The 288,358-nt window shown below is 40.5% G+C and overlaps 6 protein-coding genes across 30 annotated transcripts in view; 3 read left to right on the top strand and 3 right to left on the bottom strand.

Annotated features, from left to right (window-relative positions):
- Window positions 1-93,712, top strand: part of SSBP2 (single stranded DNA binding protein 2) — a 116,244-nt gene extending 22,532 nt beyond the window's left edge. The window contains exons 1-18 of one of the 10 annotated variants that reach the window (XM_053409224.1): window positions 10,381-10,409; window positions 12,183-12,255; window positions 14,266-14,327; window positions 15,692-15,776; window positions 49,339-49,428; window positions 66,665-66,748; window positions 69,122-69,181; window positions 70,695-70,761; window positions 71,755-71,825; window positions 74,626-74,717; window positions 77,922-77,970; window positions 78,818-78,853; window positions 80,823-80,877; window positions 83,152-83,222; window positions 83,661-83,739; window positions 85,481-85,509; window positions 86,253-86,351; window positions 91,452-93,712. In XM_053409224.1, coding sequence (XP_053265199.1) covers window positions 10,396-10,409; window positions 12,183-12,255; window positions 14,266-14,327; window positions 15,692-15,776; window positions 49,339-49,428; window positions 66,665-66,748; window positions 69,122-69,181; window positions 70,695-70,761; window positions 71,755-71,825; window positions 74,626-74,717; window positions 77,922-77,970; window positions 78,818-78,853; window positions 80,823-80,877; window positions 83,152-83,222; window positions 83,661-83,739; window positions 85,481-85,509; window positions 86,253-86,351; window positions 91,452-91,481 — 1,146 coding nt within the window. In that variant the 5' untranslated portion in view covers window positions 10,381-10,395 and the 3' untranslated portion in view covers window positions 91,482-93,712. Of the gene's footprint in view, window positions 1-10,380; window positions 10,410-12,182; window positions 12,256-14,265; window positions 14,328-15,691; window positions 15,777-49,338; window positions 49,429-66,664; window positions 66,749-69,121; window positions 69,182-70,694; window positions 70,762-71,754; window positions 71,826-74,625; window positions 74,718-77,921; window positions 77,971-78,817; window positions 78,854-80,822; window positions 80,878-83,151; window positions 83,223-83,660; window positions 83,740-85,480; window positions 85,510-86,252; window positions 86,352-91,451 lie in introns of those variants that run through there. The other 9 variants (XM_053409222.1, XM_053409223.1, XM_053409226.1 and 6 more) reach the window with 9 other exon arrangements.
- A 17,076-nt stretch (window positions 93,713-110,788) lies between these two features.
- On the top strand, window positions 110,789-140,913 carry ACOT12 (acyl-CoA thioesterase 12). 3 transcript variants are annotated; one of them, XM_053409215.1, is made up of 16 exons: window positions 110,789-111,165; window positions 116,882-116,951; window positions 121,996-122,056; window positions 123,979-124,080; window positions 125,001-125,136; window positions 126,968-127,124; window positions 129,393-129,512; window positions 130,268-130,418; window positions 130,913-130,968; window positions 133,161-133,224; window positions 133,940-134,026; window positions 134,986-135,117; window positions 136,159-136,292; window positions 137,879-138,007; window positions 139,520-139,643; window positions 140,684-140,913. In XM_053409215.1, exons 2-16 carry the CDS (start codon window positions 116,899-116,901, stop codon window positions 140,825-140,827), a joined length of 1,650 nt encoding a protein of 549 aa, XP_053265190.1. In that variant the 5' UTR covers window positions 110,789-111,165; window positions 116,882-116,898; the 3' UTR covers window positions 140,828-140,913. The 3 variants fall into 3 exon arrangements, with proteins under 3 accessions (XP_053265190.1, XP_053265188.1, XP_053265189.1); XM_053409213.1 differs by lacking the exon at window positions 110,789-111,165 and adding an exon at window positions 111,233-111,567; XM_053409214.1 differs by lacking the exons at window positions 110,789-111,165; window positions 134,986-135,117 and adding an exon at window positions 111,233-111,567.
- Window positions 140,914-142,260: 1,347 nt separating this feature from the next.
- On the bottom strand, window positions 142,261-148,690 carry ZCCHC9 (zinc finger CCHC-type containing 9). Of its 8 annotated transcripts, none has more exons than XM_053409236.1 (6): window positions 148,603-148,690; window positions 146,947-147,308; window positions 145,145-145,295; window positions 144,859-144,951; window positions 143,503-143,571; window positions 142,261-143,005 (listed from the first exon to the last, which is right to left on the bottom strand). In XM_053409236.1, exons 2-6 carry the CDS (start codon window positions 147,304-147,306, stop codon window positions 142,887-142,889), a joined length of 792 nt encoding a protein of 263 aa, XP_053265211.1. In that variant the 5' UTR covers window positions 147,307-147,308; window positions 148,603-148,690; the 3' UTR covers window positions 142,261-142,886. The 8 variants fall into 8 exon arrangements, with proteins under 8 accessions (XP_053265211.1, XP_053265208.1, XP_053265212.1 ...); XM_053409233.1 differs by having other exon boundaries at window positions 146,947-147,312; window positions 148,603-148,689; XM_053409237.1 differs by lacking the exon at window positions 148,603-148,690 and adding an exon at window positions 148,464-148,549 and having other exon boundaries at window positions 146,947-147,312.
- On the top strand, window positions 148,031-195,856 carry LOC128423744 (uncharacterized). Of its 4 annotated transcripts, none has more exons than XM_053409241.1 (4): window positions 148,031-148,720; window positions 150,534-150,560; window positions 154,593-154,757; window positions 194,648-195,856. In XM_053409241.1, the coding sequence occupies exons 1-3, from the start codon at window positions 148,264-148,266 to the stop codon at window positions 154,733-154,735; spliced, it is 627 nt and encodes a 208-aa protein (XP_053265216.1). In that variant the 5' UTR covers window positions 148,031-148,263; the 3' UTR covers window positions 154,736-154,757; window positions 194,648-195,856. The 4 variants fall into 4 exon arrangements, 2 of the variants coding, with proteins under 2 accessions (XP_053265216.1, XP_053265217.1); XR_008332826.1 differs by lacking the exon at window positions 148,031-148,720 and adding an exon at window positions 148,831-148,973; XM_053409242.1 differs by lacking the exon at window positions 154,593-154,757.
- Window positions 159,382-185,166, bottom strand: CKMT2 (creatine kinase, mitochondrial 2). Of its 2 annotated transcripts, none has more exons than XM_053409221.1 (10): window positions 184,725-185,166; window positions 174,514-174,675; window positions 171,691-171,889; window positions 169,063-169,158; window positions 168,414-168,635; window positions 165,566-165,651; window positions 163,104-163,227; window positions 161,353-161,487; window positions 161,034-161,159; window positions 159,382-159,629 (listed from the first exon to the last, which is right to left on the bottom strand). In XM_053409221.1, exons 2-10 carry the CDS (start codon window positions 174,663-174,665, stop codon window positions 159,510-159,512), a joined length of 1,260 nt encoding a protein of 419 aa, XP_053265196.1. In that variant the 5' UTR covers window positions 174,666-174,675; window positions 184,725-185,166; the 3' UTR covers window positions 159,382-159,509. The 2 variants fall into 2 exon arrangements, with proteins under 2 accessions (XP_053265196.1, XP_053265195.1); XM_053409220.1 differs by having other exon boundaries at window positions 174,514-174,715; window positions 184,725-184,966.
- RASGRF2 (Ras protein specific guanine nucleotide releasing factor 2) lies at window positions 188,358-277,591 on the bottom strand. 3 transcript variants are annotated; one of them, XM_053409212.1, is made up of 27 exons: window positions 273,429-277,591; window positions 244,621-244,727; window positions 241,055-241,202; window positions 240,293-240,382; window positions 239,012-239,265; window positions 238,281-238,360; window positions 237,719-237,912; window positions 234,909-235,018; window positions 233,315-233,433; window positions 226,400-226,560; window positions 225,452-225,518; window positions 223,783-223,919; window positions 221,835-221,917; window positions 219,898-220,146; window positions 218,701-219,089; window positions 214,337-214,465; window positions 212,486-212,575; window positions 206,742-206,848; window positions 197,992-198,104; window positions 197,433-197,493; window positions 195,850-195,953; window positions 194,591-194,675; window positions 193,920-194,117; window positions 193,534-193,613; window positions 191,376-191,493; window positions 190,195-190,263; window positions 188,358-189,094 (listed from the first exon to the last, which is right to left on the bottom strand). In XM_053409212.1, exons 3-27 carry the CDS (start codon window positions 241,166-241,168, stop codon window positions 189,002-189,004), a joined length of 3,294 nt encoding a protein of 1,097 aa, XP_053265187.1. In that variant the 5' UTR covers window positions 241,169-241,202; window positions 244,621-244,727; window positions 273,429-277,591; the 3' UTR covers window positions 188,358-189,001. The 3 variants fall into 3 exon arrangements, with proteins under 3 accessions (XP_053265187.1, XP_053265185.1, XP_053265186.1); XM_053409210.1 differs by lacking the exon at window positions 273,429-277,591 and adding an exon at window positions 268,403-268,704; XM_053409211.1 differs by lacking the exon at window positions 273,429-277,591 and adding an exon at window positions 268,403-268,704 and having other exon boundaries at window positions 214,337-214,462.
- Window positions 277,592-288,358: the final 10,767 nt, after the last annotated feature.

The following is a 288,358-nucleotide window of genomic DNA, read 5'->3' as shown; positions in this document are numbered from 1 at the left end:
ATGTAAAGTCAAAAGACAAGAGGTAGATTGATGCCAAAATTTATTGGACAGTCTTTCAGATGCCACAAGACTTAATTGTTGGTGTTGCTTTGAAAAAACTAATGTATCTCGTTACCTTCTGGAATGTAACAACTAAATATTACATGCAGTGGAGTTTAAAGACATGGTCTGGTGATAAAGCAGCTGGCAAACTGAACATAAGAGCTGGTGGTTTGCATGCATTTTGAAGCATGCTTTCATAGGTTAAGCTTTCATTGGTTAAGCTTGCAATTTAATAATTGAGAGGATTGATTTGTGGACCCAGTCACAGTGAGTCTGAGGTTTCTGGGGTGGGGGCACAGGAAGCAATAAGCGGCGTGGCAGTTTTGAGATTGGTGTGGCCATAGTTTTATTGAGTACAGATGTCAGTAGGCCTAGGGATTGGGTATGTATCCCAACCATCCCGATTGCTGGCTGATGACTTCATCATGGTGAAACCTGGGTTAAGGATCAACATATGATGCACATCAAATATGGGTGATTCCTCCAGGATGCCATTGGGGAGTTCTATGGCTCATTGTCTGCCCCCCATCTGGGCATACAGACAGAATCCTTCCCCTTGGAGATGGGATTTAAATATGGGTTTCTGTGGTTCTATTATGGCAACATTTAATTTCTAGAGTGCTGTGGCTTTCCTATATTTGCTTCTAGAAGTCAAGTAATAGAAATTGAAGTGTTTCGAGCTGAAAACTTTTTAAAAACTTTTTTTTAAAATAGTCTAGACTTGTTTGGCCAGAGGTATTTGATATTGCCCATATAAAATCTTAGTAATACTCAGAGTGGACCCATTGAAAATCAGTGGCCTTAAGTAACTTAAATTCCTCCAATTTCTGACTTCAGCATCTCATAACTAAAACGTTCATGCTTTGGATTCTTCCCACATTTATATGCACTTTGGTGCAGCATTTCCTTCTGCCAAAGAAACAAACAGGTATTGTTTTAGTTGCAGATAAACAACCGCAAAGTAGGTGTAATGGCATTCACTCATCCTTTCTCCCCCCCCTGCCCCCCCTCTTCTCCTCAACTGTTGAAAGTGATTATAATCTCCTTGAGGGAACCTTTTTTCTATGTTATTGTGTGCCACTACCAATCAGTTTATATAATATAAAGTGTATAGTACCTTACTAATGTTATGTAGGTGAGGAATAATAATACTAATCAGCTTGTCTGCTTGGCCAACAAAGCTCTCTTGGGTATTTGTACTTCTACTGCATGTACATAAATAGATCTTTGTGTCCCCAGTATTGTATAAATCAGGCTTCCTCAACCTCGGCCCTCCAGATGTTTTTGGCCTGCAACTCCCATGATCCCTAGCTAGCAGGGCCAGTGCTCAGGGATGCTGGGAATTGTAGTCTCAAAATATCTGGAGGGCCAAGGTTGAGGAAGCCTTGTATAGAATGATACAGACCTTGATGCAGTGGCTAATTTATTCAGTTATTTGTTGCTGTTGAGTTCATTTTTCTGCTTAAAGTCCTTTACCTCATGCTCAATTATCAAATGATTTCTTTAAAAATAGTTTGGTGCATATGGCATCATAATAAAAGGGTATGGTTTTTAAGAGAGCTAATCTTTAGCCAAGTAGGTGGTATGGTTAGAGCTGGGAGCATACCATCAGAACTTGTAAGGAGTGGTTGTATAGTTTCTGAGGCATGCTGACAGATAGTTGAAAAGTACCAAAACTGAAATTTCTCATAAAAAACTTCTGTAGAAATTTGAAGCCCAAATATTTTCTGGATACTGTATTCTCAAAATATATTTTTGTATGCGTTAAATTGCCAAATGATTTTTGGTTTCTGAGAGCAACAATATCTGATTGCCATGTCATAGTGCTTTGTAGTATTTGTCAGTACAGTGGTACCTCAGGTTACAGACACTTCAGGTTACAGACTCCGCTAACCCAGAAATAGTACCTCAGGTTAAGAACTTTGCTTCAAGATGAGAACAGTAATCGCGTGGCGGCAGCGGCAGCATGGTGGCAGCGGGAGGCCCCATTAGCTAAGAACGGACCTCCAGAACAAATTAAGTTCTTAACCTGAGGTACCACTGTATTGGTAGCAGATACACAGTGGCAGTGTGTAATCATTGTGCTTGTCATTGCAAGAAAGGAGTCAGACTCTGGCGGGGTGTGTGTGTGTGAAATGAATCCAGGCCTGGAACTACAGGCAGAGACAGGCTAATACTCCTCCTTCAGAGGCATGTGGGCTCTGACCAGAAAGTGCACTGAGCTTCTGCGCCCTCCACCTCTGAGTAAGGGCTTGTTTTCTGAACCTCCTCCCCAGCTCTAGACTTGAAGCTGGAAATTAGAGAAGATTCCGCCTGACCCTCTGCATTTAAGTTTTAAGACAAAGTTAGGGAAAACACCCTGTCCCCTGGAAAAGGGATTTCACAACCAATTTCTAATTGAATTCTCCTTCAAACTTTGGCAGATTTCTGAATATTAATTCAAGATACAAAATCAATTCCTTTAAACCTTTCCTTTTGATATATTGTGATTTCTAAGGTGGTTGTGTTAAGATTTCTCATCATGGAATGACTTTCAAATCTGATAATGCTTATGGATCATGTCTAACTACCGTTGGACATTTACCAAATTAATGGGCTTTGTTTTGTTTATTTTGCTATTTTTATAATATCAGAACTAATAGATCATGTCCTTGTTTTGCTTGTGTGGTTGTTTTTTTGTTGTTGTTTTGTTACCTGGACTTGTTTTCAGCTGTTTATCTGCACACAAAGAACTTCCCCTGTATCCTTGATTCTTGGTTTGCTTTTATTTGGTTAATTCACTGGAACATCATGCTGTTCTGGTCACTAAAATACAGCAGTATTTTAGCCATCTGGTACTCCATGTTTCTAAATTTGTTTTTACTTTTCAAGCAAGCTTATTGGTGTGTGAAGTAGTTGTTGACTTTGGTGCATGAATTGTAAGTGTATTTTCTCCCTACTTCCCTACCCCAGCTATATGATCTCTTACCTGGTGTTGGAAGTGGATACAAATAGTTGAAACCATATCCAGATAAGACTGAGGCAATCATACTAGGCAAGCTTTGTGAATTAGAGGTTGATATCTACTGAACATTTCGCCTAGCTTCCCAGATCACTTAGTCTTACATTCTTTGAGTGCTCCTGGATCTGTTACCACCATTGTACCTCTAAATCTAGAATGCAATAGGGCCAGGAATACCCCCATCATTTTCAGCATGTGAGAAGGTTGCGTTTTTTCTGACAGATGCATATCTAGTAGTGGTTTGCTTTTTGGCTTGAATCTAGACTACTGCATTTATGTAGTGTTCTTTACTTCTTTTCAAAAACTTTACTTAATGCAGAATGTGATGAAGCACCTTCTGATAGCAGTGGATTGTAGAGAACAAACCATGCTATTCCACAAGGATCAATAGACTAGGAGTTGCTGCCTTCTTTCCATTTGATGTTCTCAGAACTGCACAAACCATTATTTGGACCCAAGTCCTAATCATAAGAACCCATAGACTTGGTGGCTGTCCCACAACTGTGGAACTATTCTGCACCAAAACTCCTCAAGGTCAGACCCTGATCATTTCACTGAAAGTGCTGTGATCTGTTTTGTTTAGGCTATCCTAAATAGGCTGACCTAATATGTGGTGGTCGCATAGTATTAGCATGAGTATGTTAGAAAGAATAAATCAGTTTTGTATGAGTGTATTCTTTGCTTCATACTCTGTGCAATGCATGATTTCTCCTACACAGGAATTAATCCCAGTGTAAGAAATTGTGCTGTCTTAAAATAGAAAGAGGAAGCTAAAACATTCCTCAAGCCTCTACCATCTCATAATGTGAATAGCTGTGGCTTTAGAGATCTGCCTTCAGAGGAGAAAATGTTTTGTGTTCCCTAATAATCAGTTTAGACAGTACAAGGACCAGACATCCATGTGAAGCTTACCACAATTCTCAGAACAATGGGTGACTTTCCTTATGACAACCCGGAGAGTTTTCTAGAGTGGCCCCGGCATGAATTTTGTCCCCGATCCCACCTTAGTCTGCCATTTTTAGAGTACTGCAAAAAAGGTGGAATAAAAATTATAAGAAATTAAAAGTTATCATGTTTTTTCTGTCTCTGTTCTGTTTGAATTTGAAACATCTTCAAGAAAAGAACTGACATTGTACTGACATCATAACGTATTTGTTCAGTCAGTTTCTGAGCCACTCAGCAATATCAACTTTGGCTCAAGTCAGTGTATGCCACTGACAGGTGGTGTTGTGAACTACAGCATGACCGCAAAGTGGGTTGAGCTGCTGGCAATGTCAGAGGCCAAGGAGGAGGGGGAGAGAGGCTGGTGCGTGAGAGGGATGTGCAGGCAGGCAGCCCAGGCTTACTGTAGAGGCTTGATAAGGCCTCAGGGGAGAAGGGAGGAGTGGCTTTGGCAAGGACGGGGTGGCCATGGGGAGTAAGAGGAGGGGTGGCTTAGGGTTGTTGCCTAGGTGCAGTTGGCAAGCGAAGCAAGCAGAGGCTCAGGCCCTAGTACAGTGTTTCTCAAACTTGGGTCTTCAGCTGTTTGTTGGACTACAACTCCCATCATCCCTGACCACTGGTTCCATTTCTCACTTGCGCACCTGCAAAGCATGGAGGAGGGAATAGGCAACTAACATGCCTGATTTATCAGCCTGTTAATTGGGCAAGTTAAGAGTTGTAGTCCAACAACAGCTGGAGACCCAGGTTTGAGAAACACTACCCTAGTACAATAATAAAAACACAGCAGTAAAATAGTAAATTATCACTTAAATATCTGGATAGGAAGCCTTTTTCTGTACAAGGAAACCATCAATTCTTCATTTCTTTACCATTCTTTACTAGAATGGAAATGTTCAAATAAGAGAACAAAATCTCCGTTTTTCTCTAAACTATTCAGCTTGCTCCTCTTTCTTGTTATGTGGGAACCTAAGGATTAGTTTGCAAAGCCAAAATTTCTCACCAGAAATTATGGAACTCTTCAAACCTGATTGTGTCACCATTGCCACCTATGGCAAAGCATGTGGCTAATTCTTTACTTTTATGTTTTCTTCCCTCCCCCATTGTTACTCTCCAGCGCAGATTCTCTTAAGAGTTCTTGGATTTTATTTTTATTTCTAGGTGCTGGCATATCTCTAGCTGCCTAATTTATTGGTTTTTCCTGTGCCACTGTTTGCACATCAGTGCTTTCTCATGCGTTTCTGTAACTGAGCTCAGGTGTGAATTCAGTCAGCTATGTTCATGGTTGTGTAATGTTGATGTCTGTTTATGGAACAGGGAACTTAATGCCAGGTTCTAGAAGCTTAAACTGTGATGTTGCCAGAGACCAATTGCAGTTTAGTTTTTTCTCTTGACGATGCCTTCCTCTAAAGCCCAATGGACTTCTGAAGTGTCAAGGGCTACTTGTTATCATACTGGATAGGACCTTCAATTTCTGACTGTTTTTGACTTCAGTGTCTCATAACTAAAACGTTCACTCTATGGATTCTTCCCACATTTATATGCACAGATCAAGGTTCTATTGGGACCCTGTTTTTGTTGTTATGTGTGTTGATATGGTGGTTTGGTGCCAAATGACATTTGGTGACCTTCCACGTTTTTCACTAGACATAGTTTGGAGAAGGCAGACCAGCCATATATGATAGTTCATATATCTACCAGAATCGGTCATAAAAAGGCAGGATGAGGTCAGGGCGTGGAGCTTCACAGAATAGGGCATAATCTCTAGAAAACGCTTTTAAAGTGGTGTACAGCTATTGCTTAAATGTGCCTTGCCATAGTCAACACATATATGACCATTAGAGATCAATCTAACACAATCCCTCTACATCTGTGTCACTAGAGTTAAGTGAAAATTAAAAGTGCATGCAGAGCAGATAAGAGGATAGCAATCTTTGGGTCATCGAGAGTGTTGGGGGAGGTAGTTTAATCTTTCCCACCAATGCTTCCAATCCAGCCAAGATTGCTGTAGACAGCAATCTTGGCTGCAGGTGGGAGGAAATGTTAAAATGTGTAGTGAGATGGTGCAGAGATCATGTGTGCCTGACTGTAGCTATTGACCCACTGTCCACCACTGCCTGTGTCCCTCGGGGCCGAAAGGGTTCCCCGTTCCTGCTTTAAACCATGATGGGATTGAGGAAGTTCAGGTTGGGGTTAGTAGAATATGTAAAGGAGATTGTGGATATTACTATCATTCCTTATTTCATTTTCTCTGATCATTTTCAGGGGAGTAGTTGGGAGTTGGAAGACTGCCAGTTCCTGAACCCCTAGTGAACATATGTCACAGTTATTGAGACAGAAGTTTATTCCTTAATGAGAAAGACATGTTCGTTAAAAAGCAAAACGTGCCCCAAAGTGGGAAGCCGCTTTGTAGCAGTTGCCCAGAAAAGACTGTATACTCTGCTGTTTTTAAGTAAATAGATACGCTGGGTGGTTTCAACTAACTTTCACTCAGAGTAAACCCACTAAAATTCATGGATCAAACCCGTTTAGGAACTCCATTCACACCACCTTGGATATAAATGTACTAAACAAATGCCGTACTTAAAAACTTGATGGTGAAGGGTGTATGTTTGCAGGGAAGATAGTAAGAAAGGTCAAAATGATTGGTACATCAAAAGAAATTAATCCAAGATGTAGCTGGTTTCACCCTGAAAATAATTCCTTCCTTCATAGTCAGTTTTAGACACATCCCACTTTAATAAAAACATAAATAAATATTAGAAAAATATTGTTTCCTCACTATTTCTGATGAGCAGCAAAACCAGGGCTCCCACAATAAGAATTTCAGCATGATTGATTATGCTTATTAATTTCAATTGGTCTACTCTGAGTGAAATTAGCTATATTCCACCCAATCTGCAGTCCCACTGACGTTGTTTGATCAAGCTGCACATTGTGTTTGCTTGATAACTCAGAAAAGGGGGGAAAGCCTTTTGTGTTGTAGCCAGTGGTGATTGTTGGCTCTGGATAAATGTAGGTCATTCTCCTGCTCGCCTCTAGAGACCTGCCCAAGGAAGTAGTAGGCTCTTTATTCCTTTATGTTGTGTCTATTCTTGCTCGCTCCTCCCAATCATGTCATGTAAGCATGCCAGACTATTATTTATTCTGTCCCCCCCCCCATAAAATTTATATACTGCTTGATTGTGAAGGGGGGGAGGCTGAATACTACATTCCCCCAGTCTCAAATCCCCTGGCAGGGTGAGGGGAACGATAGAAGAGGAAGGAAGATGAAGCATATGAGCCAAAGGGGAATGGGTTACTCGCTTCTCACTTGCACACCTGCAAAGCATGGAGGAGGGAATAGGCAACTGACATGCCTGATTTATCAGCCTGTTAATTGGGCAAGTTAAGAGATAATAGTTGTGAAAGTGACTTCCTCTAAAGCACATACCAATATAGTTCAGCTGAATTGGTACTGAACCAAGAGATGTGGTACATCTATGTGTGTTATAAGTTGGGTGGTGATATCTAGTCAGAGGGGAAGGAGAAATGAGACAAGGGAGCAGAATTGGATCCTGGAGAGGAGCCCAGCAGTCTTGAAGCTGCTGATCTAGATGTGTCCTAATGGATTGTCCTGCCTTGTCCTGCCCCAACCACCATATTAGAGCCCCCTGACTTGACAGTGGCACCGCATCCTGTCATTGAAGTGCTCCCTGCTCCTGGGAAGGCACCTAAGGCTAGACTGGAAAGTGAGCTGGCCAGGTCAACTCTGCCTCCATCATAAACAACTGCAGTTTTCAGATCCTCATGGATTCTATTTCAGAAATACAGAGCATCCTCAGTATTTCTTATCCCCTTATTTGATGATGCTGTATCCTATTTAATTTTAATTTATGACACTATTAACTAAAGTGGTTTATTCTTTGTTAGTGTTTGAAGCTCCTTGGTGTCCTTCCCAGTGTTGGCTTGAGTGCACTAGCAATATCCTTTATCAGAGTCAGTTTTCAGGCTGGATTCATCAGCATCCCATGTCCTTATTTGTATTCACAGCCTTAGGTATGTATGTTGCTCTTCCTGGCTTTCAGTTAATGGCTCTTACTTAATGTTGCCTGATGAGCATCTCTTATTCAGTAAATCAGTCCTTGAAAATATATTTGTATTGTAGTATTTTTAGGTATTGAATAATAGATAGACCTGAATCACCAAAGTTTTATCCCTCTTTAAAAACTGCATGAAACTGTGTCTTTGTTTTGTGGGAACAAAATTTAAAACTGAAGGAGGCAAGAAGAAATGCACAAACTTAGCAAGATTCTAGTAGCTGTATAGCTGGAAAAACTAGTGTTTTTGTTTGAATAATTGCATCAACCATCTGCTCTCATACTGCTAGGTAGTCTGTAGTTTCATAAATTGATTGGAAAGCCGGGGTGGCTCTTGCCCACTGGGATTGGTAAGCCACTATGGGCCACTGTTGTGATGAAATAAACTACTAAATAGGTGGAGCCAGAGTCAATGACAGGTGAGGTCAGAGTCAACTAATTTTAGTTTTGTCGGATCTACGCCTTGAATTAGACGGGGGGGGGGGCAATTTGAGATCGGACTGAGGTTGAAGGGGCAGTGCCCCTTTTACCCAAATACACCATCCAGCCTCCACTACTGGAAGTAATAAAAAGTAGATAGCTGAAAGACCATGTTTTTCACACTTGACTTAAGAAAATGATAGTTTGTATAAAGAACTCCTTCAGCAAATGCTTAAAATGGAAATGCCTTGATAGCTGCCTTGAAATGCTTTGCTATCAGTTGGTGAACTTGTTAAAACATTTGCTAGCATAAGCGGATGTAATTAATTCATATTTGTTGGTCTGCAAGTCTTATGTGTAGATCTGCATTTAAAAACAAACAAACAAGAACCTATTTGTGGACACTAAGTTACTTTTGTATATATTCAATAACTTCATATGCCAGTATTCAGCATTGTGCTATTACAAATTTTCCATCTGTGCAAGCCATCAGCTTGACAGGTGGATTGATTTCCCTCCTTTTTTGTGCTGTTCTGTGGGTTCTCCTGATACCCCCAGAACCAATTTTGGGGGCTTAGGAGGAGTAAAGGCCATTTTGTTCCTTGCAGAGGGCTTCCGCTGATGGGGTTCATTAGGTTGAGCCTGCCCTTTAAAATGGATAAAACCAGAAGTTTAAAACATTTTGTAGCTTAACATTTTGGAACTTTTTGCCAGGGAAGAAGGCACTTTTTAACCTTTCCTTGCCCAGAAATCTCTCACCTGTCCTGCAACACCTTTTCACCCTGGTTCTTCTGATTGCTGTAAAAATCAGCAGAAATACTTTTTACTTTTAGTGTTTTTCCTCCCAGATCATTCTTAATAGGGTAACGATTGTGTGTGTCTTTTATTTGGCTACCTTAACTTTAACTGCTCATCATTTCACTTTTGTCTTGCTTTCCCCTGTGACACTTTAAATTCAAAAAATGCTAAAACTGTGTTGGTATTTTCTTTTATCAGCCTAGGAAGCAACAATGCTTGGCATGCACCACCATTGTGTGGTCTTTTAAATTCCATTTTAGCCCTATAATGTATGTTACCTGTCTGCAGTTTACCCTCTGACTATAATTCAGTTACTTCATTCCATGACAAGTTAAGACGTGCACCGCCATGTTAAAGGAAAAACAGATTCCTTGATATCTGCCAAGAAGTTGTGAATAGGGATAAATGACATTCTGCCAAGGAAAGATGTCGATGTTTTCATCAGGCCTAATTTCCTTTTGTAGATTGTTCCTTACTCATTCAAAGTGGCTATGTAGAATGAAGTAAGCTAAGGTACGGTACATCTATTAGGATCAGAAATCTTGTTTCATAGCAATTCCTCCCCCCCCCCGCCCCAATGGAAAAGAGTATGCAGCTTGTAATAATCTGGTCGACATACAGTCGACCCCCAACTTATGCACATTTAACTTGCACGATCTCAGCTTTACGTGCTTGGTGGCTGAAATTGCACAAATTAAGCGTTCACAAAGTGGAGAGCTTTAAAGCTCTTTCCATGTCAAGTTCTCCCAGTGCAGAAAGAGCTTTTAAGCTCCCCGCCTTGCTTTCTAGGCTCTGGTACACTCTCATGAGATCTTGAATGGCCCCATGAGAACTTGCCTCCCAGAGCCCAGTAAGCAAGGCAGAAAGCTCGAAAACTATCTGATTTGCATGGGGGGGCAAGGCTTGCTCAGGGGGCTGACTTAAGAAAGGTAGGGATGCTCATGGGGTGGGGATGGTTCTGGGGTTGTTTTGACTATGTGTGATTTAGGTTTTATGCGCAATCCCTGGAACACAGCCCACACTCAAGTTGCAAGTTGACTGTATTATAACTTAAACTAGAATACTGCATACTTAGTGTAAATACTTGGACATGCATTCTTCTGAAATCTCTACCAGATGATGTACAGATGGTAAGTAACCCATATAGTTGTTAATTACAGATGGAAGAAGATTAATCCACCCTCTTATCAGTGAGTGGTGTATAAGAATATGGCTAATATGGGCAAACTCACAATTGTGATAAAAGCTAGAGAGGGAAAACAATAAAATGGAGCATGTTCATTTCTTAATGGAATGCTAGGATACAGGATCAACAGTATTCTTTATTGATTAGCCACAATTTCTTTTATTCATTCTATTTTATATAACTCGGTTTACTGATACGAATGGCTATGGTTATGATTATTTATTCTGCTATCACATTATATACCTTACTTCATGCTATTTATTTTTCCTGTTTGTTGACTGCAAAATTGTAAAAATTATTATAGTGCACTGTGGGGTTGTAAACTTTTATCACTTTTGGGGAAAACAAAAAACAAAATCAGTGGAGCCTACTTCAGAATGAACACGCTTAGGATTAATGAACAGCATACTAAATTGCCTTTATACCCGACAACCTGGTTCAGATGTAATGATAGACTATGGTTTCTTATAACAAACAGGAGACTTGGACTCATGCATGAGGAAAGATTTTAAAGATTTAATTCTTGTTGGTTCTAAACTGCTGTTTTCTGTTTTGTCTGATTTTGGGAAACTCTGGCTTAAACATAAGGGCCACTTATTTTTGGATTTAGATTCAGTTAGGTAGCTGTGTTGGTCTGACACAGTCGAAATATATAATTATTTTTTTTTAAATGTCCAGTAGCACCTTGGAAACCAACATTCGTGTGCATGCACACTTTTTCAGGGTGTATCTGAAGAAGTGTTCTTGCACATGAAAGCTTATACCAAGAACAAACTTAGTTGGTCTTTAAGGTGCTACTGGACAATTTTTTAATTTCTGGATGATAGTGAGTGCTGATTGTCACCTGGCATGACTGCAGTCCGAGCCCAGGGCAAACTTCTGGTCCTGCACAATAGGTTGGGAGATGACATTCCATCCTCCTTTGGCCACGGCAGGTTGCTGGGAGGCTTGTAATCAAATGCACCTATCAGCTTAGAGCAAAAACCAGGAGTGAAACCTTTTATTCTTGTGTTGCAAGTGAGTCTGAGGCTCATACCAGCTTGTATTTCTAACACTTCGTTTTATATGAACTCGGCCACTGAGCCAAATCAGCTGACCCACTACTGTGTACTTTGGTAAAGCTTTTAAGTAGGAAACCAAGGAGGTGCAACATAGAGAGTTTTCTTTTTGAGGCTGATTCTACTATGTGAGAGAACTCTGCTCACACTATATTTTGCCCCCCACCCACATTTTTCTGGTACTTCATTACTGAACAAGAGTGCAGGTTGGTTAGTTCTGAATAACTCTGGGTTGTTCATGTTGCAAGCTGAAACACGGAGTGAAAAGTGTTAAAAATTCAGAAGATTTAATGTTTAGGCATTTTGTTTAGCAATGTTCAGTACTGGTATAATTATAGATGCATTGTATTGTTTACTGTAAGCATAGCGTGTGTGGATAAATATAGATTAATAGTAGCTGAACTGTTATGAGCTGACTGGGCATATGTCCAAGATAATAAAATATTGACAGACTCAGTTTTTTGTATAGTAACATTTTTAACTTTGCTGTGATGGTGCTCACATATATAGTTGGGGAAAGTTGGAAATGCAGATTAAGCAAACTACTTTTTAGTTCATTTCTTTTTCTGATTTATGCATCATTCAGTCTAGAAAGTTGTGCATGATCTTGCAGTTTAGAGTTTTGTTTCAATTAGTGAATGTTGTTTTTTCCCTTTCAGGTTAGCACTGTATGTATATGAATATCTGCTCCATGTAGGAGCACAAAAATCAGCGCAGACGTTTTTATCAGAGGTATGTTTCCTATCATTTTTATGTCTTCCAGAATTCTAGATAGCCAGTTTCACTTGATGGATAGGATTCAGGCTAGTCTTGTGAATTCAGTGTACAGTATTATGAGCTGTTGTTTTGTCTACTTATATGAGTTCACTCCACTCTAACTCATGTCTGGTGTGTACTCCTTCACTGTTTAAGGACAACTGCCATGAAGGTGAGGGTGAAAGAGTACATACATGCAGCAGCCACAGTCATTTTTCTCCAGCTGGAAAACAGCAGCTGTGTGTGGTTGTTGCTTGCTTCTGTTCCCTCTTACTTGATACTAGGACCATTTCCTGGAGGCAAGCTTTACTTGCCACAGGTCATCGCTTATTTAAATGAGTTGGTTTGAAGCAAAAAAAATTTTTTTTAAAGGATTCAAGTATTGTATAGCCACATTAACTAGATAGGATTTTCCTGTGCTTTTCTTGCTATGCCCTCAGTAGCATAAACTTCACAGTATTGTAAATTGCTTCAAGACTTTTTGAAGAGGGAAGCAATGTATACCTTTATTCAGCCTTTGAAGGAAATGGCTATCTGCTTCTGTTCATAAAATTCATGAATAACACAAGTAACACAACAGAATAACACAGGTTTTCAACATGAATATATGTGCATATCAGTTAACTAATTATGCAGTTCTATATTGGAGTGGTCCATTTATTTCTATGAATATTCCCCCCCCCGGAGTCCCCTCTGGGTGTAAACAAATGTGTCTGTTTCAGTTTCTCATTTTTCCAGCCTTCAGTTTGTTCTATTTCAGTATCAGTTGGCAATTAAAAAAAATTGACATGAAAATATTAAAACATTTTGTGTATGCTTCTCTTAATAGACACATTTATGAATGGAATTTTCTCTAATATAGTGCATTTCCTTAGGTATATTATTGAAAATAATGTACAAGTCTTGGATTGGAAAGCTGCACCACAAAATTAAGAGAAGTGTAAATTTTGAAGGATAGCAGCACTTTGGCTCATGTATTGGATTTCAAATTTCCTTTACCTGATACTTGATATCATTGGCCATTGGGAACAATAGACCTTTTGTAGGTGTCTGTTTTGGCACCTTTCAGTAAACTTTTAGAAAATTATCCATAGTACTTTCAGCTATCAGCTGATTCATCTTTCTATTGATTAATTAAACTTGAATTTTATTAAAACATTGAATATAGATGTTATTTTAAGGATAATGGAGAATGATTTTTTTTTTGTAAGGTGCATATTTAGGCCACATCTTTCAATATTTTCTTTTCAATAATGTGGCTATCCAGCATAGCAGACAGAAAAATATATTATAGAGCAGCAATGGTTTCAATAAATTATCCCAAAACACCAGTACCATGAAAGAGACAAATTGGCATTGAGTTTAAGCTAGGGACCGTGAACTTCAGCGGTCTTTTTGCTAGAAGAAAAATGTATCTGCTTCTAGTCAGAAGGGAAAGAGGCCTTTTTAACTAATATGTACTACAGTAAGAAGAAAGGTGGCTAATCTGTGTGATCAGCAGGATGTTGTTATTTCCAGCTTTGGTTTTCCTCATTCATTTTGTGGTTCGGGTGAGATTTGGTCTTTAATTCAAACTTCAGGTGACTGATAATGACTAGCACGGAGAAGGTGGGTAGATAGGTTATTGAGAATCTCTTGTACTTGCAATGTCATTGATCACTAGTAGGTACAAAACAAACAAAAGGAAATCATATTTTGTACAATGCATAATAGTGCCTTAAGATTGCCAGTAGAGGCCATGCTCCAAAGAGCCTCTTTAGTAGAGGTGCATTGGGCTTTCACAAAGAAGAGGGCCTTTTCTTCAGTGATGCCCGGATACCCTAAGGAGGCACAACTGGTGCCAACATTATAAGCTTTTTGGAACCAGGTGAAGACCAGCCTATTTGTCTCAGAATTTTTGATTAATTGGGGGAATTTTGCTGTATTCTGTTGTTTATATTTTGTCTAGATAAAAAAAATTCTAATCACTATTTATGCTGGTTTTAGATAAGATGGGAAAAAAATATCACATTGGGCGAGCCCCCAGGATTCTTACACTCTTGGTGGTGGTAAGTATTTCAAGTTTTTAAAAAGACTACTTTGTTTGTTTCGTGTTTATTAAAGTGTTAATGTACAAAATCTTATTTTTATTAAAAATAACTATAATCTACTGTTAATTTCTTTTTCGGAAAGAGTAATGTTCAGGTTTTCCAATATGTTGTCTCTTTCTCTGGGTTTCCCCACCCACACCCCCAAGCTAGAAAAAAACACACCTTTACTTATTTGCTAGTTGTTTGTACACTTCTGAAGTCCAAGGGTAACTTGCAGAGTGTCTTTTTATGACTGGGAGGTGGAGGAAGGCCCCTGCAGCTGCTAGCTCTCTGTCTGCTGGCTGGGCTCAGGTAGGCCTCCCCCTTGCCATGATGTTCTCCTTGGAAGGCAAGGGGGCAACTTCCAAGACAGGTCCATTCAGAGGCCTAGGGTGGGGGGACAGGCAGCCGGATACACTTGCCCCGAGCCTTGGAGGGCTTGGCTGACTCCGGGCCCCACCTGGGACCGGCTGCTTTTCTGTTTTAGTTTATAACTTTATTTTAGCAAGACTCCCGCCCCAGGCCTGATGAGCCCTGCATGGACCTGCTCCCAGAAGCCTTGGTCGCTTTTCTGATGGAAGCGATCAGACTGTGGTTCCTTTAACTCTGCAGAATTTAAAATAATTGCATGCATTTGTATACTGTATGTTAGCTTGGTTTACATAGTCCTCCTTTTATTTTATTTTTTAAATAAAAACATAATTTTAAATGTTTACAATCTGTAATATTTACAATGTAAATAAACACTGGAGTAAAGTAATAGATTTTTATCCGTCCTGCTCCTCCAGCTCACTCTTCTCCCTTTCTGTCCCTTATATGAAAGTTTTGCAAGAGAATACATGCTGCACCCTGGAGGCTCAGGCTGGAAAATTGTTCATGCGCTTTTAAATGTATTTAAAGCTTTTTCTGATGTTGTTTTAAGCTCTGGATTGATTGTTTGCTTTTAGAATAGGTCTCCTAAAAAAAGCAGCAAAAACAACTTCACTTGTTAGATTTTCTTGTTCTCCACGAGAGTTTTGAAATCTTTTCTTCATGCTTAAATCACAAAATATATACTGGTAATTTGGATATTCTTCATACAGCACACCAAAATAATAAGTAAAATGTATAGATGTTGTTTAGTCTGTGTAATAGTCAGTTTAGTCTTCAGTGCTCTTAAGTTTGCAGAACTTCAGCAGTTTGTAATGCCAGAATGCTGATGCTGCACAAAACATCAGAAAGCATGAAGAGAGATGGTAATCAGTACTGTAATTACCATAATAATTTGTGCATATGTTTGGGATCATACACCTGAGATACATGTAAAGTGTTATAATGCTTTTTTGTCCCCCCCCCCTTTTTAGTGTGTTTTGGGATCTCTATTGTGCAGCTCCAGAAAGACGTGAAACATGTGAACACTCAAGTGAAGCTAAAGCCTTTCATGACTACGTAAGTTTTATGCTTATTGACTCTGTTTTGCCTGTTGGTTTGTTCACAGGTAGAATCTGCAATGTATGTGGCACTTTCCCAGGATTTAGGAGAGATTTCTTTTGCCAAGTTCTTCAGTTCCTGTGATACATAGAGGAAGGGAAACTTACCGTTGCTGTGAAAGAGTTTATTTTATGTAGGTTAGCAAGGGTTCATCCTTACAAAAACCTTCCAGATATGAGCCCTATGGTTAAAGTCAAAGTGGTCATACCTTCCTAAACTGAATATGTTTGGCATCGGTAGAGAAGAGTGGGAAGCATAAGCAAGAGCAGATCTAGAGGCAGGAGCAAAATTATCTAAGGCTATAATTATTAACCAACATCACTATTGTCTGAAGGTAACTAACGAGGAAAAAATAGTTCATGGGGAAAAGCCAAATGCAATAGATAGAAGCATATGCAAATCTGTTAGTGGTCTACTTATGCAAGCTTTAAGAAATGGTTTGGGTGCTACTAGCTATCAACTTGAGCATAGTTTTTAAATGGATGTTTTAAAATGGATGGAAGCTAGGAAACAGGACTTCAGCACAAGACATCCCCAAGATATTGCCCCCTAGCTTTAAGATGAGGTTGTTGGGTGATTGCTTTATCTTAGACTTGGTGGTAGTCTAGAATACATGATTAAAGTAAAATATCATCGTTTTGATAGGTGTGGTTGTAAGCAAGTATGCTTAGGCTTTTATTTATCTCTGAAAATGTCACTGTCATGTTGTAAATTGGTTTCAGCTGTGATAACGCGTAGAAAATATAAATACTGATTTGATATAGTTTATATGTTCAAAGTTGGAGGATTTGATCGGTAAAAGGATTAGTTAATTGTATAAACTAAATACTAATTCATAAAACTAATTTTTTCATACCTTGTACTCTCTCTTCTCTTCTCTGCTTCCTGTACTAGCCATGGTAATAGCCACTTTCAGATGGCATGCTAAACTATAGTGCAGTGGCAGACTTTGGGCTTTCAAATTCAGCGGTGCCCCATATGACTCCAAAATTTGGTGCCCTCCCTGCACTCCGTTCCACATCACTGTTGCGGTGCTGAACCATTCTTGGTTCGGCTCCCCGTGCAGGTAAACGGCTCGCACTCCCCTAGATCCACCCCTGCCATAGTGACATGTCAGCCAGGCCATGAGTGGGTGAAGTCCAGCACATGCACTGCCACACCTGCAGATGTAAGGGAGAAGTGGAGCTGTGTGTCATCCACAGATTGCTGACAACATACTGCGAAACTCTGGATAACTGCTCTCAGCAGATTCTTGCACTTAGTTCTCATCATGCTAAAATATGGTTTAGCAAAATGTCCAAGCTGGGCCATTATCTTCTGAAAGAGTCTACTGTGCTGCTGACTCAATGGGGGGGGGGGAGAGCTGTATCAATATGTGTTTACTGAAGAATCTGCGCTTTATAGGACCAGGCTTTACCCACGAATGGTCTGGGTCACATGTCACATTAAACATATTTGAAAACAAACTATAGTTTCATGTGAATAAGCAGCATGATGGCACACACTTCTCAGCAGTTCCCACAGTGCCTCTTCCCTGTTTTTGGTTTGTTGCTTGTGGGCTGTTTTGGAGTGAAACAAGCCATGAGCCTGGGTTTGGCTGACACAAGCCACACTCTGGCTTCACCAGTTCACTTTTTCATTTGTCAGCATTTCCCTAATTCTTGTAGGTTAGCAATAAATCAGAAATATAAAGGACGTGATCTAGCCGTGATCTAAGTCCTTTTGGATTTTTTGTACAGACCTGAGATCATTTTACAGTGCTTAACTTTGGTTAGGTTGCTCTCCACATTTGCATACTCCTGGGTGACTGCAAAGGAGTATCTCTGCTTTATTAACAGGTTGCATGTTTGGATAAGTGGATGCTGACTTCAATACAAATTTTAAAAATGTGCTGGAAGTGGGTTATGTCTGAAAAGAAAACTGCCAAAGGGTAGTCTTGGCAGCAGCATGAAATCACAGAATCCCCTCCCCCCTATTTGTTTCTTAGATAATCAAGTGCCCTAATGTGTATGTAACCTGAACTGGTATGGGACAGTAATCTGTGGGGAAAGGTTTAAATTAATACTATAAAAATGTATGAGAAAAGCTTAGGGAAGGTCCATATCTTAGTGGTGTAGAACATCTGCTTTGCATACAGAATGTCCCTGCTTCAATTCCTGATATCTCCAGGTTGAGCTGGGACAGACCCCAAACGCTGCCTGAGACCCCAAATGTAGACAGTGCTGAGTTAGATGAAGCAATGGCCTTGTTCAGTATAAGACAGCTGCCTATGTTCCTAATTCACATATAAGATTCCTTATTCAAGTTACCTTATGCGTATTAATGAGAAATCTCCAACTTGTGTTCTGTGTTTTCCAGGCAGTGTAAAACCACTGTAAAGGTAGCCTTTACAGAGTGAGTTTTGTTAGAAGACAGGATTGGAGACTTAGTGTTATAGTTTACAACTCTGGTTACAAAGTCGAGACCTCCGGGTATAGAGTTGTGTACAAATTCAATAAATAATAAGTACAAATAGTTCGGTGGCAGGGTCGAAGCAAGCGTACAGGCATTGTTGGTTTCACAGCAATATCAAATCAGTCTTACAAAATTCATCCAGCTAACCCCCCCCAAAAAAAATCTAGCATGTTTCGCTTAAAGCACTCAACCCCCCCCCTCCCAATTTCCAGACCAGGCCACCCATTTTCAGTAAGAAATAGAGGGGCGTGACTCCCTGGTATGCTCTGCAGTTTCTTAAAGCTCTCAATTACCTAGTACCCTACTCTCCATAGTCCTGGCTAACTGATTGTTTATACATCAAAAGCGGGGTCCATGTATCCATCTTGTAATTCATTGGGTACATATTACTTTATACCTTGCATGTATTTGTGCACCTGGTGCTTCCTTGCATTTTCCAGTTTATTTCCTTACATGATGTCAATGTCAATATCCCAATAATAGTGTTAATCATGAGAAATTAAAAATCTGCATCTACTCAAAAATTAACATAAATATATTATAGCAAATATAAGCATGTTAAGTAAAATTAAGCCAGTACTTTCTTGAAAATAAGATGCATGCTTCTGCAAGTTGTCAGATTTTTATAGTCTGAAATAAATCTGAAGCAATTCTGTGTGGTATACATTTTCTGTAGGGGGGCGGGTGTTCCGTATAATCTTTATTCACATACAGTGGTACCTTGGGTTAATTTGTTCCGGAGGTCCGTTCTTAACCTGAAACCATTCTTAACCTTAATTTGTTCCGGAGGTCCGTTCTTAACCTGAAACCATTCTTAACCTGAGGCGTGCTTTTGCTAATGGGGCCTCCTGCTGCTGCCGTGCCGCTGGCGCATGATTTCTGTTCTTATCCTGGGGCAAAGTTCTTAACCTGGAGCAACTACATCCTGGTTAGCGGAGTTTGTAACCCGAAGCGTTGGTAACCCGAAGCATCGGTAACCCAAGGTACCACTGTATTTTAAAGTGTTAATATTAATGTGTTAAAATATTTTAAGGGGTGTAAACTCCATGAACTGATGTGCTGCAAAATGTGGTTTCTGCTGTTTGGAAGCAAAACATTTTCTGGAGATGCTGCATGAAACCAAGAGGAATTGCATATTCATAGCTGTCTGACCCCATAGGACAAGCTTGTAATTTAATGTGAATTTAGATCCCACCTCCACCCGCCGACCTCTGTTGGAGCAGAAATGTGCTTTTCACATTAGTATAAAATTATATGTTTGCAGTTTATCAGTCAGACACCCATGTGGTATTTTGCCTTGATTTACTTGGATATTGAGCATGTAAACAAAACTGGATACTTTTTTCTTTTTAAATGCCTAGTGTTTTGTTTTTAAATCCTTGTACACTACAGTGGGTGCTTCTTTGTCTTATAGTTTGTTTCCTTTGTGTGGTTTAGAGTTGAGAGAAATGGCTACTTGTTCCTTACATTTTATCTACCTGGGAAATTCTTTTGCTCCTAACCCTGTAACTTAAGGTGGCTGTTAGTCTTTGCTTGATAACTGCTGTCACTTGACAACACTCTTTTCACTCTCAACTAAATCCAGTGGTGTTGCTGGAGCAGTACGTCTCTGGCTTTTTGGATCAAATAACAGAAGCAAGTGAAAATTGCTTAGTTGTTCCCTGCAATCTCTCCTCCTTTGCTTCTCCTGGTGGGGGTGTTATCATGTTCTTCCCCATATTCAGCAGTCTTGAAGCATCTGGAAGAGACTAAAAGAGATCCCTAACATTCCTGCAGTAAGGCTGCAAACTGACACCCCCATCTGGGCTGGGACGGTGGTTGGGAGGGCTTGGACTGCACTGGAGGTAAAAGGGAGAGCCTGAGCTCATAGACAATCCGGACTCAAGCTCACACTGTGATGAGGGGAAGCCTAAGTTGGTGGAAGCACGCTGCAGTAGATTTAATCCTGTGCAGTGGCTTGTAGAAAAAACAGGAACTTTTATTATATGGCCATAGGCCCAGTAAATGCAGTAGTTAGTACATCCTCCTTTCTTTGACAAATGGGCACACAACTGGCAGTTGCACATATGCCACAAAAACAATTTCCTTACAATTTCAGAACTGTGAACAATTACAGAATGCGATTCAGAAAATAATGGCTGTTGCAAATGGGCATATGCATTGCTTCTTATTGGCTTTAAAACTCAATATCCATTGTCTGTTTTGAGTATTTTAAAATATTAAGGCCTCTTTTTAAAAAAGCACTTTCAAATAATGACTGTGTGTTGTGGTCTGTTCATATCAGATCCTCAGATCTGTCTAGCATTAAGCAGAACAGAGAGGTGAAAAAATTAACAATTTGGATTCAAGTCTCAGAGACACCAGAACTTGTATGATTGGGGGTGGGAGAAGAGGCAGAGATATACAGCTCAATAGCTGATTGTTTGTGACTCTGAGCTACTGCAGAGTATTGGATATTGGTAACTAATTTTCAGTTGTCCAGAATGATCCTTTAAAAATCTAGATACAAATATGAATAGATAAAAATATTTCTTTCTAGTTGTCTCTGGATTTGGTAGCCATGAGGGAATTGTCTAAAATAATTAAATATGTAATGCATTCAAGTCACCTTAAGGAAAAATAGCCTTTAATTTTTGTTACTTGTAATTAAGCTGTGGTACCATACGTAGGAGGGACATTGATGGCTGTTCCTGCTTCAGAGAACAGCTTCCATTTCTGACTCTGCAAGACCTCTGCTTTAATTTTTAATCCTGACTTGCCGGGCATTCAGATGCAATGCCTGTAACTATACTAGAATCAACATATTACTGCAAATGTTTGATGAACCATGGAATTAGTTCAGCATTCATCTCCAGTTACTTGGTTTCTAAATGTACTCTTTTGGGACCTAAACAGTGTTGTCAATATTATTTGTTGTAGTTGCTCAGCAGTTTTCTGTTTAATATTGTTCAGAGGTTTTTTGTTTGTTTTTAATTGCACCAACTGCCTTCCTGAAGGAACAGAAAGAGTCCCATATTAGCACAAATGAAGAAATACATTTTCCCTTCATGTAGCCATTCATCAATATGGTATTTGAGCTCAATAATTTAAAATGGTTATGGTTTTCCTAGAAGTTTTGGCTCAGTACAATAACAGTAGTCAAAATAAGCCTACCTTCTGTGTCAGGGGTGCCGACTTGCCCCCTGCATTGAGGGGGCCTGGCATCACGTTACACGCCCCACCCTCATCCAGTGGGCCAGTGGTACCTGCAAAGCTCAGATGCCAGAAGCAATGGGAAAGCCAGCTGTGTCCTCTCATCTTCCTCCTCCTGGCCTAGGGAAAATGGAAGAGAGGGCGAGGATCCAGGAATTACTCAACCTCCTTGGTGAAGAACCATGATACAGCAGCACTTGGGCAGTGGCAGCTTCTTCACTCTTCTTCCCACCTGATGCAAAGCCCCGGAGCTCAGAACCAGGACCAGCTCCCCACCGGATTTCTCCCTCCTCACACCGCCCCCAGTCTAGGCAAGAGCAGAGCAGCCCAAGCAAGGGCGATCACCTCCAGAAAGGCGATGAAGAAAGGCAGCTCCGCTGGGGGAACGAGGGATGGGGAATCTGCGCTGGACCCACAGTGCCAAACAACTCCTAGGGGCCGTGGGGACTTCAGCCCCCACAATAAAATATTTGAGGGGTCCGCCCCCCCAAGTTAATGGCCATTGCCATTCAAATGGTGTGTGTGCACTGTGTCATGTGATCAATTATGTGGGGTGGGGCTTACCTGGCCCCCCTCCCAACTTCAAGCTCCAAGCCACAAGTTGAGACATCGCTCCGCTTGGGGCAGCTCAGCCCAGCCCGCCCTTCCCTGTTGCTCTCAGCAGCAAAAGCTGCCTGCTCCCTCTCTGCAGAACAGGTGCCATTTTCCAATTAGAAATTACAGGCTGGTGTGAGGGCAGACGGTGGAGAGCTGCCCCACTCGGAGTCCCAGAGAGTTCTTTTCCTTCCCTCCATATAACACACAAGTACTTCTGAAGCCTTATTTGGAGTTTAAATTTGCAGATCAACCATTGCAAACACCCCCCCAAACATTCCAATGTAGAAGCATCCCCTGTCCGAATTGCAAAAATGCCTTCAGTTAATAAATTCTCTCTCTCTTTTTTAAAGGCTATTGACTACTAGAGTCAGGATTGTGCCGTGTTCCCTGCCTTTCCCAGGGAGACTATAGGCAGCTTGGAAACAGGAGGTGGTTGGGGTGTTGTTGTTGTTTATAGTGGGATGGGCTTTAACTCAGAAGCACAACTTGGGCTGCAAAAGGCAGCTGTAGGGAATGCGTCTGCACAATTGCTGGACATGGAACCGTCGAAACTGTGGCTGGCTATCCAAAGGAGAGCTTCAGTTTGAAGAAACGAGCCAAGATAAATGCATGAAAAATAAAACCATCGCACATAGGGGCAACACAAAGTGTAGTAGTGATACATACCAAATTTATTGCAGTGCATTGCAACATGCATTTTTTCTCAATTGTAGCTACACTTTGGCTCTTTTAGGTCCTGTCCTAAATTTGTCCATTATGACTCATTATTTGAAACTGGGTAGACTGCCTTTTTTTATATACTGTAGGTGCAATACAGTTTCTGTTTGTCCAGTAACTTGAAAATAATGGTAATAAAAGTCTGTACTAAATGTTAATTACTTAAATATCTTACTATTAATGTGCTACAAACAGATTAATTAATTTTTGTATTTTAAAGTAACTTGGACTTCATCAAGTTCTGTTAGCCAGCAAACAAAGGAATGATTGAAAGATCCTAAGGATGGGAATTCTACATGCCTCTGGTCAATTGAGTTACACTTCCCACTCCCACCCTGTTGCCTCCTACTTTAATTATACCCAGTGATCTGTAGCACAATGTGTAAAGTATTTACGCCTACAGTTCTGAAACCTCCTCATGTCACAGCAAGAGCCTCCTCCAGACACGAAGTAGTAAATAATTTGAGCCCTCATAAGTATAATTAAAAATGAAGCAAACGTGTCTCTCATTCTAGGCACAGAGCCAGGTAGACAATGGAAAATAGGATGAGCATGTTGTAAGCACATTCTCTTATGAGAAGGATCCCAGGACAGCTAAAGTGTTCCTAAAAGAAAAATGGAACTGTTCCTAAGAACTAATGAGGGCTCATGGATCCACTTGACAGGTGGATCGTGGGATCCACTTGGCAAGACCTAAGACCATTCCTTGTATGCAAATTCTGTCCTCTTGCAATTTGACTTTGACATTTGTTTGATATTTTTCCAAGTTTAAGTGCTTCGAATTATACAGCTTGCTTCATCCAAATTCTTGATGATGTGGCACTTTTTTATTCTTTCTCATGAGTTCTTGCTATTAGCGCTACTGTTCTCTTCATTTGAAAAAGTAGCTACTTGCTCTGATCTCTAGTAGAGACTTTGTGTATGTTATCATAGGAAATATGGTAAAAAATATAATAGATTGAACATATAACACATAGCTTGAAGATAAACTTGTTTCCATGACGACGTTCTCTAAAATAGTTAAGTCTGGCAATAAGTAGAAATGGTGTTATGCAGTGATCATTAGGTCAGTCATCTGTTTATTGAATTAAAGATTATGGATTTACAAGATCTTCCCCCTTTTCTCTACATTGCTACGATCTAGCCATGTGATTACATGTTAAATTTGCATGTTACTGGATTGCGTTTGTAGACACAAGTGTGTAAAATGTAGCTAAGCATTTGTACAATCTAAAAGGATATTATGCTAATTTTATTTGGCAAAATGTATTTAAGCCTTTGAAATACTTGAATCTGTGCAATTCCAAACAGTACTTTTTAGAAGGTAATACAGTGGTGATTAGATTCACCATAAATCACGTTTGAATGTCTTAAAATTTTATACTCAAAACCTGGTTTCAGTTACTTTGAATCCATTCAGAACCAATATCTAAGGACAATAGTCTAGGTACCTACAGTGGGCCACTCTCATTTCTGTGAACTTAAGCTAATCTACTAAAGTTGGTATCTTTGGTAAAGAAAAGGATGGTAACTTCATGGAAATATGGAAATAATCAAAAACTTCCAAAGTTAGACCTGATTAATATCCATGGCAGTGAGTTGAGTTACACCAGTCATTAAGCTGACAGCTATGATAGCATTTCCATCTGATTTTTTTTTTTAACGAAAGCTTTGGACTTTGATGAGGTAGTATATCTTATATTTAGATTTTTATAATTTGTATATGTAAGTTTTGCTATATATGGTTGAAGGAAGCTCCCAACACTCTGTATTCGGTAGAAGGGAGAAGTTCTAAAGCTCAGGCACCAAGACTGGATTTAGGGAGCTCCCTGCCTCCATATTTAACAAAACGTACATACCCAAAGTATTGAAGAGTAATCACTTTGCCAAGATTGCATAGCTTCTGCTCTCTAGGTGTTGGAAGTTTGGTTTACAGGGTTTCTTTTGGAGAACCACAGGCATCAGTGTGGTCAGCCAGTGGAACATTATAGAGTTGCAATGCAATCTATGTGGTTGCCCTAGACCAACGGTTCTTTGCCTTTTTTGGGTGATGAAAGCTGATGAAAGCTATTGACCTGCTCCCCAGAAAAATACATATAAACACAAGCACACAATTTATTGCATTGGAGAAGTCATTTTGTTTGTATCCAGTTCATGGATCCCCCTGAAGCCAATCCATGAATCCCCTAGGGCAGTGTTTCCCAACCTTGGGCCTCCAGCTGTTTTCAGACTACAATTCCCATCATCCCTGACCACTGGTCTTGCTAGCTAAGGTTGATGGGAGTTGTAGTCCAAAAACAGCTGGAGGCCCAAGGTTGGGAAACACTGCCCTAGGGGTCCATAGGCTGCAGGTCAACAAACCTTGCACTAGACAGGAATGTATAGCAAAATGGTTATGGGGGGGATAAAGGGATTGGAGAGGAGAGGATGTGTTGGTCTTACTTCCCTGACAAAGACCCATAGGATCATATTTGATCTAGGTAGCTTTCTGCTTGTAGTTTTCTTTATTAAAAAGGAATGGACTGGATCCCATATGATTGACTGCCAGCACAATTTAGAACAATGAAGGTAGATGAAGAAGGTCAGATAGCAGGGGACTGTCAACTTTGAAACGTGTTGAGTTAAATTATAAATGAGTAGGATCTTGCATTTTTATTTTTATTTTTGTAATGAACATTGCAGTTGGTTGTTGTTACAAAAGATATCGGAAGTTGCTGCGAGGATGCTATTAATAATTTTAATCATTTTTAGTGGTGTGGCACTGTTGTTTGACTGGTGGTGGACTACAGTGGTACCTCGGGTTACATACGCTTCAGGTTACAGACTCTGCTAACCCAGAAATAGTACTTCGGGTTAAGAACTTTGCTTCAGGATGAGAACAGAAATCACGCAGCAGCGGGAGGCCCCATTAGCTAAAGTGGTGCTTCAGGATAAGAACAGTTTCAGGTTAAGAACGGACCTCCAGAACGAATTAAGTACGTAACCAGAGGTACCACTGTATAGCAAAGTAATAATGATTTGTCATTTGTATTCACATGGGCAAAGCCATGTTTTGTTAGAATTATAATTAGGGGAAAATGCACAACTTGAATTAGTAGTTGCATTTATAGTGTAATTGATAGCTGATGACCACTATTTTATGCCTTCATAAGCTGAATCAATAGAACAGTGTAATGCTCTCAGTCCTACAGTGCTGATGATAACTGTTAAGTGTTTTAAGACATAACACTTAATGATACTGGCAGCACACCATCCTACAGTCTTCTGACTTTTTTAGAGCCAGTGTGGTGTAGTAGAATAGGGTATTGGTGGCCCAATGACAGTGAAGTTGCTGCTCAACCATACCTATCACTAGGTGGTTGGCTCAGGGATGTACTCTCTGTCTAATCTACCACTTTACAGGGTTTTATGAGTATAATATATTGGGGGTCATGAATGTCGTTCTGACTGTCTTGGAGGAAACAATATTGCCAGTTTTTTGTGCATTTGTATAATCAGACGTTTTGTTCATTGTCCAAATAAATTAATACAGATTAAGCAGCACTTATTCATGGTACTGTTAATCCTTTTCATACTTTGCTAGCTGATGTTTGAGACAAGGCACTTGACTAGATAGACTAGGTCAGTTGCAGTCCTGGATATATAAATAATAATCCAACAAGGCAGTTCTTAGGTTCTTAAGTGTTTCTGAAACCGCTCTTCAATTATTGCCCCAATTTGGCCAGTGCATGCTCTCTAGCACTTGTGAAATAAATGCATTCTGAAATAACTTTTGAATTCAATTTTCAGTAAAGTTTATCTTAGGCCATGTCAGGCACCGACTAATATGCTTGAGACACATCACTGTAATTCATGATCAGGTGGCTCTTGATTCAGAGTAATAGAAAAATGAAAAGATAAATAATGTTAATAAGAAATTTTTGAACAAACTTATGGGAAAGAAAGATTTCCTGAGATCATGTGTAGAAATTACTTTGTTGCTCTTGTTTATTTGTTGTAGACACAGACTGAAGTTCATCGGAAAATTCCAGTGATTTACAATTAGAAATAATGCAAAGAACTTCAAAATAATAAAATGGTAAAGTCAATATAGAAAATTGAAAAACCAGTAAAACAGGAGTCATATTATAAATAAGTATAATAGTGGGGGGGGGAGCAGTATGGTAAAGGATAGTAGTAAGCAAGTCAACAGAGCTTGTAAAAAAGAACAAAAGTTTTTTAAAAGCCCTTTTTTTGCAGAAAGATAGGGAAGCGGTTGAATGACTGTCTCTTGCAGGAGAGTTTCGAATTGTTGGGGTGGCTATTGAAACCAAAACATCAGTGCTCATAGTAGAAGCCAATTTCCCTACACCTAAGAGAGAACTCTGAGCAGGACCTTATCAGAAGATTCTAAGTGTCAGAGGAGATCATACAGGAGGAGATGTTCTCCAAGATACTCATAGGTAGTCTAAACCACTGAGCCTCTTGGGCTTGCCGATCATAAGGTTGGCAGTTCAAACCACGTGATAGGGTGAGCTCCTGTTGCTTTGTCCCAACTCCTGCCAACCTAGCAGTTTGGAAGCATACCAGTGTGGGTAGATAAATAGGTACCGCTGCAGTGGGAAGATAAGTGGCATTTCCGTGTGCTCTGGCTTCCATCATGGTATTCCATGCACCAGAAATGGTTTAGTCATGCTGGCCATGTGACCCGGAAAAGTTGTCTGCAGAGAAACGCTGGCTCCCTTGGCCTGAAAGCGGAGATGAGTGCTGCCCTCCATAGTTGAATTCAACTGGACTTTATCATCCAGGGGTCCTTTACTTTTTACCTTTACTGCCAGTAAGCTGTTGTACTCACCACCCTTTATTTACTTTTTTCTGATGCTTCTTTTGTCCAAATGTTTAAAATTGGAATTGGAAGAAATCCATTGACCAATTGAAAATACATTGTTCTTTAAAGTATTTATTCCCTGGACAATTTCCTCATAATTATTTTTTGGTTTTCTAATTTTTGTGCCCTGGTTTACATGACATACAGTGGAACCTCTACTTAACGGACATAATCCGTTCTGAAGGTCCATCCGCTGGTTGAAATGGGACATTAGAAGAGGTGTCTTGTGCGTATGCGCATTTGGCGGTAGCGCGCTTCTGCGCATGTGCAGACAGCGGCAGCTGCTTCTGCACACGCGCAAATCACAGCAAACCCAGTGTTTACTTCTGGGTTTGCCGCGGATGCAACTTGGAACATCTGTGAAACGAGGCGTATGTAAGTGGAGGTTCCACTGTACTAAGTTAAACTTTACTTGTTATTTGATAAAGCTTGAGGTTAGCAAGGAGAGAACTTAATCATGAGTCTTAATTTGGACAACATTCTAAGCCAAACCTTAACCTAGTGCATTGTAGCAGCGAAAACTACCAGAAAGGAGCAAAATAGCTATGAGCTATGTTCATGTGGTTTATCTAAGTGTGTTATGTGAACCAGTCCTTTGAGACCCTTCTGAATAATTTGGCTTCCTCCTCCTCTTCTTCCTCATCCATCTTCTTCTTCCTCCTCTTCCTCTTCTTGCTATATATTTTTCAATTTGGAAGGAACTAGTATACCATTCCAGAAGTTTTAATATAATGTAGTAGGTGAATTGAGCTCTCATTATAAAAACTTACACTTCTGTAAAAAATGATGTTTCACAGTTGCAGCAATACTTGTGTGTGTCTAACAGGTTAACAAGGCCACATATAGAGGGAAATTTATTAATTCTGGGCAGTTCCTATAACAGAAAAATCTAATCCTGATAGAAAATGCATTATGTAAAATTAATTTCTACATGGAACAAAATTCTGGAAATCATTACTCATACAGGTGTATATTCCTTTTTCCCAAATAAAAGTATGTGGTATCTGGAAATACATTATACCTCCTCAGCTTTTATTTCTTTGCAGCAATAGCTTTTCATTCCATGTCGACAAAGTAACGTGCCACTGCTTGTTAAAGTTGAATATGAGCTCATCTTCACCGACTCTCCCTTTTGAAATTCTGCTCTTTTTTGTTTGACTAATATACGTGGCTCTTAAAATCATCATTTTATCTCCTAATTAGTATCAAGCTTCAGAGATGGAAGTAATTATGTCAATTTCTTGCCTGACATGAACATAAATATGCTGAGGCTGTATTTTTACCTCAGGTCAATTTACAACGCCATACAAAAGTCAGCTGCTTATTATTATTATTATTCTCTCTCTCTCTCTCTCTCTCTCTCTCTCTCTCTCTCTCTCTCTCTCTGCATCCCAAAAGCAACCAACAATGTTTAGGGATAGAAGAGCCCATAAGCATCAGACGCCTTGCCTTTTAATCCCTAAAAGCCCTTCTTACTGTTTAAGATTGTAACACCTAAAAATATTTTCTGCCTGATCCTTTAGAGGTGCTGGCAGCCGAACCTCGAACCTTTTTACTTGCAAAGCATGAGCCCTGCCACAGAACATAGAATCATAGAATCATAGAATCATAGAGTTGGAAGAGACCACAAGGGCCATCGAGTCCAACCCCCTGCCAAGCAGGAAACATCATCAGAGCACTGCTGACATATGGTTGTCAAGCCTCTGCTTAAAGACCTCCAAAGAAGGAGACTCCACCACACTCCTTGGCAGCAAATTCCACTGTCGAACAGCTCTTACTGTCAGGAAGTTCTTCCTAATGTTTAGGTGGAATCTTCTTTCTTGTAGTTTGGATCCATTGCTCCGTGTCCACTTCTCTGGAGCAGCAGAAAACAACCTTTCTCCCTCCTCTATGTGACATCCTTTTATATATTTGAACATGGCTATCATATCACCCCTTAACCTCCTCTTCTCCAGGCTAAACATGCCCAGCTCCCTTAGCCGTTCCTCATAAGGCATCGTTTCCAGGCCTTTGACCATTTTGGTTGCCCTCCTCTGGACACGTTCCAGTTTGTCAGTGTCCTTCTTGAACTGTGGTGCCCAGAACTGGACACAGTACTCCAGGTGAGCAGAATACCAGAGCAGAATACAGTGGCACTATTACTTCCCTTGATCTAGATGCTATACTCTAGATGCTATACTCCTATTGATGCAGCCCAGAATTGCATTGGCTTTTTTAGCTGCCGCATCACACAATAATGGTGTGTGTGTGTGTGTGTGTGTGTGTAACAGTGTAAAACAAGATATACCAACAGATATAAAGCTACAGTGTAAAGCAAGATTTGTGTAGGCATAAATCCAACATTTTTGTTCATATATTCATAGAGGTGTTGAGTTTCTTAGCTACATGATAGTTTGCTGGTGTCTGTGGAATATGGTTACCAGTAGTTAGCTCCTGCACTGATAGGGTGCTGCCAACTGCCAAAGGGATATGTACTGTACACATTGCAGAGTGACTATATGCGTGATACAATTATCTCCCCCACCCTGTGTACAAGCTATGATGAAATGGGCAACCTTTTAGTCCCTAGATATCTCTCATGTCTTGCAAGATCCTGAGGATATATGTCATTTGAGAATCAAAATAATACAGTGGAAAAATACTTCAAGAATCTTAAAGGAAACAAATAGGTTAGAACAGGGATCCACTAACTATTGGTTTTGAAGGAAACTATTGCTTTGTAATTGGAAAAGCTTTTCTGTGCACTTAATAGCAAGATTTGTTCTGTAAGATATTGTTGCACAAAATCTCTTAGCTGAAATGCTATAATGAATATACTATGTTTTAAAAAGCTTCTAACATGTTGTTTTTTATTAAGCTGGATTTTTTAGTTGATGTCATCAGTTTTATTTTTATTTATAAAATCTGTGGCTTTAACAATAAAGGAATCGCTTTAACCTTGCTTATATACATTCAGCTTTGAAATCTTGCAGAAATCCTTAGTGTCTTAGATGGGAAAGTACGGAATTGTAGGACTTTTTGTTTGTTGGTTGGTTTTTTGCTGATTCATTAGAACATGGAGCTGTGATTTAGTGCTGCATAAATATCCTGTTTATGCTTTATGAAGCAGTTGATACGCAGTAAAGGAAATGCCCTTCAAAAATGATAATCCTTCTCTTCTAAACCTGCACTGACTCTGAAAATCCGGTTTAAATTGTTGGGGTTTTTTATGTATTTGGAGCAAAGGAAATTAACCAAGTTACATTGAGGTGGCTTGAATCAGAGCAAAGGTAGATATGTTCATGGTTCGATCTATTTGTCTTCCTTGGATAGAAAGATTCCTTCTGAATGAAAAAGGCTTTTGATTCATTGGAGGGATCCTGCTGGCAAAGAGTGAATTTTGCCAATTCTTTCCCTTGCCATTTGGGGAACTCATTGAAATAATAAGTGAGGGGGTACTAGGGGGTGCAGGAGGGAGAAAATATTTAGCATTGGTGCCCCAGCCCACTGAAAGCAAAGTTTGGATCCAGCTCTATTTGAAGAAGTAACAGTTCTATGGAAGTTGAGTATGTGTCATGTTTTTCACTTGAAATGTGTACTTAATGTTAGCAATAATTAAGCTAATAAGTAAAATATTTCTAGTATTACATTTTAGACATTTCTATGACTTGTGCAAACAATTTCCCTATATCAGGAGCAAATTGTTAAATTATGTTTTCTGTTAATAAATGTTCTTGTGATCTTAATAAAAGTTATGACAAATTGCTATAAATATTTATAGGCTATGTGTCATTCATTACTGCAACAATAGAAAGACAATGTATATGTTCTACATTGGGATCCACATAAATTTTACTGTGCTGATTTTAGTGTCATTTAAAGACTCCACCGTAGGAGTAAGTAACTCTTCTGAAATGCCTGCCAGAAGCAGCAGACACACATTGCACTAAACCACATTTTAATATAGGGGTAACTAACCCTTCTTAGCCTGATGGCCACACTGACCCTTGGACACCCCTACAGGAGCCACATGCCAGTGGTGGATTTGGTGATCTCCTCCCTGTCCCCCATCCATGAACACATGCACACTACAGCATCTCTTCCCAGCTAAACTTCTCTGTTCACATTAGCACTGTGTCTACATTTTATTTTACTTGCTGTTGTTGCCACAAAAGTTAGTGGGCTCACAGGGCATGGCATTTTGCTTGGAGGACTGGATGAGGTCTCTGGGCAGGGTGGTTGGCCACCCCTGGCTTAATGTGGTGTACACAAGCCACCCTTATTCTCAAGTTTGTACTGTCCTTCTTTTCCTGGCTGGCTTGAAGGAGTTCAGAAGCAAGTGATTTCCTATACTGTGGTTTCTGCAATTGAGTCTCTTTAGCATTAACTTAATTTCAAACGAACGAAGTTCAAACAATGGTTTCTGAAACTGTATTTTTTTTAAAAAAAAGGAACTGTAGCTATTGTTAATCACAGTCTCAGGATGTTAGTGAAACCATGGTTAACTAAAATGGCAATTGTGAACAGAAGAGATTGGGCAGAAGGGAAATGTGCATCCATTTGTAACATCTTTTTCAGCTTTTTCAGCTATCTGCTTAAATAGGGTTGCTATATTTCAAGGAGTGAAAATCCGGACAGAAAAGTTGTTGAGCTTTAAGAATCAGATAAATGCTGAAGATGTAAAGAGGCAGGAGGGAACATTCTTTCATATGTGGTGGGCTTGTGAAAGGGTAAAAGTGTATAGGGAAATGATCCATAATGAATTGAAAAAAATGTTTAAAAGTACTTTCCCAAAAATATCAGAGCCTATTCTGTTTGGGATAATTCAGACTGAAATTCCCAGGTGTCAAAAAAGGTTATTTTTGTATGCTACAATTGCAGCCCATGTTTGATTAGCCCAAAAATGGAAAACGATCAAGGTCCCAACCAAAGAAGAATGGCAGCTTAAGTTGACAGAATATACACAACTTGCAGACTTAACATATAGAATAAGAGAACAAGAATAACATACATTTAAAGAAGATTGGAAAATGTTTATTGAATATATGGTAAATAATTGTGTACAGCTGAAAACGCTGGCAGCATTAAGATAAATTCAACAGTGTAAATAAGTTTTTATGGAAGCAATAATGGAATACTGATTGGTATAGTTTTTGTAAAATATGCAGGGAATTATCTGTAAAGTGAACCTTGGAAAGAGAAGAAGGGAAGTCATTGATATCTTAAGGATGTAAAATGAGTATTTTAAATTGTAAAACAGAAATATATATGAGAAAGTTTTAGATAACTTTAGTCAACCATCCTCTCTCCATTTGCTAAATCATCTTGTTTGTCTTTAATCACATCCACATCATAACAATTAAAGTGTTCTTATACCACTTTAACAGTCATGGAAAATCCTGGGAACTGTAGCTTGTTAAGGGTTTTGGAACTGCATCTCTCTGAGTCCAGCACCCTTAACAAACTATACAGTTCACAGGATTCTCTTACAGTGGTATAAGAGTGCTTTAAATGTATGGTTTGTATGTGGCCCTAGTCTGTAAAAAATGTGCAGTTTTACTGCTGACTATAATAAATAATAATAGTGTACATTACCCTCATGCATAATATTACAAGTGTGCATTTTTCAGAAGCATGTCACTATATTGAAAGTATTAAATATACTGCTTGGAATTAGGGATGCACTGAACAGCCTAATTCCATCCCACTTAAATCTCATTGGTGCTCAAACATAGGTTCATTTTGTGGTAATTCTTTTTTTAAAGAATGCATGGAAAGTCTGCCTTTTAATTGTGCACATTTTGTATGTAGTTTTCACTTAAAAATGTCCCTTTAAAAAACAACAACACCCGCACCCCTTTCAATGCATTCATCCATAAAATATTTATTTTAAATGCATTTCTTACATAAATAATACCTATTTTTGTGTGCACTTTCTGCACACAAACTGCAACACAAAAATGAGAGAAACGTGTAATCTAACTGGGAGTTGCATTCCAATCTGCAAAGTTCAGGAGTGCCTGATGGTTCATTGAAAAAAGTAAACCAGAATAATTCTACCCCTATCTCTTCTTGGAATTGACAAGCTGAGGTCAGTCCCAAAGTGTTTTATATGAGCTTCCTTGTTTTAAGAGATCTCTGATGTAAAAACCTACTCAACTTTGATCATAGTATGATTCCAGCGTAGAAGCAATTAGATCTGAAAATCGTATGTGGTAAACAGATTGGGGCTAGGAGCAGAGATGCTGTGGGTACGTACAATGACAGGAAATAACTTGCTATATAGATTATGCAATTAGCTAATCAAGTTTTTATGTTTACAGTAGAAACTGTTAATGGCAATGCAAGGAAATGTTTCACTTCTACAATCTTTTAAAACCCAGATTCAATTAAGAAAATTGTGGTTCTTATAAATACTTTTAGTTTAAACTATATCACCATATACTTTTAGTTTAAACGATAGTAGTATAAAAATGCAGAAAATTAACAAGATACTCAGTTTTGCAAAGCTGCCCTATAGGATACGTTACTTGAAACATAAAGCCTTAATAGCTGAAACATCTGAGAGCGGTGTAACAAATCATTATATTATGGGTTAGCTGCCATTACTAACACTATTTTTCATAATTTTAATCTAACGGCAGCATCTTCTTCTGATTCTTATGTCCCACAGTCGTTACACTAATGTGCTTCCCCTTTATTTAGGAAGTGTCTAATGGTATTTGAGGGAGGGAAAACTCATTAGCTTCCTTCCTGGCTAATGTAATTTTTATTTCCTGTTGTAACTGTGGCCTCAGCCAAAATCAACAATGAGAACAGAAAGCACCAACGTGTGCAAAACATTTGCTCATTTGATCAGAAATACATTATATAAAAACATTGTGGATAGTCATCTATTCTTTTTAACCACATCTTTTAGTGGGGTTTTGTTTTCTTTTTTCTTTTGCTCATTTTTCTTGGGTATCTTTTTGTTTCAGCTTTGTCATGATATTAGATAATTCAATATTATGTGTTATTTTTATCACTCATTTCCATCAATAAGGAGGATACAAATTCAAGACGGGCATCTTACTCTTTCCTTGGCTGACCTCAGAACCTTTCTTGCTATGTTAGGCTGTCAGCCAAGATTAAAATAAAGGGTGGGGGAGGGAATTTTCCAGTGATCAGGCCAGGGTGCTTTAGGTTCCATGGCAGACAAAATAATGGTTTCACTCAATATCTCTGTGCTGTCAAAGATAACTGTGACAGGTAAGCAAAAACTAGAGCAAACTGGAAAAAAGAAAAAAAAACAGCTACATGCTTAGAGAACTGGTCCTCTATTTAGAATTTTTCGCAGATCGAATTCAGTGGTAACTTGACAGTATACTTTGCTAAAGTTGCGTTAATATCACAGAGCAGAAAAAACTGAATTAAACCAATTACAGTGGTACCTCGGATTAAGAACTTAATTCATTCTGGAGGTCTGTTCTTAACCTGAAGCACCACTGTAGCTAATGGGGCCTCTTGCTGCTGCTGCGCCGCTGCTGCACGATTTCTGTTCTCATCCTGAAGCAAAGTTCTTAACCTGAGGTAATACTTCTGGGTTAGTGGAGTCTGTAATCTGAAGCGTATGTAACCCGAGGTACCACTGTAAACGAGACCTGAATCTCATATCTTCTGTGCATATCATATGCAGAACATGTCAAGAAAAGATAAAATATTTGGTATCCCTTTTTGTTGTGTGCTAACAATATTGCTTTAAAACTGACTGAAAATTCATGTCATTTGCTCAATTTTTACTTAGGTCATGAAGTAAAGTATTAGATACAAATACTATGATTAGGCAAATTGTAAGCTCAAAGAGAAACTTCTGTTCTGAGCCTTCTCTTTTCAGACAATAATACCATTTGTTAAGTGCCTTCAATTCAAAATGCTGTATGGTAACATAAAACAGTAGTACTCATCTGAAATTGTGGGGTATATGTTTTTTATTTGATAGTGTTCAATGCAGAGAAAACAATGATTTGCACATACCTTGCAAAATCCCTTTATTATAACGTAAGGTAAGAATGGAGAACCTGTAGCTTTACCAGTGTGGTTGGACTTTGGCTCTCGTCAGCCCCAGACAACATGGGGAGTAGTCATGGATGGTGGGAGCGGAGCCCAGCAACAACTGGAGGGTCACTTGTTTCCTATCCCTGATCTGCCATCTTGATTGAGGGATGCATCAGTAGCCATCATATGGGGGGGAAGGGTGTGGAGAAGGGGAGACCTAACTTAGTCATGCTCATTAATTTCAGTGCATCTACTCTGAGTAAAACGTAGCTAAACACCACCCAAAAAAATCTAAAAATTGAAAATGCATCCACTACTCCAGAAGAATATATACATGGATCTTGATGGCCTGCTTACATGGATTGTATTCATGCTTCTTTAAAATCAGATCCGTTGCTTCTTTTTAAAGGTCCTTTAATGGTGAACCATATAGGTCAGCAGCGTAAATAAATCCTTGCTGCTGCTAAGGTTCAGGGAGGTTACAAAAGTAAAGTAATTGGGTCATTTGTGCATCTTTAATTTGAATACTGCATATCCAAAAAGTAACACTTAGAAGTGTTCAAGCTTCCAGTTGATCCAAAAGTTATTGACGTCAACTGTAACATTTCTTTCTTACATAACTTGTAATCAACAAATGTTACCTGATGCTCACTATGTTGCCATCTCCTTTCTGCTTCAAAACAGAATATTCCTCATCTGGGAATGTAGTGTTATCCCTTTGGTACCTTCTGAATTTTTTCAGAGAAAACAACTTGACTCCCTAATGACTAGAGATTCTAGACATTAGGTTGTATATTTAATAGCATGGAAACAAAAGGAAAGTAGTTGACTGACACGAAGCGTAATAGAATCATATCACTGTAGAGTTGGAAGGGACCGTGGGGGTCATTTAGTCCAACCCTCTGCAATGTAGGACTCTTCTGCCCAACGTAGGGCTCAAATCTGTGGCCCTGAGATTAAGAGTCTCATGTTGAATGCTGTCTGATAAAGTTGCTTCTGTCAATGGAGACTTAATTTATACTAGACAGAATTCCTGTATAAAAATATGTGGTGCAAATTAATGAAGAGCACAGTCCTAAACTTTTGTGCAGTGATAACTTTCTGGCAATGCCCATCACATGGGATGCAAGGCCTGCAGCAGCAGAGCTGAGGCTTTATGTATGCTCCGTACTAGGCCTTGTTCCTGGGGCCTTGCATCTCACCCATGGTTTTCTATTGCCATGTCACTTTCAGTGTAATAGGAATTGTTTCTTCTGTAAGCACTCCATTCAGCACTTTGCATTTACAGTCTAACACACACAAACACAGAGACATGGGTGGCGCTGTGGTCTAAACCACTGAGCATAGGGCTTGCCGATCGGAAGGTCGGCGGTTCGAATCCCGACAACGGGGTGAGCTCCCATTGCTCGGTCCCAGCTCCTGCCAACCTAGCAGTTCGAAAGCATATCAAAGTGCAAGTAGATAAATAGGCGGGAAGGTAAATGGCGTTTCCATGTGCTGCTCTGGTTCACCAGAAGCAGCTTAGTCATGACACGGAAAAACTGTCTGAGGACAAACGGCGGCTCCCTTAGCCAGTAAAGCAAGATGAGCACCGCAGCCCCAGGGTCCTTTACCTTTACCTTTTTACACACACAAACACACACACACACCCAATTTCTACAATCATGTTTGGTTGGAGAGGCAGTGTAGGAAAATCTCAGTATGTGGCAAAGCATTGTCATGTGTATATTCATCACTGACTGCTCTGGGTTAGCAGCAGTCACATTATTGTAAAGGAATATCGCTGGCCTTTAATATAGATGAAATAATGCTGTTTAGAGTTACCTCCTGTTTAGTTTGTTCCCACACTAATTAATTAACAAGTTTTATATACTGCTTGATTTTAATAAACCTCAAAGCAATTTGCAAACAAACCCCACAATATTATCAACAAAATAGATACTTAACAAAACATACAGAACTCATTAAAATGAACAATAAGTTAAAAACAGATTAAAATACACGTCTTGATAAGGCTTGCCAAAACAAAAATCTTTTAGGCAGGTGCCAGACAGAGTACAGTGAAGGTGTTTGTCTGATGTGAAAAGGCAGGAAGTTCTAGTGTATAGGTGCTGCCACACTAAAAGATTGACTTCTTACAGCTGTGGAATGAGAATTATGTGACACCTGTAGCAGCACCACTTCTGCAGTTTGAAGTGGTCAAGTAATCTCCCTGCCCATGTCTAACTTGAACCAGGGCTTGCATGGTTCAGCTATAGCAGCACAATTCTTGCATTAGTGTACTCATGCAGTCTTGATTCAGCGCATTATGTTATTGCAACAGACCACTGTTAGATCCACTTTCAGCCTTGCAGAGTCGACCATATATGTTTGGCTAGCTGAGACAAGGCAGTTGTGGTAACTACAAACTATTTCTGTAGCATATAGCGCCAATCTGCTTTGTCTAATATGAGCATAATTCTTGGTGCTGACATCTGTCAGAGTTAACAAAGTAGAATGGTGACCTATATTTTCTGCTCACTTGTAGATGAAGCAGCTCCCTTGTACTTGAGTCCTACAGTTAGAATCATATATAAGAATATCTTATCCCTTATAAACCTAATTGATCACTGCTCTCTGTAGGTGAGGGCCTCCTGTAGACACCTTATCTGCAGGAGTTCCATTTTGCTCAATATACCTGTAGGACTAAGATCTTTAATGTTGTGGCAGCTACCATTTGGAATTTCCTTCCCTTGAATATTAGGTAGGCACTGTTTCTGTTGTCTTTTCAGCCCTACTAAAGACTTCCTTCGTTCAGCAAGCCTTTTAAGATGAGAGCTTTCCCAATCTGCATCTGTACTGGAATTGTTTTTAGGATAGGTATGTTTGTTTGTCACCTGTCTGCAGCCCTGCGCTAGTTTGAGAAGAAGGGGGAGATATATAATTAATTAATTAATTAATTAATTATAAATCCTACTTGGTTCAGTTAATCTTTTTGTCTTAATGGTGCATGCATATCAAGTATGCCATTGGCCTTAAAGGAAATGGAGCAATGATTTTTATCTGTAATTATTATTTTATTTTGATTCTGCCCTTATTCTAAGGAGTTCAGGATGGCATGGAACCTGGTCTCCCCACATCCAAGTCATTTTTATTGTTGCAATAGCCCTGTGTGGTAAATTAGACTGAGAGATAGTGACTGGCCCTAGATTACCCAGTGAGTTTTATGGCTATTAACTTCAGCCCAGGTCTCTTGATTTAGTCTCAACAACACACTGCAACACTTTGCCACATTGGGTCTTACTCTTTCTTTTCCCATATAAGATCTTAGTTATGCTGCTGTGCTTTTGGTCCTTAATATATGGTGATAAAAGTGTTTTTTCATCTAATGAAACCTGGGAATCAATTAAACTTTAAATGATACAATACGATTCCAAAGCTAAATAGGTTCTTGAGCACTTCATCTTCTCTTAAGAAATTGTTGCTTGAAATAAATAATGAAACTACCTCATAAGATGTAAGCAGTGAATATTCAAGTCTTCAGTGGCAGTTAAAAATGTAAAAATGTTGATGCATAAAATTTGGAAGTTCTAATTATAGCTGGAATGTGCTTAGTGTTACAAAACCTGTGATAATAATTAATTCTCTAAGGAAAATGAACCCCTACAGATAACCACTCTTGGGATATAGTATTAAGCGAATGACATGATTGTTTGGAAGTTAAATTAGTAAACTTCTCTAACAAACGTATATGAGTGTAGAATTTTGAGTAATCTTTCTGGGCTACCAAGTTCCTTTCTGCTGGTCATCCTGAGTCTGACATGATGGGCGGTGAATACCTAAATTATTATTTTAAGTAAGAGTAATTATCTTAGTTATTATCTTTCTGTAGAACAGAATATTAGTATATTGCATAACTTGGAGAAGACTTCCTGGTGGCCATCAATTTCCAGGGACTTAATCTTCTATATTTGTTTTTAAACATTTTTGAAAGTATCCCATTACAAGTGAACATGGGGAAAGTCTGTTTCTTCATCACCCACAGAATTATGAAAAATGTCTATGACAGGTTCAAATATGGGCATTCTGTTATATTGCTCTGTGGTATTTATTGGTGCACCCTGTTTTTATCATATACATGCTGCTACTGAATCATGTTTTATGCTGTTAAACGTAGCTCTAGTCGTTGATGGGCAAAACCTATGTAGACATCCTCAGGTGATTAGAGTATAAATAAGGAAAACCATTAGAGCATATTAGTAAGAAATTTGTCAGTTAGGCTTGCCTTTCATAATGACAGCTTGGCTTGCTGCCCATGATGATGATGATGATGATAAACAATAACAACAACAATTTATTATTATACCCTACCCATCTGGCTGGGTTTCCCCAGCCACTCTGGACGACTCCCAACCGAATGTTAAAAACACAATATAGCATTAAACATTAAAAACTTCTCTAAATAGGGCTGCCTTCAGATGTCTTTTAAAAGTAAGATAGTTGCTTACAGTGGTACCTCGGGTTACAGACGCTTCAGGTTACAGACTCCGCTAACCAAGAAATAGTACCTCAGGTTAAGAACTTTGCTTCAGGATGAGAACAGAAATCACATGGCGGCGGTGCGATGGCAGCAGGAGGCCCCATTAGCTAAAGTGGTACCTCAGGTTAAGAACAGTTTCAGGTTAAGAACAGACCTCCAGAATGAATTAAGTTCTTAACCCAAGGTACCACTGTATTTCCTTGACATCTGATGGGAGGGCGTTCCACAGGGCAGGCACCACTACCGAGAGGGCCCTCTGCCTGGTTCCCTGTAACTTCACAGACAAGCAGCTTTTCTGAAAACTAAAATGCAATTTTGGTGCTTAAATCTGGTATGTTCCTTGATATTCATGGATATTGCTAAAGTTCCTGAATTTTGTTTCATTAGGATTGTGAGTCTTTTTGTTTAACTTTCAGATGTAAAACTAGCCTATTATTTCTGATCATCTTACCTTTTGATCTTAGGAGCAAGGTGAATATAACATGGAGAAGCTTTTCCTTGATCTCATAATTTTATAATTTTAGAAGTTAATATGATAGCTTCTATAACATAGAATAAAAAGATGAAATGCCACTAGAACATGAAAAGTCAAACATTTACATTTAACTGTGATAATTTTAAGAGATTTCATTGTAATCAGCATTTTATATCAATGCAGCTTAATAAAGTAGGGCATGATCCAGTATCTTGCAGTCTGTCACTGCTCCATGTGGGTGACATTACATTTTGTGACCCCATATATTATTGCTGCTGGTTCCTGGTGCCTTGTGTGTGTGGGGGGGTGTTCTTCTGTAAATCCCCATTCTGTAAAGTAGCAATGAAAGCCCTCCATGCCTTCTGAACCAGACAGCGCAATTCTGAGATCTAGGTTACTAGTAAATATGAACTCCTGATATGTCCTCTTACTTCCCCCCAAGTGTTTATTTCAAAATGTAACCATAAATTCAATCTAATTTATGGACCCTAGCTTGCTGGGCTTAGCCTGGGAAGTAGGGTAGCATCTTTTCAGAGCCTAGAAATCTGACTCTGTAGCTTTGAGTAGATACTACTCTGATATGATGACCGCCTCATCAGAAAATAGGAAATTACAGGTAAGCAAAAAATAAATAATTTTTTTATTCTCCCACCCCCACCCCCCATGTACATCAGTGTGCTCGTAATGATGACTTTAAAATATATAAATGAAACTGCCACAAGCAAGTAAGAGTTACTACAACAAGCTTGGCTCCATCTCCCTGCCAGAGGCTTCTATAACTCGTGTAAGCCTGATTACCCTCTCTTGCAGCAAAAGGAACTTAATTCTGTTTCCCCACCTGCTTTTTTTCTAGAATGTTACTAAATGTTAAATTCTTCCCACGAACAGTGCAAGGCTATGTATCTGAATGCATTTTTGTTTCTTAACAGGTAAGGTGTTTATGTTTAGCCACAAATATATTTTTTTAGCATTTTTCATAAAATATATCAAAAAGAATATTATAATGTTCGAAATGAAAGCCATTCATTGCAATAAAACTCCATTAAAATATTGAGGGGAGTCCTTCCAGTGACTTCAATAGAAGGTCATTGTAAGTTAAATGGAAGCTATTCAGTAGTTATGTTGTAGAGGTTCAGCATGGAGGAAAATATTGCCGTGAGTATTGTAGTTTCCAGCAGATAGAAGCAATTTTGATCTCAAAAGAACTAGAGGGCAGGAAGTTAAGTGTTAATTCTGGGAAGGATGTATTTATTTGTAGTGTAACTGTACCTCATTTTTAAACTGTAGCACTAAAGGTCTTTAAATACTTTAACATATCAGTGCCATAAACTTGACAAGTGTAATACTCCCAGGCTGCAATCCTATGCTCACTTACTCCTGTTATACACAGTTTATAATAGCGTGGTGAATTTAGCTGTGTGAATTGGACCTATGTGATATTTCAATGCAAATGAAATACTTTACCTCTGCTCACTACATTGCTCTAAGTAATGGCATCTTAATATTAAAGAGTACCACACTGATTCTGTAAATCTGCTGTAGCTGCCACAACAGAAACTGTAGCAGCACTGAAAAAGCTGAAGCCACATCTCGTACTGAGAAATGCAGGAAAGATGCTCTGGCCTGTTCCTAATTTTTTACATAAGAAATCCATTGCTAAGAGGGAGAGAAGGAGAGAGAGCGACGGGGGGGGGGGACCACACAAATGCTGAGGAACCTCTACTCTCTTACAGTATTTGTTGGGGATATCCCTGATGGCCACTGATTTAAGTTCTTATGCCAATGTCTGAAGATAGGATGCATTAGCATAATATTTCAAGTTGTGCCGAAACATTTTATGCTACTTTAGACACTGCAGTCAATGGTTTGGATCCAGAGTTTACCACATCTAGTGATGTTTGTGGAAGCCGACCTACCTGCTCCCTCCTCGCTATGGCAGTCCCTCCCAACCCCCATAAGATACTATAGTAAACATTGGTATACCCTGCAGAATCTGGAGGAATGTGGGAGAATGGAATATCTTAAAATTGGGTTGAGACAACATCAGCAAACAGATCCAGATATATATGTGAACTTACTTTACTATGGTGAGATCTTCATTATGAGGAGTACTCCATTCCTGTTGGACAATACAATTGCCATATATATTAGTTACTGCTGATTGTTTCCACAGGGTTTTTTCTCTTCCCCAGTGATGCTTCATGTGTCGAGGTTAAGAAAGGTATCTACATAAATAATAGGGGAGTATTTTCCATAAGTCATTTCCAAATAAAATAATGACTATTCTACAATCTTAAATGCCAGTTCTTTTTATACTGCACTCCTGGAACCCGAGGAATGAATTATATTTCAGTCAGCTTACTATTTTATATGGAATGGCAAGGTACACTACATTTAAATCCTGCAGTTTCTCATATTTATGATATTTCGTATTATGATGTTGTTAAGGCCATATATCAGGATTTTTTCTACACAGTCTTGCATCTTTCACATTTGTCTACAAGTTCTAAAACAACAAGTAACTGTCAGTTTAGGAATCATTAGTTATCTGTTGTTAACAGCTATTAGCAATTAAATGGGATCATGTGGGGTACACAGGGTTCTGTCTTGTCCCCAGTGCTATTTAATATCTCTGTGAAGTAATTGAAAGCAATCATTAGGAGATTAGGGATGAGGTGTCCCTAGTATGTTGATGGCACTTGATTCTATTCCTCTGTAATATCTGAGTTAGGAGAGTCTACGCAGGTCCTAGAATAGTGCCAGGATGCTATGCTAGGCTGGATGAGGGTCAGTAAACCGACATTGCAACCTGACAGGACAAAGCCACTATGGTTGGGCAGTTCCATTGTCTGGGAACTAGACAAGTTGCCTGTTTGTGGTATCCCTCTTGATAAAGGGACAGGTAGTTTGGGAAGCTCTTAGATCCAGCATTGTTGAGGGAGGCAAAAGTGTCCTTCCTATCGAGCAGCACCTTTTACTAATACTGGCAGGTATGCAACAGCTGTTCCTGGACAGGCATAGTCTGGCCACAATGATCCATGCAATGGTAACCTCGGGGTTGGATTACTGCAATGCACTGTGTGGGCTAAAATTGGTATGGAAGCTGCAGCAGGTACAGAATGCTGTGGCTAAGATGTGATGTGGAACAGCCTGCTCAGAACACATTACACCAACATTGAAAGAACTGACTGCATGCAGTTACCAAGCCAGTTCAAGGAACTAGTAGCGTGGCTATTTTGTCCTCCCCCTTCTAGCCTCCAGCATCACCCACACACTGCTCTGCAGGGGCCTCCAACTGATAAGAACAGCTTGTCAAAAGGCTGCAGGGAGAAGGAGAGATATTTTTTTTGGAGGGGGAAAGGCTCCTCCCTCTAACTCCAGCACAGCTGAAACTCCACTGAGTGTAAGTGTGGTTTCAACTATATATATTTGCATATTTCACACTAATGTTGACTGGCTTAAAATAGATAATATCTAAAGTCTATCAAAACTAACAATCAAGTTTCTTCACTTCTGCCACCACCTGTCTAGAGTTGTCTGGTCCGAAAATGCTAGAAACTTTCTCAGAAATGCAAAGAAACACTTAGGTGGACCTTAGCTGTTCAGCTCTTTCATCAACTGAATAATACATTGGCAAATGTCTCCCCAACTTAAACTGATGTGGTCACTGTGGCAGAAAACGGAATCCCTTTAAGATGCAGGGTTCCAAAGCTTTGTAGGGCTTCTAGATTAAAATCAACACTTCTTGGTCCATAATCAAATCATGGATTATAGCAACTTTAATACATTAATTAACTTAATTACATTTGTTAATTAAAGTAATTAAGCTTGCATTAAACAGCACAAAGCAAATAATTGATTCTCAGCTAGCCGATAGGCCGAGTTCCTGAAGCCACTAGATCTGATTCTGTATACGATAGGGCTCGTTTTTGTTCCATGTTTCTGCATAGGTTTATACTTACTTAGTTATTGTCTTCATCTCTTATTTGGCTTTCTTTCCTGTTATAATGTACTGTATAAAGAAGGTGGTAGCTTATGGCTTAGGAATGGAAAGCTATTTCACTCTGCTCTGTTGATAGCCTACTGTGGTGCTGCTGTTCTGTTTTGCTCACCTTAAGGAAGTAGCCAGGAGAAAAGAAATGTGCTCCTCCCGCGCAGGAACACATTCCAAAGATTATACTTTTCCCACTTGTTTTTCATTGGCATGGATACCTGGGCCATACCTAGAATCTATTGCATACAAACAGCACAGCCATGCTTCCTCTCATGTAGGGTGACTTTGAGACTCTGTCCTGACATAGCGCATATGGAAGGCATTGAGGCATCGCTCCTGACAGCTGTGAGTTACCCGCAACTCACTTCCATAAAGTCTGGAAGAACTTCTCCTTGGTATGGGACATTGGATCATATTCTCCCATACTCCCTTGGAGAGGCGAGCCATTGCCATAGCTGCCTTGCCAATATGCTTGTCTAGCTCAGTGTCAATGGAGAGGTTGCTGGTTGTGGTGGAACCCAAGTAGACAAAATTGTCTACCACCTCAAGCATGTGATTGCCAATGCTGATGCATGGAGTGCTAGTGATGTACAGTGGTGCCTCGGGTTAAGAACTTAATTCGTTCCAGAGGTCCGTTCTTAACCTGAAACTGTTCATAACCTGAAGCACCACTTTAGCTAATGGGGCCTCCCCCTGCCGCTGTACCCCCAGAGTACAATTTCTCTTCTCATCCTGAAGCAAAGTTCTTAACCCAAGGTACTATTTTTGGGTTAGCGGAGTCTGTAACCTGAAGCGTCTGTAACCTGAAGCTTATGTAACCCGAGTTACCACTGTACTGACCCAGGATGTTGGTCTTCGTCAGAGCTGCAGACACTGAGGAAGCTCTGCAGAAGCTCATGAACTGTTTTGCCCAAGCCTGCAAGGAGTTTCAGCCTTAACACCAGCCTGACAAAGAAGGTAAAAAGGTAAAGGACTCCTGGACGGTTAAGTCCAGTCGAATTTGACTATGGGGTGCAGCACTCATCTCCACTTTCAGGCCGAGGGAGCTGGCATTTGTCCGCTGACAGCTTTTCCGGGTCAGTTGGCCAGCGTGACTAAACCACTTCTGGTGCAACGGAACACCGTGACGGAAGCCAGAGCGCACAAAAATGCTGTTTACCTTCCTGTCGCAGCGGCATCAATTTATCTCCTCTCGCTGCTATGCTTTTGAACTGCTAGGTTGGCAGGAACTGGGACAAATCAACCGGAGCTTACCCCATTGTGCGGATTTGAGCAAAGACTTAACATCCTGGGTCAGGACATCGCCAACACTCCACTCATCAGTTTTCATATTCAATCAGCAATTTCACTTTAGGTTTCTTCATGTAGGCTAAGACACAGTTACTATTCCTTCTCCCTGACTAGGACAAGCTTTAAACCCTCACCTGTGTAAGATACCTGCACCACTCCCAATTTTTCTCTAGCTAGAAATAATACCCACTTGTGAGGGTAGGTAAACACAGTTTTGCAGAGAAAGCAGGCACTGGAGTGCAGTGGCTGACTTTGGGCTCTCAAATTTCAGTGGTGCCCTGTGTGACACTAAAATTCAGTTCTTCCTTGCATCTTGCACTCCGTTCTCCAGCGCTGCTGTGGCACCCCCTGCAATGTGGTGCCCAGTGCGGCCATATGGGTCACACTACCCTAAAACCACCTCTGTGGAGTGGGAAGGGTTCAAGCTCCCCATATCCATTTTTCCTAAGCCCTAAATTATTATTTCCTCCTAAATGTTCTTGGATCTCAGCATTATCTGCTACTGAGAGCCATGTGATGGTACATGTGTCAGGTTTATGTTGCCACTAAGAGTGCGGTAAGATTAAAGCAAAGCATGGTATTTATTGGTGTGAAAGGAGATACTAATCCCACCCCTCCAGCTGGGTCTGTTCTCCCTGAAAATGGGAATAATGCAATCTTGCAATGCAGTCAAAGCCAAGACCTCAGATGCAGACCTTTAAATATTTCTAGAACCAACAAGACCTAACCCTCGCTTCCATAGTAAACCATTTGCTAATTGCCCCCCTTAGTCATTTAAGTTTATTTTCATCCTGCAACCTATGGATTGCGTTTGCTTTAATTCATGTTACCTTCTTCCATAATGCAGTTCAGGAAGCTTATTCTCTAAGGACCTTTGTATTACAGCTGTGGCTTTCTTGGGAATCGTGATGAGCTCAGCAACGTCTGCCTTTAATGTTCAAAACAATCATTGAGCAATAAAAATTAGGGCTCTTTTTGCAATTATTGATTTTGTACTAAGATGACTATCTCCCCTTCCCCTTGAAACTCATAAAATTTCAAATAGAAGCTTAAGTTGTTTCGTACTGCTACTCGTGGTAGAAGGCTTTGAGGCATATGATGTTTGTTTTGTATGTGTTTAGCACAAAAAGAAGAGCATTGACCAGACAATCTTTCAATCTAAGATTATGATAGATTAAGAAATGTTGACACTTCCATTCAGATTTTCCTTTGTGAAATTTAAGAGCGTTTTAATAGCTTACTGATTACAAATAGGTGGTGCTGTATTAAGATTGATATGAAATGTTTCAGAAGAGTCTCTTACTTTCAGTTTCTTGTAGGCTGGTTTAACTTCTTAAATTAGTCATGTAAAATGTCTGCCCATGGAAATCAGTATCACACAGATTTTCCAAAGCTTTAACCATAAACCGGACCTAACATATCTAAGCTCTGGGTTACAGAAAGCGTTGTAGTTGCCACATAATGCATCTGTATGGAGCTTCACCTCTGATCTATTTAAAAAGGTCTTTCCATGGGCTCTGAACATGATACTTGAAATGGCCTAAAGAGGACCACTTTGGGAGGTATTGTCGAGGCACGTTCAAAACAGTTTTTAGTTCGTATTTCTTGATCTGGGTATGTATGATTGTATTGCAGCCTTTTTTGCAAGCTTTGGTATCGAAATTTCTTTAAGGAACCCACTATAATGCATTCAATGAGTGTTTAAAATACGTTGTACGCCAAAAGATAGCATTCAGTTTTGCCTGTGCTTTTTCTTGTCATACCACTTTAGTTGGCAAGATTTGCAGAATTTAATGATTGAATTGCTAATCAGCAGACAAATTTTCAACTTGAAAAATAAACAAGCATTGTACAACCTGAGCTTATTGTCCTGCCCCACCCCATTTTTGTTTAACCTGGGGGCGGGGGAAAGAAATGCTTTATGCCAGCCTAATCACATTTAGTTTCTTATGTTCTTGGAATTTCACAGCACACTTTCTTAAGCTGGACATTATGTCAAAAACTTGGAAATGTAATTCGCAATGTTCTTCTACATACAGGGTGCAAAAGTGACATCCAGTGGCCAATTACATTAATTAGAATAAGTTGTATTCCATAGGGCAGATTTCAGCAATTCATTAATAAAATGAAAGTAAATCTCCTTAAGTTTTATGCTCATAGGATCGTGCTGTCAGATGTCTTTGCATTGCTTCAGTCTCACACAATTACAAAATGTTCTGTTCAGATGAAGACTTTAGAAATTAAATCCAACGGGAGGCATAATAATTTTTGTAGTGGATCCCTGCTTGTTCTTCATCAGGAGCTTTATTTCCTATTTGCTCAGTTTGAAGGATGTCTAAAGGTAGCTAATTTCACCCTCTGTTTCACTTAGGAAACCTAATTTCTTTTGTTTGTTTCAAAAATTAACATCTTTTTTCGCCAAGAAGCATGGGAAAAATATTGATCTGTTTGTAAGCTAATCTTATTTTAAAGCTTTTGGTAAGCTTTCAACACCATGAGGTTCTATTATTACCAATAGAACAGAATACCCCACAAATACAGCACTGAGGTGTAGAAATGTTCATTCTGACAGAATTTCAATTTTTACACATAGTGAAACTGCTTTACAATGGCTGTGGAAAACAGTGGAGACAAAGGGAGGGTAGGGTTCATTTTCTCCCTTCCACCTGCCTATCCATGCAGCATGTTAATTTTCCCCACCTTAGTTCTTGCTTTACCAAAATTCATCATGATCCAAGTTCAGTTGGGTCACTGGCTCTTTTAAATTAGCCTAAAAGTAGCCACAATGGCTCCTGAGGTAGACCAGGGCCATAATACTTGGGGGACACAAAAGGCCACCCCCTAAGCTATTTTATGCCACAGAAGGGAGTAGGGAAAAGACTGGTACCACATGGGTACCAAGCTCAAAATGCAGCTGCTTTTAAACAAAAAGCAGAATATAAAGAGATTGTGTCTGGTTCAATCTGCAATGTTCTTAACTGTGTTTGGGTCTTGCCCATAATGCCATGCCCTACTTTGAATATTTACTGCTTTGGCTGACCCATGCTTGTTCCTTGTTTTGTACAGAAGCTTAATTTTGGGCAGAGTTGTTGTAAAAGCATATACAAACAGATGGTTGAGCTGGGCTTCAGTTAAGCTAAATTAGTATTAAGATTTAAAAATCCGAAGCTTATTCCGTGTGCAAGTGTAAGGCAGCCATTTAGTCAAGGAATTTAAGTTTGAGCTTAACAGTTTCACTTGTATATTTTGAAAATGAGGAGTAATGATTAAAAATGGAGGCGACTATGAAAAATGTCATGCAGAGAATTCCTTTCTGCCTTGCCACACTGTGGTCAAAGTAGTATTTTGGTTTTATGCCTATTGTGCAATGACAAAGGTTTATTTTCCCTTTGTTCTTTTCAGAGCGCTGCAGCAGCTCCCAGTCCAGTGCTAGGAAACATTCCCCCAGGAGATGGCATGCCAGTAGGTCCTGTACCACCCGGTTTTTTTCAGGTATTCAGACAAATTATGAATTTTAGGACTTAGAAATGGGTCGGTAGCATTATTTGGCACTGCCAGAAAAGAGTATCACTTCAAATTCTGTATAAAATGCATAGTATTTAAGAACACTAGCGGGTGGGATGAGGAATTAGGACAGGTTCAGTGATCAATAAAAGGCAAGCTTTAAGCTGTTTTATGTCAGGAGTTGGAAATTGTGAAACAGTGCAGTAATATTCACTGTTATAGAATAGTAGATGTGCAATAGTTCCTTAGTCTAATTATGTAACAGGGGAGGTATTTTCTACACTAACATAAGGAACTGGTTACTTAATATTGTCTTCTAATTAGAATCCATCTAACTGAAATAGCATTATTCTTATACATTACAGGTTAGCAGTGTTTTGGAAGAGTAGTAGAATAATGCAAATTCAAACTAGAAACTCTAGGAAGCTGTTTCTACTCTTTAACAGGTAGCTATGTAAATCTGTGTATAGGTGTGTTTTTGGTCTGCTCTCGTATCAGCAGTCCTGCTACTAGTTATGTTAAGATAAGTGAGAAAAACATTAGGTTAGGAAGCAAGTTACAGAAAGCTTCTTCTCTGAAAGAGAGACTAGAAAACCAAGTTAATGGGAGTGTACTGCCTTCATTGACTATTTCTGACTTCAGGCATAGAGCACAATAATAATTCAGGGTACACCATAATATATATTATGTTCTATTGTATAAGTCGGAGAGAGGTGTTGGTTTACTTATTGTAACAGTCTGATGAGCACAGAGAGAAGTACCACTAACATATATTGAGAAAGAGTCTGCTGATTGTGGCCTGTAGCCTTTTCAAGCAGAGATGGAGATGTGAAACTGCCCACAACTGTGGTGTACTGTTCCCAGCATAGAGAAAAATGATTGAACAAATTTTAAAAAATTTAAAAATAGTATTTTCTATTAAAGCATCAATTCTGGTAAATGCCATCTCTTTTCTAAAAGTGAAAACAACGAAAATGCCGCCACTGGAGTGGGCTGAATCTGTGTGCTTTATTAGATGTTTCAAGTGGACAGATTATCGGGGAACTATAAAAACTAGATCTTATATATCCATTTGAAAATGTTCAGTGATAGACCATTTTTTAAATATCAAAAATTAATATAAAGACAAGTTTGAATGACTATGCAGGTTTTCTAAAAATTGTCTAATTATCATAAGTAAAACTGCAGTACTCTGGAAAGAACTTGTGTTATGTGGACCCATGTCTTTTAAAGGTTTGTCCTCTGTTCTTTTTCCACCTGTGTCTACCCCTTGGGATTTCCTTTCTGTGTGATGCTTCAGATCCTTGATAATACCATCCAGTTCATTTAACCACAACCTATGACCCTTGAGGTTTTTTACTGAAGCAAAAGGATTAATTCTATCCTTGTATGAAAACTGTAGTGATTTGAGGATTATATTGTCCATTTGAGAGCAATTCTTTTGTCTCTCCACTTTTCCACATTTGGTAACACAGACCAGTCAAATTGTTGGTCACTTACCCAGGAGTAAAGAGACCTACTCTGGGCTTATTCTTGGGAATTACATTGCAACAAGGAACAAAGTTAACATAGAAGGGAGCTTTTCTCTATTAGATACAGATTGTTGAAATTTAACACCAGGAGGTTATGTTTCTACCAGTGCAATTTGTATGAGATAGATGGCAAGGATTATAGTTTTCAGCTGCCTTTTTGGTGACTTTTTCAGTGTCTCAGTGGTGTTGTTTGAAGTATGTTTATAAAATTGTGTTGTTGATTGTGGTTGGTGGCCTTTTTGGATAATAGAGTTAATCTTTATATTGGTTATGCTATTTTTACTTAAAGTTGCACTGTTGGGTGGATTTTAGCATTGTTTAATTATATTTATATATTTTGATGATTTCAATTCTTTAAAAAGTGTTTCATGGGAGTTGTTCAACTAGATATATAGCATTTTAATTTTTTAGTAATGCCCATGCCACTCAAAATGCACGAGGCCTAATAAAACCACTTTTTTCAGTGCACCTTGTAGGCATCTGTCTTTGTTGCTTTGGTTTAATACTTCTCTCCTCCTTTCCTTATTATTTTTAAATGATCTGATTTTAAAAGAGAATTGGAATTTAATTCAAACATATTGAAGACTACACTTAAATGCTTTTCAAATTGAATCATCACTACTTTTTTCCATTGGAAAAAGTATCTTACCTTAGGTAAAGCGCCATAACTAAATGCAATGCAGAACATGGGTCTGGTTCACACATCACACTCAACCATGATTTGGCATAATGTACAAGAGCAGGAATGACTGGTGGTGAGCCTTGGGTTCACCAGCCCTCTCATCTTCTCTTCCTCGTTTGTTTTAAACTTAACATAGTTAATAATAACCATAATTTATTGGTCCAGATGACATGACAAGCCACAGATGAGCAAAAACAGAGCTTCCGAAATTCTTCTGGCCATGTGGGTAGACAGTGGGATGGAGACCATACAAACTGGATGTTTACTATTGCTTGTTCCTGCTTGTGTTGTGTCACATTAAAACATTCAGTGTGGTGTGGGTACATGAATGCAGCCATGGTAGTAGTACTAGACATGGCACAAGGGTTTCAGACAGGAGTCTTTCCTGGAAGATGCTGGGGACTGAAGCAATGACCTTCTGCATGCAAACCATTTGCTCTACCTCAGCCTGTGATATTTTGCTAGAACATTGTCATTCCCTAATGTAGTTTAACCCCTTTTAATTGAACACAGAATTGTTCTAGCACTGCTTAGTCCTTAGCTGCAGTTAATGAGCTAGCATGACAGACACACCACTCTCCCTTTCCCACACATATAAAATAATGAGCGGCATAGGTCCCTTATCCAGAGCAATATACACAACAACAATAATAAAGCTGTAGTCATACTTGAAGGACTTATTGGAACTGTTCCAAATTGTCTTAGGGAAATCTTCTCTCCTGCCACCCAGAACAAAATTGGAACTGTTTTCACATTAGGTTTGACTCACTGTCTAAACACAGTTCTACAAAGTTCTGTCACTGCTAGTGGTGCAACAATAAAACAGCTAGCACACTTGCAAAACTAAGCAGGGTCCGATATGGTTTCAAATTGAATGGAGGACAAATTGGGATTCCTGCATTGCAGGGGGTTGATGATCCTTGGGTTCCCTTCCAACTTTACGATTCTGTGATTTGAGCTGCATATTTCAAGGCTTCCGGTTCCACTCTGCCTTCATGGCGGCAGACCCCACGACAGCGGGGCATCATTGGCGAAGGAAAAACAAGGATGATTGAGGGTAATTATACTTGAAAATTTTCCCCAGGGACAGAGGAGAGTGGGGTTCTCTTGCAGTTCATCTCAGTACCTGGCTCTCACTCTGGCATGAAATGGAGGGGGCAGGGAGTCGCTGTGTGCAGAAGTACTTTGCCTGCTGAAAACCCTCCAACACTGCCATTAAGAAGCAGAGGTTCTCCTGTTAATTAGAGCTTAATTGGACTAAAGTACAGGTGTGTGCTAGAAGAGATGAGATCACAAACTACAGAACAAAACCAACTGCGAGAACTTTAAGTTCTGAACTTGATAAGACTTCATTCGTTGCAAAAGACATGGAGGGGGGAGCCTACGGTTTCTTTATTTAAAGTTTTTTTCTCTACATTTATGATTTGGCAACCCTCCTCTGAGTGTTAGTTCAAATTATATTTGTACACACGAGGATGGAAGAAATTGGATTATAGATATGGAATATAACATTAAACGGAACTGTGTGTGTAGGAAAAAGGGAAGGAAACACTATTTTGCAAAAGGTTTACAATGGAAACTTAGAGCTGACTCTTCCCCATCCTTTATTATTTATGGAGTGAACTGAATAATACTAAGAAGACTTGGAATTTAATTTAATTGGTAGTATAATTGCTTATATATCTTCAGTTGGAAGGAAAGATGAAAGGAGTCTGTGAACTTGCCAAGGAACTGATAAGGTTCATTACTGAGTGATCTGCAGACTGCTCTTCTTCCCAGGCTGAGAGGGAAAAAACAGATTATTTATTGGGACAGAGTGATTTTTGCAGCTGTTGTTAAAGTTGCAAAACAACAAAGCATGGGACAGAGCAATGGAGAAATTTCTGGAACAACAATGGGATATCAGCTCCGCCCAAGGCATGATGGATAACAGCAACAACTGGGGGAAAGAAAGACATAACATCTTACAAGGACAGGAAGAAACACCACGGACAGAATAATTGCCACACACAGGAAGAACAAGGATTGAGTTTGAGTTCCTCACTTGTAGTTTTATAAATCATTTAATATGTTAACACGAATAGAAGTTATTAATATTGTTGTATAAGGGATTATTATTATTACTTGGGATGTAATGAAAATTATTAAGATTTTGGAACGCAGAAATCAAGCAAATAATTAAGCCATCAGTTCTAGCATGAGGGGGGCCACTTTATCTAAATTACATAATTTGATATTTGAACGATTGGTATTAATAATTGTATTATAAATGGGTATTGTTATAATGAGACTATTATTGGATTGTAAATGAAAACTAATAAAAATTATTATTAAAAAAATCTGCGTATTTCAAGACACTCATCATTTCTGAAAACAAATGAATCTAAAGGGGCATTGCCATATTACAGGGATCTATTGTCTAAATAAGTTTACCTTTTCTTTCCTTTTTTTTTAAATGATATTTATTAAGATTTTTCCATTTTAATACATCAAAAAATCATTAAAAAAAAACGAAACAAAAAAATTTAAAAACACATAAAATTCAAAGTCCTTATTTTCAATGACATATTTCCCTGACTTCCCCATACCTCCCCCTCTTGTATTCCAGTTCAGATTGTTGGTTCAACAACTTCTTGTCCCCAATTTTTAACCTTTTTATATTTCATTCATTTTAGAAAAACCCATTTTAACTTATAAACATCAATATTTGAACAACAGTTCAACAAGTTCTTGTCCCTAATTTTTAACCTTTTTATGTTTTATATTTTATATTTAGTTCATTTTAAAAAACCAATTTTGCCTTATAAACAGCAATAATTATACATCCGTGCTTATTCTTAAAGCCTTTTTCTAAAGTCGACCTAAATTCCCTTCCACGATTTCCTCAATTCTCATACAAATAACAAAACAAAATAAAAGCAAAACAAATTATAATTATGCACCCTTTGGATTCCCAAACTCCACCCCCCCTTTCCCGGTTCCGATCCCCAATAATCTTCCATCAGTCAATCTACTCTCAGCCTGGGGATCTCACGTCCGAGGCTCTTAATTCTCTCTCAATTCCTCTCTGCCGGCTTTTTGGATAGTCCTTAGTATTAAACACCAAATCTCGGAGAAGCTCTAGTCCAATAAAGTCCATATTTCTTCCAACCAGACCTCCATACTTAAAAGTGGAGCCTTGTTTCCTGCTTGGCAGGGGGTTGGACTCGATGGCCCTTGTGGTCTCTTCCAACTCTATGATTCTATGATTCTATGAAATCTTGTTTCTTACTCCTTTTAAGTCCAAATGTCCCAAAAGCTCCAACTTTCACCTTAATCAGATTTGTAATCCTTAGGTCTTCAGATCTCCACACAAGAAGATCTCTCCATTCTTCAGTCTCCAATTCAAACCAAATTTTCACCATCGAATTCTTATTTTCCTTTGCAGCCATCATGCCAGGCCTCTGGCTCTCCTTTATCATCTGTAAAATTACAGCTCCTCCTTCCTTTTTCTCAGGAACAACATATATCTCTTTCTTCACACTCTCTAAGCTCTCAAGTTTCTCTTCTTGTTCAGCTGCATGAGCTTCCTGAGTCAATTCCTTGTCAGATTCAATGAATTTGTTTACTGTTAAGTCCAGAGTTGTAACATTTGTAGCCAAAACATCAATTTGGCCTTGTAACTTTCCCAAGAGAACAAAGACTCTGTCCAGTTCAGCTTGGATTTCCCCTCTTTCAGCCATTCTTGTAATGTCCCAAAACCCCCTCTAGAGGGATTTTGGTTACTTAGTGTTCTTTCCAGTTCAAATCCAAAAATCAAATTAGTTTGTATCAGTTCTTCCTTGTTTTCAACAAAATATAGTCAAATTGTAACAAATATAGCCAGCAGAAGCAACAGAAACAAAGTTCTCTTTTTCCGTCTTGACAGCTAATTTGACAGCTGTCAAACTCTTCCAATACCTTCAACAGGCTCTCTCGCGGATCACTCCCGGGTCCGGGGGGGTGGCACTTCAGCTACCAAATTTAGCTCTTATCCTCCAGTAAGGTTTCTTCTAGTGCCAAATCGTGAAATTAATGTCTTTTGCCAAATGATAAAAAAAAAAATTTCTCTCGACCTTAGTTAACAGGTCCTTGCTTTAGATTATTTACAGGAGGAGGAGGCTGACTTCCTGTTTACACCTCCCCCGATCGTATCTAATTCACCGAAAAATTTTCTTTAAAAGTCCAATTTCCGTACTACTCACGGGTTGTTATTTTGAAGTCCAAATCACAAGAAGAAGTCAGCGCTCTCCAGCCATGGCAGCGCGGCTTCACTCCACAAGAGAAGCAGTCGACTCTCAGCACCGTGCCGCTCACCCCGCCCCCCGTTCCGGAGCCTTTAAAAAGGCTCCTTCGCAGGTCGGGGGGGCGCAAATGGTGCCCGCCGAGTCACCAGGTTCACAGGCTTCTCCGCCTGTGATTTTTAAGGGTCTCCGCATCGCCGCAGCGGTACGACCCTGTTCCTGTGGAGCCGATTCCCTCCGGAGCTCGGAGGGAATCCGCCATTAGCCGTTGGCGCTAACCTTTTCTTTCCTAATATATTGATCAATATAAAATTAAGACCATAAAATTATGCACTCATTCTGTTTGGGGAAACTGTAATACACAACAAAAGAAAAAAAGTTTTCACCAGAAAATGCCAACTTTGAAGAAACTGGTAGATGCCAGTGGCACTGAAAGGTACATAAAAGAACAGATGGGCTATATAAAGCTGAGTAAAGTATTGGTCATCAGGAAGGTGCAATGGGTCTCTTATGATAGTCAATTTTAATAATAGGCTAGTTCAGAAACAATGTTTCCAGCATAGTTAAAGGGGAGATGTCACCATGTATTTTATTTTAATGTATTTTTAATCTCCTGTTGGAAGCCGCCCAGAGTGGCCAGGGAAACCCAGCCAGATGGGCAGGGTATAAGTAAATAATAATAATAATAATAATAATAATAATAATAATAATAATAATAAATTAATGGAAATTATTGTGAGCTCCCTGACTGACAAAAGGCAATACCTCATGATTTTTTTTGGAATAGAAAGTAGTTTTCAGAAATGTATTCCAGGGAACACTAGGATTCCTTAGAAGTTCAATAAGAAGGTGGACAAACTTTTTGCAGTGGCAGCTAGCTCACAGTTATCAACCTTCCCTGGTGATGTGTTGCTGCAGAAGTGTTGGATATTCTTTAAACTTCCCTCTCAATTTGCACAGGTCTCACCGGTGCTGTCTGTACTGTGCCCTAAATTGTAGGTGTGTAGCAGAAATCTTGGCAGCATCTTAGGTTTCTGTGGCACACATTCTCATCAGGTTTCTGCATACAGAGCTAATTTTGAGTGCAGTTTGAAATTTCCACAAACATATGCAAAGAAAATAGCTATTCCGCATGTGGATTCCTATTTCACATAACTAGCTGTGCTCATTGCTTTGTGTATTGCTTGCATATTTGCATACAGAGCTGTACAAGTGACCTTTGAATCATGACACCCAACTGTTGGACAGAATTGGCCAAATACTTTTAGACTGCATATCCTTAATTGCTATTATTTTTTATTACTAACTTGAAGTGTTAGGCACTTAACAGACTCTCCTAACCACTTATTGCAACTTCCATGTTCTTTACTTTCTTGAATAGTAAGACATACTAGGTTTATTTCTGAAAGAAGTTATTGAAAACTCACTATGTGACTATACCGGGATGCGGGTGGCGCTGTGGGTAAAACCTCAGTGCCTAGGACTTGCCGATCATATGGTCGACGGTTCGAATCCCCACGGCGGGGTGAGCTCCCATCTTTCGGTCCCAGCTCCTGCCCACCTAGCAGTTCGAAAGCACCCCTAAGTGCAAGTAGATAAATAGGTACCGCTTTATAGCGGGAAGGTAAACGGCGTTTCCGTGTGCTGCGCTGGTGCTGGCTCGCCAGAGCAGCTTCGTCACGCTGGCCACATGACCTGGAAGTGTCTGCAGACAGTGCTGGCTCCCGGCCTCTTAAGTGAGATGAGCGCACAACCCTAGAGTCGGACACGACTGGCCCGTACGGGCAGGGGTACCTTTACCTTTTATGTGACTATAGTGACAAATATATAGGTAGCAAAGAACAAGCAGCCACACACATAGTGCTGGCTTTAAAGTAGTGATAGCATTCATCTCCCTTTTCCCTCCCACATAAAGATCACATAAACAAGAAGGTTGCTTCTTACCAACCAGCAGCAGGAAGATTTTTTCCTGTGCGCAGGATCCCTAGCACCTTAATACACAAGAGCATAAACCCATGGAAAAAGGGAGTGAGACTGTTCCATTGAGAACCTTTGTGTTGAATTGCATTTATAAGAGAGGGGAAAGTAGAGGAAGAAATGAGCTGGAATGAGCCACAGGAGAAGCGAGACATCTGGGGCCATCATTTTTAGAGATGCTGAGCTTGCACAAGTAGTTCATAGTTCTGATGCTCAACACATGAGGGAAAAAGAATAATTGAAGGAAACATTTTCAGGCATTAGGGATTGCAGTCTCCTGCTATATGTGCTGTTGGCTTGGAGTCTAGGACGTTGTGAACTAGTATGTGTGGGGAATTCATGCTGGGGCAAAAATACTGAAACCGATTTCCATGTTTGTTTTCTGTGGCTGCTACAAAAAAGCCATTTCCTGTTCTAGTACCTCTGTCATTTTTGCCATAAGGGGCAGCCTGTGCCAATGTGCAAATGCTACACTTTGGACCATAGGATGCAGTACAGAATCTAAATATCATTCTTCACAGCAGGCACCACCAAAACAGATAGAAGCTTTCAGTTGTGGCTAATATGTAATATGTGAATGAGCATCAAGTGTAATCAGTATGTGATGTTGCCACATGGCTGCCCTAGCCAGTGGTTCTATATTTAGTTCTTTCCTGGTGCTTCCAAGCCTCATGTTGACAGGTATGTGCTGAAGGGCAGGGGCCAGGAATATTGGCAGCTTCCACACCACGTGGTGCAAACTGCTTAAATTTCACCTGTGGAAGGGAATCTTGTAGTTGTACTAACCACATTGTATATGCTTAGCAGTATATGGCCTGTTTCATGGGTTATGCAATAGCTTTGGGTTATAATTCCAAACACCGTCAGGAGTAAGCCCCATTTAACACAATGGATTTTATTTCTGAGTAAGATTGCTCTGTAAGGATTTTTTTTAAAAAGAGAAACAAATAGAAATAAGGCAGAACTGGGCTAAACAAAAACTACTCATCCAGCTATTTATCTCAATTTCAAAACCCATGTCCATTATTTGACTTCGGGGGTGGCAAAAGTTCCTTTTGAAATTGGTGTTTGAAATAACTGCAGTGGAATTGTGCCTCATTGCACGGTGTGTGCATGTCTCCCGATTTGCTCTCTTGGTACATGTAGATTTGCTTATGCTTACGACAGGTAGTGATATAACCTCATCATGTGTCAGGAGGCAATGCCACAATGCTTCCAGTATAGAACTTTATTGGTTACATAATAACACATAATGTTATTAATAGAAGTCATTGCTAGTCACAGCGACATTGGAGGCAGCAGCAGCAGCAGGGGCAACGGCTCCTCACTGCTGAGCAAAATTGTCAACTCCTTGCCATTTGAGGAATTTCCTTTAAACAAAGGACTTTCTCAAAAAGAACTCTTGAAAATACCTGTGATACTGCAATATTGATGAGGAACACACTTGATTCTGAGCAGTACTAGGTAGAATGGAAATAGTTGCAATTAACGAAACCGAAAGATGGCAGATTGGCACCACTAGGTGAAGCACATGGTATGATGACACAACATATCACTTCCGATGTGGTAGCACCCCAATTGTAGAATATCCTTACCCTGCCTTCTGGGGTGAAACTGATACCCACATTATTTACTTTTTAGAGGCAGTGGAACATACCTCTTTCCATTGTCTTTTACAGGGGTTTGATACAATTTATCCAGCTGGAGGTTAATGGATGTCTGTCTGCCCTTTTAAGAAGATAGCACAATGTTTTACTTGTTGTTGTTATTTTATGTTGTCTCTCTTTGGGATCGTGAATAGATGAAGAGTGGAATAGAAATGGAAATGAATGAATAAAAATGAATAGAAAATACTCCCGTGTAATAGCCAGTTGTGCATTCCTTCTAAAGATTTCCGAGAATCAGATTTTAGCCACTTTTAAAATAATAATTCTATCTATCTATCTATCTATCTATCATCTATCTATCTATCTATCATCTATCTATATCTATCTATCTATCTATCTATCATCTATCTATCTATCTATCTATCTATCTATCTATCTATCTATCTAATTAGCCACTTTAAAAGAGAATATTGAAAAGGCCGATAGCTTTCTGTTTTAGAAAATTTACCTGTTAGTGATTAGGACTGGGTTTAAATAGATTTCATTTGCTCCCAGATGTGTCTGCTGCTGGACAGTGTCTGCCTTCCAAGCATTAGTCCAAATCTGGTGTTAGAGCAGTCATATATTTGTATGTGCAATTACTATTGTTCACGTTGTTTGCTGGTAATGCTTATTGCAGTACCTGAGCCTCAAACTCTTGACCTATCTTTATTTGGCCCAACCCTCAGTGATGCATGACTGGAAAATGGATAGGGGAGAAGGCAATATTTATCTGGTGGCAGTTCTTCTGCCTTCTGTGGTGCCTCAACCTGGGGGTGCATTTTGGAGGTACAGGGAGCTGCTACTGGAAGGGAGAACTGAAAAACTCCTGCACATGAGCTAAACACTGCCTGTGGTGCTCTGGAGCCAGCACATAGATTTCCACCCCTCCTTCCCCAAGTCAAGTCATGCAGAGAATAGAACACAGTTCATATTTAACTCACCAGGGAGATGCTGTAAGGATGTTAACTCTTGAAGCTCTGAGAGAAAGATTTTCTCAGATACTCAGAGGCAAATAACCAGTGGCTAAACTTCTGCTAGTGACTGATTAAAATTAATGTTGGTGCAATAGCTAGAACATATAAGAAATGTGAAAACGGTAATAACTGCATGATTGCTTTGTTATGTGGACAGTTTCTTGATGTATTATGGGGTATATTAACAGAATTTAAAATTGCCAAATTATCAGGTGTTGTTACCAGTGCCATTCTTATATGATAGTACAGTGATGAGAAAATTTGTTGATGGCTAGTTTCAAAGTCACATTTTATATGCTGTTCTTATGTAAAAGCTTGTGGAAATGAGTATATGAAGTATATAAGATTATCTTGCCATCTAGTGGCTACTGTATTCCCTGCATTTTCACTTAACGGTTGGTTGGTATTGGGATTGAAGTGTAGTTTATCTAGTTTATAGTCATAGTGTATGTAAGATACAATTACATGTTAAGGAAGGATTTCAAAACACCATAAAGTCAATGTGAGATTTTCTATTTTTTTGTGGCATATTGAGTACAGTAAGTTACAATAGCCCTATTGCCACATTATTGTTGTTGATACAAATTACTAAATGCAAGACTTATTACCAGTTCAATTTTCTTTCTGATTAAAATGGGTTGAATAGAATATATTAATAAAATAATCTTAAATATTAATGAGTGGCTTTAAAATGATTAGCTTTTTTTCAGATTCTAGTCTACAAAGGATCTTGAAGTTGTATGTATTGTAAGTTACCTTGTGCTAATGATATTAATAGCTTTTGCAACTTACATATAGAATGTGGAATTATTTCAGAAAAGATCTATTTGTCTGTCTCGAATGCTGTCCTCTTCAGAGTCAGCGAAGGAAATGTTCCTGGTATTTTCTATGTGGTTCACGCATAGAGACCTCGCATCCGCATTTGTCTCAGTGACCAGAGTTCTTTCCTTCAACTCCATACCTGGGAACTTCTGGAAAGCTTGTGAAAACATATTGTGATTCTCTCCTCATTTTGGTGACAGAATGAAGTAACCTGAACTTATGGAACCCAATTAATGCAGGAGACAAACTAACATTATACAGTTTCCAAATGCTGCTGTTCCCATTTGCTGGGGTTTATTGAATTTTTTTTAATTATTATTTTTTTAACGAGCAGATTACTTGAAGGCAGGATATCATTTTCCTGAAACAATTATTTTTATCATCTGGAAAGGCACTTGTTTCCCCTTTGCATTAATCAGCATGTCTCTGATAATCCAGTTTTGACTCATTCTCTTTGACTATTGAAAAAAATCAGTGGTATGAATCCCAGGTGTTGTGTTCTGCCCTGTGGAGAATGGGAAGGTGGTGTTTGAACCATTATGAGTAAAATTATATGGAGATCTTGAAGAGATGCTGTTATACTTTTTAGACAGGGAGATGACATGAAGAAGTTCACCAAGTATTTGTGTGGTATGGGTTAAAACATGGCATACAAATATATTTTGTCAAGATTATTGTGTCTGAGGCAGAGTTACAAGTGCTTTGTAACTTGATTCACAGGCCAATCTTAGGAGACTTTTGGGTTTTGCATTTGTTTGCTGTATGAGTTAGTGTGAGAAGACCTGAAATTCATAAAAACCATGTTGGGAATATTTTGGGAAGAAGTACTTCTGAATAGTCTTGCTGTAAGAAAGAGTTGTCTTTATTTTCATCTAAATATATATTGTGGCAGAGCTGGATTCCTTTAAAACGAGCCATGTATATGGACAGTAGTGGAATGCCAGACCTTTCATGGCCAGCAAAGGCATACGGGAGAAAAATTGCAAAGTGATTGTAGGATAATTCAATTCATAGTGAATTCATCCATGTTTGGCACTTTTTTGAAGCTACATTCTCTTTTAGGTTTACTACCCCTTAGGAAACACAAACTAATAAATTCCTAGATTGTTTTATTCATTCATCCTGCTGTGTTCCAAAGTTAACAGTACATAAAAATATAGGCCAACACTCAAATGAGCCATTTATTAGTTCCCCGCTGTACATGAACTTGTTACAATGCATAACAGACTATTATGTGCCGCTGGAACCACAGCCACTTTCCCATTTCACACTTTCCTTCACACTTCACCTTCAAAGGTGCGCTCTTCCATTGTCTCCAAGACAGACGGATGCCAACTAATAGTTTACCATGATGTGCAGACAAGCTCACTGTCTATTAGAGGTGCATTTTAATGAAGTACTGTACATGTGTGCAGATATAAAATACAACATAAAGTAAGCCAAATTTCTGAATAACCCCAAAATAGCTCTTGTGTTAGTGGATGTCCCCACTGGTGTCAGTGTTGGGGGCAGACCCACGTGCACAAGTGGTGGTCCTCCTTTGGCTTCTACAGAATTCACACTGATCAGTTCTACTTCATTTATCAGTATAACTGAATAAAGTAAAGACTTGTATTGATGACAGGCTGATTTTCTGAAGCTTATGGAGGATAAGTGGTGCTGGTGGTGTTTAAATTGGCCTTAACATGCTGTTCTATGCTCCATTGTTTTACTTAGAAAGTCCTTTAGCAAATGCAGTTGCATCAAACAATTTTAGCTTGTTTCTATGTGCTTTCAAAACAGGTAATTATTTAAATTGGGCAAATGTATATAATATAATTTTCAGTTTAGAAGCAAAGCATAAATGTTTTTGTGGATTTGCATTGTATTCCTGTTGGATTTTTCCTAGTAAAGGAATCCTCTTATGATACATAAACTATTAATTTAAGCATCAGTATATAAATGCAGCCTCTTATGTACAATTTCCTTTTAAGGTTTTAGTAACAAGAACCACAGGAGTTCAGTTTTCTAGTTTCAGAATTTAGGAACAAAGACATATTCTGAAACCAGCTTTGTCATAGAAGTGGCCCTGCTGGTTAGGGGATTACTCATGGACTTTCTATTTTGCAATCGCTAGTGTGATTCGTGTTGTTATAGTATATTGTACCTTTTCAACATAGACTAGCCAGTTCTCAGACACTCAAGAGACATCTAGTGTAAAAGAACAGAATACATCGATTTCATGGAGATAACTTCAGAAAAACTAAAAACATGTTTATATAATGTACCTAATCCAGAGTCATCTTGCATAAGCAATGGTTCGCTCTTTGATGTGAACATTGTGTGCTCCTTCCAGAATGTTCATGTGACATTCTTATTAGCAGGAAAGTCTGTTGCCACAGGAGTGCTCTATGTTCTTTTGTACATACTTTTTGTTTGGATTTGAGACTACTGTGTAATATACAAATGGTACGCATTTTTGGCACTGCAAACTGGGTAGAGAGAAGAAGAAAAATATTCTTACAAATTATGTTTAGGGCTAGGACCAGATTTCTTGGGGAAGGGGCAGTTGCTGTGGGGTTGACAGTTCCCTCTTACCCAAGCACAGGATAGAGCCCAGCCTCTATATGCTTTCTCTGCCTCCACTGCTTTTGTGGTGGTAGTAACACCACTCTGTTGCCTGCCATGTTTTAGCAGTGGATGGAAGGTGGCACTTTTGACAGGATCTAAGCTATGCTCCTTTCTGTGGTTGCCACCTGCCGTCTTAAGTTACTGATTATGCAATGTCCCAGCCTATAGATTCCTATAGATTTCATTGGTTTGTAGCCCAGGGCATTAAGACTCACCTCTTTACATAGGCGTTCCCTTGATTTCTCAACCTGAGTCCTGCTGTGTTTTAATCACACTGTTTTATTGTGTATTTTAATTAAGAATATTTATATTTTAATGGTAGGTTTATATTAGTTTTTCTACTTTGCAAATTACTTAGCCTACTTTGGCATGTTATTTAACATGGCAGACAGTCACCATGGATGGGAGGCAAGCTAGGCTCTTGTTCAGGAGTGGAACAGCTGCCTATTACTAGAAAAAGCATTGGGGGAAAGAGGTAAATGGCATCATGGTTGGGCCAGTGAGGGGCCATTGGACTGTGCCCAACCTGGCTGGCTGCTAGTGCCAGGCCCAAGTAAGCTGAAAAAATAAAGCAGTGTAAAAGGTAGATATAGGTGTGTCTCAGTACTATTCAGAGCACAATGATAGTGTAATGCAATTGAAGTCCTGTCAGTATGGTTGTGACCTGCACACTCACAGGTATCTCTTGCATTGTTTGATCTCTTGGCTTTGATTTAAACCTTTTCCTCCTCTCTGTTCCTAGCCACTGCAATTTACTACAGCATTTTTGCTTTACCTTCTGTTACTAAGATACCCAAGGCAGCTATCACAATTTACTATTTTACTATCATCATAACATAGTAAAAAAAAAATGCTTTTTTTGGTAATTAGATATAATTTATTTTTACTTATTTCTTATGACCCCTGCTTTAGCAGTAACATTAGCGAAGAAGATGACATCCACACTGTCAGTGTCTGTAATATCTAACATCCTGTTCAATATTATTTTTGGAATCACGTTTTCACAATTTCTTGAACCATCATCAGTCAAAAAATTGAGAAGAGCATATTTTCCCAAAATCCACACCAAAGAAGACATTCTCCTCCCCTGTAGTAGTGTTCACAGAATTGTTAAAGCAAATTTGCATCCTATAATAAAATCTTGGAATTAATTTTTCGTGGCACCCTGCTGCAGCCATGTGTTTTGAAGAAGAGTGTCATAAGTAAAACTAATTTCTTATTGTTAATGAGTGAGCTAAAAGCCCATATATGTTATACTAGAAAACTTTCAATCCCTGCTGTAGAGTTAGTACTATCAGAGTAGTACAAGCCTTACAGATTGAGTGCTCACCCTGCTTTTTCTCACATCTGGCCAGCACTGATGAGATGTAGTCCTTATCCCTCTACTTCCTTTCCTTTAAGCTATTCTATTGTGGAAAATGTACAAGTATTTCCCCCACACAAATAGCTCACTCAGTAGAGCACGAGACTGTTAATCTCAGGGGCATGGTTTGAGCCCCACATTAGGTTAAAGATTACTGCATTGGAGGGGGTTGGACTAGATGACCCTGGTGGTCCCTTCCAACTCTACAATGCTAGGATTCATTTGTATGGAGCTGTGTGTCCTCCTTCTTTGCTCACAGTTTTCAGAGTCCTGTTGTAGGCAGCTTGATTGCTCTTGTGACATTTGTAACTTCCTGCTGCCTGTTATTGTTTTACTAATCTTGGGTTTGTATGTCAGCCTCCTAAAGCTCTGTTGCTTCTGCCAAAACACTACCTAAAAGTCAGTTTTTAAATATTGGAAACTGTTTTCTGTTTTCTATAGGTTCTGGTCCTAAATGTTTTGTGGTGGTGGTGGTGGTGGTGGTGGTGTGTGTGTGACAGAATAACATTGTGTTTTGCAACGAGACTTCATATAGATGTTAGTTCATCCCATGGGATATTTGAGTAAAAAAATGAGGTTGGTACAGTTGCAGTTCTTTTTGTATTGCTTTTTTGCAGGGGTAACACTTGAACTTCAAAATGAAGCTAATAGTTTTTATAAAACTTTTTTATTTATTATGCACAGTATGGCAAATTGGTTTAAATTCTTCGCTGTATTAATTTGGTTAAGGGTAATTTACAGGTACCTAAATTAACAAAACAAGTGTTCAGATTAAAATAATAATAATCTTCCTCCCCATCCCACATCTTACTGACATTTCACATGCTTGGATTAAACTTTTTTCTCTGTTATGAAGCACATACAGCAGATTTGATAAGTAAACAAAAGTTTTTGCCTTCAGCCAGTGAAATTCTATATTTTTGCATCTAGCATCACTGTTCAATTTGTACAGTGGAAGTATTCCAAATTGTTTTGTCTCTTGTAGTTTGTTCTGGCCCAATCACTGGTACAAGTCTTTCCTAGTGCAAGACTGCATGTGCAATTACACTGTTAATGGGCGTCTGATATGCGTGGTCCTGCTAAATGGTTTTTAGTGGGCTAATATATTTCATCACCATTTCTAAAGTACTCAAAATGGTGCTTGTACGCTGCACTGGAGCAAGTAGCGTGTTGAGACCCTGGATGGAACTGCCACCCAGATTCAGGTCATATTCCATCCTGAAAAGTGTTGGAAGTTTGGAATGAAATTGGGGGAAAATAAAAAAAATTAAAATTAAATAAGGCATAAAATGGGATAAATAGCCTAGGAAAAGAATGTTTCTAATCTTTCCCCCCAATTTTATTAATCCATAGGGACCTGCAGGTTCACAGCCTTCACCCCATGCACAGCCCCCCACTCACAACCCCAGCAATCCCACGATGGGACCTCATGGTCAGGTAGGAGGGTATACAAAAGCACCCATATGAAACACTTTACTTGCAACTGCCATTACAACGATAGTTTGCTCATTTCAGATTTATCATTTAACTTTTCTCTTGTCCACCTAAAGTGGTTCGTATTTTGAACCACACTTTTCCTACCCGCTGTCCCCTTTCCCCATAAATCTCACCATCTACTTAATAAATTGTGTGGTATTGTTCGTCTGTCTGTCTGCTTAGTTATTTTCCCAATACCCATGTACTTCGTAACAGCAGTTTTGGCATACAATGTGGGCCAGCAAATTTTCCGCAATAGTATTCACACATGTGAATTCTTACTACTTATCTGGTTTTCTGAAATTCCTGAATGTAGCATTTTTCATATGTTTTGGACCAACAATTGACTATTTTAAACCATTATTTGATTGACACAAATGTAATAATAGTTTGGAAATTGATGGTTTCAACTATTGTTCGTTAAGCTTGCCAAACCCTTTGATGCCAAAATGTTGGAAAATCATTTGGAATGTTTTCATATACTAATTTATTCTTATGGCACCGTTTACTTTCTTTCAAATAGGCTTAGAACCTGGCTTTGTTTTTTCAGTTCTTAAGCACATACCAGTGATCTTTAGTTGTGGTTTCTTATTCTGAGGGAAAAGTGTAGGCTTCTTATGTGGGGCCATTGGGAACTAAGCAAATGAGTATTTCAAAATAGTGCCTACTTTGCGGTGTAAACATTTCCAAAATTTGGGGAGGGGGGATTTGGGAGCTAAGAGATCTGTATCCATCATTTAATAGATCATGGCATTTCACAAGCTACACAATTCAGAGTTCTGTGTTGTCTAACTACAACTTGACTTACAGGCATTGTGGTACACCAGTAATAATTTAAATCAAGTACAAATCAAGTTCAGCAATAAGGCTATTTTCCTTTTTCATCGGTATCTCTTAGTATTTTGATATCAGGTAGTATTTCTGCGTGTTGTGTGTAATGTTACATAATTTTGACCTATGTAATGTTCAGAAAACATTTTAGATTATATGTCTTACTGTTTAAAGTTCTTGCTTAGAGGTTGGCAGCTGTTTAGGAAAACAGCAGTCAACCAAGGGCATTCCATATAAATAGCATATGTTCAAGTGATATATGGGTTATTCTTGATTATTCCTTCAACTAAACACTTCTTTATAATTATTTTGATCCAAAAGGCAGTATACTGGCCTAAAACTCCTATATCTAGCTGCCTACAAAATGAGATTCCATTGCAAGTTAGCAGAGAGGCTGTTTGGGTTTAGCATGCAGTTAATGAGCAGTTTAAATAATTGAATTTAGCACCGTAGTAACCTAGCAGCAAACATCTGCTGTATTAATGTAAGAGTTTGGAAATGAAGATCTATCTGGGTCTTGCAAGTTGTATCAGTGACTCAGTTACAGAGCTCAATTTTTTATATTATATGAATATTTACAAGTTTTTATTTGCATTGTCAATATATTGGGTTTGTAAACTTTGTCTAGATCGTAATCTTTATTTTAATTCTCTTCTCTATGTGTCATGTAAACAAAGTTCCAGAGAATAATGTTCTATGTCTAGTTACAATTATAATGTGAATCCCTGAAACTGGAACATTATCAAAGATGCAGATATAGGTACTAGACTCACAGTTTTTATAGACAAGACAAAAGTCAAGAAATTGTTCTTTGAATTGCAAGTAGAGCTAAACCAAAATATTTTAAGTTTTTATGTCAAAATGTGGGTATTTGATAAGGGAGAACCTTTTGTTAAACAGTAAAGCAAGCTGCATAAAAATTCAAAGTCTTTTCCTGCATCTCATCCAAGTTCTTGACATTAATCATAACTCAAGCAGAACTGTACAGAATCACCCCAAGTTTGGTTTTTAAGGCCATGAGGAACAGTCTAAGCCTCGGAACAAGCTCAGGAAAGCTCCTGGCCTGACTTTGCTAAAGCTTAGACACAGTCCTTTTATATGCTCTTGGTAAGCTGTGTCTTAACCTTATCCCCAGCCCTGCTTACAGTCATGTGGCCCAGAAAAGTGCTAACACAGTACGTATAAAGGGACTGTTCCTACATTCCTAACTTGCATTACAGGATTCCTGTGAGTGTAGGCACTGTTTTCTTTCAGCTCTACAAGAACTGGGTTGTAGGTCTTGCTTTTCTGAGAACAGAAGTGGTGATGCCTAGTGGCCCCAGAATGTTGATAGCCCCAGATTACAGGAATCAATAAATGTCAGTTAAGAAGTACAGTAACATCCGTCACTGCTCAAATAACTTAACGTTCTTGTTAGTTGTGAGAATTAGTATTAAAGTTTTTCTAGGATTTAATTTAAAATGGCTGTATCTGTGTTCTTAATGTAGTTATTTTCTTTTGCAGCCTTTCATGTCCCCCCGATACCCAGGAGGCCCAAGGCCACCTTTAAGGATACCCAATCAGGTAACAATCCTTTTATTAATGAATAATAATTCATTATTGCATCATTCTCTTGCAAGGGGCAAGAGAAAACTGAACCAGAAAAGCCAAAACTCTGCATACTTTCTTTTTGAGAACAATAATTTAAACAAACTCCATACATTATACAGGCATTTGACAATGCAAATCAAATTTTATTGGAATTGCACCATATCAGCCTCTTGATTCCCAGAAGTCTAGGTCAAGAGTCTGAGGGGTTTTGTCTCTTGTACTTTTATCGGTCTGTAGCAGCAAAACAAAACAAGAAAAGAAGAAAGAGCTGCAGAAGTGAAGAAACAGTGTTTTTTAATGTGACACTAACTTTCTTCGCACACACTGCGAAGAACGCGGGTGGGACGCGGGTGGCGCTGTGGGTAAAACCTCAGCGCCTAGGACTTGCCGATCGCATGGTCGGCGGTTTGAATCCCCGCGGCGGGGTGAGCTCCCATCGTTCAGTCCCAGCTCCTGCCCACCTAGCAGTTCGAAAGCACCCTTAAGTGCAAGTAGATAAATAGGTACCGCTTTATAGCGGGAAGGTAAACGGCGTTTCCGTGTGCTGCGCTGGTGCTGGCTCGCCAGAGCAGCTTCGTCACGCTGGCCATGTGACCCGGAAGTGTCTGCGGACAGCGCTGGCTCCCGGCCTCTAGAGTGAGATGAGCGCACAACCCTAGAGTCTGTCAAGACTGGCCCGTACGGGCAGGGGTACCTTTACCTTTACTTTAACTTTCTTCGCAGCCTTTGACCATGGTGGGCAAATGAATGCATCGCACACACTGTGCTTCACCGCCCCGCCCCCTGCCAATTTTTTTTTGGGGGGGATTGCATTTTTTTATTTGAGGCAAGACAAAGACAGCCTCCATTTAAAGAATGACAGCAGTTTACGAATTGGACCCTCTGGAAATTTCACTTTATAGAGCGAGTGCACAGCAAAAAGCCTCATCTGGAAGAGCACTCAGAAGTCTGCTCAGTCAAGACTTCCCCTGTCTGTGGGTGGATTTTTTCATTTTATATCAGGATTCTAAAAAGCACTGCTTAATATAAGGCACAGTTACGGCACTGATTGTGTTATTTCATGTTATAAAACTTGACCAAAATTAGCATGGTTAAATACGTGCTTAATTTTCATGTAGTCGTTCAACCAATATTCCATTGAAATCAATGGAATTTATGCAGTGTTCCTATTGAGGTTTCCAGCAATTTTTGGTTAACAAAAGGCATCTAATAACTGGGTGAACAAAGTTAAATACAATCAAAATGATAGACTTGTTTGGAACTGGAAATCATTGTAGTTTGTGAAAATGTAAGGAAAGTCAGTGGTAGCTTATCTTAAAAACCTAACTCAATAAAGTACTGTTTTAATATTTTAATAATATTAAAATACTGCTTTTATATTTAATATTGCTTGGCATTTGAAACACATTGCATTTTTTTTAAAAAAATAAGCCTCTCTCTGTTCATATATAATTGAACTTTTAAATGTTGGTGTTTTTATTTATAGGCACTTGGAGGTGTCCCAGGAAGTCAGCCATTATTACCTAGTGGAATGGATCCAACACGGCAACAAGGTAATCTGCATCATCAGTAGATAACAGCATGTTGGTTCAGAAATCTTACTCTCACTTCTTAGAATGTTAAGCGATCAGAGTGACAGGCAAAAATGAACACAGTTGTGACACTGCAGGTGGGATGGTTCTGTTGTTCTTCTCATGGATGTCCTGTGGCATAGGATACAAGGGAAAAACCTTTGTAGTTCATCATCTCTTAAAGCAAAGGGAACAGCTTCTATGCTGTTCTTCTGGAGTTTAAATCATTTTACTTTTGCAGCATAAATTGAATAATGACATTCTTCATATTGAGGTCAGAATTGATGGGGATAAATAAGTATTTTTTTACCTAAAGGTCTCTGATGATTCAAATATCTTACCCATCATAGCATTTCCTTTTCCTAAGTCACCGTTGCTTAGGGATTACCCAAGAAGCTATTGCATTCTGCCCAGAATCTTGCACTATATTCAGCAGCTACCCTGAGTTCCTAGCTGTTTTCCTTTTGAATAATTGAAATATGTAATGTAGTTATATATTATTTAGCACTGTCAGTTAAAGAATGCTTAGCAAATTGTATTAGTTGTTTTAAAATTATATAGTTCCATTATTACTTCCAACCTCCTTTTTTGTCTAAACATAAAAGTGGAGGTTCATTCCATAACTTGTCTACAGTGAACTGGTTGTTGGGGCTGAATGCTTTATTAAGTCCGCATATGAGTTCAGCTAAAGTTCTGAAGAAAATGCTTTTTTTTTATTTTTAGCTAATGCAACCACTGTTGTGGCAAGCACCATCTTAGAAGAGACTCTGCCTCTGTGTTAGAGAAAGAACAATAATCAACGATGGTGCCTGCCATATGAGTGTGTGTATGATAAATATTTGCATTAACCATGATTAACAATTTGTTGGTGGGGGGAAATCTGATTTAAGAATGTGCCTCTGAATATAAAGACATTTTAATCAGCTAACCTGATTATTGAACTAAAGGTTGTACCCTAATACATGTCTTTTCCAGGACATCCAAATATGGGTGGGCCAATGCAGAGAATGACTCCTCCGAGAGGAATGGTTCCCTTAGGACCTCAGGTATATTGCTTGTGTTGCAGTTCACATGGCCATGTATATCAAAATTCCCACTTTTCATGTGGAATTTATAATGCAACTATTTGTACAACTATTTGTTGTAAAGGCATGACTTCCCACAGAACACCTATGCTACATCCCTGAAACCATTCCTTGCTTGGTTAGACCAAAATCCACCTAGCTCAGCTTTCTGCTTCCAACAGTGGCGTCTGGAAGCTTAAAAATAGATCATGAAGAAGATCACATAATCTGCTTGTTTGTTTGTTTGTTCTCACCGTTCTGTACTTAGAAATTATTCTACACATGGATGATTCATTTACCTATTAATTCCATGAATCATCAGGTATAGAAGCAGCATATTTCTGAGTATTAAATGCCTGGGGGAAATAGTGGCATAACCATAGTTTGTTTGGCATATCTGTGTTCACTGACTGTAGTTTTTAAAATGTGCAATTTGTTGCAACATTCATTTTTCTTCCACTTAACCAAACTGAAAGCCTTTGGTATTTCTCATTTGTTTAATAGCTACATTAGCTATTTCTTGGAGAAATGCAAAATATCGTTTTTAAAAGACAGAAAACATGAAAGAAAGAAAAATTAATTAAACTTTCTAATTGATGGCCATTCACCGTCTGTTGAACCTATCCATATACAGTGGTACCTTGGTTTTTGGACATCTCCATTGCCAAAAGCTTTGGTTTTTGAAGGCCAAAATCCGGAAGTAAATGCTTCCGTTATCAAACGCGCCTCAGAAGTCGAACAGTTTCCGCTTCATGTATCTGTTGTTTTTTACCATTTTCTCTATTGAATTGGTAGGCCGCTCTTTGTGCCTCCGTTTTCTAATGTTTCGGAAGTTGAACTGTCTTCTGGAACAGATTACATTCGAAAACCGAGGTTCCACTGTAAATCTCTTCATATGTCCCTAATAATACCGAATCATTCAAGCAAGACTTACTCAGTTTTTCCTTTTTAAATATTTTTAAACCATTTGGCAAAATTGTATACTTTCACAGAAATTGTATACTTTCACAGAATCAATAATATCCAAATCCTTTCCTACAACAGTATTAGCATAGAAACTGATTTAGTTATTTTAGCTTCAGTATTCAATAAACATCTTAGTTTCACAAGGTGGAAACTAGTGTGAATCCTCAGATTCTTAATCAGAGAAAATTGAACTGAACAGCATGAAAATCAGTCAAGCTTTTGCTGAAAGTTTTAAAAAGAGACAGTTTTTATATGTCAGTATGTGTGCATTGGGACGCGGGTGGCACTGTGGGTTAAACCACAGAGCCTAGGACTTGCCGATCAGAAGGTTGGCGGTTCAAATCCCCGCGACACGATGAGCTCCCATTGCTTGGTCCCTGCTCCTGCCAACCTAGCAGTTCGAAAGCACGTCAAAGCGCAAGTAGATAAATAGGTACCGTTCCGGCGGGAAGGTAAACGGCATTTCCATGCGCTGCTCTGGTTCGCCAGAAGCGGATTAGTCCTGCTGGCCACATGACCCGGAAGCTGTACGCCAGCTGCCTCGGCCAATAAAGCGAGATGAGCACCTCAACCCCAGAGTCAGTCACGACTGGACCTAATGGTCAGGGGTCCCTTTACCTTTTACTATGTGTGCATTTATTTTGATGACTTCTATTTCTGGAAGACTTCAATAAAATATGACATAGCTCCAGAAGCATGTTGTTATACATCAGCATGTCTGGAGCACATGTCCTACAACATGGGTTTGTTGACTAGACTCATCTAGGGCTCTTTGTTTTAATTTTTGTTATAATTAGAAAGTGTTATATGAGTACACTTACAAAGTAAATAGCATTGGCCACTTTTAAGAACTCAAGCCTGACTTCCCTTCTCACAACAGATTGACATGCTTTCTCTTTGAATAGTACAATTCTTATAGCTGAGAATACACACAGTCTAAGATGGTCATGTTACAGCTACGTACATTGGGTGATACCCAGTTATTCCTGTCCGCTGGTGACTTCTGCTTGTGCAACAGGACTTTCATCTCCTCTCCTTCTCTCTGCAGCCCACGCACATCCCAGCACAACAGCTTCAAAGGGTTGAAGGATCTTACGAAACAAATTTGGGGGGAGGTGCACTGGGGTGAGGGAGACAAAGAGGAAATATTGGATATCACCCATGTACTATTTAACACACACACACACACACACCCCCAGGTAAATAGCGCAGTTTCCAGAATCAATTGCTATATGTGACAGCCTAAGAGCTAGGTGGAGAGCAAATTTTCGTTTTGTCCTGAACACAGCAATGGGCTGTTCATAGGCATTTCAGTACATTTTTCGTGCCTTCTGCTCTTTGCTGTAGATTGCTTATTAAGTAAACTTAGCAGTCATCTTGTTCAGTATAAGTATATACTTCTAATGTTAAATACTAACACTAAATAGGCAGTTTACTTTAAAAAAATATCCATTTGAATCCCTCAAAATGTCTGTGGAATACAAAGTCAACTTTTGTGAAATGGATATTAAATCTGTCCCTCACAGACAATTGTGTTATCTATCATAAATGTTACAATCTCCATGAATCAATTAACATTTGTAAATGTGCCCCATATCCTTCCATTGTTAAGATAATAAGACTCTTAGGAAATGCTAAATAGTTTTATTAAAATTAGGGAGAGTGTAGAAATAATAATTGTTTTTAGTCAAGCAACTCAAATTCTGAAAATGAATGGCCCTGGCCTATCCAATAATCAGATGTGTAGGGAAGTCATTAACCTGCTGTCCTTTCTTTCCCCCCTCCTCTTTGGTTTTGTTTTTTTGTTTTGTGGTAGTCTGACCCTTGGTTATCATTGCAGAACTATGGAGGTGCAATGAGACCCCCACTGAATGCTTTAGGTGGCCCCGGAATGCCTGGAATGAATATGTAAGTAAAAAGAAAAATGCCGCTAAAACATTTCCAAAAAGGGACAATCTTGTTTTACATTAAACCTTATAACATGTAATTAAAAGATCAACCTTTAAAAAATAAACCAGAGTCAAATTGACATCCATCATAAGGCTTATCATGAATGTGTGCTGAACTTCTGGTGGCCCCTCTCACAGCAGATATGTCATGTTCTCTACTATGGATAAAACATAGCAGGAGATCTTGACTATATTGAAAGTCAATTGCAGTTCTGCTTGTAGATTACAACAGAAGAACAATAACTGAAAGCAACCTGTATCTTCATTATGTTTGTGCCAATGGTACTACACCCTAGTATGGATAAGGAAAGGAAGGCATTGGATATGCAGAATGTTAGCGGTGTGGTAAAGATGGGGCAATTGGTGTCTGTCACTGTTACATGTTTCTGGAAGTAAGTGGAATTAAAGATGTAAATAGTTATGCATTTACTTTAGAAGTGTTTGTTATGTTAGTAAGTTAAATATGTCAAATAAAGGGAGCAAGACAGTAACATTGTAATAATATGCTACCTGTCAGACATATAGTTACTTGCTCATTAGTTACCAGAAACAGCTTATTCTTCTTTGGTGATCACTTGTAGCTAAGTAAGATTGTTTTCCATGAATATGGTCTTAACAGTGTGTCTGTAGGTGACTGTGGAGGCCAATTCTGGATCCGCACATCCTCTGCACAGCGGAGACATAAGTTTCCGGGTAGGAGTTGATCACAGTGAGGATTTGCCAAAGGTGCCTTCCTCTTAGCTCGTTTCTCCCTTTTGTCCTGAGTTCGTGCTTCTTCAAAGTCCATTACACCTTGGGTAGAGGCTATTCTCCAATTAGAGCACTTGCAGGCCAGTGTTTCCCAGTTGTCAGTGTTTTTACTACATTTTTTTTAGATTTGTCTTGAGAGTGTCTTTAACCTGTTTTGTTGTCCACCGGCATTACACTTTCTATTAAGTTGGCAATAGAGTAGTTGCTTTGGACGATAATTCACTGGTCAACAACAAATTTGTTGTCTGCGTTTTTTCAGTTGATTTAGGACGAATCTGATGTGCTGAATCCAAAAATCACATTGGTTTTGCTCAGTCAGGTCAAGTTTTTGAGCTATGGCCACATGTCATTTTTTTACGTTTTTGTTCACATGTACGCTTGTGTGGAGCGTTTTAGAAGAAGTTGGTGGGGGTAAAATGCCATGTCGAATAATTGTTTTGATTGGAAATGATTATTTTAATGACAAGAAGTATTCAGGTCCGATAGTTCTGGGTGATTATGTCGAAAAGGGATCAGTTTGAACTCATAAAACCTCTAAATCTTCCATAAATTGGTGTGGCAAAGCATAAAGTTGGGGGATCAAAACTAAGGTAATGGGGCTTGGAGTGCCACAGTATGAACCCAAAGATTGGAGACTGTTCATTGACAGCAGCAAGCGATCACTGAAATGTGTTCTGCTACACAACGGCAACCAGTTTGCCTCTATACCCCTGGCTCACTCGAGTACACTGAAGGAGAACTATGAAGCGGTGAAGTATGTGCTGGAGAAAATTGGTTATGATCAGCATAAGTGGTTTATTTGTGTTGACCTGAAGATGGTGAACTTTTTGTTGGGACAACAGTCTGGCATCACCAAGTACCCATGTTTTCTGTGCATGTGGGATAGTAGGGACCATGCTCAGCATTACACGAAGAAGGACTGGCCTATGCGGGAGGAATTGGTGCCTTGCAAAGAAAGGAGCGTCATCAACGACCCTCTGGTGGACAGAGACAGAATACTCTTCCCACCGCTGCACATCAAGCTTGGCTTAATCAAGCAGTTCACCAAGGCTCTGGACAAGGATGGTGACTGCTTCACTTACTTGTGCCAGGCTTTTCCAGGATTGACCATGGAGAAGTTGAAAGTTGGCATCTTTGACGGTCCTCAGATCCTTCAGTTCATCAGAGATCCAGAGTTCGGAAACTCAATGAACGAAGTGTAACTGGAAGCGTGGAAGGCATTTGTTCTGGTAGTGAAGAACTTTCTTGGCAACAATAAGGCCAGAAACTACGCAGAACTTGTCAACAACATGCTGACTGCTTTCAGAAACCTGGGGTGCAACATGAGCGTCAAGATGCACTACCTATTTTCACATATGGACCGGTTTCCTGAGAACCTGGGTTCTATGAGTGACGAGCAGGGGGAGAGATTCCATCAGGACATGAAAGAGATGGAGACCAGGTATCAGGGTCGCTGGGATGCAGTCATGATGGCTGACTACTGTTGGACTCTGAAGAGAGACCTCCCTGCTGCTGAGCATTCCAGGAGTTCCAAGAAACGGAAGTTCAAGCCCTGAAGTTTGAAAAATGGTGAAGCAACATGCAATTTATGTGAACTTACCTATATCAATGCCCACCATTCAGTTTACAGTAAACCTGACCTGATGGAGAGAAACGGATGCCATTTCCTGATTCAGCAGCAAAAATACCCTAAATCAGTTGTAGAAATCTAGACAACATTCAAAAAGTAAAAAATTGTTGCCCAGTGATCAGGCATCCAAACAACATGACCAGTCCAGTAAGTTGATGCTGACAAATCATTGCTTCGACACTAGTGATCTTTGCTTCTTCCAGTACACTGACATTAGTTTGCCTGTCTTCCCAAGTGATATATAATTTTTTTTGGAGACACCGTTGTTGGAATCTTTTGGGGAGTTGGAGATGGCATTTATAAGTGGTCCATGTTTCACAAACATACAGTAAAGTTGGTGCGTAGTACAATAGCTTTGTAAACAAGCATTTTGGTTTCCCTGTGAATGTCCTGGTCCTCAAACACTCTACACTTCCATTGGGAGAAAGCTGAAGGACTTCCAACAACACAGGAGTGGCAAAGGATGCAAAAGCAAGAGGTGGATGGTATTAGATTAGGTTGTTTTAGAATCGTCTAACTGTCCGGAAACTGTAGCATTAAATTTCCTCCCACCCCCTTTCCCCCCCTAAAATATTCTTTGTCTATCTTTCAATTAGATGGTGTAAGGTTGTGTCTATATTATATTTCTGGGGAAGTCTATATTAGACTAGAGGATGCTACTGGCCTCTATATTAAGAGCAGGATCCAACACTGCACAAAAAGACTTCCACTCTCAGAATTGTATTTCACCTTCCTCTTACCTCTCCTGCAGCTCAAATTATCTTGTGAACTTTTATATTTTAGGGGTCCGGGAGGTGGTAGACCTTGGCCAAACCCTACAAATGCCAATTCTGTAAGTATATATCAAAATGTACTGGAATTTGTAATCCTGTTTTATGCCTTTTGAAAAAAGCAAAAAGCAAAACTTACTGTTAAGTTGTTCATAACTTTATCAACATACCTTCTGGCTCAGGAATACTATCTATATCATTCTGCTCCCATAAGATACACATCCAAGGGCCTTTTCATAAGCTGAATTCAGTACCTGTTGTAGGTCTATTTTCGTCTTCCTTGCATTTAGCTTTTCTATTTCTGTTTCAGGTGGCTTTTGGTGACAAGGCAGTTGGATTACCTTTTTACCCATTCCTTATAATCTTATGACTATCACTACTTTAAAAATAGCCTGTTGTGCTGCTGTGTTAAGTTTATTATGTTTTGATATCTTAATTGTTTGGTGGTGGTTTTTTATTTTGTTAGCTGCCTTTGTTGTTTTTTTATAGAAAGGTGATATAAAATAAGTTGCTACTCCTCATAGTATGAACTCAGCTGTTTTGTTTAACAAAGATTCTTCCATTCTTAATTCTGCTGATTTATACAGAACATTTAAAACCACAAAATGCTTTCTGACAACAATTGCTGCATGGAAAAACCATAATAAAATGTTCATCTTCAGCTTTACTTAATACGATTTAAATAGTGGAAATGGCAGTAGTAAGGTGGCATTTATTTATTTATTTATTTATTTATTTATAGGGCATTTATATATCACTTGATCACTGATATTTTTTTAGCAGTGATTTGCTGACTTGTTCAAAATAAAAATAGAAACTTTTTAAATTTCAAAATGAAGCATTTTTAAAAATAAAAGAATTATATCTCAAAGGGAATAAAGCTCAGTTTTCTTTTCTTTTCTTTTTCAGATACCATACTCTTCTGCGTCACCTGGGAATTATGTAGTGAGTATGCTTGTGTGTGTCCGCTTATATATGTGCAGTCATTAGCATAAATGCTACGTTTCATTTGGGTTAAGAAATGGTTGGCCAGATGTTGAGGAAAACCCATGTGTATTGGTTGAGAAGTGAACAGCTGATCTGTTTTGTATCATTGCGTCTGCTATATATTTGTAGTACATATGTTGATGTTCATTAGTAAAACAGTTAACAGTCTTGCCAAAATTGCCCTGAATGCTGGGTTTTACTTCAGCATATGTTCTCTAACTGGTACAATGCATAGTCTTCAATAATGAAAAAGTAAAAGCAGCTGTTTTGAGGAACACAATTATGAGCTTGAATTTAAGAAATTTCATTTGTATTGAAGGGTCTAAAAAGTATCTAACAGTATAGTCACAAATAAAATTTTGTGAAATATAAGAACATGTTTCACACTTTTTCCGTTCTGTTTTGACTGATTCTATTTTCTTCGCTTAAACTGAGTGGGACTTGAAAACCTGATCTTAAGTGGCAGAATCACCATTGTAATCATCCGAATAATTGGTTTAGGGAATGTAGCTAGATTTTTTATCTAAAACTTCTGTTATTAAATATTTACAACCAGTGATTTTAGAGGATTATTAGAACCATGTCGTAACGATACACAAAGCAGATAGCCATACCGGCACAGATTGAATAGCGTGACTTGGTTATACATCTGACATCCACAATTGCCACCAGCCTCATCCTGCAAAGCAGAATCCAGTAGGGCAGAAAAGGGAGAGAGAAGCCTGGCGTGGCCAGAGAGTTAAAGCTCTGTACCCAGCCCAGTACCAGATGAAGGGGTGTGGGTGTGTGAAAGAGAGGTGTGACCATGCCCACCACTGGGATCACCCCCCCCCAGATGTGGTATTTGCATTAAAAGAAGTTAGCCACCCCTGGTCTAGATAACTGGAGGTAGCAAAAGTGTCAAAATCACAACCTGCTGTGAAACCTTAATATGCTTGTGTGGAAAAAACGTGGTTATCAAGCTTGTCAAATTTACTAGAATATTCAGGTGTGCTCTATATAGAGTGTACAAATTTGAACCTGAATTCACAGTTACAAAGTGGTGACACTTTTGACATGTGAGAGAAATTAGCAATTAAGATGTAAGTACAGTCATACCTCGGGTTACAGACGCTTCAGCTTGCGCGTTTTCGGGTTGCACACCGCGCCGAACCCGGAAGTACTGGAACAGGTTACTTCCGGGTTTCGGTGCTCGCGCATGTGCAGAAACACTAAATCGCGCTTTCCGCAGAAGCACCGAATCATGACATGCACGTGAGCAGACGCAGTGCTGCAGGTTGCGAATGCTGCGGGTTGCGACTGTGCCTCCTGCACAGATCACGTTCGCAACCCGAGCGTCCACTGTAAGTCTGTCTTACTGTCCCGTCCCGTCCCCAGTAGTCAGTAGTGTAATTTGATCCCCAGATGGAATCTGATAAGGAAGGATCCAAATTTCTTGGCTGACCTTTCTAGCTAAGCCAAAACCAAATATTATGGTTGTCTTCTTATCCCCTTTGCTTGCTGATTTAGCTGCCATGTGGCTAATGCACTTGGGATCCTTAACTGATTGGCGTAAGGAAGGCACAGAACTTACATGCCTGACACACACCCTCCCCTCCCAACTTGGTTAAAGTGCCCTTGGTGCTTCTACCAGTCATGGTTCAAGTAAGCTCAGCTGCTAATTTAAAAACAATATAGACATATATTTGCACATAACTGGGGAGTTCCATGTGTATGTAGAAATTGCTCTCTTATTTTTGGATAGCCATGTTTTACTTCCAAATTGATAAGCACTCAACTATCTGAGTGAATGAATGATGAAATAAAATATGTCAATTCTGTCACGTGCAGAAACCCTTCAAAAGCATATTGTTTACTTAAGTCTCTTCAGTGATCCTGACTGCTCTTTTGTTTGTTTATTAATTAAATGGTTTGGTTTGGTTTTTAGGGTCCACCAGGAGGCGGGGGGCCACCGGGAACACCCATCATGCCTAGTCCAGCAGGTATCCCAATTTTAACCAGAAAATGTCAAAGCAATGCAAAATATTTTTTTTAAAATGTACGTCATTTTTTTAAATACTGGAAATGCATGATTTAGGCAACAAATAATTAAAATGCATACACAGGTAAGAGAAATGTATGTAATTTTGCTTAACGTTTCAGCAATCACTTTAGGATTCTGAACCACTTCCATCTTCCTATACATGGATGCAACTTATAATTTTATTAATTATGGAAGACTAACACAGCTTTAGGGACGCGGGTGGCGCTGTGGGTAAAACCTCAGCGCCTAGGACTTGCCGATCGCATGGTCGGCGGTTCGAATCCCCACGGCGGAGTGTGTTCCCGTCGTTCGGTCCCAGCGCCTGCCAACCTAGCACTTCGAAAGCACCTTTGGGTGCAAGTAGATAAATAGGGACCGCTTACCAGTGGGAAGGTAAACGGCGTTCCGTGTGCTGCGCTGGCTCACCAGATGCAGCTTGTCATGCTGGCCACGTGACCCGGAAGTGTCTGCGGACAGCGCTGGCTCCCGGCCTATAGAGTGAGATGAGCGCACAACCCTAGAGTCTGTCAAGACTGGCCTGTATGGGCAGGGGTACCTTTACCTTTACCTTTAACACAGCTTTATGAATCATTCTTTCAAACCTGAATACGTCCCTTTGGTAGAGCATCCACAACAGGCAGAAATTACCAAGAAGGCAAGAACTGTTTGCCTTTGGCCCAGGGCCAAATTGTGTCTGGATGCTTGTTAAATCATAGCTGGTTCTCCTCTGTACCTCTTCAGTTCTTCCATTTTGAAAGGCCAGACTTCTCATTGTCATTGCGTCTTGCACAATAATAATAATAATAATAATAATAATAATAATAATAATAATAATAATTTATTATTTATACCCCGCCCATCTGGCTGGGCCTCCCCAGCCACTCTGGGCGGCTTCCATAAAAACCAAAAATACAGTAAAATATCACACGTTAAAAACTTCCCTGAACAGGGCTGCCTTAAGATGTCTTCTGAATGTCAGGTAGTTGTTTATCTCTTTGACATCTGCTGGAAGGGCGTTCCACAGGGCGGGCGCCACTACCGAGAAGGCCCTCTGCCTGGTTCCCTGTAGCTTTGCTTCTCGCAATGAGGGAACCGCCAGAAGGCCCTCGGCACTGGACCTCAGTGTCCGGGCAGAATGATGGGGGTGGAGACGCTCCTTCAGGTATACTGGACCGAGGCCGTTTAGGGCTTTAAAGGTCAGCACCAACACTTTGAATTGTGCTCGGAAACGTACTGGGAGCCAATGTAGGTCTTTCAAGACCGGTGTTATATGGTCTCGGCGGCCGCCCCCAGTCACCAGTCTAGCTGCTGCATTCTGGATTAGTTGTAGTTTCCGAGTCACCTTCAAAGGTAGCCCCACGTAGAGCGCATTGCAGTAGTCCAAGCGGGAGATAACCAGAGCATGCACCACTCTGGCGAGACAGTCCGCAGGCAGATAGGGTCTCAGCCTACGTACCAGATGGAGCTGGTAAACAGCTGCCCTGGACACAGATTTGACCTGTGCCTCCATGGACAGCTGTGAGTCCAAAATGACTCCCAGGCTGCGCACCTGGTCCTTCAGGGGCACAGTTACCCCATTCAGGACCAGGGAATCCTCCACACCTGCCCGCCTCCTGTCCCCCAAAAACAGTACTTCTGTCTTGTCAGGATTCAACCTCAATCTGTTAGCCGCCATCCATCCTCCAACCGCCTCCAGACACTCACACAGGACCTTCACCGCCCTCACTGGTTCTGATTTAAAAGAGAGGTAGAGCTGGGTATCATCCGCATACTGATGAACACCCAGCCCAAACCTCCTGATGATCTCTCCCAACAAACATTGGGGAAGTGCCTTCTCACGAACCATTAATGGAGCAAGCAAAGCAGATTGGATATTGGTGCCCTTCAGTTTGAATACTAATGGATTCTCATCTGGGTTCAGTTATTTTTCATGTTAAAAGAAGGAAACTGCTGCTGGTCCATGCCTATGCAATATTTGCTCCTGTTTTCCTTTTAACATCTGCAACAAATCCCTTATCAAGCATTTGCTCACAGTCTAGCCAAATGCTGCTTATAAGCAAAATACATTACAGTTGATGTTAACAATAATGTGTACTGTACGTCCAATTTGAGAACAGTTCTGAAATGTGTTCTTCCGTGGCACTGTAAGCATGCCTTGAATTAATAGCTCATTGTGTTCACTGGCTGTTTTCCATTGAAGATGTGTGACCTCCTACATATATTTTTGTTTCAGATTCAACCAACTCTGGAGACAATATGTACACTTTAATGAATGCAGTTCCTCCTGGACCCAACAGACCTAATGTAAATATCAGAAATGAAAACACATATTTAAATTGTGCAGCTTAAACACTAGTGTATGAAACATTATTCTTGTATGTCTTATCTCCCTTTATGTGAAAGAACATGACTTATATACATGCCAACATTGCTCCACTAAATTTTCATTAATATAGAAATGTTTGCAGTGGCTGCTCCAAGGCCATACTCTGATGTAACAATGTTAACATAAATATTGCTTATGTGAGTATCTCTAGTGGTTTAGGTAATTTCCTATATCTCTTTCTAGCTATTTCTAGAGATAATTATTTTTACTGTTTAAATACAATACTGACAGAAATAGAAACAAGATTGTTATTCATATTCCAGTTTTTACCATGCAGTTTATTCTTTACCATAGATTTTTTAAGTGGTGAAAGTTACTTAATAGCATGTAGTATGATGTATTTTAACTTTCTGCAGTTTCCAATGGGACCAGGGTCTGACGGCCCTATGGGTGGATTGGGTGGAATGGATTCACATCATATGAATGGATCATTAGGTAAGAGTGCTACACCTTGACTTCTTAACTCTGTGCTGAGTTCATTTCAGAATGTCTTGTTTTGAATTTCTTCCATTACGTTTTCAAAATTTTCTTTGCAGCCAGGGAAGTTGATTTCTAAATGGCAATTCTCAGGTTTCTAGCAAAAAATACCCTGACATACAAAATATATATTGTCTACTTGGGATTCCTATCGTGCTTTATAAATTAAGTTGCATGTGTTTTAGAAGTTAAAATAAAACTGCACAGGTGGAAAGCCCCAACATGCTATGATTCTGGAGTAAGGTTTCATGATAACATGCCAGGAAATTTAAAAGTCCTGGAAGTTCTCTCCTTAAAGTTAAGGTGAAAATAAAATAAAAACAACAACTGAGGGTTGAGTTACAAAATCAAAATACTGAAAGAACAAGCCAGGGCAGAGTGGGAAAGTCTGTTTATGCGGAGGGGGAGAGCTTTTGCTCATTTGGCAACTGGTGAGGCTGGGTTGTTTTACTTGGGTTGACCACTTCTTCCTCATCCATGATAATGCAACCGGTTTCATACAGAGATGTTGCCACAATACAGCAGACAGACGGTAAACAACTGTGACTTTTGTTGATTTCCCATGAGCAAGGATGTCAAAACAACAACTCCTCTGCTGGTGGTAGCATGCTCTGGGTGTGAATTTGCAAAAAAAAAAAAAAAAAAGTCAAGCAAAATGCAGAAAAATGGCATACATCTTGTTTCAATTTACTCATCTTGGCTGTCCCAACTTGAGCTGTAGCAACTTCACAGAAACACAATAGGTTAAAAAAAGAAAAAGCATATATTATTTTGCAGTATATCATAACCTAAAGGGGAAAAGTTAAATATTCAGTAGAAAAAAATGATTTTTAAAATGTAAAAACATTGGATGATATATTCAGCTAAGCTCTGAGTAGACTGTATGATTTAGATGTTTGTGGAATTATTAACTGTGTACTGGGACTTGACCTGGAGGTATCCTACAACCTCCTTCCTGCCTTACCTTTCTCTGGTCCCTGGGAATCCACCCACTGAGCTCAAGTTGGTACAGCTCAAGCAGGTATGTTTAAAGTTCAACGGACTCTTTCTTGAGAGCACATACACTGTCTCACACAGACTTCACACAACTATATAAAGAAAAAACCAACAAAAGGTTTCTTATATATGCTTCTAATTACATAGTCTACTACTAGAAGTGGTCTCCCAGGGGATAATCCAACACAGAAATAATCCAACAGAGCAAAGCGCCAAAATAATTCCAAAAAGTAATCTACTGGTCAAGGTCAAAAGATTCACCTGCCCTTTATATTCAGTTGTTTGTACTCTAGCACTGGACCTCCTGATAGAATGGTACCTGTAAGATTACTTGATAGGCTCCCTAAGCTCCCCCTTTTGCTTTAACGATGACCTTAGCTGGAACTCCTGGTGTCTGGGTCCTGTACCATTTTTCCAATTCACGCTCTAGCCAACCTGAAATCTTGCCATATTTCCTGATATGATACACCTAGCTTCTTACTATGAAATAGCAAATACCTACACCTCCCATTTCAACCTTTATGTGCCCAAGCCATCGCTGATAACTGATTTTATGCCTAAACTTGCAGCGTCATGCTATTGATAGTGATTTATTGGACCCATTGAAATTGAAAGGCTCGTAATTGTGGCACAATTTAAGGTATTCACGTTTGGAAAAGACTCAGTGATGAAATCCACAACTAAATCTTCATTTTAATTTTAGGCTCAGGAGACATGGACAGTATCTCCAAAGTAAGTATATATTTGATGTTTGGCACTGTTTTTCTCTAAGCAGATTTATTACGGTGGTTAAATACTTAAAAACAAACGAACACCTTGTTTAAAATGAAGTAGTTGTTATTGGATTATCAACACTTTGAGGGCATTATGCAAATGAGATTATCATTTATAGAAGGTTGAAACTAAATCTTGATACGTGTTCCATTAAATGGATTTAGCTTATTGATTTTCCTGAATATAAGGGATTATTTTCCTGATGATCTCTAATCATTTATCCTATTTGTGATCAATGTATTAAACTGCATGTATTCAGTATTGATGATGCAAATAATCCAGACAGCTGCATTAAGTATGTTCAACGCTTTCCCCTTGCCATCCTGAAACTACCAAGTATAACCCCCATCAATATGCCACCTCACAAAGCAGAAGTTAACACCTTTTGGGGGCACATTTTGATTTTTGGTTTGTAGCCAGAGGTGTCTTTAATAGGGGTTCTAAGAGAAACTAGCCATCTATCTATTGGTGGTACACTATGTGAGAGCATACATATATGTGGATGATAGAGGAAGAGGTCTGCTTTGGACCTCATATGGCAAATATAAAATATATGTCAATCACTCGTGAGAATTGAGGCAAGAATACAATGTGGCAGTGCTATGGGTTTTATATTTTCGTCCTTGAATTCTTTCATTTACATAAAACAAGAATGAATTCACACATACAGCATTGGCTCTCCTGTTGTGTTCTTCAAATAGAACTCTCCCAGTAATATGAGCATGAGCAATCAGCCCGGGACCCCTCGAGATGATGGTGAAATGGGTGGAAACTTTCTAAACCCTTTTCAGAGTGAGAGTGTAAGTATTATATTTTATTTTTTGGTTGCTACTGAATAACTTGCACATGTTTATATTACTTTCAGTCCTTTAGAAAGCTTACAATCATGGCAATCAAACAAATTTGAACATAGCGCACATCAGATGTTTTTCAGAAGAGAATCCAGACTTTGGCTGTTAGGACCTTTTTCTTTTAAAAGCTTGTTATTTCCTGGAGACGTTTTAGGCCATTGTTGTTCCACCATCTACTTGAAGTAAATATTTTTATTTTTTTTTGCAAATTTTCCTGCAGTTTATTGTTGTGATGCATTTAAAGAAAAGATTGAAAATGGATTTTTGCAACCCATCCATTTAGATTTTGAGACGATAACTTTCACACAGTTGGCCTAGTTTATTTGGGATATGAAGGCCAAAGATGACTAGAAAAGATCCATAAAATACTGAAATAGTGAAAGCATCATGCAAATGGCATACACAGGAACATGAAAAATGTGTATAATATGTGAAGATTGTAGTATAGATTCTGCTTATGGATAAAATGGTTTTATGAAGCTTAAAATATAGACCTATCTTTTGTATATTATACACCCACACACCAATTTTTAGCCTGTTATCAGGTATTGTGCTAGGATCACCGTGCTTTGGCAATTCTGACAAATTAGCTGTTTTTTTTACTTCCTTCTTTCCATAAGTAGAGATTGTCTTGTTGATGATTTTGCAGGAAATGGTATAATGCTAGCATGGCTGTTCTCAAAAAGTTCCAATCTGTTTCTTCAACATTTTTCTGAACTTGTATACAAAATTTATTGAAAAGGGCTGAATTTGTAGTGAAGAATATATGGACCTGTCTGATACCCTGTTATCAGCAAAGGAATACAGACCAGTGTCACAAAGCAACAGATAATTTTCAAGCTCTTAAGTATTATTTGAAAGGGACCAAAAAAAACCATTGTTTCGGTGCAAACAGATTTGTTGTGATTGTGGTGACAGTTTTGAAAACTGCTTTACACTGCATTTGAAAGTATGAAGATTGGCTATATGAAGATTTGCAACCTATATAGGCAAGGATACCATTAAGTAAAAGTGTCCCTACCATGCTGTGCCTTTGGGTTCAGTAACAGAATGAAGATGTGACCATGGTGAATATGATATACATTTCCTCACATACAGTGTGTTGCCAAAGACTACCAGATATCTATATTGATAAACTGATGTCAGTTTTTATGAGAAGACGATGTCAACCCATAATGCTCTATAGTCAACATGGTGTCCCTTCTAGATGCCTGGCCACACTCCCATCAGTCCCAGCCATCATGGCCTCTGATCACAGATGATGGCAGTTGTAGCTTACCATGGTTGTGGTCCTTGCTCTTCTACCCCACAAATTATTAGGCTACTATGATGAAGCACACTTTGATGGGCAGGATTAGTGTTCTTTCCCGTCGTGGGCATGCTGGATATGAGGAAAATAGACTTGCTACTGCTTGGATTAGTAGACTTTAGTACATGAAGGCAGTGCACTATAGCAGTGAGCAGATTAACTCTTAAACAGTGAGTTGTTCTTCCATTGTCATTCAGCTGTTCCACAGAGTCATGAAAATGTCATTGACAGAGGCAGATAATCCTATAATTCAGAATGAAATATATTGATAGTTGGGTTAGGATGGTTTGAGTTTTAAATAAGTAAACAGGTAAATATGTATTCCTGGGCATATTGTATTCCTGGGAGCACTTCATTCATGCTGGAAAATTGCTGCAGCTGACCAACCCTTTGGATTGGAGAGCAGTGGAAGACACACTATGCAGCAAAGAAACGGGCATGGGCTTGGATAGGATACTGCCTGGCTGTTTTGAGTTGCAAGGGGGAAAGGTGGGATATAAATATATAACTATAATGTAAGAACGGAATTAACTGTAATAAACACTTTGTTCCATTTTTATCCCACTTTCCAGCAAACCTTTATCCCAAAGCAGTTTACAATAATAAAAAAATCTAATTAAAAACACAATAGGGTGTGGGGGGGTATGTCTTTTCCTTTAGACCTAATTATTAAACAGTTGTACACCGATAGGATGCCATAGTGATATCCTTGGATAATTAGCTGTTCATGTTTCTTCCTGTTCCTATTTTGTTGCAAATTAAAATAAACTTCCCTTGAGACACTAAAACATGAACTATAACCTTGTTGTGTGTGCGCTATTTTTGTACATGCTCTGAGTGTGCTGTTCCATTTTTTCTCTCTCTTAACATTACTGCATTGCCAAGTAATGCTCTTTTCCCATGAGAACATAGGCGGTTGTCACTTATTATAAACAATATTTTCAAATATGCATTTGTTTACTTTCTACTATTAGTGGAGAAAAAAGTGGACCACATATCTGCAAAGAACCACAAATACTTCTACATTATTACTGCTGGTTGCTGAATTATTTTTAATTTTTTTGAATTTAATATTTGCTTATGTGATTTTATTGTTTAGATAAAATTATTTTTGAGATGCTACTACTGATAGGCAACAGGGATGCATAATGCTTTGCCAAATAAACATTAACTCAATGCAGATATGACTGATTAGCTAAATGGTGTATAATAAGGAGAATTGTAGATAAAATTCATAAATAATTTTATCCATAGGCTACACCTTTTTCATATGGCTATAAGTGGTTTTTCCTTTGTTTTATTTTGTTTCTTGCATGATGCTTCCACTAGCTTGTCTATTTCATTGTGGATCTCTTCCAATCATTTAAAACCTTCTTGCCCCCTAAATATGGCAAAAATTATGAGTTATATTCCAAACTCTTCAAACAACATGATATAAATTTTTTGTTTAGGTCTGTTCATTGAAATGCATCCCAACACTAGACTCTAACTTTTAGCCAATGGACATCAAGGCTATTGGCTACCTAAATCAACTGAAAAAAAGTCATTCTGAAATGGCTGAATTAAAATACGTTCCTGAGCACATTTGTGTTAGTCTTTTAGGGTAATGATAAACAATAATGCCCTCTAGTGTTCATTCACCTATTGCACTGAAGGTAGATATTTTCATGAGTCTTCAAAATATGCTCATACTCCATTCTTTAAGGTTAGATTTTGAACTCGTAATGAATCCTATATTTTTAAAAATCAGTTATGCTGACCAAGTTGATGGTTTTGCTCCAATTGGAATTAAAGGATCCCGGAAACACCAATTGGAACTATTTATGCTGAAGATGAATTTGATATACTTGCTACTTTGTTTGAATCAAGAGACCTAAATTTGCCCTAATTCAAGCAAAGTTTCATATTTCCAGAACTATTGTATGCTTTTTCATTGGGTGTCTGTCACAAATATGCCATTGTATGAATTAGCAGTGAGAAAAATATCACTACAATTATTATTTTTTACAAGGTGTAGTTATTCAAAAATGAATAAAACCGGCTTAATGTAAAATCTGAGTTGTATCCAGCAGTGCCACTCAAGCTTATGGTAAAATTTCCATCAGCTGAATGGGAAGGGGAACAGTAATTATATTGGATATATTATTTTGCCCACTATTATAAGTTCCCTTGATACTACTACCCACTGACTTTCTACTTGGCTGATTTTAAGGATCTTAGTCCTGCTATACAGTAAATGAAGCTGAGGAAAACTTAGGAGCTTTTTTATGTGGATATTTAAAATCATTCTACAGTGTGACCTTACGTGTCACTGAAAATTTTACCAAGTCTTTGAGATGCAGCTGAATAGAAATCCAATTAAAAGGTTGTTTAAAAGACTTTCTCTGCATAGCTATCAAACATTTGCTAACCTACTGATATCCGAGCACACTGATATCTCTGTTGCTTTCAGTGTAGCCATTAAGTATTGAAACCAGCTTTGTTGAGTTGCAACATCTATAGGAGTTCTGCCTAAAACTAAATACTGGACTTGATGTGGCATTTCAATTCACTTGGCACTTAAAACATTTAACTCTTTAGCAATGTGATTATGGGTGTCAGATTCAAGTGCTATGAATAAATACTGTGTTGCAACGCATGTGCACTAGTCCAGATTCTGTGATGAAGTATGTGCGTATTAAACAAAAGCCAAAGTGTGTTTCTGAAATAATGCCAAATGAATATGGTTAATTATCGTCAACTGGTGCCCTAATGCTGTTAGGAGTATCCTACTCTCATGTAGGACCTTGGCAGAGACACATGCCCAACTGGCATGTTCTCTCCCTCCTGGTCAACTGTTCAGGAGCTTCAAAAGCTTTCTTCTGCCCGAACATCACATTGACTAATGCCAAAAGGCATTAGCACACTCAGGGATCCGCAGAGTATTCACAGTTTGCGTAACAGAACCAATAGCACAGCATATAATACACTCGGAGCATTCTGATTTAGCTTCTGCCTCTTTCTCATCAGACAGCAAAGAGAGAAAACAAAGGACAATAGTCCCACTTCACGGAACACAGTAACACAAACATCCTGTCTCTGTCACTTCCCACACTGTGGAATGAAAACATACACCATCATGTGATAGACAACAATCTCATGACTGCAAACATGGGGAATGAATTTCTAACAAATACATGGACAGCTTGTGCCCTCTCTATATGTTGTGAACTACAACTCTGATCAGCCCCAGCCAGCTTGGGTCAGGGATGATGGAAGTTACAGTCCAAAACATCGGGGGGGGGGGAGGTACCACATCAGCTCTTCTTGTCACAAAGAAAGAAAATAACGCTATGTGCCAAAAAGTGTTTTATGAAGTGCTGAACACAATTTTCCATAAAGTTTATAGAGATCAAAACTCTGATTCTTATCATCAGCCCTCATTCACACAAATGCTATCTTGCTAGTCTGCAAGTTCTTGTGTTTTTCTTTAAGGAATCTACCCAATTACAGATTTGTAAGTTTGATAGTTGCTTCTATGGTAGCAGAGTGTTTTGTCTTACCAGAGACTACTTACTTATATGGCTTCTGATACTATGGTAGGTAAGATATCTATATCTCTGTTAATTAGGAAGCTAGAAGTATGCACATGAGCACCGCATGAAATCATGACTAGAGTCATGAGAAACTTGCATTCAGGTCTCACTATTAGTGGATTGGTGAATTGAGTTGCTGCTAAAATGTGAATTCCTATTTTTCAGTATTCCCCCAGCATGACAATGAGTGTGTGATCCATTATCAAGTCTCTTCATGAAGGCTGCACTGAGTTGGCCCTCTCCAGAGAGCTACTAAAGAAGAAAAATTACTCATCCCTGTGTACAGTTTAACAGAAACAATCTCAGCCACAATTGGACCCACCATTCCCCCCACCCCAACCATCTTTCCAGTTTTGTGAAGAAAGTGGGTCCTGGTCTGGTTTCAGCAACTGTGTGGCACATCAGAGCTGCCCAAGACTGAACTGAACTGCAAACAGTTATCTGTGTATGTATATGTAGGGATAGGTGTATTATGTATGTGTGTGTTACAGAAACATAGATATGCGCACATACATATATAGACCTGCAGGACGTTGTAAAATATTATCACATGACATCTTAAGTAGAAATAAGAAATAGGGACTTTTATTCCATCTTTTTTCATGTTTACATTTTAACTATTAAAAGAACTGCTTCCCTCTCCCCATCTGAACTGTTCCGTGCTGTTTATATCACTGCTTTGTAAGTTATTTTTTTAAAAAGATCTCGGATAAGTTCTGTTTTTTGTCAATGTCTGCCATCATGGATAGGAATAAAACTGCTTTTAAGAGGGCTCTCTCTCATAAGGTTGTGTTTGATACCAATAACATGTGAATTGAAAACTACACTATCTCAAGAAACTGAAGAAACACATTAATCTTGCTTAACAAGTAAAACTTGTCCTTTGCCTAAAAAGTGAGAGAAAAGAAAATAGAAGGGGTTCTTTTCTTGTTTCTTCGAAGAAGCCTAATACTGCGATCCTAAAGATATTTGCATGGTAATAAGCTCCACTGAGATAAGTCAGATTTACTTCTGGTAATGTTGAGGATCAGGGTGCAAATCCTTCAATATTTGTTTTCAAGGGAAGTCTGAGTATATCTCAACTTCTTTATCTATGCAGAGAAATACAACATTACTGTGTTGGGCTCTGGTTTGATTGCTGTAGCATCCAGCAATAAAAGTGGCAGGTTTTGACTTTCTGCCTTTTGAAAAAATAAAAGCTATTTAGTATGATCTTCCATAGATGTAGTAATAGATTTTTTTTTCCAGTTATAGATTCTATTCTAAGGCATGCTTTTTCTAACAGTCCACAATTGTCTGCTGGGATGACTGACACCCTAACTCCCAATTACCTGTTATAAGTTAAAGGCCTATTAACCTTGTGTTGGGAGGGGAGGAAAGTTTCTTGCCCTTCTTCAATGGCCCTTCAATCTCTCTTCTTCCTTACCCACTATCTGCAATTTCCCGTTATCTATAATCTCATCAGACTTCTTCCAATGTTTCTGAGACCATACAAATATTCAGATTACTTCATTTAAATGTAGCATCTTAAAGAGTAGCATCCTAAATGTAGCATCCTAAATACTTATAAATTTATTATGCAATAAGCTTTTGTGGACTAGAAAAAGTTTATGTCATAATAAATTTGTTAAGTCTCTAGTGTTTTTCAGGACAAAAACAAACAGCAAACTTGGTTACCCCTTTGGAATGCAAGTCAGATTCCTTCGACTATCATTAAGGCCCAAATGACAGAGGAATTGCAACATGCAACACACAGGAAGAGAGAGCAAAAGTAAAAGGAAGTTGTGAGAATTGTCTCCATCCCCTTCTATCCTCTGGAAGCCTCCTTTGGATCAAATAACCTTCCATGAATGGAAGGAGAACATAGATCCCAAGTACGTCATGTTTTCATCTACTCTGTGCCTAATTTTTCCTCTTCTGTTTGCACACTTCCCCAGTAAACCACATACATTAAGAGCTAATAATGTTGTATACAACATCTAAAGACACTGCTATCTATAAATTTGTGTTTTTGTCTGAATTGTCTTCTACTCCCTATTAAGTCTTTATAGAGGCTGGTAATATAGAAGAGAAAATTGAAATAGGAAATTGTTTTCCAAATATTGGTTTCTTTCTAACATGCTAAGCATCCAGTTATACTGTGTCTTATAGTCATATGCAAGCCTTAAAGCCAAGCCCCCACCCTGCCTTTGCCCCAGATAAAGAAATGTATGTTTAGGCTAATTAAGACACGAATACTTTCTTCTGTGGGAATGCCAATAGAATTGTTTTAGCACAGGTCTGCATATGGAAATTTTTCACACAGTAACTGATTAATCATATGGATTTTTTTAAAAAGAGGAAGGTGGGTAGTTAAAAGAGCACCTTCCTTTTTTTCATCCTGCTTATACTTGTAAATCGTTCCTGAATAAACTCATATGAATTCATGTCTGTGCCTCTCTAGGTATCCTTTAAAAAAAGCTGTAGAGTTCTAGCTACACTTGTAATCAAATATAGTCTACCTTTTGAAAACAGCGATAAATGTTTAAAACAGAGCTTTTTCTAATCCAGATCTTAATTATTTGCAGGCTTTTAAAATGCCAGATACAGACAGAGTATCAGGTAATGGAGACAGAATAACAGAAGTAGACAAGTGAATCATTTTGGGTGGGCTCTATGTGTATAAACTGTTGAAAATGAGTTTAAAATATTTTATTTGTAATTAGCATGGGGATGGTCTGAAGGTGAACATTCTCTCTCCCCTTCCCCCCCATCTCCTGCTGAACTATCTTTAATGTTCATAAAATGAGTTGTTTCTAATTTACAATGCTTCTTCTGCCAGCACTTGCCAAGTAATATGTCTCAGCCAAATCTGGATAAACAGTTGCATAAGAGTAAACCCCTAGCACAGTTCCTTCAAGCTTTTGTTTCTGTGTCACATTTGCCAAACTTATATCAGGAAGCCTATTCATTTTCATCTGTTTTTTTGTTTTTGTTTTTTCCCTTTTCATGGTTGTCAGCTGAACATTTTCTTGCTACTTTCCTGGCTGATTTGGTATATACCCCAATTTCCTTCTCATCTATACATTGGGTCCTGGTTGAAAGTATTGTTGCCAGCATAACTGGCATCCTATAGGCACCTTTTTTAGATGTCATTTAACATCCATAATGGACACAGCATTTGCCAATTGAGTTTTTTAAAAAAATAAAAGGAAAGGAAAATAATTTAACACCAATTTAAACATATGGATCAAAATCCCCCTACAGTTGGTCATTAAGGACACCATACATCAAATAATGGTTTGACACTTTGGAAATGAGCCTTATGCTCAGCACCCCCTTCCACCCTTCATGTACAATCCTGGTTGGCAAACCATAGTCTGCCAGTTTGAATGTAATGGCCAGCTATGGTTTCCTGCAAACCAGGAAATAACCCATCAAGCAGAACATGCAGAAAGGGAGAAGTAAGCACAGAAACATCAAACCATGTTTGGTGTTGCGTGTGAAATGACCCCACTGAAAGCAACGGGGATTAAATTAGTTACTGACTATAGCAAGATTGAGGCTATTTGTAAGATCAAATTGGGTGTTTTGTATCCTTATGGATAACAACCTAGAATCTTTGCATCAAAAAGAGAAGTTGGTTAAAAGTCTATCATCACTGTGATTATCTGCCAACATGGATGTAAGTGAGGCTATGGAGTTAGATGGATTTGATGAGGGAGTAGTTACTGTTAAGTTGTACCTTTCATTTGTGCCCTCATTTCGCCTTGGTATCCCAAGTTTTAGCCAGTAACTATTGCACTGACTCTTCCTGAGTCCTTTAAATAATTCAAGTATTGTCAATTTGTACCCTGACTGCTATTTTCAAGAAATACAGAAATGTTTATGAGGGGATTTGGCATGCAACATTCAAGAATACCACCAAGCTCATGCTTAATGCTTCAGAAAGCTGTCTTGATTTAATTAATTGAAAGTCACAATACAATTTCAGCAGCAGCTTAAATATAGTCTGAATTGTTAAGGGTTACTTTGATAAATACTGGGTAAAAGGTAAAGGTCCAGTCAAAGGCGACTATGGGGTGCGGTGCTCATCTCGCTTTTCAGGCCGAGGGAGCCAGCGTTTGCCCACAGACAGCTTTCTGAATCATGTGGCCAGCATGACTAAACCGCTTCTGGCACAACAGAACACTGTGACAGAACCCAGAGTGCACGGAAACACTGTTTACCTTCCCGCCATAGCAGTACCTATTTATCTACTTGCACTGGTGTGCGTTCGAACTGCTAGGTTGGCAGAAGCTGGGAAAGAGCAACAGGAGCTCACCCTGTCGTGTGGATTTTTTGCCAACCTTCTGATTGGCAAGCCCAAGAGGATCAGTGGCTTAGACCACAGCGCCACCCGCTCCCCTCAAATGCTAAGTATTATGCAGAGTCTTGTGGTATAATATATCACTTTCCTTTAAATAAGCTGAAATTCGGGGCAAATATAACAGATCAAATTTTATAAAGTGTCTCAATTTGATTTCAAAGAACTAGAGTTCTTAGCATAAATAAACTTGTTCAGTTCAGATGAACAATTTGAGTCAGTTGTGAGGCACACAAATACTCTCAACATTGGTATTTTGAGCCTTTGCACAACAGTGACCCATGCTTTTTTAAAATACTAATAATACAGAAACCTATGTCTGTATAAACCTATGCCTATATAGAAATAGTTTCTTGGAAAGAATTTGGTTCCCTCCCACCACACTTTGAGTAGTCCTATCTGAAACATTTTTTTCTTACTTAGTGCTTAAGGTATGTATTCATATGAATACATAGTCATATTTTATCACCAAAATAATAACTTTTATCCAGATTTATTTTGTTATTTAAATGTAAGATATGCAAGGAGAGAATTTGCCATTGATGTTGTCAGATGTATGTCCTCTTTTGTTATACTACTTTTGCCAACATGGAAGCTTTATTTATAACTTGATATCATCCATTTTCTAGACACATTTGTGGGGTGTTTTTTTTTGTTTTGTTTGTTTTTTTAACTTTTCAAAATCCACAACAGTCAGATACTTTACAATGATTTGATGGTAGGAAGACATCCTCAGCATGTTTGCTTTGCATTATTAAATTGGACATTGCTCTCTTACTTTCAAAAATTATTAGGCCTAAAATCAAACATGTAAGCTGGTAGTCAGAAACAATGGAATTCATTGTCACGTTTTTTTCTACTTTAGTATCATTATGTTTGGTCCATAATCTAAAGGGTTGCATCCAGAGTTGTGTGCCTGCACTAGGGCATTTCCAGTCTTCTCAGCTGCTGCTGCTGAGGTTCTGAAGACTCTTCAGAACAGTGTATTATATGGTGTAGGAGTTGTAGCTATGGAGAAGAGTGCTTTCCTTATGCAACTGGGACTTCTGAAGTCCTTGCTTAGGCTTAGTATATTGAATTTTCAGTGATTAATCCTGTTCGTTCTAGATTATACCACAGACAATAATTAGAATAAGCATGATTCAGCCCATGTTGCACACTTTTAAATACCACAGCTTCCATGAGATAATTGATCACATGTTTGAATTTCTCTCATTAAAATGAATGGGACATAGAAGTCCTTAACTTTGGACCTGAACCAGCGAATATGGACATGATATGCATGTAGTATTCTCCAAGTTGTAGATGTCTATATCTAATGAATTATGAGATAGATGCTTATTGCTGATCAATTCCTCTACACATTTATATATATATATATATATAACACAAATTCCTTCTTGTTGTTTATAGACCAAAAAGTTAATAGAATTTCACTTTCCCCCTGGGGGAAGATTCTAACACCTATTCTATAGTCCAGCAGTTCCTCACTTGAAATGCAGAAACTTTTATTAAAGGTTCTGTATTTTCACAGTCCTTGTATCATTTTGGCTTTTTTATTATTACTGAATAAACAGTGTCGAGACAACCGCAATAAAAAATATTTTTATAAGTAGTTTACACAAAAATCATAGGCAAAATCTTGCATGGAAGCCAATGCATGTCCTGTTTACATGAGTAGTGTAATGGTTCTAATTACTTTTTATGGAGCAAACTACTATCAACAGAAATAATCCAATTCATACAGTCGTCCACAAAAATGGCTTATTTTGAATTCTTGGGCTTTCCTGTCCAAACAACACAAGAGTTATGCCAGTCACAGAAAGTGAAGAATTTCAAATTATGTTGGAAACCGCCACTCTTCATTTCTACACTCATACTGCCCAGATAATATATGAGGGCTGTTCTTAGCAGTCTCCAAAGTTAAGAGAATCAGGACCCTTTTGGATAAGACCAAGATTCCACCCAGCCCATCATTCTTTTTCCAGTAGTGGCTGTCATGTGCTTCCAAAAAGTGCACAAGCATGAAGGCAATCTCTTTCCCCATGATGTTTTCCCAACATCTGGCATTCAGAGGTATGCTGCTTCAGTTAATGTCAATGGTCCATTAATTAATAATGCCTAATAAAAGTAAATGGATACCTTTTATGATGTCATATTTTCAACCATTTAAGCTGGGGGTTATTATAATCTTTTAAATGCATCCAAGTTAGTGGCCATCACCATTTCTTACGGCAGAAATTGCATACATAGAGTGAAAAAGTTATTTATAGCAAAAGCCTTTGCCTGTGATTGGAGTATCTCACAATAAAGCAGTTGTCCAACCATTTCCCCTCTCTTTACTTCTTCAGCTTCCTTTGCCCACCCTAAGTTCCAATTTCCCTGAGCGCGAGTCATCTCAACTCATCATTTTGTCACCCACACCCAGCGTAGTTCATCCATTTCATCCTAGGCAACTTTCCTCTCTTTTTGTGTTACTTCTTGCATCGTTCTCAAGCGCTTCTATGCACGTGTATAACCTTCACTCCTAGTTCCTTTCAACCCTTCCTTGCCAGATCCATCATCCTGTTCTGCAAATCCTTCTCCATTCACTTTTGTTGTAATACTTACCAGTGGCTTACCAAGGCTCACAGATGGGCATAACAGCTACCTTGTCTTTCCACCCGTTTTTCCTTTAGCTAATCCTCCATCCCTCACAGAAAATCAAACTCCTAAACATTTTTCAGCAAATCTGAATTTCTTATATTTTGGTATCTCGTTAATGAGCTTAGTTTATTGTGCAGTTTATTTCTCGTTTGCAAGACATACTCTATTCTACACGTCTTATCTCAGGATTGCAACTCCTAGCATTCAAAGCACAATATTTTGTCCTCAGAATATGCACTTCTTACCCTAGGTAGCGCATTCATTATTGTTGTGGAGGAATGTGGTGGTGTGAGTGCCAGATGGCTACTGAACAGCTTTGTGAGATAATTTAGTAATAAGCAACACAGTTCTGTTCTCACTCCCTAATGCAGGAATGAAGAACCTGTTTTTCTCCAGATGTTGTTGGACTGCAACAACTCTGGTCCTCCCTGACGGTTGACATGCTGGAGCTAATGAAAGGTAGAGTCCATCAACACCTGAAGGACAGAGGTTCCCCATCCCTGCCCAGCACAAGTTTGTGAGCTGCTGGTTTAGGGTTTTTGATGGTGGCTTCTTAAATTCTGTGGTGGCTGTCCATTTCCTTTTCTTCTCCACTGGAATGCACATCTAGCCAGACCTTTTTTTCTTTTTTCTTTTTTTAATGGAGGTGGAATTGGTAATATAGGTATCTCCACATCAAGCCTTTTTTCAGTCCATCACTCCTTAATGCATGGCAAATAGCACCATACATTACTGAAGATGCATACATACATGTATGTTTATGTGCATCAGACAAAGGATAAAGTGCAGTGGGGTACGATACATTTGTGCATTAAACCCCATATTTCTTAGGCCACAGTAAGCAAGACAAACGTGTTTGCTTTATGTACCTCAGTGTTTTGTGCAGCAGGCTTGTGAAGTGTGGACTTAAAGATACACTTTCAAATAGATCTTGTTATCCTGCCCTTTGTTTCAAGCAAGAAACACAGGCGTGGAGCTTCCCAAGGGTCTGAAATACAGAAATGCTAACTCATGTTGTAAATTATGCATATTAGTGCATAAACATATGATTTAGTAAGTAATGACCCCTTTTTCTGTCGCTGTATATGTTTTCCTAGTATCATAATTCACAATAGAAGTTTGCCTCATGCTGTAGGCAGTTAAAATGTGTTTCCAGCTGTAGCCATGAATTCATCATCCTATTGGGGTTTCATCTTGTACAGTGTGAAGTTTACAAGAGAGTAGAGCATTTAACGATGTGCAAAACAGCATCCATTCAAGCAGGCAGCAGTCTGAATGTTGCTGTTTGGCATAAAGAAAATTACACATGTCCAAAAATTAAACTGCCCCTTGAATATACACAGAAAGTCAACATTGTCAATAGGAAAGCTGGTTCACACTGAAACAGACACCAACAAGCTAATAATCCAAGATGATGCCATTGATTTAGAAGTGCAGTTGTTGAGCTGATATGTGCTGCTAGAAGGATCTTTCTGTGGAAAATCCCTGCATTATAAGATTTGTAACCAATAAAGCTTCTGACTGCTCTTGACTTTAGACAGAACTCTGAATCTACAGGGGTGATCCACGTACAGAAATGCAATTCCATGTATAAATAGTCCCTATCATGGGTTCAATAGAGTGCTGCAAGAATACAAAATCCTTCCATCCAGAAGCTATTCAGAGGAACTGTAACCCAGAGATCTGCTTAATACTTGTGCATGCTAGTTTAACAGGGGGGAAGTGGATCTACAGATCTATGGATGGGATGGAAAGATTTAAAAATGCAATGCAGAAACCCATACATTACCATGACTATCATTGTATTTTAAAACATTCAAAATAGATAATGGTCGCTCCCTTCTAACAAAAGATGTTCATAAAAATATAATGACCCATTTTAAATTGTGTTTTAATTTATTTAGTAAAAGATTAGGAATCAAAACCAGAATTTTTGCTTTAAATAATGGTAAAACCCACAAGGAATAAAGTCTTCTCTGCAGACTATGATTCAGTAATATCTTTTATTTCAGAAAAGATGAGATCTTTACCAAAACAGATTTCTTAAAAGGGATAATTAGGTACATTTTAGTTAACTAATTTTTATTTCTTGTGATTATTCCCTTGAAAATAATTTATTGTGGCATCTGTTTTTTTATAGTGCCTACTGTTAAAAGACAAAATCTTTTGTTTTCTGCCTTGAAAGTGTTTCTTTTAAAGGAAAAGAGACATCTGGGGTTAGGTCTGTTTCAGTTGTCTAATGCATCAGTAAACCATTGTCAATTTGCTAACATTTGCATAAGTTATTCTATGTAGACAATTTACTTTTTGTTTAAGACTGGCATTATAAACATCCATAACTATGGATATGCTGTAAATTATTGTAGGTTTTGTGTAAGAAAACCTTTCACCACATTACTACTGTCGATTCTTGGTTTTTGATTGTATAGCCATATGTCTTATATACCTGTTCTGTCATCAAAACCTCCTTTTCCTATATTGTTAAACACTTATTAAGCATGTTTAGTAGTTTCTCATTTTATTTCATATAGCCCATGCAGCAATCACTGACAACATAAAATTATAATGTAATAGTCCAACCAGTCTACTTCATGTAAGTTATAGGAGTAGCTTGCAGACTCTAGTGCAATTCAACTGCATTGCAGCTTATTTCAGTGCAATCTTCTGCCTGCTTACTCAGAAGTAAGTTTCACAGAGTTCAGTGAGACATACTGTACTCCCAAGTAAATGTGTACAGGATTGCAGCCTACAATATGTTTGTTTGGGGCATGTATGAATCTAGTGGAAAACTAGCTATTGAAATTAAGATATAGAGACTGGTAGACTTAGACTTTAGACTGTCAGGTGAAAAAATCGACACAAACAGCTTTCAGGGAGAAAATCCATTTAGAATTTTAATAGCAGTATCAAAAAAAGAAGGCCCATATTTTTCAAAGCCCCTTCCAGACCATCTAGAAAACTTAGCAAGTTTATTCTTGCGGCTTCTGTGTAGCCCTGTATACAGGATCTAAATGTGCTTAAATAAAACATCAAAAAGGACTACTGAAATAGAATGCAGTATAGCAAACCTTGTCAAAATGCTATAAAATAACAATTAAATTCAGGTAGGTAGCCGTGTTGGTCTGACGCAGTCAAAATATATAAAAAAATTGCCCAGTAGCACCTTAGAGACCAACTAAGTTTGTTCTTGGCACATGAAAGCTTATACCGAGAACAAACTTAAGGTGCTGCTGGACAATTTTTTTATTTTTAAAATTAAATTAAAATGTAACATGCTTCAGGCATAATTGACCTAATCCAACAGTATTTAATCCTAAATACTGACACATAGTAAATATGAGCACTCTCTTCCACCTTAGTGTCTCTCATAATGCAAAACTTCCCAAAATTAGTCTCCTAGATATCTGTGTTTGGAAGGCCGTTCTAAAATACAGGTTCAGCATCAACATCATACTTTCTCCCCAACCCAGCTTATTAATGAGAGTATTTAAGAGTAACCTCTTAAGTAATTAAAGAAGCAGGGCAATCTGTTGTGATCAGAAATTCTGCAGCTATGTGTATGCCTATCAATGTGCTGTTCTTTACTTGCTGTGCAAATCAGTTTTTAATTATCAAATAATATTTCAAGGACTTAAAATAGTAGATACGTTAGAAAGCACACACACTCATCAACAGCAGCATCCTTTGGTTTAAAACTGAGAGACCTGGATCACTGTTTGATAGACCTCTAGAATCAATGAGGGTTTAAGCTAAGCACAAATGGATTCCACTGACTTGATAAATAATCAAAGTCAGCCAGAGTCCCTTTGTAGTAAGCTATCATGTATGTTGGTTGAGTGTTGTGTTTGTACAGATACCAAAACATAATTTTATCCAGATTATTTGACGATACACTCCTAAACCCATTTGTATACCAATGGGGTTTCATTAAATTAAGACTATGTTGGGTTGAAATTCTACTGTACTGTACCTTTGAATAATTTATATAGTAAACATTCACTGCATTAGCATAGCAAATATTATACTATTTACTAATCTTTGTGAATCTTAACTGCGTAAAAACATTTTAACGAAAAAGCTTAGACAATGCATTGCTTACAATACGTAGAATTTATATCCTGATTCTAAAGAACCTTTATTTAACCGTCTTACGACTTAAGTAGAATGTGCTTCCAAATACAGATGTTTTTGACAATGCTGACTCTTATATTAGTGCTTACTATGGTTTAGTAAATTGAAAATATTCTGTTTACATATTCATCTCCATTAAGCAATTTATGTCTGTCTGAGATTATTCCCCCCCCCCCTAGATATTATGATATTATGGGGCACAAATTTGAACACCCTAAAGCCACTAAAGTGAGTTTGATGGATAGCCGTTCTAAAATACCATTGATAGCCTCACTTCAGTTTAACCTCATGCTTCACATATAAAGTAGCTATAGGAAGATGATAGATGTGCACTGATCTTGCCACCTTCTACCATAAGAACTGCACCACTGTTGACTATAATTCTTACTGTTAACCTACCTAGCGACTTACTTAGACACGGGGGCCTGGTACTTAGGGATCACTGCTACTACTTCACATGTTCACATGTTAAAGTGAAAAACTTTGAACCATGGAGGAGGAGTTTCACTTACTCTAGGCCATCTGTTTCTCCACAGCATGGAAATCACCATGCCCACTGCAAATGCTAGGCTGATAATGTTAGTTAGACCCTTTAACTCAAGAATAACAACTCTTTCAGAAAACACACACGAGATTTCATTAAGTGCTTTACTATCCAATGAGAGAGTGGAGTAATAGTTTGCTCAGCGGTGCAAATGTTGTGAATAAGTTATCTAGCATCTATTTGTTTTTATGATACTTTTGAGTGCACCTATACATTTTTTATAATTGGTTTAGGGGAGTTTGGGACAGCTAATGTAACTGTACCCAACATTATTTACAATTTACACTGTCTTCCCTTCCTGTGTCTCTTAGTGTATGTTGATAACCAAAACAATGGATTTTTAGTAGTAGTTCCCTGCTTTCTTTTCTTCAAAAAACTTTATTGACTATGGGTACAGCTGACATCTCATTCTATATCCCATAATGGGTAGCCGATTCCCTTTTTAAAGTGCCATAAGATTATAAAGTACACACACAACACACACACACAAACACAGGCCTAATTTTCCTAGTACGTAATCTTTGTCCAAGTGACCTCATGTACAGAATAGGAAACATTATTCAGAATGCAATGTATTCATATACACATTCTGGTTCATGCATTAGTGTCAACTGTTAGAAAGCTTCCTTCCTTATCACGCTTTATCAGCACATTGTATGTATTTTCCACTATGAAAGACAGGTAGTGTTTCACTGACTCTAATTGAAAACACTGTGCATGCTTGGCACTTCGACAGAATTCCAAGATGGAAATATCATACTGTGTAGATGTTTCATCTGATATTTTATGAAACCTGAATCCCAGTGGACTCTACACACTTGGATTTTGGTAAACCAAACAGCAGCTAGCCTGAAAAGTAACAGGTGGAGAAAACTATAACAAATACTTTTTTAAATGAGATTGGTTGGGGTATTTCGGCCATTTAACAATTTTAGCATATTCAATATTTTACTGCAGTTCGTTGAACGTGAACTTTCTACAAAGTGACCTGCACTTTGTGCAAAGCAACCAAACGAGTGAATAGCCTGCTTTGCACCTGCCCACCTAATTGTCTGAAATGTCATTCAAGCCATAAATTCCTTTGAGATATTTTGTGTTTGTGCAATCAAGGCAGTTGGGTTTGACGCCTTAGGTGTAAAGATGGCTCTCCATATACAGTTTGTGTGTATGAGTGCTTGGGTGCACATATACACAGATAACAGTAAGTCTGATGTCTTTTTTGAAGCGAGGTATCTCTTTGAATTCCACCTACTGTGCTCTAGAAACTAGACACTTTTTAAATAAAAAAAATACAAACATTTTCTTTGAAAATAAGTGATACAAATACCTTGCTTAGTAGATTTGATATCAAAACTGAAGACCAAGAACTGAACAGGCAGGACTGTTTTGGCATCAAATCTTTTTAAACTGTTCAAAAATTTTATTTAGTGGAACTATAATTAAGAATTAAGTGGAATGTCAGAACAAACTGGGGAGTTTTAGAAATAAATCACTCAGCAATCATTTTATAAAGTTTAACTTCTAAATGCACTATGATTTATTACAAAAATATATTTTCTTCTGCTTGCAGATATGGTTGTTCCATTTTGTGATAGTTTTAAACTAAAGCAGTTAATTTTGTTGCACTGTGTAACTGCATGAATTCATCAAGTGTACATATGTACCTGTGCAACATTTTTTGGGGTTTTGTATTTGAATTTCAGTATTGGTTATTTTTGTATTTTACTTTACCTGTATTGGAGTTGTAGTAGACATAATTTATACATATGATTTAAAAACTGTTTTGCAACTGAAAAGTCTTCTTTAAATTGTAAAATTTTGTTGATGGAAACTCATTAAAATGGTATAAAATTATATTAACAATTGTTTTGTGTTTTGATGCTCTCTGTACATAAATATGTATTTATCTGTTTTAATGGTGTTGTGTCTTGCAATTTTGGATACATTTTAGAATAAAGTTTCATTTTACAAAAATAAGTTGTACTTTAAAAGCTATGTCGTTATCATGATCCAGGAACTGCCCTTGATAACTCCACTTGTTATTCCTAGAACTATTCCAAGATGGATGAGTAATTTAAACATTCTGGCTGGAATCCATAGAAGCACTCTAGGTGCATCTAAGGCTTCTGACATGTTTAGTGAGCTATGTCTTTCTTTCCTTCCTTTCTTCTTAACCATTCCATACTGTATCCAACTGTTTTGGAAAGTCCTCTCTGTTTTTAAATGAGTTTTGCCATGTGGCACAAATACCTGTCTGCGTCATGCTGACCTCTGACTTCTGAAATGAGATCAGGAAGGGGCCCTGTGGAGCTGCAAAATGTCAGACGGTCAACTGACCAGGGTTTTGTTCATCCTTTTTAGTTAGCTGCCTGATGTACCATGTGCTGTGTCTATGTGTACACCCAGAGAGAAGACAATGTAGAATTAACTCCTTGTCAGGATTCGCTCTCTAGAGTTATTAACAACACGGAGTAAATTACCTTCAGGAAAAGCCAATTCAGGTACAGTATGTGTGTGAATGCGCACCTATATTATTACTTAAAACAACGACAGAGGATCCTTGTTATTAAACAAAACTATTCTAGAATGGATTTATATTGCGTGTGTGAACATCAAATTACTTGAAGAATTTGCTATCTGCTTTGCCTTTTGAGGTTTTCTTAAGTTGCAACTGCATGTTATAAAACTTTATTTGCATTTATTTCAAACATCCTACATATTGTTAATTAGAAAAACCCCAGAGTTCACCAGCTGAAGACTTGCCATGCATTAATCTTAGTCAAAGAATTTAACTAGCTACTGCCTGTTTATCGTGGTTTCTCTCCCCTCCTCTCCATGGTCAAGCTGCTGCTTTATAGAATATTCAAGAACTATGGGGAAGGGCTTGATACAAATGTTTGAAATGGGGAGGTCTGCTACCTAGAAAGAGAGGGTGAGTGTAGGTCTCATGCAAGGCCTAGAAGCAAAAGAAAATGTGCTGCAGGAGGCCAGAGAAGTGGGCAGTGGAGTCACTGCCAGAGGCGTACCTAGGCTTGCACCCAATACAACAACAAGCTGCGCCCTTGGAGAGGCCACTTTTTTACCCCCTGGACCTGTGCCCTTGGCGGGGGCCAACCTCACCAACTCCTAGGTATGCCCTTGGTCACTGCCCCACCAATAACAGTCTGCCTTTGCCCAGCCACCATCTACCTGCTTCCATACATCCAGTCCAGGGGGTGGCACTGTCTTGTCAGGCTCCTCCTCCTCAGTCTCAGCATTGTCCTTAAGAACTCAGTGGTGGGGGTGGGAGAGGACAAAGCTAGAATGGTTTTCTTCGGCTGTGTATTCTGTAATTGTACAGAATCCTAGAATGCACAGTTTGCAAAGAAGAAACTTGCACATATAGTACATACTCACACATGAATGTATTCATTGGTATCCACGTTCAGAGTGGCTCTTTATTGGTGAAAAAACACATACTTAGATGTTTTAACACATTAGCTTGGATTCTAGCAGTTCTCCCTTTCTGTCATCCTCTCCTTACATATCCTTTCAGATTATATATTTTTCCTTTGTATAAATATACGAAATATTTAGCAGCTAAGCATACATGCAGTACAGATCTTGAAGTTGGTCTGTATAACCTTGAAATGGACTCTTGATTCCCCCCCCCTCACAATTTAGCTGCACAATCTCCTCCTTAGAAACTAGTTATTGCAGAGAAGTTTAAAATAGCAGCCTTCCCTCTCTGCAGTAACTAGAAGGGCTGCTCCCCCTTCACCCGCTTTCTTTTTAATTCCAGAATCCCTCTATGCTGCCTAAAAGCGATCTCATTATCCAGGCTGAGCACAGACAGCTCCAGGGAATTCAAGAAGGCTTATACGTGAGCAGATTTAGACTTTGCATTGCTCTGGGATGCCAACAGCTTTGCAGTTCCTAATCTTACAGCAAACAACAGATACACTATGGGCAGAACCTCTGGTCAGCTGGGTCAAACTCAGCTTAGATGAGTCTTGAACATAAGAGTTTATTTAAAAGAGCATTTTTTGTGAAAACCTAAGTAATTCAAATATGACACTGTACATTTGGACCCAAATTTAGTGACTGAAGCCAAATTTGAACATGTTTAGCTTTGAAAATATACCAGTGTTTTGTTGAGGTTAGAGCTTCTTTTTTGAGTGATGAACATTCATAGAGAAGAGAGTCTATAGACTATGGAACAGGCAAGGAGGAGAAAATAATGGTCACTACGCTTAGTTTATACACACATTATTATACAGCAATTTCTAAAGCTGCTGGAGCCAGTTTTCCTGATCAGAGATTTCAAGATTCCTCACTGATGAACACCTGCCAATGATAATTGAGTGTAAACATCACTCTTAAAAACAACAGGCAATGGAAATAAACTCAGTGTTGGGTTCTGCCTAATGATTTGTAAACACACCTATGCATCTGCAATGCTGGATTATATGAGAAATGATATTTTGTATCAGGTGTTCCAAAGGGAAAATTGATTGGCATGGTTACTTCACACTTTGCTTTCAAAACAATAGTTTTAAGCCCTGCCAAAATATAAATATCCTAATTTGGAGGGAAATTCAGCTGGAGATAATTAGGTCAGAAATGTATAGACCATAGTCCAACTACAAAACCACTCAAAACAGCTTTTAAATACGACTAAGAACAAAACTTTGCATAGAATACATACATTGTAACCCAAGGAACATTGATATTTTAAAATACCAAATCTTCTGGCAAGGCTTAGCAGAAGCTCCGATATATAAGAGTGTGCAAACATTCTGCTTGCTGTGGAGCTCAAACTGAACAACAGAATGTTTCATTACTGTCCAGCTTCTCTTCTGGAAGTAGAAGGTCAGGTTGACCAGAATTCAAAGCTCACACATGTCCCTAGAGACAAGAAGATGTGTGCAGGTGAGTAGAAAGACTGAGGACTAAAAATCCTTACTATAACTAGTCAAAAGTAAATCCTATTGACTTAAATAGGGCTGACTCCCAGGTAAATGGGGTTAGGATTGCAACTGGGGTGTTGTTGTTGGTAAGTTTGTTGCTGTTGGATTTTTTTTGCACATTTATATATTTTGTGATTGGTATAGAAATTGTTCAGGCTGGTTGTGTATTTCTAAATGTTTTATTTATTGTTTATAACTACTTTTGTTATGTAGTTGCATAATTTTTCATGTTGTAAGCTACTTTGAGCATGGTTTGAACTTTGGAAAAGCGGCATACAAATGAAATTATGTATGTATGTATGTATGAATGTATGTATACCTCAAGAGGAAGCGAGAGGGCTGGGCAAAGAAGTTGAAATCTCAGGGAAGAGAAGATGGAGATACCCCTCTTGAGACAAAGGAGGTTGTATAAGAAGCTTGCAGGAAGTGTGTTATGTGATCAGTTTTTGTGGGATGGAGTTGGCTGACTGTCTGGCTTCTAATTCCTGGATCCAGCGTGGATTCAAGTGCTGGAATAGCCAGGCCAATGTGGGTAATGGGCCATTAAGGAAAACAAAGCGGTGGCTCTGTGCCAGAGGGTAAACAGCTGGGCCTTCAGAGAGAGAGAGAGAGAGAGAGAGAGAGAGAGAGAGAGCGCCAAGGATGATTTCTGCTGGAATAACAAGGTTGTGTCTATGGGATGAAAAATACTCTTTCAGGGTGTTAATGCTGCAAAACCCTCCAACGCAGGCTCAGGTTGTATATTTGTGTAAATAAACCATGTAACGTCTGGGACACCACTCTGCCTCACTCCCTGGAATCTTGCACCACGCAGAGATTGGGGTGGCATGCAACAGTATGTTTCTGGCAGGAAGGGAGTGAATGGAAAGGCAAAGATGATGTACAGTCAAGAAGGATGGCTGGGAACCAGAAAGAAGCAAGACAGGCAGCTAAGAAGCAAAGAAGCAGCTCCCTTGAGAAAATTATATGGGTGACTGAGTAACAGAGTAGAAAAAAGAAGTGAGTCTGAGAAAAATCCTAGGGACAATAAGGTGTTTATTCTGTTGAACAGGACACAGAGGGGGAGGGGAATTAGAATTTGTATGGCTGTAAACCATGGGGGGAAAGGGTTGTTAGACACCCCCTCAATAAATCTTATTTTTATTTAACAAATAATTCGCCCTTCACCCAAAGGCCCCAGGACAAGAGAATACATACATATTAAAATATAGGAACACTCAGAAAAGATAGCATAAATAATTTATAATACCACAAAACATTAAAAGCATCAAGTAGTAACAGCAACAGACATGTGGTTAGCTTGTTCTTTGGAGAAGGAGGTTTACCTTCCTTTTCCTGCTACTCTGGCTGGGTTGTTGTTTTTTTTATCCCACCTACTCATATAATTTTAAAAGATACACCACCATATTCTTTTATAAGATGCAACCCTGTTGCCATGGCACCGCTTATTTCTCAGCCCCTACCTCACATTCTTCCTGTGGAGATGTTTACACCCTGCTTGTAAGACTGGTTCACATTGGATCGTAATGCAAGAATCACTTAGGCTCTGTAATTCCACTGTAAGCTTATATGCCATGATTTACACTTGTAAGGTCAGCATAGCCATGTCATCCAGATTCAAACACACTAGCTTTGTTCCCTATATCTTTCTGAGTCTGAATCCCTTCAGAAAAGTCTCCAATCTGACCAGAGCCATAGCTAGGTGATCTTGCACCCCTGGCAGAACCATCCAGATTGCGCCCCCTAGCCACGGACAAATTAGCTCTTCTTTCTGTCTCTCCTCCGACCCCCCCCCCCATTCAATTCACCCTCTATTTAAAACCATTTCTTCGGTGGCAATATTTATATTTATGGACATATTTTTAGCCAATTTTGCACACACACCCCTCGCCTGCGCCCCTGATGGGGGCCCACCTCACCACCCCCTAGCTATGGCCCTGAATCTGACACCTCCTTTTTCCACCAGGTATAAAGCACAACTACTGAGCAATTCAATTTATTTACTTTCCACATAGCTTTGACATTGCAGGTTCTTCCTATTAAATCCTCTACATGCTGTTGGAAGACCCAAGGACAAATGAGGCAGTGAATGCTATATAATACACAGCTACCTGTGAGAAAAATCCCAGAGAGGCTGAAATGTGAATTTGCTAGATCTCCATGAGAATTTTGTAACCCCTCACCCACCTGCCCCATCATCTTATTGCCTCCTTACTGTTGAAAAAGTTGTACTTCCCAGATACTACCACAAGATGTCATATGGGGAACCTCTAGGCAAGACACCTGTCAGCTTAACCGTCTCAACTTTTCCCAACTCTGCAGACCAGTGTTCCCTTAGTATAAGCCTGTTCTTCTATTTTACTTTGCACAGAGATCTGGCAAATAAAACTTTTTTAAAAAAAATGATGCCATTTATTCTTCAGTAAGCATGGATGCAGAGGCAATCCGTTTTACATCAGGAACAAGTGGGGTGGGGGGGAAAGATCTACATTGTGATTTTCTGCCCCTGTAGATCCTGCCACCTGAAGCAGTTTCCTCACTGGCCTCATGGGTGGGCTGACCCTGCATGGATCCCCAGCAGGTATAGCATTAAATTTACAATTAGAAAAAATGGGAAGGCAACCAATTGCAGAAAGGGGGGGATGACTGGACAGAACGTGATTTCAGCAGAATTCTTATTTGAGGATGGTGTTGGTGGGGTCAAGCCTGGGCTCCAATAATAATGTGATTGGCTCAAATAATAATTTTAAAATTATTGTGCAAGTGGAGGTTCACTTCCTTCATTCCTTTTGATAAGTAGTTTTTGCAAAGGTAATAGATTAAAAAAAAAACCAGCAACTCAACTGTTGAGAACTTGTGAAATATGCAACCCCCTAATCAAAGGGTCATTTCGATTTCTCAGAGGCCTCCACTGCTGCCATTCTCCCTGACAGAGAAGGTTCAGCGTGAAACTGCTTAGCAAGACGACTGATTATATCCGTTTAAGTCTGAGGAAAGATAATGGTCGCTTACGACAAAGGGCGACCCCTTAACACTTTTATGGAGGTCGGCTCTCGCGCTGCGCAACGCCTGCTCAACATGCCCACTTTCTGGTCCGTCCCACTGCCTTAATCGGTGTCTCCCGCGAGCTGAGTTTTAATAATGCATGATATATCAAAATGTGGCGCCTTTTGTTATTATCGCACGCGTTTAAATTTTATTTTCCGTAGCAGCTAGAAGACAGAAAGGACGGGAAGCACGCAGCAACCCGGCGAGGGCGAGAAGGTGAGGTTCGCTCGTTCCTTAGCTACTAAGCAACTTCGAGGAAGCTGCCCCGCGTGGGCCGAGGACGCGGCCGCCGAAGGAGGGAGCTGGTTCGCCGCCAAAATAAGGGCACCGCCAGTTTCCCTTCTACGCCCAGGAAAGCAAGGCTCGCGCCTAATTACACATTAGCCCGGCAGCGGGAAGCAGGGCGCGCGGGCGGGCATGCGAAGGTCCCAGCTGCATCTGCAGGCGCCGCCACAGACGCGAGCGAGCGAGGCGCAGGAGGCGGCAGCACCGCGGGCTCCATGGCGGCCGCGCAAGTGCACATGTGCCAGACCATCTTTCCCGCGCACACGAACTACCGCGGGGAGTTGAGCGCGGGGCAGCTGCTCAAATGGATCGACACCACGGCCTGCCTGGCGGGTAAGCGCGAGCGCCCCCTTCTCCCACCCGCCTGCTTCAGGCGCTCAGGGTGACCCTCAGGGCCGGGGGTGGGGGGGATGCGCAGCAGCGGGTGCTTCTGGCCCCCTCGTCTCTGGCGAGGTCCAAGATAGCGACGGTGCCTGGCTGTTCACCACCTCTTCCAGGCCTTCTAAGAGTTGCATGGCACAGGCAGAAAGTCTACTGGTGCAACTCTTATCCACTTAACAGGTGGAGATAGGGCACAAACGTTGGATTTTTTTAATTGTCTGGCAGAATTACAAGCCTGGTAGATGAAGGGAACGCAGTGGATGTAGCCTACCTTGATTTCAGCAAGGCATTTGACAAGGTGCCCCATGATATTCTTGTAAAGAAGCTGGTAAAATGCGGTCTTGACTATGTTACCACTCAGTGGATTTGTAACTGGTTGACTGACCGAACCCAAAGGGTGCTCATCAATGGTTCCTCTTCATCCTGGAGAAGAGTGACTAGTGGGGTGCCACAGGGTTCTGTCTTGGGCCCGGTCTTATTCAACATCTTTATCAGCGACTTGGATGATGGACTCAAGGGCATCCTGATCAAATTTGCAGATGACACCAAACTGGGAGGGGTGGCTAACACCCCAGAGGACAGGATCACACTTCAAAACGACCTTGACAGATTAGAGAACTGGGCCAAAACAAACAAGATGAATTTTAACAGGGAGAAATGTAAAATATTGCACTTGGGCAAAAAAAATGAGAGGCACAAATACAAGATGGGTGACACCTGGCTTGAGAGCAGTACATGTGAAAAGGATCTAGGAGTCTTGGTTGACCACAAACTTGACATGAGCCAACAGTGTGACACGGCAGCTAAAAAAGCCAATGCAATTCTGGGCTGCATCAATAGGAGTATAGCATCTAGATCAAGGGAAGTAATAGTGCCACTGTATTCTGCTCTGGTCAGACCTCACCTGGAGTACTGTGTCCAGTTCTGGGCACCACAGTTCAAGAAGGACACTGACAAACTGGAACGTGTCCAGAGGAGGGCAACCAAAATGGTCAAAGGCCTGGAAACGATGCCCTATGAGGAACGGCTAAGGGAGCTGGGCATGTTTAGCCTGGAGAAGAGGAGGTTAAGGGGTGATATGATAGCCATGTTCAAATATATAAAAGGATGTCACATAGAGGAGGGAGAAAGGTTGTTTTCTGCTGCTCCAGAGAAGCGGACACGGAGCAATGGATCCAAACTACAAGAAAAAAGATTCCACCTAAACATTAGGAAGAACTTCCTGACAGTAAGAGCTGTTCGACAGTGGAATTTGCTGCCAAGGAGTGTGGTGGAGTCTCCTTCTTTGGAGGTCTTTAAGCAGAGGCTTGACAACCATATGTCAGGAGTGCTCTGATGGTGTTTCCTGCTTGGCAGGGGGTTGGACTCGATGGCCCTTGTGGTCTCTTCCAACTCTATGATTCTATGATTCTAAGTAATAAGAGACAGCAAGCCCAATCCTCATCTTCATGATGCTGTAACTACCTCCTTTGCACAGTATTCTCAGTTTGGGAAGCGAGGATTTGCAGTGTCAGGTAAGGCCAGGTGCCAACTTCTCCCGGGAGGAAACCCTGTTGAACTCAATGGGACTTATTTCTGAGGAGACATGGGTAGAATGGTGCTGCCAGCTCCTTACACTGCAATCCTAAGTATATCTACTCAGAGGTAAGTCCTATTGAATTCATTGAGGCTTACCTCCAGCTGGGTGGGTTTAGGATTGCATAGTGCCAGCATAATGTGCTCATTAGCAGATATTAAGGAGCACAAAAATATTAGTAAAGTTTTATTTCTCTCTCTCTCATTATGGTATCATTCTAGAAATAAAATTATTATTATGCTGGCACTTGCAATTTCCAGAGGTTTTTTCTTCCTTCGATAAGGCTGTGAGGTATACTGGAGCATTTGTAATGCAAACTAGCTTAATTACAATACTCATTTTGTTGGTAAAGAATTTAGGGATTTCACAGCTTTAAAAATTAAAACAGGTTCATTTTTCTCTTTTATATAACCCCAGTTACTGAATGATTTTATCTTTTTTGTCACAACTCTCCAATGAGGTAGGAAAGAGTTATTAAGCTAGGGGGTCACCATGGACAAATTTGGAATTTTGAGGGAGTGCCATGTGCACCACCCTTCAAGTAGGTTCTCTGCCCTGGGCCATTCCCCACAAAAGACAAAAAGAGAATCTCTGTGTGTGTGTGTGCGCGCGCGTGCCTTTATGGCCTCTGGACAAAAGTTGGAAGCAGTAGAATTAAAATGCAGTCTCTTGAACTTGTATGATTTTACAAAGGACCCCCCCCCCCACCTTACAGTGGTATATTTCACATCCAACAGCACATATCCAGTGCTTGCCAACACACACACATACAGCAGAGATCCTAAAGGATCTTCATAATTTTTACTAAAGATGACAACAACCCACCAACAAATCACAGAACACCCTCTGTAGACAGAGAGGTGACTTTTGAATTGTTGGTTGTTTTGAGGGTATCGCTTGTAAAAATTATGAGGATCCAGAAAGAATACTCAGGGGCTTCTTGGGCACCAGGAAAAGTCCTCAAGACTGCTATTGTGGCTATGGGCACAACAGTGAGCAAGCCATATTTTTCACACATTTGTATACAACGCCAGCAGTAGAATTAAACAGCATTCACCAGAAACCCATGTTCTGCATCCTGCATTTGCCTGTACTGTTTTCTTTGAACTTGCACAAGACAGCTACTGAACACATGCACTCTATCCATCAGGTCAGTTTCTCTCTCCATGAAGATTGGTATATGGTTACAGTTGTTGGATGACATTCCTTAGTTAAGCCAATTGCTTGCTAATAGTCAGGAATAATTGGTTGGTGTTCTCTCGGTGTAACATAGGGCTGGAAATGTTTTCCTGAATGACCAGTTTGCCAGTGAGGTTAGATCCGATACCACTGTTGTGCCAGAGAGTGTGTGTAACAGAAAAGGCTATTTGAATCTAAGATACTCATGGGAGAAAGTGGGGAGTATTGAAAGGGAGCTGGCTAAAAACGAGAGATGGTGCAGGTGCTGTATATTGGGAAACCCAATGCAGGATTAGCATCTGTACTGCCTGTTCCCCACAGAGAGTGCTACAGTTTGGATTAGCAAACTGCAACTTCCAGAATTCTTGGGGGAAGAAGCCATGTGCTTAAAATGTATGGTGTGGATGCGACCTGAGTTCAGTTCTGATACTGAAAACAAAATCCGTAGGCTCAGAGGCATCCTGCATGCCTTTTGCACCTGACTCTACCTGGTAGATCTTAGGGTTCAAATAATTAAAAAACAAACTTCTGAGAAATCTGAAGCCTGGCTACCCTGATGAACCTCACAGGGTTATTATGAGGATGAAATGGAGAATATTCTATAAATATCCTAAAGTCCTTGGAGGAACAGTAGGCTACAAATGTTAAAAGATAAATGGGGGGGGGGGGAGTTTGCCATCTTTTCCTTCGGAAGTTAAGCATTACTCAAGAGGCTGTAAATTATTTCAAGCACTATCTCACCAGTACCCTTATATCTAGTTCACAGATGGCCCAGTTTCGTGTTCTCATTGGGTTTAAATGATGATTAGACAAATTCTGGCTCTCTGGCTGTTAAAGATCATGACAGTGTTCTACTTCAGTTGTCGGAGGCATATACTGCCTCTGAATATCATTTGCAAGGAATCGCAAGTGGGGAGGGTGCTGTTGCATTCAGGAACTGCTTGTGGGCTTCCCACAGGCCTCCAGTTGACCACAGTAATTGGGCTGCTGGACTAATATCCTTACGTATAATTTTTAAGAAAACAGTTCTGTGGATTTCAGTTGTGTTTTATTGATAATCTTGCTATGTAAGCCATTTAGAGAGTGTTGTCACGAAGCAATCTATAAATCTTAACAAATGAATAGAATTTATAGATTTTGGTGGGGGGCGGGGAGAGAACATGTATGCTTGTTGTGAAGCTGCAGTTGGAACTGGTAAATGCGATAAAATAGATGCAGGAAAACAAAACCAGATGGGGTAGCCAGTACCACAGAAGACAAAATCTGGATTCAATATGACCTTAATTGGGCCCAACTAAGAAGATGAATTTCAATAGGGACAAATGTAAGGTTCTGCACTTAGGCAGGAAGAACCAGAAGCACAAATATAAGATGGAGGACACCTAGATTGCCAGTAGTACATGTGAAAAGGATCTAGCAGAGTTAATGGACCACAAGCATAATGTACCGCATTTTTCGCCCTATAGGACGCACTTTTTCCCCTCCAAAAATGAAGGGGAAATGTGTGTGCGTCCTATGGGGCGAATGCAGGCTTCGCGGACCTCTCCGCAAGCAGCGGGAGCACTCCCGCTGCTTGCGGAGGGTTGCCTGCATGCCGAAGCCTGCGCGTGCTGAGATCAGCGCGTCCAGGCTTCGCGGACCTCTCAGCAAGCAGCGGGAGCCAGCGCTCGGCTCCCACAGCTTGCAGAGAGCTGCCTGTTTGGGGGCTGGGGTCGGGGGGAAGCTCGGGCCTCCCCCGCCCCAGCCTGTGCCTGGGGGAAAAATAATTTCCCCTCCTTTATTTCCCCCCCAAAAAACTAGGTGCGCCTTATGTGACGGTGCGTCCTATAGGGCGAAAAATACGGTAAGTCACCAGTGTGATGCAGCAACAAAAAAAGCAAATGCTATTTTAGGCTGCATCAACAGAAGTATAGTGTCCCGATGAAGGGAAGAAATGGTACCACTCTGTTCTGCTTTGGTCAGACCACACCTGGAGCACTGTGTCCAGTTCTGGACACCACAATTTAAGAAGGATGTTGACAAGCTGGAATGTGTGCAGAGGAGGGCAACCAAGATGATCAAGTGTCTGGAAACCAAGCCTTATAAGGAATGCTTGAGGGATTTGGGTACATTTCGCCTGGTAAAGAGGAGGCTGAGGGGAGAAAGGATAGCCATCTTCAAATAGCTAAAGGGCTGTGACATGGAGGATGGACAAGCTTGGTTTCTCCTGCTCCGAAGGGTAGGAACTGAACCAATGGATTCAAGCTACAAGAAAGGAGATTGGAACAGACTCCCTAGGGAGGTGGTGGACTCTTGTTCCTTAGAGGTTTTTAAGCAGAGGTTGAATGACCATCTGGGAGTCCCTTCCAGCTCTACAATTCTATGATTAACAATGTGTATCTTTGGAAGGAAAGCATCCTATGTGTAAAGTGGCCCTTAGAAGACAACCAAATTAACCATGCTTAAGGGCAAAGGCATGTTGAGAGAAAACTTATAATTGCTTACATGTTTATAATTGCCTTTTCTTTCAAGCTGAGAAACACGCTGGCATGCCCTGTGTGACAGCATCGGTGGATGACATTCAGTTTGAAGAAACTGCCAGGTATACCTTCAAATAGTTATTATCAACACTTTTCACAGCCTTCCTTTATTTTCTGTGTAACAGAGATTAACCAGAACATTAAAAATTGGTCCAGTGAACATAGGAGATGATTCTCTTAAGGGTGGGCAGCTTCTCTCAGCCTGAGGACCATGTTCTGTCATGGGGCCTCATCATAGCTGTCAGCTGTTCCTTATTTGGCGGGAAAGTCCCTTATCCCAGCGCTGTGTCCCGCTACTGTCCCTTATTGATGATGTCCCTTAAATTTCCAGGGTTTCAAAGGAAGCAGCTCCTCTCTCTCCCTCCCTGCCGGCCAGGGAGGAGGGAGGCCCCAACTGTGTTGCTTGGCTGCGTTGCTCACCCAATAAGGAGTCTAAGAACGACACATGCCTTGTGCCGATCAAATTGGCCGCGTTGCCTGCGTCGCCTTTGCTCAGCGCTTCCCAGCGGAGAGGTGACGGTGGTTTTCCTTGCTGCATCCCCTTTGCCGGGTTGCTGCGCTGTGGGAACCACCGCTTGAGGCTTCGTTTGGCTGCTGGCTGGGCTTTCTGCCTTTGGCTTGGAGGGGCTCAGAAGCTGAACATACCTGTGCTTGGAAAATCCCTTATTTTGGCTGCTGATCCCTTATTTTCGAGGCTGTTGGTCCCTTATTTTCAAATCTGTAAGTTGACAGCTATGGGCCTCATGACAATAGTGGACAAGGGCCAGATGCAAGAGGAGGTGGAGGAACATATGAGGCTCTTACCTTTGTACAGTAGGTTACATTCCAGCCGTGTTGAAATCCAACACACACACACCCCTCAATTCTGCATTTAGCTAAGCAAGTATTATGATCATAGTTCAAATAAACATGGACACTCAAGGAGGGCATGGGGAGGGGCATAGCCCAAGGATGGGGGGTGTGAGTTGGGGGAGCGGGGAGTTCAGATAGGAGTGCCTGCTAGGGATACAAGTTTGTCTACAAATACAACCATTTACTGAGAAAGGAAACCACTTAAAAAAAAATCTTACAATGTTTTTCTTGATATGACAATGAGTGGCATTCATGCGTAAGAAGTCATAAATTGGCATCCCCCCATTTTCAAAGATTATGCATTTAATGGATTCATAAAAGTGCATGCAACTCAAGAAATATATTTTGCTTTTAACTTCCAGAAATAAGGGGGAGGGTTTCCCCTCTGAAGCTAATAGCGAGCAATTTTTGCCAGTCAACTGTTTGTCTCGATTGTTAATGTGGGAGAAGTCTGGCAGTTTTATGAAGTTAACCTTCCACCTGAGTGTTAATTAACTTTAAAAGCATTTATAATATAATTAATGTTCATTAATTTTGAAAACTAAGATAACATTTCTTTCTGCTGTGTTGTAAAAGTACGGAATGATGGCAAATGCAATTATTAACTTCTGTGGGATTTTAGACTACAAGTCTGTGTTTTCCTGAGGAGCAAGGCCTGATGGGTTCATGCAGTATTTTCTAAATGGCACAACTTTGTGAGCACAAATACATATGTAGGTGCCATATCCATGCACAGCAAGTTCATATTGCAGCAGTTACCTCTGGTATGAAGAAACAATAATATATTTACAGTGATGCTCCGTGAATCACTTTTCACACAGCTCCCCCCCCCCCCATTGAGATTCGTGTGTACTCATTAGTGGCTTAAAATGCAGCTAGGTCATTCTTTTTCTCAATTCAACCTGGTATTGGAGTAAAGGTAAAGAGACCCCTGAACCATTAGGTCCAGTTGTGACCGACTCTGGGGTTGCGGCACTCATCTCGTTTTATTGGCCGAGGGAGCCAGTGTACAGCTTCCGGGTCATGTGGCCAGAATGATTAAGCCGCTTCTGGTGAACCAGAGCAGCGCACGGAAACACCATTTACCTTCTCACTGGAGTGGTACCTATTTATCGACTTGCACTTTGATGTGCTTTCAAACTGCAAGGTTGGCAGGAGCAGGGACTGAGCAACGGGAGCTCACCTCGTCGTGGGGATTCGAACCGCCGACCTTCTGATCAGCAAGTCCTAGGCTCTGTGGTTTAACCCACAGCACCACCCGCGTCCCGTGGTATTGGGGTAGGGAAGCCTCAAAACACAGTATTTCAGAAGAAATGACAAGATGGAGGAGTGCACTGGATGCTGAATAAACAAGCATGCACGCAGCCCAAGTCCTATGGAATGCAGTGGAGATCATTTCTGGGATATGCTTGGACTGTATGTTGTTCCTAAGCCGAAAACAAGATGTCCCCAAGTCTTCTACATTCCCATTTCCCAAGAAATTAGCTGTGTTTCTTTAATCCACAAGGAATATAGAAGTGGTAGCCAACATGGTGCCTCTATGTGTTGTTGGATTCCAACTCCCATAATTCCTGACCGGTGGCTCTGCTGGCTTTGAGTTGGATTCCAACAATATCCAGAGTGTGCCATGTTGGCTGCTCCTGAAGTATAGGAGAAAGTTACTTGTAACAATGTGATTTTTGCACAATGAATTAAGAGCAATGCATCTTATTCCTTCAGCTCTTGCACTCCAAATCAGAACAGTAGTAGTAGTAGTAGTAGTAGTAGTAGTAGTAGTAGTAGTTGGTATAATTATTACTCCTACAACTATGTTTTGGCCTGTCAACTCCTAAAGCACCAAAAGACTAGAAATCAAAAGAGAAATAGGAGGTGCCCAACCCCATGTTTCTGTTGTAAGATGAATGTGATGGAATCACTGGGGAGAATTGGGAGGCAAGGGAAACCTTAACTCTTCCCTCCCTGCCAATTCTCCCTGCAAATGCCCCCCAAGCTGGTTTAGGTATCTGTATTTAGGTAACTGTAACTGTTCCAGGTTTTTATGCTCCTTGCTTTGTCTTTGAGATGTTGGAATTTTTGAATATCCATCCTGTATGAGTAAAATCTGCTACTTATATATGGCCTCCCTCACCTAACCTGCCTACAGGGAAAACAGCTTCCCCCCCCCCCATTAAAGAACAAACATTGTTGTTTGTGTTTGTATACCGTGTGAATTCATCAGCAGTGTCTATTTTACATAAGTTTGTAGTTTAGATTTCCTTCTCTTTTTGCATTTTCTTTGTGTACCCTTACTGAGAGCATTCAGCCTGCTACACTTCAAAAGGTCCCCATCAGTTACAAATGAGAATGCAATGGTCTGTGACACTGCAATGTTCCCTGAATTCCAATTCCCAGAGCCTCTGTTCAGAGCAAGTGGCTTTCGGGGTACTTTTCAACAGTGACAACGGAACTTCCTATATATATATAAACAGAATTATTAACCATAGATGGGATGCCCCTGGCCTTACAATGACTTTTTAAAGAATGTTTAGATAGTGTTCACACGCCAGCCTTCAGGAGCTCTGGGTTCTGGAGAACAAGATTAGATTCTAAGCATTTCAGGGAGATACTCTGAAAATAAAGGGTTTCCCTGACATAAATATAAGAATAAGCCAGAACCACATCGTTGTACGAAATTCAAGGTGAGGTGATAGCATGTTTGGCCCCTGGCATCACCAGTTAAAAGAAATGGGTAGCAAGTGATATGAAAGACCTCTACCTGAGGCCCTATAGAACCACTGCTAGGTAGAATAGACAATACTGGACAAAATAAATACATTTACCTGGCGTAAGATAGCTTCTTATGCTCCTAAGGGACTAACGAAGAGAAAAGCAACCGTGTGGTTTTGGCTCCAAGTAGCACCAGCAACATAATGTGTGGAAATGGCTCCAGCCTTGCAAAATAAGATAAATGAAAGCACCTCTTTATGCAGCGCATAGTTAAAACTGGACACGGTGATGGCCAGCAACAGATAGCTTTAAAAGAGGATTAGGTAAACTAATGGAAGAGGAGGCTACTAACCATCACGGTTCTGCTCTCCCTGCAGAGTTGGAGGCAGTGATGCTTCTGAATGCTGTTTATGGGAAACTGCAAGAGGGGAGGGCTCTCTTGTGTTTGTGTCCTGCTTGCTGGTTCCCCATAGGCATCTTGCTGGCCACTGTCAGAATAGGATACTGGACTAGATAGGCCATGGACTTGACCTGGCAGGCTCTTCTTATGTTTTTATGTCCATAAAAGTTTCTAAGCTGCAAAAAAATTCTACTAGCATGATGAAGTGCTGCTAGAGGAGGAACAGAGAGTCCTGCCCCTCCTACAGCAAACCAGAGCAGGACAGCTCACTCGGTTTCCATGCTAGGTGCAGAGGAAGGACAGAATGTTCAACCTCTCATTGGCCGGACCTCCCACATACCTAATGGAATTTCCTGTTACCATTTGCAGTCAGGCGAGAGTGCCTGATCCAAGGCTGAGATAGCCTTTCTTTGTCGGTACTTCACATGTGTGGATCCTGGCAATGAAAACCAAATTCCAGGTCCAGGGTTATGTACCATGCTGAAATAGGCTCCAATTAAGACCTGCTACTCTTTCTGTCGTGAGGGACATGGGTGGCGCTGTGGGTTAAACCACAGAGCCTAGGGCTTGCCGATCAGAAGGTTGGCAGTTTGAATCCCCGCGACGGGGTGAGCTCCCATTGCTCGGTCCCAGCTCCTGCCAACCTAGCAGTTCGAAAGCACGTCAAAGTGCAAGTAGATAAATAGGTACTGCTCTGGCGGGAAGGTAAACGGTGTTTCCGTGCGCTGCTCTGGCTTGCCAGAAGCGGCTTAGTCATGCTGGCCACATGACCCGGAAGCTGTACGCCGGCTCCCTCGGCCAATAAAGCGAGATGAGCGCCACAACCCCAGAGTCGGCCACGACTGGACCTAATGGTCAGGGGTCCCTTTACCTTTACCTTATGGTTCTATGATAAGTGTTCAGCAGCTTGCCTGTGGACAGTGGGCAGAGGCTGACCAAGCAGTGTCACCTTCCTTGCCATTGCCCTGCAGAGCCAAAATGCTTTATTTCTGCCAATACCCCTCTCTCCCTCTGGTATTGATGGCTGGCCATGCAGTAGCCAGCAGTGTCATGTTGCCATTGCTAGATCAGGGCCAGTAAAGGCCTAGAACAGCTTATAATATTCTGTTTTTGTATAATGAGATTATGGTGCTTTTTTCTGTTAATAGAGTCGGACAGATTATCAGCATTAATGCTAAGGTAAACCGGGCATTCACTACGAGTATGGAGGTAAGAGACTGCATTTGTTTGTCTTGGTGTGTTTTTAAGCTGAGATTATATATGGTGTTATATAGGCAGAATGAAACAAATGAAAGAATGAATTCATGTTAAGTAAATGGCCATCGCCAATAGATGCATTGAGCAGGGGCTCAAATCTCTCTCATTAGTTTTTATCTCCTTCTCTACATTTCATAATCATTTATTGTCACAACATGACTCTTGTCTTCTGCCCCCCGGTTACAGGTCCAAAACATACCCCAGGGCCCCTTAGCTGCCCAGAGCTATTGACTTTCTCAGAGGCTATGTCCATGGTACTGTTTCAGTAGATCCACTCTCGCAAAATAGGCTCTCTGACAACTTTTGTGGTCACCAAACTGTTATGTACTGAGTTGAATAGGATCCAAACTGCAGCAGTCTGATTGGTCCTAGAACAATAGGATTCAGAATGCAGCAGTCTGATTGGTCCTAGAACAATGCAGCAGTATGATTGGTTGGCAGGAACCACCCAATCATGCTCCAGATATAAGTGAATCCACAACCTGATTGGCTTACAGTAGAATTCCAGAATGAGCCAATCATGTGCAGCCCATTGTGTAAATAATGTATATAAAGCAGATACTTTGAGGGGACATTCATTCATTCCTCCTCACCACTATGAGCTGAATAAAGAGCATGAAATCACTTTGCGACTCTGAGTATATTTCACAAACACTTGTACTCTTTATGCAGAACTACCTCTGGCTTCTCTTTCAAGTGAACCGGTATCTGCCACAGTACACTGCTAATTTTTAAATGTTTACATTCTTCTTTCTCAAAACATTTTGTTCCAACAGTTTGTTAAAGAGTTGAGCACTGAAACTGAATGAAAAAGTTCATAAATACAGAACATCTGCAGGCTTATCAGTTCAAAATGTGCCCTCAAGTCTATATTAGTCTTTATGGGGTTTAGTCATGCACGACAAAGACTATAAAAGCTATAAAGAGCTCCAGTGTGATGTAATGTTTAGAGGGTTGGACCAGGACTGAAGAGACCTTGATTCAAATCCTCAGTCAATTCAAAGCTTGCTGGAAGACCTTGCACCAGTCTCAGTCTAACCAACCTCACAGGATGCTGTGAGAATATGGAGAACCATGTACTGTATTCTTCTTCAGCTCCTTAGAGGAAAGGCAGGATATAAATTTAATAAATCAATAAATATTGACTGAAAATGGCCCAAGTGTTTCCTCCCTCCTTTCAGCACCCCACCCCCTTTAAAATTAGCCACCCATCAACGTTTTATAGAATCAGCACTTCTACTTAGGTTTACAGTACTGCACGCACTTAGCAGAGAATAGGTCCCGCTGAACTCAGTAGGTATCTCTGAGCATCCAAACCGAACTCCAGTTTACCTGAAGGAGCGTCTCAACCCCCATCATTCAGTCTGGACACTGAGGTCCAGCTCTGAGGGCCTTCTGGCGGTTCCCTCACTGTGAGAAGTGAGGTTACAGGGAACCAGGCAGAGGGCCGTCTCAGTAGTGGCACCCGCCCTGTGGAATGCCCTCCTGTCAGATGTCAAGGAAGTAAACAACTATCTGACTTTTAGAAGACCTCTGAAGGCAGCCCTGTTTAGGGAAGTTTTTAATGTTTGATGTTTTATTGTGTTTTGAATATTCTGTTGGGAGCCAAGCCACCCAGAGTGGCTGGGGAAACTCAGCCAGATGGGTGGGGTATAAATAATAAATTCATTATTATTATTAGTAGTAGTAGATGTAACATAGGATTGTACTGTTAAGACACTTGGGAAGCAATGGAGATAATAACATAATTATGAAACCAGTTGGTGAGCTCAGCTCTTTATTAAGATGAAGGGAGTGCTAGTATTATTACATAAACCAGTTCTAAATTATATAACTCCTAGTAATCTGGTGGTGTTGTTTCTATTTGCATGTAGGTTGGTGTCAAAGTTACATTGCAAGATCCTCTTACCACCTTCCAAAAACTGATTTGTGTGGCTTTCTCTACATACGTGGCAAAACCAGTACATAATGGCAAGGTGATGTATTTCGTTCAAAAATGCTCCTTTGTTTACGTGGATTCCAGAATGGTCTGTAAAGCAAATTGTGGTGTTCATGGCAGCTTACCCTTACATAATTTGTACTAATATTGTTTGTCTGACAGCAGAGTAGTAGCACCGCTGAAGAATTGTAGTGGGCAAACATGCATCAGAAACTTTTACTGCGGTAATTTGACAGTGGGCTAGCTAGGGGAAGTGCCACAATTTCATTGCATTCAGTGCCTGCTACGCATTGCATTTCTAGTTCTGTTTTCTGAGACAAATTTTAGTTTAGGTTGATTTTAAGATGTGTGTATCTGTGTGTGTAAATACTCTGGCACCGGGGGGCGGAGAGCAGGTGGGGGCGGGGCTGGTGTGCGTCCTGGGGGCGTGGCACGCCACCTGTGGGGGCATGGTGCCCAGCGTGGGCGGGGGACAGCCGCGATGCCACCCCACCGGGATCGCACTGCCGGGGACAGTGCATTCCCCCCGCACTCCTCTTCCTCCGCCAGTGTGTAAATAAATAACCAACATTTGGTAAATCCGGAATGTGAGCAAATGCATGTCAAGATACTGTTGGTATGTTATCTCTTCTTATCAATTATTAATGCAGCTTAATACAAAAGTGGCAGAATGAGGTGCAGACTTTGCTGTTGTTCAGATAATGAAGACGCACCTCTTTACCCAGGGCTTTGACACCTGAAATGTATACTGTATTTTCAGGATATTTTCAGGACCCACACTGTTGTTTGTGGTTGCATTTTTTATTGTAAGTTTAAAACTGCTTTTAATGCTGTATTTTCACTTGTAAATAACTCACCCTGAGAACTTAGGGTAAAGGGTAGGTAATAAAATAAAATAATAAAATAAAAGTAGAATTTACTTTTACAATCCTTTTTAAAAAATCTTAATTTGTTCAGGTTGATTTAAAACCAGTGGAGTTCGTCACTGCACAGGATTCTCTCGAGCACACCCTGGCTGCTGAGAGAAGAAAAATCCGACTGGATCATGAACGCGTCTGTAAGAACCTGGTGGAAGAATGTGGCATGAATAGTGGTCAGTCATTAGAATTTTTTATTATTCTTGTATCCTACCCTTCCACCCGTAGGTATCTAGGGGGCCTCACAATAACCATTAAAATGAGGTCAGCATAAGATATAATTCAAACCATATAATTCAAACCAATATCAGCAATGAAACACAGTGCAGCAGACTGCAACACCTGGACTATTGAACACCAGTCCAGCTATGTGCCAATGGAACAAACAAGTATGTCTTAAATTAGATCCTGGAAGATAATGACATGGGGGACAGCTAAAACATTGCTGTGTTCTTCCCATTTCCAAGTGGTGAGGAGTTTCAGGGAAGCATTATCCAGATTGGGTTCCTATGGAGTTTCCTATCTCTGGAAACTTAAGGCATTTTATAATATTTGGTTTATTGACAAATAGAGTACAAAGTAGAGCATACAGATCTCCTATTCCACATTAGATCCCAATAAAAGTTAGCTACGCATACAAAGTGCCTTGAGCTCATCACTCAGACGCACATTTTTGTTTGTGTGTATTCTCAGTCTGCTTCTGTTGTTCACACCCCTCCCCTACCATCTGCCCCCTCACTTTGGTCAGAAGGTGGGGTAGATCTGCAACACTAGCGTCCCAGTACATGGGTCACTGTTGTTTACTAGTAGCAGGAGGTGTAGGGCAGCAGGGAGGTGGGTGTGGCAGAAATGCATAAATGGTGAGTCCATTTGGTATTATGCTAATTTGCTAATGGCCCAACGTGGTTGCATATACTGTAGTGTTGTTTCCATAAACTTAAACTATCCATGTTGGAAAATGTTTTGCACTCATAACCTTTAAAACTTACAAAGTCCTTTTGGGCAGGATGCATAGTTTTAGCAATTATCTTAGACTAGATCAGGGGTACCCAAACTTGGGTCTCCAGCTGTTTTGGGACTGCAACTCCCATCATACCTAGCTAGCAGAAACAGTGGTCAGGGATGATGGGAACTGTAGTCCAAAAGTAGTTGGAGTCCCAAGATTGGAAAACCCTGGACCAGATGAAATCAATATAGGACATTTCAACCTATGGAACTGCACATGCTCATGTTTTAAAAAAAGAAGAAGCAGCACACTGTGACACTGTAAAGCAGTTTTTCTCCTTAAAACACACTACCATAGCCAGCACTGGCTTAACAGTGACAAAGAGCAAAAAAAGTAAAGTGTTAAATTATCTTGTGCTAAGATTGCTTTCCATGAAACATCCACAAAGTTCACGAAGCAAGGTGGAATTTGTCTTCTAAATACAAATTGTACAACTTGATAAGTAGGTCCAAAGTGCAAAGCGCTCAGATGAATCCAAGCTACAACACAGGGGTTATAAAACAGATGTAAGTGGGGCAGAAGCCAAACACTTAATTCAGGTCAAGTGGGATCATGTGACAGATTAGCATGATTGGCATTTTTTTATTTTTTTTGAAATATAAAGATCCTGCTTTGCTAGAGATCTCTTCATCCTGGAAGACAGATTCCTCCTTCCCCTGTTGAATTATGGGTATTAAATAGACCTGTAGTCCAATTTCTGTCTTTAAAACATATATTTATATGATCCAAATTCTAATAAGCTCACATAGTATGAATTTTAGCCTGACAGTATTAGAGAACAGGGTCAACCAACTAGCCTGACATTACCTGTATTCTATGCTCTCATAACAGCCATAAACTCTTTTGGAATTGTCTTATGGGATACATACCTTACAAAGTCACCCTGCTGATTTCAGTGAAGCTGCTTTATTACTAAGACATAGGGCAGTGGCAGCCACAGTATAATTGGACTGGTCTGTCATTTCACTAACATCCTTGGCTATTCACTTCATACATTTCAGAACAAGTTTGCAATCAAGGAGAAGGTGCAATTTCCACAGATCTCACCCATGTGCAGAGCACTGAACTTGTCTTGCCTCCGCATGCCAATCATCAAGGAAATACATTTGGTGGCCAAATTATGGCTTGGATGGAGACAGTGGCCGTTATTTCAGCAAGGTACCATTTTTTTATTCAGCATCCTTCCGTGTTACACGTTACTGGGCAGGCCTAGTGAGAAATGCAAGGTTTCTTTCTCTTTGTCTACTAGTTTAATGTTCATCTAATCACGCAGAGAATTCCATCATCCCCCTGTTGCTTGGTACATGTAGCTCTCTCTCTCTTTGTGTGTGTGAGACAAGAATTTCTATTAGAATTCCCTTCACACACCAGTGGGCCTGATTCATTGCCAGGGTGCTGGATGTGTCATTCCCATTCATTATTCATGTAGCTCTGATTTGTAACCTGAAGTTATACCAATAATAACTGGCTTTCCTTTGTTACTGGATAAACAGCTCATTTTATTAAAATTGCAAATCTGTCACAGGTTTTACACGGTCATAACACCAACGACCCAAGTGAGCGGCATTTATATGTAAGCACACAACCTCATTTATATATCTGTATCTATAAATGGTTCCCAAATAACTCTGCAATAAATCTGGTCCAGAAGAATGGAAGTTGGGTTTAGCTGCAGCAAAATAACACATCAGACGCTGAAAATATTTCTTTTTTGCACTTAAAAGTGATGAGCCAAAATGTAGGAGAAACAGTGCTAAACAGTGACAGAGAGCTATCTATTTTGCTTGACAAATAGCTGACCTTGCTGCAAAGCTTTTGTAAAACAACTTACAATTAGATTTGACCTTTGAAGGTGCCAGTTAGAGTTGCTATGACCACAGGCTTACAAGGAATGAGAATGAGGTTTATAAAAGCAAGCAGTACTCAAAGAACAAACTGAATATATGCTCAAACAGGGTTTATATATATATATATATCCTCTTTAAATACTGTGATACTAACCAAGCAGTGTCGATGCTGAACTCAACAGCAATCTGCTAGAATGAGATTTGGTCTTTCAGGTACACCATGTCTGTAAAAATATGGGCTTACCTTTCTAGCAAAATAATATCAGGTTTAGGCCTAACAGTGAAAAAAGATTGCAAACTTCATCTACACATTTACACCTCCGTTCTTGACATTAATCTGCTTCTATCTTTATTGTTGTATTGCAAATGAGATATTTAGCAATTTAAATAGGAGGAGCAAATTATTCCTAATGAAAACCAAAGTAATTTGAATGCATTATAAAGATGCACAATTCAATTAATTAGAAACAGATAATTGTGCACGCTTAACAATTCTGGTACATCATAAAGGGTAATTGAGTTAAGGCTAAAGATAAATAATGGTGCAAAACAGTATTATCTCTAAGCTAAGCAAAGGTTAGGAAGAAATTTCAGCCCTACAACACCACCACAACAAAACAATACCTAATTCTCAGCAAATTCTTTTTAAAAGATTCATGCTGTTAAAATAAACTCACACAAGGACTTAATTTTTCCCCCTTTCATATATAGGGACTAGTGAGCCTAGCACTGCCTGGGATTGTTTTAGAAACTAAAAAAAACCTTGTTTTTTGAAAAAAAATTGAGTGTTTTTTTTGAGTTTGGACCCATCACATCAAAAATCAAGTGAAGTCACTACAAAGTCATGTTTCATTTCACCATCTCGATTCAAAATTGCACTTAGTGTCCAAACTTCAATGAATATACTAACCTCAAGAACCTTTGTGCAGAGTTCAGCAACAATACCTTGAGGGGTGGCCAGACCTATGCCCCCAAATGGGTGCAGTCACACCAAAGTCACATTTGGGTCTGCCTCCTTGATTCAGAATGGCACCTGGTGCCCAAACATTGGCACAGACCCTCATCCCTCCACCCGTGATGTGTTTGGCAGCAATATATTGAGAGGCAGACAAAACAGGCAAAGAAATACCAGTGTTTATAATTTTTTTAAGAAATTGTTTCTGTACTCAATTGTTTTTAACTGTTTTTATATATGTAACTGTCTTATATACCTCATTATACTGTAAATCGATTTGAGATGTTTCATGGGAAATGATTCATCAAATAAATGAATGAACGAATGAATGAAGAAAAATAGCACTTAATGTATGGAAGAGCTAAGCCAAACAGTCCCCCCCTCCCCCCTTTAAATAATAGATACAGATACCGGAAACCACAATTCTCAAATGCCTCAAGTTCCAACTGAAGAGAATGTTTCTACTCCCAAACCTTTATTAAAACCAGTATAAGCTATAAACTTGGAATTTCCATTTTATAGATTTAGTTTGTTGCATAGAAATACTGAAATGTTGCATTGATATGAAAAGAAATAGCACGATAATATATGTATTTTAATTTACTTTCCTTTTTCCTCTTTCAGTCGCCTGTGTAGGCTGCATCCGACTTTGAAATCTGTAGATATGTTTAAATTCCGGGGACCTTCAACTGTTGGTGACCGCCTGGTTTTCAATGCTATAGTTAACAATACTTTTCAGAAAAGGTAATAAGCTTGTCTCTATCTTAATGCTACTGTGTGGTCTAAAATGCTTCAGTTTCAATTTGCATAAAGAATATAAAAATTAAAATGTAGTTTGCAGTGCTGTTTTTCTAGAAAAAATAGGTGCCAGAAGTCACCACAAACTCCTCACTTGTTCTCTTATAATGGCAATGGTCCCCACCTGAGAGGTGCCAAGACTGAGTTCCAGCGAGTTCCAAGTGGGGGGGAAAAGCCCTGGTAGTTTGAAATTATACCATTCTGTGTTACACTAACAAGAACATAAGTATTAAAAATTCATATTCAGATATTTCCCCTCTGTTTATTCTACAACAACTGGAGATTGTAGTTTCTTGTATGTATGCTCCATTATTCATACGCATTCCCTTTGACCAGTTATTATGCGTTATCCTAGCCCGGTAGTAACAGACCTTAGCAAATCAGTAAATCTCATCACAGAATAGGAAGTTGTATGTCATGTCATAACATTTGGTGTGAGAGCCTAACTAACATCTGATGTACTTTAGAGATCAAGAAATATAAAAGTATACATAGGGTTGGAGTCCAATCCCATGCATGTCTGCACAGAAATGCCCTATTTAGATCAATGGAGCTTAGGCTCACCTGTATAATATGGCAGGTATAATAATTTATTTCCTCCTTTTAAAAAAAACAGCTTGTAGCTTCTCTGTATACTGTAATTGGGTGCGGCATCTGTCGCACCCCAGCTGCTAAATTAACTGAAAGCTCTTCTTTTTCAGCATTGAAGTTGGAGTTCGTGTTGAGGCCTTCAATTGTGAGGAATGGGCCAAAGGCCAAGCTCGGCATATCAACAGTGCCTTTTTAATTTTTAATGCTGTAAATGAACATGGAGAACTTATTACCTTCCCCAGAGTCAAATCTATTACAAAGGTGAACCTTTAAAAAAATAGTGAGAGAACAACTGTATACATAAACAAGATAATCAGATTATTAATTTAGAAATTATTAAATGGATAGTATACCAGTAGGAGAAGTGAATATTTATTTGAGTTTTGTAAGATGAAAAATATATAAATCATTTTTGTCCCATAAGGGGCACTAATTCTAAAGTGCTTTGGATTAATATTTCATCTAGAAGACGATTATTGACCTCATAGCCAAGGACTGAAATACTCTGCCAGTCTCAGGTAAAAGGACTTGTAGTAGTTTTGTGATCCTAAGAAAAACCAGAATGATACTTTTCAGACAGTATTGTAGTTAACTTAGACATTTTATTTAGATGGTTGGCTTCACAGTAAAGTCTGTGTTATGCTCTTTAAAAAAAGCTTGTTATATTCAATCTGTCCGCTATTCTGAAAATTAGCAAAACTACAATGTAAAATTTATAACTAATTATTATTTTTTCTTGCTTTGTTATTGCAAAGGATGGTTTAAGGCGATATCATGGAGCTATTGCACGGAAGAAAATTAGATTAGCCAGGTACAGTAAGTAAGCCCCAAAGACAGCATAAATGTTTAAAATGCCATTAACAGTACAGCTGATGTTATTTCTCAGCTGTTATTGTAGAGCTGATCATGTTTGGTTTGTGAAATGTCAACAGAAAACATCAGTGCATGAGATGTTCCTCACAGATTGTACACAAAATCATTTTGGTGTACAGTAATGTGATATAAATCCGGCTTTGAACACAACAGATTCTGGAATCTCTTCCTCCATGTGGGATTGTTATGGGAGTGAGGGTATAGTTAGGATTTTTCCTAACTTTTTCCAGACATGCATGTCCATAACATGTTGTGTTTAATAAGCTCTGGTAAAGAAGTCTGTTTTAATGAACAATTTGATGTTTGAGCAGGATTGTTGCACCTTGTCTGGAGATGACAGCTTTAATGTTCCAAGGCAATATAACAGAAAGTAGCAGGTGGAACTCTTGTCTCCTACCATAAGTGTTATGCTGGGTAATCTTTTCCCATGCTGGTGGAGGAAAAATTGGGAAGTAAAGTGCCTGTGTCCTATCTCAGTGCCTTAGAGCATTTAAGAACCCCTTGTAGATAACTAGGGTTGTAACCAACATCAACCATACTCATGACCAATTTAAGTCCATTAATTCCAGTGGATCTATTTGTTGATCACTTCTCCTACCTGGGCAGTTATCTTTCCACAAGAGCCGACACTGATGCCAAAATCCAGCATTGCCTGAGCTCTGTAAGTGCAGCTTTCTCCTGACTGAAGTGCAGAGTGTTTGAGGATCGGGACATTCGCAGGGAAACCAAAATGCATGTTAACAAAGCTATTGCACTACCAACCTTACTGTATGCTTGTGAAACATGGACCACTTAAAACGCCTTCTCCATCTCCTCAAAAGATTCCATCAATGGCATCTCTGGGGAAAAAATTACATATCACTTGGGAAGACAGGTGAACTAATGTCAGTGTACTGGAAGAAGCAAAGATCACGTGTCGAAGCAATGATTCTTCAACATCAACTTCGTTGGACTGGTCATGTTGTTCAGATGCCTGATTATAGTCTTCCAAAGCAACTACTCTATTCTGAACTTAAAAATGGAAAGCGTAATGCTGGTGGTCAACAAAGAGGTTTATAGACTTTCTCAAGGCAAATCTAAAAAAATGTAGTATAAACACCGACAATTGGGAAACATTGGTCTGCGGGCGTTCTAATTGGAGAACAGTCTTTACCAAAGGTGTCATGGTCTGGTGACTTCTGTTTCAGTGTATCTGAAGAAGTGTGCATGCACATGAAAGCTCATACCAATAACAAACTTAGTTGGTCTCTAAGGTGCTACTGGAAGGAATTTTTTAATTTTGTTTCAACTACAGCAGACCAACACGGCTACCTACCTGTAACGTAGACTTTGAAGACGCTTGAACTCAGAATGAAAGTGAAAAACGTCCTATGAGGATGGAACAGTTGGCAAATCCTCACCTTGATCAACTCTTACCCGGAAACCTATGCCCCCACTGTGGAAGGATGTATGGATCCAAAATTGGACTCACTGTTAAGACCGTGTTCATGGAAGACAATCTTACTCAGCTACGAGTGATCGCCAAAGAAGAAGAGTCCGAGTATAATTAAATTTGATACAACCCTAGTTTTGCAGGACGCAGATTGCATATGTGGAGTCTATGCATTTATAGCTTATATGTACAAAAGAGCCAACCATCACAAGGTCAAGGGCGGGGCTAGTTTATGTGAACCCGTTCCCATCCCCTCTGTCATCCGCACAATGGTTATCCTTGAATTTTAGTTAACTACACCTGGCAAATCTCCAGACAAGGACCTGGCAACCCTAGTTCTGATTGTTGCAAATTATAAAAACTAAGCATTTGCTAGCTGCAGCATATTTGGAAGAGTGAATGCTATATCGATTTGACATTTTTATATAACTTGGGGAATTTTAAGAAGTTTTAAACAGTTGCACTAGTAGGAGCCAGTGCAACGAATCCTGTTAGTGCAACGGGGTTTTCCTAATTGACTTGGGGTGCGGGTGTTTGGTTCGGGACAAACCCCAGAACAGCACATGGAGGAGGTGGTTCCATGTAGTAACCAGAAATGCTTGTGCTGACAGCACAGTCAAATTGCTCAACAATGAATTCCCCCCTGAGGATTTCCTAAGCTTACTTTTGGCCTTCTTTCCGCATTGTATCAACTACAGGAAATACATTCTTTTGAAGCAGGAAAACAATTGCACACTTGATTTCTGGGACAGAGGCAATCAGGTAACATCAGTAAAATTTGCATATATAATATACATTAAGGGATTAAGTGTATGACCCTAAATGTCAAAAATTGGGTGTATGATGATTGTATTTTTCTTTGTTTACTGTCTCCTGATATTTAATTATAATCAGAATTATAGGAGAATATCTGGGATATTTCCTATAACAAGTCATAGAAATTTGGCCATATATTGGCATTAAGTGGAACCGGACCACTCCTTTTCCCTCTTTTTTCCTGCCACCACAACCCTTCCTCCTCATCTTTCCTTTTCTTGCCACACATGGGAATTAGGCCAGGGACCATAGGCTGTCTACTCCTGGTTTAATTGATCAGTGAAACATAGCTGTATACACACAATACATTTAAAGCACACACATACAATTCTGGAAGCTGTAGTTTAAATCTCACAGAATTACAATTCCCAGCACTCTTAACCAACTACAGTTCCCAGAATTCTTTGAGAGAAGGCATATGCTTTTTACACATGCCATGTGTACACAGCCACAAATTAGTCTCCTTTTAAACAGAATGACCTTGATCATCATAAGAGTTATACTCCTACTGTTGAAAAGGTTCAGTTCAGACACTGTCTTTTTCAAGAGGAGAGAGAGAGAGAACACAATATTTGTTTTGCAACCAAATTCCAGAAATTATAGGAATTTCTGTGCTTTGTACATTTTCCCTCATTGGTTACTACCTTGCTTTGTGTTTTAGGCAGACAAAATCGAAAGCAATGTTACAGCATTGACTGTTCTGGCAGCAAAGCCTGGATGGGAAATGATTAGCACTAGCCTGGACTACGTAAGTACTCAATTGTGCAGGAGACACACACAATTCCCTACCAATTCAAAGAATTAATATGAATGGAAAGTCCCAATACAATGAGACCTTTTAGTCTACAAAGTAATTATGTGTCATTAATTTTATCTCAGACACTGTCCTCTCCATTTCTGCAATTTAAAAGCTGCAGCTGTTAAGGTATTTTCTAAAACTGTTAAAATTATTTGTCTGCTTCCTCTTCGAAATCAAAAGGTACATTTTTAACTAACTCCCTTCTCCCCCTTTCTATGACTGCTAATTAGTATGCTGCTAGAAGACACGCTTTGAATGTCAAATTGTTCACATGGATCATGTGACTATTCATGTGACATTGTGTTTTTTTCTGCTGAAGATTTTGAGTCTGGTCGGTTAAGAAAGAAACACATATTCTCAGTTGTGACAGTTTCCCAGTAAAACTAACCTGAAATGATTTGTGCTTTTGGATAACCGATGTCTGACCTCTGCTTAGAGTAGATAAACATTATATAGTATTTTTATGAATCAATTGGAAGTAACAGTATGCAGTATTGATATAAAACATGAGACCAAATTTTTTCTTCTTCAAGTAAATGAATAATAACAATACTTTCAGCATTTCCTTGCAACTATACAAAAAAAACAAGGCAGCAAAAAGGCAATTAAAAATATTTTTTTGAAAGGTCCTGTCTGTCATGCCCAATCTATATACTTCAGATGTCTGGGCAACACAGAACAGGCTTCTCAAGGATCAGACTGATTAATATGGGTCAAAGTATTTTTGAGATATTCCGTCAGATGATCATATCTAGAACCACTTATATCAATAGCCTGGCCACTATTATGCTCCTTCTGCCTATGGCAAAACTGATAGATCAAATCTACTGTCACAGCTCCTAAGTCCAGTTTGTCTCTTTTCCTTGCATAATTTAGCTCCTATTTGCTTTTATTCTTTATATCTCTAGCTATATCCACTCTGTTCATCGCTGAAACTTAATGGGCATAGCAATCCTAACCCCAGCCCGCGAAAAGCAAAATGGATTGGAGTGGATCACCACATCCGAAACCCCGCCAGCTCACACTGGCCAGCGAAGAAGGTGGGGGGCCGTTTTTCCTAAAAAATTTGCTGCACCATCTCCAGCTGGGCTTCTTATGTGATCCAAGAGGATTTGGAGTTAACATATCTGATCAAAAATTGCTGACAACATGTGCTAAAACAGTCCATTTTGGGACGCGGGTGGCACTGTGGGTTAAACCACAGAGCCTAGCACTTGCCAATCGGAAGGTTGACGGTTCGAATCCCTGTGACGGGGTGAGCTCCCGTTGCTCGGTCCCTGCTCCTGCCCACCTAGCAGTTCCAAAGCACGTCAAAGGACAAGTAGATAAATAGGTACCGCTCCGGCAGGAAGGTAAACGGCATTTCCGTGCGCTGCTCTGGTTCGTCAGAAGCGGCTTAGTCATGCTGGCCACATGACCCAGAAGCTGTACGCCGGTTCCCTCAGCCTATAGAGCGAGATGCGCGCCGCAACCCCAGAGTTGGCCACCACTGGACCTAATGGTCAGGGGTCCCTTTACCTTTACCTTTTTACTGGCAGCAGCTGGTTTCCTACCCTACAGGGTGCACTGGGCTTCCATTGTGAAGGAGCCCCCCCCCCCCAGCAACATGCTTCTCCACCTATGGAGTATCCTGCCCCCACCCCCTCCAGCCATCAACATTGAGGGAGTAGGATTGCACTGAAAATTATAGCAATATTCTCTTATAGTGTTCTCTTCCAGTGGTTCCCAATTGGTGGTCCGCGTAATCCACCCAGGGGGTCTGTGGCACTATTCACATAACAAAAACTACCATAGAGATACCAATATTTTCTAAAGTAAGGGGTCCATGAATGGGATTTTGAAAAACGGGGGTGGGGCGGGGGTCCTGCAGCACATAGCTAATTGGGAACCACTGTTCTATTCCATTAAAGTAAGCAGGATTCTCCTAGAAACTTTTATAATGTTGTATGGCTGATACTGTTTAAAGTTATGACCCATACTTTCCTGCATATTTGATTTTAAAAGCTAAAGGACCTACCAACATTGTTAATCTTCATCCATAATTCTCTCTCTCCCCATGTAATAAAAAATATTTTTTTTAGATAAAAATGTTTACTCTTGAAGAGACAGATGCTTTGTCAGTCAAGGTTGAAATGCAAGTGCGGATATCTTCAGAACTAGCATTCTCCCTCTTATCTGACTTCAGACATCATGTGCACTGGGTTAAACACTATTCGTAAGCATATATATTTTTTCCTTTTAAAGTCCATATCCACTCTCATGATCTGGTTGAAGTAGATTTTGCCTTCATAGAAAGCGATCTGTCAAAATGATTTCCATCATATTCAGTAGGACAATGAAGAAGTTTCAAGTAAAATACACAATGGCTTTTATAAGCTTTTGTAGCCAAGGTTTGTTACAACTCATAGATAGTCTGGAGAGAGCTAAAGCATGAGCCTGGATTCAGATGACATGCTAAGCCAGTGGTTCCCAACCTTTTTTTGGCTATGCCCCACCTGGGTATCTTTAAAATCCTGATTCCCCCCCCCCCATGACATATAATTCTTCCTATTCAAAAAGCGAACTCCTGTTCACGTGGAGGAAGCCTATAAGGCCATTAACTTTAATACAGTGGTACCTCGGGTTACATACGCTTCAGGTTACATACGCTTCAGGTTACAGACTCCGCTAACCCAGAAATAGTGCTTCAGGTTAAGAACTTTGCTTCAGGATAAGAACAGAAATCGTGCTCCGGCGGCGTGGTGGCAGCAGGAGGCCCCATTAGCTAAAGTGGTGCTTCAGGTTAAGAACAGTTTCAGGTTAAGTACGGACCTCCGGAACGAATTAAGTACTTAACCTGAGGTACCACTGTAACGCATTCTCGAATTGCCCCCCCCCAAAAAAAAATCAAATTGCCCCCCTGTGGGGCGTGTGTCCCACGTTGGAAACCATGGTGCTAAGCCAAGCCAAGGTTTAGCTCAGCATAGCCAGCAGCAAAACAACTAGGGAGAAGTATGGCTTGACATTCTCAGAGTGGTTTAACACTCAGTCCCTCTTCCCAGAGAACTCTGGGTATTGTTGCTCTGTGATGGGAATAGGGATCTCCTAACAACTCTTTTGGAGAAGACATGACTATTAAACTGGTATCATAGATCTATAATGTATAGTATAGATGTGGCCATTGTCTTTAGAAAAAGGTACTTTAACCATGTTAGTTGGACAAGGAAATAGTTCTGTAAAGATATGCTTTTTAATAAAGATATGCCTTGTCAGCAGTGAAAGTGTTGAACTGGCCCAAATATATCCTACCTCTTAGATTTCAAAATGATTAAATGTGCTCCTATTTTGCATAGTGTTGTATGTTGAAAAGTAACGGGCTGCAGCCCTAAACAAGCAGCATTGGGAAACAGGTGAAGAATTATGTAATTAGTAAGGCAGAAATGGTAAACATTGACTTTCTCATTTTACTGCATTAATAAAGCATGTTATTTTTATCTTCAAAAGTTTTGTCAGCACGGCACTTGAAAGTGGAGCAAGGGAGGAAGAAGAGGCAGAGCTGGTTATATACAGTTTAATAGATGCAGGTTTAAGCTGAACTTGAAGTGAGCAATCACTTTTCCCATGTAGCTTCTTTTTGCCATTCTGTTTGGTTTAAATGTTTACTGAAAAAAACGAAGTCATGTGTAACAGTTATTTAATCTGAAACAAAAGCTGCACATTCCTAGTCACAATTTAGATTATAAAGAACATATCCTTTAATTCATGTTTTACATGATACCTCAGCTACCAAACTTCACTAATGTATGGCTCATGTTCTTACAGAACGTGTAAGGTTATCCAGAATGTCACCGAAGAGGACAAAATATATCACATTACATCCATATCAATTAATGGAAATAAGCCAGATGATTTTTTAATTCTCGTGTCTCAAAGAAAGCCTTGCAAGACTGGGTAAGTAGTTGAAAGCATGCCCATTTAGTGTCAGGTAAATTTCAAGCTTTCTACAATAAAGTAACAGGACCCACACACCCAAAAATAATGATATGCTGTGATGAAATAATTATTTCTTGCAAAATGTGGGGTGTCTTGATTACACAGAAACTCTGGACATAGCAAAAACTGCTTTGTAAAGACTGAAGGCAAAGGTGCACGTGTGAAAGGCCATTTGTGCAACACCCCCTACACTGGGGGTGAAGAACTGGCCTCTCCATCTCTGGGTTAAGTGTCACAAGCTTGTCAAATAACCCACTTTTGCCTGTGTGGAGAATCAGCTGATCAGTGGGGCTTGCTAGCATAGTACTGCAGCACCAAAATTCTCTTCCGAGGGTATTAAAGGTAAAGGTAAAGGTACCCCTGCCCGTACGGGCCAGTCTTGACAGACTCTGGGGTTGTGCGCCCATCTCACTCAAGAGGCCGGGGGCCAGCGCTGTCCGGAGACACTTCCGGGTCACGTGGCCAGCGTGACAAAGCTGCTCTGGCAAGCCAGAGCCGCACACGGAAACGCCGTTTACCTTCCCGCTAGTAAGCGGTCCCTATTTATCTACTTGCACCCGGGGGTGCTTTCGAACTGCTAGGTTGGCAGGCGCTGGGACCGAACAACGGGAGCGCACCCCGCCGCGGGGATTCGAACCGCCGACCTTTTGATCGGCAAGCCCTAGGCGCTGAGGCTTTTACCCACAGCGCCACCCGTGTCCCTTCCGAGGGTATTAGATTCCTGTAAATGCTTGTTATCTCTTTGGTCCCACTTTCTATGTGATGGGACACAGATATTCTCCTGAAAGGGGAAATTTCACTATTGGGTGGATCAGTGAACTATTTACATGGTGATGGTTTACACAGGGTGTTGTTGCTGCCTGTCTGCAAGGTTGCTGAGCCCCAAGAGCAAATGTCTTTGCAGCAATAGCAGTAGCAATTAGATACTTTCAGGCAGAGGTGGATTTAAGGGAGCGCGACTGGTTCTCCCACACTGGGCGCCAAGCAGAGAGGCCGCCGCAGGGGGCACTGCAACAATGATGAACCACTGAGGGCAAGAGACAAGGGGGACTGAATTTGGTGTTGCACAGGGGGCCACTGAAATTTTAAAGCCCAAAGTCTGCCACTGCTTCTTGGAACGAGTTTGCAATGGGTCCTACTGTGGAAGGCATGTAGAAGCAGAGAGAAGATGAAGGGGCAGATGGAGAGAGCCATCTTCCTACTTCTCCCCAGCCCCTTCCACTCACCAATAAATCATTGCATATCACTACTTCGTTGCTATATTGTGCGCTACATAAACAAAGAAATGTATTAACCTCCCGTGCAGTGCAGGGTTAAGGCACAAGGTTTTAACAACCCTCCCCCTGCACAGAAAAATACAAAACTGAGCAACTACTGTCTTATGACCAATACAGTTGCTCTACAAGATCATTTTAGACAGCTTAGATTTTTGTTGTGGCTTGTTGATAACACTACTCTTATTAAATTTAGAGACCCTTACATAATAGCTGTGAGGTCAGTTGCCTTGACATCTGTTCCATCTTCTGAGAATTACTGCAGGCGTGAAATCCAGTGTGCGGGATTCCTGATCTACCCTGATGGAAACTCCTCTTTTGTAAGCAGCATTGTAATTAAATACAGTTATTTTATGTGCTTTACTCCCTTTACTGTGCCTTTCTCTGGGATATGTAGGGCTGGATGATAACTGGTTTTCAATATCGTGATATATCACCACCTAAACATCACAATATGTTAATATACCATGGTATCTGAAAAAAGGAAGGAATGATACAGAGGCAAACAGGACAATGTTCTGGCAACTGCTGCTACTTAATGGTTGGGCTTGGCTACCAAATGGTGGTACTCAGGACAATCCAAAGTATGGTGATGAGTCATAGTGAATACAAATAATCTGGGACTGCCAGACTGCCAGCAGGCCTGCTAGGCGGCAGTAGCAGGGCTCAGCAGGCTGCCACCGCCAGGAATTGCAGGCCGCGGCCACTTCTTCCCACCACAGCGAGGTCTCGCAAGCCCCACTGCTTGTGCCACCACGAGGCCTTGCAGGCTGCCACTACTATTGCTGCCACTTTCTGTTGCCGCCGCAAGGTCTTACAGGATGCCGCTACTGCCGTCACTTCCTGTCACTGCCGCATGTCCCCACAGGCCTCTGCCACGAGGACTCACAGGCCACCACGGCTTCTGCTGCCAAATCTTGTTGCCACTGTGAGACCTCGCAGGCCAATGCCGTTACTGCTGCCATCACTCAGTCACGGCCTTGCCAGTCGCTGCTGTTGCTGCCACCAACTCCCATCACTGCTGAGTCCTTGCAGGCCACGACCGCTACTGCCACTTACTTTTGGGTGCAAGGTCACTTCAATAATCTTTCCCTGTTAATCCAGATGACAGTCATGCCTGCCAGTGCTATCTGCACTTGTCTGGTGGCTTGAAGCACCAACATAGGTTTTTCCTATGCTATCTGGGAGGCCGACACAGAAAGCAATTGAAATGTTCTTGCATATTCATACTGCTCTGAACAGCAAGTGATACACTGAAATAGTGTTAAGAATGAAGCCCAAGTTGTTGAGTATGAAGTAGAACAAGATGTTTTTAGTGGTTATTTCACATAACTCATGTTAACCTTCTGTATGTTTAAAGGTTTCCTACTGCATCCAAGGAACACCTGGTGTTATGCCTTATGTTGCTGCAACTCTTGATGGCTCATCAAAATCAATTGAGGATACAGCTTCTGGGTGCATTCATTTCTTGGAGTTACAGAGCAGCACAATGGACTGCATTTAGTTAAGCAATACTGTGTCAAGTACTTTACCATTCTTTATATCTTGTACACAAGCTGTCATTAACACCAATATTTATCAAGCTGGCAAGTCAGTTCCTACCTGCTTTTATGTTCAGGACCTGTATATCTAAATCATCACAATCTTCTACATCATCATACGATGGAGCTATTTAATGATAAATTCAGTAACTAAGTTAAGTCATCTTTCACCAACATTTCATTGTTCTTTTGGAGTCCTCAGAAAACTTGTCAAAGCAATACGTATTACTGCACACAATTTAAAATACTGATGTTTTATTTTAAAAATCTCATTGTAAGTAAATTTAAATTTCTATTGTAAATAATTTTCCTAGGCTATTGTTAATCTCAACTAACAGCTGTATTTGTTATTCATGATTTTGCAGTTACATAATGCACATATGACACTCGGTAATAAGCACTGATTTCAGAATCCCGAGAATGTCAGGTTGTGTTTCCCGTTTCTTGTAGTTGCAAACACAGATACTGTGTGTAGGCCAAGGCGGTATTTGAACTATTAAGTCCTGGCTTAGTAAGGGCATGCATGAGCTCCATGTGCATTCATGCAGCTCCTTTGCTCTTCCCTCTGCACAAGAGTAGGATGCCATAGTTAAAACTTGCCTTATCGATCCTGACTTGTTTGGAAGCCATTAACCATGATTTACTGCTGCTGCCTAGGTTGCTTTCCTGCTTGCACAATGGGGCAGCATGTGAATAAACAGGTGTCCTATGCTATTTTAAACTACTTGATACTGCTTTCAGAATGAGCTACTGTATTTTAGTCATCAACACACACCCTTGAATTAAATAATTAAAACTATGAGTGTTATGCTAATTTAGATTTATGGCTGTATAAGCATCTCGTTATTTTTTATAACTAAAATCAACCTGTTTTGGGTTTTAAATGGTATTTTTGTTATTGAACTTCCCAGAAAAACAATGAATAACTAAAACTGACAGAATTCCAGTAGATTTTAGTTGGAACTGAATTGGGGGCCTGAAGACAACATTTCAAGAAGCGAAGTCTTCCTTCAGTGCTGTTCTATCACTGAATCTTGCACGCAAATATGTGCTCTAACCTAAGCTACAGCTGTTTCTCAAAATGTGATGTGCATCTTGGAAATGGCCACTCTCCACTCGCTAACCATTCCTGCTTCTCCAAAGTAAAAGAAAACTGATATCGCTGAGAAAAGTTCTTCCAGAAGCCACATGGGCAGTGCCATTAACAGATCATCTGGGAAATACACTTTGGAACTGTTGAAGTGTAAGTAATTTGTAAGGAGAGAATGGTAGTTAAAGACTAAATCTGTGATTATCCAGATGTCACAGCAGACAGCAAGTAGTCAACATAAATGAAATTGCAAACCATAACACTGCAAAGAATACAATTATTCAGAAAACTCAAGAACTTGATACATGTGGTTTTATTACACTGGTTTATTTGTGGGGGAGGGAAATGGCTTCATCAAGTATTTAATTCAACTTAAAAAAAACATACAATCATTTCATTGTTGTTCAATCTGCAAGATCAACCCTGCTACCACCAATGTTTTAACTTTGCTTTTGGCTATTCATCTGTGCTCTCATTCCCGTGTTCAGGGTGAGGTCAAGAACCTCAACACTAAAATAAGACTCAGTTTCATTTTGAGATACCTTCTGTCGTCGCACAAGTTTCATTTACGAAAAGCAGATTGACCTATTAGCTTTCCTTCCCATTTGTTTATTGGTATCACTACTCTCCACTGAGTAACATGTTATATTACCCAGTGACACGCTGGTTGGAAAACCAGCAATTGCATAGATTAACTTTCTGTTCAGAGATATACTGTTATGCAGTCACTTGCTGCAATTTATCTTCTGACAAAGCATTTCCTCTCTTCTCTAGGAAGCTTCCATTTAAGTTAGGGTTTTATAAGTGATCATCACTTAGGAGAGTGCAGTTATGGCTTATTCTGGAACTACAGTTCACAGTCCATTTTTAGTACTATAACTTTAAGCCAAACACTGACAAGTGTTGTAAAGAATGATGCCAGACAGCAGTTGTCAGAAGTTAACAACTTTAGCTATTTTTGGTTTTGGTTTTTGCGGTTTAGGGCTGTCTAAAACCTCTTGGTAATCTGCACTCATTCCTTTGAGCCATCGACCAACAGTTGCCACCCGATCTAGGAAAGGAAAAATAAATGAATACTTTAAGAAATCAGCTTTCTGATCCAAATGCTGAGGAATACTTATATGCAATTCAGCATTGCAATTTTACATTTATGCAGTTTATGCTCTTTACTCCAAAATAAGTCTCAATGAAACCAATGGAGGTTTTGTACAAGACTTTCTGACAGCAACAAGTTGCAAATTCCAATGCAGTATAACACTGAAACTGATTATTCAATTCTGTATGTCACTTGCTTCGTATCAGCCATACAGAAATTAAGTGTATCAAAATGAATGCGATCTCTACCTGCAACAATCGATGCACTATGTAGAGTTAGCATTACACCCCCAGTTAATGGCCTGTTTAAAGATGTGGTCAGTAAGGTGAAATTGAGGGTTGTACCACTCGTTTTATAACTCATAATCAGTAGTCAAGTTCACTATTTATATAGAATGGTTCACAGGTATATAGCTACGCTTTAAGATAAACAGAAATTATTTTATCCCTCACCTGCATTTTGATTCTCTGGACAATCTTTTTTAAAGTGCTCAACAGATCCACAGATCCTGCAAGCACCTCCTGTAGAAGATAAAACACACCCACACAAAAGAAGTATTTAACCACAGTATATGAATTATATTAACAAATGCCAGGTGTCAAGTGTACAGAGCAAGTTTACAATTCATAAACACAAGGAAGCAAAACTCACTATTAGTATTTTTGAGCTCCATCACATCAAAACTACAAGGCTGATTAAGATGGGCAGCTGTGTTAGTTTTAAGGGACCACAAGGTTCTTCACGGGTTTTGCTACAACAGGCTAACAAGATTAGTTGTAGCATACACTTTTATGCACAAATGTTATTTCAGTTGGCAGTTATATATATAATATACACAGAGAGTCCAAATGTCCATTGTTTCAATTTAAGCTAAAACAAACAGAATCAAATTTCTTGATTAGCAACGAAATGAGATCCTATCAAGAAGTTTGATTCTATTGAGACAATGAGTTCCTATTGTTCTACGAATCACGACCCAATGATTCATTATTTTGATATTTCCGGTTACTGCTCTTGCAAATGGTAACTTTGGTTATCTTAAGCTTTCCAGATATATATTATATTGATATTTTATACTTTGTTGATTGATCAGCTATATAAACACTTGATTGAACTGACATTCAAGAACTTAGCAAGTTATTTTTTAATGCATTTCATGATGTAGCGTGTGATACTGCAGTTGCTATGATTTGTGTGCATGTGGTCGGGAATTGATAACAATCTATGCTATATGTACATGCACAGATAGGTGTGTTACGGGTTTTCTGGATCAGGATCAATATGGCTGACATTTAAAGAGAATAATGGAATACTACTCTGCTGTATCTCTAAAATTAAGTGTGGTCTTTCCCCCCCCCCTATCAAATGTAAATACTTGGAAAAAACCTATATGGGAATCCATTTGGAATTTTAGAACTGCTTCTCAAGTAACCAGTACAAAAATACTTGTGATAAGGGGCGAACAGTGTCTTTGACAATGAGCCAAAATTCCCAAACAATGGTGAAAAGCATACAAGGTCACCAGTGATAAAGCTCTCTCTGTTAACTTCTAGAACTAAGAAAGGGGGAGTACTCTCATGTCCATCAACTTACCGTATTTTTTGCACCATAACACTCACTTTTTTCCTCCTAAAAAGTAAGGGGAAATGTCTGTGCGTGTTATGGAGGGAATGCCTACGGGTGGCATGCCTACGGATTTTCCTCCTCTAAAAACTACATGCATGTTATGGTCGGGTGCGTGTTATAGAGCGAAAAATACGGTAGTTATCTTTTTTGGGGGGGGGGGGGTTTGCAACAGTTGCACTCACCTTCAGCATAGAGTCCTTTAGGATTATCGGGACATGACCTTGAGAGATGTCCCATCTCACCACAAATGAAGCATTTTGCATATGGAAATTCCCCTGTAAGAATTCAATGACGTTACAATCGAAATATCCACACTAAGATTATATAAGACACTGCAGTGAGCCAGCATTACTGTAATCTAGAATGGTTAGAATCATTAATACTATGTGAATTGTTGAAAAATATTAAGACAGGCATGTAACTTTTACCATGCCTAACATTCAATCGGGTTGTAGATACTACACATACCAAGAGCGGGATCTATTTTTGCTCTGCATTTGTTGATTTCATGCTCTGTAGATCCACAGCGGTAACAAATTCCAGTTCCCATATCTTGGCTTTCGAGTACAGCTGGGCAATCTGCCACACCGTGTCCTGGCTTTCTGCAGTGGAAGCACACCTTTGGCGATACAAGGTGAATTACTAAGTGAGCAGAAAGAGATATGAACTGAAAGCAATCTCTTTTTCTGCTAGCCACATTTCAAATGAATCTTACCCCCCCCCAACCAATGAGATATGATGAAGTAGCAGCCAGTGATGCATAGTTTAGAGTAACACAGCCCCAGTGTTTTAGGGTTAATCTTTGCATTTAACATGCAGGTTAATGGCACCACCCAAACTGATGGAATTTGGATTTTTAAAGAACTGCACTATATCTTTAACACCATGTCTAATTTGGCCATTAATCTGAAGTTAAGATTCCTGAAGAGCAAAGCCATTCTTCTCACCAAGCCTCTCATTTAACAATGGTATTTGAGTAACCTATCCAGAGAAAAGCCAAAGGCACACACCTTCTTGCTGAGGATCCTAAACATTCAATGACATCACCCTTTTTCTAGCACTAAGTATAACCTGAGACACCCATGGAAGCCCATTTGAAAGCAGTTCCACAAACCATACTTAAGCACAACAAATTGCACACATGTATCTATTTAACCTTGAGTAGGAGCTAGCTTATGGATTCATCGCTCCAGAAAATTACACTGAAATGGGTAGCCAGAGTATACGTGGCCGTTAAATAACTCTATAAACTGATGCCAAGAGTACCAAATTCTACATCATAATCATCCCCTAAATGCTTTGTGAATTCTGGAAAGGTGATATTGCTCCAGAATATAATCATGCCCAGTGAAGTAGCATAACTAAACTATTGGATTATGAATGCCATCACTCTTTGTAAACTTAACCTATTTTGTTTCCCCCTGCTGTGCATGACTTCTGAAAGTCCTCATGAGTGATTTTCTCTATAGACAGCTGCTTTTACAGCTCTCTTACTGTGATCTGAACTGCATAAATTGATTCTGCATTTGTATCGGTTGTAATGCAATCTGCAGATGAAAACTGCCATAGAAAACATTACTATAGTGCATGAAACTCATAACTTTCATTTATCAGTATTTTATTTCCCATCCCTAGAATCTGTAGGATGGCTGAATTATCACTCTGCTATAAAAGAGAGAATAAAGACAACAAAAATTGAGAGTGCTGACTACAGCAATAGAAATACAAACTTCCTCAGCTCATGAACATTTAAGTATAACAAAACATTTAATTATAGCAGAACAAACATAAATTTCTAGTTCAGTTTTAATGATTTTGAATATTCAAAGCAAAACAAAGTCTGTTAAAACATTAAAGAATATCTGAACACTAAACATACATGCAAATCCAGAAACCGTCAATCTAATTCAGAAACAAGCTTTTTACAAGTGGATAAAAGTTGTGCTGTGTACACAAAAGACTGCAACATGAGAAAACCTATTTTCACGCTAAAGTGGGGAACCTGTGGCCCTTCAGATGATGGGCTGAGGCCAATGGGAGTTTGAATCCAACTCTATCTGTAGGGCCATAAGTTCCCCATCCCTGTGCTAAAGCATGCTCAATAATATACGGAAGGCAAGACACAAACGTGTTCATTAATGGTCATCTGGACTGAGACAAATTATTGTGATCTCACTTATATGAGTGAGTAGTGTCATTTGCACTATGAAAAGAAAAAGTAACGGGCACCGAAAGAAAGAAATACCGGTAACAATGGAACATCACCTTACCATTGTGTTCTTTTTCATTTCCTGCCTTTTCACTCTTCTCCCCTCTCGCCGCCGGTCCTTTTTCAAAGCTGTTGCTATTTCATCCTTTGCTTCACGGCTGTTGATCACCTCTCCTTTATGCAATGTCTGAGAGTTCTGTTTTAAATATTCCATAAAACCGTTGACATCTTCATTCATATAGTCTTTTTTCTTCTTATTTTTCTTCTTCCCTTGAGTACTTCTCAAGGAAAAGTTGTTTGAAGAGCTTTGCTTTCTATCTGTTGTTGCGCTTCCGGTGGCATCATTCTTCATATGTTCCCATGGTGTTGCATCCAGAGCCTTCTTGTTGTGGGTGACATTTGCTCGTGCCCACCTAGTCATGACTTCCTATGAGATTTAAAAGATGTTAGGTTCACATGACTGGATTACTGCTATTTATAGGTTCAGCCTTGATTAATGAGGTGGACCCAGACTGAATAAGCATTTCTATTTGTTTAGACCAGCACAACTGTGCTAGCCGGGGCTGATAGGAGTTGTAGTCCACAACATTGGGGGGGGGGCATAAGCAGAGAACAGAATCAGGCCTCCTTTTATTCCCCTCTGGGCAGTGCCCCAGATCCAATCTTTACCCTTTCAGTTCCCAGTCTGAGGAGAACTGGAGACCAACTGGAGACAAAGTGACGGGCAGAAATTAAGAGTGAGATCTACTGGCAAGTAGATCTGGATGACTTGAAACAGACAGGCAAGGGTTGCTGGTGCCCACCCATAAGCTAAAAAATCCTAACCCACAGATCCTACCCTAAATTGTTGCCATCCGTCTGTCCAGAGACAGTGGAGGGCACTTCCAAGGCTTAAGTTAAACAGCTGGAGAATCACAGTGCCTACTGTGGCTGTGGAGACGGGTAACTTGTTATGGCTGCCTCCCGCATTGTTTTTGCTGCATTAGTGGCACCGAACTGACCTCTCCGGGGCGCAAGCTTGGGCAATGTGTATGGAGGTCCTTGGCTGCCCAGACAACAAATCCCCCTCTTGGCCTCACTGATGTGGTCCAAAGCAAAGCAGAGCAATACATTTGGCACCAGCTTGGCTGCAGGAGTTGCCATAAGGAGGCGTACAAAGCGCCATCCAAGTGTCTTAGGGACACCATTTGGGCATTTGTGTAGCCTTAGCCTTCTCTTCTCCCAAAGATGTCCTGCAAGACAGCGGGTACAGATTTATCCTCGGGGTTTTCTCTAGGAACGAGTTATAGCTGCAAGGCAGCAGTGGCTTAGCATCCTTCTCCCTACTATAAATAAGACTGCTTTAAAGCGACAGGGTGGGAAACGACCACCATGATTTATGACTTGCGAACCTGGTTCTGGCATTGACCAAAAATTCCGGGGACTCGGCAAAGGCTCAGAAACACCCCAGGGTAATAATAATAATAAACCCGAAATAGATCCGACAACAAGCCTGAAGTCCGCAGGGTCTCCGCCCGGGATCTCACCCAACCCCGACCTGGGCATGTTCACTTCCGCGGACACGTGTGGAGCAGCTACCGTGGGAACGGAGGAGCCCCCGGCACTCAGGCCTTCCGGGACAGCAGCCGAGCTCCGGGTGTCTCCTGAAGCAAGTGTCCAGCGGCTCCAGGCGCCGCTTCGCCTTCCCCGCCTCCCGATCAAGAGGTCCCTCACTCACCGGGGTCAGGAGGCGAGAAGCGCCACGGAAAGCCTCCGGCGCAGTCGAAACGCACAGCCCGGGAGGGAAAGAGCGGCACCGGAAACGTCCGGAGCCCGAACTGCTGCACTTCCTGTAGGTAGGTGGGTGGGTGGAGGCGGAGCGGTTGCCATGGGACCAGGCGCAGGCGGAAGCTGTAGCTGAAGTAACAGGCGGGAAGCGCGAGGTTATGTGCTGGCTCAGGCAGGGTTAGGCGCGCGTAACACATTGAGCCTCAATGGGCTGAAAAGAGCCGGGCTCTGTATAGGATTGCAGGTTTAGGCGGAGTGGGCGGCGGCAAAAGAAAGCCACCATGCATTTCCCTCATTTCTTGGTTTCCTATTAATGTAGCTGTAAGTAAGCGCATACAGTCATGGGAAAAAGAATTTGAATTCTGTGGTCTTGCATGTGAAGTCATAATAACAAACTCATCTGTTTCTTGGCAGGTCTTAGAGTTAGGTAAATACAACCTCAGATGAAGGGCAACACATCATGTATTACACCGTCTCATTGATGTATTTAACAGAAATAAAGCCAAAATGGAAAAGCTGTGTGTGAAAAAGCATGTGTACATCTTATGAGTCAATAGCTTGTAGAACCACCTTGAGCAGCAATAACATGAAGTAATTGTTCTCTGCAGGACTTTATTAGCCTCTCACATCATTGTGGAGGAATTTTGGCCCGTCCTTCACAGTGTTGCTTCCGTTCATTGAAGTTTGCTGGCAATTCTTTATGCACAGCTCTCTGAAGGTCCCACACAGTATTTCAATTGGACTGACGCCTGGATTTTGACTGGGTCATTGCAACACCTTGGTTCTGTTCTTTTTCCGCAATTCTGTTGTAGATTTGCTGGTGTGCTTGGGATCCTTGTCCTGTTGCATGACCCAAGTTTCAGCTGTCGGACAGATGGCCTCTCATTTGACTCTAGAATACTGTGGTATACAGAGGAGTTCATGGTCAGCTCAATGACTGCAAGGTCCCCAGGACCTGTGGCTGCAAAACAAACCCAAATCATCACCCCTCCACCATGGTGCTAGACAGTTGGTATGAGGTGCTTGTGCTGATATGCTGTGTTTGGTTTTTGCTAAACATGGTGCTGTGCATTATGGCCAAACATATCCACTTGGGTCTTGTCTGTCCAAAGGACATTGTTCAGAAGTCTTGTGGTTTGTTCAGCTGCAACTTTGCAAACCAAAGCCGAGCTGCCATGTTCTTTTTAGAGAGACGAGGCTTGTTCCTGGAAACCCTTCCAAACAAACCTTTTCAGTCTTTTTCTAATTGTACAGTTATGAACTTTAACATTTAACATGCTAACTGAGGCCTGTAGAGCCTGAGATTTAACTCTTGGGTTTTTTGCAGTTTTTCTGAGCATTGCATGTTCTGACCTTGGGATGAATTTGCTGAGATGTTCACTCCTGAGAAGTCTGGCAACTGTTTTGCATGTTTTTCACTTTTGCATAATCTTCTCACTGTAGAATGATGGACTTAAAATTAATTGGAAATGGCCTTAGAACCCTTCCCAGTTTCGTGGGTGACAGCACTTGCTACTCTAAGAGCATTGTGTCATCTTTCCTCCTTGGCATTGTGTTAAAACACACCTGAATGCTCCAGACCAGCAAACTGCTAAAACTTCGGCTTTTATAGAGGTGGGCACACTTGCAAGGGCATCTGATTAGCAGCTCCTATCTGCTGTTTAGCCACTAATTCCTATGGAACACGTTGGCGACTATTATACACACAATAATTACCAAAATAATTATACATTCTTTATCAATCTTCTGAGAAAAATACAAAACCTTGTGCAAAGCCACAGAAACTTGTGAACTACCCAGTTTAAGATGAACTTATAATGTCTGATTTCAATAGATTTTTCAAATGCTTAACTCAGTCTTTTGTTTTCTTTATCTTTTTAGGTAAGTTCATGAAGATACCAACAAAAGGTAAGTTCGGTGTTGTTCGCAATACTGAGAGATGCTAGTGAAGTTGTAAATGGATGTTAATGAAGTTGTAGACGACAGGGTGCCGGCGTTTTGCACCTGTTTTGCCCTGGAAGTCCAAGTAATCAAGAGGCCGTTGTTCGCCCCCGATGGGGCCCTTTTACTGGGGCTTGCAGGTAGCACACTCCCAAGGTAGTTTTCCGGGCTTCTTCAGTGGTCTAATTTCAAAGCCTTGATACGTATATTGATATTCAATTTCATAGAGAATACTATTTCTTGGCTTAAGCTTAAGAGACTGATTTGCTTATGTCATGTGTTGTTGTTCATCTGAGGTTGTATTTACCAAATTTTAAGACCTGCTAAGGAACAGATGATGGCTATTATGTCCTGATATGTAAAACCACAGAATTCAAAGAGGGTGCACTTTCTGTTTCCCATGAATGTAGATGCCAGAAGTTCACACACGAAATAGGAGCACTTTTGCAATTATGGGAACATCCTTGTTCTCATCAAGAGTCAATGCCAGGATGTCTGTCACTCACTCCCCACCCATCCCTCACCCTACCCTCCTGCCCTGCTTTGGCTTCTTAAACGGACTTGTTGGGTGACAGACTGTAAACAGCCTTGTTTTTATTTTGACATTGACACCTCACTTTCCAGCCATCTAGGTTTTAAGGCTGCTGAAACTCAAGATTGTTGAATAGCAGGTTTAATCTCACTGTGAGTTGAGTTGTACATACTTGGGACAACTGCAACTCAAAAACAGTCAGTGTCATTTATCAGGTGGGTAGACGGTTATTGTTGGGGGAAATAGGGAAGTTCATGAGCATGTATGCCCTAAAAAACAAACCAACCCCACAGCCTCAAAAACTCTGCCAAGGTAAAATATTTGTTTTTATTTTCTTATGTTTAAGGTTGGTTAATATATGATAGCAGTCCATATTTACAAAAAGTAAATAACTTGTGGTTTCTAAATAGCACCCGACTCTTATATTTATTCTCTGGCTCAGTGGACACATTTAGATGTTGCGACAAACCATTATTTGCTCTGATGAAAAGGCGCCACACCTTTTTTCTTTCTCTTGTCTCCTCCCTTACACAGGATGGAGTGACAATTAAAAGTCCCAGTTGCAGTATGAGTGTAGAAAACTGCAGTTTGTACAAATTATAATTCAAGCAGGATCAAACCATGGTTTGATATCCTGATTTGTTAACTAAATTTAATTGGTAAAAGCCACAAGTTCTTGTATTTCGAAAGGAAAGGAGGTTTGTTCCAGATCAAATTGGAAACTTTTAACTCTCCTCATGTTTGGAGGAAGTGGGAGCACACAAGCCCAAGACTTGACCTGGCACATTCTTTATAACACTAACCTAGGGTATAGTATAGTGCCTGAATATGGCCAGTTCACTCTTATTTATATTTACTTTGGAGTAATTGAACTCAATGAGTTTTAGTTCCAAGTTAACATATTGCCTGTGCCAAAATAGTTGCTTACAATAGGATACACAGCTGTGTTCTAACATGACCACATCACAAAAATTCCCATAAGTTAGGGGTGTAGAATATGATGCTCCAGGAATCTCCTAGGCACTGGTTTAAAAGTTTAGGACAGATGGCCAGCTGATGAATTATTTGAAGCTATTACTAAATTTTCCACTAGATGGAGCATGCTCCTACAGTTGACAGTTATTTACAAATACAGTAATGTGAATGTTTGGGAGTTTCTAACTTCAACAGTTAAGCTTTATAGTCTGCTTCTATGTATAGGGTTAGGTATGCTATTGATTTTCAGCGGATTAAGATTTCTCTAACTCTGTAAAGGACCAGGCTGCTCATACTTCTATATACGTATCTTATAGAGCTGCCATTGGAAATGCAGGAAAGTCACTAGGCGACACTGAGACAGTGTTTGGTGCCTAATTCTCAGCTCCATCAAAACTGGTCAAGAGGCAGGTATTATTGGTAGAACTGTTACCAGTGGAAAGAGTGCATCTGTAGAAACACTAAAATAATTTCATAAAAAAGCTATTCATGAACATTCCTGCCTACATTATTAACACACACATGGAATGTGGAAGTTCCATTCCCTGAGATGGGAGAGGAGGGGACAAGGAACCTGAAGCCCTCCAGGTGTTGTCAGTTCCACCTTCTTTCAGCCCAAGTTAGCATTGCTGGTGCTCCAGGATGATGGGAGTTGTCATCCAGTGACACCTGGAGGGTCACAGTTTCCCTGCTACCCCTGGTTAAGTGGCACATATCTGTTGTAGAAATAAAAGCTCTTAAATACTTATGAAAAGCAAATATTCATTTCCTGGAGTTTACTGAGGTATGATCACAGGCCCATTAAATATTCCATCTTATATTTATTGAGAATTTATTATCACTCCTGATTTATTTCCTTCCCACTTTTTTGAAAGTAGGGGAAGACTTCTGTTTTGATATTTTCATTTCTCTTCCTGAAGAAATCCTACTTTATTTACATATTTTACTTGCTTTGCGTTCTGCTTTGTTTTATTATTTCCAACATGAAATGTTAAAACAAAATCTTTAAAATACAGTAGTACCTCGTGTTACATATGCTTCAGGTTACACACGCTTCAGGTTACAGACTCCGCTAACCCAGAAATAGTACCTTGGGTTAAGAACTTTGCTTCAGGATGAGAACAGAAATCATGCAGTGGCGGCGCAGCGGCAGAAGGAGGCCCCATTAGCTAAGGTGGTGCTTCAGGTTAAGAACAGTTTCAGGTTAAGAACAGACCTCCAGAACGAATTAAGTTCTTAACCCGAGGTACCACTGTAAAAATTGATGTTTATTAACATGAAGTTATTTCCCCCTTAAATTTTGTATAATAAAGATTTCAATAAAATGGTATATATTTATAAGATTCATTGTACCACTTCAAAATAACCCTGGCAGAGCACATGTCCAACCTGCAGTTTCCATCCTCATAAATCTAAGTTTAGCTATTGCTTCTCTTTTTCGGAAGTTGGTATCATTTAATGTGGCCTTAAGGCAAAAGTTAATATAATGGAACAACCTATGGAGTAATATACCCTCACTCAATTTGTTGTGCATACTAATAACCCGCTTTTCTTAGTTATACACCTGTGCAAAAGATATACTCTGTCCTTGTTATTGAGTCAAATACTGTACTTCCTGTTAAAAATTCCTGATAAAATATTATTAACTTATCAAGCTTATCAATAATATTTCTTTCTCTTTGCTGAAATGTTCCTTTCTGCTTTACAGAGTTTTACCAGTAGATGGAGATGTGTACAAAGAAACAGTTTGCTTTACTATTAAATGCTTCCTTCTCTACAGAAAGAACTGGCCTTGGTTTAAAAATCATTAGAGTGCATTTAATAGAGAAAAGAATAATCAATGAATGACATTTTGAAATTGATTTTAATAAACTGCAAAATAAATACTGACTTCTTGCCACAGTACTTGAGAATTTAGTGAAATAATTGGTTTCCACGGCAGCTTATCTATAGCATGAACATTGTGTGGGTACAATACAGGTATTTTTCTTCCAAGCCCCACTGAAATAACTGTAAACTATATAAAATGTATATTTGACTGCAACAGCAGTATTTCCTACAGATGTCCAACAATAACTGTATTGATAAAATTTAACCATTTGACTATGGTTAACACTGATTACAGCTATTTTTCTTTTTTTAAGAACACTTTGAATTTCTAATGCTTTTCAGATCAACCTACAGACTAAGCAAGAAATACATACATACATAATTTTACTTGTATGCCACCTTTCCATCATTTAAACCATGCTCAAAGTGGCTTGTAGCATAAAAACACATTTTGTTACAAGCATAACAAAAACAGCCATAAACAATTAGTAAAACTTCAAAAAGTACAAAACCAAATTAAACCGTTTCCACATAAATCATAATAAGAACTAAAATATACAAAAAATATTGAAAACAACAACAGCTCCACCCCCAACAGCAACAACAAAACCCTGAACAAAACCCCCAGCTCAATAGACTTTCATCAGTTTCATCTTCTGCAGCTGGAGTCAGTCAGGGCCCCGCCCTCCCAGGCCAGGTGGGGAAAGGCCTGCAAGGCAGGGAGCAAGTCTTCCAGAACTCACAGCCAAGATGGGAAAGGGCCAAAACTGAGCAGCAGGACATCTGTTCTTCTGGAAGGTCCTAGGTTCAATTTTCAACATCTCCAGGTAGGACTGGGAATATCCCTTTCTAAAAGATTAGTCAGACTGTGTATGTATTACCAGCTGAAACATAGCAAGGTAATTATTCTTCTCTTCAGATTGAAACTGTTGAGTTTTTTGCAGGGGACAATGCATCATTATGCAGTATGCCATAAGAAATGACAAGATAAATACACGATTGTGGCAAACTGTGTGTACACAGCACCCAAACCAGCAATAGGAGCAGACTGGATACTGTGTGAATGGGAGTGGGAGTGAGTAGATAATTCTGAGCTAGATTGATCAATGATCTGATTCAGTATAAGGCAGTTTCCCATATTTCCTTATCAGTGTGGGATGTTTAAAAAACGTCATGAAAATTCAGCAGCATTTTAGTGAGATTCCCCCCCCCAACATACACATCTTTATAAGTAATTTTGTCTAAGATACACATTTTTGCAAAGCAATTTTCCTTTATATAATGAATTTCTGTATGCTATTTTCATGAATGTATGTGTTTTTTATGAACACTTTTGCTTTAATATATGCATTTTTGTACACATAGCTTAGCTGAAGGACTGTATTGCAAAAGTGCAAATTTTGAAGGATGACTGTATTTTTGTTTGTGCTTTGTTTGTTTTGTTTCTGAAAGCATGGATTGGGTAGGATCACCTATAAATGCAGTCAAGTTCAGAAGCCAATGGTGGCCTTGTGCTCTTGGAAAGGCTTCTGGTCCAGTGGAGGCATCCACTAATGGATACCCACTCCATTCTGTTCCCATCTGAAAATCGGCTCCAGAGAGTTATAGGATCCTCCAGAACAAGGTAGAAAGTGGTATGGAGGGAAAGGGGAATGGGCAAAAAATCGTCTTTTCCATTAGGGAGTGACTTCACTGGATCTAAAAGCCCTTCTAGAGCATGACAGCATTGTACCCAAAGGGTCTAACTTTCAATTAAACATGCTTAGAATTGGTATAAACTATGGAGTGAAGCATCTAAATGAGAATTTGTATGGACTGGCATGAATCTCTGCTCCCTTCACAAATACCTGAACGGTTGCTATACTAGGAAAGCTGCTATTCTGCTGCTTCCAGTCACATCACTAGACAGAGCTTGGCAGAAAATATCCTAGGTATGGGTTTTTGTCTTTTCACTGCTCAGTTGGTTTACAGGATTAAACTCTCATTTCCTCGGTGTTTGGTTTTTGTTTGAAACTTATTTACTTGTGTGCAATTCTGATTTAATGGGGAGGGGAATCAGTCAGTACCTGGTCTCTTCTTGCTGTTTTTTCAAACCTCTCTAGCATTGGAGAAGTTTTTTTTTGGGGGGGGAGTGCAAATTAGCAAGGGGGTTTCCTGCTGCTGGGATACTCTTGGGAAAGTTTGAAAAAACACAAGTAGTTCCCCAGTTGCAAATTAAATGAGAGGTTTCAAGAATTATCAATTCCTTGCATTACCAAGGTGACCTTTCAGTGTTGTTAAAGGCATGGTGCAGAGGACGACGACCAAGATGATCAATAATAGAATGTGATTCTATGGCAGAGGGAAATGAATTGGATCATTTATTTCAAGATATTTTTTTAATGGTACTGTGCGTTTTTTATTATCTTCTTCCACACACATTTGTGAGGGTAGAATGCATATATATTCCTTTTGTTCATCAGTCTAGCACCACAGTTTTTGATAACCTTTTATCTGCACTAGTTTTATCTGAATGAAAGGTCAATAGCGCGCGCTCTCTCTCTCTCTCTCTAAAATGTGATTATAATATGTTACTAGACAATGGAGTTTGCATGTATTAATTCAGCAATCTGATTGTGTCTCTAGCTGAGCATCCTAATCACATTTCAGTTTTCTCACCATGTGGATGGAGTTTTATCAATCTTTCTTCCTTTTGCTACATTTGCTACATTTACATGTAATCTTTCTGAAAATGCATGGCCTTGTCCTCCTTTATCCCAAAGAGGCTGTAGGATAACTTTGGTCATATCCATACCATACATTTAGAGCATTTGTATATCATTTTAACAGCCATGGCTTCCCCCAAAGGATACTTGAAACTATCATTTAAGGGTGCTGGGAACTGTAGCTCTCTTAGAGTGTCCCTTACTAACTCTCAGCACCAGTAACAAACTACAGTTCCCAGTATTCTTTTGGGGAAGCCATGATGGTTAGAGTGCTATAAGAGGGCTTTAAGCCAGTCTTCCACAACCTATGGTCAGAGATGATGGGAATTGTAGTCGAACAACATATGGAGACCCAGGATTGGGAAACGCTTCTTTAAATGTGGATATAACTGGGTGTGAAATGCATTGTGCATATGATTCAATCCAGGAGACTCTTCTCTCTGCCTAGGCGCCTATTTCCCCCTCTTCTCTGGGGCTTGTACAGGAGCAGCAATGGATTAACTGCAGACAGCCTCTGTGTCATTTGCCTTCTGCTCTTGCCTCTCTGCTCTCTCTACTCTCCTAACCTTTATTCTTCACCAACAGCTTTTCTATTATATTGATTTCCTTTAGTGGACTCAATAAGTCATGGAAGGCTTCCACAAACATTCACGTCTGCCAGTTTGTCTCTGATGCATCCTCTCTGTTGTGATTTACTGTTGAAATCACACCTGTTATTGCAGATATATGTTTTAATCCAACCCCTCACAAACTGAGATGAACCCATTACTGATGTGTAGGATGTCCTTGGTGTGTAGGACATTTGAAACTGGAATAAAGAGGCAAATTATACAAAATTGGCATACACTTTGGAGGATTTAAAAATGCTTAAAATCTCTCCCCCACCCCCACCCTCTCAAGTGGGGATGAAATCATAATCAACACACTCCTTTTATCTCTGGCAAGCTCTCTGTGCTGTTTGTCTCCTGCTGCACATTTCCACCAGATTCTTTTCTCTGCAAAACACTTGAGCTGTCACCCTTGTGGCACTCCAAGTAATGATTTACAGCAGGAGCCAAAAACAGGATGTACTTGGCTGGGGTAGAAACACGGCCAGCTTCATTGAAAACTAGCCGAAGGGACTGTGGCACCAATGGCTGATACAAACAACAAAGCATAGCGTTGCTGGGATATGCCAAGTGAAGAGCTACAGGGATTTGAGTTCTCGCATTTCTATCTGATTTGCTTATTATAATGCCTGGAAAGGCCATGTTTACATGCCATGGAAAGCAGAGTAAACTTGGAAAGGGGTACGGGCAAGAAATAAAATGTAAAAGACATCTGAAGGTGATATTGATTATTATGTCTGCATAAACAGTTGGTGGCTTGTTGTGTGCAGTTGTGCGTAATGCAGCACCTCCAGTTACACTTACGTAATTAGTTAGTCACTGAATGTAACTTCAGGTCTGCATTACTCAAAAACAACAGCATTACTAAGACTAGGAGCTCAGCCTTAGGCAAATTCACGGAGGATAAAGCTACCAATTGCTACTGTCATAATGTCTGTATTACCTCCCAGTATCAGAGACAGCATACTTCAGAAGACAGATTGCTGGGGCTCATGCTCACATCTTGCTTGCGAGCATCCAACTGGGTGACACCTGGTTGGCCACTGGAGAACAGAGTGCCAGACTAGAGAAACTTTTGTTCTGATCCTACAGAACTCTTATGTTCCTAAGTGTACTTGGAAATTAATCCCACTGAAATCAGTAGCTATCACGTCCAAGTAAACATATGGCTGAGCTGCTAGTCTACGATTTTATATTATGCTGCTCCTTCCCACTGCACTGCAGAGCAACAGGTGGTATCTGGTTTTCAACATCATGTTATATCAGCAGCTAAACTCTCTGATATGCCGATATATCATGATGTCTGAAACTGCCCAGCCCTACCCCACACTGCTCCTGCTTGCATGAACCAGAGCGGTATGGGGGCTCACTGAGCTGAGCAAGCCCTCCAATCTGGCTCCCACGAGCGGTATGGAGTAGGGCTGGGCAATCAGCTGAAGGCCCGGCAGCCTCCCACCCACCCCTTAGCAGATCAAGGCCCCAGAGGGGGCTTCCTTAAACTGTTCCGCTGAGGTGGGGGTAGCTGTGCACCCACCCGCCCCTCAGCAGAGCAGTTTAAAGAAGCCACCACCACCTTCAGCCCCCATCTCCCCCTCTCTTTTTCTAGGTAGAAGTTGCCAGGACATTACCCCATTTGCCTCTACATAGTTCCATCCTTATTTCAAGCATCAGGATATATCAGTACATCGTGATGTTTAGCTGATGATATATGACGATGCTGAAAACCGGATATTGCCCAGCCCTACTTCTCACAGTCCAAACATTTAATTATCTGTTCTAGAAAATTTCCTGGTATCAGCATCAAGCTTGCCTGGTTCATAGCTAAGGAGAGCTCATCACATCATTCCAGCTGCTGCTGCAGATTGGTTGCTGCCTACCCGCATGGGCATTGTGGGAGTGTCAGGGACATGCAATGTGAACAGTTGGAGGTGGCAAGAGTTCCCAGAGATATAGTATGGAGGCATTGATACCTTGGCTTTCATTTCTGCTTATACTGTTTTGCTTTTGCTGGCATCACAGATACATTATGCTGGCCTTACATTCCCATAGCAGGACCACAGGATTGGTCACATTGTTTCAAAGAGCAGTCGAATAGGGGTGCAATACCTGGGGCGCCAGATAGCATTTTACTGAACATGTTGACAGGGTCTTATTTTTATTTTTTCCCTTTTGACAAGTTACAGTATTTAAGGAACTGAATATACAGAATTAAAAGTCTGTCACAACAGACTCGTGGCAGGTCAGTTGATACTCATTGGAAGCTGCTTCACTTCTTTCCAAACTGTGGCAGGGGTGGCGGTATCTTGATGTCTTGACCTTTCTCCAACTTCTTCTCACAGTCAACCATGTAATTGACGCCATCAATGACTAACTGAACAAGTTCCACCTTAAATAACAAGAAGAAAAGCTTGCTGAGGTTATGCTTTAAAAACCTTGGTTTTTCTGTGGATAATTATTTACCACAGAACATATGCGCATGTTCAGTAAAACTAGGTAGAAGAATTCTCCCTGAACAATATCAATTTGTTATATACTGTAAGATACATGTCTAATAATGAAACTTTGCAGTCCTTTTGGGCGACTGTGTCTTAAGTTACTTGGTTTGAAAGTACTTTGGGGATAATGAATGTATCGACTTTATTGGTTTTCCCCTCTTCAGGTAACTGATCCTTTGTCATCTGAGTACTGAAATGAGAAAATAAAGGTGGCATAGGCCCAATAAGTCATGCTTTAATATAAGGGGATTGATCAGATACCAGTTTAGGATCTATTCCAGTCTGGCATGATTTTTGCAGGTCTCAAAGAAGTCATTGAGAATATACACATAGGCATAGGCTTATACAATTAGGTCATTGTCCTGATTCATATCACCATATCTTGTTGTCTGTTGTGTTCATTTCAATTTGGGAGAGGAGTTGTTGTTGGCATCCATCTGTCTCGAGAGACAATGTATCGTGCCTCCAAGGGTGAAGTCAAACCACTGTGGCTGCAGATACAGTACCTGTAACTCTTAACTGTTACCTCCTGTATTGTTTTTGTTGCGTTAGCACCTCTGGGGTGACCTCTCCAGGGTCCAAGCCTAGGCAGAGTGTAGGGAGGTCCTGGGCTGCCCAGATGACAAGACAACCCCCCCCCCCAGTCTCACTAAAGCAGAGCAATACATTTGGTACCAGCTTGGCTGCAGGAGTTTCCAGAAGGAGGGCGTACAAGACGCCATCCAACCATCTTAATGCATTCATTGAAAACAAATGAGAATGGCCTTCTGTGTCCTAAGACTGCATGCAGGCACTGAAGGGGCACACCTTGGTGGTAGAACACTTGTTTTGCATGCAGATGGTCCCAGGCTTTCTCCCTGGCATCTCCAGGTAGAGCTGGAAATGTCCGCTATCTGAAACTCTGGGGAGCAGCTGCCAGTCAGTGTGGACAATACTGAGCTAGATAGACCAATGGTCTGACTCAGTATAAAACAGATTCCAATATTCCTATGTGGAAGTCTCTTTCCCTTTGCTCATAAGGGATCACTGGGCTGAAGTACATGAGTCTAAATAATCTAATTTATACAAATGTTTTTTAAGAATAATACTTTTGGCATATCAGGCGCATTCCATGTTCTTGTCTTGCTTGTCAAGTAAATGCAAGTTGGTGCCACTGAGTTTCCTGTTAACAATACTTGCGTTTATGTGAAGACACTAAATGTTCAGCTTGAAAATATTCTGTAGTATCTATAGTTTACATAAGAAAGCTGTCCCCAAGTTTTGCTGCAATTTAAAATGGGAGGGGGGAATCTTACCTCTGATCGACCCATGCGGTCTAGATTGGAGATATCGTATATATCTGCTACAGCAGCTGTGTCTACTCCACCGGTGCCACGCTTTTGAAGCCTCAAGTTTTCCAGGATCTTTGCAAATCTAGGATCCTGCCATAAAAGGAAATATGTCATTTCTTAAATAGTGATTGCTCCTCAAGATGTGTATGTTTGCAAACGCAGGGTTGCCTAAATTTCACATTACATTTCTAGGTGTAAAGGCGTCTAAACAGGCACTACAAATTTGTATGGATCGTTCTTACCGACATTGGTGATTAAAAGCCATTTGAGTTGGTTTACGCACCTTGCTGAGCTTTGTGAGCTTAACGTGGACTCCTGCACGCAATCCTGTTCCCAGATTGGAAGGACAGGTCAATACATATCCTAAGCGTTCGTTCCACATAAACTCCCACCCTCGTTCTTTAATTAACCTTTCAACCTACAGAGGAAATAAAAGGCAATGAACTGCTGGGTACAGATAGTGCCATCTGTTAACAGTGCTGGCTTTCTGTTAAAATACAGTTCCTAGCAGCTTGTATAATAATTGCACGAGATCCATCTTTGGCATCAGAGACTTGTAGTAAAGATCGCCGACATCAATAGTGTTCCACAAGTGAAAGCAAGAACAGAATATTATCTCTAAATTGAAGCTTCAACTTGGGAGGTTAGATTGATTGCTGTATTGGTTCTCCATATATTAGTATATAGTATTTGTATTAAAGAAAACACAGTCCTGTTAACTTTCATTGGGACTTCCTTCTGGGCAACTGGAGTGAAAATTGCTACTTTGTATTTTGAAACTGAAGTGTCCCTCAGAATTTATTGAGGAAGTGGAATATTTATATTTGCGCATGTTTGTAATTTGATCTCCACCCCCATCCCTGGACACGAGAGAAAGCCTTTTCTATCATGGTGCCTCTGTTATGGAACTCACACCCAAGAGAAATGCTGTTCAATACTTCTCTTTTATTATTTGGGTTTGCTAGGGAAATTTTTATATCATACTAATTTTTTTGTATTTTTGTTTTGATGTGTTTTAGCAACTTTGTGAGCTGCATTGTATTCGTTTATATAGAAAAGCAATGTACAAATTTCTAAATGAATTAAAACTGTTTTTTTAAAAAAATACAACTTTGCTGGCAAATGCAACTCTGTGAAGTCAGCACCCTTAACAAACTACCGTTTCTAGGATTCTCCATGATTGCTAAAGTGGTATAAAAGTGCTTTAAACATATGTGTGGATGTGACTTCCCCCACCATGCATATCCTGCATGTGCTAACTAGTTCTGTAACCCACTTAATGAAATTTTACTTAATTAATTGACTAAAATGCAGCCAATCAATTAAAACAGGATAAATTTGCTTATGAGGAAAACATTTGCCAGGAGATTTGGCTGGCCATTCTTGAGAGGGAAGGCTTTGTGTATCAGCGCCTGAAGATTATCCATCTTAGGTACTTGAGCTGTACTGACCAGACTGATGCAGGTAGCAACATTTTTCTTTGAGCTCCAGGTGTGCCTGCAAGATATTGTTCTAGGCCAGGCATAGGCAAACTTGGACCTCTGGATGTTTTGGGACTACAACTCCCATAATCCCTAGCTAACAGGACTAGTGCTCAGGGATGATGGGAGTTGTAGTCCCAAAACATCTGGAGGGCTGAGTTTGCCTATGCCTGTTCTAGGCAGTGAGGGAAAGAGGGACTCTTCCTTTGAGGGTAGAAAGGTATAGGAAGGGAAACAGGTAACATCAGCTATGTGGACCCCTTAGGCACCTTTGAGGGTGATGGGCAGTTCCTGAGGCTGCAGATCAATGAACGGAACCTAAAATTACAACAATTAGCATGTGAGGGGTTGTAATAAAAATTGACCACAATGAATGTATTACGACTTTCATTGCAGCTTCGTGTACAGGGTTAAGTAAACGCTTATGCCTGACTTGCTCTCATAACATTAAGGAGCCCCAAATGGCTGTCATGCCCAGGGCCCCCCAAACCCCAGAGCTACCACTGCTTAAAACTCAGAAACATTTTTTAAAATGACACAACAAAATGCCCACCTCTAGTAATCCACGGCAAAATCTTTCAAAGACCCGTTTCATGTTGCCTCCCTTTTCCATGGAGATCACCCTGGTGTGATCTTCTTCGTTGATCCAGACGAGAAATGTTTTGTCATTGTTGTGCCTGGTTGGAAGCGAGCAAGGCATTGGCATTACTGTCACACAAGCCTTCAACAACAATTCTCACAGGCGCCTGATTGTTTCGTTTCACCTCTCCCCTTTCTTATCTGTCTTCGTTGTGGGCAGAATTGAGCTTTGTGCGGTGCTATTACTGTGGCAAGGTTAAGGATAAGGGTTAGTGAAGATTTCCGCCATTTCATTCCACTGAACAAGTACCAATGATAAAATCATTCCCATTTCTAGGGTTATATAAAGAGCACTGCTCAGTCCTGATCCCACTGTACTCAACTGCTGCTATGCTAGAGAGTACGTTTTGTTCTCTGAAATGAGCGCAGCATGAGGCATGTGCTGCTATGGGAACTGAGAAAGGGAAAGCGTGCACATCCTTTTTAATTGGGAAAGAGGAGAATCTGCCTCTCTAGTTTATAAACTAGAGACTGGAACATTTGAAGGTCTATCCTGTCTAAAGCCCAAATCATATTCAACTTTGCTTTAAAATTAGTTCATTTTTTCAAGTATTCCACAACAGAACAGGCATGCAAAAATTCATTATATGCTCAGTGAAATTCTTTCCCAGCCCATAAGCACATAAATGCAGAACTGCAAATGGTACCTCAGTGTAGCTACAGCAGCATGCTTTCTGAGCCAAGTGTGTTCTGTGTTGCCTACTTTCATTTAAGCTTCTTGGTGACTGGAAAGCATTCAGGACAGTGTGTGGGCATGCTGTATACATGATGCTCCCTGACCAGTTTCTGCATTGCATCCAACACCTTTGTATGCTACTGCAAGTCTTGCTTAATAAAGTAGCACAGCACTTGACATTTCAGGATGTTAGGAGTTGCTTTATGGGGAATTTACTTTGACAGTTGTAGCTGTCCTAATACCTGAATTCCTTTAACTGAAGATGCAGTGTGTGAAACCTGGGTCTTGCAAGAAATGGATATTTTGCTCTTTTATCACTCATTTGCCCTCAGATTATTTTCGTTCACCAAAGTATCCAGGCTACGATTCCCATGCAACTTTTTATTGCAGATATTTAAATACAAACACATGGGCAAGTTTCAGTTCTGTTTATATACTTTGGCCCACACTGATACATGATAACAGCTGACACATTCAAAGATAAAACAATAAACTCCTTTGGAAAAAAGTAACAAAGAGAATTAAAATAATATACTATCACGTTTGAACGTTCATGTAAAGTACCTAACACATTTCAGTCCTGAAGCATTCATTCATTATCAAAGTAGTAAGACATCACTGATTCCAAAGGAACAGAAATTCCTTCAGAGCATCATAAATCTTCACAAATGATTAGCCTTTATTCAGGATATCAGGGAGACAGAACTAAAATTGCTTTCAAATCATTTAGAGATCTCTCTCGTTCTCTTCCTTTTCATCCCATTATTTACTGATAAATCACATTGGTTTTATTATACTGAATTTCTATAATACTACCAATCTAAAACTGCTTTTAGTATAAATAAGAAGCTCATACAGTGGTACTTTGGTTCTCAAACGCCTTGGTATTCAAACAACTTGGAACCCAAACACTGCAAACCCAGAAGTAACTTTTGCCAAACGTGCTCCGTTTTAAGTGTTACGCTGAGATCTCTCTGTTTTTGCTATTTATTTTGCATTTTTGTTTTTGCGCTCTGTTTTGTTTTTGTGACTGTGTGGAACCCAATTCAGCTTCTGATTGATTGATTGTGTTACTGCAGTACATTGTTTATTGCTTTCATTTTATGGATCAGTGGTCTCATTAAATAGTAAAATTCATGTTAAATTGCTGTTTTAGGGTTGGTTTTTAAAAGTCTGGAACGGATTAATGCATTTTGCATTACTTTCTATGGAAAAGCAAGCCGTGGTTTTGGAACGGACTTCCGGAATGGATTAAGTTTGGGAACCAAGGTACCACTGTACTATAATTATAGTTAATGCCGCCGTTATTTATTATGAATAATGCCTTCCCCCCTCAAGTGCACCCCATTCTGCAGGGTCTCCTTGCCTTTTTAGAGAGCTACTGAGGGAGAAGAACCCTGTCCACAGACTTCTCTATGAATTGAACTCCTTATTAACTGAAGAATTAAATCCAGTCACTAGGGTTATATGCTACCTTTTTATCACTGGTAATATAGAATAATAGACTCAAGCCACCTGTCTTTCTTTTTTATGTATGCTACTGCACTTCTCCTAAAAATTAATTAATGGAAGAAGATGAGAGAGAGTGTGTGTGCAAAAGCATGTATTTGGTTTTAGGAATAGCAGCTGTTGTTGTGTTAGGAAGGAACTAATAAAGCCATTTGTTCATAGCTTAAGCGTGCACAATTCATATTCCATACCAGATTCCTCTGGCATCTGGCCAGTCACGGGCCATCCCGGCACATGTTAGCAAAGGGGACACTGGTTTATCAAATAGGAAATGGTCCTGCAGACCAGCATATGCAAGGCAGAGGGAAAGAAAGAAAGAAGTGAATTTTAGGTCCCATAATCATCATTGCAAGGAAGAACATGCAAGCACCACCACTGAGCAAATAAAGATTCACACTGGATTCTTCTTCACTGCAAATGACAATATTCTTTCTCTAGATAACTTGGTAGGTTTTTATTTTGTTGTAAAAGCAATGATTCTAGAGAGTTGTAACCACACCGAGGAAAAAGAAATAAAGGAGAAACAATGTACAGAACAATGTACAATACGTATAAGGATTAAAGTGAATTTTTATACCAATTATTCAACTTGTATGCCAAAAGCTTTTAGGCAGTGTCTAATTTTTAATAAAATCTTAAAGATAAGGTTTTTCAGACATGAGACCTAATCAAAATCCATGATAGCAGTCTAAAGGTCAGGTTGATCTGACCTTTTTGTATTAGTGATTAATTATGTTCCTCGTTCCCATTTGTTTTTACTCATAAATAAAGCCTTCGATAGAACTTCATTTCTTAACAGAATTATTCCCCCCCATCTTTATTCCCCCAACAAATTTTCATTTACAGGTGCATAAATCCCAGCTCAACTGTGCAGTGTTCCTTATTTATAGACTTAATTTCTTTATTGATTGTGGGGTATGAGCTAATGGATCTTGTTTGCAGAGTCCACCAGCAAGTTAAATATCTAATATTTTTGTTTTGTGTGTTTAGAGTTTATTAGGACATTCATGCATACACTCTTTAATGCAGTTTTAGGTGTGCATATTTTTTCACTGTACAGGTTACCAAGGTACATGAGAACACAAAAGGTATAAATTAAATCCAGTGCTGCTTTTTTACAGTATTCCCTGATTTACAGTACCATCACCTTTAAAATAAAAATACCACAGTTAGAGGCATGTGGACAGCTAGATGAAAATGTCATGGTTTGCACAAACGCAAGTTTCTACTTCTATTCAGATTACTCGGAATCAAAGTAAGGGTGTCCAATGCAACACCAATGCACTTGTTGATCCCTGAACTATGGACATAATGGGTGAGATCCAGTGTCACTCTAAGTAATGCAAGTCCATTATTTTTAATGGGTATGACATCATTGAATATCACCCAGAACGATAATAGTACCAAGGATGTGGTTTTTAAGGTTGCTTTACACATCATCATATTGTAAGCATACCTATTACTTACAAATATGGGTGAATATAGTCATCACCATCTAATAGGGTTGTCATATGCCTGGAATTTCCATTGTAATCAGCACCTGGGGAAAAATTGCTGAAATGTCCAGGGAAGTCTGGCTGTATGGCGGCCCATGTTGGTAATGTAGATTTTGGCGAATTTCCTTTTTTAAAAAAACTCAAAAACTATTTTTTTGCAAAATCTACATTTTTACTTTTTGGAAGGGAAATCATTCATTGGGCTAGGGAGATACCAGATGCAGCACAGCTCCGGGGTTTCACTCCCATAAACACATGGTGCCTGGTGCCCATTGGGATTGGTGGGGCAGAAAGCAGAGAGGGCAACAGTAGGTGGAGCCAGAGCCAGTGACAGGAAGAGCCAGCTATTTGTTTTGTCCTCATCCTCTTCCCTGCTGTGTTCTACAAGGGCAAAACAAAGACTAAGGGGGAGGGGGTTGGTGACCAGGGCATTCCTGAACTGCTTGTAAGAGGTAAGGCGGGCAAGTGGGGGCAAACTGTGTTTGGTGAGGCACTTCTCCATTTGCCCCAAAGGACCAGGCCGCGCCCCCAATTTGGGGTTTTGACTAAAAGGCAATCTCAAAAGTGAGTGGAAGATTGAGGGTGGTGCTTAACCCTTTCATTTCCTGCCATTTGTCTGCCCAAGCTTCTTTTTGACCTACAAGGAGAAAGGTTACCGTATTTTTCGCCCTATAGGGCGCACCGCTCCATAGGACGCACCTAGGTTTTTTGGGGGGGAAATAAAGAAAAAAAAATTATTTCCCCCCCAGGCGCGGGGCTGGTGCGGGGGAAGCCCGAGCTTCCCCCAATCCCAGCCCCAAGAACAGCCTGCTATCTGCAAGCCTAGGGAGGCCAGCGGTAAGTCGCGCCGGTCTCCCCAGGCTTCGGAATGCAGGCAGCTCTGCGCAGCCATCGGGAGGCGGGTGCGACTTCGCGCCCCGCTCAGGATGGCTGCGCAGAGCTGCGCTCGCCCTGGGACAGCAGGCAGCTCTGCGCAGCCATCGGGAGGCGGGCGGGAAGTGGCGCCAGTCTCCCGAGGGTTGCGCAGAGCTTCCTGAAGCCTGCATTCGCCCCATAGGACGCACACACATTTCCCCTTCATTTTTGGAGGGGGGGAAGTGCGTCCTATAGGGCGAAAAATACGGTATATGCTGGGGGGGGAGCAAGAGAATGTTTTTTGAACTGAGAAAAGGGCTAAACTATTTTCCCACCTCACTATTCCACTGCACTTCAGGCTTTTTATTTTAAAAATGAAGGAAAACAATTCACATTTACATATCTAGACTGGCACTAAATAAATAAAAAATGTAGACTGTCACTATATTTATATAGTGGTCTTAATTGGTCTTAAATATAATCGTTCAAACAAAGCAGAGCGTTTTCCTTTGATATACCTAAGCCTTTTGCAATATTTCAGGCCCTCTTGGACTTTTTCCAGCCTATTTTTAGGCGTTTAGGATTCAAATGCAACATTAACAATAGCCTTTATTATCTGTGCATAAAACATCTGTATGCAAAAGGAAGCGGCATCCCTTTAAACCTCCAGGCTGGGCATTGTACTTACATCGATAAGTTGCTGCTGTTCTTTCTCAGACATTGTGGTCAGGCTATAATACTTCCCAGAGAGATCTCCTTTCAGGCCAGCCAAAGCAGTGACTACAACGTTCTCTACTTCTCTCCTCTCTGCCCGGGAGCAGGCAGGCGGTAGGCTCAGGCCCCGAATACTGCGGCCAGTGCGTACGCGGGATGATAAGACGTAGCGTTCATCAAATTGCCCATGGGTGATCTGATCCACAAACAAAAGGGAGTTCGTGTCACAGAAAGGGCTGTCTAGGACTGGCCAAAATCCATTGTTCTGCCTGAGAACAGCAAATGGTGCTCCCCATCCCCAAGTCAAGTACCCAAGACTGACCAAAGATTTTTGATACCTGAGGCAGAAAAATCCCACAAGCACCTCTCCCTGGGAGTAAAAATTCAACAGTAATACATGAAATAAATAATTTTCTGTTCTTTGGCATTAACTCAAAATCAGCTATTTGAGGCAGACACCTGATAATGTTAATCTAGCACTGTCCTATATGTTGTAAGAAATATTACTTGGAAAACAAGTACACAAATGCTAATTCTATCCATGGCAATATACTCTTATAGTTATTCTCAGCCCCTTTTCTCTGAAGTTAAGATTTCTTACATTGGTCCTAAATTGTACCTACCTTGGAAGAGTCCAGGTCAGTGTGATGCTTCATTACTTTTGGATCATAGCCATTGTGTCTTAATTTGATAACTGGGTCAAAAATTTCAGCAAATTCCTGTAGAGTCAATGACATATATTCATTATTATTATATTCCAGTCACTTTGGTGGTTACATCTCTTTTGTGTATTTGCAATTGATACGTTTTAATTCTCACTTTTTTGAACCATTCCACAAACCGGACCTCCTAGCTAAGGGGAAAGAGCTACACAGAGACAAAGAAATAAAGGAAGTGATGGGAAAGGAATATTGGGGAGAAAGGCAGAACTTTGATATGTTATGTGTCAAGCGTGTGGAAAGAAAAACTGTGACAAGTACATTGTCCAGTAAAAAGTTTGGCTAGCACAAGGGGCATGGCATTCATAGTGGTAGTAGCATCCTTTTTATGAAACTCCCAAATAGGGATATTCAGGAGATTCACTTATTTAGGGTCTATAGTTCTGGCAGGCATTGGGGAGATGTGAACCTTATCCCAGACTAAATTTATTGTTTTAATAGAGGTTGCTGTTCTGTAATTGATTTTTGTGCTTTTTCTTTTTAACGGTACTGCATTGGGAGGATTTTATTTTAATTGCTAGTCGTCTTTTAAAAAGGCAAGATACATACTTAACATACAATGCGACACAATTTAGAGGCATTAATACCCCTCGTTTCTCTTTTACTGAATGAGTTGGCTAACTACATCACTTCCATGCATGCACTTTAAATTCCACTCCCTCTTAGACAGTAACTTAGCCTTTCTTCCCAGTACCATTGCTCTTGAAGAGTGATCCATTTTCAATATGAGATCCATCTATCCATCTATCTATCTCCAATTGGCTTCTGGGCTTGTTAGCCTGATTATTTGCTCTTCAAATCTGGGAAGAATAGAACTAGGGTAGCTTGTTTGTGCGAGGAGTGGGGGGGGGGGAGTGAGAGAGAGAAACAGACCCTGAATTTCATTTAATATATACAGCACTAATGCTGAGATCAAAAGTAAAGAGAGAAAGAAATTAATAAATAGTTTCTAGAGACTGTTATCACTATAGTGGGGCAAATCTTTTCCAGCCTTGTACAAAATTATAGCTCCTATCTCTAACTTCTGCTTCTGATTATACTAATTAGCCAGTATGTCTGGCAGTGGCAGTTTAAATATTAGGGAACACCTGACACAGCCTCCATCTCCTCTGTTTTCTCCAGAACCTTTATTGTTTGCTTTTCTGGGTTTAAAATCTGCTCTGACTGTTCAGTCACAGTCTGGAGAAGAGCTGTATTGTGTCCCAGAATTATGCCTAGGTTCCCCCCCCCCCCATATACCACAAAACTTCCCACCCAATAACAATATTCAACTTATTCTGTTATCAGCATGCTATATTTTGATGCAAGAAATTAGGTCATTTCAGATCAATACTCTTAAGATTTTGCCACTTCCTCCAAAGAATCTTGGGAATCATCATTCGTTAAGGGTGCTGACAATTGTTAAGAGACAGTTTTCAAGGGTGACATATCCTAAACTGTTGTAAACTTCATGGATGCCCTTCTAAAATAGTTTTTAAAGCCCCTTAGAAACTAGCCTAAAATAGAAAGAGGAAGAATAAGAAATGTAGGGAGAAAATTCCGTCTGTGTTTTGGTCATTTGGCTGATTTTTTTTTTTTTGGGGGGGGAGGTACACTGTATGCCTGAGACCCTTCTAGTTCCTGGATTCAATTCCTGGAATAGCCAGGCTAGCTTCCTGATGAGGTCAATTTTGTTGTTGTTGATAGCTGTGGGCATAGCCAGGATTTTTGTTGGGGGGGGCAGGACTTTTGTTGGGGGGGTAGCTAGTTAGTTGATTGGTCAGTTAGTTAAGTACAGTCATACCTCTTGTTACGTCCTCTTCATGTTATGTTCTTTCAGGATACGTCCCGCGGCGACCCGGAAGTACCGGAAAGGGTTACTTCCGGGTTTTGCCATTTGCACATGCGCAGACACGCAAAATGACATCACGCGCATGTGCAGAAGCAGCGAATCGCAACCCGCGCAGATGCCGATTGTGTTCTGCTCATGTTGAGAACGGGGCTCCAGAACTGATCCTGTTCGCAACCAGAGGTACCACTGTATTTCTATTGTTTTACTTGATCTGGGGAGGGCAGCTGTCCCCCTTCGCCTCCTTAGTTACGCCCATGTTGATAGCTGTCTATGTATAGGAATGTGTGTACGTGCACACACATTTTTACAGCAGAATTTCTGCTTCGTTCAATTTAGTGAACAACGGTTCCACTTTTTTACCTCAAGCTGAATTTACCAGCAAGAGAGAAGGCATCTACAGGAGGCAAATAAAATATTGTCTTCTGTGCCTGCATTTATTATCCTGGATATTACTATACAGAGGGTGCCTTTAATAGTGTTTTCTCTTCACTGAACTTCCCGCTTAGGGGGGAAACAATCCCACAAGGAAGAGAAACAACTACCATCATTATCCATATGCCTTGTGTTCTGTGTACACTCTAGTGTCCTATTTTCCTTTAAAACTACACCCTGCGTGAAGAATCTGTGTTTATCTAACTGTTTCATCTAGTAAATGTACAAACTAAACAAGTGGATGGCAGCATATAATAGAAAATCTTCACCTCATAAGATTCTTCATCTCCTGCAACCATGCCGACCGTTTTGATGAAAGGGTGGCCAGGATTGTCAACACCAGTTTGGATGCATTGATCCAGCGTGTAGCCATTGGGAGTCATCTTGTCCCTCAGTTTGGCATAGATTGCTGGAGTGAGGCATTCAGCCATGCAGTTGTTGTGCTTACGAAGATCAGGGAAGTCTGCACTGGTAAAAGAATGAAAAAAGAAAAGGAATGTAAAGCATTCATATTGATCTGCAATCTTTGGTTACATTTTCAATTCATATCAGCGAAGGTAGGCAGAATCGGCATCCTACTTGCCTGTCTGCTTTTATGCCTCTAGAAAAAGAAAAAGAAAAAAGGAAGCACACTGTGAATATGTTATGGTATGAAGAAAATGGCAGGGAACTGGGAAGTGTGACTGCTTCTTGGCTTATACAATCTGTAGGGGAAGCACACATACTGTGCTTCCCCAGAGGAATGCTGGCTTCCAGCAGAAACCACAGAGACAGTTTCAATAGTGGACGGAAGCACTTCGGCAGATGGAAAGGAAACAAATGACCTTCAGAATTTATATTTTTTGTGTTAATCTGCAAAATTAAAGTGCAAGTAAATTTAATGAGATGACTCTGCAGCTGGTATTAATCAATGTAGCTCAACTAGGATTCCTGGAAATGTATCTGCTCACAACATTTACCTAACTTTTTCATTACTGTTTTGATACTTGTTAGAGATATTACGGAAGTGAACCAGCTTGCTGTAATGTTTAGAGCAGCTTGGTCAATTTATTGCCATCCAGATGTTTTGGACTATAACTCCCATCATCCCCAACCATTGCTAGTTGAGGCCAATGGGAGTTGTAGTTCAAACAGTCAGGGGGAAGGGGTACTAGATTGGTGAAGGCTGGGTTGACCTATTGGATCAGGGCTGGGGAAGAATCTCATTCAAGTCCCTGGTCAACCATGAAGCTCATTAAGCGATCATGGGCCAGCCAGCCACTTGTGGCCTAGCCTCCCTATAAAATGGGATGAGCTCATTGGAAGGAAAATGAGAGATAAATGAAGTAAATAATATCATTCATAAGGAAGAGGGAGATTTATTATAATTAGTTCCACAGGAATCTCCGTGGAATGGAGATTTTAAAAATGACACCTGCTTATTATAAGGAACAGCGGGTGGTGCTGTGGTCTAAACCACAGAGCCCTAGGGCTTGCCGATCAGAAGGTCGGTGGTTCGAATCCCCGCGATGGGGTGAGCTTCCGTTGTTTGGTTCCAGCTCCTGCCCACCTAGCAGTTCAAAAGCATGTCAAAGTGCAAGTAGATAAATAGGTACCGCTCCGGCGGGAAGGTAAACGGCGTTTCCATGTGCTGCTCTGGTTCACCAGAAGCAGCTTAGTCATGCTGGCCACATGACCCGGAAGCTGTATGAGGACAAACACCGGCTCCCTCGGCCTATAGAGTGAGATGAGCACCGCAGCCCCAGAGTCGTCCCGACTTGACCTAACGGTCAGGGGTACCTTTACCTTTTTACTATGACTCTAGCTCAGTTTGGGAATTTCAGCCTCTATTGCCCCATTCAGATCACTTTATCCTTTAATAATAATAATAATAATAATTTTCATTTCTATACTGCTTTATATTTTTAGAGGGGAAACCCTCTAAGTGTTTTACAACATACATAAAAACATAAAACAAAACACTTCAAAATAAAACATTACTCAATAAATCAAGTATACATACAAAGCAACATAATTACCTGAAAATTAAATTGTATCTTAAAAAAAATCAAAATAAAACATTACTAAAGTAAGGCTGCATCTAGACACATTAAAGAAGCGTTTCAGTTAAACGCGTTGTATGAGAAATCGGGTTGGCAAAAATGGAACTCCATAGCACCATCTGGTATCACAGTGTTAAAATGCACATACAAATAATATAAAACACATTTTCTTTCCCAATCTAGCTGAGTCCCATGTCAAATATAAAATGCACATTTAAACAGTATAATTAACAAGAGGATAAAATATTATCACAAGCATGGAACATATCAGCTGCTGTTGCGGCAAATCCTGCCTATGGTAGTTCATTGTGGGCTGTGGCTGTGGAAGCTCAGGCTCGACAACCAGGGTCTGGTTGACACAGCCAAGATGGTCTCTGGCCACTTCAGCAAACGCATCTTTTGTAGCTGGAGTCAGTCAGGGCCCCGTGCTCCCTGGGCAAGTGGGAAAATGCCAGACGGCAAGGAGCAGGTCTTCTAGAACTCAGAGCCATACATTTAAAGCACATGGCTTCCCCCAAGGAATCTTGGGAAATGAAGTTTCTTAAGGATGCTGGGAACTGTAGCTCTGTGAGCAGTAAACTGCAGTCTTCAGGATTCTTGGGGGAGGGGAAAGAGCCATGCCTGTTAAGGTGGTATACCTGTGTGCCTTAAATGCAGTGCTTTTTTCTGGGGGTAGGCAGGCGTATGCATACCCCTATTTTGTGAATCTTTATACTTTTGTCCATTTACTGTATTTATTTTCCCCGATTTGAACTATAAAATGGTGGTTTTCTTGAGTCAAAATGAGAGTAGCCCTAAACATTTTTAAAGGAAAAAAAGCACTGCTTAAATGTATGGTGCAGCTGTGACCTAAGTCCATTGCTAGTTTTGTCCTGCTTCTTCAACCTTCTCACCTGCTGTTCCTCAACACCTTTGCTTCTTGGGCTCTCTTCCCACTCAACAGCCTTGTTTTTCTCTTTACTGCCAAAGAGTATTCAGTGGAGACACTTAGGTCCTTCAAACAACAGGCCCCAACACTTGTTCATCAGTGATTTGAATCAAAGTATTTACCTTGGAGGAAATAGTCTTTGTCTGTGAAAGGATCCAGCTTTCACATTTTGCTTATTCAGCAGGTATCCAGTGGTCAGCGCCCCAGTACTAACTGTCGCAAAGAGAACTGCAGTTCTTCGACCAGCCAGGAGACGTGAGAAGGTACTGGCCATCTTTTGTCACCTATTAGTTTTGGAAGACGCACACAAATCTGCAATGAGAGCTGAAATAGGTACATAAGTAATAATATGAAAACGGTGACAATGGGGCCAACTGGTTGATTGTTTTATGGAGGCAGGCAGATATTTATCAGAAGTCTCAGATGTTTCAAACCTAGTCTTGTCTTCTACAAGCCCAACTCAGGTTGTTAGTTTTGAACTTAAATATTGGAATGGCGGGGATCATAAAGAAGAAAGTGCCAAGCTAGCCAGGACCCAGTCCATTAAAGGTTTTTAATTAGCAGGGTCCGTCCTGGCTATCTCAGCACTTTCTCCTTTATGATTCCCCTCACTGTTAGGTTTTTTTCATTTACCAATTTGTTGAAATATGTTTCAGTATCAGTGGTTTTTTGTTGTTGTATAGGTCTGTGCAGTGGCAAATGCCAGTTTCCATTAGTCCTCAGTGCAAATATCATTTGAAAACTCGTCTCTGCATTCCAGACATGCACATTCACATATCAGGGTTTAATCACTAAGAAGAAGCACTGACCTATTGAACAAAGGAAAGGAAGCACGTCAATAATTCCTGTAGTTCAGTAGAAATGTTTGGCTCAAAACACAGGCAGCAGGAGCAAGCCTAATGCTTCAATTTTTTCTTTCATGGCTTTGAGCTACTGTGATTTTTTTCTGATCTACAGTTATCTCAGAAGCAACTACTAAATAAGTGGCTATGGTCCCTAAACCATACAAGTATACAGAGAGAGAGAGAGAGAGAAGCAAAAAGCAACTGTCCTCTTGTAGCCTAGTTTTATAGTGCTTCGAGGGAGGGGTATAAAATGTTTCATACCTGGAGTAATTAATTCCTGATTTTTCAGGACTGGCCTCCATTTTAGAAACTCAGTTACTATAGCCCAGTGGTTCCCAAACTTCAGGAGTACAACAACCCCCTTTTAACCTCAAAATAATTCATGGACACACACCCCTCACTAATTGTTGTAATTTTAGGCTCCATTCATTAAGACAATAAACAATGAGAAAAAAACTACTCTGAACTTCAGCGACACTTTTAAATGAATTCACTTTTTATTAATTGCAACAACAAACACCAGTTAGTCATTTCTGACTAGGTTCATGTCCCTTCAACTTCAAACCTATTGGAGTAAACAAAAGGATAAAAATACAGGAAATAAGTACCGTAATTGTTCAAAGGAATAAGGGTATTACAGTATTCACTCAATCAGCATCCCCCTCCATTCTCAGTAGAGAATAGTTGGCTCCAAACTGTACTTAAACCCCAGATTTTCAACAGTTGGATATTCCACAAGCTCCAATGGGACACCTCTTTGCTCCTCAATGTTCTCAAAGGTCAGACCTATGCTTTGCTGGACCGTGGGCTAAGGAATGGGAAAGACTAAGAAGGTTGCTTGGCTGGTGTAAGATTTTAAGAGAAACGCTTCTCTCTTGCAGAAGGCAGAGATCTCTGATCCTTGACTTTGTGTTATGCTTTTTGGTCAGATATGCCTCCTCTTTCTTTTCTTTTGCTCTCTTTTTTGCTTGGTCTGTGGCACATTGCTTTTGGGTAGGGACTCTTTCACACTTTAGATCTAAGGTATGTGCAGGCTTAGTGAGTGTATCGCTCTTGCATATTTGTAACCTTGCAGTCTGAAGCAGCATCCGAATATATACAAGTGTTGAACGTGCATGTGGGTTCAGTTGTCCGCTGCATAATGCTGAATTGCCTGGCTTGCGTTTATCTATCAGTAGGCTGAGAATGTCTGTATTGAGGTGGGTGGGTATAAGCTCAGCTAGCAATGAAGGAAGGAGCCCATCCTTCACTTTTAGTTCAACTGATGCTTTTCTCTGTGTGTACATTTGTGTGTGGCAGCTGAGTCTGTGGTGGCACTGTGGCCAGGCAGAAGTGATAGCCGCTTCACCTGCTGGACTGTGATAAAACAAGAGTTTGGCAATGGGAGAGTGTCCATTGGGAATTTACTCAGAAGTTGCTGGTGGTGCCCCCCTTGCCACTACTGGTTGCAGTCACCTGCTTCATGGACCCCTTGGGATATTTCTGCAGACCCCTGGTGGACTGAAGCTCACATGTTGAGAACCACTGCTGTGGTAGATAAATAAAAGCCTTTTAAGAGGATATTCAGGCTCATATCCTGAGACCTGCTTTAGAACAAGCAGAAACTCTCTTCCCACCAGTGAACACATGCATCTTTATAAAGTTCAAAGGGCTTATGCTAGAGGGTGATAGGACACCAGTGTCTAGTTTCACATTCAAAATTAAATTAGTTAATTGAACACAGCCTTTAAGGTCCACTTTTCCATAGCAAAAGGCTCACTGAAATCTCAGGCCATTTTGAGCTTGGGGGAGCCCATCTCTAAATGCTTACTGCAGTTAATAGAAGTAATTATTGTGACTTCAAAATAGCCATGAGGGTCAAGAAATACTGTCATACCAAGGGGTATGAAATTGCTGGAATTGCTTCTGTTCTGAATGATACATATTGCATTTTTATTCTGTCAAAATTAAGAAAATAGAACAAGACAATGATCTTCATAAAAATAACCCGTGCATTGCCCCTGTTGAATGTAGGATATTCCATCAAGTCACAGGTAACATTAATGGCATCAGACGGTCTGTCATGTTTAGCTAGCTCATGCCATTTCTGTTGGCAAGGAGGCACTGCATGAAAAGTTGTTTTCATATCCCACCCATTCCTTAAAGTAATGGAATGTGACACAGTCATCATGTACATTGTACTAGCAGTGATTGATTGACTGGCTGACTTATTATTTTTACACCTTGAAGCCCTTTCATACAATGAGCTGGATAGATCAGAAAATTGCAATGTGGAAATGGCAAAAGCCTCAATGATATCAACAAGATGTTTGCCTTAAAAGTCTGAACGTTAGGGTAGAGGATCACATTATTTGTAAAAAGCCTTACTGGGTGTCATTGCTGTACCCCGTCACCCCGTGTCCAGATGTGGTTTACATGGAAAAGACTCTAGTTCACAGAAACCATTTCACACCAACACTCCACCAGGTAATTTGAAGATATGGTTAAATTCAATAGAGGGTTTTTTTTTTCTGTGTTAGAAAACAATGTGTGATTCATTCCCTTATTCAGGTTATTTGGTGTTACAATGACCTGGTTTTGAAATTCACTTGCAGTTGTGGTCTTATTTAAGACATTATCTGCTGTGCATAAATCTAATTCACATGCCTTGGATTTTCAAACATTTCTACTAGCTGGTAGCCCTTTCAGTCCTTCTTTTCCCAGTGGCTTATTCCATGTGCCCTTAACCTCCAGTGACATTAACTGATAGAACACCTGATCCTGGAGCAAGCTGAGCTGCCTTTGCTCTCACCCCTATGCTAGTTTCATCAACCTTGGCTCTTAACTAGCATCTAAAATTAGTACATGTTCCCATATGAGAGGCATGCATAACAGAAGGCACAGAACGACAGGAGTGGGTGGAGAACACAAAAGAGGATGAGAGTAGGCAAGCTTGTGGGGAATGAGGGGCGGGGGAACGAAGGGGTGTAAGTGGGGGGATTCTAAAGTTCCTTTCAGATGTGGTAATTTCAATACTTTTGATGACTATTTCATTAGAATGCACACAGCCGTATATCTGTTGCAGATGTTGTGTATGTCTAGAATGAATGCATATTGGGAGGGCAGCAGCATGATGGGTCCACTTTGCAACCTATTAGAACGCCATTCAATGAGGGTTCTGTTTAGGTGTTGTAAAGAGCATGCATTACTCAGTTCTGGGATAGCTCAGTTGGTAGAGCATAAGACTTTTAATCTCTGGCTCGTGGGTTTGAGCCCCACATTAGGCAAAATATTCCTAATGGTCCCTTCCAACTCTACAGTTCTATAATTCGAAGTATGGAGCCACAATAATACTCTGGCCTCATCGGCAATGCACATTTGAAGCAGTATAGTGCCACTTCAAAGAGTCACGGCTTCCCCCAAAGAATCCTGGGAACTGCAGTTAGTTAAGGGTGCTGCAGGTGTCAGCCACAACTCTTTGGCTAGTGCAATTCTGTTTTACTTCTGAGCCTCTGCGCTGTCTATACTTTTCCCAGGAATTATTTCCTGGTAGTCAGAGTTGGGTTTCAGAAAAGTTGTGTGTCTGTGTGTGCTGTATTTCCCCCTGCCGCTGAGTGCAATGTGAATCTGCAGTATAATTCCTCACATTGCTGGTGCCTTTATTACTTCCCTGCTTTATTTTACTGCAAGTGGAAGTTATTATATTAAATCCCATTACTCTTGGAGAGCAGCCTAGACAATACTGCTGAATTGAATGTGTTCTGTTTGCTTTTACTGTGACATATCCTGATGCCCTACAGCAGAGGCCAATGATGTGTCATCCTAGCACTAATGCCTCAAATACATAACAAAACGATGTCCAATGTCTCAATGGCATATTTTTTTCAGACTGACAGCTTTGTCTTTATTCATACTCCTAGCATCTGGAAGGGGAAATTGGAAAGGAAATATTGTCCTTGATTTTCCACCAAGCTGATAGCCTTATATTAAGACCTACTGTATGAAAATGTCTCATGCCACTTTTCACTCAATCTAGGAACTTGTACACTGAACACATGGAGAGACCCTTAATGTGTATAACCTGCACGTTCCATGCAGCCTTTTCCCACAGAGGAACACTGAATGCAAGGGATTTGAGCAAGAGCACAGTGAGCATGACGCTGAAAACAAGGCAATTCTGTACATTATTCCATGCAATAATAGCTTCCTTCCTCCTTTCCATATTCCAAGTCTGAACCCAAGCATAGAGAGCAGAACCCTGGTTGAAATCATGTTATTGTCCCTAACCTGGAACCTAGCAATCCTATTTAGACTTCTCACCCAGTTGTGGGATGCATGGATAACTTAGCACATCTATCAAAGTTATGGCTCTACCAAACAAGGTAATACCAGATGCTCCAGTCAAGTTAGAGGAGCAAAGGTGGTCTCTTACAGGAAAACGTAGCAGCCTTTTTGGTTATTGCTCTGACCAGAACAAGCCTGACTTGGAAATACTTATAGGCGTCAGCCAGTATGACATGATCCACTGTGCGCTACTGCCATTAAGAGGCACATTTGCTGGTCTGGCTGGTTTCCCTATAAGAAACTTTCTTTGGCTGGAGCTTGGTAGCAACAGTAATGAAATCCTGTCTGATGTCATGCTGTGGGGTTGAGTCCTGCCAGACACAGAGGGTGCTGGCCTGTACCTGGGAATGCAGCCCACTGAACTCAACAGAACTTACTTCTGCAGAGAGATGCGAAGAGTTGCACCATAAAGCTGCCTATTTTAGAAGATGGTTCAATCCTACTCTGGACAGAGGACTATTTCTTAGACCTCTTTGATCACGGACAGCTGGAAGTTCTATCTGGGTGAGTTCTCCCAGCAATATGAACCTCTCCCGCCTTTTCAGCTAATTCACAGGGACCCACAGTGCTATTTTTCTAGAAAAAGAGGTGCTGGAACTCACCATGAATGCCTCCCTCTTTCTCTTAGAATGCCAATGGCACCCAGGTGAGAGGTGTTGGAACTGAGTTCCGGTGAGTTCCCCCTGCAAAAAACCCCCTGAGGACCCATATTAATATGGTTCATCTGGGGTTTTATACTTGTATTATAAACTGCTCTGGGGCTTCCCTAAAACATAATGTGGTGGCTGGGGCGGACACATTCATAAATAAATTCCGTACGCAACACGTATCCAAGAGTCTTCAGCTTTCCCAAAGAGTCTCTGAATGGATCATAGTTAAAGGTTGTGAAAGTTCCATTTGCAACCAGGATGAAGCAAGTTGTGGCTAGGAAGATGGAAAGCTGCTTTATTGCATTGTCATTGGTCTACCAAGCTGAGGGCTGCCTACCACTCTGGGCTTTCTCCTGGGTTTCAGAAAGTAGTGCTTTGCAGACTTGCCCACCTGGAAATGCCAGGGATTGATCTCAGGGTTTTGTGCGTGCATGCGCTTTACCATGGGTGCGTGCATGCGCTTGCCCCAATAATATAGTAGTCAAGGTGATTAGGTCTTTTAGCAATAAAATGCCAAAAGGTGTCTGACTACAGCAATGGAGAAACTCACATCAGCTAGGACAGAGACAGCTGCTAAGTGCATTTATGGCACCCCGATTCCATTTTATAAGAGAATTAAAAGAGGGATCAATGCATGACATATTCGAAAGATGAGGCAGCTGATTTTGTGTGGGAGTAATTAACAGAGAACACTGGTGACTAAACAAAGCACACCATTTTAATTTTGTGCACAGATTTCAAAAGCGGCCCTTGCTGCTAATTTGTTATCACTGACCTTTCAAGCTAATGTTGACTGCCACAAACATGGAGCAAATTTAATTGCTTTTTCTAGAGCAACATTTCTTAACCTGAGCCTGATATGTGAACTTCAAGGAATGGAGGGCAGTCAGTGTAGAAGGTCACACACTTGAAAGCTTTCACCTTTCTCCAGAATTTCTTCAAGCAGATTTGTGCTGTGATCCAAGCTTTCAAAGCAGACGGTACTTGTTCGTTCAATAAAAGAAAACCAAATACTCAGAAGACTAGTTGCTGACTTAATAGAATGCATTCAATAGTTTGGCAATTAGCCAGTAAAACTTGCACAAGTTATTCTTAATTGCTCCCAATGTATTTTTATTTTATCAAGGACGAACCGTAACAAAAGTGCCCCTCAGTCCCTTCTGCTCAGAGATTCAAACCATGATATTCCTTAGGATTGCTATCTATTTGCTTAAAATGAGATATAAGAAAGCAACCATAGGAAGTGTTACTTTCAATTTGATATTGAGTATATCCAAAAACAGCCCTTTAATTCTTGACTGGATTCTTTCCCTTGCCTTTCCCCAACTTCCCACAACCCATTGTAAGTGTTGTAATGCCCCAAATGCATACACTGAACACATGGAGAGGAAGGCAGGGCTGGGCCTGCTAGCTATGTCTCCTGATGTAACACATTTGTAGCCAATCATAAATGTTGAAAGTGCAGCCACTGAGTTCATGCTAGCAGACATGACCTTGTTGCAGCCGAGCATCTGCAGTGAGCTAGAGAAGCAGAGGGAAGAGATTTTTTTGCTGGTTGAATTTGGGCAGAGACATGGTGGGGGGAGCAGTTGGCTTTGTGGAATTTGATGCAGGATTAGCAGTTGTGCTGCCTGCTTTTGGAGTCTGCTTACATCCAATTGGTTCGATTCTATATGTGTTAATATGTAGATATCACGAAAGACATATTATGAGTCTCCAGTGTGCTTGCTATCTCTCCCCCGCCACTTTCTTCAAAGGACCCTAAACACTGGAGCGCTGCTCATGGGCTTCTTACTGCTGGGGGAAGTGGGGAGCACAAAATAAGACAGAAATATACTCCAGCAACGTGCAGGTTAAATGAACCCCTTTCCAGACCTGGTAGCATTTGCATGACACACCTACACACTGCAGCCAACACACAAATGTGTTGTGAAATAGTTTGGAAAACTCTGTCCTATAGGTTTATCTGCATAAAGAAGAACGTGGCAAGCCCACTGCAACTAGGACAATCAGAAATCCAGTTTCAGCACTATATTCCGGTGCAAGAAGTACCAGGGTCAGGCCCTAGACGCCTTTTAAGTGCAGGTGCCAAGCCTTGTAATCTGAGCTCTGTGTATCATGTTAGTTGGGACTGCAACGTTTAGCTGTGTGCAAAAGGAATTTTCCTCATCACTAACTATGCACAATTAACTCCCCTCCCCCAATATGAAATTAGGGAAAGGTCTTCCAGGTCAGAGGATATGTCTTTTACTACACTGAGCTCCAGCACTTCCTATTTGTTTCAGTTTAAGAACAGCAAAGACCCCTCGTGTTACTTTTGGCAGGAGTTTCAGAGCTGACCTAAAGTTAGCACCTCCCATATCGGCAACATTTTCCAGGACAGTTGTCCCCTTGGCTTGCATGTTCAAACGGTGTCAGATTAAGCACAGCGAATTTATAAACTGCATGTTAAAGCACTGAAGCTAGAGCTGCGAAAGGAGAAATGGCTGTGGCAGGAGCACTCTTTGCTCATTTCTTTCCCTCTTTCATTAATATTAGGAAGTGTATGGCGGTTTGGTTTTTTGTTTTGCTTTTTAGGCAAAAATTCTACTGGCAGGAAACTCAGCCGTTTAGAAATAGATATAGATAAAATACTGTCCTAGTAGAGTAGAAATGCATCATATGTATCATGTGACTCTTGACTTTTTCAAGACACCTTAAGCTGTTGCTTAAGCTAAATGTTATGCATCCACTGAGATACAGCACAGATGTAGTTCAAACAGCAAAGAAACAAGAAGACAAACAGAGTAGAAAGCTGATAAAGGAACAAATTTGCATCTTGCACTGGCTTAAACAAAACAAAACCCAAACATACTTTTTTTTAAATCAAAGAGTGTTTGGGTAGATACATTGGTGCATCTGTATTTGAGAACTATCTCCATTCTCAAATAACAATAATGGCTGCTCTGTTTCTAAAGTATAAAAATGTCTTTCAAGGTTTTGCTAATCAGTTCCTGATCCAGTGCCTTGGGTATCAGTACTGAATAATGAGTTCATAAATTCAGAAAGTAAGCAGATGAACAAACCAATACATACATAAAATTAATTAAATCTTAATTTTAATCGTAATACTTGCGTACATTCAGTACCGCTCAATTATGTAAGCAAATGAAACAATGCACTTCATGTGTCAGGCTAGGATATTGTATCACTGTGGATTGTCGTAAGGTACTAGTAGTTTTATATCATACAGAGTTTAATTATGAACACCAGCATGGTAAAGAATAGTTCAAAATACTCTACAGTTAGTCCACAAACTGTTAAACTACACTACCTGATGAACCATTTATGTCATATTATCGCAGTCTAAGCTGGTCTGACCTGTGATCCTAAGCACTTGGCTAGAAGCTGCATTCAAAGAAAATGTGTGTTCTGTGGGTGATATCCAACTAAATCATATGGAGAACAGACCTACAGAATCTATGGACATGGTTACTTAAATTCCTATATACAGTGGTTGTACTCCATACAGCATAGGGGTAACAGTCTATGGCTCTGGTTATATTATGTAACTATTCTAATATAGCTAGTTTGCCGATTAGACTAAAAGAGACAGGGAAAGGTTATAATCAACGATAATTAATCTCTCGAGTTCCTCTGCTGGCAGATGAGATCTGTTTACAGGCTTGCCAGATCTAAAATTTAAAAACAAGGAACACTCTAGCAGAGCATTCGTATGCATATTTAGTTAGAAAGAGGTGTTCAGCAGAGCTCACTTCCAAGTAAGTGTGTTTACTTACTGTTACTGTAGGGTTCTACCGAATTCTGCGGTGCAATTTTATGAAATATGGAGCAATGAAAAAGGACTATTTGCTTTCATAAAGAAGAGAATAGACCTGGAACTGGGCTTATTTTAACTTGTTCAAAACCCCAGCATCTGATGTTTGTTTATTACAGTACTTGTTAATCTGGGCGGTTATTCTGTAATCCCTTTGGAGTAAGCCTCATTAAACTCGATGGGGCTTACTTCTGAGTAGATGTGAAACCAAACAAGGCATGTAAATGAAGCAAAATTCTTTACTGAGATCAGTTGGCCAATTTGGAGAGATGCAATTCAGACAGAGATAAATCTCGATACTGATCAAATCTTAGGATACAGCGTTCGGTTACACCAATTAAAAACACCCATCTACAATACCATTTCAAACTCTCTAGTTAATGGAACACATTTATGGACAGTGCTGACATTTTTTAAGTTGTCTGCTCAGCAGGCTGCCTGCAGAAACATTACTATTTGCATAAAAGAAGGCTTTATTTTCATATATTTAACATGTTTGTTTTGGTATCGCTATCTGGGTCAGAAGCACAGTAGCCTGACAAATCTCACAGTCGCCGTTTTCTGAGTACTTATGCAAATGAGCAAACTGCATCTCCCAAAAGGCTACAATCTGTGGCACTTTCAAAACATTTTTAATAACCCTCCCATTCGAAATGTCACTGCCATTGGTGAATAAACAGAGGCAAAGTCCAACTGACCTTGAAGCTGAAGCCAGACACGTCCTGCAACGAGCCTGGGAGCAAAGAAGTGTGAAGCAGACAAGTAGTGCTGTGACAAAATTACAGGTCATATGAGGAGCAAAATGAGATGCTGGCAGGGGAGGGAAGAAAGGGAGAGAGAAGTATTTATTGCACTGGCCAACCCCATTCCTTTCAGGTCTATTCAAAATATTTGGCTACACAGCCATGTCCTTGAGGGAGCAAGAGGGTGACCTGGTTGGCCCCATCTTCCACACAGTGCAACAAACAAATGAGAAATATTTTTCAGTCTTGGCATTTTTGTTCACTTCTCTATGGGAAAAAAATATTTATTGGTTTCTGTTGGCGGTGGCAGGGCATGGTTGGTTGCCTATAGTTGACTGCAGTGAGTTTTGTGTATGTGAGTGGGAGGGGGATGTTTGGTCAGCTTAGCCATATCAATTCATATGTGGTCAGTGGGTTCCTCTTGTTGTCTTGTGTATATAATAAAGGGGAGCCACACCAGGGTGAAGGCATCCTCTTTTGTTTGTTCCCATTCTAGTTTCAGTTTGTTGATGAGCTTTTCTAGTAGGGCTGTTTCCCATATGGTTTGTTACCAGTGGCTCATGTTTACTCCTGGCAGGTCCCTCCAATGTCTAATTATGATGCTCCTGGTTGCTGAGAGTAGATGACTTATGAGTTCTTTGCAGTGTGAATGTGCATTATTGTCTTGGAAGATATTCAGTAAGGCCAGTTCTGGAGTGGCTTCTAGTTTCTGTTTAGTCCTACAAGAAATATGCAAAATAACTAATGTCCAAAAGGATTGAATTTTGGGGCAATCCCACCACATGTGGAGGTATGTGTCTGTAGAGTGGCAATCTCTCCAGCATTTTGGTGAGATTCCTGGGTGTATCAGCACCAGCTTTCATGGTGTTAGGTACCATCCACAAATTAACTTCAAAGTGAGTTCCCTTCTTTTGGCTGAGATGGATTTAAAGGGTGGTTTAGACCACAGTTTAGTCCATTCAGTAGAGTTTATTTTGTAACCTATATCATTCTCCCATTTATTTTTTATTGAGATGAGTGGGCTTGTAGGAGTAGTATTTTGTATATTGTGGGTACCATCCCCATGCCATGTCCCATAGAAATTACAGGCCGGTTTGGATAGCCAAAGGAGGGCTGAAATTCAGTCTAATTGCCTCCTTCACTACTTCAGAACACTTGTAATGAAAGTGTACTCTTCTACGAGATGGTGCAAGAGATGGTGCATGCTAGTAGGTCAAGTCAAGATTCCTAAACTTTGCAGCTAACTTGCATCTGTGTCACAGCAGAAATGTGCATAGAAGCCCATTTTCACACATTAATTTCCTTCATCTGATTGGGGCGACAGTGATCAATTCAGCTTTGCTTGAAACTGTGAAACTATAAGAGGTTAAACATAGACAACAAGGACCCCACAGCAACAGGGTTAACTTATATTTTAATAACAGGAGTAAAATAAATAGGATAAAGACACAGAAATGCACCTTCTGCTGCACTTATACACCAGGATATGCAAAGGCTCCTCCCCAAGTACAAAGCTGATATTGCAAAATGAAATACAAGAAAATGAAGTTATAAATGATCAACCCCTGTACATCACAGATAATGCCCATAAAGAACTATAGGTATTACATTGTATAGGTTTTGTGGTGGGTAGGTGAGCGGAACAGAAAGAATAGAAAGGGGAGAACCCACAGACAAGTAAAAAGGTACCTCCTTTTGAGATGTGAGCACCTTTCTTAAATAACTGCCATATGGATTAAAAAAATTTTTTTTTTAAATATGCAGTGAAATAAGTGTTTTGTCCAAATAACCCATGCTTCTGTTTATCATGCATCAAGATGCAGTCTGCTTTTCCTGTTGGACACTCATGAAAGGACAAGCAATAAATATACATCTATAAATAGCATTCCCCAAGTTAAAGTTTACCACATTCATTAACCAGAAGTACTTAAAACATGCCTTAGGAATTTTACATATTTTATGTTTGTTTAAAAAAAAACTTACTGAGAATTTCCCAAGACTTCTTTGACATCCACTCATGCGTTTATTAATAATAGTAAAACCCAGGCCTCTAGCAGGTAGAAACAATAAAATTTATTACTGCACAGATACTTAATACATGCTAGTAGTATTTGCAGTTAGACATAAGCGGAATTTATTGTTCAGCTCTTCTCTGGGCTGACAATATATATTAAAGTGCAAATAAAGATGAAAAAATGCGCAAACAAAACAGAAGCTAGGCAGATCCATTTTCTATTGTTAGGATTTAGCAGCTTAGTCTGGTAAAGATCAGTTCAAATATGCCTTAGATGGCAATCTTTTTTTAAAACACTTATCTCCCTGAGAGGGTTTAAGGGAGGTAAATAATGATATTTAGCCCTATTTTGTCAACTGGCTGATAAGTCATTGGAAAAGTAAGGGCACTTTTCCAGCCTAGTTATTCAACAGTGCTAGTATCTGCATTCTGTTTTTAGTGATGTGTTTGTGTTCACTTTCCATGCAACTACAAAAAGGAGGCTACATGTTATCAAAGAACCATGGGAAGTACCACAAGCATTTTAAATAAAAGGACTTAATCAGGGAGCACATTGGGGGGGGGGAGGCTAGTACTAAGGGGCACAAGTCAGAAACCACACTGATTTGATAAATATTAAAAGTACATTCTTCCTGTTGAATTCAATATGACCTAAAGTTGCTTGATTTTCCCTGGATTGTGTCCCATAAGTTTTGGTTCTTAAGGATGGCATATGGGAAGGGGGTTAGTGGAGGTGGAATCCTTTGCAGTATTTTAAAAGGGGAAAAAATATGCTTTCATTTATCCAATGAGTGGACGAATTACTGCTTTTCGTGCAAAATAAATCAGTGACTCTTATATGATCAAGGCTGCAAAGACTCCACTGAGTTCTAGTGTGTGCAAGGAGCTCCCTGCAACCATTATGTGAGGCTCAGCGGTGTTTAAATGCACGTCACAGTGCAATGGCATGTAGCAGCAATGCATGGGTGTGATTCTGTCTGACACTGCCAACATCTAAACCTTTAGAACCGGTTCTAAAGTACATGAGACTAACAGGAGTTCCAAGTCATACGATGCAGTCGTAAGATTACTTTGGTTGACCTATTCCTGATGGGAGATAGGGCTTTGGTACTAATGCAAGGAGGGAGAAAAGCTTAGTGCTAGCAGTGGGTTAGTTGCTTGCAACTGCTCTCCAAAGTTGATGGAGGAAGCCCACACATGTAAAGTGCTGTGCATATATGCACAGGAGCACACATGGTATGCTCAGTATGGGGGAACATATTTTTAAACAAAAGTTATAGAAATAGCTCTGCCAAAACCAAGAGCAAAGCAATTAATCTACTATAGTAGGGGGTGGGGGGTTGGTGGCCCTATGGATGCTGCTAGCCTGCAATTCCTATCAATCTCAGCCAGCGTGACAATTGGTCAGTTCCCCATTCCTGTTCTATAAGGCCAGGCTTTGCCATGGAACTCAAATATCAGAGTCCCACCCAAGTGTGTATGTCTGACAACATTGTAAGGTAGTGTATCCATTTGTACCCTAGATTAACTAATCATACTTCTAGAGAAAGAAAAATGTATGTACAATATTAAGGTAGCTTTTAATATGCTGCATCTCTGCTCCCCAGCCTTTTGGGGAAAGGAGATACCAGGATTTATTGACAAATAAGATACTTTGAATGAATGGTTTAAATAACAAATGCAGTTGATGATGCTCTTAGATATTATCATCTACGGATTAAAATATTACTTTACAACGGACACGATGAATTGCAAACTGGATCAAAATATGTAGTTCCTTGCATGCTCTTTGTGGATCCTGCATTGTATCCAAATAAGGGTAGGCAAAGCCTCTTGCTTTACACTTGTATTTCCTCATTCATTGAAGTCTAATGGAATGTGTTATCCATACTTAACTTTGCCCCATTATTGCCTCATTCAGTGTGGTTATTACAGCCATTTCCTTTCTTCTTCATTAGGTCTCTGTTTCACTAAACTGTCACGTTTGCAAAACAACAGCTGTTTAATCAACATCTCTGGCGTTTGGTCTTTTACTTCCAGCAACTGCTTCTCTGTGCCCAAAAAGGAATCTCTGTGAGGCTCTGAGTCCCTCAATCGAAAAGGGAATTTGAATTTCTTCCAGCTTTCCCCCTTGCATTCTGTAGGGGGGCACATCATGCATAATTTCCCCATTACTCTAAAGTTCTCTGTAGGCTGAAGGACAGCACTGATATTTTTTTCAGGCAGGCAGCCTAGGTTCAATTTTTAGGGATAGTTCATACAAAGTATCTTCATCTATGATGAGACTCTTGTCAAGTAAGTACTGAGTGACCTAGAAGAAAGGAAAAGGAACCCCCGTGCAAAACGAGGATTGCCTGTATTATTATTAAATTCATTTCTATACTGCTTTATATTTTAAATAACCAAATCTCAAAGCGGTTTACAACACAAATTACCGTATTTTTCGCCCTATAGGATGCACTTTCCCCCCTCCAAAAATGAAGGGGAAATCTGGGTGCGTCCTATGGGGCGAATGCAGGCTTTCGCTGAAGCTTGGAGAGCGAGAGGGGTCGGTGCGCACCGACCCCTCTCGCTCTCCAGGCTTCAGGAACACATCTGCAGCTTAGGCAGCCTTGCGGGAGTTCCCGCACGGCTGTCTAGGCTGCAGATAGCAGCCTGCTTCCGGGAGCGCCGGGTGTGCTGAAAGCACAGCGCCCGGCGCTTCGGGAACACATCCACAGGCTAGGCAGCCCTGCAGGAGTTCCCGCAGGGCTCCCTACACTGCGGATAGCAGCCTGCCGCCCGGTGTGAGGGCCGCCCTGAAGCAGAGCACCCCGCCTGCTGGACAGACATTGGCCAGCCCCACAAGCTCGGGGGACAGCAAGGAGGCGCAGCGCCGCCATCCCGCTGTTCCTCGACCTGGTTTGGTTTCCCCGACCTGGTTTTGGGGGGGAAATAAAGGGGGGGAAATTTCCTTTATTTCCCCCCCAAAAAACTAGGTGCGTCCTATGGGACGGAGCATCCTATGGGACGAAAAATACGGTACTGTACTGCAAATACCCAAGTAGATCTCAAACAATCTTTCAGTCTCCCATCCCTAATCCACATTATTTCACAAATGTAAGTCTTTAGCAAAAGTAAAAAATGTGGAATTCCACAGATAATGCAATTTATTGGAGACTCTGCAATTATAAACCTAGGGCTAGCTTGCTGTCCCTGTAAATAGCACATATCAGATCACTGTTCCCATTGCACCCTTCCTGAACAGAACTTATTGTGCCATTCAAGGAAAACAAATGATCTAGCCAGTATTTTAGATTTAACGATGAGTCATAAACATCTCCTTTTCCACTAAATGAAAAATGTGGTTGTACACCTAGAGCACCACAGAAACTTTATATTGGTGCAAGAGGACAGATGAAAGTACAATACCTTTTGTTGGTATTCTATGCGATAGGAAGTCTGTTGGAACTGTCGTATCTCCCTGATAATATGTGATATCTGTTAAAGAAACAAATATAAAAGAAGAGTCTCTTGTTTAATTTCATACATACTAGCTTGGATCCCAACTTTCCTTTCATGAATAAACAGAGTTTATTACCATGTACAGTGGTATGTTGGGTTACAGACTCCGCTAGCCCAGAATTAGTACCTTGGGTTAAGAACTTTACCTCAGGATGAGAACAGAAATCGCGTGGCGGCAGCGGGAGGGCCCATTAGCTAAAGTGGTACCTCAGGTTAAGAACGGATCTCCGGAACAAATTAAGTTCGTAACGAGAGGTACCACTGTAATGGTTTTTTTCTTGCCTCCTTTTTTCCTCTGCAGCACCCTGCATGCTATTAAAAAACCCCTGCTCCCAGTGCTTGAATGGTGTGTGAAAAGGCGGTGTGTGTGTGTGTGTGTTATGTTTAGGGGAAGTTGTGAATGGAGGAGCAACTTTGATCCAAGCCACTGACTTCACTGGAATTTAAAATATTCTATCCTGCAACAAATGGCGTTTCAGGAGACTTTTACATGTATCTTCTTCCGAATTACAATTTCAACCTCACTTGGGCCATATTGACCTTTCCCTCATTTACACAAATCCACCTAATATTTCATTTATTAATCAACCAACTGTAAAGGCATCTATTGCAGTTTAATTATCTCCTGAAAACTGCCCTCTTCTCAAAGCATGCTGTTTGTGCATGACAAAGAAATATATATATGTGCATTTTATGAAATAAATAAATAACTTGATTATGCCCTTCTGTTCATTTCTGATTGCCGGAAAACACATACATGCTCCTCATAGGCAAGTAATGCTGGTTAAGGAAGTAAAGTTCTAGGTTCTGTACATTATCTATATATTTCACTGAATGCAAAACAGCTGACGCAGCTGATCATCTTGAACTTACTCTTGTACAAACGGGAAAATGTGTGTACATACATATAAACTGGATTATGGGCACTCCAAAATTCACCAGCAGGTGGTGATAGAACATTGACCCTGCATACAATAATAAACAATTTCGTTCTCATTTCTACCTATAATACACCTTGAAATGCAGTCAATATATGGTCCATAGTAAGTCCTTGTAAACTGAAACCAAAATGTAGAGAGAAGTATTACCATTCGCATTTTGGAAAAATTGACAAGGCCTTCTTCAGTAAAGTTGGGTGTTCCTTCTTCAATAAATGCCAGGTCTGTCAAGTACATCCCGAGATATGGCACTGAAGGCGGATTACAACTGCACGGTAAGAAATTTTAGGTTTTACTCTTATGTCTTGTACATGGGTCATTCTAACCTTTTCACTATAAACTCCTGAGTTTTTTGAATGACATACAGCCCAATCTGGAATCACAGTCTATTGTGCCTACTGGGATTTATTTCACCTCCCTGATATGTATGCATGGGACTATAGTCTTAAGATGACTTTGAGCTGATTGAACCTGAATTCATGTAAGCAATTATAACTGAGCTATAATTACTCTCATACATTCCGTATCTGACATATTTTGTTAAATAGCTAAATCTTACATAAATTGCAAAGAAGCAGTAAGTGAATGCCTGAATGTGTAGAAGAAAAGTGCAACTGCTATCTATGTCTTCAAAACCTGCAAAGAAAGTGTTTCTGGATCTTGAGATATGAACAGGTTGGGGATAGTGTGCATCACTCAGGAAAATAATAAAACTGAACATGCCTACCTGCAATAGTGAAATGAGACTGTAAAGTACCATAGTTTTCGCTCTATAGGATGCACCGGACCATAGGAGGGGGAGAACAGGGGAAAAAAATTCTCCCCCTCTCTGCTCAGCGCCCCTTCAGCGAAGCGGCAGGCGAAACGGAGCCCCTACCATTTCTCCTCCCGCTTCGCTGAATGGCTGCTGCGCAGAGAGGGAAAACTATGCAGCCTCTCCAGCAAAGCGAAGCCTGGAGAGCAAGAGGGATCGGTGTGCACTGACCCCTCCCGCTCTCCAGGCAGGCGGCTATCTGCAAGCCTTCTGAGTGCAGCGAGAACTCCCGCTGCGCTCCGAAGGCATGCGGATAGCTGCCTGAAGCCCCTTGAGCGCAGCGTGAACTGCTGCTGCGCTCAGGGGGTTTCAGGTAGCCTTGCCTCCACTCCCAGAGCTTGCGGGGCTGGGGGCGGGGGGAGCCCGAGCTTCCCCCGACCCCAGCCCCCAGAACAGGTTGGGGAGCGGCGGTCCCTTCTCCCTCCTGGGGAAAAGCCCGCAAGACACGTGCGAACTTGTGTGCGGCTCTTGGGGGCTTTTCCTGCCTGCCTCCCCCCTGCATTCGCTCCATAGGACGCACAGACTTTCCCCCTTAGTTTTTAAGAGGGGAAAAAGTGCGTCCTATGGAGCGAAAAATACGGTATACATACATATTTCTACCTTGGAGTAAGCCCCATTCAACACTGTGGGACTTACCTCTGAATCGAAATGTTATAGGACTGTGCTGTAAGTCTGTTGTGAACTCTGCTGATTATTGCTAGTCTTGCTCAGAATAGACCCATTGAAATTAATGAATATAAGTAATTTAGGTCTATTTATTTCAATGGGTCAACTCTCAGTTCAGCTTACTCAGAATCAACTCTATGTATTCAACAAGCATGTTAGCACTTGCATAAATGGTCAAGTATTGCTCAGCCCAACATCCACTCACTTTATAGTGGGGCTGCAAGGGAAACTCCATCAAAGTGAATGGAGATAGCATGACAGAAGTGCTGGTAGATTGTTCCCCAAAATCATGACTACCAAATAATTGCATAGAAGCTACCCTTCTTTGAACTCTTCATATGAATCTCAGAGCTATGGAGATATTATATAGGTCAGGGACAGCCCACACGACCCCTCAGATATTGTTGGACTGAAACTCCCATCAGCTCTAGCCAGCATGACCAATTGTCAGGGAGGATGAGACTTGTGGTCCAACAACATATGGAGGGCACCAGGTTGGCTATCCAGGTTGTTGGATATTCCCAGAAGTTTTTTAAAATTAACGTGGCCATACATTTATTGGAAAAGTTTCTACAATTCTATTAGGACACATTATATACAGAATAATAGGTTTATATGCTCTGGCACTACCCAGAGATACTATAAAAATCTATACATGATGACTTTGGAGTATGTTCAACAAAACATTGGAATTGAATTCCATGAAGCCTGTATTAAAAAGATGATTTCTTAATTGTTCAGTTTTACTCCCATAGAAGATAGCTAGCTGAAGTATTATCTTAGTAACTATCCACTATTCACAGCAAAATGTAATAATTTGAAACATACTTCTTGAGTGTTTCTCTGAGATTCTTAAATCTTCCCTCAGATGATACAGTCTTCTGAAGTTTATCCATAAGGGCTTTAGCCTACAAAGAAAACAAATTAGAAGGTTCACTCCTTATAGCAAAATGGAATATGATACTACTCAGGTTAAGAAAATTCTGCTGAAACGCGTTCAAATGCAAGACAAACACTGTGGGGTTCTAGTGCTGGATTATGAGAATGTAATGCTCCCTGTGGCCCCATGATAAGGTTGGTCCTGTTCTTGATGGTTAAAGTACTGATTTTCTAGTGATGTGGTTACATCATTCTGAACCACTGCAAACCATTTACTTATAATATTTCTAGTGACAATACCCATTACACAGATAACACATTTTGTGATTACTCGCCTGTTTAGAAACCTTAGCCCAGGTTTTCTTCAGTCTGTAGATTGCACTTCTGTTCAAGGCTGATGTGATTTCAAGCACACCATTATAGTTGTGCAAACATCGGCAGATGTCTGCCACCGCTACCCATTTCTCAATTGCATTAGCACGTGAACCAACGTCAGCATAATTCATAATTTGGGAAGCCACAAGGTTGCTCATCTAGGTCAAAGAAGCAGTTCTTAGAATATTCCTATTTACAGCATGCTATTAACAGTATAAATGGAATTACAATGATGGGAATTACAATGATGTTTTTTTAGCATTTAACACTAAGAAAGCATATATTGCATAAATGGCAATGGCACAAGAAAAAGTGAATTAAGGAAGATGGCAAAGGCAGAACAATCTTCACTTTACAGCAAGTTGCCCTTGGCAGTGGGCTCTCAGTTGTGAATCAAGGGATGTAATCTAAGCAGAAATCAATAAACTAAGGAATGTGAAACAAGATTGGTATTATTTTGTTATTATTAAACAAGGGTATAGTTTAATTTCTTCTGCTAGTGTTTGAAGATTTCAGTCAACTGCAACTATGCAATTGCTGGCTAGCAGGTTAGGAAAATGGAATGCTCTGGTGGTTTTTTCTATAGTTAGTCATGAAGAGTCTGGAAGGTAAAGCATTTATATCAACTTACATCATTAAAGTGTTGACTGGTTTTCATTATATACGGTGTTCTTTCATTTTTATCCAGTTTCATCCAACCCTGTCCAAGGAACTCTCTGGAAAAATCAGAAAGAAGAGAACAAAAGAAGAAACTGTCATCAGAAATGGCAGACCAGAATATTGTTAATTGTATTTATTTATATTATTAACTTATAAACCATTTAAAAAATAATAATTTTATCTTACGCTTCCTCCAAGGACCTCAGTGTGTTGTACTTGGTTTTATTGTGTTTAATGCAGATGGAACCCACTGGAGTGTGTTACCATACCTGAAAGACCTGCTCCCCCCCCCCGACCATCTCAAGGTGTTAACATCAGCACAGGGGGCTTTCTTGGTAGTTCCAGTCCCTCAGAAGTTCTTTTTTTGGGGGGGGGTGACCAAGAGGAGGCATTCTCTATGGCATCTCCAAAGTTGTTGCTTTTGGCCATGGCATTGTTTTAATTTATTACCCTTCACTCAAGGTCCCAGGGCGAGTTACAACATTCAATAAATATACACATGGAAAAAGGTGTGAGTCATATTGTTTGTCATATACAGTGGTACCTTAGGTTACATACGCTTCAGGTTACAGACTCCATAACCCAGAAATAGTGCTTCAGGTTAAGAACTTTGCTTCAGGATGAGAACAGAAATCGTGCTCCGGTGGCGCGGCTGCAGCGGGAGGCCCCATTAGCTAAAGTGGTGCTTCAGGTTAAGAACAGTTTCAGGTTAAGAACGGACCTCCGGAATGAATTAAGTACTTAACCCGAGGTACCACTGTATACAATTTTTATCCCACACTGCTAAATAACCAGAGATGTATAGGATTTTTAAAAGCCCCTTTTCATTTTAAAGCACCATCCCTTGGGTTAAAAGGAGTTGGCTAATTTAGGAAGCTGAAAGGGTATGTATTTGATAAGCTCAATATTCACTGCTCCTGTTCTCAAGCCTACTGTGTGTGTGTGTGTGTGTGTGTGTGTGTGTGTGTGTGTGTAAGTAAGTCTATTCAGGAAGTGAACTGCATTCTGCTCACAATGAAGTGCAATAGACATGTGCTGCTAATGAACACTTTGATTAAAGTCTTTCATAGTCCATTTATTATGCTATGATAGTTTTTAAGCAGCACTAAACACAGCTCTATCTGTTATGCATTCAAATTCTTTTTATAGGCCTGTCACTAATGTGAATCAGTTTGCAACTTCACTTACAAAATATTTTCACTTGATAATAACGATCAGAAAGCTACTTACTCATAGGGTATGCTCCTGAAAACAATGTGATCTAGGAGAGTGATTTGTTCAGCGAGTTCCATAGCCGATAAAGTTTCAAAGCACTCTGGTTTTGGACACTCTAACTGTAAACAAGGAAGCACACAAAAACAGCCATTTCAATTCTTCTAGTTTGTTTCATGCCCAATTTCACTGCCCAGTTCTTCATTTATGGAAACAACCTGAGTAAGAGGAAAGGTACTAACAGAACAGAGGTCTCTTCTATGGAAGAGGAATAGAAACTTCAGGTGCAATTCAGCAAAAATTAAGAGTTCCCGCACTTCAAGAACATTTGGAATTTACCCTTACCAATCTTCCTGCAAGGCGGGCAGGAGTCCGATACAGTATGTTGATGCCAATGCCTAAGCCAATACCGCTCACATTCTGTAACCAATAAAGTTGTGGCCTAAATTTTGCCCATTAACATTAACATAAAATTTTGTGTCCTTGTGTTTTTATTCTCTTTGGGGTGGCTTGGGGGGCCTTGACATGCAATGTAACTACAGAAAAATGCTGCCCCAATACCCATGCCCACAGAGTTGGGCCAGGAGAATACTACTGCCGATGATATCAAAAGAGGCATAGTGATTGAGAAGGAGGAGCAAGGTCTCTCTCTATGCCATCCATCTGGGCAAAGAAGGCCCATGGTTCTTGTAAATGAAACTCTTCTTGGAGAACCCTTAACATTTCTCTTTCTCATTCCCTACATTGGTTATCCATTAATATGTTTTCTTCTTCAAAATGTAAACCATATGAACAAGCCATTTGTGATGGGGCTGTGTCATTTGGATTCTTTATTGTACCTTCATAGCATTGGTGCATTAACAAAGACTAAAATATTCAGATGCACAAAGAGTAGGGGACTTATAATTGTGCAGGGCTTGCAAAATAACGAGTAGAGCAAAGCCCACTTAAAAGCATGGGTGCATAATGTGGGTGGATAAATTTAGTATCCACACACTTAGGGCAAAACCAGTAAGCTTTGAACACTGAATTAAGTTTGCTGTCACTATTGCAACAATTTGCACCTTGATTAGCAAGTACTATAACTGCAAAGCTATCTGTTTTCCCAAGCTATTCTGTGGTTCAAATTCAAATTCATTTCATGCTTCCCTCATGTAAATAATCTTTCTGCGGTTTGTGGCAGCACATAAGTCTTCTTTTCTAATACACTCTTGTTTGTGTTTTAACTTGCAAATAGACACTGTAATTTGCAGTGTCACTCATAATGCAATAATTTGCATAATGAGCTAGGAGGCCCATTCACAGATGTGTCCCATTCTAAAAGACCTCCACTGTATATATTCAAATGGAAGGCCTGTGTTTTGCATAACTTCCAACTAAGCCTGTGAACAGCTAACAGCTATCCTTTCACCTGTTTCAAACAAATGTTGTTGAACAATTTGAACAGGGAGTGGTCAAGTGCAAATACAAAAGGGATGGTAATTAATTTGCTATAAAAGCTGCAACAAGCAAGCAGCCAAACACCATTTCTAGTGATTTCATTTACCCCAATTTATATAAATATGAATAAATCTGACATAAGCTTACGTAGATTAACTCACCATCTGCATTATATCCTCAATTTTTAAATGGGTGTCATCTTGATCCTCCTGAGAGAGTGCTCTAAAATAGGTGGCAGAATATTTCATATAAAAATGTGTATCTCTGTGGCTAGTGACATTTCAGTAACAAGGATATTTTATACTTTTGAAACAAACTCTGGAAAACTTTTATCACAGAGAATCAGTGGATATAAGCCTGTATTTTGTCAAAATCTCCTAGCCTTAGGAGAAAAACAGATTTAATTTTTAACTCTTGAAAGACATGAGCACATTTTTATTGCAAAGGTGATTGCATTGTGATTCTTTTTGTGATTCCTTGAAAATAAGCGCTGTGTGGATAATGCAGAGTACAATTTCTTCATTTCTTACAATATTGTTGAATGCCACCCCAGACTCCTGAACACAGGAAACTGGGTCCAGTGATTAGAACTCTGGCATCCAGTTTAACCCCCAAGCCTTGGTTAAACTCTAACATCTACTAGACCCAGGTAGTTAGAGGACTCTGGCACCCACAAATGCCTAACAATACTTTATGATTAAACTAATTCAACTGCTTTACCTCAAGATGTTTGCTGTAGCTTTTCTTTCTTGTGGCAAAAGGTCAGGATCTCTCAAAACTTCTTCTAGCAGATTTAGAACATTCATCTTCAGTTCATTGTTTAGCTCAAAATCCTGCAAAAGAATTTTTTTTCTGAATGAAGTAATCATACTACATATGGGTTTTTGTTCAGCATTTGTTGTTCACAGTTCTGTTGTTTTGAATAAGTATTTGAACCTTGTACCAAAGATTCTGAAATGAACAAAACCAAGAAGTTATTAAAATGTATCTGTTTGAAGAGTTTTGAATTACAAAACAGCAATACCTTAACTGACATTACTTTGAACACTCAGATATAACTACCTACCTATTCTTATCCAAGATCGTTAATTTAAGGTAACATATACAATATATCTAGAAGCTGATGGTTTAAGTCATTTTATGAAGTTAATGATGTAACGTTAAACAAACATTAAAACATACCCCGTATTATGTTTCTATAGTACTTTGTTTTTGTAAACTGACCAGTTAATATTTTTCATGAAGGGTGGTACACAAATCTCAACAGAAAAATAATTAATTTTAGGACTTCCAAGGTAAAAATCAGTACTTTTCTCAGCTCAGAAATTAATTTTTAGGTAGTGAAGTTTTTCAAAATAGGTGATATTTGGCTAGGCCAACTGCAAGCCGCAGTATTTTGTACTATGGATTCCCCAAGCAATGTCCTATGCTTAAAAGCAACATATAGTATCTCCTTCTGAAACCTAGACGGATAACATACATCAATTCTGAGAATAAATCTGACTTTTTCTCTTAGTTAATACTTGTGCATCCCTCTCCAGAACAATGAGGAATATTTCCAAAGATTAGAGACTGGGAGGGTGAGGGATGGATTCAAGAAAATGCATGTACTGAAATATCTTCATGTTTGGAGTCATTGAGAAGCACTAACTCCAGTCATTTGCATTTCAGCTTAGTGCAGATGTTTGGATAAAGGATTTAAACTAAAAGCTTCATCAATCCAGTATATTTGTAACAGTTCCTTTTATAGTGATTGTTTGCTACCATGTGGGTAGCAATTCAGCATCTGTTTCCATAGAAACCCAAACAATAGTCACTAGCAAAGTTCTTGAAATTCTAGTACATTTTATTTTGAATGTGTGATTAGGAAAGATATATGCTATTGCCCTATACATATTTATAAATATTTTAGCTTCGGTGTCTAGTGACTTCTGCAAGGACTTACCAAACAAATGTTGGTTATCCTATGAGCAAAGCCTATTGGTAAAAGTCTTGCTGTATACAAATTAGCTGAAACTTTGTCTATCTACGGCCACTGCTTTTCCATTACTGAGAGAATGATGAGAAGTATTCCAACACTCCTTCTCCATCATCATCATCATCATCATCATCATCATCACTGAAACACTTTAGAACACTCAAGAAATATGTAAAGTTCACTCCTCATTTGTCTTTTCAGATACACTGCTCATGGTTAAATCATAAATAAATAACAATAAATAATATATTTGCCCGGTGATGCTTTGTCAAACATTATGTTCCTCACATAGCAACACAGGTGTTTTATTTCCAGGCAGAATCTGCTTAATCTGTAACCAAACCAGAGAAATATCTGGCATGCAGAATGAATGTTAAGTTGTTGCTATGCAGCTAAAAAGCTTTTCACTTCCTTTGCAGCAGGTTATTGTTTGTGTGCAGTTTCTCTATAGCAGCCTTCTTCTGCACTTTTATTGACAATAATTTCTTTTCATTTCTCTTTTCAAGTCTCTGACCCCCTTTTATAACATACACAATCTTTTAATATATATATATTTTTAAAAACCTAACGTTTGAAACCAAAGGAATACTCCTTACTCGTTTTCCATTATTAATGGTAAAACAGCCATGAGAGATACACACATATTTGAATAGATGAATTATGAAACAGCATAGGAAAAGTATGTAATACTTAATGTTTGTATAGTGTTTCACGGGCATTATCCGTTCCTTTCAACAATCTTGGTATGCTAAGACCGTTGCATTATCCCCTATTTTTCAGACAGAAAAACTGTGGCTTGCCTAGGCAAGTTTCAAACCATGAACTTTTCATTAGTAGCTTAGTATGAAATTCTATGCTCACCTGGGAGTAAGTCCCATTAAATTCAATGGTGTTTACCACGTTTAAGTCTGCACTATACTAGATCATTTTTAGATGCAAAGATACATCAGTTACTATTATTTTAATGAACAACATCAACATCCTGTAACATCCTGATGCAGCAGCTCTTGCATGAATGCTGGATGCAGTCCCTTCTGAATCTCCTCAATCCTGAAGCCTGCTTGCAGCAGGACACCTGCTTACAAAGCCATATTCTGCAGAATCAAATATTCTCCCCCTAGCCCAAACTACGCCTTGCCTAATTCCTCCTTATGTTTTGTAGTTTTCACTACTCACTGGGACAGCCAGTGGAGTGGAGTGGATTGAATTGCTGGACTAGCACCAAGACCATCAAGATTCACATCTCCACTCACCTCTCAAAGCCACTGGCAACTTTTGGGCCTGTTAACATCTCTTAGCTTAATCTACCTCACTGGGTTGTTGCGAATAATAATAATAATTTATTATTTATACCCCGCCCATCTGGCTGGGTTTCCCCAGCCCTCTGGGCAGCTCCCAATTGAATATTAAAAACACAATACAGCATTAAACATTAAAAACTTCCCTAAACAGGGCTGCCTTCAGATGTCTTTTAAAAGTAGGATAGTTGCTTATTTCCTTGACATCTGATGGGAGGGCATTCCACAGGGCAGGAGCCACAACCGAGAAGGCCCTCTGCCTGGTTCCCTGTAACCTCACTTCTCGCAGTGACGGAACCGCCAGAAGGCCCTTGGCACTGGACCTCAGTGTCTGGGCTGAACAATGAGGGTGGAGACGCTTCTTCAGGTATACAGGACCGAGGCCTTTTAGGGCTCGAAGATAAGCGGGGGGCGGGGAGAGAATAATACATGCTTTATATAAATAAATAAATAAAACAACAAAGCCAGGGAGCTTGAGACCAGCCTTTTCCAATACGTGTATCATTTTACTTGTCAGGTAAAACGAAAAAAAGCAGTGGCATGGGATTTTAAGAGTAAGGCAGCGTGATGGGGAAGGGTTAAGAAACTCCCATGCTTGCACTCTGGGTTAGTCTTCTGCTTTACTTGGCAACCTTTGTAGTGACTTTGGGGGGTGGAGGTGGAAGGGAAGACCAGGACAAAGTCCACATGACTGAGCATCATGCGTACTTTGGCCATGAGTGAAATCCAATTTACCTAGAAAACAAGAATGAAGACTATTAAAAAGGTTTAGAACAGTCTGCATTCCGACACGCAAGGGTTTACTGCATTACGTTTTCCTGAATATAATGCTAGCGGTTCTGTCCTGATTTTGCACAGTCCTTTTATACAGCAGTACCTGTTGCATTATGGAATTGTGGCTTTTTGAGCCACCTACTGCCATATCATGGCAGGAAAGAACTGTATGCTGGGAGGCTAACCCAAATTTCATCATGTAGAGTGGAATTAGCACTAAACTTCCACTAGATTTCTAGAAGTGGCTTTTAAGTGTGTGAAAGGTCACATAAAATGCAAACATTCACAGGTAAGAAAAGGTCTGGAAAACAGAATAAAGTGCTGTTTTAATGCAGCCATGAACTCACACAGCAAGCCTGTCACAATATGCATACGTATATGATGTAAAAAGGTAAAGGAACCCCTGACCATTAGGTCCAGTCGTGACCGACTCTGGGGTTGCAGTGCTCAACTCGCTTTATTGGCCGCTTTATTGGTACAGCTTCCGGGTCATGTGGCCAGCATGACTAAGCCTCTTCTGGCGAACCAGAGCAGCGCACGTAAACAGCGTTTACCTTCCCGCTGGAGCGGTACCTATTTATCTACTTGCACTTTGACGTGCTTTCAAACTGCTAGGTTGGCAGGAGCAGGGACCGAGCAATGGGAGCTCACCCTGTCGCAGGGATTCGAACCGCTGACCTTCTGATCGGCAAATCCTAGGCTCTGTGGTTTAACCCACAGCGCCACCCGCGTCCCCGTATATTATGTACATAAGGCCAATTAACACCCCATATTGCTTTAGACCTCTTAAGCATTTCATTTGCCACATAACTGTTTTCAGGCTGGCTTGTGATAGGGTCGTTTAACTTTAATGTGAAAGAAAGGAGGAGGATAAGAAGAAATACTGCTTTGAGGCATAACTAACAACTCTGCCTCATACATATAGAAAAAGTGTGTACATTACAGCTTGTTATATAATACTGTGCCTTGAAGAGGCGAGAAATGCAAAACACCTTTGAGAAGCTCTGCCAGGAGAATTTTAGGAGCACCGTGCTCTCTGGATGCTAAACACCCATATTTATTAGCCCACACCAGGGGCCACCTTGAACAGTATGAGACAACCGATGTATCACCATGGAAACCTACTGTATGTTGAGATAACTGTAACACACACACACACATGCCCCAGCTTTTTAGAGAATGGAAGGAAAAATCTATGAAGAATTAAACATTCGAAATAACAACAGTTATATAAACTTATTGATAATATATACCTGGTGATTATGGCCCCCAGTATCAGGCCATGGCTGCGCCAAGGCAGCAAATATGATGTGAAATGGAAAGCCAAAGGCTTATACAGATTGGTTAATCTCTATGAAAATGATAACTCTCACAGCAGAGCAAATCATGGAAAACATGGAGGGTGCAATGTGAATTGGCTACTTATACATTAAATTGTACTTTTTTTCAAACCCAGCAGTTAAATTCAAAGCACTCAAGTCACTGACTCCTTTTTGAAAAATTATTTCTAAATACGACTGAACATTCTATATAATTCTGTCAATATTGTATAAAATATCGCATGATATTGCCATTGGGGCAACGTTCTGCTACTAAACAACTTTGGAAAACAGACAAAATTCCTTTAAAATCAGTATCAACCTGCATAGCAGAAAACTAATTTAAGCTAATTTATAGATGGCATCTAACACCCTTAAGACATAGTTACGTTTGCTTAACATCTTCACTAGCATGCTGGAGAGGATATAGGGCAACTGGCACAATAATCCGTATGTGCTGGACATGTGAACCAGTACAACTATTCTGGGAACTATTCAGTAAAACTATTCGCTGAAGCAATATTACAAAACAGAATGTATAGTGTAATCCAAGTCTGGGTTTATTAACAATTTTTAAGAAAGATCAACTTACTTTAATATACTTATTATTATTTTTCTGATAGCAACACAACTACTTATAGCACAGAATTGGAAAGGACTTGAACATCTACACATTGCGCAATGGAGACAAAACATATGGACAATTGCCTTATCTGAGAAACTAACAAAAACTAACATGCCTTGAACAATACATCTGAGGTGGATGGTTTTATTGAAGTTTGGTACCCTTTATAAAATACTCAAATGAACACCCTGATGACAGGCCTCCACCAACTTCGCCCATGGACTTATGGCAAAATCTTATACATTAATCTTCTGTTCTGGCACGTGGAGGGTGGGATTGGGGGAAACTTCTTGTTTTGTTTATATTTTGTTGAAAACTAATTTTAAAAAATTACACCCACACCCACATATGAGGAGGGTCGGGGCATTGTAGTAGAAATACATTTTCTAATATAAGGTACCTTTCAGGTTCTTTTATCACATGATTCTAAAATTTCAATTGTGGAATCTATTATTCTACCTTAGAAATAAATTCTAAGTGAATCCTAATCAACTTGTATTAATTAATTCCGTTCAATGTGGCCTGAACTGAAATACATGGGAATAGAGCTGTCCTTGGCTGGCGCTGCAAAAGTCTCTTCTCCACTCCACTTATTTCTGAGCAAAAAGTAGGTATCAGCATTTGTGGAGCCTGCCAGTTTTGTTCCTGTAACAGCAGTTTTTGTCTGTCAAACCTGATTGGATATAATTCGTTTAAATGTACAACTTGTACTAGTGAAATGACTTCATAATTCTCAAAGAGCTTTTACTGTTTGGGCATTTCATAAACTGGTAACGTGTACAGTAACTCTGAACGAGCAATCTATTCAACTGGGATTCTCAGCTAACCATTTTTGCTATTGCTTACAAGAAAAAGAAGAAAAAGAAGAAAAAGAAAAAGAAGAAAAAAGCTCGATAACACGCACCTGACCATAACACGCACATAGTTTTTAGAGGAGGAAAACAAGAAAGAAAAAATGTGAATGAAACAGTGGATGTATCATTTTTGTGCTTCATGCTGCGGCCACAGACATGTGATTTGACGGTGAGTTTGGGGTAGCCCAATGCAAAGATCCTGAGGATCCATGTGGATCCATGCTTTGTAACCACGTTTTTGCACCATTGCAGCCCCAGGCAACAGTGGGTGCGTGATTTTTTTGGTGCAGGCTGTAGCCATGGACATGCTATGTGATCTGATGGTGAATTTGGGGTGACCCAATGCAAAGATCCTGAGGATCCATGTGGATCCATGCTTTGTAACCACGTTTTTGCACCATTGCAGCCCTGTTTTTGCATCAGATCATTGCTATGTGATCTGATGGTGAATTTGGGGTGACCCAATGCAAAGATCCTGAGGATCCATGTGGATCCGTGCTTTGTAACCACGTTTTTGCACCATTGCAGCCCTGTTTTTGCATCAGATCATTGCTATGTGATCTGATGGTGAATTTGGGGTGACCCAATGCAAAGATCCTGAGGATCCATGTGGATCCGTGCTTTGTAACCATGTTTTTGCACCATTGCAGCCCTGTTTTTGCATCAGATCATTGCTATGTGATCTGATGGTGAATTCGGGGTGACTCAATGCAAAGATCCTGAGGATCCATGTGGATCCGTGATTGGAACCACGTTTTAAGTAGGGAGGGAAGGAAAAACATAGAAGGGACAAGGAGCACCGAGAGGGGTGTGCAGAGAAGCAGCTGGCTAAGAATGCAGGAGAGGGGTTTTACCGGAGGGAGGAAAGGAAGGCAAAAGTCCCCCGCCCCCACAAGCCAGCCAGCTCTCTCTCTCCCCCCCCCAACCTGCATGTTGCCTGCGAGTCCCAGACGCACGGAGAGGAATTAGAAGGAAGGACGCTCTGCTTTCCACTCTGCTTGCCTGGAGGGGAGGGGTTTTCTCTGCTCTTTGTTCTGTTTGAGCAAACACAGTAAGGAAACAGAAGCGGGTGGGCAGTAAGACCCTGAGGCAGAATGCAGGAAAGCAGCAGCTTCCTCCTTTCAAGGCTTCCCTTCTCCGGACGATTTGATATTTGCCTGATTTTTGCCTTCACTTGCGCTTGTCAGCTCCAGGGACCACACATTCGCTCAATAACACGCACAGACATTTCCCCTTACTTTTTAGGAGAAAAAATCTGCGTGTAATAGAGGGGAAAATACGGTAATTTGAAGTAATGCATCTACTGTACTTTCCCGTGTATAAGACTAGGTTTAAAAATTATGTTCAAAATTGTGAGTCGTCTTATACACAGATACAATCTTTCCCCATTTTCTCAATTTGGAGTCCCCCAAAATAGGGGGCATTTTATGCATGGGGGTGTGTTATACACGGGAAAATACGGTATTTGCAGTGATAAGCTTGATGCACAGAGGGTCCTGGTGTTAAATCAAATGTTATGCATCCAACATGGAGATTATGGCTATATACTACCTCCAGGTTCGGAGGTAACATGCCTCTGAATACCAGCTGCTGGGAACAACAGCAGGAGTGAGCTCATATCCTGCTTGTGAGCTTCCCATAGGCATTTGTTTAGCCATTGTATGTTGTACTAAACAGGAAACAGGATGCTTTGGTTTCATCCAGCAGGACTCTTCTTTAGTTAGCATAGAAGCCACCCAAACAAACAAACAAACAAACAAACAACCTTCAATGTGACATTTTACAGAGCATGATGGGTTTGAATGGGATCCACTGTAGCCTAATGAGGTAGAGCAATTTTATACCCGTTCCGGCCACAGCCAGAAAGAGGCACTGATATGGAGGTGTTCCATGATTTCTACAGTTAGCCTAATTAAAATGTTACTCTCTGTTATGTAATGCAACAAGGAAGCATTGCTTTCCACATGCAGTAAAGAAATGCTTAAATCACCCATGAGTAACTATGCTGTTCTCTGAAAGAGGGCAAGCCCAAGTACTAGGAGAACAACACAGAGCCATGACTCATGATTATATTTCAATAGCTAATCATAACAGAGGCTTATTTTGCTGATCCAGGCTGCATCTAAACACCTATTTTAAAAAAAACACTCTGAAAATGATCCGGAAAAAAACCGTTGTAAAGCTCACAATGGAAAATTTCATTCAGTTCCAATTTCAGCTCTACAGCACCATCTGGTGTCACAGTGTTATAACGCGTTTATAACTTAAACAAACCTAATGTAGCTGAGTCCCCAGCGCTATATTTTTGGCAACTCTGTGCCTATCTCAGAACTGATCAACAAACCAACCTTTATTAGCTTATTCCCAACAATGCATTCGTTTGAGTAAAACACGACTGTAATGAGAAAAGCAAACCTTGTCCCCTTGTAATTACACCACAGCAATATACAGAAGAACTATTCTAATGAGGCTGCACTGCAAACCTAAATTTTTAATATGACAATTGTGATGCTTAACACAGAGCCCAAATTGGTAATTCCACACTAATGATGTGTTTTTGTGTGTACACACAAACTCTTTGATACAATGGAGATTTTGCTGGGAAAATGTAACAAAAAGTACCTGAGAATGCTTTGAGACCCAGTGGCGAAGGACATTCAGGACACGATTAGTGGCTGCTCGACGTATTATGAACTCCTTATCGCATGTTCGTTCAGAGTTATTAAACCCTGCACAATTTAAAAGGAAAGTTCAAGATGAAATAAATGCTGCTAGATGAAAAGGAAAATCTATGGGAGTAATTCCCCCCCCTCCAACACATAGCCCATTGGCTCAGAGCATATCTTTTGAAAATAACACATTTAAAGGATTTTGAATATTTTGCTTACATATTTATATTATATGAGATGTGTATCTCTGTGTGTATATATATATATATATCTCAAAAAGTCCTAATAGGGAGAAGATTCATACATTTATAAATACATAAAATAAATGCCTGAACCTATTTTGTCCTTTCTTATGTAGTCCTGAGTATCACAGACTCTTCTTCAAATATAAAATATGAATTTCGGGGGAGGGGGGACTGCAAATGGAAGGTACTGTTTTTTGCTGAGTTGAGTGCCACTCATACTTTACAAGGTATATGAGCAGCAATACTTGTGCTGTTTTAATTAATGCATGGAATTCATTGCCTCAAGGTATGGCAATGGACATGATCTTATAGGGAAAGGTAAAGGGACCCCTGACCATTAGGTCCAGTTGTGGACAACTCTGGGGTTGCAGCGCTCATCTTGCTTTACTGGCCGAGGGAGCCAGTGTTTTGTTCACAGACAGCTTCTGGGTCATGTGGCCAGCATGACTAAGCTGCTTCTGGCGAACCAGAGCAGCACACGGAAATGCCATTTATTTTCCCGCTGAAGCGGTACCTATTTATCGTGCTTTCGAACTGCTAGGTTGGCAGGAGCAGGGACCGAGCAATGGGAGCTCACCCCATCGCGGGGAACTTAGATGGCTTTAAAACAGGATTAGACAATTGCACGAAGAATCAGTGTGTATCCACAGATATTAACCATGATAGCTAAACAAAACGCCCGTGTTCAGAGGTGATTTGCCAGTAAATACTTGGGAGGTACAACTGCAGTGAAGGGCTATCAAACCCTAGTGAAGATCTCCTAGAGATATCTGATTGGTTGCTGCGGGAACTAGGATGATAGTGGACCTTTGGTATGATTCAGTATTCTACTGTGACTTAACCCTTAAAATAAATGTGTAATATCAGCACTTACTGGCCTATTAAGGAGACGACTATGCACTGCAGTTTGTTCTGGAACTTATCCGATTATTTTACATTTTTTGGCTGAAATCGAACAATTCCCATAATACATAAGGTATGTCCAAAAATAAGAAGCTGACCATCTCATAACTGTTTGACGACAAATACCTATACCAAAGATATTTGTCTTTGGCAGACCTTCTCTAACTGCCTTTGTTGGCTAACCTAATATAACCTGAGTCAAGTCTTTATTGCATCAGCACATGCACTTTATTAGATGCACAAATTTGAACAAATATTGGCTCCTCTACATGACACGCAGCGTCATTTGACTGACCATGAATAGCTCCCTGTTTTGTCGCAACCTTCCCTTTTCTTTCTATGCACAGTGTTTGACTGCACGGAACAAATGGTCTTGGAAGCTTCTGCATATTTATCTCCCTCTTTGAAGTATGAGGCTGCCTCTCACTAATTAATTCAATATATTTGTTAATTGTCCTTAGCTAAACATTGTCAGCCCCACTTATACTTAGTTACCCTCATTATTCGGCAGTAAGGTTTATCATACTTAATAGCCCCATTGTTTCTGTATTTATCATTGTCTGTTCTGCAGATTCAATTATCTTTTTCCTTGCTCATTTTTGTGTCATTTGCAATTATTATTTATTTTTCTTTGGAACATTTACTAAATGCATTTTTTGCTTGTTCATGGTCTGACTAATTATTTGGGATTGGAAAATAATGATTCTGCAAAATAGACTAAATGCTGTGCATAATTTTTGGTTTCCTTTGCAGCACAGTTTGACTTGCTGTGGTTAGTCACCTGCAGCTATCTGTTTTTTAGAAATCTTTTCACTAGTTGGCCACCTCTTCTGCTTGCTATATATCATATTACATAATGCACAGGTTGAATGGTGGGGTTTCCCAAGTGGACTCTTCTGACATTTAGGCAGTGGAGATTTTGCAATCCTATGATTAACAGCCATCTAAAGAACCATTTACTGTAAAGACAGAATGATGTTATTGTGCTTTTTGCAAAAAAACACCATGAAAATGTTATAAATAAAGAGAGTAGCAAGTATTAAATGTGATAATATCAGGGCTATGCTAATTAGCAACAGCAATCTCAATTAAGTGCAAAAGGATGCATTTTATGAAAAAAACAGTTTAACGATACATTGACATTGATGGTGTCTATATTCATAGTGACTATCATAGGAAACAGATCTTGGAATCGTAGTGGAAAGAACACTGAAAACATCAATTTAGTGTACCCAAGCTTTAGGCAGATTCAGAAAGTAAAGGAACGGAGGAAAAAGCCCCAGCAAATATAAATCTATGTAATGTGTGAACACCATTGCAGAGGAGTAAAGACAGAAACAAATCTGACACTGATGACCCCATACTGATGTGAACAGCTAGGGTGTAGAGAGCTCTAGAATGTACCTTGAAAACAACCAACTTCATTGTGCTCTAAGGCAGCGATGTGAACCCCCCCCCATGCAAATATGAAAGTCAAAGGAAATATGAACTGTGCTTTCAGTAAAACAAAAAAATCAGGCCAAGGATGTCAGCAGAAAAAGACTATCAGCAAGTTTCAAGATTTTAGCCTAGTAATTTTGGCAGCTCAATATACAGTGAATATACTAACATGCAAAGTTTTCAGGATCCTCACCAGTGACTTTGGGCTTATCCACACTTCCTCTTGTTGCACTACTTTCTCCCAGGGAAAACTGCTCTTTAGCGCTTAATTGGAGCAAACGGCAATTAGGTTTTCTGTGGATTGCTGTTTGTTCCTGTTTACAGCTCAAGACTAGGTGTTTCTTGCAGCTTTCTACCACATGCCGAAAGCATCACTGCCCATGCACTGTCTTCCTCTCTTTTGCTCTATTCTCTGACTACAGGCTGCACTAATTAAATTGCAGGATGCAGCTTAATTCAGGAAGGACCCCATGACCTGCCATAGAGGGGCCAGTGGCCTCGGTCCTCCCATTACAATTGAAGATGTATTTATTAACAGGGCGCAGTCTTCTTTCTCTTCCTCCAATAATTACTATTTTAATAGAAGCTTGCTGATTAATAAAAGCTGCATGGTGCAGTTCCCCTTAGTTTGAAGGATAGCATTTGCCTAACCAGTTGATAAAATTGCTAAGCAACAGTTCTCTAGATTCAAAACAGCTCTTGGTTCTGGAACAAAAATAGAAGTCTATTCAAATTGATCACAGAATTCGTGCATATTGAAAAGAAAGAAAAAAAGAAATAATGTTCCCGAGTATAAAATTCAAGGACAGGTTGAAGCACGTTAATTCTCTGCCTATTATTGACACCCCAAACAGTCTAAAGACAAACTTTAGGAAATATGATAAATATGTAAATTTCAAGTAGAAATACACTAGGGAGGAAATGCCAATCCCAATATTTTAATCAATGGGGAATACAGTGGAAAAACACTGCCATGCTTCATTCTAGCAAAAACAGCACATATTGTGCACCAATAAGGTGTGCTAGATGGCAAACATGAGAGGATGCTTTCACCTTTCAAAACTACATATTGAAGAGTTTCATCCTTCTCCCAGTGTTGTAGCAGTAGAACATTTTTTTAGCAGTGTGCAACAACACAAAACAAAACAAATTAAAAACAACAGTAAAAATGTAAACACTACAAGAGCAAAAGAAATACACAATCAACCACGTACCAGCAATCTGCTGGAGCAAATCATTCAGTTACTTGGTTGAAGGCAGATGACTGAAACCCACCTGCACTGTGCTGAGCTCCTCATTCCTCAGCCCTGCCCCTCTCAATAACTGGCAAAGATACTCAGTGCTGGAAAGTGAGGTGAGCCTCACTGCCCTGCCTGTACCACCCTGCCAGCTGAACCTGCCAGTGATATTCTAGGAACCATTTCTAGGCCTTCAGCTTTCATTTGTAAAAGCAAGTCTCTAGTCCTTTCAATGTGGCGATACAAGGAAAAGCATGCAGACTGAATTGGTCTCTACTGAATTGCTATCTAAGAAATAATTTAACTGATGTAAGTGTATTGAATGACCTGCCTTTACAGACTGGCTATTCTACAACTTATTCCTGGCCTGCTTACCACATAATTTCTGGCTACAGGACTGGCACCCATGTACAGCATGAGAACAGTCATGGTTTTCTCAAGAAACTATAGGGCCCATAGATGACGCATGGACAACCAGCAAATTGAACAGGTCAAAGTTTTCAAATATCTTGGCCTTATATTCCAGTCTACAGGATCATGGGGAGCGCACCAGAAATGTGCAAAGAAAAAGCGTCCCAAAGCGCCAAAATTCTGGCACACTTTTTCTACACAAAAGGAGGTAAACATATACCATCAGTCCTGGAAGTGTTCCAAGCTAAACCCCTAGCACAGTTATTGTATGGCGCTCAGATTTGGACAGGCACTCACCCTGGATCTACGGAAGCTGCCCAATCAAAGTTCTTAAGGCCAATTTTCTCTGTTCCACCTGTGTCCCAAACGCATCATTGCGCCTAGAGGCTAATCTTCCCTTGATGGAATTGCGGATTTTGCATAGGACAATTGGCTCCGCCTAAACTTAACCCCCCCCGGTCTAGTGCTGCAAGATTGTCACAAGAGCGCCTGGACTAAAACTGTCTATCAAAAACTTCACTCCTGTGGTTTATCACTACAACAGCTACTCACTTTGGGTTTTAGTAAAGCAAACAGTCTAATTTGTCAGCGCCTAAACGATATTGAGCGTCAGAACAACTTGGCCACAATAAGGAAATTTTGCCCATGGTATGACAATTTTCCACCTACGCATTTTGACTCTCTGGCACCCTATCTGCATAACCTAGCAATTCTAAAATACAGGTGCACTTTTACTTTTGCAAGATTGAATGTCTTGCCCTTGGCTGTACTTGAGGGATGATTCCAACAGATTCCACACAAAAAACGCTTATGTCCCTGTGGAGATGGCCATACCAAATTGATGGCGCATGCCCTTCTGGCTTGCACTCTTTATAAAGACTTGAGGAATGAGGTTATCACCCCTCTTTTATTGTCCACTCTGGGTTGCCCAGTCACTGCCACAGTGTCCTTTCTCTTGGCAGATCAAGATGAGCAGGTGACAGCTAAGGCTGCAAGGTTTTTAGCTGGGGCAATTAGAATAAGATCCACTATTTGACTACTGATTCAAAACCCTAAAATGTTGTTTTATATAATTGACTTTTTATTTCTATTCTTTGTATATCATATTGTTGTTTTATTGCTATGGCCGATGTCTGATGCAAATAAAGATTCATTCATTCATTCATTCACCATGAGCGCAGTGATGAATATTTCAAAGAAGTATTTGTCAATCATTTAGCCTGAAATCCTGTATCTTGTTATGTGGCAGCAAGCCCCATTGAATTCAGTGGGATTTACTTTTGAATTGGTATAGTATTTCTCAGTTAGTTAAGCTTAGTTTTATGCTGCCTTTTGGACCAAAGCCCCCCAGAGCAGCCTGCAAATATTCGATTGCAAATATTGACTGCATTCACTTACTAGTGCTCAGTAATTCAACCCCACCCCCACCCCCCAAAAAATTTTGGTACCAGAAGGCTCACCTGGTGGGCTCCCATGCCCAGCTGCAGCTGTAGCAATAGCAAAAGCAGAAGCAGGGGAAACGGAACAATGACTGTTGTCAGTCACCTGTACTGCAAAGTAAATAACAAAAAATAAAACAACATCAACAGCGAGCATTGTTTTGTAAATGAAAACCACAAGCTTGGATATCTATCTCCATGTATGCTTTTATGGTAGAGGAAAAAACATTGTTTAAGCATGCATATATACAAGCAAACCTTCCTGCTGGAAAAACAAACAGAACATTTTGTGGTTTTGTTTTTGATTCAGCAAAGGCCTCTGCTAACAGAAGAGGAAGGAATATATATTTTGGTCAACTCCCACCTCCTCCTGCCGACTCCCATGCTGTTCCAGAAGGGCAGCCAACCCTCCAGAAGACATTTTTAGGGGGCAGCATTTGGGACAGGGGGCTGGTAAAAATCCCCTCTCCCCACCTGTTGGCAGAGGCACCAGCTGGATCAAAAACATTTCCATGAGAGGAATTTAACTAACAGAATACGAGAATAGGAAGATGGAATATTTAAGGAGGAGTGGGAAATGTGTGCATTATATCTGAAGAATCATGTTAATCAGGCTGAAATGTCAGCAGGGTTAATGTAAGAAGAAGAGGAAGAAGAAGAAGAGTTTGGATTTGATATCCCGCCTTTCACTCCCCTTCAGGAGTCTCAAAGCGGCTAACATTCTCCTTTCCCTTCCTCCCCCACAACAAACACTCTGTGAGGTAAGTGGGGCTGAGAGACTTCAAAGAAGTATGACTGGCCCAAGGTCACCCAGCAGCTGCATGTGGAGGAGCGGAGACGCAAACCCGGTTCCCCAGATTAGGTGACTACCGCTCTTAACCACTACACCACACTGGCTCTCTACACCACACTGTAAATCTTGTTATGTAAATTCATTCACTGTATGAATTCACTGTAAATTCAGCAGTCTAAAGCATTAAATATATAGGGGGAGAGAGAAATATGAACATAAGGGGAAATTAGAATATGAAGTATTAATTGATAAATAATTAGAACCATGGAAGGGGGGGAAGGGAAGTCAGTGATTGAATGTATGGTTATAATCAATGAAATGTGAGACATGGTAATGAAAAATGATTTAAAAAATATATATGAAAAAGCATTTCCATGAGGGGAAGGCGCAATCAGATTCCACGCTCAATTTCTAATCATACTGAACTTCCGCATGGCCTGATTCCCAAGAGAGATGTAAAAATTCTACTATGGATTTGATTAAAAGAGTCAAGGAGAAAGAAGTTACTTCCGGCTCATGCAATGGAAGTGTTGGGTTCAGGACCAAGTTGTCAGTATGTTGCATCCTTTAAGCATCTGTTAGTGGGACACACGATTTACTGGAGTTCTACCAAAAGAATTTCACTCCTGGTTAAGCAATTTATTCACATCCTGTAATGAGTAATTAGAATACCATCTGTACATTTTCAGTGCCACACAAATAGACTTATTTCCCACTAACAGTGATCGGTATCATACATCTCATCACCATACACAGTGCACAATATGTGCCCTCAGTTTGGTTCAGGAAAATCTGTCAGTTATAAGACTCAAGTCAATATTTTTCTCGAACAAATGTACATCTAGTTCAAAATATTGCAGAACATTTCATCGCATCCTAACGCAAATATGCTTTTCGTTCTCTTGCTGCTCAAATGCTAATCATTTGGGATGGCATTATTCACATCTCCTTCTTTTCTTACATTTTGCAGAAAGAACAGAAATAGACAGTGAACAAATTGGTTAGAAATTTATTATCACTACAAGGTCCTTTTGATATAACCATGCAATGTATTAAAGTTTTGCTTTTTTTAACCTTACCCCCTGGCTGTCGATAACGTAGATGTCGTGGAGTCGAAGGAGATCTACACGGGGAGAGCTCAGGAGTATCCACAGTTGAGGCACTTTCTGGGATAGTGCGATCCACTGATACAGATTCCAGAACCGCTGCTTTAAGAAGTATGCACTTTAATATAGAGATAGCGAGTGGTCTTTATAATTCAATCATAAAACATTTCACATATCAGGTATGAAATTATGCTACACCTTCTTAAACTCTAAAAACCAAAAGGTTGTTTTTTCAGTGTGCAGATTCTGAACAAAACAGATGCATTTTAAATGATTTTTTGAAAAAAAATGATTGAAACATTTGGTTTGAAAACAACAAAAACCCACTAATGTATTTAAATTAATGAGACCCTGTATAATGGTTAACTATAAAATCACCTTTAATATAAATATATGGGGAACAAAGTAATCTTGTTCTTAAGATATTGATCATAGGACATTGATCAGCGGGGTCTTCCTTGTTCTGTTCAATGTTGATGAAAGCTCTGCACATGAAAAAAGATGGATTTACATGCACATTTTTCATCACTGAAAATGATAAACAATATGTGTTCATGTGAAGTTCTATGTGCACATTGGGAGCTCCTGGTGTTTGGGATACTAGCACTTACTTCTACCAGCCAACATCATTTTATAGTTCTGTCAGTGAACTTTAGTTTACGCTGCTCGTGTAACATGTTCTGAGACAACCCTTTAGGAAATTCGGGAAATAAGTTTATGCAAGTGCAACACCTGCTCACCTAAATTTAATAGTATTGATAAAATATCAGGGTACTTGACACTGACAGAAACCAATGACACAAGTAACTATAAAGCTTATAAATAAGGGAATAGAGGATACCAATTTAAAACAAAATAGGCTGTGCTATCAATAATGAAGATAGCAGTTTCATGATTTTGCATCTACTCAAACCAATGTCTAGTGGTACGCACTAAATCTCCGAAACAAGGTTAAAGACAGGAAACAAACAATTCAACTATTAGATTCACCAGAATCTAAAACAAACAGCACTGCAGAGTTTATGGATTCAAAAAGAACAACTGAGGTGAAAGAGAGTGAATGGCCACTCTCTGTGTTGTGGTAAGAATTCCATACAGTTCTAGAAGTGGTGACAAATTTATTTAAAATAAAACTGTCAACATCATTTTGGGTTGTTCTTATCTGCAAGACTGCCCTCAGTTCAATGTTGTCCTCACAGGTATTTGCTGTATCAGACCTGTTCAAATGCTGGACTGAAAAGTATTCTCAACTGTTATGTTTTCCGGTTGCCTTTGCTCCCTTTGTTGGTAAACAGAGAGTTTAAATCTGAAGCATAATTTGTCAAACTACATGCAAAACATAATCTCCCAGTGTATTACCCTAATGCTACTACTGAGTTTTTCTCACTTTTGTTGCCAAAATTCTCATAGGATTTGATACGTCTGCTTCAAAAGTCTTTTCTTACTCAAGGCTTGTGCCATACAAAAATCAAAGTTCTTCACCTAAAAACCAGGCAGATTGTATTTAATTATTTTTACATGTATTCACTTTCCTAGTTTCCTTTGTTGGTGAGTGTAATGGTTATGGGGTTGCTCATGCGTAAGTTGCCGCCACTCCTGGGTAGGTGGCCTGGTTAAACCTTTCCTGGCTGGACAGCCCCTCACTTCGTGGCTGCTCAGTCGCTGGCAGAATCCGACAGTGAGCGTTTCTTCAACCTTTTCCAACATAAAAGTTGTTTGACGCCCAGTCTCCTCCTAGCCTCCCTGCGCGGAAGCCTTCTGCGCAGGGTGGGCGTGGGTAGCGGAGGACCTGTGCTCTCTCCACTGGTGTCCAGTGAAGAGTCTCTGAGCCTGCTCTCCGCTTCCCCCATTGGTCCCCCTCCATCCCTGGTGTCGCGCTGATTTTCTTCCCCAACAGGAGACCTGCCTCTCTCCCTACTTGGCCCCTCTCCAGCATCGTCGTGGAGCCCCTCCTCCTCCTCTCGTTCCGATGGCAGTTCCCTGACAGTGAGGGTTGAATTTAATTATGAAGGATAGAATTATCAAACTATATATATGTATCCAATGTACTTCTCTACTGTATCAAACTCTTAATTCCATCTGAGAGCGTCTCTCACTTGTGTTATCAAAATCATCACTGTATCTGATGCTTCTGCCTCAGGGGACACACCTTAACAAAGATTAAGGTTGCATATATTCTGTCTGTCAACCAAGAAAATAAAAATCAGCAGAATAAATCATGGAAATTCATTGTACTTGCATGTCTCTGTTTGTTTTGCATAATTCTGTTTGATTTCGGTGCTTTTCATTTACAGTTAACTTTCCATGTGCCTTATTCTTGATGCATATTCAGGCAAGAAGTCACTAGCTTAGGCATCAGGAATAGCTTACGTCATTTTAATTTATCGTTGTTGTTATTATTAAGTATTATTTTGCTTTTCCATTCTGCATAATGCTCATTGACACTGCTGAGATTATATAACTGGGATTCTGCTGTAGAACTAAATAATTATGTCAACAGAGAACTGAACTACGTGTTTTATCTCAGGCCATACATAGTTATTAGCTAACACAGTAGAATTTATTACATAGGGTACAGTCTACATTTCAATATAGTGGTACCTCGGGTTGAGAACTTAATTCGTTCTGGAGGTCCGTTCTTAATCTGAAACTGTTCTCAACCTGAGGTACCACTTTAGCTAATGAGGGCCTCTTGCTGCCGCTGTGCCGCTGCCACGTGATTTCTGTTCTCATCCTGAAGCAAAGTTCTTAATCCGAGGTACTATTTCTGGCTTAGCGGAGTCTGTAACCTGAAGTGTCTGTAACCTGAGGTACCACTGTACCTATCAAATGAACAGAGACTAGTAGAAAAAGCCAGCTGTAACTGTTATACATAATAACAGATACTAACTTTTGCTGAAAATCTCCTAGGCATTTTTTATCTGCAAATGAGATCTAAACTTGCTTAACTTCTTATTTGCTAGAAGTATTATTTCTGACACCATTCCTTAAGCTTATTTAATTAATGATCAGCTAATTACCACTGACATTATAATTAATGTCAATCTAAAAGATCTCTTGTTAAACAATATATTACTTTCTATAGTGACAAATCCTTTGATGAAGACTGTATTAAGTGTCTCACCAAGGAGCTTTTTTTTTAAAAAAATATCCTTTTCAAGGGAATTATGCTTTCTTCAGTTTTACAGTAATTCTTGTCAGGTTTCTCCAAAGAAATAAAAAGGGGCTATGCTTGGGGGGGGGGGAGAGAAGAATACAACTAATGTAAGTAAAAAACGAAAAGAAAACTGAGGCTGAGAGAAATTTTCATGAGCACCAGTTTCCAGGTTAGAATTTGCACGTTTAACCAGGAGAATCTTTCGTAGAACAGATAAACAAATTACATAAAAACATCAATAGACATGGGTAAGACTAAAAAGCTCCATGTATTTGCCCAATCCCTTTTTAAAGTCATCTAAGGTTGCATTCATGTGGCATTTTATTCCATTTTCCCAACTTTTTCCAAACTGTTGATTTCTGCATTATATCTACGTTTTCACACAACATAAAAATGACTTCCAGAAATATAGCTGAATATTGCACAAGTTTAGTGCTAATTTTCATTTTATTTGTGAATAGATTTTTTTCTGAAAGTTGCACTGAAGAGGGAATTGCAGGTGCAGCTTGTCATGTAAGCTACACCTCCTGGAATTATTTCTTCTATGCAGATCTTAAAGGTGCAGGAGCCCTATAGCTACCCTAGAACAGGACCAGAAATTCCAGCCATGATTTGTTGAAATAATTGGTCAAGGGATCTACACAGATTAAGCGGGGCTTGCATCTTACAGCTCTAGAAAATCCTCTTTCTACATTTCTTGCATTGGTCTTTTAAAGTATAAGGAGAAGAAGAAGAGTTTGGATTTGATATCCCGCTTTATCACTACCCGAAGGAGTCTCAAAGCGGCTAACATTCTCCTTTCCCTTCCTCCCCCACAACAAACACTCTGTGAGGTGAGTGGGGCTGAAAGACTCAAGACAAGTGTGACTAGCCCAAGGTCACCCAGCAGCTGCATGTGGAGGAGTGGAGACGCGAACCCGGTTCACCAGATTACGAGACTACCACTCTTAACCACTACACCACACTGGCTCCCAGTGAAGAAGAAGCAGCATGTGCCAATTTATCCCTCCACTGTTCCTTTCCCATTTGTGCACATAAAGGTGAGAGGATTTCAAGTTGTGCACTCGAGCAGTGGGTGATGCTCAAAACATAAGCATGCCCACCTCCCTTGTACCAGCACACACACATTTCTTTGCAAAATAGCAACCTTTAATTACACAATATATTGTATATATAATACCTCTTCGGATGCTTCTCCTTAGTTTGTTGCAAAGCTCAATACGTGGATTCTCTGAGTTTTCGTCTGCAAAGCCAGGACTTTGTTCTGGAGATGAAGGGCCTTTGCTAAGGTCCAGTGGTACTTTAGATAGCGTGGGTGGTGGTGAAGTGGCAGGGCTGTATGTTGAGGTAGGACTACTGGCAAGAGAGGTCGTAGACAGATCTAAAGCCCCTATCCTAGAATTTAGTGGAGAACTTAGTGACAGTTTTCTGGTTCTGACAGGCGAGGAAGTCCTAGAGAGTGATAGAGGCGGAGGGGAAGAGAATTTGCGGCAAAGGTGTGGTGATTTTGCGTCAGCCAGGTGTTCTCCTCTGTTGTTTTGGTTAGTAGCAAAAAACAATTCCAAAGATCTACGAGAGAAAGGAAAGGCCAGAACGGATTTTGAACAGTGCATGCTAAAAGCTACTCATAAAGGAACACAGGTCACTTGTATTTTGGCACGTACAGGCAACTCCCCATTTACGCATATTTAGAGCATGTGCACATCGCCGCAAACCTGGAAATGGCACGAAAAGGGCAAAAATGGCCCTAAAAGAGCAAGAGAACAGCAAAAATGGTGCGAAAACAGTGTCTAGCAATCCCATGAGCCTTTGCAAGTGGAAACCCAGGAGCCCTTGCATCAAATTTTGTGGAGAGTTGGAATTTGAGGAAGGAGATTTGGAGGAAGCATTTAATTTGTGTGATTTCAACTGGCTGGTGTTCAACCGCATAAAGCTGAAATGGCATGTGTGAATTGTTGGGAGAGTGGGTTATGGGTTTGTTTTGTTCTTGTTTCTATTATGTATTCTGTGCTTTTATTTTTATGCTGTGAACTGCCCTGAGATCTTTAGATGAAAAGCAATATACAAATTAAAGAAATAAATGTGTGTAAGATGCAAGCATAATATTGAAATATGGTTATGCGCATACTGGAAAATAAAAGAGACAAATTCCAAAATAAAACATCTACCATACCAATAGGTATGAAATGACTGGCATTACAAAGTCCAGGATGGATGTTTGAGCCCAGCTGGATTTTATTCCTTCTCCCATGGCCGAAAGAGTAAGCAGTATGTAAGCATAAAAACAAACATATGTAAAATTGTTGTCCAATGCATTTTGCAGGGTTTATTATGACAGGAGATCTCACGAGAACATAATGAGTAGAAAGGAACTCACCTAACAGGGATTGAGGTGAAAGGCCTTTTGTATATATCCGACAGTTTCTCCAAGACAACTGCTGCAGTAGTAAATATGCGATAAGTATGTAGGAAAGTATTAAGGAAATCAATACTGAGAAATCGCAAGTCTGTTAATCTCTCCAAAAGGCGTTCAACGCTTGCATAACGAATCTGGGGCACTTTGCAGGAGTTTAGTGTTTTGCTGAAGCAGATGTCAATGTCATCTTTGTGAAGACGTGCATCAGATCTACATAATATAATTATTTAAAGACTATTATTAAACATCATTTCGTAAGTCGTACTCAGGGTTTTTTGGTTTTTTTTTAAAGATGCTGTCATTTTTTAAAATATAAAAGACAGTCTTTTCTATACCCTTATGCAACTCATACCTATGCAACCAAAAGTTAAATGTGGGATGTGTGGGAAAGCCCCAATGATTATTCTAGCAGAATGCAGTAGGATGTATCCCAAAATCCTTGGGGCTTTTGTATTTCATTTTTAATTTGTATTACTGTACTCCAAGTGGGCTTTATAATCAGGAATAAATGTGCTTGTCACTTTCCAGCCTCCACTACACCATATACGGCCTTTCAGCAGCATTGCAGCTCTACATGGGGCAGTGGAGAGGCTTGCAGTGAAAGGGATCCTGCTGCACAGGGTAGCACAGTGGTACCTTGGTTCTCAAATGCCTTGGTACTCAAACAACTTGGAACCCAAACATTGCAAACCCAGAAGTAAGTGTTCCAGTTTGTGAACTTTTTTCGGAAGCCGAACGTGCTCCATTTTGAGTGTTACGCTTCCAATTTGAGGGCCACACTTCCGTTTTGTATGCTACGCTGAGATCTGCCTGTTGCTATTTATTTTGCGATTTTGTTTCTGTGGCTCTTTTTGTTTTGTTTTTTGTGACTGTGTGGAACTCAGCTCAGCTATTGATTGATTGATTGTGTGATTGTAGTGCATTGTTTATTGCTTTCATTTTATGGATCAATGGTCTCGTTAGATAGTAAAATTCATGTTAAATTGCTGTTTTAGGGGTTGTTTTTAAAAGTCTGGAACGGATTAATCCATTTTGTATTACAGTGGTACCTTGGTTTGCAAACTTAATCCATTCCAGACATCCGTTCTTAAACAAAAGCATTCTTAAACCAAGGCGTGCTTTCACATAGCAGCGGGGGACTTAATTTACAAATGGAACACACTCAACAGGAAGTGAAACATGTTCTTATTCCAGGGCAAAGTTCACAAACCAAAACACCTACTTCCAGGTCTGCAGCGTTCTTAATCCAAGTTGTTCATAAACTAAGCTGTTCTTAAGCCAAGGTACCACTGCACTTTCTATGGGAAGTGTGCATTGGTTTTGGAACGCTTTGGTTTTGGAACAGACTTCCGGAACGGATTAAGTTTGAGAACTCTTATCACCCTAGTGCAAGGATTTTTAGTTATGCAACAGAAGTTCCCCTTTTCCTCCTCTTCATACGTGCCCCCCTAAATCTGTTCTAGGGTTTCCTTCAATCCTCTGGAGGGCACAAGGGGCATGCAGGAAGAGGGGAGGGAGGCGAAGTTCCACTGTGCAAGCAGCTAATGGATCTACTTCACTGGATACTGCCCACAGAGTCTAAGGTTGATTGTGTCTGCCAGGGTAACACCATAGTCTAAAGAAAATCTTAAAACAAACACATATAAATTAGCACACACATTAAATGTAAAATTATAACAATGATTTCAAGAACAAAAACTAGTATATTACTATTCAGACTAATAGTTTTCTAAATCTTGAAAAGCAAACAAAGTAGGCCCACAAATAATGCAGCATTTCCCTATGAAACATGGGATTAATACTGCAGTGAAGCAAAACAGCAAGGTTTCAATTTTGCATTTGAGGGATAATGCAAGAAGTCCCACAGTATGGCTGCATGTCGAAATCAGCAAACTTACTTGATCATATGTGGCACAGTGACTTTGGAGTTTTCTTCAAATACTATGGTCATTAAACCGTTGCACCGTATGTTGTCAACACACTGCATAAGATAATGACAAAGGGGAGTGGAAATATAGGATGACGATTTAAAAAAAATATCTTGTAAATCTCAACTGCTATACTCACAGTAAATGAAAAGCTCTATCTGTTGAGCCAGAAGGAACAGAAAACTAGACTTCCCAGAGTTCCTGGCAATGGATGAACACATTAACAACCTCCATAATGCTATTCCCTCCCTGTCACAATCTTAATGTTAAGGGGTACTCTGGTGTTGGAGACTCTCCAAGAAGGTCTGGTGCTGAGCAAAGCTTATTATGAGCCAGGCATGAAGGCTGAGCAGACTGATTGGGCCGGTTCAGGTTTAAAGGGGGCATAACAGTGAACTCCATTTACCATTCCTAATCCCATAATTACAACTGTGTGCCTTTACTATTTCCTTTTCCTTGTACTGTGGAAATGTCATGATTATTGGTTATTCTCCTGCTATTTGCTGAGTTCAGCAAGGTAAATAATTCTACTGTTGCTTTAATACCTACATTCTCTTACAGATGCCATACTCTACAACATATTCTGTATTTCCAAATATCTGTAATGTGATGACAACCATTAGTGATTTTTTTTAAAAAAAAATATTAATAGAAAGGTGAAGTGTTTGCTTCAGGACATACCAGGTGGGGGGATTTATTACGTTTTTATGAATATTGAGCTTTTAAAAAATTATTTCAAGGGCAAATTCATGACTCAAATCCAATCCAAATATTTGTTAATATGATAAAAATGGAGGTGGGAGGGAGCCATCAGTAAGTTTAATTCTCATCAATTTCAGTACAAAGAGGAGGAGGAGGAGGAAACCAGTATATCTGGATATCCTGAAGGAACTTTGCTTTTTAGTTTCGGTCCCACCAATTAATCAGAGGCAAATTCTAATCTGTGATTAAAGCTTTAGTTGATTAATGTACCAGTTAAATAGATTAAAGGTTGCAGCACCAATCATATTACCAAAGCAGAGGGGAAATGAATGTCCCTTTGTTTGCTTTTGGCTTGCTTCACAAGCAGCTTACAGATCATAACTGAACTGTTCTCAAGTAACTAGTATGAGGCTTGCAACCTTACAGGAGTTACTTTAAATGTAATTGATTGTGTTTGCAATTAGCATTTTTTCATGAAGTCGGATGCTGGTATTCATGTGAGAAGGGGGCATGGTCTGCCCCTCATTTGAAAAAGGGTTCGTACTCCACTTCATGGCATTCCTAACCCAAAATCATCCACCCCTTCGAAGAGGTACACATATTTTGTGCATTGTCTCTCTTCTTAACTGTTTCTTCCTCCTTCACTATCGAAGTCTATTTATTTATTTATTATTGATTTTATTGTTGAACTAGCACCAGTTCAGGACGCGGGTGGTGATGTGGGTTAAACCAGATCCTAGGACTTGCTGATCAGAAGGTTGGCAGTTCGAATCCCTGCGACGGGGTGAGCTCCCGTTGCTCGGTCCCTGCTCCTGCCAACCTAGCAATTCAAAAGCACATCAAAGTGCAAGTAGATAAATAGGTACCGCTTCAGTGGGAAGGTAAACGGCGTTTCCGTGCGCTGCTCTGGTTCGCCAGAAGCGGCTTAGTCATGCTGGCTACATAACCCGGAAGCTGTATGCCGGCTCCCTCGGCCAATAAAGCGAGATGAGCGCCGCAACCCCAGAGTCGGCCACGACTGGACCTAACGGTCAGGGGTCCCTTTACCTTTACCTTTAGCACCAGTTCAACATGGGCAAGTTACCAATTTTTTAGTTGAACCCCGGTCGCACTATTTTGTTACTGATACCAAAATATTCTATTTCCTACATATCAAGCCGTGAAATTATTATTGCATGCTGAGTAAAACATGTAATCTCCAAGAAAGTGAAATTACCTGACTAATGTCACTTGTCCAGGCTGCTTTTTCCTGCCGTGAAGGGGCTAACAGGACAATGGTAAAAGGAGGAGCATCTGCTGGTTCGACCACAATCTTAAAGTCAAGATGTCCAAATACTTGCCCAGAACCTTTCGCTTCACAAAGGGAGCAAAGAACAAAGCAATTACAGATGGAAATCTGAGGCGCATAAAAACTCAAGGCACAACACAGATAAATTTGTCCTGCATGCAACATCTATTTGTGTATAGTGTGGCAAGACTCCAAAGAGTGATTTACGGTAGGCTCCTGCCAGGGCTATTCATTAGCACAGTTACTTTTTCTACTTTGAACACTGGATTCCCAGGGAATACCACAAACTGTTTATGATGTTTATGATTTCAGAAACGGCTTGCCATACAGCATGGGAAGCTGCTGATTGAGAAAAATAAGTTTAAAATGTTCTTCAGCTTATGAAACTAGTGCTTCGAATTCTGGTCCACATGTCCCTCAATATGAAGTTCTATAGGGATCTAACACGAGCACAGAACTCCATGCAAATATACCCCATTTTTGTTTAACAAAGTTTCATGGATGCATCCCCACTACCCATAGAGAATTCTACCTTCCACTGAAATGACTGGGAAAACCTACAGCAATGGAAAGCTTAGAGCCCCAGTTTGTGCCCCAGGGACCAAGCAGTTTGCTCTTAATTAGGAAGCCACCAAAACCTCATATGGTTTCTTGTTTAGCAACTTGAACCTGAGAGCATCATTCCTTTATATCTTAAGAGTTTAAATCCCACTGAGTTCAATGGGGCCAACTTGAAGGTATATGTGTTGAGACTGCAGTCTTAGTTCCTGCCGATCGCTGGATTGTGGTCTAAATCAGATATGATGCAATGACCCACCTCCCCAACATCCCCAATCTGCCCAACTTTCTACTGATCCAACTTCTCAGTTAAAAATCATCTATTCATATGAAACAACTAGGCACACTCCCGTTCCTTTTATTGCAGGGCTGGACAACCTTTTTTAGCCCCAAGGGCAGCATTTACTGGTAAGTATTGGGTCCCACTCAGACATACACATCTCTCTCTCTCTCTCCCCCCACCACACACACACACACACACACACACACACCACAGTGAACCCACATACATGCAGAGAGATGTGCAATACAATCTCAGTGATCCCTTGTGTGCTCCCCTTCATTCTCTAGGTGATTGGCTCTGGGTAGCAGTCCTCCCTTCTTCCCTGCACCAAGCAGCTGGAGAGAGGAGATACTATTGCTGTGGAAACACAGCCAGATGGGTGGGGTATAAATAAATAAATAATAATAATAATAATAATACTGCTGCACCCCTTCCTGCTCTCCAGTCAATTGGCACTGGCAAGCAAACCCCTCTCAGCCTGCCAAACAGCTGCTGAGTATAGCACAGTTATGACCATCCCAGTCTGCCTTCCTCTGGTGGACTGAGGGAAGTGGTTTTGGTGGAAGCAGCAGTAGAGGTTGACCAATTTATGAGAGGCAGGAAAGGCTTGTGGTATGTAGATTTCAATCCTGTGTTTTCTTGGGAGCTGCGACAGACACATTATCTGGGGACTGTATTCATTAAATATTGTACAGAAAAATACACTAATGTTTGTGTAAACATTATAATTATATTAAACAGTTTGATATAACTTACAGTCATCATCATTCGTATCAGCCTCCTCAATTAGTGTGCATTCTATTAACGAGAGAACACCTCCTGCCTAGGGATATAAATAATACCTTTTTCAGGAATCTATTTTATCCTCTCTCCCCCACTTAAAATGATGCAAAATTGTGCAATTTAATGTTACACAGTCTCCTAGAAAGGATTGTTCCAATAGCTGAACACACTTGCAAAAATCAAGAACATTATTAATTCCAAAAAAATGAAGATAAATTTAAGCTGCATGTGTTCCTTTTTCCAATTAAAATAATTCTACAGTGTATTAACCAACAGCAAATAAAATCAATTTTACTGATAGGATTAATGGCATGGCACACTCATTCATACCAGCCTAGCAACTCCATGGGAGAAATATGTGAATATAATAAATAAGGTATCCGAATCCCAAACAGAAAAACAGATTAATGCAGACCTATTTTTTTCAGATTTGAATACATTACAGTTTCGATCCATGTAGGGGAATAATTCAAGAAAAGTATTTCACTGTAAAGTTATACTGGAAGGCTATATCATTGGAAACGGCACTATATATATACAGGGCCAGTCCATCCATGAGCCACGTTAAGCCATGCAACCAGCTGGTTGATGAAGGCATGCAAGGGATGGTGTGTCCCTTGCAATAAAATAGTTCCTGTAACATTTCCATGACCAGATTTCAATTTCAATTACAATTAGTTTAGAAAAGCTAACACTCTGTTCAAATTATAAGTTTTCCCATACTGAGATACCGTTTCCAGGCAAGTCTTGTGCATTGCCTCAGTGGCTCAATTTACTGAAATACATAAAATCCTTCATGTCCTAAATTAAACTACCATGCAGTAATGAAATGTAACATGTAGTGAGAAACACCAGAATTCGGAACTTTATGCTCTACATTCCATGCTAAATGTAAATGACGTAGCTATGAAAAAACTGTACCTTAAGTAGATGCAGCTTTCCTCCAGAGCTCCTTGTACAAATTAAAAAGTGTTTTGTAAATAAAAAACATTGTCTTTCTCCTTCTTTTTTCAAAGACAATGATCCCAGGCGAACTTTACTAAGCTTCCCCCTCTCAACGGAAGGTACTTGAATAAGAGTACCTAGTGATTACAAAAGCAAATGGTACATTGTAAATATAAGATTAATAAGTGGAATCCTTCACATTCTATACCTCATTATCTGTTTGATATTATGTATATCTCTCTTAGCACACCATGTGGGGCAAGTAGAGCTGACCATCCTAATTAAACTGGTTTCACTAAAGTAGAAGTAGCCAGTGTGGTGTTTTCTAGATGTTGTGGCCAGCTCCCATCTTTGTCCAGGCAGCATGGCCAGGAGTCAGGCATGATAGGAGTTGTAGTACAACAAACACTACAATGGGTTACCCTGCAGGAAAATGTTTGACTGTAATCCTGTGCATAGGCTGTTTAAGGCCAATGCACAGGACTGAAGTCAATGGAAGTTAAGCAACCTAACTGTAGAGGGCTACAGCATTTCAATTACACAAAAAGAATATCAATTGTAAGACCAATTTCAGCAAACAATTAAAAAAAATTACTTCATTCATATTTCTTAATCACCCAATAACTAGACTCTCTGGGCAACAGCAAAAATCAATTTGCCTTTGCTATTCAAAATTACCAGTACTTATTTTCTCTCAGGATAACAAAGTAATGTAATTCCAACCACTGATCTTAAAGCAACCACCGGTGGGACTGTTTACTAAAAGTTTGTTTTATACATCTCTAAAACTTTTCCAGAAGAACAGAAACATTAAAATAATAATAAAATAATAAAATAAAATAATGACAAAACATTGATAATGGAAGTTCCTCCCATTACATGTCAGACAGATGCCGTCTCTACTGTTTGTTTTTTTGTTTTTGATACCTACTGAAGTCCATTTTTCAACATGTCTTGTAAGTGGATTTATTTTTTTTATCTCATTCTGTGGACTTGTCCTCACCAGAGGTTACTGTGTGTTTGCAGCTGTTTATTTGTGTAGTCCATATGACATTACTCTCAGACAACACCAGTCTTTATGCTTTTACCTTGTAAATTTGGATTTACCCAATAACAGGGATCATCTGATAAATTGGGGGAAATTGCGGCCCAAATTGCTCCACAGATGGTTGCAGACTATTTGCTGCTCTCCTTTCTGTGTTCACTACTTCCTCAATGCTTTAATGCTGTGATCTTAACTATTTCTGGTGCACTCCTGAACAAATGATTTTTTTCCTTTATTTTGATCCCTCAGATTTGCCCAGAACCAGAAAACAATACAAGCAAACCACATTGAACAGAAATCTGAAAAGTGTGTGCTGAGAATTTACAATTGCTTTCCCTTCCTTTCCATCCTGCAAGTAAAGGTGCATCAGGAGCGTGGCAATGTTTGGCACAGTAGCATCAAAAAATTTGCTGGCAGATACTAATGTTTAATTGTTTTTAAATCATTGCTTTTTTAAATATAAGTTTTCAGCAGGGTAGAGTGTGGTATAGTTCCTAGTAAATATGCAACACAGATCTTTTGGCATCCAAGTTATTCTCCCCATTTTTATGCACAGAAGTGGCATTTAAATCTTACTTCAATACTGGTGAAGGAGCAGCTTTCTATGCCACACCTGAGGCCAGCAAGCTAGATTTAGGGGGTTATGCTCCTCCCTGCATTCCCACATTTGCTTAATGGTAGGACTGGGGCCTGAACAGATTCTTTGTTTCTTTTTCTTTTTTGCTATAGCTATTGGAATAAAAATAATTTAACCATAATGTCTTCAAGTAGAGGGATAAAATACAAAGAAGAGTGACAGTTTGATTATATAATGGGATAAGTAGGTTTGTCATGGAGGCAGCCATTCTGTCAAAACAGGTACATTCTGAAAAGCTGAAAAGGCTTATGGTGGGGTAGGACCACTGCAGCATCATTCTGTTGGAAACCGCTGATCGGGGACTGCTGCTTTTCAGGTTGGGTCTTAAAAGGTTTTCCATTTTAAAGGAGCCATTTGATGAAATATCAGCCACTGTAATAGCTGACAGGCAGCTTAGCCTGCATGACAGCAGCAATTATATTGCAATATTGAGACACAGAAAAAAACAACAGTGGGATGAGAAACCTTACTTCCATTGCCCAGAACCCTGAAAATATGTGCCCAAGATGTGTTACTTTAGTTCAAATGGATAATAACGGCCACCAAACAGTCTCCACATTGTACCAGAACAATTTTTTACTCATTTATGGCACTGATATATAGGTATAGGCCTAGCAAATTGCTTAGTTGTTAAGATTGCCACTTGGGGCCCAGATTTCTCCTGGGTCACTCCTACTAGTCAAAGGGGGTGGAGACTTTCTGATCCTGCCCTTTCTCTTACAGTGCTTGTGCCCTATGCAAATCTTCTCCATAATATTGGGAGTCTCTCTAAAACATGGTGGGAGGAAGTGGTGCCCAACTAGCAAAGGTTGCCTCCCCTCCAATGAATTTTATCCATGATGTGTAATTTGTATTACTGTTTTTAATTTACAAGCCAACTGGAAATATATATATTCAATTTGCAAAGGTACAATAACGATCTTCCAAACAAAGAATTAAAATCCCCCCACAAAGGACTTAAAAATGTGAAAAGACCTTAAATTCCCACAGCAGAATGGAAGTTTAAACCAAGGTCCATCTAATCTTAGGCCCAAAACTATATAAAGGTAAAGGACCCGTGGACAGTTAAGTCCAGTCAAAGGCGACTATGGGGTTGCGGCACACATCTCACTTTCAGGCCAAGGGAGCCGGGGTTTGTCCACAGACAGCTTTCTGGGTCATGTGGCCAGCATGACTAAAGTGCTTCTGGCGCAACGGAACACAGTGACAGAAACCAGAGCGCATGGAAACACCATTTACCTTTCCGCCGCAGCGGTACCTATTTATCTACTTGCACTAGCGTGCTTTCGAACTGCTAGGTAGGCAGGAGTTGGGACAAAGCAATTGGAGTTCACTCCGTCATGGGGATTCGAACTGCTGACCTTCCGATCGGCAAGCCCAAGAGGCTTAGTGGTTTAGACCACAGCACCACCCGCAACCCTAAACTATATCCATTAACTCAGAGATGAACCTGCACAAGCATGTTTTTAAACGTATTTTTGGGAAAGTTCATTCATACCCCTTGCAGCCAAATTGTCTTAACTCAGGAGGGAAAACAGCTTTCTCTAGTATTGGGACTCAGAGCTTGAAATAAATCAAAACAAGTTTTGAACAAAGAGTATTGTAACAGGTGATTTTTCTAAAGTAGCTGTTAAGTGATTTTTCTCACTTTTTTTAAATAACATTGTCCAGAGCCCTGAAAATATGTGCCTTTGAGAATGCAATATTTCATTTTATAATAATAAAAAGGTACTATTAAAAATGTTGTTATACTATAGTTTATTAATTCACAGATTTTTAGGTAGACACACAATGCAGAATCAGACATTACTGAGGCATTAAGGTTCAATGCCTATACATACATATGAGGAAGTAAGTGCCTAAAGATGATGAATATTGCAAAAAGCACTTCCCAATGCAGGGCTCAAATTGACCCACAACCAATGGATTCAGCAGCCCCTATGCATGCAAAATTTATATGTCAATGCTGTTTCTTTCTAAGCCAAGGGTCACTGGCTCACAAAGGCTAAACACACAGGCTAACTTAATCAAATAAGAATGCTTTAAGCATGACACCAGGTCACATGAGACGCTGTAAAGGTGAATGTGGTTTTTTTAATGTGCCTAGAAGTTATTTTAAATCAAAATGTAAACCAAATGAATGCAGTGAAACTTGCTTCCAAGTAAATATGCTTAAGACTACTTCACACACACACACACACACACACACACACACGCAGAAAGGACTTCTAATTCCATCTTCCACTCCTCCTCTTAGCAGCATTCCATACACCCTCAAGATCTGTTTTAGGGGTTGCAGGAAGGTTGAGGAGGGGATGTCCCAGTGCATCAGCAGAAGTTCACTCATGCAATGTTGTATTCTGCACAATTTTGGCACAGATATGAGCAGTTACTCAGTGATAATATTTTAATACACAGAAGTATAGGCGAATGGTATACTACATAGAGAATTTACAGCATAGAGAATTTACACACAACATAATGATTCCATTTTTGTTTTTAAACTCTACTTACAACATGGAGTTAGTCATACAAGGAAATTCACACAAGGAAAGTAAAACTTTCTGGTCTTATACATTTCAAGTATAATTTTACCAATACATTCAAAAATACACTGCTTAGCTTCAGCAAAGTGGTGTGTTACCATGAAAGTGAGAAGTTATAAGACCAGCAATGCAATGTCTAACAAGAAATATTTAAATTTATATAGTTGTACATTTTGCAGAACAATCTGTTTCTCAGACTGAATGTACAAACCTATACTTATCTATTCTTTCTGTAAATTGCTTTGAGGTTTTATGACAATCAAGCGGTAATAAATCTTGTGAAATAAGTAAGATAAATACAGTGGTACCTCAGCTTAAGAACAGACCTGTTTATGAACTATTTGGTTTACGAACTCCGCAAAACCGGAAGTAGTGTCCCAGTTTGCAAACTCGGTCTAAGAACAGAAGCTGAACGGTGGAAGGGCACCGGCAGCGGGAGGCTTCATTAGGGAAAGCGCACCTCGGTTTAAGAACGGTCTCGGTTTAAGAATGGACTTCTGGAACGGATTAAGTTCGTAAACCGAGGTACCACTGTACGCTGAAGAAAGTCCCATTGATTTTAAGGAGGCTTTCTCCCTGGTACCTGTGTGTAGAATTGCAGTATAAGTGATCCAAAGGACCATCGAAAAGGGGTTGAGTTAGTGCCAGGTACACTGACTGTTGGTGCCAGTGCCAAGTCTTACACCTGTCACTTCCACAGCCATTTTAAATCCAGATCATTGGCAGACAATGCCCTACTGATCAGAGGAAAACCTTTGACAGCTGAGATAACACTTTAAATTCCTAGGAGACCAGATGAGGTCTCTATTGTTTGTTTTTGTATCAGCTGTTCAGAGAGCTAAAAAGAGCACTTAAAATGCATAAGCATCAACTTGTAGATGTGTGGAATTCTTCCAGCCATCAATAATATTTATAACAAGATCAAGGATTTGCCATTTCTTTGTCATGTGTTGCTTTTTCAATATGATTTCCACAAGATGAGGATTTCAATCTGTGGCACTTTCAAAACTTCTGAAGCAGAGAATTGTTTTCAATCAGAACAGTGTGAAATTTTAAGATAAACACTGCCTGTCCTCTTTTTGAAAACAAGACCAAAAAATGCAAGCTTCATCGAGTATATGACGCTTGCTCAGTGTGGTTGCTGGAAAACAGAGCTGAGCAAGTGGCTACAGACTTTCCTAATGGTGTTTTCCTACTGGTGTCAGTAGCTTCATTTCTCATTTTCTTCTTGGAAACTTTCATGGATCATAAACTGGGCTCACAACAAAACAGCCAACCAGCTTTGCCCTTTTCTAATATACTTTGTTCCATCCCCCATCCAACAGTCACTCAGCATTTAATCCCTACTCATCATGTTCAACTTCACTGGGCTGTCTTGAGGTTCCCCTTCCATCAAGTTGTTCTGGAAGGATTTGGTTTGTACTTCTGAAAACCTTTGGGTTCCCCCGGAACCTGCTGTTGAAATTTTGGCTACAGAAGAAGTGGTACTTGGGCAACTGAGGTTGATAAAAGTGTGTATTAGATAGAGGTAAGGAAACTATGTCCCTCCAAGGGGAAATTAGATTCAGTTCACATGAATTCTCATGAGAATTTTTTAATCCATAAATGTGCAGAGCTGAATTTTAGACTGGTGAAAATGAGAAACTAAGAGAACATAAATTGAATCCTTCCATCCCTATAACTGACACTGGGCCATGCTGGCTGCGGCTGATGGAACTGGAATCCAATAAATCTGGAAGGTGCCTGATGTACATTGTATTATATTCTGCTGTTTACACAGAGACTCACTACAAGCTGAGTGGGATGGGAGAAGAACTTTATTCTGCACAGAGTAACAAGCTTCTCCAGCCAGGCCACAACTCTAACTCTCCAGGAGCTGACCTCTTGGGTCACAGCTACTTTTCTTAAAGGGGGCTCATGCCAGATATTTAGTTGATAATGGATACCCTACATATATGACTATGTTAACCTGCACTGCACATAGTTGTGTACCATAAATTCTGAGCTTCCACAAAAAGCCACAGCAGAGGTCTTCCAGAAGACATGCATGTCCCTGGGCATTTCAGGTATACCAGATAATGTAATACTCTCATAACTTTTCTCGTACTCTGGCTCTGGCACTGAAAAGACAATCTGAAGGGAATTTTTTTTATCAGACTGTATCATTTTGAGCTGTTCCTGAAGCACAGATGAAAAACGGAAACAAAAGACAGCTGTTTTCATTCCTCACAATCTCTCCACCATTTGACAAAGCTTCAAGTACTCCAAGTTTCTCTTGTGCTTTTGCCCGAATGTTGGCATCATCTGGGACTGCAACATCTATTGGCCAGACAGACCTATTTTCCATGTTGCTGTAGATAATTTCTGGTCCACTGAAGACGATAGTCCGGTTATTGTGTATGTTACTTTCCCACGGGTGCTTTACTATTATTGTGCTGCTGTTTTTCATGACCCCTGGAAAAAAAAACAGCATAGAGGTGGGGCTCAGCAGCAGCCCAAAACTGTGGGGTTAATATTCATGAATTGTATCTGGACAATCGCACACTTATGGTGCCAGCTATATATTGCACCCTTATATTTCCCAATGATGCCAACATTAACTCTGGTTTTCAGCTATGCTCTCTTAATACTGTAGAAATGCATGCTAAAGAAAATGGTCTTACCTTGTCGTATAAAAGTTTGGCTGGTGTCCAATAATATATCACAACCCTCTACTATCATTCTTTCTATTGCCAGATTTTTCCGTATGTTTTCTGTGTCACTCACTTCATCATGCATCACTCTGTTGCAAAGAAAAAAGGGAATGTTCAGCTTCAAGAAATGAAGTGCATGCATAAAGCACATATACCGTATTTTTCGCCCTATAGGACGCACTTTTTCCCCTCCAAAAATGAAGGGGAAATGTGTGTGCTTCCTATGGGGCGAATGCAGGCTTTCGCTGAAGCCTGGAGAGCGAGAGGGGTTGGTGCGCACCGACCCCTCTCGCTCTCCAGGCTTCAGGAGAGCCCCACCGCCAGCCCCACCAGCTTGGGGGACAGCGGGGAGGCGGAACGCCGCCATCCCGCTGTCCCCCGACTTGGTTAGAAGGCTGGGAGGGGGGGAGAAGCCTGCTCCTCCCTGTCGCCAGCCCCGCCAGATCCCGCTGTCTCCCAACCTGGTTTGGAGGCTGGCGGAGGGCTTCCCCCTCCCCCAGCCCCGCAAGCTCCCAGAGCGATGCCAAAGCTGCGCGCAGCTTCGGCATCGCTCTGGGTCCTGTTCTGGGAGCTGGGGTCGGGGGAAGCTCGGGCTTGTGGAGAGCTTCCTGTTCTGGGAGCTGGGGTCGGGGGAAGCTCGGGCTTGTGGAGAGCTTCCTGTTCTGGGAGCTGGGGTCGGGGGAAGCTCGGGCTTGTGGAGAGCTTCCTGTTCTGGGAGCTGGGGTCGGGGGAAGCTCGGGCTTGTGGAGAGCTTCCTGTTCTGGGAGCTGGGGTCGGGGGAAGCTCGGGCTTCCCCCGCCCCAGCCCTGCACCTGGGGGGGGGGAATAATTCCCCCCCTTTATTTCCCCCCCCCAAAAAAAGAATCTAGGTGCGTCCTATGGGCCGGTGCGTCCTATAGTGCGAAAATTACGGTAGCTTTCCCATACCTTATTACCTTCATCATGAGCAACTCTCTGCCAGGTCCCACCACCACGTGAAGCTAGCTAGGTGATGGCTAGAAAGTCTTTTTAGCATTGGAACTTGCATGTGAAATGCTTTCTCCAAAGAAGTTTGCCTTTTAGCACCGCTCAAAGGTTTTTAAAATATAAATTTTCTTTGTACTGCAGCATGCTGTACACCTAGTTTGTTTTTCCAGGTTGGTATGTTTGGTTATGTTCCTGTGTTTTAGGCGGATTTATTCATGAATTATTATTATAGCATTATTCTCTTAGGCAATGCTCTGTTTCCACCACTGGAGGTAATATGCTTCTGAATGCCAGTTGCTGGGAATCACAAGTGGGGAGACGCAGACTATTTAAATTTGGCTCAAGACCAAAATAAAATAAAATAAAATAAAATAAAATAAACCCCTATCAATAATTTAGGCGCAACTATGCTTACACAATGCAATGCTGGCCTTTGAGTGGTCTCTTAAAAGTTAAATTCAGCTCTCTGGAGACACTGCATGTTTATTTTTGCTGTGCCCAAAGATACCATAATTCAATCTTTTGAAAATAACGCATTGATTTTGTAATCCACAGTTTCCGTTTTAGCCTCATATTCGTAGAACAAAAGGAGTCTCACCTTGAAAGCTCTTCTAGCTTAGATTTAGCAAATTCAAGGCTTTTTCTTTCTACGTGCTCATGCGGTGTGTGAGCCAGAAGTTCATGGAGGGTTATTATATATCTAGGAATCTAAAGATGGGTGAAAGGGGTTATCAGCAAGTTTATATGTAAAAGCACACTTGGTCTTGAAATTAAAAAAATATTAAAAAGAAAATTGTTTTTTAAATTCTTTGCATTTATTTCCTTCTATCAACATGAACTCACTCAGCTAAAATATTTTCTACATTAAGACGAAATCTTCAGGATAAATAAGTAACTTGAAAAACTAACAGTAGCCCCAATTCAGTGGCAGAGATTCTGTCTTCCAGATGTGCAGTGAATGCAGATGCACCCCAGTCTACACCATACTGTTCATCTAGGCCTCTTTAACTGCCAGGAGGTGAATGTGGATGCATAGTCCCATCTAGCTCCATTAGTTTTTACACAGAATTAGTTGCTTGGACGTCAAACCGAACAGAGGCCTTCCTTTCCAGTTGTTCAACTAGTCTTAAATGTGTTTAACATGCAAAACCAATATGTCTATCATGGAGCCCATCAATCTCAGGCTACCAGAATACTTTATCCCATGATAAAATGAAAATCCTGGTGTGGGTTTGTATAAGGCTGGCAAATAATGGCTGCATTTGGATTTAATGCCGAAAACTAAATCATGAAAACAAGCCTCAGTGCACCTTGGGCTTATACACTCTTTCCCTGCCCTCCTCATGAGGAGACTGGAAGCTTTCATTTTAATTTCAGACTAACTGAAGTGCATCATATTTTCTGGACCCTAATCTGTGGTTAATCTGAACTATAATTTATGGAAACATGCCAGCTCCATAAGGTATTGCCTGAAGTTGTCTTGTTTCAGCAAAGTATAGTTAAGACTGACCACAGTTTGTCTGGATTTCAATGACACAACAAACTGCAGTTAATTTTAAATAGAAAAAAAAGCTTCCATCTCTTCCTCAGGGATACACGAGAGGAGGGGCGGGGCAGTAGGTAAGACTGAAGCTTAGTGGAGTTCATTCTTATACAGTGGAACCTCAATTGTCAAACGTAATCTGTTCCAGAAGACCGTTTGACTTCCAAAATGTTCGACAACCGAGGAGCAATAGGCAGTTGGCAATTTCAATGGAGAAAACTGAGAGACTCTCCTCAGAAGCTGTTCAACTTCCGAGGTGCGTTTGAAAATGGAAGCTATTACTTGTGGGTTTTTGGCGTTCGAAAACCGAAACATTTGGCATCCAAGATGCTCGAAAACCTCCTGCCAGTTGGATCACTGCTGCGTTTCCATGTGTGTGTGCAGCTACAAGATCAAGGTGCAAATGCAGTAGCAGAGCTGATCCAGTGTGCCCACTGGTCCATTGGTACTGTGCCAACCTTGCCGCCGCCTCATTTCTCTCTATCTTGGTATGCCACTGACCGGAGGTGAGGTGAGCCCCACAGCTCTGCCCCACCATCTGCTACTGCTTAAAGCTGACTAGGTAGCATAGATACCTATATTCCTCCAAACTTAAAAGAAACACTTTAGTTCCCTGATTCTACACTTATTTCTGCAGGTAACCCAGCAGGCTCCTTCTCCCAGGCTAAGTCCCTGTTCCTCCAAGAAGAGCCTGTCTTTGCACTTTATTTTTCTTTAGGTTTACAACAGTGACTGAAGACTTGTGTTTGCTGCTGCTCTCTGCCGCCAGGGTTTATTAACAGAATGAGACAGTGAGCATGTCTAGTGCCTAGTTTCTAGGTGGATTCAGAGGTCTTGATGCGAGTTTTACATAAGCGTGTGCATGTTTTAAAAAAAACATCATGACTTGAATTTGCAGGAACCCCTTTTCTTCACTGTCAGCGTTCAGACTGCATGTGCTATAATTAAGAGAATTGAATTTAACTTGATAGCAGAAAATTTCATTTATCACACAACCACTGGATATAGGAACAAATAATTAAAAAACAAACAAACAAACAAAATGTCTTTAAAAATATATTGAACAACAAGTATTAAAAGCTCTTTCGAATTGTGACTGTAATATAAAAGGTTGTTATGCTCAAGGCCCTTCCACCAGATAAAATATACAGTTATAGAGATGTTATGGAAGTGAGTTGTAGGCAACTTACAACCACCAGGAGTGATGCCTCAATGCCTTTCCACATATGCTGCGCCAGGAGAATTTTGTGCATCACCTGGCAGTATAGAGTCTCAAATAAAGATGTGCTTTCCCAAGCCCACATTCCCATCTTGCTCATAGTTCTGACTCAGCGACGTCTACACTGGCTTTGTCACATACACAGAATGGAAGATGGCAAGTTCCCCAAAAGCTTCAGGTACTAGGCCTGCCGGCACACCAACTCTTCTGTTATAAAAATGTCTGCAAATGTGACATAAAGGCTAGTAACCTTAACCCCGCCATATGGTTATAAGCCTTGCAGACGATCACAGTACCTGGAGACAAGACAGTCAGGTTGTCCACAGCAGTAACCAGAGGAGGACTAACTGCTGGGAGGAGCGCAGAGAAAAGAAACGCCATGGTGCACCTGTTGCAGCAAAACAGGACACCTTCTGTATTGGCCCACTTGCAACAAAACACGTCTCTACAGCCACGGCAGGTGCTGTAACTCTCCAATGGTTTTACTTTACCCCCGAAGGCACATTCTTCCTTTGCCTCTCAAGACAGATGGATGCCAACAACAACCAACAACCAATCTGCTAGAGCAACAGCCATTAGTATTACTAACCAAATGATATAAGTAGTGTTTATAACATGCACAAAACCACTGTAACAACAAAAATACCTGAAACATGGGGTAAGTAAGGAATGTCTCGAGCATTCTGCCCTCGCAGGCAGGGTTGGCTTCATACTGCTTCAAAAGTTTGTCAAAATCTCTGTTCTGCTTGCAGTTTGCAAGGACCTGGAGACTATATTGATGATTCCGAACAAATTCTTGATAAATATTCAGCATTGGCAGCAGGATATCAAATAAATCAGCTATACAGAACAAAGAGAAAAGTAATTTGTTGCTGCCATCCACTTTTTTCATAGGTCACATTTAGAAATAAAACAGGACATTAAGTGCAAATTATCTACATCCAGAACGGCAAAATCTGAAGTCCTAAGAAGGAATCGTGTTACCACCTTTCCTCTCTTGACAGAAGTTGTATACTTTAAACAGTGGAATTGATATGCAGAGGCAATTTTTCAGCCGCTCTGCATAATGAAACATACTACACCTTCCTAAAAAGGTTATATCTTCTGAAAAACACACTTGACATCTGCAAAAAAAGAGAATGCAATTGCTCCTAATATCCCCATATGGCCATGCAAAAATAATTACGGCCCTAGTGAAGAGCACTTACCTAAAATTAAAGTAGGCCAGTTTGCTATTCTTGCTTTTAATCCTTGATGAAATATTTCATGAAGAAACATTATAGTCTCACTGAGAAGAAATAAAAGTTGGAACAATAAACAAAAGTTAGACTCTGTCATTAGAAGATATTCTTTGAACATTACTGCATAAATAGCTATAGTTCAAAACATCTGGAAGAAGTGGGTTGTAATTTTTTATCAAATAAACAAAAGTATGTTACTAACTTTTAGACCTCAGACATGTAGCATGATTTATTATTATTTTATTTTCAGGGGCAGGGAAAGATTTTTTGCCTTCAAGAAGGCAAAAAATCTACACTTCTACCTGAATCTTTTTTTAAAAAGAAAAAAAGCTGTGACTGAAATACTCTGAAGAAGAAAGTTGGGAAATTGCCAAAGCTGGATTTACTTCATTCCATCATAATGGAACAAGATTTACAAAATACATCAAATACTTGTTTTATCCAAGCCATGCTTATCTGCGAGTAAATCTCATTGAACTCAATTCTAAAGATGTACCCGATTGTACTGTGATTACATTCTACAGTACTGCTGCTTTATCTTTAATTTTATTATATTTGTTTTATTTCTCTTTACCCATTTTTTAAACTGCCCTTTGTATACATTCATATTTGAAGATGAAAGAGGTCTGGACATATTTCAATTAAGTAATTAAATAAATAAATAAATAAATAAATAAATATATAAACACATGGGGTACCTGTTGAGGAATACACTACTGACGTCATCATGGCTAATTGGTGGTTTCTTTGAACTTGCAGCCATTCTTAACGGCCTTAGAAAACAATTCACAAGGATGTAAAGCTGATGTACGTATTCAGATTCAGCCTCAACCATGTTGAAAACGATCTGATTTCTCTTTCGCATACTTTCTGCATGTGGAGAACAAATGTAATCCTGGACAATTGTCTTCCATTTTCTTCTACACAACCAACCTCGCATAAAACTCTGAACCTGGTAATTCAACAAAAGAAGAACACATTCGTAATGGCCTTTGAAATGTGTGTGTGTGAAGCTTCTTCTTCTTGCACCTCTGCAATCTTCAGACATTGCTGTGAGCAGGGGAGAAAACTTTGTACACATGTACACCTTTGTATGGAAAAAATGCTTATATGTAGATGGGTAGAACTCTCCATCAATGTAATTGTAGGCAGGTGGGTAAAGCCATTAGAGCCATGAAAAGGCCATGCAGAAGGAGCAGCCTAGCAGCAATGTTCATCAGCTGCACATCCACAAATTCCCTGGTGCTGATGGGTTAATGCTATTCCTGCCCCGATGTACATCCGTTGGGAGATGGGATCAGCCATTAATTAGCATGCAGAACTTAGGCTCCAATGAGTACTGCCACCATTATCATGGGTGGGGCAAGTGACCAGCATGAGTTCTAGCAGCAGTAGGCACAGAAGCAGTGCTGTGAGAGCTTCCATATGCCCCAGTTCGCTGTATGCTGGTGCCAGGCATGGTTGCCTTACACCAAGTCAAACCAATAGTCCTTTTAGTTCAGTACTGCCTATGATAACTCATTCCAGAAGTTCAGACAGCAATACTTTCCAGCCCTACTTGGACTGAACCTGGGAATTTTTTGCATATGCAAAGCATTTACTTTTCCACTGAGCTACAGTGTCAAATACAGAGCAATGCAGACATATCTGTGGATTGGGCTGGATGAAGTAAAATCATAAGGAAAAGAAATCTTAATTAAAGTGGCTTGAAAACACAATGGTCAGTAAACCTTTTTCAAGCAGTTTATACTGGGTAACGTGATATGCATTGTACATACATCTACCCCAATTCACCATTATCTGTCTGCTCAACTAAATAGTATACTTCAGATATTAGGTGATCTTGCTGCAGTTTTAAAATTCAACACATACTAAGCTGAATGGAAGAGTATTACACATAATAAATTATTTCTTCTAATTCAAAGAAGGGTGTGGACAAATTATTTTATATACTCTTTTCCACTGAAACAGAAATTTACCTTTTTGATTTTCTTAATATCAGGATCTTCTTCTTCTTGGTTGCCTTGATAAGGTCGCATTCGTTCTTTCGTTTTGTTAAGAGCTACAATCTGTCAAAAGCAATAAAATAAGAAAAGCCCATGACTGTTAGGGTTTTCTACTCAGAATTCTCAGTTCCGGAATCTAACTTGAGACTTCAATACCCTTAATTTCCAGATCTTTGAGGCTTCTTAGGCTTGCGTTACTCTAGGGTAGGTGTGCACAACCTGTGATCTATGAAGCCCCACATACCATAGCAGTCACCAGGACGTCTGTGGTCTCTGACTGCCTGAGAGTGTAAAAACAGGACTTAGCACTTAGCAGGCCACAACAGGTGGCTAGTAGGATGCATTTTAGCTTGGTGGATAAGAACATGTAAATTCCTGCTTTAGGGAAATGAAATATAATACCATGCTACATGACATTTTTTTTAAAAAATGGCAAAGACTAAAATAAAATTGCATTATTCTGTTGCAGTTTTAAAAGTCTGCATCATTAATGAAGATTACGGATGAAGTCAGGAAAATTATCACGCAAGGAAATCTAAGTCTACATACTCAGTGGTGATTACTTCACAATTAACCTAAGGTTCAGTTCATTCACATAATAATTTAAGGGTTGTTGTTTTTTTGGAGAGAAAAAAAACTATTGACTAAAAAGGGAAGTAGATTGCATTCCTAATATATAAATTGGCTCATAAAGGTAGTGATAAAATGTAACCTGCACATCATATCGGAACATACCTCTGATTTAAGCCTTTCAATTTCTGTGTCTTGGTCTTCAAGCTGATGTCGTAACTGATTGGCTGAAATCTTTTCTGTCTCTACAATCTGAACTAGATGAATATATTTTTGCATTAAAACTTCCCGTTCAATCAGGATATCTGAATAGCTGCAAAGAGGGAAAAAAGGGAGGGTTGATGTTTCATTTAGCAGAATGCCCGTCACAATCTGCGTTAATTATGGTAGATAGTACATTTAAGTTGAAGAAGAAAACAGTACTTCTGAAAATATTACATTAAACAGAGAGGAAAACAGACTACATCTCTCCTACTCTAGCAAAGTGTCAAGATATATGCTTGGAGGAAATTGATTATGTGTATCAGGCTCCCATCCCTAAACACAATGACAGCAACTTGTGCTTAAAAGTAAGGAAAATATCTTTATTCAAGCTGGTAACAGACTCAGGAGCAAGGTCTAGAAGTCAAGATTCCTAGGCAAGAGGTTTATAACCAAATAGCAGGTACAGTGGTGTCCCAACAGTTAACACCCCCTCCTGCCATGATTTTAAAAATGAGTTGGGGCAAGTTCACTCATGGGACTCTCTCATTCTAAGAGTTATGTATGTGTTGTCTAGGTGGGTGCACCTGATTCCACCTATTAATTTAAATTAATAATAGATTGGTAACCTCTCTTTCCCTCCATAACCCCTAATTAAAAGACTGGCACAATATCAGTACATTCAATAATGAATGCCTGTGAAAGTGTGAGGTGACTCCCGCTTGCAGAAAATAATGGGAAGGCTTTTAGCATGTGGGGCTCTAAAACACAACCAAGTTGTTAAGAACTGATGCAAGACATTGCTCTCAAGGTCTCCGGCTTTCTGGCAGGGACATTGCCCTTAAGGCACGTGAGTAATTCAGTAGAATCAGTGCTGAAATCCTTTGCCTGGCTGTTGGACAAGGTGCACACAGAACACTGTAGGATGGAGCAATATCACCTTCTGCACAGAAACATTCTATTTCTGCATGGGTTATTTTCCAATCAACAGATTATTTCACTTCCTCACACTTTTGCCTGCTTGAGAGGAACAGCTCTGCTCCAGAAAAAGCAATATAAAGCAACGAATTAACAGCACAATCTTATACATGTCTACTCAGAAGTATGTCCCAAGGTCTGCTCAGGACTAGCCTAAACTGAGTATTCTAATTTTTTATCCCTTTTCTTGCTTTGCAATAATCATTTTTAAAACACTTTATAATATAGATTTGAGATCTTTAAAAGGTCGACTCATTCCTATCCATATAATTCTGAAACTATGAATAAGCTATTTATTATGATCTAACAGTATTCTATCTACTCCAAGGCAGAAACTGGGAATAGCTATTAAATTTGGTTGCTGGCTTGGAAAAGAAACTCAGATTAAACCTAAATTATAAGAGATCATTGTGAGCTGTTTGAAGACAACAGAGGACGGCTTGAGATTTCTTACCATGATCATCACCCACATTTTATAAACTACACTATCTATGTTTCCATGCTCATGAAAACAATTAGCTACTCATCATCTCCTGATTTCACCCAGAGCTTACATCCTTTTCCCTCAGTGAAGACAGCTTTTATTTTACATCCCAGAGAAGAGAGGCATTGACATGACACATAACCATGTTGTCTGTAACTCTCACATGATCTTATTGTTGCAATGTTACGAGAACAGTATAGGAACAGGAAGACAGGAGAAATCAGTAACATGTTTCCCTTACTGTAAAAGACAGACCTAAACAGTGAACCACAGTATGGCCAGGTATCAGTGAGGTGTAAGGAGATTCAAAGAAATGCTGGTCACCAAAAGGGCTGTGCTATCAAGCAAGACCTAAAAGTGGCTGATTGCCTACATAGGAAGAAATGGCTACAGTCCATGCTTTCAGCATTTCTCATGTCCTGACTGAAAAGAGTACAAGAGACTCTCTTCCCTCACAATTTGATTGGCTGGATGTATCATGTTGACCAAAGTAATGCATTCCAACTCCAGCCATTTGAATCGTGTTGCCAGTGAAGTATGTGCTAAAAAAATTATCCCACACTTGTTTAATAAAGAACGCTTCTCCAAATCACTGTACAGGCATTAGAAGTTCCCTCCACTACCGGCAAGACCTCGTCTTCTGAAATAGTCCATACTCCTTTGGCCTGCCATCTTACTTGCATCACGTGCTCTTAATATAAAGGTAAAGGTACCCCTGCCCGTACAGGCCAGTCTTGCCAGACTCTAGGGTTGTGCGCTCATCTCACTCTATAGGCCGGGAGCCAGCGCTGTCCACAGACACTTCCGGGTCACGTGGCCAGCATGACAAGCTGCATCTGGCGAGCCAGCGCAGCACACAGAACGCCGTTTACCTTCCCGCTAGTAAGCGGTCCCTATTTATCTACTTGCACCCGGGGGTGCTTTCGAACTGCTAGGTTGGCAGGCGCTGGGACTGAACGACGGGAGCGTACCCTGCCACGGGGATTCGAACCGCTGACCATGCAATCAGCAAGTCCTAGGCGCTGAGGTTTTACCCACAGCGCCACCCGCGTCCCATATGCTCTTAATATAGCATATCACATTATTAGTGCCACAGCTCAAGCCAAAAGTTGTTAGCCACCATGCCAGGCAGAGCAGTGAATCATACTGGGGCAATAAAAGAAAAATTACTACTGTATGGAAGTAAGTGTCTACAGACTTATATGTAGGGTATAGTGACTTACTGTATCAGTAAGATACTTACTGTAGAAGTATCAGAGGGATGAGAGTTTTGCATACTTCCTGATCAGTGATGGTGGGAATAAACTGTCTCCAGATGATCAAACTGCGTGTTGTTTGCTACATAGCTGTGCCTTTAAGTGCAAAGGTTTCCAGAGTGGAAGCCTGATCCAGATTGGGGCCCTACCATGCGGGGGTTGAGAGCATTAGCCCATTGCTCCCACCATGCACCTGTAATTTGCATTGCGGAAAAAATTCATCTGCTTTAATGGGATCTTATTTCTGAAAGAGATTGCAAGGCCAGGACTAGGGCTATGGGGGGCAATCCCCCAACCCACCATGCTAAAGTCCCTATCTGGAACAGTCTTCCTGCATGTGGTAAAAAACAACAAAACTCTGCCCTTCAAGGCATGGGCTGCACTGTGTAGTTTGACCCTCAGGACAACTCCAGACTTTTTGTATCAGGAAAAGAAGGAAGAAGAAGAGGAGGAGTTTGGATTTGTTATCCCGCTTTATCACTACCAGAAGGAGTCTCAAAGCAGCTAACATTCTCCTTTCCCTTCCTCCCCCACAACAAACACTCTGTGAGGTGAGTGGGGCTGAGAGACTTCAGAGAAGTGTGACTGGCCCAAGGTCACCCAGCTGCTGCATGTGGAGGACCAGGGAAGCGAACCCAGTTCACCAGATTACGAGTCTACTGCTCTTAATCACTATACCACATTGGCAGGTAATGGTATTGTTTTGTGATCTGCTGAGTCCAGAATAGTACAAGAGAGAAGGAAGTAGATTTTTCCTCAGTAAACAAAAGGAGTGCTTGACTAGGTAGAGACTGTAAGTGGAGGTTTCATACCTGGCTTGGTGAATAGCCTCTACCCATTCTTCCCCATCTGCTTCCTCCTCACAACGGAGCTCAAGTGGCTTCTGTCCTTCATGACCAAAGAGGACGGTAAAATAGTACTGTGAATCATAAAAGAAAGTCTTTTAATGTAATAAATACATACAACAGTGCTTGAGCTATAAACATTTAGTTTTATTGTTAAATAAATAACTCGGAAAACCTAACCAACACAAACGACTGAACATTGGTTCAGGATTAAAACATTATAAATTAAGATCATAGGAAGAGGCCTATTGGGTCAGATGAAAGGCCTATCTAGTTGAGCATTCTGTCTCTTACAATGTCCAGTCAGATGCCTTTGGGCAGCCCCCAAGCAGGGCATGAGGGGAAGAGTCCTCTCTTCTGTTGTTTCTCAGCAGCTGGTATTCAAAGGCATAGTGCCTCTGATAATTGGGAGGTAGCTATCAAGATTAGTAGCCAGTGATCTGACTTGTCCTCCATGTATTTGCCTAATCATATTTTTAAAGCTACAGAAGTTGGTGGCCATCATCACATCTTGTGGTAACTCATTCCAAAAGCCGTGTGAGTAAGTACTTTTTTGTCTGCCCTGAAATCTTTCACCACTCACCTTCATTGCATCCTAGTATTATGAGAAATGGTAACAATTTCTCTATCCAGTTTCTTACAGCACACATAATTTTATAAGCCACTATCGTGTGCCCACTCCTTACTTGCCTTTCCCCGCCCCCCCCCAACTGTGGTGGCTCCCAGATTGTCAAATTCCTTCCCCACAGAAGTACTTTTGTCCTTGGTGCTAGAAATATTTAAGTGGATTTTTAAAAACCCATTTATTTTGGTCCACCTTCTCTTAAATAAGGCATTTCAAATTTTATTTTACTTTTTACTTTTAGAGAACTCTCTTAGATTGTATACCTCTTTTTCTGCTAAGATTTATGTTGTCTTACATGCTTTATCTGGCCATTGTTTTAAAGTTATAGATACTGCCTCTGTAATTTGAAAATTCTGTTTTATGATGTGTAAGTTGCCTTCACAAAAAAGGCAACCTATACACATTACTAAATAAATAAAACAAACAAACTTCATCAGCATCTCTCGTTGCTATTAATCACATCAAGCATAAAGGCAGGAAGATTCTTTTCGAACGGCAACTGTCCTTGTTGCATCATGGTTTCCCAGAAAAATCTAAAAACTACTTAACTAAAAAAAAAAATTTTTGTAACAGGCTGTCAGCTTTGAGGTTACATGCAAGCTGGTGTGGGTAAAAGTGGAACATAAGCACCAGCAGGTTTATGCTTAGAATAGATATGCTCTTCATATGCAACTGTCTTGGTGTTACTGCCTTTATATTATTACATTTTAATGAACATCAGAGACACTATGTACCAATTAGACCCTGTGAATGAACTGTATTAAAATGAAGCGATTCATGTGTTTCTGAAATTATTATTTCCTAAATTATGCTAAAAGGGTGCTTAACTAGCATCTCTCAAAGCGAATTAAAAAAATGGCATATATTGTCATTATAATGCTAAAAGGTGAACCCCAAATGAATGGTGCATGCCAACCTTGACGACAAAATTCACCCCACCATGAAACCATCTTTCATTAACTTAATTGCTTTCTGACAGTCACAGATGATAAGCTGATGTTCCTTCTATGGGAACTAATGACCAATACGCTGTCTCTCTCCTGCCTTTGAAACATAACAAGCTATGGCTAGTGAGAAATGCAGAGATATGGTGTTATGGCAGTGAACAGCTGTTCTTCGGATAGAGTGGCAAACAGATCTGAAAGTTAACTAAAGGTGAAACACTTTGAGACACACTTGTTTCCTTTAGAAAGCATGATGCAGTCTTAGTAGTTGTGTACATAAAACAAATATTACAATGATACCATCTTAAGTCTCCATGCAATCCAAACTAAACCTGAAATCATCAGCACTCAAGAAAGTGTAGGGAAGGGAGCAGGAGAAGAAAATGAAAATATTATAAAATCCCCACCTTAAAAAAAAATTATTACTCAAAGGGTTGTATCACACAATATCAAAGAAAGCACGTATAACAGTGGAGAAAAACCATTAAAAACCTCAACACAGAAACAGAATGCCTGGTTTGCGTTGAATGCTAAACCATTGTTTAGTGCTACAAGGACAGGCCTGAAGTGTAGGTGGGTTCCCACAAGGCAAAACACAGTGATAACGTAGGGTTACCAGACGTTCCTGGTTCCCAGATTTGCAAATCTGTCCCCGGATAAATTCCGTCCCCGGAATGTCCCCCGATTTGCAAATCTGTCCCTGGGAAACATGGCAGCGGCAGCCTCAGCAACCCGGAAGCGTAGCTGGCTCTGGCTGGCTTCAGGAGCTGCTCGCTGCCATGGCGCCCGCCACTTTTCCTCTCCGGAAGTCCCCATATGATGTGTCTTGTTCACAACACATCATATGGGGACTTCCGGAAACGAAAAATGGTGGGCGCCACGACCGTGAGCAGCTCCTGAAGCCAGCCAGAGCCAACTGTGCTACTAGGCTGGCTCCGGGCTGCTGACTGCCGCTGCCACTGCAGAAGGGGAACCGGGGACATCCGGCGGTACAGATCTCCTGCCCCCTTTGTTTTGACTGATCGGGGGAGGCTCGGGAGTCGTGGCGGGTGGCCATTGCCCAGGTTTTTTAAAACTCTGCACATGTATGTTTCACAGGGTGTGAAAGAAGGGCTTTGTACCTTTATAAATATGCTTGTGTGCTTGGGCCCAGGGTCTTTTTGCCTCACCATCCCCACTACTGACTCCCTGTTGCTACTCAGCTTCAAAAAAAAAAAAATGTGTCCCCTGATTCATTGAAAAAAATCTGGTAACCATAGATAACATCGGCATTAGATCAATTTCAGTCCGGTTTCCGTCCTGGTTTTGGGACGGAGACGGCTCTGGTTGCCCTAACAGATGATCTCTGTAGACAGCTGGATCGAGGCGGGTCAGGACTGCTGATCCTTTTAGATTTGTCAGCAGCCTTTGACATGGTCGATCATGATCTTCTGGACCACCGCCTCGCAGACGTGGGGATACAGGGCATAGCCCGTAACTGGCTGTGCTCTTTTATCTCTGGTCGGGGACAGAGGGTGGCACTAGGGAGGAAAATGTCGTCGCGCCACTCCTTGGTGTGTGGAGTGCCGCAGGGCGCAAGTCTCTCCCCGATGCTTTTTAACATCTTTATGCGCCCCCTTGCCCAGATTATCCGGAGCTTTGGGCTGGGCTGTCACCAATATGCTGATGACACTCAGCTCTATCTGCTGATGGATGGCCACACCGACTCGGCCCCGAACACACTGACCAGATGCTTGGAAGCTGTGGCTGGATGGTTTCGTGGGAGCCGATTGAAACTAAATCCTTCGAAGACAGAGGTCCTATGGCTAGGTCGGGATGGCATGGAGATGAGGGACCAACTCCCTTCTCTTGCGGGGGCCCAATTAGTGCCATTGCCTGCCGTTAAGAGTTTGGGTGTAATCCTTGATGCCTCCCTTTCCATGGAGGCGCAAGTTACAGCAACAGCCAAGGCAACATTTTTCCACCTTCGCCCCAACAAGCAGTTGGTCCCTTACCTTTCCCGCCCCGACCTGGCCACAGTGATCCATGCGACGGTCATCTCCAGGCTTGACTACTGTAATTCGCTCTACGCGGGGCTGCCCTTGAAGCTGTCCCAGAAACTCCAGTGGGTACAGAATGCTGCAGCGAGGCTCCTCACGGGGTCTCTGCCATGGGAGCATATTCACCCAGTGCTTTTCAAGCTGCACTGGCTCCCAGTGGAGTACAGGGTCAGATTTAAGGTGCTGCTTTTGACCTTTAAAGCCCTTCACGGCCTAGGACCCTCGTACCTACGGGACCGCCTCTCCTGGTATGCCCCACGGAGAGCCTCAAGGTCCATAAATAACAACACCCTAGTGGTCCTAGGCCCTAAGGAAGTTAGATTGGCCTCAACCAGAGCCAGGGCCTTTTCAACTCTGGCTCCGGCCTGGTGGAACGCCCTGCCTCATGAGACCAGGGCCCTGCAGGATCTGATTTCTTTCCGCAGGGCCTGTAAGACAGAGTTGTTCCACCTGGCCTTTGGCTTGGAGCCAATTTGATTCCCTCCCTCCCTTTCTTTTTTCTTTTCCTTCTCCTCCTGCGATGAGGCTACATTTTAATATTTTAATGTTCCATTATTTTAATGTTGTATTTTATTTTTGTTTTTAAGTTGTAATCATTCATCTTGTTTTTATTATTGCTTGTAAGCCGCTCTGAGCCCGGCCTTGGCTGGGGAGCGCGGGGTATAAATAAAAAATTATTATTATTATTATTATTATTATTACCGCAATAACATTTATTGAACCAACAGAACTGGACAACAGGGGCAAAGCAACCGCTTATATACCTTCCTGAAGGCCTGGGCCACTCCCACTCCCAACATGATTGGCCGTCTAAACTTCCAAGCTGCAAATCATGACTCAGAGTTTAAGGGCCAATGGCAGAGGCTCAAATCCTGAAATGTTCTGTGATTGGATATCATGTATCAAATCAGAACACAGGAGCTCTGAATCCTTAGTGCAGACTCAAGCTCAGGCAAACACAGACCACTGAATACGTACATAACAAAGTCTCCATAAGGCCAAACAAAAAATGAGGCTCACACAACTCTCACTCCTCTCTGTTCCTCCCGTAAGACTAGTGGGATAATTTCTGCCAAATTTAGCTTTGCTTTCAAATAAATATGTACAAACTAGATATCCTAGTTTAAAACAAACAGTTTAAGAAGTCAGCTTCATAACTCATGGTTTGAAGTTGGCTTGTGTGAAAGAATTGGACTGTTTAAAAAGAAACAATGATCTTGTATAAAGTTTGGTTTGCGAATTACATGGTTAACTTGCTTCCTAGAGTCAACCTTGGCTGGCGGATAACCACTTCAGCATGTGGTCTGCAAAAGGGATTAAGGCAAATGTGTACTTTTTAATGTTGGCTGGTTTGTGGTTTGGTTTATACACACACACAAAAAAAAGATAGCTCAAGGTCACAGTTAGAGAGGTACTTGCAAAGGCAAAGTCTTGGAGGTTCTCAGGAGAAAGTGAAGATCAGACCTGAGGTGGTACATTGAAAACCAGAAAGAGCTGCTAACCAACATAAGATCCTAAGGATTCTGACATTTGCTTAACAGAATTTTAGCTCATAGGAACCGTTTTGGATAGGATCAGCTAGATGCATATTCTTATTTATTTTCATTTTTTTTAATGCATGCATGTAAGTATTCAGATGTAGAAACCTTTTTCCTAAGAATAATCCTCCCCACTTTAGTTTTATGAACCAAGTTTAAAAGATTACTCATCACAAGGTGTAACCAAAAACAAACTCAGGAAACCCTAAAAGTGACGCTCCAGGTTCCACAAAAATGTGGCTTAATCATGAATTACCATTATGCTTGGCCACTGTGAGAACAAGATGCTGGACCAGATGGGCCATTGGCAAGATATATGCATGTATATGATCCAGCAAGCTATATGCATGTATATTTTCATTATATTCATAAGAATGTAATAAAACTTAAGAACAATATAAAATATTGTCAAGTTTAACTGTATCTCTTTAAGAAAAGCATTCCCTACTGTCTCACTACTGCTATATTCTACTATATGTTGAATCTTTACCTGATTTTAGTACTTATCTACCATTGCAGCTGTTAAATTATCAAAAAACCTGTTACCCAAAAAACTCTCATGCACCGATGTAAAACAAATACACCTAATTTGCTTTTGGAGCTGAAAGTTATGTGCTTAAATCAATCAGGAATGATTAAAAGAAAGATTTAAAATGAACACAGCATTCTCGCTATGATTATTGAAAGGTAAAAATCAATTACCAAAAAAAATTGTACTAATAAAACCTTTCATAACCACAAGATCAGCTTAAGTCAGTAATTTCCAAACATATTATTACTACTAAGGGGATGCACCAACTTATGAAATTCATCAGTCTACCACTGACTGAGAAGTGAAACTCTCTTAGCATTTTCTTGTGCAGCAAACTGTCAATATGTGTTATTTTTTACTCACACACAAAGCCTCTTGGTTTCACCACTTGAGAATTGATAAAATTCCCACAACACTGATTTAGACTGCCATAAAAATGATTTAGAATGTGGTACGAAATATTTATAGCACTAAGGACAGATTCACATCTTCAGCTACTGATTTTCACCCACAAAACATACCTCTAATTACAAGATAGGTACAAACAATATAGGAGTTCGTGTTCTACTTTTAGTTCAAGAGCCCATAACATGTTTGCTGCCCTGCAAGTGATGTCATGTCTAAACACTGCAACAGATGAGCTTTTTGCATACACATTCTATAAATGAGTCTTCCAGGTAAGGAATCTGGGTGGCTACTGTTGGAGATAGAGAGATGGTTTGGAAGTAGAAGTTAACCCTGACAAGTATTGTATTGAGTATGCTTGCTCTCCCCTCCCCCTTCCTCCTGTTGTACAGTATGGACTTGAGGAGGAGATCAAGAACCTAGTCCAACCCCCTGCAATGCTGGAATCTCAACATGTTGTTTCCCATCCAATTTGAAACCATACTGGACCCTGCTTAGCTTTGCAAATGTGCTATCAGTTTTGTTGCTGCAGTAGAAGGGAACAGACATAACTTTGTAGAACTGTGTCTAGAGAGTGAGTCAGACCTAAAGTAAAAACAGTTCCAATTTTGTTGTGGGTAGCAGGAGAGAAGATTTCCCTAAGATAATTTGGAACAAGTAACACAGAAACCACTCACATTCCCGCCCCGAGGTATGTAGCTAGTTCCAATAAGTCCTTCAAAAGTGTAATTACAGCTTTATTATTACAGTTATTAATTCAATTTATACCCCATCCTTCATACTGCCCAGTGTGGCAGATACAGCAATGATAAGACATTAAAAGCAGCAACCAAAAACATACTTAAAGAAGAAGTTAAAAACATTCTACCAGTGTCTTTCAGTCATCAAATATCTGGGGAATGTTTTTCCTGGTAAACAATAATAAGGGAGACAAATGCACTTCACTAGGCAGGGCAGTCTACAAACAGAAAAGGCCCTATCATGGCTCCATACCAAGTAGGCAGGGCTCAATGGAGACAACACCAACAAGCCTCACCTGCCGGGTGATGTTGAGCACGGCACTCTTTTAGGAACTGAGGTCCCAAGCCATTTAGGGTTTTACATTCTAGTACTAATACCTTGAATTTGGTCCCGTAGCTCAATGGCCGCCAGTGCAGTCCTTTCAGGACTGGTGACAGAGGGTCCCATCAGGCTGCCCTTCTTACCAGCCTAGAAGCCACATTCTAGCTTCAGGACAGCCCCACATGGAACACATTACAGTAGTCCAGGCAGGAAGTTACTAGAGCACAGGCAACTGTTGTTGAAGAAACAACTGAAGCTGGGAATAAGCACTCCTAGCCACTTGAAACCACAGTCACAAACTGGAATCCATAAATACTCCCAGACAACGAACCTGTTGCTTCAACAGGAGTGTGAACCTTCCCAGACCAGGTTGTGCACCCAATTCCCAAACAGAGGGACAACCAACCCACAGCACTTCCGCCTTTTAAAGATTCAGCCTTAGTTTATTAGCCCATTAGGGTAGCTCTATTATCAAGAAATTGGCCTCACTGTTTTTGGTAAGCATGCATAGGATGACAACCTTACAATAGTAAGAATGGCGGAATTATGTTTAAGATGATGAACTAAGAAAGGAAATCCCTAATTAACTGTATTTTCAAAACAATATAAAGTAGTAACTGATATCCAGTATGAACAGTAAAAAACAAATATATGGATGAACCTACAAATGCACTAATATTGTCTTATCTAAAAATTGCCATGGAAATAGTTGTCACTTGTTTGACAAATTATTCAAGTACTCTCCTAATGGAGACACATTTTGAAAAGGTACATGAGAGCTAGAAAATGCTAGGGAGGTATTCTGAGAGGTGTTTTGTTTCTATTAGTCCTCAGGAACCCCCCACCCATTTGAAGGATGCATTGCCATAAATATAAGTTTAAGACAGATGATTCATATTTTTCAAGATTTTTACACAATCAATGCTGTACTTTTTCTACAAGCTGCTTCAAGCAGTGCCAAAAAGGTGGGTAAAATGAGCAATTTCATGCCTCCACACAATTACTGGGAGTTAGGAGAAGAAGTCAGAAAAACAGTTTGTGTAAGAGGCAGCCTCCACTCCACACCAGGGTCAGTCCAAGGGCAAAGAGCAAGATGGCATCACTTCCATCACCACCACCAGTTTGTACTACACAGTAAGCCAAGCCATGGTTTACTGGGACTATGCAAATGTGTGGGCTCACAGTAAGCCATAGTTTGGCTTAGCATGTCATGTAAACCAGGCCATTGTTAGGAAGTTATTCCCAATTGCAATTTGAACATGTTTGTATCGGTCCCACTCTGGACCAAAAGAAAATAAATTTGTCCGGTCATCTATGCGACATACCTGTTCTTTGAAATTAGTCATCTCCTTATGAAATTAAAAACGAATATATCCAGATTTAGATTATGTTTTATTGCACTGACCTAAAATAAACTGAGCATAGGATTACTCACATTCTAAACACAAATTCTGCATTTTGCAAAGGAGTAGAAAAAACCTTAAGTAAAGGCCATGAAGAAAAGCTTGAGCGTATTAATTTAGAATTTCCCATTGATTTTTTTGTACAGAAAACTTCAGGCAAAACAACAAATAAAAGAATCAACACTATTCAGTTCAATGTATTCTTACTGTGTGTTTAACTGGAACTTTAGCAGCCATTCACAAGAGAAAAGGCATACACTATCTTTGAAGTCATAAAATGTAGTTAAACATGGACTTGCCCTCCAGTTGGGCAACATGTTGACCTCATATGGCTACAGAGTAATACTTTCAACCTTTAATTTCTGCAATTTTCTTTATGATCATTAAATGATCAAACACCATGTACAGCAGCATTCTACCCTGGGAAGATCTTGTGGCACTTTTCAAAATCTTAGGGGGAAAATATAAAAAAGGAAGCAGCCTGGGACATGAAATCAACATTTCTTCCATCTAATTAGTGAATTGGTTTCCTGATATTAGTAGTTGTATACAGAAATGCATCCTCCAGTATTACATAATAATCATGTGCTTCCAAATACCAGCTGCCTAGGGAGCTCTGCATGATCCAGCACCCTGCTGCCATTCCTTAGCTTCTCCTGCTCCATGCAAGCTGTGCTGGAGGGGAAGGTTTGCTTGTTTAAGCCATAAAACTGGTTTATGCATCAGGATGTGTACACAAAAATTCTGTGGTTCTTTAACATCTGTTAAAGTCCTATCCTTTTATTTGACACTGGTAATATCAACCACACTCATATGTTATTGTCATCTGTTTCAAAACTGAAAAAGCCAGCTTGTATTTCTTTGTCTTACCTTTTTATATTTCAGCCTATGATCTGCTTCATAATACTGTAATCTTAAAGTCAATAAACCATGATTTATTGACTGAAGAAGAAGCTTTGTGGCTACATATACTCTCCCAGCTTCAGTGCTTCTATCCTGGCTTACTAAACCACCATTTCCCATGACGTCTGAAACAGGAATCACTGGTTTAATAGCTGCTTACAAACCAGGAGATTATCAATTATAAAGCAGTGGTGAGGTCAGTTTAGCTGTTTGGATGTCACAGGAAACTATGGTTTAATAAGGATTGAAGGGTGCAAGCAAGTGCGTGCGTAAGAGAGGGACATGGAAGGAGCTTGCACTTGGGCCAATCAACCATGAGAACAAAATTGTCCTTGTGGGTGCAACATGAATGATACAAATTTATATTCTGAATTGATTACGTACAATCTATAATATATCTGAATCATTATGGATCCTATCAAAAGAATGTGAAATTTTAGTGTTGTTTTCCCTTTCTAACAATGGTCCTTGCAAATGTCAAATTAATTATGTGTACAAACATGTCATGAATCTAATTACTTTCTCAATATACAGTCACTCAAAGTAACATCGTCTTAATTAACTTCAGTTTGCCAATTAAATGTGAGAAGGGGAATTTCATCATAATTGGCAAAAGACCATATGGAACATGAGTGTCCAGCTCCTATGGGGAAGGGGAGAGACACAACAAAGGTTTGATTAAATCTACACAGAGCATGCCACATGTGGCAACAGAGGGATCATCATAGAACCCACATGGAGGTCTTTCCCCTTCTTCCAGCCCCTCAGTGCATGCAGCTGGGCATGCATCCAGCCAACTGGCTATTAACATGAATGCTCACTTCCTTGGCCAAGTGGAGGAGCCAAGCTAGTTAGGAATGTGGTTGCATGAATAGACTGGTCATTCCCAATAACACTAGGATGCAGTGCCTGTCCATATAACTATCTACACACATTGTGGGTGAGGGATAGGAGGAGGGTCCCATTATGCCATATGTCAGGGGTGATGAACCTGTAGCCCTCCATCAAAAGCATTGACCATGCTGGCTAGGGCAGATGGGACATGGGATTCCAACAAGATCTGGGGGGGCCACAGGTTCTCCACCCTTGTCCTGTGATGGCCCATCTCGGCATGGCTGCTACACTTGCAGTGGACTGAACTAAAGCCTTTAATCTTTATGGATGAAAGAGTGTTTCTCACTATAACATCCTCAAATCTGCCCCAATTGGTTTAATAATTCTGTCAAGTTTAAAAACTCTTAACATAAATGATTCTATTATGTTATAATGAAATAAAGCAAATATTTTACTGTATGCTAAATGTTAACCAGCAGCATAACTGCACCTGCACAGAGTGCACTGATACATCTAGTAAGAATTTATAGCAGTTTCATTATATTACCATTTCGGAAGTAATTTTCTAAATGTACAGTAATAGTAAATAAATGCACTCAAACGGGAATCTCACACTGGGAAATATGCCACAGCCATAACATTTTACATCAGGAACAAGAACTGAAAGTCAAGTATGCTGTAAAACTAGGAAACCTATAATTGCTATGATTTTAAAGGATAGGACGTGCTCAAATTCCAATTACTGTTTAATGGTAAACAGAATTCTTTTCAGAGTATAAAGATAAACCAAACTTTTATGTCTTTGAAACCCTGAAAAGTAATCTTGCAATGCAAGCTTCCACCAAACACTACCATTAAAAGCATATAAAGACCAACGTATTTTGACCTAGGAAACTGGATTCATGGCTAAGCTAAAGAGTGTGACACTCACATACATTCTTTCAGCACATCCAATGATCCCCCTTTCTGTCTTTGATCAAATGCAGTTGGGACTATGGGGTTATATCCACACTCCCCAAAGGCACACCCTCTGTGCTTGCTCCAGTTAATTTTCTTCATTTATATCCCACCTGCCTTCCCATAATATAATTCAATATGGCATCCACAGGGTGACCAGGTGGCCTCCTATCCATGCATTGCTGGACCTAGACCAGCTGAACTTTTGCTGGGTGACAGCTTCATGTTCTTCTACACCATGCCTTGGGAATGAACAGCTTTATGATGCTGATGATGGTTTAATATGCTCCAGTATTATTCCTGTCATTTCTTATTCCACTTTGCTCCCTCAGCTTCCTTTACTATCTGGTTCTTTCCTCTAATTCTTCTGCTTCTTTTTCCATCAGGATTTTCTTTTCTCCCTGAATTACCAATTCTTTGCAAACCTAAGTGGTCAATTCCTGCAGCCACCATCTCCCCTGGATTTAAAATTGTGGGATTTCCGCCATCATAATAATCATTATTATTATATTTGTACCCCACCCATCTGACTGGGTTGCCCCAGCCACTCTAGGCGGCTTCCAATATATATAAAAACATAATAAAACATTAAATATTTTAAAAAAAACTTTCCTATACAGGGCTGTCTTCAGATGTCTTCTAAAAGTTGTATACAGCGGTACCTCAGGTTAAGTACTTAATTCGTTCCGGAGGTCCGTACTTAACCTGAAACTGTTCTTAACCTGAAGCACCACTTTAGTTAATGGGGCCTCCTGCAGCTGCCGTGCTGCTGGAGCACAATTTCTGTTCTCATCCTGAAGCAAAGTTCTTAACCTGAAGCACTATTTCTGGGTTAGCGGAGTCTGTAAACTGAAGCGTATGTAATCTGAAGCATATGTAATCCGAGGTACCACTGTAGTTACTTATCTCTTTGACATCTGGTGGGAGGGCGTTCCACAAGGTGGGCACCACTACCCAGAAGGCCCTCTGCCTGGTTCCCTGTAACTCCACTTCTTGCAGTGAGGGATAGATCTCAGTGTCCGGGCTGAATGATGGGGTTGGAGACACTCCTTTAGGTATATAGGGCCGAGGTCCTTTAGGGCTTTAAAGGTCAGCAACAACACTTTGAATTGTGCTCGGAATCCTACTGAGATTCAGTGTAGGTCTTTCAGGGCCAGTGTTATATGGTCCTGGTGGTCACTCCCAGCTATTACTACTTACTATTGGCTGGGTGCCTGTGCTTTTTAATAGCAGAAATCAACAGGGTTTGTTTTTTTAAGCTATTGCTGTATCTCCACACTTGAAAAAGCCTCATTTCTTGAATTCTGAGTACAAATAGTGCCTCTATGAAGCATAAATCTGGCCTCCATGAACACTCCCCAGGTGTTGGGAGTGTTGGGGACTACTGCATAAGAACATAGGAAGGGCCTGCTGGTTCAGGCCAATGGCTCATCCAGTTCAGCATCCTGTTCTCACAGACCAACGAGATGCCTGTGGGAAACCTGCAAGCAGGATTCAAGCACAAGAGCCCTCTCCCCACTGTAGTTTTCAGCAACTGGTATCTAGAAAATGGAGGTAAAACAGACATCATAGCTAGTAGCCACTGATAGCTTTACCCTCCATGTACAGTGGGACCTCGGGTTAAGAACTTAATTCGTTCTGGAGGTCCGTTCTTAACCTGAAACTGTTCTTAACCTGAGGTACCACTTTAGCTAATGGGGTCTCCCGCTGCCGCTGCACCACCGCCACGTGATTTCTGTTCTCATCCTTAACCTGAGGTACTATTTCTGGGTTAGCTGAGTTTGTAACCTGAAGCATCTGTAACCCAAGGTACCACTGTATTTCAAATCCTCTTTTAAAGCCATGCAACTTGCATGAACTTGCTCATGTTGACAGATGCATACATGTATCTGCTGCCTGTCATATTTCTCTACAATGGCCCAAAACAATGCAATATTCCAGGTAAATAAGATACTGGCTGTCAGGACAAAGACAACAGGTGAAGAAGTTCCACTGCTGCTGGAGAAAGCCAAATCCATCCTTAAATTGCATGAATGTAATGGAAGTTCAAACCCATTCATACCAGTTGACTACAAAACGCACTGTTTCTGAAATGAATGGAAAATAAACTGAACAATTACCGTATTTTTCGCCCTATAGGACACACTTTCCCCCCCAAAAAAATGAAGGGGAAATGTGTGTGCGTCCTATGGGGCGAATGCAGGCTTTCGCTGAAGCCTGGAGAGCGAGAGGGGTCGGTGCCCACCGACCCCTCTCGCTCTCCAGGCTTCGCGGACCTCTCCGCAAACAGAGAGAGCGCTCCCGCTGCTTGCGGAGAGTTGCCTGCATGCTGAAGCCTGCGCGCGCTGAGCTCAGCGCGCCCAGGCTTCGTGGACCTCTCCGCAAGCAGCGGGAGCGCTCCTGCTGCTTGTGGAGAGTTGCCTGCATGCCGAAGCCTGTGCGTGCTGAGCTCAGCGCGCCCAGGCTTCGCAGACCTCTCCGCAAGCAGCGGGAGCCAGCGCTGGGCTCCCACGGCTTGCAGAGAGCTGCCTGTTTGGGGGCTGGGGTCGGGGGAAGCTCGGGCCTCCCCCGCCCCAGCCCTGCGCCTGGGGGGGGGGAATAATTTTTTCCCTTTTATTTCCCCCAAAAAATCTAGGTGCGCCTTATGGGACAGTGCGTCCTATAGGGCGAAAAATACGGTACCCTTTCATTCAAGTTTTCATCTATTCCAAAACAAATGCACACTGCTAATTGTCAGTGGCTGAACAAGAATAGGAGCCATGTTTTTCATCACCATCTAAATTCACTTCAGACTCAGTATTATCTTAGCCTTAGGAATTTCACCATCTTGGTTGCACCTCATCACAAAGATCTTCGAATTAACAACCTCGACAAAGCTCAAATTATCCAGATTCAGTAGTGCCTACTTCTTCTTTCTCAAGTCCACAGCTTCATCAGCTACTCTCTTGTTTGCTTCCTAACTTTCCCCCTCTTCCTCCTCCATTTTCTTTTTTCAACAAGGTATGATGTCAACATACTGCTGCTGGTTATACACCACATCTCAGCATGCACCCAGCCACACCTGACTGGACTCTCCTTTAGTTTGTTTGTTTGTTTTTTACTATCACTTTCCTCCCCTCCCCTTCTTTGTTCAATACCCCGAAAGAGTGTGTGTGAGAGAGAACACTATTGGATGCCTATTAATACAAATAAATAATATGGAAACACCAATGTATGAACTAAAGCTCCAATTTGAACTTGGAGCGCCACATTATAGAATTTATCTCAGAGGAGAAATCTTGCAAGTTACACCCTCATTAACGTCACTAACAGTTTTTCCTGATATACACGACAGCATGTTTTTTTTCCTTACATGTTCTTGGTTTTCTTATCTATTGCATTAAAATATTCATTAAAAAAACCCAAAGGAACAAATTTTGGGAAGATTTCCAAAAATGTTACACTTAGCAAAATTGTTTTAGAATTGTTTGCCTATCTTTCACATTGTTTTCTCCCCATTTACTGGCAAAATTTCTCACAGTACTCCACCCCGACCATATCCTTCCTGTTCGGGGTCAAATAAAAATAGCCTTGAAGTCAGATAAAACTTCAGGGCATGTATATGAAAATGCTAGGTGACCACACTTGTAGTTCAGGCACATGGACTAAAAGAAAAACAATTATTTCCAGTACCACTCAGAATATGGAAACACCACAAAAATTTTAGTGCAATCCTAACCATGTCTACTCAGAAGTATGTCAATCAGGGTTACATTCAAGTTAGTAGAGTTAGGACTACAGCATAAATCTGTGTGTGCATGGTATTACAGTCTGTACCTGCAATTTCCCTACTTGCCTCTAACCTGCACTTCAGTTTTTACCAAAATTGTTTGTAAATGACTATTGTTTTGGTAAACTTGTGCAGTATGAAAGGAATACTCCTTTACTCGCACTAGACTTTTAAACACTGAAAAGAGAGATTTAGAACACCATCAACCAGATTTCATGTGTGAGTGGCTTATTAATTCAACTGAACAGGTGACCTTCTCAGTTAATTGCACCCTTGTGATCCTTCCCTTGACTTTAAAATCTCCATTATGTATCCCCTATGAAAATGAAGTTTTTACATTCCTTTAGGTGCCATAATCCAGTGAGCAAATCTCAGGGAGTTCTCTTAGGAAGGGGACCAACCACAGTTCTGAAAACATGCCCTAAGTACAGAAGGTCCAAGTCTCAATCTACACTATATTATCTCCAGATAAAGAGAGTAGCTACAACAATATTAATCAGCCAAAGGCCTGGTTGAAGAAGAATGGCATCTAAAAATATATAATGAAGGTGCCATGTGAACTTCTCTGGGGAGAGCATGACACAAATGGGGAGCCAATACAGATGGGGGGGGCCTGGACCTCTTGTGAAGGAGGCACATGAAAAAGGACCAATGTTGATGAACGCAGAGTCCGGAATGGTTTATATAGGGAGAAGAAATCCTTCAGGGATCGCGGTCCTTAAAGTGTAAATGGTATTTATTGTTAATGTTCTTTGTTTTTCCTCCCATCTATCTTCTAAGGAACTTAGGGTAGCAATAATTATTTTCCCTCCTTGCCCCTTTATCCTCAAAAACTGTGATGTAGCAGAAGCTAGGAAAGAGAGTGACTGCCTAGCATGCTTTATAGATGTAGAAGGATCTGAATCCAGCTCTCCCCTGAGACAACATGTCAACCACTGCAACAAATTGGCATTATTCTGCCTGGTAAATTCTAGCCTACGCATCTCCTACTTAGTTTTCTGCAAAAAATAAACTAATTAGGAGTTGCTTATTATGAAAGAGAGAGCAACATTTGAGTGACTGGAATGATCTTATAGCTCAACTGTAATAAAGTTACATGAATTAGCTTGCAAATGAGCTGTGTCCATTGCCAAGTGGTCTAGCAATCTCAGCTCAGCAATTTACTTTAATTGCCCATAACACTGTTTAGAAAACCACAATGAAGGTTACACTTACCAAAACACAGGAAAAAAGGGAAAGCTAAGATTTCAAAGAACGAAAGAAGTTTGTGGGGATGATTAAATGCCTTCATGCAAACCTATTAGAGATGGTTCTGTTTTGTTTTTACAATCTAGCTGCATATAAATTTTGTTAAATAAACAAAAATGAATGTAGTCTGCATCATACTGATCAAACCTAAACATTCTAGGATAAAGTTAACAGTATGTGCAATCAATGAATGCACGGGACTATGATAATCAAATGATAGATATGTAGTGAAATTTAGTCCAAGAAAGTGAGGCACAAACTCAACATCTCCTAACATCATGTATGAAATTGGGCTTTTCCTGAGATGTGGCTTCTCCACCTGTTTCTTAGATGTCATGATCTTACTGTTAATTGTATTCTGCCTTTCCCTTCAAAGTGTACAGAAAAAAGTATACATATATTCCAAGATAAATAAAACCTGGTACCAGTTTTGTGACTGTATAAAGAAAGGTTTTTCAAAGTCTTCTTTGGTCAAAAGGCAGAACATCCAAAAGTGAAGAAATCACAGAATTACAGAGCTGGGGATAAAACTACACATTAAGACTCTTTTCCATTCCCTCCCCATCTTTCTTATATAAATATTTCTTATATCAGACAAAACTGGGGTGGGTGGGTAGGTGTTGTTTTAGTCCTTTCCCCTCCCCAGCTGTTTCACTGTTCAAAAAATTGCCCCTTCTTAACCTACTTTTCTTCCCAAACTATATGAGGGTCTGTATAGTTTATCCCTCATGAATAATGCACATGGCGGGGGCAATTTTTAGTAGATGAAATTCTAGAAAGGAAATATCTCCTCTTCCCCACCACCCTCTGCTCAACCTGAAGCCTCCTCTAGTGCCTTCATACCTGCATAGAGTCCTGTTCTGCATGGCTGGGCTACCCATGAAGCAGCCCACCTCACAAGGCCAAATCCTGCAGGACAGTGCCCCTACAGGGGCCCCACCCACCCCTGCCACTGCAAGGGTTGTGTGGCTGCAGTGATTGCTCACTGAGAGATCTTGCGTCCCCAGTAAGCAAGGTTTGGGCAGGGTGGTGTTGGCACCTCAGGTGGTTTTGCCTCAGGCAGTGAAATGGTACGGGTCACCTCTGCTGCTCTGAAAGGAGATCAGTCTGTGAGGTTCAGACTACAAATTGCCACCAAGCAAGACAGCAGGTGCACAGTGGAAGGTTTACAGAGCAACAGTGATATGCATGCAACTGAATGTCTTTCCTTACATCATTACAATTTCCTGAACACCAACAAACTGAAATTGTTTTGCATTAGAGCTTTTAAAAAACCCCAGAGATTTGTTTATTTAGCAACTAATTAAGTTATTTACCTGTTGCCTTTCAGCAAAGCTTCAAGGACAAAGGCAATTGTTTTACAAGACAAAAGACCGTTAATAAGGTCCACACTGTTTCCTTTCCATTTTAATTCTGCTATTGGTCCTTTAAATTATTATAAAAACACACTTATGCCATTACTTGTTCTGGCCTATAGCCAAGGTAGCTGCCACTAAGCTGCAAAGTAGAGAACACAGCATTAGGGAAAGAACATTTGTCTATAAAATGCTTTAATATGACTAAATGTTGTGCATCCTTCATAGTTTCATTGTTTGGGAGTAATTTTGAGATTGCTTATCAAAAAGCTCTCTCAGTTCACCGCATCTATTGGGCCACAATGCTGGACACCAGCTTGATAAGCCTCCCTCCTTCCCTCCCCCAGGCCTTCCAATTTTCATTTGCAATGTTTGCAGCAGCACAAACATAAAAACCATTAGGTCTATGAAGAACAAGCTCCTACAGCTAAAAAGGGATAAAGGGCAAAAGGTCCCCCCCTCTCTTCCAGGGATGAAAGGAATTGCTACATCGTGCTTCCATTTTTTTCCAGTCATAAATTCAGTTCTGAATGTTTTTGCAGTAACTTGCTTTTTTTTTTAATCCTCATGAAAATTCTTCAACATTTTAGTGCGAATTTCTCCTAATTTTGTTCTGCAGTTGTGACTAATGTACATATTCTTGCAATCAAACTTTACTAATATAATGTATTTTAATTTCATTTTCAAAAATGTATTCATTTTATACAAAAACAAAAACAAACCCAGAAGAATAGTTTCAGTTAAAAAGCAACACGCCTTTAATGAATTGACTTAATCTGAGTCTAGGAATCTGTGGCCCTTCAAGTGCTGTTGGACTCCAACTCCCATCAACCACAGCCAACATAGGCAATAGCCAGGGATCAACAGAGTTGCAAAGCTGTCAACTTACGGATTTGAAAATAAGGGACCAGCAGCCTCGAAAATAAGGGATCAGCAGCCAAAATAAGGGATCAACAATTACTTTCATAAAATACATATTTTGTTGCGTGCAAATGGCTTTAGATACCTATAAGGTCCATAAATTAACATATAGCATATATTCAACACAAAAAAAGCAACAATTTGTTGTTGACAAAGCACAGCTGGACATAGAAAGGGCCCCATTACCTTCAGTAGCTTATTTAAGGGACATCATCAATAAGGGACAGCAGCGGGACATGGCGCTGGGATAAGGGACTGTCCCGCCAAATAAGGGACGCTTGACAGCTATGACAGAGTTGTAGTCCAACAAAATACAGGGAGAAACGGGGTCCCCATCCCTCTCTTTTCTAATTCAGAAGCATTAAACAATTTTAGTCCAGGGACTTGATATTCTTGCTATTACAAAAATACATAAAATGTTCATTTTTATCTGGTACAATCAATGAACCACAGGCGTTATATTTTTTCTGTTTTTAAATAATGCCTACTGCCTAGAAGCCAATGTAATGATTTGAAATTCACTTGGAGATCCTCTGTGAAGAAGTGAAACTCAGTGCTAACTCCTTTAGTAACCAACATACAGTGCTGTTTTAAATTTCTTGGTTAATATGACAGACAGCATTGGTTGGCTGCACTGATTGCTTTCTTATGCTGTCTGCAAATACATCTCTTTAAAAAAATTTACTGCAACCAAAGGAAAAAATATGATTGTGATGTGAGGCTGCAATTACCTGCACACCTGCACAAGAGTAATTCCAATTGTGCGAGTTGGACTCAGCTTCCAATAAAATTTGTATAGGCCTGCACTGTATGTTTGTGCTTATGAGAACATATCTAGGAAGTAAGTGGGATGCAAACTGCAGCTCTGATGGTAGTTTCTAACCCTTTCTTTTTCAGTGTATTACAGCTACACATGTTTTCGATCTCAAACACCATATAAACTAAATTCTAAAAGAGGAATAAACTACTAAGAAAGGAAGAAACAAGTATGCAGTTGTGCCCGCCCTCATCTTCACTGCCTGTTTAGGGCATTTGATGACAACACTAAAATGCCAATGTTAAGTAGTGTACTAGTAGCTGGTACACACATCTCATGGTGCTTTGTTGACATTCAGTTTCTAGACAGCAACTTGCGCCGGGGGGAACAAATGTTTGTACATCACAATGCGATTTTGCCTCTCTCATCCTACAGCTTTCAATGATGGAAGCAATAATTTATTTATCTATTTTAAAAGCCCTACCTTAAACAGTTCAAACTGAGACTGGTAAAAGGGAGGTACACACAAACACAGACACACATTATGCAATTAATCTGATATTCTAACTATTCTATAAAGAAGCAAATATGCCTATCTGCTCTACAAAGATATACTTTACTGACGTTTGCTAATTTAGTAAATTGGTTTACTAATTCAAATGGAACTTTACTTAATTTCAATAGAAACTACTTATTGCAGAGCCTTGTGGCTAGTAAATTGATTGTGGCATAAGCTTTTGTGGACTACAGTCAAATGTGTGAATTATTACTTAATGTTTATTACATTTATATCCCACCTTTCGTCCAAGGACTCAAGGAAGCATACCATGGTTCTCCCCTGTTCATTTTATCCTCACATCAACCCTGTGAGGTAGGTTAGGATGAAAGGCAGTGACAGGCCCAATGTTGCAGCAGACCTATGGGCCAATGAGGACCCTCCATGGATCCAGACAGCCTGGTTATTGTGTAAGCATCCTAATCTGTGATGCGCACAAGATGCAGAAGCAGAACTACAGCAAAAGTCAGAAGACCGCTTTTGGTGCCAGTACAATGCCATGAATTGTGGTTTCAAACCAGTATAGGGACTGTTCCAAATCATACATCATCCCAGAATGCAGAATGGGGACAAAGAGTTGGTCTCCAAAGCTGTAATCGTATGCACACTTAAATGTAAGCAAGCTCCACCAGCCTTACTGGACTTATTTCTGGGTAAACATGCATAAAACTGCCTGGCAGGACTAGTTATAGAGAAATGCATTCCATTTAAATCCATGGGACTTATTTCTAATGAATCACGATTCGGATTAAGATGTAGAACAAATTTATCTTTTAGTAATGTTTCGGTACTACCTTATTTCCTAAGCAAAAGCAGAACACATTAAGAGCATGTGAAAGGTTTGTTCTGTCTGAGAAAGAAGGAAAGCCATCTCCCTTTCTGCACTGGCTGTCCCAATGTGCAAGCATTAACGCCTAAAATTAGATATAATTTTACTTGTGGGTGTAGACTGGCAGCTCACTAAAATGAAGTATGCACCACCAAAGGATTTATTATTTTTTTGTTAGATCCTGCTAGCTGAATCTGGAATCATTATGCCCAACACAGTTACAAAAGTAGAAAAACAAATACCCCAGGTCAAAGAAGATTCACTTGAAGGTCCACTTGATTTCAGTGGAACTTCCAATAAGTGCACTTATATGATTGTTGCTTAATCACATGTCAAACCAGGTGAGATGCTTTACCAATGTAGCTCTCCTAGAAGGATTTGTTTTTTCATTACTGTTTAAATTGATGGGAAGATTTTTGAAGCTGCTCAACATTTTATTCTTATCTTGTAAAAAACAAAGAAGTCGAAAGCTTACATTTCAAGGTTTTTCTCTTTTTTGTTTGTTTTTGGAGAAAAGCACTTCCAATGCGACTGACACCTGTTTGATTACAGAAGTCAGAAACAGGTGAGCCAATACCTACCAGGTGCAAATCTAACTCCTGAAACAAGGCCAATAAATTCCAGAGGGATATAGCAATGTTAGGCTGTTGAAGCAAATACAACAAAAACAAGCAACTTTTGAAAATTCTTTTTAACATTATTGTTATTATATACTTATTTATACCCTACTTTTACCCTGACAGGGACTCAAGATGGTTTACAGATAAAATAAGAACAGCTTTACCAAAACTCTGTAAACAGTATCGTTTAGTCTACATCCAATGCGTTCCCACCACTGGTTTGGGTCATGTGGTGTACACACGACATTAGCCACAATTCATATCTAACCTGCTGTATCTTATGCAAGACTGCATTTTGATGTGTTTTTCCCCATCCCCAAACCAACTTCAATCCAAATTGTGAAAAGGAAAGACCTAGCTGCTGTTTAAGCCAATAATGTCTACACAGCCTAAGAAACCTGGATCAAATATCTCTTCCATTAGTACTGCCTCGTCATATTATTTTGCAACACATATCACACGTATCTGGGTAATATAATTTGTCCTCATTTCGTAAGTTTATCAAGAAAGGAGTCCATAGCAATTTACAACATAATTCAGTAACCAAGTTCCACCACTCAACTTTACAGATCCATCTGTAGGTCTAGAATATCCCTGCTTCCAGATATCAATTGAAAAAATACATTTGCACATCCATTACTGAACTTTAAGACTATCGATTCTATCTCCCAATGTCTAGAAACTAAAACCAGTGCTAATCCCTGACTTTGTGGCTCCTATCCTACTGTAATGACTAGATTCTTCGAATCCTTGTATTCAGAAGATGTACTGCCTCTCCTAAGTATTACTGCTCAAGTCTTCAGGTCTATATTTGATTGTGTAAACAGCTGGAGAATTTGGACCTTCAGTTCACATATACAATTTATATTAGAGTTATGTTTAAAGAAACTAAAGTAAAACAAGTTTTACTTGCAATTTGTACCAAATTAAACCCATTTAGTTTAGCTTATGAGTAGATTTTATAAGTTAGCATATAAACGGTTTTGTTAAAAAAAAAAAAAGCTCTTGTTTTACTGGGCCTTTTGTTTTATTCAGGATTAAGGTGCTCAGAAGCACCAGAACTAGCTGTTGCCAAGCCATAAACTGAATATTTAAATGTTTATATATTCCAACTACCATATTTCATAAAATCTCTCTCTAAGCAATTAAGAAACCCCAGCTTGTTTTGGATAATTCTAGACAGTGTGTTTTTTCCCAAGAAGTGGGTACCACAGGCTATATTTGCTCATCATCAACAAAAAATCATATATAAGGCACAATACTTTATACTGTAAGAACAAAACAGGATAGTATTTCAAATCCTTTCTAATGTATATGGAGGTATGCTTGCTGAACTTCTAATCACCACTTCCCCCTGTCCTGTAGTGTCGAATTTTTGCTCTCTCATGGAGAAATACTAGCGAGAAAAAATATTAGAAGTAATGAACCCATCAGTACCACTGTGGCTTCTTACAAATTCTCCAAAGCAGCTAAGGATGAGTATAGTTACTATTCCTTGATATCTTAAGTCTAGGACCTCATTTGAGCAGCATCTGGGTCTGTTTTTATCAAGACTCTGCCCTAGAAAGGTACCAATAGCAAAAATAATAAAGAACAAGATGGTTCAAAATACGTTTGGAGTGTATTGAACTGCAGCTTGTCCACAGACATCTAGGATGGCAGAAGGGCAGGGTTGGAGCAGCTCAACCATACAGGTAGACTACCGTAATTAGCTAAGTGGAGAAACATACTATCCCTCATGCCAGCTCCCCCTTATTATTACACCTAGAGCCTAACAATTACTGAAAATGCATTCCTATTGCATACAGGGTCGAAATTCTCCCATGCCACTCAAACCTGGGGAAGGGCTCCCAAGTGCGATTTCCACTTAGTCGCAAGTCCAAAATCTTGTAGAAATTGACCACCTCTTAAAAAAAGAAGGCAAATGGCAACATCGTGTTGGTGACGGCTGGATTGCCGACACCACAGACGAAGTTACCCAGACAAAACCCATCCCGTCCCTTATCGCACACCCGGGTCGATGTGTAAATTGGCATCCTCACCTGTATCCCCATAGGACACACACACAAGAGGCAAAGGGGATGGCGCACACTAGCCCTATCCTAGGGACCTCGGAACTTGCCCGCTTTGGGGACCAGCGGCTTGCAAAGCGGGCAGCCCCACGGAGGTCTCCCTCCCTCCTCTCCACACACTTCATCGACGGACACCGGCCCGTTCAGAACTTCCGCTACAGCGTGCCATCCATAGCCGACTCAGCCTCAGCTTGCCCCATTCCCGGGGTCCTTGCTCTGGGCAGGCAACCAACCCCCAGCCCCCCCTGCCCGGAGGAGCCGCTTCCTTTGCCGACGCTCTGAAAGGCGACGCCGGAGGCAAAAGCGCGCGAAGGAAGCCGAAGGTGTGGGAGCGGAGGGCGCCCCGTCGGACGGGGCTCGGGCGGGGAAAGGGCAGCTACCTGCTTGTCCAGCGCGGCCTCCTTGGCGCTGACGGCGGAGGCGCCCTTGGGGGCCGGCGCCCTCTCGCAGGTGCAGCCTTCCAGCATGTACATGCCGGCGGGCCGGGCGCTCTGCTCGCTCTCGAAGTAGAAGAGCACGTTCTGGTAGAGCGCGAACCACTTGTCGTGCCAGCGGCTCGTCTCCGCCGTCTTCTTGCTCAGGTAGCCGCGCTTGGTGCCCTCCTTGCGAGCCAGCACCGCCAGGTACAGGGCGTGCCCCTCGTTGTAGCGCACGCTCTTCTGCATGTTGCCTCCACCCGCCGCCGGGTCCCGGGCGCCTCCTGGTCAACCTTCCCCTCAGAGCGAGCCCGGCGTCGAGCGGCCGCCAAAGCGTCTCATGATGAGCGCGGCTTCTCTCGACGGCCGAGGCGGGGCGGGGCAACCCGAGCCAGCCACGCTCCGTCGTGGCGCGCCAATGAGGACCCTCGCGCCGGCGCTGCTGCTGTGGCGGCTGCTGCTTCAGGTGGTGCAGCCACCGCCGCCTGCTTCCCGGGCGCTATTGCTCCTTTACTTCGACCCTGAGCTGCTGCCGGTTCCTCGGTCTGTCCCTGGGCTTCCTGCGCATCCCTCGCTGCTGGCGAAGGACTCTCCCTCACGCGCCTTTCGCCCAGGGAAAAAAAAAGTTCTGCGAGGCGCGCTTTTTCGCGGGCTTCTTCCCAGCACGAGCTGGCTCCCCGGCTCCTTCTTGCTCCTCTTCCTGCTGCTGTTGCTGCCCCCCCTCCCCGCCCCAAACTCCGCCAGGAGCCAGAAGGGGAAATATCACGTGGGAGATCAGCTGTAATCGGCTTTGAGACCAATTTAAAGAGCAAAGTCGCCGCCGCTGCCGCTGCCAGAGCGCACGACCCCTCCCTGGGACTGCGCGCGCTTCCGCCTGGCTCCCTCTCTTGCTGCGCGAACGGAGCTGAGCTCCCGCTCTCTGTCTTTCCTCCCCCACCGCCTCCAGGGGGTTTATCTCCAGCCAGTCGAGCTGGCCGAAGGGAGCGTGAAAAAAGGAAGCCGAGAGGAGTAAGACAGGCACAGATTTCCACGGCTGGAGAGAGGGAGACTGCAGCGTCCACGACGCTGATATAGCCGTGAAACAAACAAACACAAAATAACGCTGGGCGAAGTTAAGTGGACGGCTCAGGGCGCTCCTAGGCTCTCTAGCGTTGCTTTCTGGACGGAGAGATTAGCATGGAGCGATCATAAAATGCCTTCAGATACTCGCAGGGCACGCGGCAGGGCTTAGCAAACGTTCAGCTCCAGAACCCCTTTCGAGTGCCAAGGTTCAGGCCTGGTGTCGAGCATGCAAATAATATTTTCCACACCAGCTCATAAAGGCCGTCTGCTTTTCCTTCTTAACAGGAGTCCTTTGTTTTAGAATTGACATCACTATGTAGTAGCTGGAAGTGGTCACCAGGGAATTTGGGACAAGGTGTTTCCAGTGCGCTGATGATACCCAGCTCCGTTTCTCCTTGTCATCTGAGTAAGATGAAAGAGTGCAGAGGCCTGGAATATAGCAAGCTGCCTTCCTTATTCAGAGTCAGTGGCTTAGCATTGTTTGCACGGACAGGCTTGCAGCTCTCCAGGGATTTAGGCAGGAATCTTTCCCTGCCTTACCTGGGGAAACCAGGAATTGAACATGGGACCTTTTGCATGCAGAGTATGCTTTTCAGTGCTGAGTTACATCCGTTCAAGTGGCTGTAGGCAATAAGGGACAAACAACAACCTAGGCAGTGCCTGCTGATATTTGCAGTGTTGAGCAAAGTCTGAAATAGAATCCTGCTTGTAGAACAAACTGCCCTTGGAGGTTCAGCTGACACTAACATTATTTAGCTTTAGATGTCAGCAAAATACCTGGATTTTTCTTCAATCCTTTTAACAATGAGGATCTTGTCTGTATGTGAGGAAATTGACAGATTGCTGATATTTTACTGTGTTTCATGTTTATTGTTTTAAGTATTTATTGTTGTAACCCACCCTGGTGTCTTGTGATGCAGGGCAGGGTACAAGTTTTTAAAATAAATATAGAGCAGGCACAAATTAAACAACTGAAGCTATTTTTCCTGGCTTGGAAATGTAGTAGCAGGAGAAGCTTCTGGCTAGCGTCCAGTGTTTTCAAGCTTGTTACGCAGTTGTTGAAAACACTAGAGCCCTGCCAGAAAAAAGGGCAGCCTTTCTGTGCCCACACACAGTTTGGAAGGATAAGAAGTCAAGGTATAACTTTCAGGTAGGCATTAACCTCTTGACCCCTATTCTCTCCCTATAGTTCCTTTCCTCAACTCTGCTAGTAGCCAGAAAGGGAAGTTAAACATTACAATAAGAAATTTATTCTGAATATGCTTTCCCCACACTCACACTCCCCTACCCCTGCTTCTCAGGATATTTGTATTAGTTCATTTTCCACCTAAACACAACACATTTTCCACCTAAACACAAAAGCTTAGGTGCCTGTGTTCTTCTAAATTTAAATACGAGCTGCTTGATTAAAGAAATATCAGTCTATTGGCCCATAAGTTTAAGATTAAAACCCTATTACTTTAGTCATTTACTTCAGACACTTGCTCATAGGTATGTCTCATTTACTTTTGGGTAGGCAGGATTGCACCGTTGATCACTTTATTAATTCATCAATTAGATTTGTATGTGCATAAAGCCAAGTCCTGTTATGAAGAATAACATGCTTTCACTGTTTCCAGCCATTTTAATAGAATATTAAGGAAATCCATTCTGCAGTCATTTGGACGTTTTCATCATTCCCCTAGATGACTTTAGAGTGATTTATAGTGCTCAGATGAACTTGATCCTGGTGAGATTTTTAAAAAGTAACCATCCTCTACCATTTATACAAAAGCAGGTTATTGCAATTATTAATTTGCTTTGAGCAGCCAGCTGAGCTAAAAATCAAACTCAGTGAAAGTAAGGCTGACATATTCTTGCTGCAATAGCAGCTCAGCTGCAAGGTCACTCAAACTTGCAAGATATCTCCCACAAGATCAAACAAATTGGCAAAATCCGAATTGACCAGCTGTTCCAGCTGTTTGCCATTAGAATCTCTGCAGCATTGACATCCCTCTGCACTAATCACCATAAAGGATTGCCAGCTACAATAAAACCATAGCTGCATTTTATAAGTAAGCAGGATATACCAACTGAGTTATAACAGGTTTCTATTAATTTAATTCTTTTTCTGTATACACAATGGTATAATTTCACATTTGTGAATCTTCTTTTTCAGCTTAACATATCACAAAACCCTCTCTGTAAAATCTCTCACAGTTCAGTCAATTGTGTATGTGGATGGGGGCACAATACCGATAAGATGGCTTATGTTGGGATATAATGACCATGTAGTCTAAATACTTAAAATCTTATTTTATGAGTGTTTTCCAGCTATTTTTAAAAGTTATTTCAAATTGGTGCATTTCCTAATGATACTAATTTCAAAAAACAACAACAACCTGGTATTCAAAATATTTTTTACAGTAAGAAGGGGTAAAAATTAATCAGCATGTTAAGCACAAAGATTTCTGGTACACTGAAATTGATGTAAAATCATGCTTGGTGTACTCCCACTCTATGCCTAAGTGTCCTGATCCAGCCAGGATGGTGCACAAGGAGCTTCCTTTGTCCTTTTTGAACTAGAAGATGCACATGCATGTAGATGCCAGTGTCACATTTCCACTACAAAACTATAGTGTTTTAGTAATTAGTTTGTGGTAGCTACAGATATTTCCCGTTCCCACCTTAATTTTGGTTTGCTATGAAATTGCACTTAGAGGCTACATGTAGTTTAATCGTTTAGTCGTGTCCGACTCTTCGTGACTTCATGGACCAGAGCACACCAGGCACTCCTGTCTTCCACTGCCTCCCGCACTTTGGTCAAACTCATGCTGGTAGCTTCGAGAACACTATCCAACCATCTCGTCCTCTGTCATCCCCTTCTCCTTGTGCCCTCAATCTCTCCCAACATCAGGGTGTTTTCCAGGGAGTTCTCTCTTCTCATGAGATGGCCAAAGTATTGGAGCCTCAGCTTCAGGATCTGTCCTTCCAGTGAGCACTCGGGGTTTATTTCCTTAAGAATGGATAGGTTTGATCTTCTTGCAGTCCATGGGACTCTCAAGAGTCTCCTCCAGCACCGTAATTCAAAAGCATTAATTCTTTGGCGATCAGCCTTCTTTATGGTCCAGCTCTCACTTCCATGTAGTATTTATTCTTGTATCCTATACAGTGGTACCTTGGGTTACAGATGCTTCAGGTTACAGACTCCGCTAACCCAGAAATAGTACCTCAGGTTAAGAACTTTACTTCAGGATGAGAACAGAAATTGTGTGGCCCAGTGGCAGCAGGCGGCCCCATTAGCTAAAGTGGTACCTCAGGTTAAGAACAGTTTCAGAACGGGACCTCCAGAACGAATTAAGTTCTTAGCCCAAAGTACCACTGTATTTCCAGTAAATGGAGTTCATAGATCCATTACTTGCAGGTGAATTCTACTCCTGTTTTACGAGCATACTATGTTGTATTGACTCTTACATGACCCTGAAAAGTGCCATTGAGCCTGCCTTGTGCTTTTTTTGTAGAATTGAAAGGCACCTCAGAGGTCAACTAGTACAGCCGCCTCCAGATGCAGGAAACCCTGTATCTACTTAAAAATGTCTAATGAAGGACTCTTCTTCATTGGAAAATTTTAAGCAGAGATTGGGTCACTATCTGTCATGGATACCTTAGTTGAGATTCCTGCATTGCAGGGGGTAGGACTACATGTCCCTTGGGGTCCCTTCCAACTCTACAATTCTATGAAAGGATACTCTTATCTTCCAATAAAGTCTGTTCCATTGTTGAACAGCTTGTACCAGCAGGGCATTCTTCCCAATGTTTTGTCAAAATGCCCTTCCTTCTGATCTTTAAATTTGAACCCAATAGTTGGAGTCCTACTTTAGAGCAACAGGTCCATATATTTGTGACAGCCCTTTAGATATTTGAAGATGGCTATCATATATTAACTTACCCAACTCCTGGGTAGGTTCCTATGTTCCTATCTTCATCAATAGGCACATCAAAGGTCTTGCCATTGTGTGTTTCCCAAAGAACATTTGGGAAGAAAGTTCAGATTCACTCTCCATGATGGAAGAGATACTGGTACATCATGATGGAGATTGCATAATTCTAAGAATACCCACAATAATTCTCCAACATGAGTCAACTGAGATGTTCTGATAGGAGAACTCAACAAGCAAAATGTTTGGCATTGCTAACTGTATCAAAAGGAACTTGGTAACTATGGCAACAAAATTAGCACTAAAGCAACATGTTATACCAGGGTGGAATTTCACCACTAATAGTTTATATTCAGCTTGAATGTTGCCCAAGAGCAGACATTCAAAGCATCTGCATCACTAAGAAATAGTGTTCAAAAATTTAGAAAGGCTCTCTTTAGCACTATACTCTGAAACCATGTTCTAGGCAATTTTACTTCATTAAAAAGGAAAAGCGCACAGACCTGTTGTCAACTGATACAGCCAGCGTTATACAGAAAAGGCAAGAAAGCGTTGTAGATGCATTGCCGATGCACAACACCCCGTGAGACAAATACAGATGAATTCTGTTAGAAAGCCTGAAAACAGCTGCTACATAAGTTTGAAAATCATTTCAATAGAAACAGGGTTCATAAACCAGATGTAGCTATCATTCCCTATAGTCCCCTGAATATAAACATTTAATCTGTTATGCAGTACAGAACCTCTCCAAAATATAGTAGGGAACTATTTTCCACCGGCTTATATGGCGTGTGGAAGTTTATGTATTTTCCTAGTATAATCCACTTCAAACTAACCCTATTTTAAGCTTAAGTGTGATTTCACTGAGAGGCAGTCAACTAAATAATTGGTGAATAATAATTGATTGTAAAGATTTCTGGAAGGCTTTACTTTAGATAAGAATATAGGATCAGTACAATTCTGGATTTAATTCAAAACTACTATATTGATATATTTTCTATGTACTATTGTATTTGAAATCCTATTCAGTGTCCTTGAATGGTAGTGCTAGTAGTATTACTACTGCTATTCCTTGACTTTTAAACTTTTACTTAAAAAGAGAAACAACACCATGAAGATTGCTTCACAAAGTGAGCTTGTGGCTTCGTTCTCGTGTAACACTAAACCATAGTTTGAACTGGGGAAACACTGGTCTCTACTATTGTGTGGGGAGAAAAGTCACTGGCAGGTTGCATCCTCTGCCTTCTAGGATGAACATCTTGTCAAAAAGACCAGCCTAGCCCCACACATCTGCCAAAGGATGAGAATGAGGAGCTGCAGGTAGCTCATTTCCCCCACACCCTGCCACATTTCGCTCCAACTACCAATTGCCCTTGGGCTTCAGGAGTGAGAGGAAGCCTTTGCCACAACACAGAGGAACAAGGATTGCTGGGTCAGTTTCAGCACCTCTATACAGTGGTACCTCTGGTTACGTACTTAATTCGTTCCAGAGGTCTGTTCTTAACCTGAAACTGTTCTTAACCTGAAGCACCACTTTAGCTAATGGGGCCTCCCGCTGCTGCCGCAGTGCAATTTCTGTTCTCATCCTGAAGCAAAGTTCTTAACCCGAGGTACTATTTCTGGGTTAGGGGTGTCTGTAACCTGAAGCATATGTAACCCGAGGTACCACTGTACAAGCAAGACAAGCAGCAAGATCCACATGGATATAAATGCCTTTTTTTTTTTTGCAGTTTATGATTTTGTTCTGGCATTGTCAAACTGATCTCCCTCCTGCACCATTCACCTCAACCCCTTTTCCTTGTGTCTTCACTTTCTAGTTTATAAGCCTGAGGGCAATGCCTGTCTATGTTTTTTCTTTTTTTTGACGTGAGCTGCTTAGGGAGACAATCTTTGCCTGGAATGCAAGATAGTAAATAAACAGCTTAGTGTTACATATTGTTGCACGCTACCCCACTCTCTGAGCAGTGTGAGATTCCAGGAGTTCCAGGCACTTCCTCAGGGTCCATGTTTCCTTCGGAATGAGGTACAGTGAAGACTGTCGTGTCTTTATGGCAAATGGTTTATTCACACATATATACAATTTGAGTCTACGATGGAGGGGTTCACAGCATTAACACTCCAAGAAGGTATTGCTTCCCCCATAGCCACAGCCTTGTATGCAAGCAGAAACCAGACATTTCTCTACCTGGCAGGCTTCAGCCTTCTTCCACCAGCTTCTAGCTTACACACACAACTCAGCTCTGACCTTTGCCTTTTCTAACTATCAGCAAGTTGAGGAAGAGGGGCCTACTTGTTTGCCGCTAGGCCTTCGCTACTGGCAAAGCTGTAGCAAAGAATTGTGGAAGGATATGCTTCCATTTTCAGTTAACCATGGTTTGTTATGCTTGAACCTTGACAAATTGTGGTTATCTTTTAACTATGGTTTGTTAATAAACAAGCTTCAAATCATAATTCTGGCTTATTTGCATAAAACGGGCATGGGGTGTCATGGGCCAGGAGTCAGCTTGGCCTGTGGAACAGCAGCCTGAAGGCGGAGAAGACGGAGTGACTCCACCTGCAGCTGATCAGCGTTCAAGGACACAGAGAAGACGACACTGGTGAGAACCATCTTCAGCCATCTTAAGCAGAGCTTCCAGCAGTAGATGCTGGTAAGAATGCTTGTAGTTCCTGGCCCTACCTTGGTGTTTCCTGCTTGTCTTGGCCACCTGATCATCTGATTCCGAGCCCTGGTCCGTTTGACCACATGGATTGCAGTTTACTTGACCCTAGGACTGGACCCAACTTTGGATGCCGACTCTGTATTCAGGCAAGTACACATCAGAGAGTCTTATGGCTGGCTGGCCTCCCACTCCACTAAGCTCTGCATGTTTCTGCTCAGCAATGAGACTACGGTAGTGGGGACCCCAGGCTTCTGTTTCTGACCCCTGGGACTCTCCCCAGCCCATAACTTCTTCCTTGCCACACTCCTTAGCAGACCTGTTTGGGGCCCTCCTTCGGTGCTTTTGCCTGGCTGGAATGCATCCTTGATCCCTGACAATGCTACTTGCTAGAGGGATAGATAACCTATTGTACAATGATAAAAGTTCACATCAACTTTTCTGCTCACCTTTGCCTCTGGCCTGGTCTAGCAACAGCACATGACCCCAAGAAGGCTCTTGGGCTGGAAAGAGTTCTCTTCACTTGACATAAACTATAGTTAGCAGTAATTGCACTACTGTGTCTGTGAACTGCACGGTTTTTCTGGAATTGGGCATCGTTTATCCAGAAGGGATGATGTATTCAGAGAAATTCTGACCAATTCACATAGTTCTAGTTTCTTTGTTTTAAATGGGCATTATTAGAGTTCTATGGTATTCATTGTTTTCTTTCTTAAAAGATACCCCATGGTGCTCAGTCAGGATTGTAAAATGTTACAGTTATTATCACTTACTACTGCAATTATTTTGTATGATGAAGCTTTCCCATCCTGCAAAGCTGAGCAAGTGTTCTACCCAAGGGTATGTCTTTATGTTTCTCTGTTATTCATCTGTAATGCAAGTTGACAAGCACTATAACTGAGAGGAAGGAAAATGAGGGGTCTGGATTAAAGGTTGCTATTATGTAGAAAGAGGTTGCACTGGAAAAATCTCAATAGAAGACCCAGGAATCCTTTTATCAGGGCTATTTTTGATCTTTTAAAAATGGAAACATTACTCAAGATTAATTTATTTCTAAATTATAAACGTGTGTGTGTGTGTGTGTGTGTTCCTGGAAGAAACACCCTGTCACCCTGGATTCCACTCTTGTTATGTTCTTAGAAGTTATTACATGACTAATGCTAAAATGTGGATGTGCATTTCCACTGAAAGCAACACAGTGTGGACAGCTGGAATTGAGTTTGCTGTAATGCTAAACTTAGGTGGTTTAATGCCAATCAGTTTGGACGTGAAACAGAGCCACCCCAAAAATAAGATGGTGGTTTCTATATACATGTCTCCCTCCTTAGGAACTCAGAAGTATATTAGTTTATAAAAGAAAAGAAAAATAAATGCTTAACCTTCCCTACATCAAAGCAGGGCAACAAAGTCATATCCTGAGTAGCTTATTTCTCATGGAAATTGATGGAAAACATTCTTAAAGCTAGAATGATTAAACATATAGAAAAGAAACCCTGTTGAGGAACATTAGGAGACTAACTAACTACAGTGGTACCTCTGGTTACATACTTAATTCGTTCCAGAGGTCCGTTCTTAACCTGAAACTGTTCTTAACCTGAGGTACCACTTTAGCTAATGGGACCTCCAGCTGCTGCTGCCCCGCCACTGTGCAATTTCTATTCTCATCCTGAAGCAAAGTTCTTAACCCGAGGTACTATTTCTGAGTTAGTGGAATCTGTAACCTGAAGCGTATGTAACCCGAGGTACCACTGTACCAGTGAGTTGAAGGAGTGGGACCCACACATTTTGTGTCTGGCACAGAGCCTAATTTCCTTTGTTACCTTAATGACGCATATTTAGAGGGTTATTATAAGGAAGCTTGTCTGGTTATTCCAACAATTTGAATCTTTCCTTAGACTTCAACACTTGCTGGATCCAGGAAATAAAAGGGTCAAATGCACCTGTAACCTCAATTTATATAAATGCATTATGTTACTGGCAGGTTCCCCCATCCCCTTTCGAAATAATCCTTAGCAAGAAATTTGCATCTTTTCATCTCTTCTGGACATTATATTGATGTTACATTGACAACACAAATACCCATTTCACCAACTTGTTAATACATGATCTAATACTGGATTAGGATTCCAGTCTGGTTTGTACTACTGAGCTCTCAGTGCTCAATGTGGGAAGATTTTCTCTCTCCCAGTTGTGTTTGCCTATGTTTTCAGAGCAGCATCAATGCATATCTGATGGTCAGGAGAGAACTATTGTATTCAGTAGTAGGGTTGGAAAACCCCAGTCCCAGGGTCCAAATGCAGCCCTCCCCACAACAACCTGAATAGCTCAATTGGTTAGAGCGTGGTGCTGATAATGCAGGGTTGCAGGCTCAGTGCCCATATGGGACAGCTACATACTCCTGTATCGCAGGGGGCTGGATCAGATGATCTTCAGGGTGCCTTACAACTATGGAATTCCTTGGGAATTCCATGCCCACTCTCATGTTTTTGCCTGGCCGGAATGTGTCCTGGAACTCTGATAATGAGTCTTGCATGCCTGGATAGAGAGGTATATGTGAGTGTGAGGAAACTAGCCTACTCTACAAAGTTAAGATTTACGTTTGTCGGTCCACCTACTTTTCCCTCTGACCCTGCCACCATTGCCATGTGGCCCCTGAAAGATCGTTCAAAGGGAAATGTGTCCTTGGAGTGAATCAGGTTGTCTACCCTGGTCTGTATAAATATCTCCCTCTCCAGGGTCCCTTTCCAGCCAACATGTTAGTTAGCTGGTGTGGGAGTAGAAATACTGAAGGGAAGAATAGAAATACGTACCAATAGCAACAACAACTCAAGTCTGCAAAGGGAGACCAAACAGTAATAGCTTTTACAACAGAGGGTTCCTGTTGATTATTGGATTGTCACATTTTACTAGAGGTTGAATGGTGTTACGTTATAAACAATTAGTGTAAAGAATTCCTCACAAATTCTATTAGCAATCTCCACATTTTTTAATTTGGGTATATTTTCCACTTAGCCAGGACTTTTGCAAAAAGTTTTAGCACAGGAAGGAAAATGAACTCTAAAATGTCACTATTGGTGCTTAAGCAAAAGGCTTTTTCTGAAAAAAAACAAACATTTTTTAGATAAGATATAAGAACCCTAGATTTCAGAATAGGCTCAATTTTAAGCTTACCTATTGAAACTTTATTAAGAGCACTGTGGTCCAATGCATCTAAATGCCATTATGATAAAAAGTAAGTTACATTAAGGTCATCTTCAGAATTGCTGGAGTAATAGTTCACTCCTGTTTATCAGTGCTCCACAGCGAAGGGAAAAGGCTTGCTTCCAAGTTAGTGTGTTTAGGATTGCAATCTGAGTTAGGAAAAGAAGTTTCTATCACCAACTTATGCTTACCGTAAATTGGTGTCAGCAGATATATCTTGAACTAGCACTCACAAATTGCAAGGCATTAAACATGACTGGTGTCACAGATTTGGGAGCCTGTGTACCATAGCCTTAGGGAGCCTAATTGACCACTTAGAGAGCAACAAGAAACAGGCTCAGTGTCAGCATCGTAGAAGACATGAACGAGCTTGCTGGGACTGGTTACCACAACATCCTAAAACAACCACATTTAATAGTCTGGGGATGGCAACTGATGCTCATTCCCTTATTTTTCTTTAAAAATCCTTTTCTACAACAAAATGGTGCTTCTTTCCAAGTAAAGGGAAAGAGCAGCTGAAGGAAACAGCATTTTGTTTCTGTAGTCTTGATGGTGATATGTTTTAAGTGAGTTTAAAACACAAAAGTGCATGTTCCCAGGGTATTTATTTCTTAAGTGAGGTGGGGTTTTTGCTCTAACTTATCAGGAACGTAAAAACGGTTGTAAACAGCTGTGGGAAAGGGAGAGAGAAGAGAATTGTGTGCTTCATAGCTGAAGTAGTACACAACTTTCAATTCAACTGTTATGTCCACAGTAAAAAAAAACCAACCCAGTTGCACTATTAAACGTTAAATTTACTTTGTTGTACAGTTCTGTCCCTGGAAAAAGCACCCCTCTTTTAGTGACTGGATGGGAGGGGGTTTGAAACAGGACAGAAACTTACGTACAACATGCACACATCTGTTTCTTGCAGAAAGTGTTCCCTGAATTGAGTTATTTGCTCTCCAATCTGTTTGGCTGCATGTTATCATGCTTAGAACATGATCCCTGATTGGTAAAAGTGCTGGTAATTTGAGTCCATAAACATTACCCTCCGTCTGAAATGGCTTCATTTGTTCTCAGTGATGTCATCACATAGTCAAGCTGAGAGGCTGTATGAGAATTTCACTGTTTTCAGGAAGAAATCTTCCCAAATGGGCATAGGCTGCTGAAGCTGCAAAATCCTCAAAAAGACTGTAAGCAATATAATCAGGGAGAGGGAATTGGGGTACATTTCTTTCCCGCTAAATGTACAGTGGTAGCTCGGGTTATATACACTTCAGGTTACATACTCTTCAGGTTACAGAGTCCGCTAACCCAGAAATAGTACCTTGGATTAAGAACTTTGCTTCAGGAGGAGAACAGAAATCGTGCTCCGGCGGCATGGCAGCAGCAGGAGGCCCCATTAGCTAAAGTGGTGCTTCAGGTTAAGAACAGTTTCAGGTTAAGAACAGACCTCCGGAATGAATTACGTTCTTAACCCGAGGTACCACTGTGTTTCCCCTCCAAATGTTTAGAAGCAAGCATTTTTGAAACCACAGCTGCAGTACCTACCAGAAATTCAATTTGCAATTTATACCTCCAGACTGAATCTTAATACAGATTTGAAGTCTTAAACATCCAGGATAATTTTTAATTTGGAGGGTTTCCCTATTTTACTTTTTGGGTTACTTCCTGTTAGGCTGGTCACAATAAACATATTGGACTACTTTTGGAGGTTTTTCTCTGTTATGGACTAAGCACATGAAAGTGCTTACACGTGATCCCAGGACTTACTTGGTCACTTGCAATGCTTTTCCTCCTGGTGTGATGTTTGTGTGATTTGATTTAATTTATCCTGAATTAAGGGTGTTTTCACAAACTAGGGTTTTCTCTATCTCTCTTGGCAATTATAAATGGCTCTAATGCTGGAAACACCCATTTAAACACCCATGTAAAGGGAGTTACATGTCTGCATCACCTATGGAAATTATAAGATATTGGTGCAGATCAATGCATTAAAGCAGTCAATAATTATGAGGTGGGTATGGGTCAGCGGGGGGGGGGGGGATAACTTGTTAAATATTAGCCAGAACAGAATTCCCTCTGCTTGCATAAGCAAAAGGGACAGTCTGTCTCCATGCCACATGCTGCAGTTTTCATTTGGTTAATTGCAAGGGAGGAAAGTGTTGCTTTGATTTATTTTTGCCTAGAACTTGGCAGCAACATCAGAACTCCGCATTTTGACAGCGGCTTCTGCAATGTATCAGCCTGACACATTTTAACCGATTTTGTTAAATTCTAATCTTTTCCTTCATAATCAAACTAATTCAGCTGTAATTTTATTAAGGGGAGCCGATAGAGCTTGTCCTCTCTTTGGTGAAGAGAAGGCAATGGTTGTGTTTGTGGAAGGCATGGAGAAGTTTGGGGGGGGGAGTATTTCAGCGAACAAAACTTTATGCAGCTCATTTGCCAACACCATTTTCTGGATTCTACCTCAGATTGAGCAAGTTGGGGAAGTTGTTGGAAAAATTCAAAGAGATGTTGGCTTTTAAACAAAAAATGAATTGCAGTGAACTGAGGAATTGCTGGTTTTATAACCACTGTTGTAATAGATCATTTATAACCAGACATCTTTCATGACGACTATATACGTTACTCTTAAAATACTTGAGTAGATTCAGCCACATCAGTGTTTCCCAGAGCAATTAAAAACATAATTCTATAATCCAAAAACCTGAATGGGGCTCTGTTGAATATGCATTTTTTCTGCATATATATTTTGCTAAGTTGTATCCCAGTCCAGCAATTTCCTACAGGCACATGGTAGGTCAGTTTATGGGTTGCTGCAAAATGATTGCAAAACTTTGGCAATGGTTTGCGGTAAATAAGACAATGGTGGATTTTGGGTAGTATTAACAGGAACCCTCACATCAATGTATAACTTACCTCTGTATTTTGTGGGGGAGCACTGTAAAATGCTGCAAAGCAATTGCATTCCAAACCTGTGTCTTCTTGTATCACAGATTTGGGATGAGCAATAGAGCCTCACCTGGGGCAAGTCAGTCACAGTTCAGGGAGCCGATGCAAAATGTGGGGTTTTCACTGCAAAACAATTGCAAAACTTTGGAGTAAATAAGACAATGTGGGAATTTGAGTGCTCTTAACTACAGTGGCATTATCTTGGAACTCTGGTTTGATGTATTACTTGCTGTGCTTTTTGGGGGCACTGCAAAACAATTGCAAAAGCTTGGGCTCAGGTTTGCAGGGAATTCAAAATTTTGAAATTCGTGGTCAGATCTTGTGTATCATGATTTCTGCAAGCAGCTCCCTATCTGTATCCCCTTTACCTAATTTATTAACACCTTCTGAAGGGTTTACCTGCCAGACAAGGTTGGCTCCAGGAACCCTAAAATTCCAAACAAAACAATATGTGGTAAACAGTGCGGTTCCTTGGACTGTTGTCTCTGTTGAAGTGATTAGGCAACCCCATGTTCATTGGTGTTCCATGTGTTACAGCATACTTTCACCTCCAGTAATACTGAAATGCTAATGAACTTTTATGTCAGAAAGCAAAAATCCTGGAGACTAATTTCCAGAGCTTTATATTATACTAACATATTACATATTTACTGCAAGCTTCCCATACAGCTTTCCCCATGGGAGCATATATATGCTGTTCATTAATGTACATCTACATGTCATGCTCCTTCTGGGGTAGTTTGTCTACCTTTGGTCCCCACCCTGCACTTGGCTCTCACCTGTGCCTCTTAGAAGCTGTCAGCATGTGACAGTGGCTCCACTCCGGGAAACGGCTTTGACTGGCTGCCTAAATCGGGTGATTGTAACTGATGGGTCTCAAACTCTCAATGAGTTAGGGGGCTTTCCCTGCATGCCAAGACAGGCTCTGGCAGATTGAAATGAGACCAATAGTGGGTCCAACAGTCAAGAAGGTAGTTTCTACATGTGCTGTAGAGAGAAGTGAAGGGCTGATGAGGCTGGGAAGGCAGCCCATCAAGGAGAAGGAAAACTCTGATCCTAGGTCTATGCTGCCTTGCTGGATATCTTCAGTTGAAAGGGCTAAGGAATAGACCCTACACAATCTGGAGTGGAGTCCCTAAGGCTGTTGGGTGGCATTTTGTACACCTCCTTCCTGTAGCCAAGCTGGTGCCAAACCCATTCGTGCCTGCTTTCCTGTTCTAGAACAACATGGTGTTAGATAACCCCCAAACACTTAGGTGTGGATATTAATCTGGTAATCAAAATCTGCATTATGCAAAGGCAAGATGCATATAATGCTGTAACAAATATGCATCTCTCTAGTTTTTCGCCACTGCAGTTGAAATTGCTGCTGTTTCTAAAACATAACTAATTAACAGAGATGTATCTGTCATATGTAAGCAAGGTGAAGGATTCTGCTTGCATTTCTTTTATAAAGCTAGAGCATACAGTACAGAATAACATCCTCCCCATTGCAAGTGAGTGTCACAAATGTTCTACTTTGGCAAAGGATACGTTGCACAGTGCTCCCATAAAAGCTTTATTTGTGAGCCTAGCAGCAGGTCACTGGCAGTTCAGAGTAGAAGATTCATGAAATGCATTTAATTTATAGCACAAATCAGACTTTTGATGAATGAGTAAAAAAATAATAATACTGCAGCCTTGGCAACAATCAAACAAACCACCTCTTCATGGGTATTATCGCTAGTTCCATTCAAGATGCTGCAGAGACCTTGAGCTCCAGAAAAGATATTGTCTATAACAGCACTTCAAACTAACAGCCTTGATATGGAAAAAAATTACTGTGTATCTCTGTATTGTATATGCATTCACTTTTGTCTTTTAAATGGACAGGGCCAAAGTTAGTGTGACAATTTGGTTAACTGGCGGATGCCAAGTATAAAAGACACTTGTGCTTCAGACATGATTCCAATATGCTTGAATGAAGGCAGGCCTCTAAAACTTCCCCAATTCTGACTGATGCAGGACACAACACTAAAACAATGCTTTTCTGGAGTTTTCTAGAATAAAATGCCTTTTACATTCGGAAAATGAATTCCTCCCTATATTGGTGAATTTTATAAAATACCGTATTGGCCTGAATATAAGTCTCACTTTTTCCCCAAATTCCAACTGTGAAAAGTTAAAGTGCAGCTTATGTTCACAACCTGACGGTATGCAGCCAGAAGCACAGCAAAGTGATGCCCACCCTGCCCATAGTTCCCCGTCCTCTCCCCCTATTTTTAAATAGGAAAAAAAGATACAAAATTCAGTGAGTAGTCTGGGCCACTAAACAGCACTTTGAGTAAGGCTAACATCTAAACTAACACACTTTCCTACGTACCGTATTGGCCCGAATATAAGCCACACCTTTAAAATTGGAGGTGGGGGGGAAGAAAAAATACCGGAATATAAGCCATTCCATTCCCCGCTGCTCCTGGCTGCATACTTGGGGGGGGGGGGGAGCCATGCTGCGTTGCCAGCGGCCTTCCCCCTTCCTTGCTCTTTCCCTTACACAAGGGAGGGGATCACTTACACAAGGCTATTCTTGATGCATTGGACCATCTGATCCAACCAAATAATAGGCAATCATTTGACCAATATATGAACACTGATTTACATGCAGAATATCTTGGGTTTCCTTGGACCTAATTTACATTGAAACCAATGGAACTTGCTTCAAAGGTTTACTTGGGAAAAGAGATGTAAATCATCTGAAGGAGTTACTATTCTGATTTAATGTCGATCAAATTACTTGCTTTTTCTTCAATTATTAGAATAACATGGAACTGTAATTTTACCAGTATGCTAGGTACTATAAATAAGCACTTTTCAACATTCAGAAAGTTTGCAGTATCTGGACAATAGCTGAATTTTAATTTTCCATATTTAGGGAAGAAAAATCTATTTTAATATGCAGGCAGGAGAAAAGGCTCTGTACTCTGAAACTTTAGTTTGTGTTACATAAGCACAGGAGATAAAAATATCTAGAAATCTTTGCAGGGTTTTTCCCCCCTCTAAGCATTTTATTTATCACATTACTTTTTGTACAATTTTATGAAAACCAGCAGATGATCAGACAAATGAATAGAATACCTGGCCCAAGGATTACTGTAGAGGCACATGCCACCAGTTCCTTATGCATTTACAGATAATTTGACTATAAATGACATTAGTATAATACAGGCAACCCCCCCCCCACTTACACGCAATTGACTCGCATGCAACACATGTATACATGCAGCGCTGGGGGGGAAATAATTCAATTCAAACCTGAAATAGCAGAGGGCTGGAAAGTTCTCGTGGCTCACAAGGAGACCCTCCCCAGAGTCCAAAGAGGACATTGGTCAGCCAAAAATCCAGGAAGAAAGGTTTAAAAGGCTTTTCAAAAAAATGGCATGCAGGAGTGCTCCCTGCCACTGCACTATCCTGCTGAACAGCTGTACTGGGTGGGAAGCTGTATTGCTGCAGGCTCCCTACTTACATACATTTTGCTTAGGTGGGGGGGTGTCCAGATCATAACCCCCTTGTAAGTGGGGAGTCACCTGTATAACACAAAAATATTGTATTATAATTGAAATCATTGAAACACCCCTAAACTTAAGACATTTGTGAATTTAGGTAGCATGTTTCAGAACCAGAGCAGAGAGAGGCCAAAGGGCCCAGCAGGCCAGGAATTTATCCCTGCCCTGGATGCGGGGCCAAGTGCTACCATTGGTCAGTTGGTCCCATGTCCAGGGAAACACCCTCTAATTCCTCCTGCCATTGACCAATTTGGCAGCAAGAGGATGATCCAGCCTGCAATAGGCCAGGTCACAGAGGAAGCCCGAGGGCCCACCTGCAAAGCCACCCGTCCAAGAAGGGGCAAACAGACTTCATGAAATACCAGCAGGATGGCCAGTGGCGATTTGGAAAATGGCTCATGGTGTTTATGTACCTCCCCACATTCCAAACTATTGTTTTCCATGTAATCCAAGTGTAAATGGCTGCCAGTAATTATCTATTTAGAAGCAGAACTAAAAGTGCCCAGACTTACCTTAAAATGGACAAGACAGCAGCAACAGATGTTGCCTTGGTCACTTCCAATACAGACCAATAACGAACTACAATACCTGCTGCAAAGATTGGGACTTGCCACTAAAGATGTATAGCTGAAGATCCTGCTGATGGAAAATTTTCAGATACACATATTAATTCTTTTTAATTTAATTTTGTGTTTGAACACCAAGCAAGACCTTGTATTGCATGTTTAGTTTTTAATGCTGCCTTGGGAGGATTTTCCTCCCTATTCTAATTTTAAAGTAACATAGCAAAACCTGACAAGTAATTAATGGTAATTACTAAGTCAAGTGATGACTACACAGATATGGAGCAGGAATTGGCTGGATACCAAGGACTGGTAGCTAGATACTGATGAGTGGGCACCGGGAGAAGTGGGCACCGAGTTTGAAACAACCAGTAATTTAGTTCATGGAATAAAGCTGGTCCTATGATTCCCAGTGGTCTGGAGAACAACAGGTAACAGGAAGGTTGTAACTGGATACCAAAGCAGGTCACATTTTGACCTTGTTTGCTGTGCATGCCTTACACTTCATGTGGTACCTGCAGGGTTTAATAGTCATACCTTCAACCAAGGCAAGCATTTTGGAAACTGCCTCGAAGTTTAAATGACCAACATTTAGAAGCTGGGAAGATGCCCACCAGCACAGACTGGACTGCAACAAAACACAAATATACAAAAGAAGAACACTGTAGGAATAAAGGAAAAAGAAATGCTCTCTCAATGAAAAATGGCAAAAGTTCGTCCTGAAGCTGTAGAGGTTAAGGAAGAACTGAGTGGGAAAGCAGGAGCCATGTCACTTTGAGCATGTGTGCTGAGATGTGGGCTCCCCTCCAAAACTTTCACCCACCTTTAGAAAACTGCAAATGATGCTTTGTGCAGGGACGCACACATAGGACGCGCACAGACTTCCCCTTCATCTTTGGAGGGGAAAAAGTGCGTCCTATAGGGCGAAAAATACCGTAATACATGAAGCCTAGTATCTGAAGCAGGGGTGCCAACTTGAATAAAATATGGGGGGGGGGAGGTAAGCCCCGCCCCACATAATTGATCACATAACACAGTGCAGGCACACCATTTGAATGACAATGTTCACCAACGTGGGGGGCAGCCCCTCAAATATTTTATTGGGAGGGCCAAAGACCCCTCGGCCCCTTGGAGTTGGCTCCTATGATCTAAAGAGAGCCTTTGGTGCATCCAAACACTTTAGGCATATACCTCAAAGTTTCTCTGCCTAGCTGCAGCAACTAATGCAGCAATGGGAAGCATTCTGATGAGTCTCCCCAAATTTCTGGATTCCTTTTTTTTAATTGCAGCAGAAAGAAAGCATCAGAAGTCAAAATCAGAGCCACTGCCAGAGATTTCCATGTACAGAAGTTTCACTAATGATTCTTTGGAGCCAATTCATTAATTCTGAAACTATATACAGTGGTACCTCGCAAGACGAATGCCTCGCAAGACGGAAAACTCGCAAGAAGAAAGAGTTTTCCGTTTTTCAAGGTGCTTCGCCAGACAAATTTCCCTATGGGCTTGCTTCGCAAGAAGAAAGCCCATAGGGAAATCTCCGGGGACCTCTTTTAAAATGCTGGCGGTCGGGAGCAAAGACTTTCGCCCACTGCCCGCCTTCAGAAAAGGTCCTGGACCTCTTCTGAAGGCCGGCGGGGGGCAAAAGTCTTTGCTCCCGACCGCCTGCCTTCCCGGGATAGCGGAGAAGCGCAGCGCGTTTCTCCGCTATCCCGGACGGCTTTTGAAGGCAGGCGGGGGGGAGCAAAGACTTTCGCCCACCGCCGGCCTTCAGAAGAGGTCCTGGACCTCTTCTGAAGGCCGGCGGGGGGCAAAAGTCTTTGCTCCCCCCCGCCTGCCTTCCCGGGATAGCAGAGAAGCTCAGCGCGTTTCTCCGCTATCCCGGACGGCTTTTGAAGCAGGCGGGGGGGAGCAAAGACTTTCGCCCACCACCGGCCTTCAGAAGAGGTCCTGGACCTCTTCTGAAGGCCGGCGGGGGGCAAAAGTCTTTGCTCCCCCCCGCCTGCCTTCCCGGGACAGCAGAGACTTCTCCGCTGTCCCG

This window comes from Podarcis raffonei, chromosome 11 (assembly GCF_027172205.1).
Source record: "Podarcis raffonei isolate rPodRaf1 chromosome 11, rPodRaf1.pri, whole genome shotgun sequence".
In the NCBI taxonomy this organism is placed as follows: Eukaryota; Metazoa; Chordata; class Lepidosauria; order Squamata; family Lacertidae; genus Podarcis; species Podarcis raffonei.
This window is presented reverse-complemented; position numbering and strand designations above follow the sequence as displayed.

Coding starts and splice junctions, on each gene's coding strand:
- ACOT12 (XM_053409213.1), top strand. CDS start 111,450: ATGGCGGCCGCGCAAGTGCACATGTGCCAGACCATCTTTCCCGCGCAC. Junction 124,081..125,000: donor AACCAGTACATAATGGCAAG/GTGATGTATTTC, acceptor TAATTTGTTCAG/GTTGATTTAAAACCAGTGGA. Junction 136,293..137,878: donor CACTGGGTTAAACACTATTC/GTAAGCATATAT, acceptor ATGTTCTTACAG/AACGTGTAAGGTTATCCAGA.
- ZCCHC9 (XM_053409236.1), bottom strand. CDS start 147,306: ATGACTAGGTGGGCACGAGCAAATGTCACCCACAACAAGAAGGCTCTG. Junction 143,572..144,858: donor TAAAGGACTCTATGCTGAAG/GTGAGTGCAACT, acceptor TATCTTCTACAG/GAGGTGCTTGCAGGATCTGT. Junction 143,006..143,502: donor TCCAGAGAATCAAAATGCAG/GTGAGGGATAAA, acceptor TTCCTTTCCTAG/ATCGGGTGGCAACTGTTGGT.
- LOC128423744 (XM_053409241.1), top strand. CDS start 148,264: ATGACTTGCGAACCTGGTTCTGGCATTGACCAAAAATTCCGGGGACTC. Junction 148,721..150,533: donor AACTGCTGCACTTCCTGTAG/GTAGGTGGGTGG, acceptor TTATCTTTTTAG/GTAAGTTCATGAAGATACCA. Junction 150,561..154,592: donor CATGAAGATACCAACAAAAG/GTAAGTTCGGTG, acceptor CATCTTCTGCAG/CTGGAGTCAGTCAGGGCCCC.
- CKMT2 (XM_053409221.1), bottom strand. CDS start 174,665: ATGGCCAGTACCTTCTCACGTCTCCTGGCTGGTCGAAGAACTGCAGTT. Junction 161,160..161,352: donor AGCTCACAAAGCTCAGCAAG/GTGCGTAAACCA, acceptor CTTTTATGGCAG/GATCCTAGATTTGCAAAGAT. Junction 159,630..161,033: donor ACCGCATGGGTCGATCAGAG/GTAAGATTCCCC, acceptor TTGTTATTTAAG/GTGGAACTTGTTCAGTTAGT.
- RASGRF2 (XM_053409210.1), bottom strand. CDS start 268,687: ATGCAGAAGAGCGTGCGCTACAACGAGGGGCACGCCCTGTACCTGGCG. Junction 226,561..233,314: donor CCAAACTTTTATACGACAAG/GTAAGACCATTT, acceptor TGTAATCACTAG/GTACTCTTATTCAAGTACCT. Junction 195,954..197,432: donor TTGAGGATATAATGCAGATG/GTGAGTTAATCT, acceptor CCTTGTTTACAG/TTAGAGTGTCCAAAACCAGA.